General features: G+C 40.9%; 5 protein-coding genes across 9 annotated transcripts; 3 read left to right on the top strand and 2 right to left on the bottom strand.

The window, feature by feature from the left end:
* Positions 1-6,818: 6,818 nt before the first annotated feature.
* SPATA6L (spermatogenesis associated 6 like) lies at positions 6,819-55,519 on the bottom strand. 2 transcript variants are annotated; one of them, XM_057724558.1, is made up of 14 exons: positions 55,412-55,519; positions 55,184-55,228; positions 50,884-51,021; positions 47,892-47,940; positions 45,014-45,055; positions 36,631-36,755; positions 29,896-29,973; positions 25,993-26,232; positions 23,049-23,151; positions 20,308-20,342; positions 19,365-19,561; positions 13,790-13,883; positions 12,677-12,779; positions 6,819-8,625 (listed from the first exon to the last, which is right to left on the bottom strand). In XM_057724558.1, exons 2-13 carry the CDS (start codon positions 55,220-55,222, stop codon positions 12,690-12,692), a joined length of 1,230 nt encoding a protein of 409 aa, XP_057580541.1. In that variant the 5' UTR covers positions 55,223-55,228; positions 55,412-55,519; the 3' UTR covers positions 6,819-8,625; positions 12,677-12,689. The 2 variants fall into 2 exon arrangements, with proteins under 2 accessions (XP_057580541.1, XP_057580542.1); XM_057724559.1 differs by lacking the exons at positions 45,014-45,055; positions 47,892-47,940; positions 50,884-51,021; positions 55,184-55,228; positions 55,412-55,519 and adding an exon at positions 37,564-37,652.
* On the top strand, positions 51,248-54,175 carry PLPP6 (phospholipid phosphatase 6). Its single transcript, XM_057724561.1, has 2 exons — positions 51,248-52,503; positions 52,930-54,175. Exon 1 carries the CDS (start codon positions 51,354-51,356, stop codon positions 52,221-52,223), a length of 870 nt encoding a protein of 289 aa, XP_057580544.1. The 5' UTR covers positions 51,248-51,353; the 3' UTR covers positions 52,224-52,503; positions 52,930-54,175.
* Positions 55,520-64,752: 9,233 nt separating the features above from the next.
* Positions 64,753-86,714, top strand: CDC37L1 (cell division cycle 37 like 1, HSP90 cochaperone). The gene is made up of 7 exons (XM_057724015.1): positions 64,753-65,026; positions 68,749-69,030; positions 71,554-71,647; positions 78,125-78,240; positions 78,606-78,728; positions 82,038-82,202; positions 86,108-86,714. The coding sequence occupies exons 1-7, from the start codon at positions 64,895-64,897 to the stop codon at positions 86,207-86,209; spliced, it is 1,014 nt and encodes a 337-aa protein (XP_057579998.1). The 5' UTR covers positions 64,753-64,894; the 3' UTR covers positions 86,210-86,714.
* A 3,797-nt stretch (positions 86,715-90,511) lies between these two features.
* On the bottom strand, positions 90,512-115,742 carry AK3 (adenylate kinase 3). Of its 2 annotated transcripts, none has more exons than XM_057723782.1 (5): positions 115,724-115,742; positions 102,586-102,705; positions 101,497-101,669; positions 100,732-100,850; positions 90,512-92,703 (listed from the first exon to the last, which is right to left on the bottom strand). In XM_057723782.1, exons 2-5 carry the CDS (start codon positions 102,644-102,646, stop codon positions 92,583-92,585), a joined length of 474 nt encoding a protein of 157 aa, XP_057579765.1. In that variant the 5' UTR covers positions 102,647-102,705; positions 115,724-115,742; the 3' UTR covers positions 90,512-92,582. The 2 variants fall into 2 exon arrangements, with proteins under 2 accessions (XP_057579765.1, XP_057579764.1); XM_057723781.1 differs by lacking the exon at positions 115,724-115,742 and adding an exon at positions 115,150-115,487.
* A 29,470-nt stretch (positions 115,743-145,212) lies between these two features.
* Positions 145,213-240,382, top strand: RCL1 (RNA terminal phosphate cyclase like 1). Of its 3 annotated transcripts, XR_009051315.1 has the most exons (12): positions 145,213-145,531; positions 159,270-159,341; positions 161,574-161,749; positions 167,441-167,515; positions 168,422-168,546; positions 184,409-184,534; positions 188,603-188,759; positions 194,515-194,618; positions 229,836-229,912; positions 232,440-232,586; positions 238,025-238,069; positions 239,748-240,382. XR_009051315.1 is itself a non-coding variant. In XM_057721636.1 (9 exons), the coding sequence occupies exons 1-9, from the start codon at positions 145,396-145,398 to the stop codon at positions 203,745-203,747; spliced, it is 1,122 nt and encodes a 373-aa protein (XP_057577619.1). In that variant the 5' UTR covers positions 145,223-145,395; the 3' UTR covers positions 203,748-204,401. The 3 variants fall into 3 exon arrangements, 1 of the variants encoding a protein (XP_057577619.1); XR_009051314.1 differs by lacking the exon at positions 238,025-238,069; XM_057721636.1 differs by lacking the exons at positions 229,836-229,912; positions 232,440-232,586; positions 238,025-238,069; positions 239,748-240,382 and adding an exon at positions 203,597-204,401 and having other exon boundaries at positions 145,223-145,531.
* Positions 240,383-244,241: the final 3,859 nt, after the last annotated feature.

Below are 244,241 nucleotides of genomic sequence, written 5' to 3'. Positions count from 1 at the left end.
AGAGCTTAAAAAAAAAAGGACATTAGAAGTAACAGTAGAAGTAACATACACCATAATCAAGAAGAATTTATTCCTAGGATATAAGGATGGTTCAACATAGGCAATTCAATCAATGTGCTACATCATACTAACAAAATGAAGGATAAATATATGATCACTTTAATACATGTATATAAAAAGCATCTGATAAAATTCAACATCCTTTCCTGATAAAAACTCTTAATGAATTGGGATAGAAGGAATGTACTTCAACATAATAAAGGCCATATATGACAAGTCCACAGTTGATATCATACTCAACAGTGAAAAGCTGAAGGTTTTCCCTCTAAGATCAGGGACAAGACAAGGATGCCCTCTCACAACTTTATTCATCATAGTACTGGAAATCATAGAGCAATTAGGCAATAAAAAGACATAACACACATCCAGAAGAGAAGGGAAGATGTAAAATTATCTGTTTGCAGATGATATGATATTATATATAGGAAACTCTAAAGACTCCACCAAAAAAACTGTTAGAACTAATAAACTCAGTAAAGTTGCAGGATACAAAATCAATATACAAAAATTAGTTGTGTTTCTATATATTAATGGCAAGCTATTGGAAAAAGAAATTAATAAAACAATCCCATTTACAATAGTACCAAAAAGAATAAAATACTTAGGAATAAATTTAACAAGGAGGTAAAAGGCCTATATACTGAAAACTATAAAACACCGATGAAATTGAAGAAGACACAAATAAATGGAAAGATATCCCATAATTCATGAACTGGAATAATATTGTAAAATGTCATACAATCCAAAGCTATCTATAGGTTCAGTGCATTCCTCATCAAAATCCCAATGGCATTTTTCATAGAAATAGAAATAACAAGCCTAAAATTTTTATGGAACCACAGAAGACCTCCAATAGTCAAAGCAATCTTGAAAAAAAGAACAAAGCTAGAGGCATCACATGCCTGATTTCAAACTATATTACAAAGCTATAGTAATCAAAACAGTATGATATTGGCATAAAAAACACACACATAGATCAATGGAACAGAATAGGAAGCCCCAAAATAAACCCATGCATATATGTTCAAATAGTTTTCAACAAAGGAGCCAAGAATATATAATGGGGAAAGGATAGTCTCCTCGATAACTGTTGTTGGGATATACATGTGCAAAAGAATGAAACTGGACCCTTATCTTACACCATACACAAAATCAACTCAAAATGGATTAGAAACTTGAACATAATACCTGAAATTGTAAAACTCCTAGAAGAAAACATGGGAAAATCTCCTTGAAATTAATCTTTTGGATTTGACACCAAAAGCAAATGCAACAAAAGCAAAAATAAATAAGTAGGGCTACATCAAACTAAAAAGCTTCTGCACAACAAAAGAGACCATCAACAAAATGAAAGGCAACCTATGGAATGGAAGACAATATTTATAAACCATCTATCTGCAAGGGAATTCATACAACTCAATAGCAAAACAAACAAAAAAACCCCCAAATAACCCAGTTAAAAATGGTCAAAGAACCTGAACAGACATTTTTCCAAAGAAGATACCCAATTGGCCAACAGCGTCTCAGTGAAAAGGTGCTCAACATCACTAATCATCAGGGAAATGTAAACCAAAACAATGAGATACCACCTCATATCTGTTAATATCTCTAGTCTTCTATCAAAAAGACAAGAGAGGGACTTTGGTGTTGTGGTTAACAATCTACCTGCCAATGCAGGGGACACGGGTTCAAGCCCTGGTCCGGGAAGATCCCACATTCCGAGGAGCAACTAAGCCTATGCTCCACAACTACTAAGTCTGCACTCTAGAGCCCGCAAACCACAACTACTGAGCCCACGTGTTGCAACTACTGAAGGCCACGTGCCTAGAGCCCATGCACAGCAACAAGAGAAGCCACCTCAATGAGAAGCCCACACACTCCAACAAAGAGTAGCCCCGCTTACCACAACTAGAGAAAGCCCGCACATAGCAAAGATGCAACACAGCCAAAATTAAACAAATTAAATTTAAAAATAAATAAATAAAAAGACGAGATAAAAAATGCTGGCAAAGATGAGGAGAAAATGGAACCCTTGTACACTGTTGGTGGGAATGTAAACTTGTACAGAAAGTATGGAGATTCCTCAAGAAATGAAAAACTAGAACTACCATATGATCCAGAAATCCCACTCTTGGGTTTACATCTGAAGGAGCTAAATCACTATCTCAAAGAGATGTCTATACTCTCATGTTCATTGTAGCAGTCTTCACAATAGCCAAACTTCAGGTCCACATTTCCAACTTTTATTGGACATTTTTCTTTTTGCCTTTTCCAGCATTCTTTTAAACAGAACTTATCCAAAAGCAACCTTGTAAATTTCTTCTGTACTCTCTCTTTCCTAAATTAGGTACTGTGTCTTAAAAAAATCATCATTACTTCCACTGCGACCTAGGATCACAATCAACTTCTTCCCTTTTTGACCCCTAGAGGTGTGAGGTTGCAAAGCATGTCTACACAGCTTCGTTCACTTATTCTAATTCCTCTGCTTTGGTGAGAGCTTCAAGTAGGAGCCCCTGAGTGACAGTGCTGCCTCTCTGTGAAGTGGGTGGCCCAAGACTTGGCCTCTATTCAGACATGAATAACTGGATGTGGTGTATCCCTGCATTTTCTCTTTCCATTAATTCTTGAATAAAAAAACCTATATCTTGATAATCCTCTAAATTCTATTGACAACAATGAGAACTTCACAATAGGAATATGATTCAGAGGGAAAAACCAACTAAATCCAAGAGAAGTCCCCACTTGCCTCTGAGCATCTGCACCCCACCCCCCAGCAATTCTGAGTCTCCCCTATTCTGTCCCTACTGCCAAAAAGGCACCATTAAAAAAAAGATCCCTCCCCCAAAGGTTTTCCTTGGCCTCCTATTTTATTCACTTAGTCCTGGGTTCATCATGCCTCATGTTAGGAAGAATGAGAATCTACAAAATGAAGGACACCATGTCCTCAGACCTATAGATTAATTATTCTTTCAATCAGTACTTCATTCCTGATGATGAAATAGTTCTTCACTTTGCAGTTCAACCCAGGTCAGCTGACTTAACTGTTTCTTCCTTAAAGGAGCCAGACTTCCCCTCCTTCCGCACACATCATTAAAGCACCATTAAAATAAGATGCCTGGTGATTTCTCCCCATCCCCAATGTACAATGAGCCCCTTTCTTCTCTATGACCCTCCCACCCCGGCCAGGCTCTATTCCTATTTTCCAGACTTCTTCCATAGCTTTGTTATAGTTTCCCTGCCGCCAGCTTCTACCCACTCTCAAACCACCCTGAAAAAGACCATTAGATTAATGGTTTGCTTTCCCATCCTCAAACTCTAGTGGCTTCTTGTTGTCTACAGCACAAAGCCTAGAATACCAGGACTAATATTCAAGACACTTCAGAAGACATCCCTGGAGGATATGCTTGATTAGACTCTAACTTCCTTGCCTCTCCCAAACGCTTCTCCACCTGGTCTTCCTATTTCTTAATGTCAAAAATAAATTCTTGGCCCTCAGCCCCAAGACCTCATCATTTCTTACCTCATGGAACCTAGAGAAATAACAGTATCTTAGTACATAATCAGATATTGCCTTATATGAAGTTAACCAACCTGAGACTTGATTATTACATAATGAAATTGAATTCTACAAAGTCACTGTAAATCAGTGTCATTATCTCATGTTATTAAATAAGAGACAAAACTGGTGGCCATGGGCAAGATTCAGCTTCAGACCAGCTTTACGTGGCCTTAGAGCCTTTTGTTGTTTTAGATTTGAACTGGACGAATTAGAATGTTTTGTGGGAGGTGGAGCGGGTGGAGTTACACTCGCCATTTCACCCCAGGCCCCACCACTCACCATTATTTCAAACCCCAATGCATGGACAGTCACAAATCCTGCCTGGTCATGAAGATGTTGAGTTTGCAACACCTTTTGATAGCCACGTGTGAAACATCTCATCGCCCTAGTAAGTCCAGAGACTCCAAGAGGACACAGGTTGTATCTTACACTCCTTAGCGTAATTCCTCCCCTACCCCCCAGGGCACAGTACAATACTGAGCACACAGTATTACTAAATACAAACAGTGACTGCATGCAAGGCTGCAGAATCAGTTCAGTTAATTGTCAGGCCTGGGACTGCATGACTCAATGAACAAAGGATGTCATCATTCACGCTGCTGAACTCCCCCCCGCCACCGTGCAAGGACACATGAGCTCACATGATGAGGCGTTCTCACCATGAATCCAGCACTGCCAGCAATGACACCTGTTACACAGTCTTTCCTGGAAGTCATCCCACTAAAATAGGTGTGATATTTACCTCAGTTCAAGATCCCAATCTAAATAAGTGCCAATTCCTGGAGGAAACGGAACAGGGATATTTATTTTGGGGTGGGGGAAGGGCGGGTGGCTTCCTAAAAATGCTATTTACAAACATAATATTCCAGTGACAGGAAATGAGGGCAGAAAGCATCTCTTGTTGGCCTAAACAAGAAGTGGTTAACTTTGTCCCAACTTCTGTCAAGAGACCTTAGTTGCCCTGTCACTCTACTGAAGGACTCTGAATTCATTTCTTTCAAACACTTGAGTTGAATTATCCAGCATGCACCAGCCTCGGGGACAATCAGGTGACAACCAAGGGGTGACAGAAAGCAGTAGAAAGATCATGAGGTTTGGAGACAGGACAAACCAGGGTTTGGAAACTGGCTCAGACACTGAGCTTTTCTGAACCTCAGTGTCCTCAGCAAAAAAAAAAAAAAAAAAAAAAAGGCGGGGGTGGGGAATGCTTTCCTCAATAATTAAATGAGAATAATAACAGCTAACACTTACTGAGTGCTTATTTTGTGCCAGGCACTGATTTGAAGTGCTTTAAATGTGTCAGTTCATCTACTTACGATAACATTACGAAATAGATGCTACTATTGCCTCCATTTCACATGGACACTGAGGCACCAAAAAGGTTATTTGCCCAAGTCATTCAGCAAATAAATGGTAAAACCAGGATTCAAATCCAGGTGCTCTCACTCCAGGGCCCTCAATCTCAGCAACACCTACCAAGGCCCTTGGGAAGCACTTGATACAGCACCTGGCAAACTGAGACACTAAATACAGGAATAAAAGAGAGAAAGAGGCGGGCAGGAAGAAGGGAAAAAAAAACCCACTTTACTCCATTTCTCTCCTGGAATCCCAGGTCTCCCAGAGTTAGTTGGTAAGGTCTTTAAAAGTCCATATCTCTCCCAAGTCCCTTGTCCTGGCTTCCTCTGTGGAAGAACCTAGAATAAATCACATCACAGCCCCACCAGCTAAACAAGACATGCAGTGACATACCTTGGCGGGTTCAAAAGCATCTCCATCCAATCACAAACCCAAGGCCCAAGACCCATCCTGTGTGTTTCAGCTCTCTCACCTTAGAGTGAACTCTGCCTCACCAGAGGTCTCCCCTCTTTCTCTTCGTTTGAAAATCCTAACCCTGGTGTCTCGGCTGCCTAGCAGCCCCCAAATCCCTACACCATCTCTGGGCAGGCATGGTGGCCCTCGGTGCCGCCACCGTAGAGCTCCTGGAATTGAGATGAGCCTTCCACACACACAAAGCAAAGCCCGCCACACAGCATGCTGCATTCCTTCCGCCCGCGGCGTCTCGGAGCGGCGAAGCTGTGGTCCCCACGCAGAGCAAATACATGAGCTCCAGCAGGTGATTCTCACAGTGAATGATAAGGAGGGTTGATATTATACTATGGCTTACAGGAGACTTTTAAAATAAAGATAAGACAAAAGAAAGAAAAATACGTAAGTATATATTTATAAATATAAAAATACGTACTTACGGGGGTGCTGCAGGATCACTCTGAAGGTAGAGAATCCGGAGGGGGATGTTTCGGATGAGGGAGAAGCCCTGACAAGCCAGCCAGCCGTCTGCACCAGGGAAAAGTGCTTGTCCTGGGCATGACCCTGCTTTTGCCAAATTTCCTAGTTTTAAAGGTGAAACCAAGCATAGGCTCTTTCCTCTCAGGATCCAAGTAACTACTGCTGCCCCTAGGTCCCGTGTGGAGGGGCCGGGGGAGCAGACCCAAAGAGCCGGAAGGTTGCAGCTCTGGTCACTGTCAGCAAGGTTCCCAGTCCATGGGAAGAGGGGAGGGAGTTCTCTCCAAGACCTGCACGTCCCCAAGGAGTGCTGGGATGGGTCCCCCATCCGGGGAAGGACAGCAGTCCCATCAGTTGGTACTAGCAGGTTCACTGGTCACACACGGACTGGAGGGCACGTCCTTTCCTCGTGCTGCCCTCAGAGAGGTCAGAGGGCTCCTTTAATGGAACTAATTGAGAACAGCCATGACAGGCATTAATAACAGCGGCTGGACATAATCCATCAATCCTCCCCAATCATACATTTAAAACCCACCAACCTCTTTTATGCTAAACATATCATGTACACTCTCGCTTTTTAAATCTTATTTATAATTCAGGATCTATAGGCTTCAGCTAACTTTGGGTGAGTCAGGTGACCGTAGGGAAATGGCCTCACTGTATGGTGGCTTTTGCTTGGAGGGCCCAGGATCCACCGAGGAGATTTTCCCAGGAGCCTCTGTAAACCCAGACCCTGTGAAACATGCTTGTAAAATACAGTCCAGGTTTTGATCAATCTGCAACTGTGAACATCAAGAAAGGAATAATAAACTGAAGCAACACAGGTGGGAATTTTAATTACGTTTAATGACACATGTTATCAAAGGAATCCAAACCCCAATACATCACAAAACTATTCATATTATATATTCCCAAAGCAAAATCCTGCCGCAATCCTGGCCCCACTATAACACCTCAAAACTGAAATAACTCCTTGAGAAATAAAAAGATAAAAGAGGAATGACTTAAACAGTAGCGTTAGCAGATCAGAAAGCAAGCAAAAGGCAGATTGATTTGTGAAAGAAAAAAAAAAAAAGACTTTAAATAAGAATGGGCATTTAAGATCTTATCCCTAAATTGAATTAAGGAGTTATGCTCAAAGCATTAAAAAAAAAAAAAAAGAAACTGAACAATGAGTGTCACAGTGTGTATCCGAACAATCACGGCCAGGGGATACCAATTCATTAGAACTGATTTCCTTCAGCTGCTTATATCTTTCCTAAGCAGCCCTTTTCTGAGAACTGTACCATAGTCTTAATGTAATACAGTAGTTTTTATTATTGATGACTACTTAGACCTCAAAGTAAACTGACAGCTATAGTTTCAGACACACTGAGAACATGCAAAAGGGGGTAATTTAAGCATATCATCTGTTTTTCAAAGGTGGGATGCTTGTTGTGATATATACATTTATTAGGCTGAAAGTCTGAGAAGACAAATGAATTTTATTTAATTTTTGATTTTGGACTTTTTTTCTCCTTTAATTTTTAATTTCATTTGCCTAATTTACCTAATAAGCCAATCCCTGTGGTCATGATGAGAAAAAAACTTGATTCTCATTGAATCTTGTAAGAACTGAAAGAGTTTTAGGGCATGGTAGAGGAAAATGCTCAGGTTATAGCATGAAGGAAAGACAAAGGTTTCCATTTTCAGGCCCCCTCTTCTCTGTAGACCCATGGAGACAAATGTCTACTTCAATCCATCCCCATCCTCTTCTTGCTCCTCAGACTGAGTTGAGCATTTCATAAGGGCACTCTCCTACTAATTTTAAATCTGGTTTTGGCCGTCATTTCTGCCAAACTTACTGTAGTTATCTCAGAGAAATAGTTGAAGAAGGTTTTTTTCCTCACATAAATTTATTAAGAATTCCTGGGGAAAAGGAGGGATACGTGACAGAAGGAGTAGTTTAAACTACAATTGAAAGAAATTAGCCTCTTCTTACAAACGTATCACAGAAATTAAACCTTTAAAGCAAGACCTGAATTCTCCAGAAGTAATGCTCCCCTATTCCTATGTTTTCAGTGGATCTCATGCAAACCAAGCTTAACACGAAAAAGCAAACAACCACAGAAAAACAGGTTTACCAAAAATGGAAAATCGGGGCAACAGTCTTTTTCTGGAGGCTATATCAGGTTATTCCTCAAAATAACAGCTTCCTTGAGCTCATGGGAAATGTAAGAGGAAAGGGAAGGAAGAGGAAGGGACAGGAAGGAAAAGGAAGGGAAGGGAAGAGAAGGGAAGGGAAATAGAGGCACGGGAGGGGTCAGAGCACGCAGGAAAGAGGGATAAACAGGAAGGAGGGAAAGAAAAGAACTTCTCAAGAACACAGCCACCGCCAAAAATGAGGAACACCTGAAAAGCCATCTTGACATGTTCATCAGAATTTTAAGAAGTGCTTTCCAAGTGAAAAAGCACCTGCCACCCAACTATTATTATTTTCAATTTCAAACTCAAAACAAACATACAAACTGAAACACATATTTTCCAGCCTGACAAGAAAGCACGAGCCCCAAACAGCAAACACTTTAATCAACGACTCTTACCTGGGTACAAAAGACTGGGTACAGGTTTGATTTAAAGGGGGTCAGACACTGGGGATTCGATACACACAACAGAAACTGTCGTTCCGTCGGCTCGATGGGTGAGCTCTCCGCGATGCTCCTCCGGCTTTCACTCAGTCTCCCCTGTGAAACGTGAAGACACTTCATACACTACGTGTGGTACTGAGAAGAGGGCAATCAATCAGCACAACCAAAGACAAGAAAATGATTCCACTCTATCCTAATCTTGGCACGTAGCTCTCCGTGTAGGAGCCCCGTCCCCTACGCCCCCAGTGCGAAATAAGGCAATGTTAGATCAACGAGACAAACACTGGGGTGACCTTGGACAACTTACCTGGCCTCTTTGCATAACATCAGAGTATCTACCTCTCAGTGTTATTCTGAGGAGTTAGTACAGTCCTTGGCACCTAGTAAATGTGCAGAAACTGCTAGGTGTCATTGAGCCGAACTGTTAAACACGTCCTAATCAATTTTATCCCATGGAACGATGATTTCTGAGCACGGCGGCGGGGGTCAGTATAGGATTTGGGGGTATTCCGAGTCCCCCATTCTCAAGGCACTTGCAGCCTACTGCAGAGATTCTCGGTCCTAAGTATGCATTGGAATCTCCTGAAGAACCTTTATAAAAATACCAACGCCAGGCACCCCCCACAGAGACTCCAGTTAGGGTGGTCCAGAGTGGGGCCTGGGCATCGTGTGTTTCAAAGGCCCCCAGGTGATTCTAATGCTCATTGAGGCCTGCTGACCCATGTGATCTGGGAGCACGGCCACTGCCTGTGTGGTCTGTTAGACTCTGCCAGGACCAGGAGCCCCTGGGATGAAGGCAGGTGTGTCATTATCCGTTGTGTCAATCCCCACAAGCCATCAAGTGACCAATGCCTCCAACACTGGTGACCAAATCAGAGAGGGGGCGCCCACAAGATTGGAGCTTGGCATCTCTGGGCTGGTTTGCTTTTTGCTTTGGTCGTAAGGGAGGTGAAGGGAGGAAGGAAGCAAAACGGCCGCTGCCTGCCCGGCAGAGGGGTTGAGGCTGGAAGCCATAGCGCCACCACCTTTGGAGCTGGAGGCCTAATGAGCTATGACAGAATCAGAAACCGGCATTTTAACTTGCTGTTGTCCTCTTTTTTATTTTTTGATTTTTTGTCCTTTTCTTGGTTTATTTTCTTTTTGCTACTCTTCAAGTTTAGAAAAGGTTTTGTGCTACACTTCTTGTGTGTATCTAAAGATGTCTGGGCCTGGGTTCCTTGCCCTCCCTCGAGTTAGGAGCCCTATAAGGGGACCAGCTCCGGCGACAGGCCGGCCACGGTGCTGTCAGCTGGGATCACGGGAGCTGCCCACAGGGATGGGACACTCAGTGCTCCAGAGTTGGTGCCGTCTGCTCAGTCTCCCCTCCCTTCACAGAGACTTCCCTCCAGTCCTCTGCCCGCTTCTTGGAAGAGTTTACATAAGGAAACACCGACTACACAATACAAGGCTGAAGGAATGAGTCTTTAGTGAAGGCGTGTGGAGGGGCAGCAGGCAGAGGGCCTGAGGCAGCCGAGGGCCCAGCAGGTTTCACAGGGGAGGCCTTGTGAGTCCAGCCTTGAAAGTGGAATCTCTGTGAGCACATATCAGACATGGGCAATCAGCTCTTGGTAAGGACAGCGACACAGAGGCACTCATGCCTCCCAGGAGAACTAGGGATAGTGTGTGTGTGTGTGTGTGTGTGTGTGTGAGAGAGAGAGAGAGAGGGAGTTTATGGGAGTTTTTTAATGGTAAAATTCAAAAAACCTAAAATTCACCATCTTAAAGTACACAAAGGATGATCTGTTTTATGCCAAAAGTACCAAGGCCCAAACCATCCTGAGTAAGGAAAAATAGATGTATTCCTACTCCTTCAACCCATTTCTTCCACCCATTCCCTGGTCAGACAATTGGACTCATTGTTTTTGGTCCAAGCATCCCTAACCTTTTTGTGCTAAGAATCTACTTTTTCATTTCCCCCAAATCTTGAGATCACTCGGAAACCAGGAGAGGGAAAGATGACTGACAGTGAAAAAGCAGAGGTGCAGAAGGGAAGGACAAGCACTGGAGTCGTCAGCAGGAGAGTCCCTGAGGAAAGCAGGGTAGGGGACGTGGAGCGGAAACCCACTGGGTCTTCTGCTGAACGCTCCTCTCTGGTGCTGTCTCCTCAGCCCATAGGGCTGACTGTCCTGTTTTAGCTGCTTGACCTTGCTTGTTTGGATCTTCCCTGGATTCACTGAGACACTCAGCATCTTTCTTCTAAATGCCCTGTTTGCTTAAGATGAGTCAAAGTCACCTGGGTTCTTTACAACCATGAAAAGTTTCACCAACACCAGCACCCCTGCCTCACCGGGAATCCATGACCCAAACGGGGACAGGAAGAGAATGGTACGGCAGCTTGCAGAGGCCTACGAGCATATTCCAAACCACTGGCGGGGAGCTCCTGTTATGAAGGAAACTTATTTCCTAAGACAGAATATTTACTAATGTTTTCTCACCTTCTCTCTATCCCCTCACATCAAGTCTCACATATTAGCCGGTCCGGGGCTTTATGTAACTTGATGTTAGCCATGTTGAAATTCAAAGCAATCTGGCATTTGGTAGTTACATGGGCCGTGTTCCCTGAGTGGTAATTAAGTGGGCTGTGTTCCGTCCAACCACCTAATAAGTGCCTAGGTGACGATTTTGGCAACCTGAGATTAGGTGTCCCAGAAGCCATCCTTTAATCCACCCAGCAGAATGTTCTAAGGTAGAAGCCTGCAAGATGGAAAATGACTGAGCGGCCCTTCACATTTCTCTGCACTGAAGGCGGGGAGCGCTGGCCAGCCCTGGGCAAGGTGGCATGTGCCCGAAAGCATGAATGACCTTCAAACCAGCGTTTCAGGAGCCTGATGACGGTGAAAACCTAGCATGTCATCCCACACTCCTTTACTGTTTAAAAAGATTTCGTAATTGTCTCGATGTTGCTAGAATGAGGGTCTACACAATACAAGACCATAGGACCCTCTGGGGCATGTTCAAGGGCAACGTCCACCAACTCTGCTCAGGTTCCAAAGGGCTCGGCTCTGTCTTTCTCCCCAGGGTTCTCCTATCACACACTCCAGGTTTGGAGAACAATGGAATGTAATGGTTAAAAGCATAGTCACTGAAGCCAGATCACCTGGGCTCAGACTGTAGCCGGGCCATTCGCTGGCCATGTTTCCTTGAGCGAGGCACCTAACCTCTCCTTGCCTTGCTTTCCTGTCTGTGACATGGAAGTGGCAATAGGACCTACTTCATAGGGTTGCTGTGATAATTAAATATTAATTAATTCAACACAAATGAAGTATTTGGCCCAGCTCCTGGCACTCAGGAAGCACTTCACAAGGAAGAGCTATTCTTATGCTGGGCCTGGATAGGAAGGGAAAGAAGAGAAAACCTGAGATGTGACAATAGCCCACAGAATGACCGACTTCTTACCACACATCTGAATTCGAGAGTTGCCTCATCGCCTCATTCAACAGCCACTCACAAAAAATATTTACTGAGCACCAACCACAGTGGAAGGTCATCTGATGCAAGGGTGGTGACAGGCAGGCTCTTGTTCAGGTCACAGACCTGGCATGTGTGGTTGAGCTCACCTAAGATAAATGGGATCCCATTGGAATGCTGGCTATAAAATAGCGAGCAGGACGACAGAGTCCCTGACCTCGGGAAGGCGTCATTCAAGTAGAAGGGGCAGACCTTTAAGCCATCAACCCACATAAAACTGTAACAACAAATGGTGTCATACTTCATGAAAGAGAAGTGCTAAAAAGGTGGCCCTCAGGAGGGGAGGGTGCCATGGAAAGTCATGAGACCCGAAACGTAAACAGAAGTGACCCAAACAGGGTCAGGAATAAGTACTCCAGACAGAGAGCACCTGCAGAGGCCCCACAGCAGGAAAGAGCTTGTGTCTGAGGAGGTGAAAGAGGGGCCTTAGGTACGGGGGTGGGGGAAGGATACAAGAGGAGGCAAGACTGCTGCCACACTCGCACACGTGCTGTCGTCCCTACACGGTGTGAAGGAAGAAGGTGGCTCTCATCTCCTTCTCGACTCCTGTCCATCCTAATTTCTAGGTACTTTATACTGACAGCAGGAAACTGAAATTCTTTCAGCAAATCAACAAGAAGCACGTAAGCTGCTTACTTACATAGGACAGCAGCTTAAAAGTATCTCTGTTCATGCACCCGGTATTTCTTCAGAGGGTAGCTTGGTCTTTCAAGGATATTCTTTACCTCAGAGATCGAGTCTTCCTATAACAAAAACAAATCCAGCAATTGCATTACTCGTAATGTAATACAGACCAATGAAATCAGGATGTGTAGTTTTGTATTTATGAGGTCTATGAATCCCATATATGCTGTGTATGTTGCGTTCACATGTCTGTGTATGTAGATACTATGTTTTTCTCCTCCCTCCCTTTCTTTCTTTTTACATTTTAAAGGGATTCCCTTACTTCAAACAACTGGGAATTAACAAAGCAAACAAATGACTTTGCAGTGAGACAGTAAAGTAATTCACCGCCCTGGTGATTAGGGTAATCAGTTACCATTTATAAGCATGAGCCTATAAATCTAGGATGTGCCAGTATTTAAATAAGTCAAGATGACCAATTCTACTACATGGTATAGTTAAATCCAACCACGGGGACACTATCAACCTTCCATTTGAATTTTTTTGAACTGGTGACAGGTCACAGCTAATGGCAGTACATCTGCAGGAGATAAAGTACTGGGTATATCTATCTATGGATCAGAAACACTCTCCTCACCCCCATAAGATTCAAACAGTCAAAAACACCTTGTTAACTCTGAGGAAAACTTTTTTGCATGTTGTGGGCTCACGCACACAGACCACACACGTCCCTGGATTCTTCCCTGGACTGGGATTCCTGTCCAGAGCAGAAGGGAATGCGCTTCGGGCCAGTTACACCGTCGTCTCTAAGTTCTTTGATGGCACCCTGCTCCCTCTCACTGTAGGACCTTCTGCCTGATGCATGCTGTGTTCCGAAGTAGCTGCTACGCATGGCTAAGATTGAAGCTCCACCGTCTCTTCCTCAGGGAAGCCTGCCCTGACTGCCAACCAAGTCAAATACTCCCTTTCATACACTCTCAGGGTACCATGTGCCCTCCTTGGTGAGCATCACAATTTTACATTTATTTCTGTGGTTACTTGATTAATGTCTGTCTCCCCTGCTAGACTATGAGACCCAGTCCCCATATTATTTTCTCAGCAAAGATCTAATGCCATCAGAAGCCCTGACCTTGTTTAGGTGTTGCTGAGCTTGGTGGGACATGAGAAGACTGCAGACCCTTTCGTGGATCTTCTTCCACGTGGACGGGGACCCAGGGTGGAATCTGCTCAACAGAGTAAACAGGATGGAGTATTATGCAGCTGATAAAAAGGACACTTAGAGTGCATAATAAGAAGGGTTGATATTTATAGCTTAAAAGTGAGAAAAAAGCAGCAACATGCAAACTAGTGTGCCTAGCATGGCTTCAGTGCCTTTATTAAACCTACACATAGGAAAAGCATTGGGAATAAAAACCACCGAGATGTTAAAAATAGTGTGTCTGGATGTGTGATTCTTTTCTTCTTTGTACTTCACTGTGTATTTTAGATATTTCTCTAAAGAACAAATCCTTTTACATTTAAAAAATGTAATCCAAAATTTTTTAATACAAAATTTAATCCCAAATGTTTTCCACCACGAAGATTTTATTTTATATGTCATGTGCTTTAGGCCACCCAGACCCAAACTTAACCACAGATCTTAGTGTCTTTCAGTTCCTCAAACGTGCATTTTCTCCCTTCCACATGCACTTTCCGGCACTGCTCCCTCAGGGAGAAGGCTGCCACCCCCAGCTCCCATCCCCACGCGTGTCGCGTCCTACCCACCCTTCAGAGATCAGTTCAGTTACCAGTTTCTCAGGAAAGTCCTTCCTGAGCCCCTTCCTGTAGAGGAAGTTGGCTTCCCTATTTCATGCACTTGGAGTCCACTTACCCCTCATTCATAGCACTTCCCCCAGTGGACATTTTGCCGTTATTTGCTTAATGTCTGTCTCTTCCAGACTGAAACTGGGACTGACACTCTTGGGATAATAGCTCATCTCAGGGCTTTGTAGGTATGGAATACCACAGGAGGAATTTAATACATATTTCTGGAGTGATTGAATTCATCCATTCATTCATTCATTTTGGGGGAGGGGAATGAGTACCAATCCTTAAATTGAGGCAGAACTGGCAATTTGATTATGAAAAGCACAGATATTATTTTCATAAAATGCCTAAAAATGCTATCAATTTGGATAAAATTGTTCTCTTTAATTAATATACAATAAACACTAGAAATGACGGGAACATGTGAGAATCAGTCCAGTTGTTGCTATGGTCACCACACTAATGAGTCCTTGTGCAGCTGCCCCTCTGCTTGGTTTGGGGACCAGGTCCAGGCCACCCAACCTGGCTCCCTGTAACGATCATGTTCCCTCTTGTTTTTCAGGGAGACAAGACCAAGAGAATGACTGGATCTACACAAATCCATTACCAACCCAGGAAAACAATTCACAGCAAATGAAAGCACCACCTAAAGCACTGCCACCTATGTTTAAGAAAAGGCCAGGCACATCATTTCTGTGCTCCTCTAAGAATTTTTAAGAGGAAGGAAGAGCAATATTTTGAAGCTATAAATAAAACTGGCATTTACAAGCAGCCACCAGAGGGACACTGTAAATGCTTTTTCATTGATCTTGAGTAACTGGGGCCAAAACGATCCCTGCACCTGTTACCCTTATTACCATATACAATCGGCACTACATTTGGAGATCTCTGCGGATGGCGAGTCCACCGGCAAGAGCCGTGCTTGCCATGATTATGGCCTTCTCATGCAGCGGGAAGATTGAGGATGGGTGCGGAAGGGATGTGACGCTATCCAGACACTGGAGTAGGCAACGGGCTTGAGAGTGTTCCTCCCATGTTTGGGACTACCATTCCCCATGCTGCTAGTTAAAAGGGTTCTGCATTTCCTCCATTAAAACCCTGGGCTGATTCCCACTCCAAAACTTGCCTGCCAATTCATCCCTGCAAACTTGGCCCTTGCTGATTTCAGTATTAAGTCAGCAGAAACTCAAAGCCATTTCTCATGTGCTTCTGTGATCTGAGCAGAGGGAGACTAGTCCCAGTGGCTCACATGAAAATAACAGTGAGTAAGGCAGAGGCTAAGCCCTGGTAGTGAAACCATGCCCCTTATGGTTGACTACCAGAAATGCTTGAGCCTGTCTTACAGAAGATAAGGAAACAGCTTGTTAAAAACCCCTCTGCTTGCAACCTGCCTTTACTGATTAAGCTTGCTTTTGTTTTTTGGTTCTTTTTTCCCTTCTTTAATTGCATACCCTCCAAACTTCACACAGCCTAGAGTAATATACCACAAGACTCCTTAACCACTCCTACAGATGAAGCCTCTGACATTATGGGTCACTGTAGTCATGGAGGGCTTAAGTTCTTTTCCAAGAATGTGGAGTTGGATACTGTCCAGTTGGGACCTGGTTGGGACCACCGACCCTAAAACTGTGTCTGCACAGCCAACTGATGAACAATTTTTTGATATCAGAGAGCCGAAAACTCTACCCTCAGATCATGCTAAGTACCTACATTTTTGAACACGCATTCCATGAAGAAGCATGTAAGCCAGATATGCCTGGGCCAAGCATGGATTACTTCACCTTTTCTCTACCTCCAATCACCTTGCCTCATGCCTAAGACCACCCTGCTTCTTGATCCCATAAATATCTCAAGCCCCTCGCCTTCGGGGAGGCAGATCTGAGACTTGTTCTCCCATCTCCTGATTTGGCTGCCTTGTAAATAAACACATTCTCTGCACCTCAGCATCTGACTTGCTGCGCACAGGGCAAACAAACCTGGTTCGATAACAGGAACACCTTGCGTTCCAGGGGCAACCTCTGTGATCACACTGAGATCAATAGGGGATGGATTCTTCCCCAAGGATACAACAGGATATCCTTTACTCAAAACAGCTGCCTTCAAAGTATTATCTTCAGTGCCACTTCCCTGAAGGTTAAGGTGACAAACTATCCTGGTTTTCCTGGAACTAAGAGGTTTCCCACAATGCAGGACTTTCAGGGCTAAAACCAGGACAGCCTTGGGCAAACCAGGTGACCTTTGTATAGCCACGTTACGCTTTGTCACTGATCATGGCCTTATTTACAAATTCATAGTTTGATTAGTTCCAAACTTATCAGTTTAGAGTGACTCTGGACACACAGAATTCACTGACTCATCAGAGATAAGTGAGAAAAAAAACCCTGGTCTGCAGCCAGAGTCGTCATTCTACAGTCAACTGTGCCAATTCCCGTGAATGACTTGCAAAAGCTCCCCACTGCCTTCCAACTGAGCCCAAATTCCTTAATTTGGTTTCCACAGTCCCCCTCAGACCCTCAGCCTTGGCACGCACTATTTCCCCAGGCTGCTCTAACTTCTAGAAGCTGACAGCTCCCCCATACCTTGTCACCTCCCATCCCTCCCCTCCATTAACTCTCAGAATCCAATCCCCTCCCCTCCAGGCTCACATGAAAATGTTACCTCCTCCATGAAACATTCCAGAGTACCTTCTTTCTCCTTTATGCTCTGATAGCATTTGGTCAGTACTGTTCTCAAAGTTCTGCCTTGTAGAAAACTCTCTGTGTACGTTTTTTTTTTTTTTAACATCCTCTGCAAGTTCTCAGAGATGAGAAGAAACGTCTTAAATGTTAGTATTTCTATTCCAGGCCTAGCAGGTTGACTATCAATCCTGTTTTCCTTCTGAGGCACTATTTTTGCCCCTTGTGTCAGCAAGTATTTATTTATTGAATATCTACTAAGTGCCATGAATTGGTAACTGATTCTTCATGTCTTTTCTTTTTTAATTGAGGTAAAATTGGTGAGGCACTCTTTTAACCACAGAGATTCTACATTCCCCTCCACACACCCAGTGACTAATCTTAAGGATTCTGACTCAATATGAGGCAATTCTTTAGTGAGCCAGAGTTGAGAATTACTGTCCTGCTGCATAAAGATACTCATGAAAGACTGGTTGAATGAATACATAAACCATCTAACAAATGTATTTAAAAAGAAACGAGGCTTCCCTAGATCTCCTTCCTAATGCAATTAACCTCCTCCGGCTCTGTCCTTCCCCTACATTTGGATTGTACTTCTGTTAAGTGCACGTCATAATCCACCTCACATTTAGTGACATGGGGTATGCCTGCCTCCCCGTGTGGTGTGTGAGCCAATAGGAAGTAAGGACATGTCACGATCACATACACTGCACATAATAGGCTCTCAATAAATGTATGCTCAATTCAGTCCCTCAGAAAAGCTTGCCATGCTGATTATAGGGACTTTGGGTGACATATGAAAACAAGGCACATGGGCAAAATCCATGAGCTTCTTCTAGTTCTGGCAGCAAAGAAGCCCTTTGGGTTGTAAGAAGATGGATCTTGATCACTACATCCCTTTTACAGATGAGGAAACTAAGGTCTAAATGGCTGAGTACTTGTGTGAGATCACACAACACTTGGAGACAGGTGAGCACAAGAACTCAAGTCTCCTGACTACCACCAGTTGAAGGTTCCTTCCTTTCTCTGTTTAAAACAAATTCTAAGTCTTTATATCTGGGGTAACCTCCCCACCTGCTTTGTCCACCTGTTAAGCTGCAGGCTGGAAGAGAAGCCAGAAGAGAAGGGAGGCCGGGCCCAGAGAGGGGTGTAAATGTTGTGTCTCACCACCTGTCTCTGGGACCCAAGGCCAATTTTTAAAAATCTACATTGTGCTATTTTCTTCCAATATAGTAACTAATTAAGAACTTACCATTCTTTAGTAGATTTTATCAAAATATTTTATTTGGTTTCCTCAAGTCCATTTTAATATAAAGGTAGTCTATCATTTCTGAAAAAAATCTAAGACTGCATTGTTACTTTCTTATAATTCCTACTAAAATTTCAGTGCCACTTCTGTTCCGGGATATTTACTACAAGTCTCTTTGTGAGCAATTGTGTTATTTTTATATGGAGATTTCTTTCTTATTATCATCACTAACCACGCAGAGAAAAGCAGACTGGCCTATCCTTCATTCATAACAACTATCTTAAAAATATTATCTTTGGTGCTACTTCCCTGGAGTTGTGACCAACTGTCCTGGTTTGCCTGGGACCAAGAAGTTTCCCAGGATGCAGGACTGTCAGTGTTAAGATCAGGTTAAAATCTGGGGCAAACAGGATGGTTAGTCACATTAGCAGGGAGTACAGTTTGGAAAATGAAGGTTCCTGCTCTCAATCTCTAGCCTGCCCTCCAGACATATGCAATTGCGGGGTTGTGTGTGTGTGTGTGTGTGTGTGTGTGACAATAATATAAACAAGCTAACCAACCATGTCTAGAAAAAGAGAAAGAAAATACACCCACACATTAATCATGCTTGTCTTTGGGTGGCAGGACTACAGGTGATTTTTTTCACTCCTTTTCATTTTTCTCTAATTTCCTAACTGATGAAATCACAAGCCTGAGTTCTAAAATTTATGACAGATAATAATGGATAGATAAATAGTATCTATGCCAATTTATCTATCTGTCCCATTTTGAACAAACATTCTGAGATATGCTTTCCAGAGGTAAAAGTCTCAATTCTTACTTTTGGGATTATTTTTCAAGGAACAGTAATTTTTCATATCAAGGTGTCCCCAGCGGAATACTCCTAAGGATGCAAACTGCTGAAGTGACCTGACTTTACTCCTGCCAGACCACAAGGCACTCTTCTAGCAAAGAGATGGGCGCTTGCTGCTGACCTTTCTCGGAGAACGGGCTGGTCCAGGAGAGGGCTGGGAGATCTGGAGTGCTGGCAGGTGGCAAATGAAGTTTTCCGGTGGAAATCGGCATCCCCTTGGTTACTGTAACTGGGCGAGGGCTTTCTGAACTTACTTGAATCTAAAGATGCTGGTGATTCATTCCTTAAAACAATGCGTTCGTCTGGCTCTTTGATAACCTGAGTGACAATGTGCATTAAGCTTCAGTTGTAGTTTTTGCTTTTGTCTGCTTAATTTACAGTCGGGGGTGGGGTGGGACAAGGAAGAGAACTGGAGGCAAGATGACAGAATATGTGCCCCGGGGATCTCCTGCAAATAAAAGAGGGGTGGGAGTAGAGAGACTAGAGACAAAATGCTCAGGAGTCAAGGGCAAAGAAAGATAAGCAAAATTCTGTACATTTGGCATATATGAACAAGCCAAAAGAAACTCATGCTCTGAACTTTGGCTTGCAAGGATTGGGGATTATTGGGTTTGGGAAAGATATAATTTTTGAGACAAAATATTTAAGTGCTATGGCAAAGGAAAACTCCGTGTACTCCATTTTCTTTGCATATGTCTATTCTCATGTTGTAACGTAGGAGGGGGCACCTTCGCCTGCACAAACCAATCAAGCTTTAAGAACAAGTGATTTATCACCTCTAAATATAAAGGTACTTGATTAGAGAAAAAGTAATGAAAATTCCTACTGATGAAGTAGGTATTGGGCCTACATACACCCTTACTGGTGATTCCTCCTACAAATGAAAAGAGTGTATGTGAGGGGAATACACCAACTAAAGCAAAGCAACTCAAGTTAAACTACAGCAATTCCATAAGCAGCATTAGCTAGAACTATACTTTCCACCCCTCGTGGAAGAAAGGCACAAAAATTGACATTAGATGGCTGGAAATAAACCATTTTACAAACGCTACTTCTAAAATTACCTTTACGTTAGCTGCAAGGCTGTCAAGGGAAGAAGCTAGAAGAAAGAGGAACAGGTGTTTCAATGACTCATTATTACCAGTTACCCCTAGAGCTGCTGTTGCATTTATTCCACAGCAGTACAAAAATACTACACAACGAATGAATTATCAGAGAACTTAAACGCTCCCTTGTAAATTATTCCATCACTTTTAAGTCTCCCTGAAGTCACAGCAATTCTATCCATCAGTTTTTCTGCCCTCGAGGTGGACAATGAGGTTATATTAATGACAGCACGTACGGATGTAGGAAGGGTGAAACTGAGTCTAAAGTGAAGCAACAGGTTCACTAGCCCTTGGACAGCCAGGAAAACTTATATTTGCCCCTGTGCCCAGAGCCTAAAAGAAAGCCATGTGGCTCAACATAAAATTCATATTCCATGCCTCTTCTGGCATTCCCTTTATATTTGGTTTACATAAAATCCTACTTATGCAGAAACTCTTAAGTATACTTGTCCGAGGTAGACACAAAAATGAATACATAAGAGCTTGGAAAAACAGCACAGTAAAAGTGTAAACCATTATGATTACCGAAGTAATCATACTAAGTAAATAGACCTAATGCCAGAGAATGGTAGGAATTACTAGAAGTAAAGTAATAAATACACATAGACGAAACCAAGAATAAATGGGATCTTACCAGGTTGAAAAAAACGATGCTTTTGAAATGAGTATTTGCAAAACTCTGTTAAGGCCACTGTGGCTTCCCCTAGCATGACTGGGACTCAGGCAGTGACAAGGGACTGCTGATTCCCCTATGCCACTGGCAATAAAAAGGAAGATACCAAAAGAGATTTTTTTAAGCATGCTAATTGTCATACCCTCTAGGTGTGCACGTCTGTGTGTGGCCATCTTGTCCCAGAAGCTCTCTTCCACCCGACTCCCAGCTGAGCAGGGAATCGGCAACGTTAAGCCCTCTTTCAGCTACAGCCACAAACCTGCCCTGTGGTGTGGGAACCCCCCTGCCACTGACTTTTGAACACTCCCTTTCACGGGGGCTTGCCCTTGTTCCCCTGCTTCTCAAAGCGTAATGGACCAGCAGCATCCGTATCACCTGGAAGCTTGTTAGAAAAGGATTCCAGGCCCCACCCCAGCCCTACGGAATCAGCAGCTGCACTTTAACTAGATCCCCAGGTGATTCAAATGCACATTGAAGTCTGAGAAGCACTGCTTTATTCTACCTTAGGCCTGGAGGAATGAGCTGACAGGTGACCTAAGGAAAGGTCTGGCTTGGAAGCTACAGGGATTCCAAGGATCTGAGCCCAGAGGTATGAATGTCTTCTCTAAATGTAGGTACTTGGTATGTGACCTGTACACCCTCTGTAACCTCTCAGGAACCTGAGTTCTCCACCTGCCAGGATTAAGAAAAGACAAAGGCTGAGACCAATGTGATATATGAGTCCCTTGTAATTGAGCTAGCATTAAGCCCAACTGTCCTCCCCGGGAAAGGACATTTCCTATTGTTTGCTTTCATAGTGATGGGGAAGACAGTGCTGCTTTTATGGGCTTCATGGGTGATTTTCAATCCAGAGGACTTAAATGTCAGAGGTGGTGAAGCACTTTCTGCTTCAAACCCTGTCTTCTGTCCTTGGTTTGCTGCTGTAGAACAGTCACTGTGATCCAAGAACATTGGCTTGAGTTTACCACAAGAGACTGTGCAGCCCCTTAAAAGCATAAACCTTTCAGCCTAAGATAAGAAACACTGTTGTCAGGGATGGTACAGGTCCAGTCTCAACAAGAGAATGGGCCACCACCATACCTTTCTAGCCTAAGAATTTTTATTAATTCAGGGATGGTTGAAATTCACTGCCATGACCTTCAGTATTGACATGGTTCATGTATTTCAACCGTAAAGGAAAGGCCTCCAAGGGATGCCTAAGCCCAGTGACTATCAATGTGTGATCCAGGGGCCTCCCCATGGGTCCCCAAGACCTTTCAGGAGCTCTGCAAAATCAAAACTGTTCTAATAATATTAAGATGTGAGCTGTCTTTTTCACTCTCATTCTCACAACTATATCATGGAGTTTTCCAAAAGCTACTGATATGTCATGACGTCACCACTCTGATGGTTAATGAAATATGTGCTTGTGTATTCTCATATCTTACAAATTTCTCAGTTTTAATTTCTAACGCTAAATATTGATAGATATCATTCACATACACAAAAACTCTCCAGGGTCTTCAATAACACAACGCAAAAGGGTCCTGAAATCTAAACGTCTGAGATCCCCTGCCTTAACCTCACTGCTTCAGACAGAATTGGCTCTCCTCCTTGTGACGTGGAATCTTGTAACGTGTTGCATCTCCTGATCTCCACCAATCCCCTGCTGCTTCCTATCCAGAGACATGGAGAGTCTTATTTGTTAGCTATTAGTGGTGCTTTAGCAAGGAGATCCCATCAGGACAAGCTGCTCCCTGCTTTTCCAGCTCAGCCAGGGAACCACCACAAGCAGAGCACATTCAGTGGTCACAGTACTTGGAGCAGTCTCCTTCAAGAGCTAGGGGAACTCTGCAACAGACAGCTTCCCAGCTGACTCTGCTCATCGGAAACCCCTCCCGGGAAACTCCACAGCAGGAGGGCACCTGAGAATTAGGCCCTGAGTTTCCAAAGAAACGTGTGAGTCCTCAGAATGAAAGAAGACGTAGAGGTAGGATGCACTTGTCCCATGGGGAAACTGTACAGGAGTAACAAGAAACTCGAGTACCTCTTCTCAATGGAAATGGAAAGTTTGGAAAATTAGATTTCCTTCTAGACTTCTGGGAATGATGCTCTGAACTGTTCCCACCAAAGGGCTTTGCACTGTCCACCTGAAAGGAAAGGAGAGAAATGAGACTTGAACCCACTGTAGCTTGGATCACCCTCTCCTCATTACCTGTACTGCCTTTCTCCCCCTCAATCAGTCATGCAGGTGCAAAAAGAGAAAGTTGGGAACAGATTAAATCACAGTCTCCAAGAATATAAAACATTATATCCAATAGGGAAACCTGTCCCTACCAGCACTGAGGTTAGAACACGAAGAGACGGGCGAACGCTGGACACAAATCATACTCTAACCACTGGTAAGGCTCCAGCCCAGAAGAGAGCAAGTGAAGTTTATTTCACATTCTTTTAAAACAGGACAGAGTCTCATGTTCCTAAACAGTCTGAGCAGTGCTGGCCTAGGAGGGGTCCTCCCTGAAGACAAGGGATTTTCACAAGGTGACGTTTCAGCCTTCTACCTCCCCTTCCGGTCTGAGTGTCTATATCCCCCCAAAAAATAATAGTGGTGATTGTATTATTTTACTTAAGCTGACCATATTTTTCCTACATTGGACAACACGATCTGCCAACAGGTCAAAATACTTGAAATCGGGACCCTTCCAGAATATCTACGTCGTAAACTTGCTGGATTTTCTTTGTAACCTTGTTTATTTCTGGTTTTTGTTTGTTTTTCTTTTTTATTTCAAGAAGGCATGTTATATTACTCTTCATTGTACTTCAAGAAATAATTTGATTGGAATTTATAACCTTGACAACACCAGGTCCTCTACATTTGAATGCTTCTACTTAACCATCAGATATCATCAGGAAATCTGGTTAAATAAAAGATTTAATATGTATAAAGCACTTAGGAAAGAGCTTGGTACATTAATAAAGACTGTATAAGAATTTGTTAAATAAAAGTATCAAGGAAGTTTTAATTCCCTAAGGAAACTTCCAAGATTTTAAGGCTATTTAGCCCATGATGGCATTCACTATAAAGTTGTATTTTATAAAAATTTATATCAAATGAGATAAATCAGACTCAATAAATTCAATCCAACAATATTTGTATGAACCCATGTTTAAAGAGTGGTTGCTAGATTTTGCCAAACATTTTTACCCAGGTCACCATGAAGAAAACTGCTATCCTGTATTTCCTAGCCAAACAACATCTCTGTTTTACCTACAAACCAACTCTATGTCCAGTCATCTCAGAAGCACCTTGACTTTGAGATTTACCATGCTTCATTCCTTGTGTCTAATACACAAACATGGGTAACTTTAAGTCAAATTATCAACTTGACAATAATATCAATAGTTAACATTCTGGGGACTTCCCTGGTGGCGCAATAGTTAAGAATCTGCCTGCCAATGCAGGGGACACAGGTTTGATCCCTGGGCGGGGAAGATCCCACATGCCAAGGAGCAACTAAGCCCATACACCACAACTACTGAGCTTGTGCTCTATAGGGCTCACGTTGCTGAACCCATGTGCTGCAACTACTGAAGCCTGCATGCCTAGAGCCCATACTCTGCAACAAGGGAAGCCACTGCAATGAGAAGCCTACACACCACAACAAAAAGTAGCCCCCACTAGCCGCAACTAGAGAAAAGCCCGCACGCAGCAACAAAGACCCAATGCAGCCAAAAATAAAAATACATAAATAATTTTTTTAAACTAGTTAACATTCTGGAGAATAAGTCATGAATGAGAATGTGGAATGGTGTTCATGAAAAATATGAACTAATGCTGGAAGTGTTTTTAATGTAATATTAACTGTAAATATCAAGAAATGAATCTGGGGCTTCCCTTGGTGCAGTGGTTAAGAATCCACCTGCCAATACAGGGGACATGGGTTTGAGCCCTGGTCCGGGAAGATCCCACATGCCAAGGAGCAACTAAGCCCAGGCACCACAACTACCGACACTGCGCTCTACGGCCCGCGTGCCACAACTACTGAGCCTGCGTGCTGCAACTGCTGAAGCCTGCGTGTCTAGAGCCCATGCTCCGCAACAAGAGAAGCCCCGGCAATAAGAAGCCTGCGCACTGAAATGAAGAGTAGCCCTTGCTCTCCACAAATAGAGAAAGGCCAAGCGCAGCAAAGAAGACCCAACACAGCTGATAAATAAAAATAAATAAATAATAAATAAATTTTTAAAAAATTAAAAAAAAAGAATCTGTATATACAGTACAATTACAACTTTGTGGGAAAAAATAAGGCCTTATGAATACCCAAAAACAAAGGTATCAAATAAAACAATGATTTTATTATTCTGGTGAACCTATGGGTAATTTTTTTCTTGAACTTTTCTATATTTTCCTTTACGTTTAAACTTGAGACTATGAGAACAAGTGTAATTAAAATTTGCCTACTGCTTCTTGAGGGCTAAATCTAAGATACCTTTAATCAAGGGCTCTGGCTACGGCACATGACTGCGTCTTCCTGCAGACACGTTTCCTGCTCCTACAGTGTGGCCACTGAGCAACAACCTCACTAAGAAAACTCAACCAGTTTTCTTAAAACTGATGAGGCTTTGGTTTCAGATTGGTACAGAGTATATGCCAGCCTTTGATATGCATCTTCTACTGCTGTCCGTTCATTGATTCTTCTGGATAGTGGCAGGTTATCATATATGGATAACACTCTCTATTAATCATTTTCAAAAATTAAAAATAGGGATGGCAGACATTTATTGAGCAAGTCTTCTGTATAAGACATCTTTATAGGAGTTTCCTGACAATGACTCTAGGAAGTGAACATGATTTAATCATAGTTGTTCTTCAATTTGAATTTCCTCTATTTATTTACTTACCCATTTGTTTTCATGGTCCAACCTTCCTTTATTCCACCCTCACTCACACCCAGACCATTCCAGAGGACTGTGAAAAATAATTTTAGGCTCACGTGTCTTACTACAAATGGAGGTTTTCTTTCTCTGGGTATTTTGAAACTATTTCCAAGGTTCAGGTGAGCTGGCTGGTCCTGAAAGAAACGCCTGGTGAAATATGGAGAGGGCGGCCGGGACTGCGTGCCTCGGGGCAGTCTGTCGAGATTACTCTCCCTTGGCTTCATCTTTATACTACTTAAGGGGAATTTTGGTCCATTTGATGTAGATAAAGGCCTTCGTGACTTACATCTTTCTTCCTGAAACCCCAAAAAAGAAACAATATTTTTAAAGAAGAAAACTCAATCAGAATATGACTGTGTTTAATTGAACTTTAAGGTAGAAGATTGAACACCTCAGATGTATAAAACATGAACTTAAGGAAGGGCATTTTAAAATTTTTCTTCAGGTTAGCTTAGTATCGCTAGTATAATATACTTCCACTATGAGGCTGAGTCAAAAATTATCTGCACTCCGGTTATATTAAAACTTCTGTTGGCCGCACTGTCTCATCAGCGCTTTCCATTCAAGGCTACTGTCTCCCCAGTCACTGCTGTGCAGGTGTGAACATGTTACATCAGTTCATTTGTAACTGTGGTGTGAGCAAAAGTGTATGCCCCACTTGTGATTTGCATGAAAGAAGAGAAGCGTGCAGTGATTCGTTTTTTGTGGTCTGAGGGTGTACGTGGTGCCGTTAGTTATCGAAGACTTTGTGCGCAGTATGGAGAAAGTGTTTTGTCGCGAAGTGTGTATAATTAGATAGAGAAGTTCAAGGAAGGTCGCACAAGGGTTAGCTATCAAGAAGAAGCCGGACGCCTATCCACGTCCATGGTTGATGACAACATTGAGTGTTCACATGAAATGATTTTGTCGAATAGATGAGTGACAGTTTTCTGGGATTCTCAAGGGCCAGTATTGGAACATTATCAGGAAAAATGTTCAACAATCAACAGTGCTCATTACAGTGAGATGCTTATTGAAGAGGTGAAGCCTAAACTTCGGATTAAACACAGAGGACTGCTATCCAAGGGCGTTGTGATCTTGCATGACAACGCATGTCTGCAGACTTCTGCCCACACTGTCGACACACTTCGTCTTGAGGTGTTAAATCATCCTCCCTATAGTCCTGATCTTACTCCATCGGACTTTCACCTGTTTGGTCCCCTGAAAGCAGCCCTACAAGGACAAAGATTCACTTCTGATGAAGTGAAGACAGCGGTGCATTCGCAGCTCGCAGCTCAGGGAATACGAAAGCTTGTTGACAGATGGACAAAGTGTATTAAAAAACGAGATTATGTCGAAAAATGATATATTTGTCTTTTCTAAAAGTTAAGGAAAATAAATTCTACAGCCAGAGTGCAGATAACTTTTGACTCACCCTCGTACTAGCAGTGAGATTTACTTGTATTATGAGAAAGTTGGAAAGTATCAGATACCCCCCCCACCCCATCATAGACAGGTGATTGATACAGAAATATAGTGAGAGAGAGAGAAACTGGCATATACTTGGGCCCAGAAATTTCACTTCAAATAATTTATTACAAGAAAATAATTATGGTTATATGTACAGCTATAGAAATTCTTAGAACACTTCAAAAATTAGAAACCAGTTGTATTGGTGAGTAAGCACTTTGCTTTCAGCTCCAAGCCCACCTTTCTCTACTCAGCTTTATGATGCTGGACCTGGCACTCCGCAAACCCCCTTCTGCTTTCCCAGCTGTTCTGTTAGGCTCCACCACTAGAAAGCGCTAGAGGGAGACAGGAAGACTAGAGGAGGAGGAAGGAACTGGGGACTGCTAGTTTTGCATTCTATTCCTGTCAGCATCACCCCAGCAACCATTTTTCACCTTGACAGTAGCAAATGGTTCCCAGTTTATAGTTTTTTCCCACCATAATCCAGAACTAACCTCATAGCACCAGGTGGCCATGAGTCTAGCCCCACAGGATCCTTCCTCCAAGCTCCTGTGACACCAGCAATGAGCAGTGTCCCTCCTTAGAGGTCTGAGTCCCAGCTCATCAGAGTCTCCCCTCTGAATTTGTGAGGAAGCACCAAGGAGAGCAGCCCCTCCCGACAAGTCTGGGTGTCCTTTCTGTGGGGTTTCTTCCCCCACCTTCTATGTTCTTGATGACCCAACCTCTTCCCTCTGTTCCCCAAACCTAGAGGTAGAAGCCACTTCCTGCAGTTACTGTCTCCATCACTTCAGGGTTCCCCTCTTCCTTTCAATCCGCCAACCTTTATTTGCCTTTTTTTTTAACATTAAATCTTTCTGTTAAAATAACAGGTACGGGGACTTCCATGGTGGTACAGTAATTGAGAATCTGCCTGCCAATGCAGGCGACATGAGTTCAATCCCTGGTCCAGGAAGATCCCACATGCCACGGAGCAACTAAGCCCATGCACCACAACTACCGACCCTGTGCTCTAGAGCCCATGAGCCACAACTACTGAAGCCTGTGCACTCTAGGGCCCACATGCCATAACTACTGAAGCCTGTGCACCTAGAGCCCATCCTCCACAATAAGAGAAGCCACCACACTGAGGAGCCCATAGACCGCAACAAAAAGTAGCCCCCGCTCACCACAACTAGAGAAAGCCTGCGTGCAGCCATGAAGACCCAATGCAGCCAAAAACAAACAGACAAACAAATAATTTTTTTTTAATGACAGATATGGTTTGTTTTCCTGACTGGAACCTCACTGATATATCAGCTAAGTACCCAACAACAGGAAAATGAATTATCAAAACTTATGGTGCTTCTCTACAATGGCATACTATGAAGCCACAAAAAATTGCCTGGCTTAAGAATACTTAAGGACATGAGAACACGTTCATGACATTCGAAGTGAAAAAATGTTATGAAATGATATGCAGCATATAGTAAAATCCTAATCGTCTAAAATTACTAGAAGCATATGTCATGCTCATCTCTAGAAAGTAAGAATGACAGGTAATTTTTATTTTTATTTTGTCCTTTTTGCTTATCTGTATTTGCTAATTATATAAAATAAATGGGATAATTTTGTTATAAGAAAACAGTGAAAGCTATTATTTTAAAAAGTTAACACTTAAAAAAGTTAATACAGAAAGACCTATATTAGGTGATTAAAACAAGGTTAAAATGGTGGAGTGGTAGAAAAAGAATAACAACCTGAAAAATTGCTGTGCACACTTAAACAGATTGGAGAAAACAGCGGGTAAATAAACAGAGACTAAAAAGCAGCTATTGCTGTCCTGAAAATTAATCACTGGTTTTCCATTTATGAGTTATGATGCCCAGGGGATTGATGGATTTGCACAGATTAGTGGCCCGTCTCATTCGGTACCCCTCAACCCAAAGCCCACATTTGCAAGGTATTTTCTAGTACCCCAGGTGAGGTCTACAAACTATATTCATTAATTCTCTATATCATTTTAGAAAGGATTTTACATGGTTGCAAAATTATGGACAATAAGGTAAAATAAAAACAGAAAGAAGTCAGGGTGAAGGGGAAATTAGGAACAAGAGAGTAAAATGAAGGTAGTGCTCACGGATGCCCCAAGACCTGCACTGTTACCAAAGGTGCCCCCCAAATACAACCCTGAGCTTCAGCATCAGCCCAAGAAAGAAGGAAACACTACTGCTGATAAAATCAAGAGTAAAACTCATGGAACAACGACAACAAAAGCTAACGTCAAGCTTGTGACCGAAGCTTCTGGATCATTCTGTTCCACCAATTATGCCATGATGAATACATGCCAAACATACTCACTCTAATGTGACAGGCTGAACAAACAGTTTGACTATGAAAATTCAAACCTAGCAGTAAGGTTTCTGTTTGTCCAGTTGCATCTAAACTTGGTAAAGCAAGTTAAGGCTGATATTCTTTAAATTTATGGAGAAAATTCCTGACATTTCTATCACTGGATTCTTGATTATACTTACAAGAAATCTGTTTCTATGCAGAAACACACATTCTCTGATGGCTGTCCTTGTAGAAAATTCTATTTTGGGAGCAATGCCCTGAAAATAAAACAACATAAAGGAAACAAATAAAATTACTGGAAAGAGGGTCTCTGCTCCTCCCATCCTAACTTGACATCATCCAAGAACCTAAATGCTCTTTTGTGTAGTTGGCATAATCTACATATAATATCTAAAATATATACATAACAAATATATATACAATGAAATATTATTAAGCCTTTATTTTTTTGGCTGCTCTGGGTCTTCACTGCTGTGTGCAGGCTTTCTCTAGTTGTGGTGAGTGTGAGCTACACTTCGTTGCATTGTGCGGGCTTCTTATTGCAGTGGCTTCTCTTGTTGCGGACCACTGGGTCTAGGTGCATGGGCTTCAGTAGTTGTGGCGCATGGGCTTAGTTGCTCCACAGCATGTGGGATCTTCCCAGGTCAGGGATTGAACCCGTGTCTCCTGCATTGGTAGGTGGATTCTTAACCACTGCACCACCAGGGAAGTCCTACTGAGACTTTAAAAAAGAAGAAAATCCTCCCATCTGAGACAACATGGAAGAAATTATAGGATACTATACTAAGCGAAATAAGCTAGACAGACACAGAAAGGCAAATATTGCATGTCTCACTTAGATGTGGAATTTGAAATAGTCAGACTCATAGAAACAGCTAATAGAATGCTGGTTGCCAGGAGCTGGAGGATGGGGGAAATGGGGAGATGTTAGTCGAAGGATACAGCGTTTCAGTTAGGCAAGATGAACACATTCTAGAAATGGAATGTACAGCAATGTGAGGACAGGTAACAATACCATATTTTATGTTTGAAATCTTCTAAGAGGGTAGATGTTAAGTGTTTTCACCACAAAAAAAAAGATAATGACAGTTAACAATGTTAAATGATGGATATGTTAATTAACTTGATCATGGGAATTCCCTGGCAGTCCTGTGGTTAGGCTTCAGCACTGTCAGGGCCTGGGTTCAATCCCTGGTCGGGGAACTAAGATCCCACAAGCCACATGGCATGACCAAAAAAAAAAAATTGAGCTTGATTGTGGCAATTATTTCACAATGTATATGTATATCAAAAATAAAGTTGTATGCCTTAAATATATACAGGTTTTGTCAATGATACATCAACAAAGCTGAGAATAAAATAAAATATATACATAATAAGAATAGCTAAACACTTACATAATACGACATACTACGTGCCAGAGCCTGACTGAAGTGCTTTGCATATATTAACTCATCTAATCCTCACAACAACCCTGTGAGGCTGGTCCTAATAGTATCTCCACTTTGTAGCTGGGTGAGCTAAAGCACAGGGAGTTTAAGCAATTTGTCCAGCTAGTAATGGCAAAGCTGGTAACTGAACCCAGGCATTCCAACTCACGTCCACGCAATTAGCTACTCTATTTAAAACAGTGGACCACGGAACTGAATGAGATTACCTAGGGGGAGGGATGGATAGAAGTTCTCCTTCCCTACCTTACCTGCTTTGAAAACATACTTAAATCTCATACAAAATATTTATGTTCATTTCCAAACTCTTCATTTTGTTTCATTGATCAATACTTTTTTTTGTTCAGTACCATACCGTCTAAAACATTGTGATACATACATATACATATATATACACATATACATACATATATATACATATATATACATATATATACCCTATCCTACTTAATTCTCATAGTTCTACAAGGAAATTACAATTATTAACATCAATCCACTTTATAAATGATAAAACTGAGAACTGGACAAAAACTTGAAACAACACTAATGTTCTTCATAGGTGAATAAATTGTGATATATCAATGGATATATAATGGAATCTACTCAGTAATAACAAGGAACAAGTTACTCATACAAACAAATACATGAATGAATGTTAAAAACGTTGTTCCAAGTGAAAGAAGCCAGTCTCCAGTGGTTACAGACTACATAATTCCACTTATGTGACATTCTCAAGATGAAACAAAGCTATAATGATGGAGAACAGATTACTGGATTATGGGGGAGGATGTGTCTATAAAGGGATAACATGAGGGAGATCTGGGGCATGATGGAACTGTTCTGAATCCTGATTATGATGGTGGTTTCACAAATCTATACATGTGTTAAAATTCATAGAACTGTGCATCCAAAAAAAAGTCAATTTTACTGTACAGTCATTTAAAAAATACAGTTTTTTTTTCTTAAAAAAAAAAAAAACTGAGGCAGAGAGCAACATTAAGCAATTTTCCGAAGGTCACATGTCTTATAAATCTCAAAACTGGGACAGGACTTGGATCTGAATTACACTGTCTCCAACTGACCCCATCAAGTCACCTGCTGCCCCTCTGAACACAACCCTCTGCTCTCCTCTCCCCCAGACAACACCACCTGGCCAGGTATTTCTTGTCCTGATGGTGCTTTCCCTGTCTGCTTGTTGCCCATCCAAATCCTACCTGTTTCTCAAAGCCTGGCCTCACCCGCTCCCCTCCAGGCACACCCATAGTGACTTCTCCCTCTAGTCGCTAACAGCTCTTTTCACTTATATAACATACTCCAAGTACTTGCAAGAAGAATTTGCATCAGTTGAAGCCCTAGAGGGAAAGGAAACCAATGTACACTGCATGTTTATGACAGGTACCAGGTGCTGCTAGAGGCTTTCACATGTGCAATCTCATTTAATCCTCACACAGCCTATGTAGTAGACAGTTATATCCCACTTTAAATGTGAGGGAACAGGCTTGAAGAGGTTAGTCTGTCCAATGTCACACAGCTGGGGATTAGTAAAGCCAAGAGTTGAAACTCTGTTGGGCAGCAAAACCTATCCTCTTTCCATTACCTCATGCTACCTCTTAAGGGGCCTCATGGATGAATTAGCTCATTTCCTGCGCATTCATCTTGTCTACAGAACAGGTCCTCGCACACACAACATACATTCTCAGCATTTTTTTTTTTTTGGCCCCTAGAATGCACAGTACGCCCATGAGAGTGTTAGGCCTGGACTGGTGACTCAAGATTTCCAGGCTTATAAACACAAGATCCCAGTTGCTACACAGAGTAGAATAATTGGGGTGGGGGAGAGGGGGTCGGTGGCATTTCATAAAGAATGCATGATAACATGGCCAGCAATAGCCTCATCTCCGGTTATCAACACCGCCCGGGACTTCCCTGGTGGCGCAGTAGTTAAGAATTTGCCTGCCAATGCAGGGGACACGGGTTCGATCCCTGCTCTGGGAAGATCCCACATGCCACGGAGCAACTAAGCCTGGGAGCCACAACTATTGAGCCTGCGCTCTAGAGCCAGCGAGCCCCAACTATTGAGCCCACGTGGCACAGTTACGGAAGCCCACGTGCCTAGAGCCCATGCTCCGCAACAAGAGAAGCCACCGCAATGATGAGCCCACACACCGCAATGTAGAGTAGCCCCTGCTCTCCGCAACTGGAGAAAGCCTGCAACAACAAAGATCCAACGCAGCCAATAAATAAATAACCTTATTAAAAAAAAAAGACTGCCCACATGAAGAAGAGGGTGGGGGAGAGGGAGTTCTGGGGTCTGCAGCACCACTGGTGGGTATCCAAAACCTCACGGGTACGCAAAGCCCCAGGTCCCCAGTGGCCCAGTTGCCTGAGCCTGAACAAGTCATCTCAAGCCACAGACTGGTGTCGTCTTCTTAATGCCTCATGGAGAAGTAGTATTAATGCTTGAATGACAGTTTAATAAAATATAACAGCTCACATTTATTGTGCACTTAACTATACACCAAGTACTACGCTAAACACTATACATATATTACCTCATTTAGCCCTCATAATAACCCTATAAGGGAAGAACTATTACCAGTCCCATTTTACAGATGAGGAAACTAAAGTACATGGAGATTAAGTAATTTACCCAGAATTATAGTTATTGAGTGTCAAAATTGGGCTCGAACCCAGACAACCTGAGTCCACACTTAACCATGGTTTAGGTAGCTCCACTCTGTCTAGAGAAGAGGAGGAGAGTCCCCTACCAGTAAGGAATCCACAGCCTATAACACCATCTTGTTCACCTATTTGATCTCCACTCCTGGCAGTGACTTACAGACAATAAGGAGAAATGTATTTTCTTTTTCATAGAAGTACTGATTTTAGCATAACAGTTTGGAGCTGAAATTTTCAGGCTCTATCTTGTGCAGTCCCCTTAGTGATGGGATGGTCGTGAAGATGGTTAGGTCAATAAATGGATTCAACAGGATTTTTCTAAAGTCACTGCACTAATGAAAAATTGAAATTATGAACTGAAAATTAATAATTAAAAAATAATATTCTTTCTACTTAATTTACAAATTCAGTCTTTACCTAACAGAGAAAAACATATTATACTCCCCACCTCAAAATTCTTGACCTCAGCAGGAAAAGGATGCACAATAACATGGCCGGCACAGAAAAGAAAAGGCTGTTATGGTAACAAGTGAAATGAAATAAAATATAGAAGTACAAAGAAAAAGTCACATTTTATTGGAGGAAATAAATCTAATTCTTAATGAACTAAGAAGACAAAATAAATGAAGTGAACGATTTGCCTGACCTGCACATGTCATTTACTCTCATGCCCTACAACATTAATGAAAAGAAACTGGACCCTGGGCTGAAATGAACATGAGAGAATTAGCATCGTGCAGTGACTGAGTGCAAACTTCGAAGCCCGACAGGCCAGCCTGAGAATCCCTGCCCCACTGCTCACCAGTTCTGTGACTCTGAGTACCTTTCATAAATTCTCCATGCCAGCTTCCCCATGCCTAAAATGAGGAAAATAATAGTAGCCACTATGCAGGGTTAAGGAGGATTGAACAAGATAACCCATGCAAGGAACTCAGCACTTTTGAGCTCCTCTATCTTTTTACAAATTGTTTTAAATATACTTTGATTAACTTTATTGCAAGAATTCATACTTTACCTCCAATGCATGAAGATCTTTCCCTGCAGTTTTAAAGCTCTTTCCCTTATGATTACTTGCATTTATGAATAACTACAAACACAACTTCCCATAGGTTCTTCTCCCTACTTATGCCCATAAAGTTAAACAGAGATAACATTTGGGAAAATATGAGAAAGTGTGCTTCTTCTTGTCTTGATACTTAGCTGGATACCAGCCCAGTGTTTGTAGATAGAATTTACGTAATGGAAAATTTGAGCAAACTAAAGTAATATAAAGAATATCCCCCACCTAATTCTCATCCGTTTTTATCCCTTTTTGCTTCTGAAGAGCAAAATACCAATAATTCAACATAATAAAGGTGAGCATCTCACAAGTACCATGGATATAAGTGATACACAGAGAATATCTCTGAGGAAAAAAAATGATGTCAGTGATATTCACCAAAGCTTCAAAGATTATACAGGGCTTAAAGTTATGGTTATTAGGAATTCTGATTAGGAGAACTTTCAATGAATACTTGCTGTTTGAAGTATTAGAACTAGAAGTCCTATCATCATAAACATCATAGAAACAGGGCTCCTGCATGTTATGTATTCTGTATAGTACTCTCAACAAAATGGAGATGATAACACTTTACTAAATTATAATAACAGTGTAACAGTGATTCACAGGGCAGTAACAGACAAGTTGAGTATTAAATATGCTTTTTATAATTCACAAAGATGTGGCCCTTAAAACAGAGGTCAAGTAACATAAAAGTAAAGAAAATTGTCAGAGTTTCTGCAGCATTAAAAATTATTCCAGATAACATCAAAATGAATATTTTGAATTTGGGTTCAGATAATGCCCCCCCCCAAACAGTTAGATAATCAGTGAAATAACTGCTGTATCTTTTAAGATCCTTCAGTAAAATCAGTCTGTGAACCTCTGTCAGTTTCCCTTCCTTAACTGGAGACCATATAATATCTGCCTTGGCTGACTCGAGAACTGTTATGAGGATAATAAGATATCACATGAAAAAAACCAAAGTACAAAGTAAATGAGAGGTAGCATTATTACTATTACTACTCTATTTTACTCTTATTATTACTAAAACAATATCTATGATTAAATAAACTGATATTAAATCTTTCAGTTAGTCTGCATTAAGAGGAGATTGAAAAAACAGACACAGAAAACAAACTTATGGTTACCGAAGGGGAGAGGGGGTGGGGGAGGGATAAATTAGGAGCATGGGATTGGCAGATACAAACTGCTATATACAGAATAGATAAACAACAAGGTCCTACTGTACAGCACAGGGAACGATATTCAATATCCAATAATAAACCATAATGGAAAAGAATATGAAAAAGAATATATATATAATAACATACTATTATATATAATATATGCAAAACTGAATAATAATATATATTATATATATATAACTGAATCACTTTGCTGTACACCAGAAACTAACACAACATTGTAAATCAACTATACTTCAATAAAAAATTAAAAAAAAAAAAAGAGGAGGTGAAAGAAGCAACCTTTTATAGCTATGTGATCGTGTGAATATGGCAGTGACTTAGCCTGGTTAGATAAGACTCCACATCTCAGATCAATAGCGAGAATCAGTATCATTTAGTATTTTGAGTGGGGCATCTAACCAGGGCTGCTAAAGAGGACAACAGGAGCACCAACCAAGATGAAGTGGTCTGCCCACGAACAGGTCTTATCAGGAATAAAATGTTCGGGTCCCAAGAATTCCTGTCCCAACAGAAGCCCAGCTGGCACAGATCACTTACAGGAAAACCTTCAACCGTCTTCATGAGTACCTCCCTACACATCCCAGGGTGTGAAGGTGTCAGCCTGGGTTCAGGAAAGAGAAAGTCCCGTGTGTTTTCTTCATAGTAGGCCAACTTTTCCCACACTAGAAATAAAGGAGAAAAGGCATAAGTAGATTTATGTTCTGAAAATGATGTATCTACATCCCCGAGTTTAAAAAAATAAAAGCTTAGGTGATAGCAGAGACAGCACTCAGATAAAAACAGACATTTTGATCACAGCACCTGCTATTCAAGAGGCGATGACATCGACTACTCTTATTTCATGCATAATTTTTAAAAGCCTTCCCAAGTCACTGTAGGGAAAAAGATTATCTAAAGGGTTGCTCCACAAAATAGAACAAAAAGGAAAATCTGTTTCTATCCATGTATCCATTTTTACCTTCGACAAATGTTTTCTAAGGACATACCATTGGGCCAGATCCTAGGGATAAAACAGGTACAGGCAGACAATGCCCTGTTCACCCAAAGGTTACAGTGTAGACTAGGGCTCAATGTGTTCTGTGAGGCAGGAGTGTCAGTGTCCCAGTGGCCCAGAGAACAGCCAGAGCTATGGTTTTCAGCAGTACTGGTACCAAACCCAGGGATATTTTAGATATTTGTGGGGAAATTTCTCAGGCAGGAGCCAGAGTTTAGGGTATCCTGCAATGCTCAAGACACTCCTGCACTACTTTTTAATACCCTACCAGACATTCTTTCAGGCAAGAAATCTTCTTATAATTATCTGAGTCTGGAACCTAACTGTTACATATAAACACAAAGCATTTTTTGTACAACTTAGAAATACACTGAATTTTCAGGAACGCATCTTTCAAGTTTCACCTGAAGTGTTTTATAGTATCTCCAACTGCTCAGGGCAGTTACCAGTACAGGGTCCAGCCAAGACAATCTCACCTGAAAAGGGGCCATAGTATCAGCATCTTTCACAGACCCCTTGAGATATCATTCAAGACAGACATCTTAAAAGTGAATCTTGGGCTTCCTAGGTGGTTCAGTGGTTGAGAATCCACCTGCCAATGCAGAGGACACGGGTTCGATCCCTGCTCCAGGAAGATCTCGCATGCCGGAGAGCAATTAAGCCCATGCACCACAACTATTGAGCCTGTGCTTTAGAGACCCTGAGCCTCAACTATGGAGCCCATGTGCTGCAACTACTGAAGCCCACACACCTAGAGCCCGTGCTCCGCAACAAGAGAAGCCACGGCAATGAGGAGCCCGCGCACCACAACGAAGAGTAGCCCCCACTCACCACAACTAAAGAAAGCCCACGCACAGCAAAAAAGACCCAACACCAGCAATAAAATAAATAAATAAATTTATTTTTAAAAAAAGTGAATCTTGATGATGTTCAGAAAGGAGTGTAAAGTGCAGCAACCTGGACCCTGCCCCAAGCCTGTGAAACAGTGACTGGTACACAGTGAGCGCTTGATAAATGCTTCTTGCATGAATGAACATAACAATTAAAACTTACTTAAGGGCTTCCCTGGTGGTGCAGTGGTTAAGAATCTGCCTGCCAATGCAGGGCACACAGATTTGATCCCTGCTCCTGGAAGATCCCACATGCCAAGGAGCAACTAAGCCCATGTGCCACAACTACTGAGCCTGCACTCTCAAGCCTGTGAGCCACAACTATGGAGCCCACGTGCCACAACTACTGAAGCTCGTGCACCTAGAGTCTGTGCTCTGCAACAAGAGAAGCCACAGCAAAGAGAAGTCCAAGCAACACAATGAAGAGTAGCCCCTGCCTGCCGCGACTAGAGAAAGCCTGCATGCAGCAACGAAGGCCCAATGCAGCCGATAAATAAATAAATAAATAAATTTATATTAAAAAAAAAACTTACTTAAGTACTTGCTTACATTAGCCACTCAATAAACACTAGTTACCCTCTATGAGGCTCAGTTTCTACAACTGTAAAAAAAAGGGTGGGGGAGACAGACTAAATGTTCTCTAAAATCTTTGCCAATCTTACCATACATTCATTTTTCAATATTTTCATTCATACATTCAAGAAATATGCATTGAGAACCTACTATGTTCCGGGAGTCCTAGACACTGGATGTATACTATTGAACAAGATGGATCCAAGTCCTGCCCTCCAGGGACTTCCCTGGTGGTCCAGCAGTTAAGAATCCACCTTCCAATGCAGGGGACACCGGTTCGATCCCTGGTCTGGGAACTAAGAGCCCACATGCCACTGTGCAATTAAGCACGTGAGCCACAGCTACAGAGCCCTCATGCCACAACTACAGAGCCCACATGCTCTGGAGCCCTTGTGCCACAACTAGAGAGAAGCCTGCATGCCGCAATGAAAAGATCCCACATGCTGCAAAGAAGATCCCGTGTGCTACAACTAAGACCCGATACAGCCAAAAATAAAATAATTTTAAAAGTCCTGCCCTTCTGAAGCTTACAGTCTGTAAGTATTAAATAATTATGCAAATAAGCATACAATTTTACATGATGATAAAGAGATAAAGAGGAAGGCAGGTGGGAAAGTGGGTGGTATTCTAAAATCAATATTCTACTTCATTTTCCATTTCATCCAGGCCTCCTGTTTCATTAACGCTCCTTTAAAAATGCTCCCTGTGATGGGCATGATCTCCCTAGCTTTGTTGGCCGGAAATAGTCTTCCTCCTCTCAGGGCTCAAAAGTGCCACCTGAAAATGGGAAGTGAAGTAACAATTTCCTCACACAGGATTAGCAACAAAATACAACTTTTTACTGAATCCCAGAGCACAGCGGTTGAACACTCTTTCTAGGTTCAGACAAAGCTGGGTTCAAATCCTTGCTTCACCAATCACCCGCTATGTGATTTTGAGCAAATCAGGTATACTCCTTAACTTCCTTTTCCTCTTCAGGAAAATGTAAAACTCATGAGAAGACCTGCCCCTTAGGGCTCTTCTGAGGACAAATGACAAACACGTGACGTGCAGAACACAATGCCCGGCATTACCTGCCGCGATCATGACAGCTCTGTGACACCAGCCCAGCAGTGCTCCCAGCACTACTCTGGACTCCGTGAATGTCGTGGATTTTCAATCATATGCTCCTACTGGGAACAAACACCTTGTTCGATGCTCTACACAGTGGGCTTTTCCTTTTTTCCTTTCATATGTTTTTTTGCCTAGTTCTTATCACCACATCCAAAATGATAGCTACTACTTACTATTCCTATGTTTAGCAAGAATTAAGATAAAAATGAGAGGTCCAAGAATTGGAGGTGAGTTCATCCACTATCTTTGGAATCACAGGAATAAAAAGAAACTGGAAAAAAAAAAAGAGAGAGAGAGAGAGAGACTAAAATAGGGTTAGAGAAACAGAGGCTGTGAAGCTTCTCAATTCTGTCTCTCTGATTTGGTCATTTTCTAAAGATCCAAACTGCCACCCAGTGTGAAAATGTCAGCACACCAAGGGGATGTTACAGCAAGAGCCTAGGTTATAAAGAATAGATAAACACATGCACAGGCTGAGCAAGTCTCATAGGGAAAGTGAAACGTCTGAAAGAGCTGGGTGTTCTTAACAGGTTAAGGGCACACATGGGGCTATCGTCAGTGCCATCAGTGAAAACCTTCTCCCTGGAAAAGGAAACAAAGGAGCCTGCGAGAGAAATCATAATTTTAATAACAACACTGGTTCTAGAAGTACCCAACATGTATAAAGCATATCAGAACTGACAGCTTGCTTCCCGATATGGAGTCTCATCTGATTCCCTCTTTACAGAGAACTGAGGCTCTGAGAGCTGAAGACACTTGTCATGATACCACATGGCAAAGTAGGAATTCAAAACCAGATCATCGGAGGCAGGAGTTCTTTCCTTGCTGATGCCTAGGAAACATCACTACGAAGTATAAAGTCAAGCTCTGATTCAGGAAATGGGTGCCCACTAAAAGAGCATTTTACAGCTGGACTGAATCTACATGACTCATCCCAAAGTAGGAGCTTCTGTGTAAGAGGTCTGCAAAAGAAAGAACCAAGCTCACTGTCAAACAGGATTACGCTGCCCCCCTGTGTCTACTTGCTTTTTTTCATCTTTGTAAACTGAAGACCCAGAGGAGTCTTCATTGCTTCTGAGTCAAATCACGGGACCTCTTCATTCTTTAGCAGTAAAGTCGTATGCAAATCTGAGGTACTTGTATCACACACTTAATGGTCATAATATGTCTTTTCACTATGGTAAGTGTGTTTGAAAGTGCAATGAAAAAATATCAAACACAGTAATATCTATAACAAAATGAAAAGGTAACAAGCCAATGAAGAACTGGTCCCTGAGAACCTAAATGTGGCCCATGTGACCCCACAGCACAATCCACTTGAGACTTTAAGCAAATCATTTTTACTTAATTATCTAGTATTGAAAACCAGCAGATTAAGGGAGCTCATCGTCACCACCCTGTGCCTGCTGCCACTGGCACAATACCAGGAAGCGGCACAGTGTAGGGCATTTTCTAAGCACATCTTCAAGAAACATATGTTGGACAAATTAATGGATCAACCTGTAATGATCTGAAGCGGAACGAAATTAACTCTATCGAGCAATTCAAGTTTAATTCTATTAAAATTACAATCTGAAATGGAAGGATTGTGAACAAAAGGAAGATAAGTATTATAAAGCCTCCACTTTGTATTCGATTAACTTCTGAGTTATAACCTATAACCATGCACCCAGTTTCAGTATTCTCCAGTCATCACAAGTTTTGCACTATTCTTGCAACCTTCTCACAGATGGATTTCTGGTCAAGAAAAAAAACAAATGGCAGTCAAAAATATATTCAACGTTTTAAAGTTGCAGGAAATATATATTCAACCTATATATGTACTAAAGATACATATACTAAATATTAGATTTATTTAATATTTATGTACATATATGTGAGTGTGTGTTTGTGTATATATCTATACATTTTAGGATTGGTTGAACATACTAAATGCATATATTAAATGTATGTGTTAAATGCATTAGAAAAGGCATAAAAAACATACATGATAAATTGTTAGTAATTATTGTCAGAGGTTGTTGATGAATATGGCTTTTTACTATTTATTTTATATAATTTTGTTAGTTAGAAGTTTTACAGTAAGAATATTTAGGTATTAGGTAACTTTTTTAACTCATGAAAAATTAAATAAGACCAAAATGGTCCTGCTTCTATTTCATTAGCAAACTAAAATATAACTTGCCAGTTAACAGTGATATATGTTTGAACATAAAATTGGGTCAAATAAAAAACTTATGGAAGAAAACTCAATGCCCTGATTTTAGCCTGTCACTTTTAAGCTAAAAAACATTCAGTGAGAATTTCTGAAAAGCAGGTAGGAGGCATCTCTGATCCTCCCACTGTTCTGCCTACCTAAGAAAGCGCTAACATATACAAGAGTGTCCATCCCTAGATCCACCGAGAGTGGGCTTCTTGTCTGTTTTTCGGGACCTGCCTCTACCAACAAACCAAGAGGCAGAATAAAGGACTACAGACTCCTGGGTCCACTCCACTCCACTGATGCCCTTGACCTACTCCAGAACAGCCACAGTGGGCAGGGCCACAGTCCTCATAAAACCTTCCACAGCCACCTCTGCTTTAGCTGAGGCATCTGCCAGGCTCACCTTCCTTCTCCTATGCTTTCTTAAGAAAAAGAAAATTTCACACAATGAAATACCAAAATAATGCAACGAAACAGGAGAAAGACATATGTATTAAGCATAACTGACTTAAAACCTTGGTAAAAATATCAGGAATTCATACCAAAGTGCAATGTAAATAACCAGACACCACTCCACAATTAATCAAAGGACACTGACAGTCATGCTATACAGAAGGAAAGAAAGAAAACAAATTATAATATGGGAAAGTGGAAATTTTTAAGAAGTAAATTTAAAATGTTAAGGTTGTCACAAATCATGTTTAAAAAGAAGGGACTGGAAAATATGGTACAATATATTTTAAAGAAATTATTACACACTTTATAAACAAAAAATTAAAGTGCTAGCACCCAGCATTAGCTAAGATATGGGGAACAGGCACCCTATACAGTGTTGAATGCAGCAGAAACAATAGAAACTTGCTGGGGATCACTTTACTCCCAGGTTACAAGATATGGTTCAATCTAGCAATTACATTTTTTACAAATGTATCAAGAGAAAAAATAATTGTTATAAATATGTGAAAGACAAAGAAATCCTAATGTTCAACAATAACAATTTAAGGTTGATAATAAAGGGATATGGGGATATATGTATAAATACAGCTGATTCACTTTGTTGTACAGCAAAGACTGGCACAACAGTGTAAAGCAATTATATTCCAATAAAGAGCTTAAAAAAAAGGTTGATAAGAACACTATGGAAAATACACAGCTACTGAAAATGACAAATAAGTTACCTATAGGTAACAATGTAGTGAAAAAGTAAAACCCAAAACAGTATTTACATACTTTTTATAGACCTATAAAAACACGTAAGTAAATTCATAAAATTCTTTATGATATCAAAAATAATGCTTTTTAATCTATGTTTTTAAAAATTACAATATAACAGTGACATATAATTGGGGACGCTAGTAAGAGAAGAAAATGTATGTGACATTATTTACATAAAAATTCCATATCCATGTGTCCTTCTAACCACAGAGAAATATCAAGAAACACATTCACCAAAATATAAACAAAGTTTTCCTCATTATTTGGGGATGCTTTTTACAAGTAAAAACTGTGAAGCTGGGAAGGGAAAGGGCAAAATGTATGGTAGCAAAGATCAGAAGAGTGTTAGAAATCTTTCCGAGTTTTTGGTATTCTCTCTCTCTCTCTCTCTCTCTCTCTCTCTCACACACACACACACACACACACACACACACACACACACAGAGGCAGGCTCTAAAATCACCAGATAATCAACCACATTAAGAAACTCTGAGAACTGGTGTGTCACCAGGTGGCAGTTCTACTTGCTCTCACTAGCTCAGGTCTCTTGCATAACACAAAGCAAAAGCATCACAGAATGGTTTCCTCCTAAATTCCCAGAATTCCAGCACAGAGGTCACAAATTTTTTCTGCAAATGGCCAGCGAGTAAATATTTTAGGCTTTGCAAGCCATATAGTCACAACTACTCAACTCTCATTCCAGCACAAAAGCAGCCATAAACAACACTTCTATGAATGAGCATGGATAAAACCTCACAGATGATGAAATTTGAATTCATCATATAATTTTTACGTATCAGTAAATATTCTTCTTTAAAAAAATTTTTTCCAACCATTGAAAAATGTGAAAACCAAAGACAGTTTGGCAGTTCCTTAAAAAGTTAAACATGGAGTTACCATATGACCCAGCGATTCCACTCTTATGTACATACCCAAATATAAACCCAAGAGAACAGAAAACACATACTCACACAACCTGTATGTGAATTTTCACAGAAGTGTTACTCATAATATCCAAAAGGTGAGAACAACTCTAATGTCCATCAATTGATGAATGGATAAACAAAACACAGCATATTCATATAAAAGAACATTATTTAGTCATAAAAAGGAATGAAGTAGTATATGCTACAACAAGGATGAACTTTGAAAACATTTTGCTAAGTGAAAGAAGCCAGACATAAAAGGGCATGAAATGTCTGATCCCATGTACATGAAATGTCCAGAATGAGCAAATCAATGAGACAGTAAGTAGATTAGTGGTGGCCAGGGGTTAGGAGGAGGAAGGAATGAGGAGTGACTGCTAATGAATACAGGGTTTCTTAGGGGAGTAATAAAAATTCTAAAATTAGATAGGGGTGATGATTACACAATCTTGTGAACATACTAAAAACAATTGAATTGTACACTTGAAAATGGTGAATTTTATAGTATATGAAGTAAATCTCAATTCTTAAAAATGTAGAAGCCATTCTTAGTTCGCAGGCCATACAAAAGCAGACTACAGGCTGGATGTGGCCTGGGGGCTGTAGTTTGCCAACCTTGTTCTAGCATCAACAGAGAAGATGGCTTTGGGTTTCTCACACACACACACACACACACACACACACACACACACACTTAATCCACAAATTATAACACAGCCAAAAGCAAACACTTGAAAGAAGCTGAGCCAGGACTAAAAAAATTATTTGATGATTATTAGATAAAATAATGAAAAAATGGAAAATCAAAGAAACTGTTTAAGTTATGCTCACTGCTTTATCAAACCCATAAAGTTACTCTTCTGAAACTGGGCAAAATTCAACAGACTGGTTGGGGGAGAAAGCATGTGTTATATAAAGCACAACTTTTAAATGCCAGTCCCCAATCTGCCATGCCAAAATTCTTTTAGATTAAACTAATTTAGAAATTCATTTATTGGTACATTACCTGGAGCCACCAGCTGTATTAACTCAAACCTGGTTAGAAAGCCTAAAAAGGAGAAATGAGATTTAATACTTCAGAATATTGCCTGAGTTTTCATTAATTACTAAGTTTAAACCTGCCATAACACCCCATTTACATTACTACTACTACTAGTAAGTGGCATACCAACAATGACTCAGGTATTTCTAGATGCAGTAAACTGGGGGCATGGAGTGAGAGTGACTGAGTTATAAAAATAGGATTTTGTCTTCTAAAAAGTATTGACAAAATGTGATACTTGCTCTCTTGAAGATGTATTCATAAATCACCAAAATAACAATACACTTTTCATTTTAAAAATTCAAAATGCAATTGTTATATATTAACCTATAAAAGCTTATCTTGCTTAAAACAGTATATGACTATATAAATTAGACATAAAACATTATTTCATATTTCCTAAGTTCAAAATATATTTAGAAATAGTGAGCCCATATTCAATGTCTATAAGGACAAGAATAAAATTTAAATATTAAAAGTAACAAAATACAAATGGTATAACAATAAAAAATTCAGTAAAGATAATTTCCACAAAATATTAGAAGTGAAAACATTTGCATATAGACAATAATGGTAATTATAGTTAATAATACTATATTGATACTTGAAAGTTACTAAGAAAGTAGATCTTAAACATTATCACCACAAAAAAGAAATGGTAATTATGCAATGTGATAAAGGTGTAAGCTAACACTACTGTAGTAATCACTTTGCAAAATATGTGAATATCAAATCAACATGTTGTATGCCTTAAAGTTACACAATTTTCTATGCCAATTATATCTCCAAAAAAGCTGGAAAAAAATATATACAATAAAAGTAAAATTCTCCCTTTGCAGACTTATGAAAAACATAAATACATGAGGACAGAATTTTAAATGCCAAGAGACTTAAAAGCCAAGACAGCCCATAATTTTAGGTTTTCCAAACAGGAGGAACGAATATATCCTTTCCAACCATCACCCCAATGGTAATGTAAAGCACTTAATCTATCTCAGTCTCTAAATTCCTTACACTCAATTAATTCTTACCACACATCATGTCACGAATTGGAAGACTTAATATTGTTAAGATGGCAATATTCTCCAAATTGATCTATAGGTTCAATGCAATCTACCATTGCCTATCAATATCCTAGCTAGCTTCTTTGCATAAACTGACAAGCTGATCCTAAAATTCATATGGCAAACCAAGGGAACCCAAATAGCAAAAACAGGCTTGAAAAAGAACTAAGTTGGAAGACTCACACTTCCTGATTTTAAAACTTACTATAAAGCTACAATAATCAAAACAGTGTGGCACTGGCATAATGATAGATATATGAACCAATGGAATAGAATTGAGACACTCCCCCCACTCCCCCCAAAAAAACCCTCACATTTACAGTCACTTGCTTTTCAACAAGAGTGCCAAGACTATTCAATGGGGGAAAACTACTCTTAGTAACAATGGTGCTAAGACAACCAGATATCCAGATGTGAAAGAATGAAGTTGGACCCTTACCTCATGCCATTTACAACAATCAACTCAATATGTATTGCAGACCCAAATGTAAGAGCTAAAATGATAAAACTCTTAAAAGAAAACATAGGCATAAATCTTTGACTTGAATTACACAATTGTTTCTTAGTTATGACATCAAAGGCAGAAGTAACAAAAGAAAAAGATAAAATATAATTCATCAAAATTAAAAACTTTTGTGTTTCAGAGAACATCATTAGGAAAGCAAAAAGATAATCCAAAGGATGGGAGAAAGTATTTGTCAATCATACATCTGATATGAAACATATCTATAATATATAAAGAACTCACAACTCAACAATAAAAACTCAATTAAAATATAGGCAGAGGATCTGAATAGACATTTCTCCAAATAAGATATACAAATGGCCAATAAGCATATGAAAAAATGCTCAACATGTTTTAGCTATCATGGAAATGCAAACCAAACCCATGAGATACACTTCATACCCATAAGGATGGCTACCAATCAAAAGAATAAATAATAACAAGTGCTGGCCAGGATGTGGAGAAATCAAATCTCATATTGCTGCTGAAATGTTAAATTATAGAACTCCTTTGGTATAGTCTGGAAGTTCCTCAAAAGATTAAACAGAGTTACCATATGACCCAGCAATTCTACTCCTAGGCATACACCCAAGAGAAATAAAAACACGTTTACAGAAAACTTGTACACAAATATTTACAGCAGTATTATTCATCATAGCACCAAAGTGAAAACAATCCAAATGTCCATCAACTGATGAACGGATAAACAAAATGTGGTATATCCACACAACGGGACATTATTTGGACACAAAAAGAAGTGAAATACTGACATGTGCTATAGCAAGGAAGAATCCTGAAAACATCTCGCTAAGTGAAAGATGTCAGTTACAAATGACCACATATTGTATAATTCCATTTATATGAAATATCCAGCATAAGCAAATCTATAGAGGCAGAAGGATTAGTTAGTAGTTGCCTAGGGCTGGAAGGGATGAGGAAGAATGGGTATAGGATTTCTTTCTGTGGTGATGAAAACATTCTAAAATTGATTATGATGATGGTTACACAACTCTGTTAAGATACAAAAACCATTTAATTGTAATAAAATAAACAAACAATCATATCATCCAGTAAATGCCATATATATCTAGAAAAGGATTTGTAATTAAATCAATAACATGATTCAAATTTTATGTGGACTATCTTGAACATAAATGTGGGTTAAATATGGAAGTATCACAACTTAGAAAATAGTAGAATTTTATATCTGTGAATTACATATACACAACAGTCTCTCTCTCTTTTCGGGGGTGGAGAAGGAGGGAGTACCTACTTTCTAAAATGTCTGCTACAGCTCCCGGATCTATCGCATTTTCAAATACCTGCAGGAAAAAAAAATAGGGAAACTAAATCTTCAAAGTTTTATTAATACATACTTTTAGAAAATCTAGATTATATTCTTCCAAGTAATTAACACATGTCAAATCCAGCCATATAATATTTTAGGATTCAACAGGAGTATCTTTAACAGGTATGTGGTTAAAAGTTCAACAAGTGACTACAGAATAAATGAATGAGAATTAACACAACAATACCAAGTAGAAGGAAAATTTAACTTAGCTGAATCTACCACATGTTCAAAATGTCATCTACTTGACCTATCCCCACAGTTTGTTGCTAAAAGCACATCTGGCATCAACCTCAAAGAGTCTTGTTTGAGTACCTAGAGAAATATCCTGAATACAACAGATACTCATTACATGTTAACTGAATGAGTGACTTCTCTTTCCAAGCAATTGGTTGTGCTAAAAAGGAACATAAATAAAAATTCTATATATAACACAAAAGAAAAGCTAAGTACTCATAGCTAGACTCCCACAGAATCCAAAAATAATGAGAGAGAGCCTCATAAGTTTTAGATGTATCGTGAAGCACAAGAAAAACACTGTGATACCTGTCTAGCCACGGCCAAATATGTTTATTTCGTCCTTGAGATAAAAGGGCCTAGGATAGGACTGAAATAAAGGCATACCATTCCCCTCTCCCTGAACTCTAGAACCCTATAAGAAACACAAGTTTTCAGCAAAGTTTGATTTCAGGCATCAAATTTCTGATGTAAATGGTATTTAACCTTAAACATGATTAAAATCTGCTCTTGATCCAAAACCAGGTCTGCTTTAACTACAAAAGTGGAAGCTGTCCCCTGTAATCCATTTTTGTCTTACTGACTTGGATTTAACAAGCAAATGTGGGTGAGCTGGGGTTTTTTCCAAAATTATTTCAGTAATATTAGTTCATCCCTTCTCTTGATTCATGTCTAAGAATTTTCTCAAGGATGAGCATGGGGAATAAATGATCAACATGAACTGCTCAAACAAAATGGCTCATACATTCTTCACGAGTAATTTCTTGTTTATCCGAATGCTTTAGGACATTCAATTCTGAATTATACAGAAGGTCCAAGGAGGAGAAAATGTTTTCACTACTCCCTGCAAGTATCTGCAGCTAGAGAATGTAACTGGGGACAACTGACAGAAAGCTTGAATATGAACCCAAACAGCTCACACAAGAAGCCATTTTTTCAAAATTTAAGATAAAGTATTTCTTTAATTGCACTTTATAAAATGAAAAATGGTCCATGATATTTTTGACTAGTAATCTCAAATACACAGCTTTGCGACAGCAGTAGTGGCATCTAGAGTGTGACTATGAGTTTCACTCTCCTCTTCTGCTAGTCAGGGAGCTTGGAGTACATGACATCCAAGGTCATTTACCGATTGATTCACAGCTTCTACAATTTTACATCCTTGGGCTTCTTACAAAAGGTTTTTAGTCTTCTAAAGAAGCAAATTTAAAACTGATAAAATAAGGAAATTCTTGGGGACAAAAACAGACCGGATTTTCACCACTCACTTCTTAATTAACCACGACCAACATCAGAATGGTAGAAGTAGGTTCCTTTGGATTCTGACTGTATGTTCCAAGGTAATATCATTTATTCCTCTCTTATCCAACCAGTTTGGAAGACTGTATTTAAATTAATGGGCTGTGGGGACTTCCCTGGTGGTGCAGTGGTTAAGAATCCGCCTGCCAATGCAGGGGACATGGGTTCGATCCCTGCTCCAGGAAGGTCCCACATGCGGTGGAGAGACAAAGCCGGTGTGCCACAACTGTTGAGCCTGCACTCTAGAGCCCATGAGCCACAACTATTAAGCCCATGTGCTGCAACTACTGGAGCCCATGCACCTAGAGGCTGTGCACCACAAAAAGAGAAGCCACCGCAATAAGAAGCCCATGCCCTGCAACAGAGTATCCCCTGCTCGCTGCAACTAGAGAAAGCCCACGTGCAGCAACGAAGACCCAACACAGTAAATAAATAAATAAATAAATTTTAAAATAAATAAATTAATTAACGGGCTGTGATTTGTAAAAATATTATGCACAACCCTAGCCCTTTTAAAAATCAATCCTCATCTCCTCTCCTACTCTTATTTGAAACAGATAAGTCATTATGTGGGCACCACCATCCAGACCTTTAAAAGTGACAGGCCCTACCCTGAAACCTTCCCATACTCATCCCCTTCCCAAAAGAACCACCTCAGTGATACTGCTTGGGACAAAAATCATAGATTTATCAAGGTTAAAATTGATTCAATCTCTAAATTCCAAAACAAAAACTTCAAGAGATTGTCAGTGATTGGAGAGTAATGAAATTAACCTTCCATTAAATATGAAAGTGGGAAGAGGGTTGGTAATGTTTTGGCTATTTATATCATGATCACATTCACTGGAATGGAATCTAGCCTTTATCACTGCAGCTAAATAAACCAGATATGACCTAAGGAAACTCAGTAACTAAAGAGCCTTCTTGTTTTGTTACAGGATTTCAGATACAGGGTTTAAGTAATTTGGTTAGTTTGGGGTATTTTTCTGAGTCTAAAAAAGTTTGTTTCTGAGGTCTGCTAGTTAATTGATAATCTCTGTCAGAAATGTAACACAGCTGCCTCTAACACCTCCAAGAACATTCAGAAAATGCTCTCTGCTCCAGTTAGAAAATGCCATGGGAGTTCCAAAAATAGAAAACATCCACCAGGGTACTTAGCACTAGTTTGACAGAACTTGGCTCATATCTGGGATGCGAAAACAAGTCCTCCAACTATGATTCTGCACTGTCCTGAGGTGCCTTCATGTAATTAAAAAAAAAAAAGAAAAGAAAATTTACAAAATAATGTTGTAAAAGCTGTGTTCTTTAAGTGAACCACTAAATGATCTTCAGACAACAGAATTTGAATTTCTCTATTTAGCAACGAGAAAGTCAAGATCACCTTTTCAAACCTCATGCTCCGCTGAATCATAATAGGGAACACAGAGGGAAAGCAGTCTGTCTCCAGGTACTGATTCAGGAGGTAAACCCCAAGGAACACATCTTGCTTGCCAGGAAGAAAGACCCCTGGGCAAGAAATCTTAAAAACAAGGAAAAAAGCAGAGAACAGGTTTGCGTTGTTTTGTAAAGTGGGCTCTATTTTTCCCTTAACCTCCCACAGACAGTGTCAAATTCCCCCCACCACCGCAACCCTCCCCTCTGTCCCCCACGGCACCACCCTCCCCTCTCCTCTCCTCGCTCAAACTGGAAATTCCAATTTCCTCCCCCGTCTCCGCCAGGTGTCACAGTCGTCCTCTCGCCGGCGCCGGTCCCCGCCCCTCCGGGATGGCAGTGCGGAAGCGGAAGAGGCTGCAGGGCTGGGAAGCTTCTCCCTAGGCCGGCCGGGTCCTGCGGTCCGGGCCGCGCGCCGCGATGCCGAGCCCCCGGAGGAACACCGAGGGACGCCCGCTGGGCCCCTGCGCCCCGAGCAGCAGCGGCAGCCCGGCCCACGGTGGCGGCGGCAGGTTCGAGTTCCAGTCCCTGCTCAACAGCCGCGCTCCGGGCGCCGACCCCACCTGCGCCCGGCTCCGCGCGTCCGAGAGCCCCGTGCACCGCCGCGGCTCGTTCCCCGTGGCCGGGGCGGGCCCCTCGCAGGCGCTCCCGTCCCCGCTGCCCGAGGAGGACCGCATGGACCTGAACCCGTCTTTCCTGGGCATCGCCCTGCGCTCTCTGCTGGCCATCGACCTGTGGCTGTCCAAGAAGCTGGGGGTGTGCGCGGGGGAGAGCTCGTCCTGGGGCAGCGTGCGGCCCCTCATGAAATTGCTGGAGATCTCGGGACACGGCATCCCCTGGCTGCTGGGCACCCTCTACTGCCTGTCAAGGAGCGACAGCTGGGCCGGGCGAGAGGTGCTGATGAACCTGCTCTTCGCCCTGCTGCTGGACCTCCTGCTGGTGGCCCTGATCAAGGGGCTGGTCCGCAGGCGCCGCCCGGCCCACAACCAGATGGACATGTTTTTCACCCTTTCGGTGGACAAGTACTCCTTCCCCTCGGGCCATGCCACCAGGGCGGCCCTGGTGTTACGGTTCATCTTGAACCACCTGGTGCTGGCCATTCCACTGAGGGTGCTGGTGGTATTGTGGGCCTTCATCTTGGGCCTCTCCAGGGTCATGCTGGGGCGGCACAATGTCACCGACGTGGCTTTTGGCTTTTTTCTGGGCTACATGCAGTACAGCATCGTGGACTATTGCTGGCTTTCACCGCACAACGCTCCGATCCTCTTTGTACTGTGGAACCAACAATGACACCATCTCATTCATTATAGCACCAGGAGATCTGAAGGTTTCCACACGTGATGATGCTGACATAAACCAGCAGCCATCCTGCTTGCTCCTCTAAGGACATTTCAGGCTTCCTTTGGGGATTTCAGGTGTCCTACCATTTTGATGGGTTGCTAGGCTAGAGCGCAGTGCTGGCCATTACTGATCACAGCCATATTATAGAAAGCAAAAAAAAATCCTTCATTATATACCCATTCAACAACTTTTTGTATCTCCAGGACAACTGCAAAGAAACCACGTTGAGGTGATTACAATGTTGCTGCTTTTTAAAAGTTGACATCAGAAAATTCTGTGTTTTGTAGTAATCCTGTAAGTCAACATATCACTTGTAAATTGAACTTTGAAAAAAAAAGTCACCTTCATTCTGTAAATATACAGGCAGATGAACCACATACTAATCCTAGTTCTTTTCCTGAGGTAGATTTTAAGAGTCTAAGACATAAGTTTTTCTAATTTACTCTCTAAAGATCTGTTACCACAGTTGGAATGTCTTCTTAATCCTGATTTTCTTGGTAAGCGTTGTCAGTTTTGGCTCTTCCATCTTTGCAGATCAGATAGTGAGAAGAGAGATTACAGTACATATCTTTCTCTCCTTTTCCTCTACCTCCTCAAAAGATCTTTAAAAAGATACTTATTTCTCACTAGTCTAATATCATCTTTCTACATTCAGAGAACAAGCCAAGAACTTACCTGAAGAAGAAACACTTAAAGGTGAGCATATCGACAGTGCCCACAGAAAAGGAAAGATGGGACTATGGCCTCATGCTTAATTCTTTGGACAGCAAATAGCATGACATGACAGAGGACAGAAAAGCAAAGTTGCTGAGGAGGTCAGAGGAACTGAGGTCTGGGGGTAGGCTCACCACACACTTTGTCAGTGGACCAACATGGAAGGAGATTGGCCCTGCTGCCTACTGTCTCTACTGAATAAAGAATAATGCTTCTTTAATGAGGTAATAAAATGGAAAAATAACTTGATTCTTTGCAAGGGCATAAGCTTTCAAATATATACTACAAGGATGACCCTGTATATTATAGTTTTTCATATGGAGTTCCATTTCCCTGTATACAGCACACTTTAGGTAATAGTATTTAACTTGAAATTCATCAAGGGGAGCCTACTGCTCTACCAGGCACAAAGTACAACTCCTAAATTTCCATTTATATTGACCCTCACAATTAAAGCAATTTATTCATGGTGCCTCCCCATATCACAAGACCGAAGACCACCAAATGCAGGCTGGACTCTGCTCATTATTCTTTGACCAGGAAAGACAGAAGAGGGTGTGTGCTCTTCCTGAAAATATGAACCTTTAAATTACCTATGAAACTGGTGTCTTTAGATAATCTTAATAACCAATTATTTTGACATTTATAAATAGAAAGGATTATGGCATTTGATCTGTCATATACAGGCGCACATAGGAGCCTGGAGAATGGCTGTGACAGGTAGGCTCTGATTGGGTGGAAGTGTCAACTTTCTGAGTGTGAGAGCCACACTGAAAAAGGAATAGCTACTCTTCAAAATTATTTGCATTCCCACAACACCCTGAACACAGACTACCTCTTTACTTCCTGAATCAGCCAAATGGTGACACTCTAAGTGGTTTCCTTAATTGTTTAGCTTTAGAGAGATCCTTTATTTTAATTGCAGCAATATTCAGGCCAGATATTTGGAAGCAGTATTTCCTCTTGCAGAATCTACAAGTCTGAATACTGGGAAGTCAAAATTGGGCTCACCTAATTCCTGGTTATTTTTCTGGAATTCCCTACCTTGGTTGATGGGGCCTGCGTTTGTTGGCTTTTAAAGCACAGATCAATTCCCCTGAATTTTTTTGGAGCATCCTAAGTACTGCAGAGGTTAAAAAAAAAAAAAAAAAAAAAAAACTGATTCCACTGTTAATTGTACACTGAAGAATGCCTTTTAAAAGTCAAAATAAAATTAACCAGTAATATTGAATGAAGTGAGATGAAAATCTTGTTTATTTTTTGCCATGATGAGTAGGAAGACTGATTTATCATTCAGCTTCTCAAGAATTCCTTCATCTTACTGCACAATTGTTAGAGGTCACAAATGATAAAGCACAATTGATATAGTCTGGTCCTATTTGCTGTCAGCAGAATGGGTCAAATCCAGGAAATTTCCATCCTTGTTTCAGAGCTGCACGTAAGGATGAAATCACAGCATTTGTCACTTGAATGGAGGGTAAGAAGTTTTCCATGGCTGTGTTCTGTTGCTGTTGTGCTTATAATCATGGCCAGTAGAGACGCCCCTTATAGCTTTCAGGCAAAGCAGCATGACCGTCTGTCACCAGCTACAGATGGAAAGGTTGGAAAATGGAAACTGAAATAGGAATGACGGACCCCAAACAGGAACAATGGAGTCACTCTGCCACAGCACCTCACTTACGCAGGATTCAGTGGATAATTATTAAACAGATGTTGATTGGTCCCTTTTGGAATTAGCAAACCAGAGCCATCTGTAGGAGAAGTAGCTTAGAAAATATTCGATTGGTTTATAGAGGTGGCAAATTATCAGGAAGTGATGGGGCTTTTTTGAAATTAAAATCTTCCCTGGTTATTTAAATGAGGGGCTTTTTAATCTTCACAAAGCTGTATCCCGGGAAAGAAAAGAAAATCCTTCTTGGACTTAATGCAAGGTTATTTAAAAAGAACAGAAAAATTCCGGATAAAGTTAAGAAACAAGCTGGCTTGTGGGGGGGGGGGGGGCGGGGGGAGTGGTTGAGCTAAACTAAAGGTTAAGAAAATCAGAAAAGACCAATATAGACAATCTTAGGGACAGAGGTAGGCTTAATGATGTGTGTGGGGCGAGGGGGTGGTGAAAACAACCCGGGGTCATATAAGAACCCTGGGGAAAGAGTCTGATTTGGGGCAAGGAGGGAAGGTTCGTCGATCTCTCTTACCGCCCGGATCTGCAGTTCCACCACCACCTCCAAAGGCATAGTTCCCTAGGTGGGCGAAAGGACTGGAATGAAAAGATCCTTTGGCACTGAGACTTGGACCGATTTTTCTTAGTTTACCTCAATCCCTGGAGCAAATGTTCCCAGTAGTTTCCCCAGCCCCCCACCCCCTTGTACCCCCATCAGTCCCCCCACGAGCCCAGGTCCCTCCCACCGGGACGGGTCTCTTACAGCTCGAGCTGGAACACTGCTTCTAGAAGGCGGAAGCGTCGCGTTGCCATGGACACTCAAACGCGCAACCTTCCACCCTGGAATGCTTGCTGGCCACCCCCCACCCGCACCCCCGGAGCAGGAGTGTGAGCCTCCTGTGCTCTACTTGGAAGGCTTCGTCCGGACACTGGCTTCCCAGCCTGCTCGCTTGCGAGAGACAACGTCCGGGTCTATGCGGTGGTGTCCGCATCACGAGATGCTATGAGCCCTAGTTTCCTTTCCGCCAAAGGGCCCCCAATCACTGTTAAACTGTTTGCAGTGTCCATCCCAAAAGTCGAATGTAATCATAGCTCTGTTATGATTCAAGCGCTGCTCATTTTTAATAGCTATGTGACTCCCCCAAACCCTGGAAATCATGTAACAATTCCAATTAAAATAGTATGTCCCTAAAGGTACTCTCATGGTTATGAAATGTTACGTCCTCATGTTTGTTTCAGAAAACATAGCCGCTGTCAATAATAAGAAATGAAACTTGTGCTAATTAAAAATACAAGGGCAATTCCTAAAGAGGTTTTAAAGTTGGATATCCTGTTTTAGCCGCAATAGAAATATTTTTCAGTCTCTTTACTGGGGTTTAGTTAACTTAAGGCAAGCAGTGAATTACTCCCAATGGATAGTTTCTGTAGTTGCCAAAGCCAGGGTTACACTGTAAAAACCGTCAGCGGTAGCAAGCAGGGCAAGAGTTCTTTACCAGTGTAGAGGAAATTGCATTTTTTCCCATTCATTTTATTTAATAGAAAAAAATGAAGAAAGACAGGAGGGAGTGGCTGCTTCTAGCCAATCAGAAAAATCTGGGAGGGCCAATGCTGTCTCAACAAAACAAAATTTATTGGAATTAGTCACTTATTACTAATATTCTGCATTGGAGATTTATGCAGTCACAGAAATGTGAACACAGAAAGATGTCCTGGGACAAAAATTAGGTATTCATTTTAATAATTGGAGTGCCTTTCCCTGAAAGAGAAAAACTCTGTATGATGAAGGAAGATGTATTGTGTTCTTACCCAGTCCTCGATGACCCGTCTGTCTGCATACCAAGAGGTACACCAGTGGGTGCTTGGCTCCCAACAGTATCCAGAGCACTGATTTGTCAGCTCACAACAACTTTCTGGAACCCTTACTAATGCGGTTATATACAGGGACAGGACCTACCTTGACCCTCACAAGTACATCTTCACCACCAATGCTAAGACATCAAGGAGAGTGACAACCAAAACATGAATAAATAAGTGGTCAGACATAATGGAAGGGAGGAATCAGTCTTTATTGAGAACTTACAAAATGCTGGGGATGTTGCATATGCTAATTAACTTCATCCTCACAATAACTCTTTGAGGGAGATATTATCCTTATTTACAGGTGCAGAATCTGAAGCTAGACAGCCTTTTGTCCAACACCACACAGCTAAAGGGAAGGAGCCACACTTGAATCCAGATGTGCCCTACCATGTCACTGCCCTGGCAACCTAGACAACCTATTGATCCCGAGACAGTGTCCCATTCTATGCTCTTCCTAGCCTTAAATGGACTCTCCTTGCTTAACTGAACTCTCCTTGATATAATTGGAATCTCCTTGCTTGGCTTCTAGGGCACAGCCCTTTTCTGGTTTCCCTCCAATTCTCAGGCCATTCTCCCTCTGTCTCTATTCATCCTCCTCTCCCTAGCTAAGCAGTGTTTCTAGTTCTTTCTTTTCCTGGCTCTATATCCTTTACCTAGGGTGTCATCCAATGTAGGTATGGAGCAAATGTACACAGATTTACATATCCCACACAAGCTTCTCTTATGCTCTCTCAGACAAGGTAGAATCTCACTATTATATATATATATATATATATATATATATATATATATATATATATATGTATATAAATTCTTTTTTTGGCAACTGCAACAAAAGCACTTTTACATTTGCTCCTATGACTGTTAATTACTATCTGTCTCTATAAATTGTAAGCTCTTCATGGCTAAGAGTTTGTATCCTAAATACCTATCATAGTAGATGCTCAATAATTATCCTGAATAGAGATTAAATTCAGAAATGGTCAAGCCAGTCTATAGGTTTTAATGTACATGGGTAAGGGGAGATCCCACCACTATAAGACAAACTAAATATGCAAAATGAGAAAGAACCAGGCACAGCTACTTTTGCTAGTCTGCCATGGGGGTATTAAATGAGTTGATAGGAAATATTTACACTGTTAATTTCCCCCACCATGGAAACCTTACCCACTCAGCTGCCAAGGAGAGGCTGAAGTTGCTACATACACAATGCCTTTGGCCCATCTTGCAAAGATTGAGGCTGCCACCACCACCGAGGGCCAAACAAAGCCATTGGACTGTCAATACTTACAGAGACTGGCTTTATTACTTGTGTTCGTACCTGTGTAGGTAGCAGGAAACAAACCCCATTGAACAACTCCTATTCCCAGAGTGTTTCTGCAGTGCAGGCTGGTCAGCAGTGATAACAGCATTGCAGAAATGACACGTCAGTAATACATCCTGCTCACATCCTGGCCACTGCCAAGAAAATGGTACATGCCCCAGATGGGGATTTTCCAAAGAGTTAATAATAATGAGCAAAGAACAAAATATTACAGATAATGATAGCTGAGATTTTCCTTTTATCTAAAAAAATATAATTATAGGACACTAAATTGTAAACATTTCTTTTCAAAGAACGTAGGAAGGCGTCTTCACATGAGGAAAGGAAACTATAAAAAAAAAGCACTAATGGCAGGGATGTGGGAAAATACACTCATACATTGTTGGTAGGAGTGTAAATACATAAAGTGTGTTAATTTTCTATGGTTACTACAACAAATTACCAAAAACTTAATGGCTTAAAAAAAGACAATTAAAAAAATGTATAATTTTTTATTTTGTGGATCAGAAATTCAACAGGTCTTTAAAAGCAAAATGTGAGGGCTGCATTCCTTGCCTTTTCTGTTTCCTTGCTTCTCCAGCTTCTTCATTCCTTGACTCATAGGCTCCCTTCCTTCATCTTCAAAGCCAGCAACACTGAACCAAGTCCTTTTCATGCTACCATCTCTCTGGTTCCACTTTTTTTTTTTTAATTTTAATTTTGGCTGATTGGGTCTTCTCTCTAGTTGAGGCTTGTGTGCACAGCAGCTGTGGTGCGTGGACTTAGCTGCCCCATGGCATGTGGGATCTTAGTTCCCCGACCAGGGATTCAACCCGCATCCTCTGCACTGGAAGGCAGATTCTTAACCACTGGACCACCAGGGAAGTCCCTCTGGTTCCACACCTCTGTAACAACACGGGGCCCACCAGATATTCAAGGATAATTTCCCTATTTTAAGGTCAGCTGATTAGAAACCTTAATTCTATCTGCAAGTTAATATCTCTTTGCCATGGAAGGTAACATATCCCAGGTTCCAGGGATTAGGACATGGGTATCTTTGGGGGCCATTATTCTGTCTACCATATATAACTTCTCTGGAGAGCACTGTGTTAATATCTATCAAAATGTTTCATTTGACTCAGGAATTCCACTGCTAGGAATAGTTATAAATGGGTATATTTTCAAAAGTACACAAAAATATATGCTGCAACATTATTTGTAGTTTAAAAAGTACTGGAAAGTACTTAAATGTTCATTAAGTATGGTCAGATTAAATCAATTATTGTTAAGCCTGGAATAATATACAGGATGGAAAAGAATCAAGCAGAGCTGTAAGTCCCAGCAGTAAAAACTCTCTAAGATATAGAATTAAGAACAAAAAAGCATTGAACAAAAATGTGTAAACTGTGCTGCCATTTGGAAGAGACGGAGAATATGATATGTACACATAAGCTTAGAATATTCCTGAAAGGAAAAACTAGAAACTGCTAATGGTGGATGCCTCTGGAGGAAGGACTTAGAGAAGACAGAGAGAAAACTTACTTTTCATTGAATAGCCTTAGGTACTTTTCAAATATTTTTGCAATATATTTGCATTATCTAGTCTAAAAGGGAAAGAAAACAAATTAAAATAAGTAGAAAATATAAAACAACAGAAAGGATAAATCTGGGAAGATAGGAAGGACAAGGAACCGGCTTCTTCAGCATTGGGGCTCCATCGCGTATACTGCATGCTGTGAGAACATCCATGCAAGTGTGTCTGCTACTTTTGCTTCCAGTGCACGGTGTCTTACCCTGTGATCCCTGGCTGTCTCAGAGATCCTAAAGCCCCTGAAATGATAGGCAACCCTTCATGCATATGCATATGTGCATTTTTCTGGGAAGAGAGACTGTAGTTTTCATTGGAGTCTGGAAGGGGTAGAGTTAGTCAAATCAGGTTTTGGAACCACTGTCCTGCCCTCTATCCTGGCATCAGCTCTATAGCAAAAGAAGGGCCACCCACGTTATCTGACAAGGCGGCAGATAAGGAAAGAGGGGCTCTTCTCTCCATCACATTCATGCACACTTCTTAGAGCCAGTTGTCTCTCCAAGGACAGCTGGATTCAGTAAGTGAGAAAAACCTTCGAAGTCCTGTTCTAGGTCATTAGTTTACTTCTGGACTCAGACTTATTTGTTAGACCCCACAATCTTTTGTGCCAGTGAATCATTCATTAGCAAACGTGAATAACCCCAGCAAACTGAGATTCCAAAGTGAGTTGTTCATTAGGATTTGGGAGAAATGCCTGGGGGCGGGGGAACCTCAAGTACCTGAAACAATCTGGATTATTTCAGAAGTAACGCAATGACAGGTTACTGATTTTTTTTTTAAGTGCAGACCCAGCCTCAAGACTCAGGAACTAATTGTGTTTTATGTTTGGTCCTCTTCAGAGTCTTTCTCTGAAATGTTCTTTAACAGTTTAGTTTTCTTAGAGTCTGATACAGAGAGTAGAAAAGTTTACCTCTCTAACTTTTACTATAAATGTATAAAAGAGCTCAATGAACTATGTTGGGGCTTTCCTTGATTCTCATAAACTGCACAAAGATGAAGTTTATTTTTTTTTAAATCTTAAAACATTTTTTTAAATGTTAAAAGCATATCGTTTGGGGTGACTTCCTATTGTAAGGATCAGGCTGTCACCATATGAACCCACTGATAAATCTTAACATCACTAAAGGTGACATAACATGTCTTTTTCCTATGTGATTCATAGGAAGCGCCTATGAAGTACTTTTGCCAGGAAAGTTGAAGTTGAATCTAATTGAGCCACTAGAGCTGCACAGTCTAGTAAGGTAGCCACATATGGCTATTTAAATTTAAATTAACTAAAACTAAATAAAATTTAAAATTTAGTTCCTCACTCACATTAGTCACCTATAAAGTGCTCAATAGCCACAATGGCTAGTGGCTACTGAACTGGATAGTGCAAGTAGAATATTTCCGTCATCACAGAAACTTCTATTGAGCAGTGTTGCTCTAGAGCTAACTTCACTTCATGGAGGATAGAGAAACATGTTAATGACGCCACAAGACAGCAAACAGACATATCTAGAATGTGAAACAATCTATAGGACAACTAACCCAGATAGCCTGCAGCAAATCAAAGACATTAAAAAAGCAGGGAGGAGAAATGTTCTAGATTAAAAGATACACCCTGACAACTAAATGTAATATGTGGACTTTGTTGGAACTTTGACTCAGACAAACTAACTTAAATAGAATATTTAACATCTTGGGGAAATTCGATTATGGTTTGGGTATTAGATAATACCAAGCAATTAATTAATCAAAATTAATTAATTTTGATAGGCATGATAATGTTCCTGTGTTTATGGAAGCCAAATATCAACACTGTTTAGAGACGCATATTAAAGTATGTAGCAGAAATGATCTAATGTCTAAGATTTTGTTTCCAAATACTCCAGCAAATAAATAAAGAAATGGATAAAGGAAATGTAGCAAAATCTTTGTAATTGTTGATCTGGGTAATGGACATATGGAGTTTACTATAATTCTATACTTTTGTGTATTTAAAAATATTCATAATAACAATTCTTAAATCTTTAACACATACTTAAATAAGAAAAGTAATCATATCCTTAAGTAAACCTCATTCTGTCTTAAAATAGCCCATCAAGAAGATTCTTGGTGGCATCACTATGAATTCCCTTCAATAGAAGTCTTACATACATTTAAAGAGAAAATATGGTGGATCTATTCACCTCAAATTCAGATAGCATAAGAAAGTTATTGTGATGTGTAATATTTTACAAGTAATTCAAAAAAGCAGCACTGTATTAGAAGAACTATGGTCTCTGCATGAATATCCAAAACAGGAGCTGGTAATTTGAGTATTTCTTTACGCATATATACTTCTTGAGAATTTTCCTCAAGTATCAGGAATGTTTCCAGGGAAGGAATTTAATTGCAGTTGAACAGGCTTTGACAATCTTGAAGTCATTTGAGATCTGACCCACACATGAGATCTATTTCACAAACTTTATTAGAGTTCATGAGTCAAACTCATGTTACTCTTTGGCTTCTGCTTTGATTGACTGGCATTTGTAGGCTCAATACTTAATGATACCACACAAAACCTTCCATGAGGACTGCCCTTGGGCACTCTGGACAACGTACATAGTCCATATCCTTTCTATTTTAAAGTAATTTCTATTCAGGAAAGATTAATTTGCTCCTTTTGAGTTTCAGTGGCCAGTTCTATGTCTATGGGAGTAGTAGCCTAATTATGACCCAAAGCAATTTCCAAGGAAGTACATTACCCAATATAAAAAAGCAGAAAACAGTATGATTTGGTTTCAACACTTGTAAGAAGTGCCCACTGTACCTGGGCACAGAATTTAGGCCCCAAAGCCAGCCATGGCTAAGATGAGGCTACTTCTGATGTCATTATATCCACCCTTTCTTCTCCTACCAAAATATAACTCTTTCCATTCCCCTTTTACCCTCTTCTATCTGTGTGTAATCCTACACCTTCCCTTTTATCCTTGTTTCCATTCATGTGTTCCCTATCCATCAATTCAACACACATTACCGAGTACCTACTATGTGCTAGGTACCATTCTGGACAATGGAGGCCAAGAGTGAACAAGAAACAATCTATGCCCTTGTGGACCCTTACACTCTAGTGGGGTTAAGAAATAAATATGTGAATACAGATAAGACAATAACAGTATGATAAGTGCTAGGGAGGAAATTATCCAGGGGGGTGAGATAGAAAGTTACAGGTTAGAGGGAATAAGAACCTAATATAGACCCAGTGGACAGGCCAGCCTCTCTAAGGGTATGACAGTTGATCTAAGATCTAAAAAGAAAAGCAAGACTTTTAAAGAACAAAGAGAAAAGGTACCCAGGCAAAGGGAGCAACAAATGTAAAGGGCCGTGAGTCAGGAAAGAAATTGTTATGTTTGAGGAACTGAAAGAAGGCTAATGAGCATACTAAGGGAAACCGGGTAGGAGGTAGAGGAAGTTATGAAGTGACACTCAAGAGTTAGGCTGGCACTAGACAGCACGGGAACTCAAACAGTTATGGAAAACAACGTGATTGCCTCCGGAAGAGCCATAAGCTCTTCTTCCTTGCCAATGGAACCCCAGTTTTGCGTGGGTGGCAATGCATCTAGCTCCAGGGAATGAATCACAACTTATTGAAACCAGTTCTGGCCAATGAAACATAAGGGGAAGTCACTGGAAGTTTCTCAGAAATGTTTTTCAAATAATAAAAAGCCATAAGTGAATAAAGCTGTTTTTGTCTCCTCTCCCTTTGTGCTTTAGCTGCTCTCATGTTTTCTCCTATGGCTTTAACTCCTAAACTCAAAAGCTTTAGGCACAGTACTCAACTTTTATTTGTAATTAATAATTAAGGTATAACATATATTCATTGGAAAATATTGGAACAGCATAATACGAGAAAGCTAAAAGTAGAAAGTAAAGATACTCAGTGACTTCCTTTGCAGTCCAGTGGTTAAGACTTCCTGCTTCCAACGCAAGGGGTACAGGTTCAAACCTTGGTCTGGGAACTAAGATCCCACATGCTGTAAGGTGCAGCCAAAAAATTAAAAAAGAAAAAAATGAAAAAAAAAGAAAGTAAAGATGATCAGAAACTTTCCTCCCCAGCCTTACCCACCAGGATTAATCATTAATAATTCTCCAGGAATTTTCTATCACACGTACGTACACACACACACAGAATTGTTTTCACACAAACTGGATTACTGTCTCTCGATAAACACGTATAGCTACACAAATACACATCTAAGAAAGTAAGTTGCCTTTTTTTACTCACATTTTGGAGATATTTCCATATCAGTACATTTATACACACTTTCTTCTTTCTGTTTCCTGCCACCCCCCCTCCACACACAGCTGCAATAAACACCTTTGTGTATAAATCACTGGTTATTGGTGCAAAAATAACCGTCGGATAATTTCCTGGTAGTCAGATTACCAAATCAAAGCACTTAAACCTCTGATCCTGTCAAAATACTCCTCCTGAAAGGTTACAGAAATGACATTCTAACAGCATCATCTCACACCTTGTCTAAATTCGGTATCGACAAACTTCAAAAAGATTGAAAAAATGGCGTCTCGTTATTTTTATTTGGGTCTCTTACTTATGAGTAGCGCAGCAATGCCTGTTAAACGTGCGCGTTTTGAAGTCATACGCCCTGGGCTGATCCTACCTCTTCCACTTAAAATGTGTGACTTTAGGCATGCTGGGTCTATTTCTTCTTCTCAGAAAAGGGGATAATGAGAGCACAAATCTTTACGATTAAACGAGATACGTGGAAATACAAGGAAGCCCTCCCTACACATCCGCTATTAATGGTACTCTACTTTTTTTAATGCCACTCTACTTTTTTTAATGCCCTGCTCCTTCCAGTACTTTATCTTTGGCATACTCCTCCTCCCAGCCAAGTTTCGCAGATTCCTCGTTGCTTGCAACTGGAAATAACAGGGAAATTGGCTCTGTTTTTCAAAATTCTCTCCGCTTCCACACCCCCCACCCCCCACCCCACCCCTGCTTCAGAAACTGGTTTACATATCAGTATTGAGTTCAGGAATGAGTTGCAGTTTTTAAACAATACGCAGAGTGGAGGACAACACTTGGTGCGAACACCTCTCCGCCCCTAGGACCTACTGTTTACTGCGTAGGAAACTCCAGACAACAAGTATTTAATACTACATGACCCTCAGCGCCGCTGAGGGTAAATCGAGAGCGCTGCAAGCCTTCAGAAAAAGAAGTTTTAAACAAGAAACCCTTCCAGACCCACCCCTTATTCCCAGGCCCCGGGACGCACCTCCCACGGCCCCGCCTGCCAACGCGGAAGTGACGTGCCCAGTGGAGTCCTTTTCCGCCGTCCGCCGGTGGCGCGGCCGGGGCTAGCGTGGGGCGTGCGTCGGCGTCGCGGCCAGCAGAGGGATTCTGGGTAACGGCCCCAGCCGGCTGGGGCTGCTGGCTCCGCGCAGCAGGTTCCGCTCACGCCAAGTCCGTTGGAAGTAAGGGTTTGTAGGGCCGGGGGCAGCCGGACATGGAGCAGCCGTGGCCGCCGCCAGGACCTTGGAGCCTCCTTCGGGCAGAAGGTGAGGCTGAGGAGGAGAGTGACTTGGACGTGTCCCCCGGTTCTCCCCGCTGCCCGCAGCTGCCGGGGGGCGGCACCCAGGTGAGAAGGGGCCCGTGTTCTGCGCGGGGATGGGGAGGTGCCGTCACCAGGCCCCCAGAGCCCTCGGTCTCTGCGACCCTCTTCTGTGCCCTGTTCTGCGCCCCCACCTCCGCCTTCCCCCGCCCCCGGGCGTCGGGGGCCTGAAGCCATCCCATCGCTTTGTAGCATCTACTGAGGTCTTCGAAGAGGGGCTGGCCATATATTCCCAATCTCCTCCTCCACGCACGCCTTTTTCACCTTTGCTAATTCCTCACCCTTGGAAGAAGTGCCTCCCCGCCACCCCTCTTCTGATGGCACCCAGATTTGGGACAGCTCACTCTATAATATTGACCCTTTGTCCTCTTGTGCCGGCTCTCATCCGAGCACTTTACTCTGTTGAAGGCTCTAATATTTGTGCACGGTTGATGGGAACAGTGAATGGTTGTATTTCAATAAGTCACTGAGCTCCTGACATAAAGATTTCAGGTCCAATTTATTTCCCTGGCTTTTGACAAACAAATTCTATAAACCTTGCTTTTGATGCTGGCGTAAATCTCGCCCATTCGCGTGACCATTTTCCCCTTAGCTTTATGATTTTAGTTTTGCTTCACACCGTTCTTCAGTAAAAAAAAAAAACATAGGCACACGTTTGCCTTTTCCTTCAGACTTCTTCCTCAGATTCCTGCCGCTACTTGTGGTTTTCAGCCCAGCCTTTTTTTCTTCTGAAACTTATCCAAATGTGATATACTACCATTTAGGATTTTCTGGGTCCTATCTTAGGGAGTGCTTATGTACTTATATCACTTTGGCCTGGTTTTTCTCCTAACCTGAGTGTTTTCGAAGTATATTTCAGGATCACGGACTAAACACTAATATGTTCAATGAAATGGATTATAGGCATCTGCCTTCTAGGCTTCTTGCAAAATGGGGTCCCTGAAGGCTTAACTGAATTAATCCAGTTTTTCTGTAGACTCATCTTGCTAGCTGTTAATGAAAATGAGTGATTTAAATTGTTTGCCAATAAGTGTAGGGTCATCGATCCTATGCCCAACTCACAAGGTTAGTTGGCTGCACAGAGAAAAATGCTGTTTCATAACCACAGACTGTACTTCGGCCAGCCAGTCACTGGGAAAGTACAAGACATTTTTTAGGAGGACAGGATGAGAGTTGATAGGTCGGTAGTCACCCACTAATTACGGATTGCTGGTGTCATCTTTATATACAAAAGTGTTATATAAGCACATAATGAATGCGTTACAGAGAGAGAGAAAAGGAATGAATAGCAGCTGCCATTGTCAATTTTGAAGGCGAATAGAGAGGATAGAAAGGTCTCAAGAATTTCGCTGCATTGTGGTTGAATCTAAAGAGTAACCTGAGAGAAACTGAATTTTAAAAATAGCTGTATGTTAATTTATAAGTTTATTTAGCTGAAAGGAATTTTAGAAATGATTAGGCTTATCTCCTTCATTAAAAGTGGTTCCCCTGAGACCATATAGCTAGTCAGTGGCAGAATTAAAACTAAACCCCAGTACACCTAGTACAGTGTTTTTTCCCACCTACTGCACTGCCCATCCTGTGATATAATGTAAAACTTTATTTGGCTGAAACTAACTTTGAATGGTGCTAAAATTTGCAAAAAGATTTCTAATCCTAGGTTAATTCATGTGTTTATAACAAACCTACTTATTTGTCTTGCTGGCTTTAAGTTTTAGAACTTAAGTTTTTCTTTTGGACTATTTGGAAAGAATAAAATGTTTAATTCATTTTATAAACATTTTATTATCTTTATAAAAACAGCCTTGGCATAATTTTACTCAAATACAGGGAACCTAGATATCTTAATGTCATGTGTGATGTATAGTTCTGAGAGCCAATTAAATGCAGTTTTTAGCTTAGTGATCGTGTCTGGGAATTTTTTTATGTAAAGTTGCTTTAGTAGAACTTAATGCTAACAGTTCCTTTTTCCAATCTATGTTTATTAAAATATAATCTCAATACACGTTGGATAGTTTACTCAAATGTCCAAACATAGTCTGTGGAGAAGAATTTAAATATAAATCATTTTAGAATTTGGAAATAAGATTTCTGTGTTTGATTTGAGAGGTGATTTGAGATGTGGCTCCCGCATAATTTGACAACGCAAGTTATTTCCATTTGTCCTTACCTTTCTTAGTATTTCTTACAAAATAAATTTTAGAGCTTCGTTTTTCTTCTCTTCCCAGTCCCTTCTTAAGCATAGCTAGTCTGGTCTACAGTTATTCTTAATCCTATTCTAAGATAGCAAAAAATAAAAATAAATACTTTACTTGGTTGGTTAGGACCTGGGCTCCAAATCTGCTAGATGAGTAACTAAAACATCTGAATAGCAGGTGTCCACATTTGCTCCAGTAGAAATCTAAGTTTGCCTGAAGACTAGGTTAAGGAGCCTTGCATGCTACTTGCCTTAGAGTTCCTCTAAGATTTACTGAAGTCTAGCCCCTCAAGAAGCTGGTAGTTGAGTACACAAATAAGCACAATATTGTGTGAAAACACCAGTATAGAAGTATGCATAACTTGGGTGGAGAGGGACAGGGTAAGAGGGAAGGGAAGTGACGCTGGAATCTGGGATGGAGATAGGAGTTTAGGGATGTGGGGAGTTGCCACGTTGAATGGGAAGGGGTGAGGAAGGGGATGGAAAGAATAAGCAAACAAGTAGAAGAGTAACTAGAACTGAGTCTTGAGAAATAATAGGAAGTGAGATCATGAGGGACCGTGCCATGCCATGGAGTTTGCACTTTATCCCAAGATTCTAATGAGTAAAATTATCATTTTTATTTCTTGCAGAAATCACTCCAAGTCTAGTAACGCAGAGAATGGCTTGAGATGAGAAAGGCTGTATTTACATAAAGTGTGGAATTACAAGGGCTTGCATAGTGTTGCAGATAAGGGAATAGATTGAAGTAAAATTAGTCTGAATACCTAGTTTGAAATTGCTCTACATTTTGACTAAGAAATTATAAAGAATGTGCCTTTAGCTTTTGTTTTATAGAGCTGAGGAATATAAGCAATTAAACATCCATCATGGTGTTTTACATGTGGTGGTTCAATAAATGTTAGAACTAATTACTGTTGCTTCTGAGCAGAACAGTTACCAGGGTGGACCAGTGACTTTTTTTTTTTTTTAATAACTTTGCCTATTTTGATTAGAATTAAGTTAAAGGTTATCTGTCTGATATAGTCAGTTATAAATAGAAATTTACAATAAGAACTTCTCAGATTACCAAGGATTGGGATAATACAGAAAGAAAGTAGAAACCAAGAAGTGATTACTTCTAAATAAAAGGTTCTTTGCCGTGAAGAACTTGCAGAGCAAAACTCAGGGTCTGGTTTTCAGCATGCTGAGTGATAAGATGATGAACTAGATTTAAGCTTTTGTTCTCATTATTTTGTTTCAGGATTATGAAGACTATAAATCAAATGTTTGTTGAGGCCCCGCTGTATGCAGGACACTGTGCTAGTTGCCAGGCTTTTTGTTGCTGTTAGTTGTCAGGGGAGAGGCACAAATTAACAAAGAAGCTTAGAGTCTAGTTGATGAAACAAGGCCTACAATATAAAACTGTGAATTGCAAACACAGAAGGCCAGATACCTACGTACCAAAAACATTGCACAGAAATCCCTGACTAGTAGAAATTTGAACTGTGCTACATAAACATACCTGTTCTGTTACCTTCTTCATTTCTTAAAAATACTGTTTTTTATGCAGATGTATAGCCATGGAATTGAAATGGCTTGCCAAAAGCAGAAAGAGTTTGTGAAGAGCTCTGTGGCGTGCAAATGGAACCTCGCTGAAGCTCAGCAGAAACTTGGTAGCTTAGCACTGCATAACTCTGAGTCCTTGGATCAGGAACATGCCAAAGCACAAACAGCAGTATCAGAACTGAGGCAACGGGAAGAAGAATGGCGGCAGAAAGAAGAGGCTCTAGTACAAAGAGAGAGAATGTGTCTGTGGAACATGGATGCCATTAGCAAGGATGTTTTTAATAAGGTACTATCTTTTATTGGACTGTAATGAAAGAAGGAAAGACTGAAGTGTTTATACAAACCAGTTGTGTGTACCTGGTAACAAAGCAACAGAATTCTGTAAACAGTATTCAATTTTGACAGTTTAGGAGAAGTGCTTGTTACAGAAATTGTGTATCCCCAGTAGTGTCTAATGTGGGTAGTCCTTAATCCAGTTATATGGCTGCGGCGTAGCACACTAAATATAAGCATGGGTTCTGGAGTTAGACTGCCTCACAGGCTGGCTTTGTGACCTTGGGCAAGTCGCTTCTCTAAGCCTCAGTTTCTTCAAGTATAAAGAGTAGGTGTGAAGACTGAATAAGGTAATATTGTAAAAGCAGGTAACATGGGGCCTGGTGTGTGGTAAAGCTCAGATGTTATCAGTGCTTTCTGAAGTTGCTGTGCTTATCAGGTTGCCCTCAGTTTTGTAACACTAATGTATAGTTATTGGTTTTATCAAATAAAACAGTCTCTCACTGTTATTTACCAGTATGTATTTAGTTAACCTCAGATAGTAATCTGGACTAGTGTTACAGGCATTATTGCTGAAAGGAGAAGTAAAATACTTATGCCAACTTAGTAGTTTATTAAGAGTTGAACTAAACTTAACTCTCAAGCCTCAGGTATAGACTGCTCATTCTTGTCCAAGTCCGCACTCACTTTATCTTTAGTCGTCATTATGCTCTAGACACAGTGTGTAACACTACTTGTTTCTGCTCTGGCATCCACTGTCAACACTCCCCCTCCCTGCCCCCAAGCACCTTTAATTTCCTTCTGGACTAGCTCTAGTCCTGATACAGCAGTAAGTAATACACATAGGTAAATGTCCAGTACCACTGGCCCTATCAGTACTTTATTCTTTAATAGAGATAAATTATGAGTATAACATGCTTCTTGTAAAAAACAAAAACATAAGCCTGTAAAATAGAATTGAAAGGCTTCCTTCATTTCCAGTTCCCAGAGATAACCACTAACAATGAGTCATATCTTTCTAGACTTTTTCTGTGCTTATACCAATTTATATTTATATTTTTCTTTCCCCTCAAAAGAATTATTCTTTAACTGAATGATTCATTATCTCTGTATATTTTGTTCTAAGGGATGTGTCTTCTTAAGTGTTACTTTATTTCTGGTTTGCATTTATATCCCAGAACTATTTAAAATAATATTTTTATTCCAGAGGGAATGGTCAAAACAATGTTTCTTTGTTTATAAAGTTAATGTCTCTTCTGTTAACACAGTGGTCATAAAGAAAATATTTTTATTTGTCTCTGCTTTTAATTGTTTGTTTTTTTTTTTTTAAGTTAGATTCTAGCATAGCCTACATTTATACCACAAATTAATTAGGACTGTCTTTATGTTCCAGTCATTTGCTCAAAATCATACATTAATTTTTGTCTGGGAGCTTGAGACTTGAGAGGACTGGTCTAGATCTGCGCTATCCAACTTGATAGCCACTAGCCACGTGTGCTATTGAGCGCTTGAAATGTGGCTAGTCTGAATTGAGATGTGCTGTAAGTGTAAAATACATGCCAGATTCTGATGGCTTAGTACCAAAAAAAGTAAAATATTTCATTAATAATTTTTTTGTATTCCTTACATGTTGAAATGATAATATGTTGATATGTTGAGTTAAATAGATGTTATTAATTTCGTCTGTTTCTTTTTGCTTTTTAATGTGGCTGATAGGAAGCTAAATTACATTTGTGGCTTGGATTATATTTCTGTTGTACAGTGCTGGTCTAGGTGGCAGAATATATAAAGGAAAAAATGCTTTTATTTTGAAATATATAAACTTGTGTGTTTCCTGATTGGAAGCTGGCAGAGAGCTAGTTTTCAATTTTCATTTTTGGCAGTGACGATCTCAAGGTTTGAATGTGATCACATAATGTTCTGACAAACTGTTCTGCCAGTTTTTCTGGCCAGATAAAAACTTCATGTTGGTCTGTTTTATGACTTATCTACCTAAAAATAAGCACTTCCTTAATAGAAATTTGTACTTGATTTCAGAATCAAACTGTTTAGCCTCTCCTAAGAAAAGTTTACAACACAGGTCTATTTTAGGTTTATGTCTTATCAAAAATTTTGTAGTAAATATACTCTATATGCCTTGAATTTCTGAGTTTGTTTCCAGCAAGAACCCCAGAGATTAAACTAGAGTTGGAAATATTTAATGGAAATGAATAATGCAAAACATAAATTATGCATGTAAAGGATCTTTCTATACCTGCCTTTGATAGGGAAATTCAGTTTTACAGAAAGGTTAATTCATAAATTAATTGCATAATTTTCTACATATATATCACTTTAAATAAGACTAATGAAACTTCATTACAAGAAAATTTTAATTTTTAGTAGAGTTTTACAAATGAATTTAATGATATAATATCTGTTTACTGTATCACCTTTTTATAGTGTCTATAAGAAGGATTGCTAGGCATTCAGTAACTGAGAAAGAAGATCCAATTAGAATATAAAATCTGATTTTAACTTCAAATTTTTTTCTTAGAGTTTTATTAATCAAGATAAAAGAAAAGAAACAGAAGATGAAGATAAATCAAAATCATTTATGCAGAAACATGAGCAGAAAATCAGACATTTTGGTAAGTCTGCTATTTGAGTTTCCTTTTATAGTGTTCAGTATCATAAGTATATGTACAAAAAGTGGATTTATAAAATGGGGACAAAAAAGAAGTTAAGTGACAAACTCCAGTTGCATACCTATTTCTGGCACAGTTGTATAGCTCCTTTTAGCCTTTTTTTGGTCATAAAAAAATGAGTGACAGGGACTTCCCTGGTGGCACAGTGGTTAAGAATCCGCCTGCCAGTGCAGGGGACATGGGTTCAATCCCTGATCCGGGAAGATCCCACATGCCACAGAGCAACTAAGCCTGTGTGCCGCAACTACTGAAGCCCGCGCACCTAGAGCCGATGCTCTGCAACAAGAGAAGCCACCACAATGAGAAGCCTACGCACCACAACGAAGAGTAGCCCCCATTTGTCACAACTAGAGAAAGTCCATGTGCAGCAATGAAGGCCCAGTGCAGCCAATAAATAAAAAAATAATTAATTAAAAAAATAGAGTGACAGAATAAACTGAATTATGGAAAGAATCAAAATTCAGTCTATTATATAATCCTGCCCTGTAAGGCATGGACTTTACTACCTAGACCCTTTCCATTTCTGAACTAGTCTTTGCTTTTGTCTTTTTTCATCTTTGCTTCCTTGGTATCTGATTATCTTATGGTTGTAAGATTAGCATTCATTTTTTTCAGGTTTTGGATATGATGATATACAATTCATGCCAGTATTTCAACTGTTATTCAGATAAATAAGTGATAGAGTACAATTTATAATAAATTGATAGTAATAGAAATATGTATACAAAGAACTGAAAAACAGTTTTCTCCATTGGGGAAAAGCAATAGGATGGGGGTTGATTTAAGTGAAGGCTTCCCAGAGGAGATAACATCTGAGTTAGGTTATAAGGAACACATAAGAGTTTTCCATGTAGATAAGGGAGGCAAGGCAACAGCGTGTACAAAGCCAGAGTCAGGAAATAGTATGCTATGTTCTAAGAATTATAAGCATTGACAATAGTGCTGGAGTGGAAATGCTACTGGGAAGTATAATGTGTCAACTTAGAAAAACAGTTTTTATTTGGAATATGTTAATAAGCTTTTTAAATGACATTTTGAGACCTTTTTCCTATTGGTGTTTTTCTCCCAAAGTATTTAGAATTTTGTTCATCCTTATGTCAATACAATGGATACTACTTCAGATTTTTTTCCCCTTTTTTTGCAGTTTATTCATAAAATTATTTCATAAAGTTTATTCATAAATGTATTAATTTTTCTCATACTTTTTATTGTTTAAAAATGAAATAAGCTATGTATTCTGTTTAATTCAAGAATAGTGTCTGAAGTAAGCAAAGTTTATTTTTGCACATATTATCATTCCAGCATTATTTATAATAGAAAAAATGGATATACAGCAGAGCCCAAATTATAAGAATAAAAAGCAAGAATTTTGTAAGTGAACCTTAGTTCTGATAATGTGCATAGCAATTCCCACCTACAGTCATTACTTCCCAGGCCTATGTGTTCTGCTGTAGGAAAAGGAGTATTATGTACTGATTACTCTTTCAGAGCATGACTGCATCTGGTAGAATAACATTCCCTCAAGGTGCTTTCACACACATTGCATTCTGTAGGCTAGTTACTTTGGAGCCATGGGAAACCAAGTGCATATAAAATAGTTCCCTCATGTTTGCTATAAACTGAGTGCTGTGGTCAGAAGGAATTTTGTTTGGGAAAATATCACTATCTCACAAAGTGTAGTAACCCACCTGGCACTATAATTATGTGGGTTTTCGATAAACCATTTCACCATTCTATAAAACCTACTGCTTTTGGGTAGTGATGTTCATAAGACCTGTGATTTTCATGAGCCTGTTGTCTTCATTTCTTTTGCTGAAAATGGAGTTTTGGGGTCAAGAAATAATGAGGTATGGGGAATATCTCATTTAGTAAGACCACAGATGCATTACTGATAGAAGCATGGCAAGGAGGGAGGGCAATACCAGATCTCAAATGGTCTTATTCCAGTGAGGAACTACTGGTCTCTCCAAAATGAAACGGGACAGAGATTATCACCCTATTACTTGATGGTTGGTTGGTCCCTCCAGCTTGATGGTTGGCTGGGCTTTCCAATGTTGAGATTTCAGTGCTGGTTTCTGCTACTGGTAAATTAGGTATTCAGTGGCTAACCTGGAATACGCTTGATGAAGAGATTCCATGCTGTTGAATCTCTGCATAATCTCAAATCTACCACCATGACTCCTTAGTTTATAAAATATTGTACAGTCAGTCAGATGGCTAAGGAAAAGGGCTAACATGACATCAACACGTAACTAAGAAAGAGTTGTTTTGCCATTGCATGTGTGGGCTTCCATGTCTCATCCTATAATACTAACCAGAACCTTACTGTCTTCAAAGCCAACCAGACCTGATAGCCCTTCCCAGATTCACATTGTGCCTGTTTCTTAGTGGAAATACGCATTGACTTTTCACTTTGGACAAGATATCCTACTTGCTGCAGCCCATTGGATCCCCAGAAATGTTACTAAGGTAGTAGGCTCCCAAGATTTTCCTGTGTTTTTATTTCCCACTTTCTGGCATGTATGTTTGTATCTTACCAAGGCATATCAGATACCTGCTCCTTCCTGCTCACCAAGTTCCATCAGAGTGAAGTAGACCAGTTTGTAGTCATGTGGGATGATGAGATAGTCAAAGTCTCTGGGGACTAAATTATGGCACAGAGTTGATGGAGAGACCTGAGGCAAGACAGTGAAAGTTTAATATTATCCCAGCTGGGTAGAAGCAAATGTTTCTGGTGTTGTGTGCTTTTTGTAATAAAGAGGAGAAAAAGCATTTGCCAGAATAATGACATTGATATACTCCTTTGAAGTAAACACATTTGGAATAGCAGGTGTGATTAGAGCTTCTAGCTGGAGGCTTTCCAAACTTGGTTTGCATTCCAGACTCTTGGAAGACATGGGCCTAAAACATGAGAGGTTGTGAAGGGCTGCAAAGGCTTGACACCGTACTTCTTCAAACTTCCTCCTACCTTTCCCTTATGGTATTTTTTATATTGCTTATATTGCTTTTACCCTTGTAATTAGATGGAACTTGCCATCTAATGATTAATGGTACAACCATGTCATAGAATATTTTGAAGTATTGATTTTCCCCCCATATTTATGTTTACTTATTAATTTAGTGAATTCATGTTATACATATAAAATATCATTTTAGAAATAGTCTGTTTTCTTTTAAATTTCACAGAACAGTTTTGTTCAAAGTCATATGCATCTTTGACATCACCGTCTTTATGATCATCAAGGCTAATTTTTGATGATCTGACAGTTTTTCATGGCATATCATCTTTTCACTTCCAACCAAAGTTAACTGTGATTCAGCATTTTTTTGAATCTGTGTAGGATGTTGCCACTGGAGATTTTGTTGAAAGCTGTAAATATTTACGTAGATACTATGATAGAATCAGTTGTGCTGTAGGTGGATATTCAGTCTCTTCAATATAATCACATATATTGCTTTTCAAAAACACATCAGTATCCTATTTTTGAAAAACATTTAGTAAAAATACTCTGCAATGTGAAGTGAAATGAGTAGGAAATTAATATAAATGGTTTGATTCTAATTTTGTTTCTCTGAAAGTCATTTAAAAATAAACAAGAAGGAAATACATCAGAATGTTCACAGTAATTATCTCTTGTAGCATTGCAGGTGATTTTTATTTTCTGGATTTTTCAAATTCTTCACAAGGAATATACTTTATTTTTATAATCTGAAAAAGAAATATTTTTAAAGGGTTTATCCTAATAATTCAAGGATGGCTTAACATTAGAAGACTCATTAATGTGATTCACCATATTAACAGACTGCAATAGTGTAACCGCAGGACTTAGTGATAAGTTTGATGTGGGAGGAATGGAAATGCCAGAATTCTGAAATGCTTGATTGGGTGACATGGAGCTTAGGAAACAGTGTAGATGGCAGGGAGAAAAGAATGGGTTGTTTCAAATAAGATGAGTTTATGTGGAGGCATGTAGGTAGAAATAGCTGTCTGGTGGTAGGTGATTGGGAATACAGGCGATCTGGAGCTCAGGATATATAGAAAAATTGGTCATGTATCATTCATTAAGAAATTCACAACCTAGTTGGGAGGTTTTTGGTACACTGAGAAATTTAAATACTTGTATAATTTAAAGGATTGAAATCAATATCATTCTATAAGTTTAATGCAAAAAAAGGAAAAGGAAATAAATAATGACGTGTATTTGAGGACCATTTTAGGAATCAGGTGGAATATGAGAACTAACGGGTGGATTGGGATTTAGACGTTGACCAAAAATGTATGGGTGAAGATACATAATTAAAATATTTTGATTTGTCAAAGTAAAGTTTTTCAAGCATTCAGGGAAGCTGGTTGGCAAGTTTAAATGACTAGAGTATCCTTAACCAAAAGATTAGCTTAATATTTGATGAGTGAATGAATGAATGAATTGTTCATATTGTGTTAATAATACCTAACATTTATCAAGTGTTTACTCTCTGTCAGGCACTGTTTTAAGTGCTTTATATGTATTAACTCCTTTAATCCTCACAAAAATCCTGTGAGTTAGAAACTATTTTTAGCCTTGTTTTACAGATGGGGTAATGGAGGCATAGAGTTATAAAAGAACTTGCCCAAGGTGTGGTAAGGCTGATATTTGAACCTAGGTGGTCTGCTCCCAGAGTCATCATGCTAGATTGTGTTACTCTCCATTTGATTTTTAGTTTCTTTATAAACTCTGAAGTAATATTTTTACTTTCAGCTATGTTCGGTTCCACTAAGCCATTGATTCTCTTGATATATTTTGTTCATAAAATTCCACACTCTTCCCACAGAGGTCTGTATGGACTACCTGTAATGTAACTTCTCAATTTCATAATAATTTAGTATGCTTTTTTGAAATCAAGTTTTGACAATTATTTTTCAGGTAAAGAAAATCTGTGGTCATCCTCAAGTGTTAATTATGTCTCTGTTATTAAATAGATAGTTTAAAACCTTTACCGTTTAGTGACACCCTTCTTCATGGCCCCTACAAGTGTCACTAACCCTTTCATATATTATCTTTCCTGCAAAAGAGACCAAAATGGATAGGAATTTGGTGCCTGAGTTAAGTCACAATGCTGCCATGGAGAAGTAAATAGGAGAAGCAGTGATCTCTCTGAATGGTTGATAGAGTTGAAAATATTCCCTCTTCAGAAGTGTAACAAGGCTAAGGCAAAATTGCTTTATAGGATTTATTTTATGGCTTCAGGTATAAGAAATAAGGATTATGCTTTCTTTAGATCTGAAGTTATTAGATTTTTTAACTATAGTTTGAGAAGTAATTTAAAGTAACTTAATCATTCTGTTTCTCATAATTTAAAATGACCTAATCACTGTATCCAAAGTGTTGGGGAAATAACTCTATAAAGCTTGTAAAACTCTTTATGAGAAAATGCTGAAATGCTTTTTTCCAGTTTTTTAAATGAGGAAAAAATGATTTATTTTTAATTGATTTCCATGTGTTGCTGTGTATTTCTCAGTAAGACATTTGTCCTCAGTTTTGTTTTTACTTGTGTTCTGATGTGGAACTTCAGAAGTTCATTTTGTGTTTACAGGAAATATTTATTGCCAAACTATTGAGATGGCCTTATAAAATTTTCATGATGATTCAATAACTTTCTTGGTTGGATGAGTCAAAATAAAGCTCAACACTTTGCTGGTTCTATAATTACTTGGGTGGTATCAACTTTTTGACCAGATTTCCTACTAATTTGGGTAAAGATGACAGTACACCTTTAGTAGTAGTTGGATTAGTTTGTATTTTGAAGCAATATGGCACCTATTTTCAAATATGCTTAACTAATCTTAAAAAGATTTTGTTTTCTATGTATAAACAGTCATCATGACTAAATGGTTAAGATGACTAAAATGGTTAAAGTAGGTTTACTGTTATAACACTGACTGGATTGGTTTCCCATGCTGTCAGCATTTTATCATATCATCTTAGACACATTTTAATAAATTTGAGGAAATTTTAGTTTTTCTGAATCTTTTATTGTCTTTGCTCAGTAGTTTCTTGAGGTTTTGCTTTCTTTTGCATCTTTCTAGTAGAAAAATTTGTATTCTGTGAATAAATAATATTGAATCTCTTGAAATTATCTGTACTTACTTTAACCCAGAATGACTAGTCATCTCTGTTTGCCTGGGACTTTGGGCATTCCCCAGATGCAGGACTTATGGCTTTAAACCAATTACCCTACTTTAGCCTTTTGCTGTGAATTTTGAAAGCTATTTCTAATATGCTGGGTATTGCTTTATTATCCCTCTTCACTTGCTTTTTCACCATAACATATTGCTATGGTAATATGAATTCTCTTTAAAGAGAATCATTTTAAAATACCATTTCTTTGCCTACAGGAGGAAAGTATTTGGCATTCATGGTTTAATTCTTTTTTTTACAGGTATGTTAAGTCGATGGGATGATAGTCAGAGATTTTTGTCTGACCATCCATACCTTGTATGTGAAGAAACTGCTAAATATCTTATTTTATGGTGTTTTCATCTAGAAGCTGAACAGGTATCGTGTGAAACTTGAATTTCTGGGAACCTTAGTGGAATTCTTATTTACTTTTTTGTATTGTTTTTTTCTGTTAGTTTAAATGAAAGCAGGAAGGTCATTAAATGGAATTATAATTTTGTTTTGTTTTGCTTTCAGATCTACTTGAGTGTATGTTGGAATTTTTTTTAGTTATTTCAGTTAGCGTAGTGAAACTTTTTTCCAATGTGCTTTCCCTGCCTCCCTGCCCCCTCATCTCTCTTGTTCCTATATATTGATAATATAAACCTTTTTCTTTTTAACTTATTTAAAAATCATGTTTTAAAAATCCAAATAGTAATCACAATATTAAATATATTTCTTATAATTTTAATGTTTGCTTTCAGAAAGGGGCTCTAATGGAACAAATAGCACATCAAGCAGTTGTAATGCAGTTTATCATGGAAATGGCCAAAAACTGTAATGTGGATCCAAGAGGGTGTTTTCGCTTATTTTTCCAGAAAGCCAAAGTAAGTAACTGTTTGGTATTGTTAAATGGGAAGATTAGGCTTTAGCTGAGACCTTTTGTCCGTACACATCAATGGAAGTCATCCAACCAGGATACCCCAGGCTAAATTCTGTAGGTTTTATAAGGAGAAGAAAAATTATATTGCTGTTTTCATGCTTATTTAGATTTAAAGGAGCTAGAGAAGAAGCTGTACTATAGCATGTCTGTGAAATTGAGACCCATTCACATGAATATGTGTATTCAGGAAAATCAGAGGAATGGTTAAAAAAAAAACCTGTAGTACACAGAATATTATGCAGCCATCAAAATTATATTTAAGAAGAATTTTTAATCTGAGAAAATGCTTTGCTACAGTCAAAAGAAGTGATACATGTTTATATATACAGGATGATGTCAGCTATATTAAAGAAAAATAGATATGTCTAGAAACATTAACATTTCATACTCACTAAGTTTACTAATTTAAATTATCACTATAATTTAAAAGTTGTACAAGAAGTAGAGCAATAAGAATTCACATTCACTGCCTGTAGTAGTATAAATTGGTATAACCACTTTGGAAAATTTCCTTGTACAGTTGAACAGAATAAGTGCTAACAGCTAGAAATTCTCCTAGGTATATACCCTAGAGAAAAATTTCTTAACGTGGTCCAGGGACATTTGAGGGTCTTCAAGACCCTTTCCAGAGGCACTGAGTCAAAACTTTTTTCATAATACTAACATGTTATTTGCCATTTTCACTCTCATTCTCTCATGCGTGTACAGCATAGATTGATACAGAAGCAGATGTGTGAATACAGCTATCTTCTATTAAGTCAGACTTCTCACTAAATTGTTTATATAGTTTTTTTTTAAATGTTATAAATGTTAACATGCAATGAGTTTGTTATATTTCAGTTAATATTTCTTTAATTCCTCAGTTGTAATTTATAACAATTATTGATAGATATAGCCCATGTAAACAGGAGCTCTTTAGGTTCCTCAGTAATTTTCAAGAGTATGAAGGAGTCCTTAAAGGAGACCATAAAGTCTGAGAACTGCTGCCCTAGAGAAGCTCTTATATATGTGCTTCATAGAATTGTTTATAATAGCAAAAGGTCTAGAAACAACCCAAGTGTCTGTTAACAGTAGAATGAGTAAATTGTGGTATATTCATTTGATAATATACTAATCAGCATGGATAAAAAAACAAGAAAGTGAAAAAAAACAAGTCTCAGAATGATATATATATCTGGTATCATTTTTTTAAATATTTTATATTTTTTATGAAGTTTAAAAACAAGCAGAACTAAATATACGACTGAGGGATGCATAAAAAAGCAGTAAAACTGAAGAGGCAAAGGGGTGATTAAGACAAGTTACAATAATGGTAACCTCAAGGAGAGGGGTGGAATGCTCTTTGAAACTGATATCTAAGATACTAGTAATGATCTATTTCCTAATTTTTGTGGGTACATAGTGAGGGTTTTGCCCAGTAAATTGTACATATATATTTTACATGCTTTTTCCACATATGATACATTTCAGCATATACAATTAGGAGGAAATATACCAAAAGTTTAATTTTGATTATACTTGGGTGGTGGAATTGTAAATGATTTCCATTTTCTTTGTCATGAACATACTTCCTTTTATAAATAGAGAAAAACATTGTATTTGTAAATTTTTAAAAATTTTATTAGTGTGGCAGTAGTCCTACCTTCTGCTTCTACTGTTAGAATAGGAACTTTTCCCAAGGCAGTAGTTTTAATGAGTAAGTAAGCTGGTATTTTAGTATTTGTATTTGTTGGTATTTTAGGCTTCTGATGACTATTCTAAATTTTCACTTGACACATAGGCATTAAAAACAAACGAAACCATACTTTCTTTTTCATCTTACATTAATAGATATGTTTGAACTAGTATTTAACAGGATAATAGAACATAGTCACCCTGTATGTATTCTTTGAAATTTACTTTAGCAAAATAGAACTGAACAGCTCTGAAGTCTTCAGATCTTAACATTGTGTTCTTAATAATAATTTTTTTAAATTAAGGAATAACTTTCATGAGGTGCTTGCTTTGCGCCAAGTATTATTCTAGACACCTTACATAGATTAACTCATTAAATCCTCATCACATTTTATAAGCATTTTTATTTCTTTTTTACAAATGAGAAAATTAGCATAGAGAAATTGAGCAAGTAACCCATAGGTTGCTTAATAAAACAAAAGTCAATTAAGTCTCTAGATCTAAGTCCGTAGGCCTTAGGCATGCAGTAAGGTCAGCAGTTGTGTCACTTGATTCTTTTAATGGTTTGTTGCATAACCATTTCAGGATTACATTTGGATATGAAGGCTGACATTCCTGTGTGTCTACACGAGTACCATATATTGACTAAAGTGAAATGCTATAATATAAAATTAAGGGAATGATTCCTAAATCCATAAAAAGATGGAATGGCAGCACAGAACATTGTGCATTATTTGTATAGATGTTGATGCTAATAACTAATCCATAGGTTTTAATCCAGTTACACAACCTAAACTACATTAAAGAAAAAAATCACACTGCAGACGAACGGGCCCAGTGATATTCAGGAATGAGACTGACAAAATCTCTTCCACCACTTGAACTTAAAACCTTTGTTCTATTGTGTAAGGATGTCCTCTGTGTCATTTTTTAATCTGCAAAGGAAATATTTATAGTTGGAGGCTACTGCCAAAAGGATGTTTTGTATTAAGAATTTTGCTTATATGCATCATGGGAGAGAATTCCCTCCCTCAACATAACTCATCGTAGTTTTGTCTTTCCGTAATCTTGAAAAGAAGGTACTTCCTTAACTAAAACACTAAGATATTTTCATAATGAGTTGAATGTTGAGTTTAATTGGTTTTCACAGCTTTTACAAAAGGGGTTTTAGGGTCAGAGAATTACTAATAAAAGGTGATAGTGTTCCCTCATTAATTGATGGAGAATTAGAAGATTTAAAGAATATCCCTTAGCTGTTGCTTGGCAGTGGGAAGAGGAGAACGTGAGAGGTTAAATGAGGACTATTTTGGATCCTGTCAAGAATACAAAGAAATACAGAGGATGCCTATCTTCTTTCATTATATTTGTTGTATGTGTAAAGAGGAGTTGTTTGTTCAATCTTTAATATTCTATAAAACAGGTAGTTTTCAGAAATCTGACAGAGACCTTGATGGTTTAAACTATTTTAAACTATTCACCTCATCTTTACTTTTTCCACTTCAGGCCTAATATATGCATGTAAGAGTTTACCATGTGGTCTGGAAGTCTTGAAAAACCGTCTATTTTTTGTGTTTTCTAGGCAGAGGAAGAAGGTTATTTTGAAGCATTCAAAAATGAACTTGAAGCTTTCAAGTCAAGAGTAAGACTTTATTCTCAATCACCAAGCTTTCAGCCTTTGACAGTTCAGAATCATGTTCCCCATTCTGGTGTTGGATCTATAGGTTTATTAGAATCCTTACCACAGGTAAGTTGGAAAAGTAAATATTTATTTTGTAAATCTGTTAGTTCACATAATTTTTGTTCTTTTGTACTTCTCTTTCTTATACATTATAATAAGTGTGGTCCCTTTAAATATTCTTGCCTCAAAAGATAACTGAGTTTCATCTCATGCCATGTTTTGGCATTAAATCTCATTCACTCATTTCTTAGGTATTTAGAGAGACACCAAATTCCACTCCTTTAAATCTAGAAGAAATGAGGACCACCTAACCATTCTTCAGGGCAAATGTTACCTATTAACTATCTCAATCATAATCTTCTCAAGATGGCTCCTTGGAAACATCTCATTCTAAGTAGAACTATACTGTTAAGAATGTAGAGATGAATTAGCTTCAAAGCATATGTCCAAGTAGCAACCAAGGTGATCTGTTGCATGAGTTTAGTTGTATTATCTTTTTAAATGTTGGTGTTGCCTACCAGATACAACATTTTGCTACAAATTAATGTAACTTATGCTAAACTGTTCTTTCTGGTAATATTGGCCAACTGTTTGAACCTCTTGGAAATCTGCTATTAGAATAAGATAAAACCATGTTACTAGCATGAAAGAATTTATGTCAAAGAGGAGGTTGGACCACTGGTCTGCCTGATTCTACTTAGGGTTACAATTTTAAGTTATTAAAAGTTGCTGCGCATTTTGGTTCTAGTAGCATTTAAATGGAACGAGTCATCTCTTATTTTCTCATTTTCAGGTCCCAAGATTTTAAGAACAGCTTTAGCCAGTTTAACTTTTTGCCTACACAGTGAAAGGGAAGTCTCTGTCAAAAGGCAGTGTAAGGAGAGAGCCCTGTATTTATTTTTCAACTGTATTTATTTTTCAATCTCAGAGTAATAGGAATTGAGTTTTTCGGTATCTTGACCTTATGTATCTATAATTTCACTATTCTGGTTATATGTATTGTAGGCCAGAGGGACAATTTAAGGAGAGCAATTGATCATATTCAACTCAGCCAAAAATAATATTCTCAAGGATAGAAATAATCAAGGTCTGATTTTTAAATAATTAGTAATGTTACCCCTTAGTTAGACATGTAAGCGATATTCCCCCTCAGTTTGTCCTACAGATTACCTCTTAATGCTGTTTAAATAAAATTATGATTTTCTCTTCAGCTCTGTGAGAAATAACTCCCTGGGACGCAGTCTTTCCAAAGGAATTTTATGACTAAGTTACTGTCAAGTCCAACATATAAACCTGCTAAAACTTAGGTGTCACATAATGAATGCAGAGGGGAAAAGACCTTTGAAGGATATTGTTGATTCTAAACATAAGAGGGGAAAGATAAGATTTTAGCTAGATCTACAGAAGCACTGTCATCTGTTTGAGGGAAGGATAAGATGATAGATAGGATAGGATGAGAGACAACCTGAGGGACTAAGTTGTCAACTGAGAGGAGATTTGGAAGAAGAGCTTACTATAATAATAACATCCCATTTTTATTATATATCAGTTTATAGATTGCAAAAGAGTTTTACATGGTGTCTCATTTAATGTTCTCAAAAACCCTGTGACTCATTTTCATTCATTTTATGGATAAATAAACTGAAGCTCCTGGAGGTTAATTTGCCTGAGGTCAGTACAATAAGTGATGGAGCTAATATTCTAATCCTGGATTTCTGTCTTACTTCATTGCTCATTCACCTACATTATAGACTATTGTTGAATCATATACTAGAAATAGGACTCAGTTGTGTGCTCTTGGGAAGAACTGGTCTCTGGAACAAGAAATGTGTTGAGAAGGTTACAAGATTAGAATATGGGGTAATCAGTGGAATTTAAGTGTACATTCGATTAGGTATACTGATTGCTTTTTGTTTTTTTAACATCTCCATGATGATGTCTTCAGTTTTTTAAGGAGGTGAGTAGATGAATTCTAGAGAATCTTTTTAGCCAGTTCTAATACTCAAAATTCTCCATGAAAAACTGGAGCCTAGTCTTAATAGAGAGTAATTATAAGCTCTGTTCTGAAGGCCTTTGGAATTGGGCCTGGATGGTCAGAAAAGGTCTTAGCACTCTGTTTCTTTGGAGAATGGGATAATGTAACAAGATTATTAAAAAATTTTTTATAAAACTTAAGTTTGGATAACACTTTAGCTTTTAATCTTTTTTTAATTGACAACAGTCTCATGAAATAAGCCAAATACCATTATCCGTAGTTTTGAGAGAACTAAACCAAGGCCTCTTGGACAGAGATATAAGTAACAGTTACTTTAGGCTTATCCTGTATACTAGCTTTTTTTTTTTTTTTAACTCTTTATTGAAATGTAATTGCTTTACACTGTTGTACCAGTTTTTGCTATACACCAAAGTGAATCAGCTGTATTTATACATATATCCCCATATCCCCTTCCTCCCGTGACTCCCTCCCACCCTCCCCATCCCAGCCCTCTAAGTGATCACCCATCATGGAGTTCATCTCCCTGTTATGCAGCAACTTCCCACTAGCTATCTATTTTATATTTGGTAGTGTATACATGTCAATGCTACTCTCTCACTTCGTCCCAGCTTCCCCTTCACCACCCCCACCACCGGGTGTCCTCAAGTCTGTTCTCTACATATGCATCTTTGTTCTTGCCCTGTCATCAGTACCATTTTTTTAGATTCCATATATATGAGTTAGCATATGGTATTTGTTTTTCTCTTTCTGGCTTACTTTGCTCTGTATAGCAGTCTCTAGGTCCATCCACCTATACTAGCTTTTAATGTTATTAATTTTGATGAATTATTTTCTCTTTGAGGATGGCATTCTACTAAGTGGAAAAGGCAGGGTTAAAACTGAGGTCCTAGGTTATTTTAGTGTTCCAGACCTCAGTCAGTTATTTGTGCCATTTCCTTCATAAAAACCTGATTGAGAATAATCCAACTAACTTCTGGCTCACTTTTTGACTTTTACAATAAAAGAATCACAAAGTATTGTACTTTATTAAGAAGATCTTTTGAAAACCCTGACTCCGTTTGAGATGCAGAGGTTTGAGATACCTATGCCCTGTGTGGACTATTTTCCTCACTGATGTTTATTAAACAGATGAAAACAGGTGATACATAATCAAACTCTAAGTAGCTAGCAGATATTCAGAACTGAGTAGACAAAATTGAATTACTGAGGAAGAATTTCCTAAAGTCCTAGGTCTTAAGGGCTTATGTCTCTATTCATGGTGCTTTAATAATAATGGTTTTATTTTTGCATTTATTGAATAAGGTTTTTTCTGTTCCTAGTTTTAGAAATGAACAAATTGGAACATTTTTTAGTTTTTCTGTTTAAAAAAATAAAACCTAAATTAAACTCTTCTTTTGTTTTCAACTTTTTAAATGAGTCTAAGTACCTTTCAAAAGATTGATTTCTCACTGCAGTTTGTTTTAACCTTTGAGAAACCAAAACAGACTCTTAAGATAGCCATAATTTTTACTTAGTAGATTTTTTTCCTTATTCAAGTGTTTTTGTAATTTTAGTATTTACTGTTATAATTAGTAATCCTCATAATACATTGCTTAAAAGCCATGTTTATCTTTTAAATTATCAATAGCTATGTACATATAATCATATGGAAGAAATAGCCTTATATGATTACATAATTAAAATTATACAGTTTTGTTAAATGGAGGGAAAAAGGTAGTGTTTATTACATTTCTATTTTTCACATACATCATTATGTCTTTGTCACATCTCTTTGGATTAAGTGGTAATGACCTATTATTTTTTTCTTTCTTTATCTTGTTGGGTTTCAACCCAAGTCTGACTTAAAGGTCCATCTTTTTTTCCTGTTCTACTATACTGTAGAGAAATAGAGAATGTGAAACTGAATATGCAACTGCATATATTGGCATAAAACTGATTACCATCCATTCTTTCTTCTCTGTTCTTTTCTTTTCAGAATCCAGATTATCTTCAGTATTCTATCAGTACAGCTCTCTGCAGTTTAAAGTCAGTGGTACATAAAGAAGATGATGAACCCAAAATGATGGACACTGTATAATTTGGTTAAGACTGCTGAAGCCAAGTGCTATTTTGTTACAAGAAAGGAAGAACTTGGCTATTTTCTTGACACTTTTATGGGTGCTGCACTTTATTTTTGTTTGGTTTTTGATGGGAGGGAAAACAAAGAGTACTGAAACGTTTTGTAAAATTTTTTTTATGTGCTGCTAGGTTTTTTTGTTTTGTTTTTTCTCTGAAGAGAGGAGTGGTACCATATGTTGCAAGAAGTCAAACTGGACTTTTTTTGGTTTTTTTGGCTCCTAAATTTGCCTTTAATCTTATTGTTCTCAATTTTGGAATCAAAGTATGAAAATCTGCACAAATGCATTGTTTACAAGAACTGGTTGATTCTAGGAGGCATCGGCTACAGTCTTTTTATATGGATATGTACATGTCCTACTCTACAAAAATGATTAAAGATAAAAATGTACTTGTATCCTATTGCTAATTTAGCTGTCAAATCTGGTGTTTCATCATATTAAAAGCAATAAATCAGTAGTTGATAATCTACTTTACTAATAAATAAGCTGGGTGGTACAAATTAAAACAAAGTCTTTCCCCTTAAAATAATATTACATTTGTTTTTTCGGCACCATCAGTTAAATCCTTGACTATGATATCAATTTTATATAGATACTAAATTTACCCCCAAGTATTCTCAGAACTATATTCCTTATAAGTTGAATTTTACCCTGTTGACATTTTAATATTAGGGTTATATAGTGATATAAAAAGTGATAAATCTAATATAGATTTTGTTTTTAACGAGATCAACTTCAAGCTCACTCTTGATTTCTTTGTTTGACATAGACATTTGGGACCTCTCAGGGAGCAAGTCTTAAAAGAATACTAATGGCCTGTAAGAACAAATAGAAAAAATCTGATTTTTAAAATAATGGTTATTGTTTGTTTTACTCTGATGTGGCCCAAAGAATTTTTTAAAAGGCAAGAGAGCTAACTACTTACTTCTAAGAATTTGGTGATCCTTATTAGTAATGATGGCTTTTACTACATTTGTCATTCCTCTCTTTAGCTCAGTTACCATAGAATGCTTCTGAGCTTTACTACTTCCTATATAATTCACTTTAAATATGCCAGGATATTTGATGATTCATTTTATTTGGAATGAGATGACAATGTTAATTATGCTGTCCTTATTATTTGAAGATTAACCTTCTGACTTATAGGACATGAGCTTTGATTTGTGACCAATGTAGTCTTTGGCTCAGTCCCATTGAGACTAGTAGCAAACATTGAGAAGGTGACCAAATGGGATTTGGACTACATTTCTCACGTTGAGATGCCAGATATGCCAAGGGACCCACATGGTGATCAGACCTGTGATCTTGGCCTCATTTGCAGCTTGTTTTAACCTGAGGTGATAAGGCACTTAGGACCCATAGAAATGGACTGGAATTATTGAATCATACATATGTAACATCACAATCTTCCTGGTTTTCAGAATAAAGCTGTTTTTGTGCTTTTGATATAAATATTATACTCTATAATAAACTGTTTGACTAATTTATATGGTAGTATTCATCAGCCTGACTTTTTTTTTAACCAGTGACCTAGTTATAGAAGTTTTTCTCTTTTTTGTTTTTGCTGTTTGTTTCTGTTTTGGAGCAAGCTCTTGTTTCCTTCCTGTCAAATGGAGAATGAACATAGGAATAAAATCCCCAGTTTCACAGAAATGTAACTTGAACCCATTACTTTGCATTTCTCAACCTCACTTTCCCCCAGGATTTGCCTGTAAGCTCTAAAATTGTTTTGAATTTCATTTTGTCTTAAGTATTAAAAACTGAAAACTGGAGAAGAGAAATTATCAACGAACTGAGTAAACTATTCCTGAAGGATTTTTGTTTTTTGTTTTCTAAAACAGGAATTATTGAAAAACTATTTAAAATTTGGCTATGTGTATTCTTTTACTTTCAGAGGGAAGTGTTGTATGTTTTCAATGTGAAAGTGAGTGGATTTACTTTGGCAACTACTGACTGATGCCATAATTTGCACTTAAAGACTATAACTTAAAATTTAGCAGTACTTTAGTACTCAGAACAATAAATTGACATCCTTTTTATTTTTCTTTATTTTACTTTAGTACTAACTCCTGTTAGGAGAAATGTCTTCTGTTTCTTAAATAATAAGAGTAAACTAAGCAAAGGGATAATTTCTATTTCAGGTTGGACACTTTTCTCCAAACAAATTATACAAACCATGGAAAGTCCAAATGAATGAAACATCTTTGACATCAGTGTCCATCAGAGATTCTTATTTCATTTGATAAAATTAGTCTTCCAATTTGTGATTTTTTCAAAATAACTTTCCCTCTGTTCCCTGTTAACTCAGTGTTATTTTATCAGTGGTGGTGGAAATAATACTGATTTAAGATTATTCTCTAGGAGAGATACATGAGTAACATTCTCATCCAATTATATCAATTATTATGCTCTTTCAAATCTTGCCAGTAAGGTCACAATCTCCTGTAACTTCTCTCTGGGAAAACTGGGACTTCTGTCAGACTGGTATTCCTATTAACCTTTTAAAAGTGAACTAAAACAGTACCCAAAGAACATGAATATACTTTAGTAAGTAGATTCTCTTACAGGATGAAAACACTGATTGTGGGTATAGGCAAAGTGATCCTGAAGTTAATCTTGGTGTATTTTCAGGGGAAAATAAAAAGACGTCAAAGTCAGTCATGTATTTCAGTTCTTAAATTGACGTGGGTCAGAAATGTACTTGTCTCAGTTGAGGGTCAGGCTTTTCATTTCATTTCTACTATATCATATGCATTTTAAAAGTCTCCATTTCCCATCTGTAATGGACATGCATGTACTATTTCACAAGTCTTCTGAGAAGCTGACTCGTATTTATTTGCTTGCTTACTATGTAAGCTAATTGGGGGGAGGATACAAAGATGAATAAATGTTGATTATGAATTGTTCACTATCTAATAATGAAGTGGAAACCATTCTCATAAGCCTTAAAGAATTAGACGTAAAAGTTTGATCTTTTCTAAGTATGAAAATGATTTTTTAAAATTCCCACATATTTCACTTGTTTCTTTAAATAGCATGATTTGTCATGCTATTTACTCTTCAAACACTTATTTAGAGTGCTTTGGTAAAATAAGACACATCAACCAGACAGATTTACACTTCGGTGAAATCCTTCCAACATGCAATTTGATATATGTGACAATTCAGCTTTTTACTTAATGCTGTATATATGGAAAAACGTGATCATTAGTGAGCTAAATAAAAGCTAGAGCTAGATGTGGACTCTACAAAGCATGTTGGCTTTTACCGGAAGCTTTAAACACAGACTCCTCTGTGTTTAAAATTGCCAGATTCTTAACCACTGTGCCACCGAGGAAGTCCCCTAAACTATAACTTCTAAAATCAGACCTGAATTGCAAAGATAGGAAGGCTATTTCTGCAGTTTACCAGTATCTTGGAATATCTTCTTTTGTTAATGAAAAGACAACTTATAAACGTTTTAAAATACAAATTTATTGCCGTTGGTTACAATATTATAGCAATTTAATATAATCTGAGGTCTGCAATTACCATGATTTGTTGTTAACATAGGTAAGTTTTGTCACAAGCTATGAATGTCCAAAATATTTTATTTTGCTCAAATGCCATTGTAAGTAGCTGGAGGGGAAGCAGCTATGGGGTAGGATTTAGAAATCTGGACTATTTCAAATGGAATTAAGAAATAAATTTCTGGATGGTACTAACTAACTGCCAATTTGCATTTCCCACAGCACACCCTGCTTATGAAAGGTGTACCGAAATAATAGGTACTCCAGAAAATAGGGTAACGGGTTGAAGTATTATTAGCTTTTATTTATTAGTATTATAAGGCATAGTAGCTTCTGGCCATGGCATTCAGCTTCAGATATATTCTGTGGCACATAAATCATAATGATAGTTATTATATCAGAATACAAGTTCTTTTTTGTAATAGTGCAGGCAGTTCCCAAAGTAATGGATGTATGTGCAAAACTTTCGGTTGTTTTGGGAGTGGGGAGGGAATGATCACAGGAAGGTCTTAATTTTATCCCTCTTTTTGATTCCCAAATCTGAAGATGTCAAGAAGGCCAGTATGGCTACAATACTATAGCAGGAGATAAAGTGTAAAATGAAACTAGCCTATGTACATAAAACAGTACTGTTTTAAGACAATTATTATTTGGAAAGTGGACGCTAATTCAGACGCCGATGAGACAGCACAGCAGCAGAAGGGGAGGTTAGATAGAGTGGGCCCTGTGAATTACCGAAGACAAAGTAATATCCACAGTTTTCAATTTTCATTTAATTCTAATTCATTGACATTAATGTACACTTGATAATTCATAAGTAGAGCAGTTCCCAACATTTTTAGAATGCACATAACAACATTCAAATAAGGCATTAAAGGACGTTTTGTGAAGAATGAAATGTTTACCATAATCCTTTTTAAAAACTTGGTATATTTTTGAAAGATCAATATTAAATTTTTAATAATCAAAGAAAAGTAAGGTCTTTTCCCCCACAAGATACATAAGAATTACTTGCTGGCATTTGTATTTTCAGTGCCTAGAATAAAATGGGCCAAATTTTCAAAGGCAGTTAATAATAGCTTATTACAATGACTTGTTTCATTTAATCTAGCACCAAGTAAGAGAACTGAAGATATTGTCGGATTTCTCCTTCACCTCTCATTGCCCTGCTCTTCCTACCAGGCCACCATACATAAGCATGCATCCTATTGCCCCACTAAGGAATCCAATCATTTTCATTTTAAAATGACTGCTCAGATTACACTGACCAGCAGAATTCTTCTCCATTAAGGTAGGACAGCAGTGAATACTAGCAGGTGTCAATTTCTTTGATTAGGAATAAAGAACTCTTCCAAGCAAAATCAGTCAGTTTCCTGGTTTAACAGGTCATGTAAATCTTTTTAATTGCTACACCTGTTTACTAATTACGATTGTTATTTATGTCAAGGGAATTTCCCCCAGGCAAACCTGACCTATTTCCCAATGGCAAAGTGCGGTGGGTTTCCTTCCTTCCTTCCTCCCTTGCTTCCCCACCTCCCTCCCTGGCTTCCTCCCCACCTCCCTCCCTCCCTCTCTCTCCCTTTCTTCCTGTCTCTCTGTTTCTCTTTGTCTCTTTGTTTTCTCTTTAATTTGTTATTCATCAAGGCAGATCATACATTTGGATCAAAAAAAGAGAAACTGGCAAATAGATCCTAAAGCACATATTTCTTAACCTGAGTAACACCTGAAACTGCAGATTCTATTAAAAATTCAACTTTGGTGCTTTTGCAACAAGAATTTATGACGTCAATTTATAACAAATCATATCCCTTAGTACACAAGTATTTTCAAAGAAAATAAGTTGTTAAGAAAATATATTTCCTTATATGCTAATTGATACATTTTTATAGCAAACTGAAAATGTGGAGTAAACAAATGTTTAACAACAAAATATAGCATATATGGCTATTGTAAGTTTGCTACTGTAAAGTGTAAAAAAATAAACAGAAACCTCAATTAAATAGAGTCAGGAGACCACAAGAGGGAGCTCTTATGCCTTGTGAAGACAGCATAGCCCAAAAGGAAGAAAACTGGCAAGGATTCAGCCAATGAAAAGCCATGGACTCTTTGTTTACTACAGCACTCCCAACTTCCTTTCCCCTTTATAAAAGCATTCTTCTTGCCTTGCTGTGGGGAGGACTTGCACATGGCTCACCATGGTTGCAAGCCCCAAATTATCTGCTGATCTCGAATAAACCCATTTTGCTGGAGAAATATCTGGCAGTCTATTTGTTTCAGGTCAATAAAAAGCAGCAGTGAATTTGCATCCTGCAATGAATCTGTATATCCAGTAGCTTTTTTCCTGGAATTCTGTAGACATAGTGTCCCACAAAACCAGTACCACAGTGCTAGAGATCTCTTTTGGCATCAGTCTACACAAAAGCCTCTGATAAGACACTTTCCACAACTGACATGGAATTTTTTTCTTTTTTTACTTTTCCAGAAAAATAAGGAAACTTTATCAACCTCTTCTCTTCTGAACAAAACTTAGATTATTACCAATTGCTCTTTTAATTATGCTCAACAATTTTCAAAAGTTTAGACATCTCTGATGTTTTTAATTGTACATCCATAGAAGATAACTGGATAAAACACAACAAACACTTCAAAAGATCAATCTTCATATCTGACTCATTTGGCACATCTTTAATTTCCAGAATAAAATCAGCAGAAGTAAAACAACAATTTTCAAAGAATTTATACATGACAGAGTCTTAGGATAAGGAACCACTAAATGCACAGACAAAGAGCTTCTGCTCATCTTACTAGTTATATGCACTTTTCCTCATGGAGTAACTGACGTTTTCTGGTTTACCTGTGGAACTTTTGTTTGTAGGAAAGCATATACATGTGGCCAGATCTTATTGGTTTCTGTTCCAGAGAATGTTTCCAACACCCCTTTTTTCCTAAGGATGAAAAACAAACAAAAAAGACAGGTCTGACAGCATAAAAAAAGAAAATCATGGGCCAATATCACTGATGACATAGATGCAAAAATCCTCAACAAAATATTAACAAACCAAATTCAACAGCAAGGATCATACACCATGATGAAGTGGGATTTATCCCAGCAAGGATGGTTCAATACCTACAAATCAATATGATACACCACATTAACAAAATGAAGAATAAAAATCGTATGATCATCTCGATAGATACAGAATAGCTTTTGACAAAATTAAAATCCATTTATGATAAAAACTCTCAACAAAGTGGGTATAAAGGGAATATACCTCAATGTAATTAACACCATATATGACAAACCTACAGCCAATATACTCAATGGTGAAAAGCTGAAAGTATTTCCTCTAAGATCAGAAACAAGACAAGGATGCCCACTCTCATCACTTTTATTTAACATAGTATTAGTAGTCCTAGCCTCAGCAATCAAACAAGGGGGAAAAAAAGAATCCAAATTGGAACGGAAGAACTAAAACTGTCACGTTTACAGATGACATGATACTGTACATAGAAAATCTTAAAGATGCCACCAAAAAACTATTAGAACTAATAGAAGAAGTAAAGTTTCAGGATACAAAATTAATATATAGAAATTTGTTGTATTTTTATACACTAATAACAAACTACTAGAGAAGTTAAGAAAATTCCACTTACAACTGCATCAAAAACAAAAATGAAAACAAACAAAAAAACCCTAGGAATAAATCTAACCAAGAAGGTAAAAGACCTATACTTGGAAAACTGTAAGGCACTGATGAAAGAAACTGAAGAAGACACACACAAAAAAATGGAAAGATTTACCACGTTCATGGATTGGAACAATTAATATTGTTAAAATGACCATATCATGCAAGACAATCTACAGATTCAATACAATCCCTATCAAAATATCGATGGCATTCTTCAAAGCACCAGAACAAATAATTCTAAAATTTGTATGGATACACAAAAGACCCTGAATAGCCAAAACAATCTTGAGGAAGAACAGAGCTGGAGGCATCATGCTCCCTGGCTTCAGATTATACTACAAAGCTAGAGTAATCAAAACAGTATGATACTAGCACAAAACCAGGTACATAGATCAATGGAAGTGAATAAGCAGCCCAGAAATGAACCTGTACTTATATGGTCAATTAATCTATGACAAAGGAGGCAAGAATATACAGGGGGAAAAGACACCCTTTTCAATAAATGGTGCTGGAAAAAGTGGACAGCTACATGCGAAAGAATCAAACTGGATTACTTTTTCACACCATATACACAAAATCAAGAAGGCTTAAAGACTTAGGGACTGCCCTGGTGGTCCAGTGGGTAAGGCTCCATGTTCCCAATGCAGCAGGCCTGGATTCAACCCCTGGTCGGGGAACTAGATCCCACATGCATGCTGCAACAAAGAGTCTGCATGCTGCAACTAAGAAGCCCTCATGCCACAACTAAGAAGCCCATATGCTGCAACGAAGATCCCATGTGCCGCAACTAAGACTCAGTACAGCCAAGACAAATAAAAAAATATTAAAAAAAAAAGGATTAAGGATTAAAGACTTAAACGTAAGACCTGAAGCCATAAAACTCCTAGAAGAAAACATAGGCAGTATGCTCTTTGAAATCAGTTTTGGCAATATTTTTTTGGATCTGTCTCCTCAGGCAAGGGAAACAAAAGCAAAAATAAACACATGGGACTATATCAAACTAAATAGACTCTGCACAGCCCAGGAAACTATCAACAAAACAAAAAGACAGCCTACAGAATGGGAGAAGATATTTGGAAATGATATATCCGATAAGGGGTTAATATCCAAAATACACAAAGAACTCATACAACTCAACATCAAAAAAAAAAAAAAAACCTGCCTTAAAAATGGGCAGAGGACCTGAACTGACATCTTTCCAAAGAAGACAAACAGATGGCCAACAGACACACAAAAAGATGTTCACCATCACTAATCATCAGGGAGATGCATATTAAAACCAAAACCAGGTATCACCTCACACCTGTCAAATGGCTTTTATTAAAAAAAAAAAAAAAACCCCAACAAATAACAAGTGTTGGCAAAGATGTGGATAAAAGGGAACCACCATGCACTGTTGGTGGAAATGTAAACTGGTGCAGCCACTATGGAAAACAGTATGGAGGTTCCTCAAAAAAATTAAAAATAGAACTATAATATGACCCAGCAATTCTACTTCTAGGTATTTATCCAAAGAAAACAAAAATGCTAACTTGAAAAGCTATATGCACTTCCATGGGACTTCCCTGGTAGCACAGAGGTTAAGAATCCTCTTGCCAATGCAGGGGACATGGGTTCAATCCCTGGGCCGGGAAGATCCCACATGCCACGGAGCAACTAAGCCCGTATGCCACAACTACTGACCCTGTGTGCTGCAACTACTGAAGCCCACATGCCTAGAGACTGTGCTCCACAACAAAAGAAGTCACCACAATGAGAAGCCCGTGCACCACAACAAAGAGTAGCCCCTGCTTGCCGCAACTAAAGAAAACCCATGTGCACCAACAAAGACCCAACACAACCCCCCAAAAAATAAATAAATTAAAAAAAAAAAAGAAAAGCTAAAGGCACCTCCATATTCACTAAAGCATTATTTACAATACCCAAGATATGGAAACAACCTGTGTCCATCAATGATGAATGCATAAAGAAGACATAGTGTGTGTGTGTATATACATTTTATATATAAAATGGAATATTATTATAAATATTTGAATATTATTAGCATGTATATATAATGGAGTATGATAAATAATAATAATTTTATATTATATTATAATATCATTTTATTGTATTAATGTTATAATAAAATGGAATATTATTCAGCCATAAAAAGAATGAAATCTTGCCATTTGCAAAAAATAGATGCACCTACAGCATATTATGCTAAGTGAAGTCAGACAGAGAAATGTGAATATTGTATGGTTTCACTTTTATGTGGAATCTAAAAAACAAATGAACAAACAAAACAAAGAACAGACTCAGATACAGAGAACAAATTGGTGGTTGCCAGAGAGGAGGGATAGAGGAGAATAAGAAAAATAGGTGAGGGATATTAAGATGTAGAAACTTCTGGTTATAAAATAAATGTCATGGGGCTATAATGTACATCACAGGGAATACAGGCAGTGATATTGTAATAACTTTGGTGACAGTAACTAGACTTACTGTAATCATTTTATAATATAAAAATATTGAATCACTATGTTGTACACCTGAAACCTATATAATATTGTAAGTCAATTATACTTCAATTTTTAAAAAATGAAAGAAAAAACACCCACAGGACTGAGTTTTCCTAATGAGCTTTTCAAAATGATTCTTAAAAGATGATAGTGTGGATTTAAGGGTCTCAGTAAGTATAGGTCTGTGTGATCAAGAGAGGCACTTGTCTGGGTGTTGGAAAACCTAGATTTTGGTTTCAGTTGTGCCCTCTGGCTAACAGAAATGGTCACTTTTAAGATGAACCTATCATTTTTTGAGCATGTGCTAAGTGCTTTACATATAACAATTCATTTAATCCTCTTTAAAGCTCAAGTTTCCTTATTTTACTGATAAAACTATGTGTTAGGGAGGATGTAAAGTAGTAACTCAAATCACCAAAATGGTAGTAGGTTTCCAAACACAGGTCCTCCCAAACACCAGAACACCCTTGGCTTTCTCTGTCTACTTACCCCTTTGCAAGACAGCTTTCTAATACTTGATTAACCTTCCTTCTTTCACCTAGGTTTATTTTTTCTCTATGCTCTCCTTCTGCATTTTAGGGGAAAGGGGAATTTTAAAATGATTTCATTGTGTTCCCTTTTGGGTTTCTTCATTTCTCCCCAGGCAGATTTGTCTGGCTTGTTACCAGGCCAGCAGTCAGTCTATTCACTCCAGTTTCCTGGGGGTTCGATAGTGAGAAGGATCAGAACCCAGGGAGGGGTTGCTTTTCAAAACAGACAGATTCCTGCCAGAGATTCTGGCATTCCTCTTGTTCACCCTCTTCCAACTACTCATATACACACTGGCTTAAAGGCTGCACAAGAGCAAATGAAGAACTCTGGTTTATTACTTTCTAAAATCAGGATCAGTCATATCTTTGCAACCTTTTCACTAGATTTTAAGATGCTTCACTGGGAACAAAAGCATTCCTTTCTGTATGCTTCATAAGATTTGCCACAGTTAAGACTAACTTAAATAATTCCCACTGTTTTCTTGGTAAGAAACGTCTGCTAAAGCCCTCTTGCTTCTAAATTCGCAGGCATCTTGTAAAACTTTCAAGAGAACAAGCTTCTTAGCTGTTGTAAGCCTCTCGAAGAGCCACCTTAAAATCAAACCAAAGTCACAGTGGGTTAATTACTTAGGGAACAACTACAGGCACCTATTCAATCCTAAAGCTGTACTTTGGATGAACATTTGTCACCTTAATTTCTATGTAGTGAAATGGAACCAGCTTCACCTATTGGTCCTCTAAAAAGTAAAAGCATCATGTTGCTAGTAAACACAGACCTAATTACACTATCAAATGTCCCACAGCTGAGAAGAGTTTTAAAAGCAACAATACAACTGTCAGTATTTGAAAATAACAATGACGACTCTCACTAAGGCTGCTGCAAATACCAGTTTAAATTGTTGTTTAAGTCCAGTCCTAGTTCTATGTGCAGGAGCTTAGATGGAAATGCTTCAATGAATGGCAAGAGGTAGCAAAAGCCAGAAGCTGAGAAAGACTAGGGTATCTCCTAAGATAGGGACCTGGGCCATACACTTTACATCTCTACAGCCTTCCCCAAATTCCCTTCTCACATTTTACAGAACTAATCCCTATAGCCACTGTACTTCCACTGCATTCGGTTATTACCTCTCTTAATAGCCTGGCAGTGTTATCAGCTCAGCAACAATATGTTCTCCATTCTTCTGATTACTTTTGAATGAATAACAAACCCCTTTTAGGAAACAACCTTTTCACCAAACTCAGTCCGTGAGATGCAGATGGGACTGTCTCCACTTCCTAGCTTCAAGGATGGATATGATCAGAGCTAGTCAGTGCCAACTCCAGGACTTTTGCAGGCAAAGAGGCTCTCTTTTCTGCTGCGGTAGATAAACTGGTAGGAGGTGAGCAGGAATGCTGAGGGGCTCACACAGGGAAAGCTCACCTGAGATTGAAGCCAACACAGGAAAATGGAGCTGAGAGTGACCGAAGGCTGACAACACTGTTTGAACACCTGGAGCCAAACCACCTACCTTTGGACCCTTTAGTTACATGACCAATAAATTTCCCTTTTGCTTAAGCTAGGGTGAATTAGGTCCCTGATTCATATAAGCACATATCATACTGTATGATAAATACTGTCTACCCAGCACTCTGCCTCATAAAGAACGTGAGTTTCTTTGGGGCTGGCAGGGACTGGGTCTAATTATCTGTGTGGACCAAGGGCTAGCACAGTGTCAACAGAGTAAACAATAATCCTTACCACTGAGTGATTTAACAGTGCCAGGACTGTTGTAAGTTTTTACATGGATTCTCTCCCTTAATTCCCTTAACAACCCTATAAACTTTGTAACAACCCTTAACACCGCTCTGATTTTACAAATGAAGAATTCCTGGCACAGAAGTTGAAACACCTTACCCAGGGCCACATAGCTGGTAATCTGCAGAGCCAGGCCCATTATATAATCACAAATTTATAGTAACAGCTCCTGTAGAAAGTGAATCGCCAGCCCCCTTGTAATTTCACCCTCCAGAAATAACTATTAAAATATTTTGGAGACTACTGCTTCAGAATTCACTGCATAGTTACCCCATTACAACAACGATAATAATAGCTAACAATCATATAGTGCTTAATGTGTGTGAGATACAGTTCTAAGAGTTACATATATAACTCCATCTTTCAACCCTCTAGTCTCACCCCCCTTTTATAGTGGAAAATACAAGAGGTTAAACAAGAGGTTAAGGCCAAGTTAATAAACAGTGAGCTGGGATTTGAACTTGGGCACTGTGGCTCCAGAGTCTGTGCTCTAACCACAGCACTGTCCTGTCTTAATGCTGAGTCATTATTCAGTAAGTGAATGAATGAAAGAAAAGCTAATGTAATCAATCCTCTGTTAGTCACAGAAAGATCTTTTTTGACCCACCTCCTAGAGTAATGGAAATAAAAACAAAAATAAATAAGTGGGACCTAATGAAACCTCAAAGCTTTTGCACAGCAAAGGAAACTATAAACAAGACACAGACAGCACTCAGAATGGGAGAAAATATTTGCAAACAAATCAACAGACAAAGGATTACTCTCCAAAATATATAAACAGTTCATTCAGCTCAATGTCAAAAAAACAAACAATCCAATCAAAAAATGGGCAGAAAACCTAAAAAGGCATTTCTCCAAAGAAGACACACAAATGGCCAAGAGGCACATGAAAAGCTGCTCAACATCACTAATTATTAGAGAAATGCTAATCAAAACTACAATGAGATATCACCTCACACCTGTCAAAACAGGCATCATCAGAAAATTTACAAACAATAAATGCTGAGAAAAGGGAACGCTCTTGCACTGTTGGTGGGAATGTAAATTGATACAGCCACTATGGAGAGCTGTATGGAGGTTCCTTGAAAAACTAAAAATAGAATTACCATATGACCCAACAATCCCACTACTGAGCATATACCCAGAGAACACCATAATTCGAAAAGACATATGCACCCCAATGTTCATGGCAGCACTATTCACAATAGCCAGGTCATGAAAGCAACCTAAATGTCCATCAACAGATGAATGGATAAAGAAGATGTGGTACATATATACGATGGAATATTACTCAGCCATAAAAAGGAACAAAATTGGGACATTTGCAGAAACATGGATGAACCTAGAGACTGTCATACAGAGTGAAGTGAGTCAGAAAGAGAAAAACAAATATTGTGTATTAACGCATATATGCAGAATCTAGAAAAATGGTACAGATCAACCAGTTTGCAAGGCAGAAATAGAGACACAGATGTAGAGAACAAACATATGGACACCAAGTGGGGAAAGCGGAGGGGGGAGTTGGGGGTGGATGAATTGGGAGATTGAGATTGCCATATATACATTACTATTAAGAACAAAATATCAAACTGTACACTTTAAATATATGCAGTTTATTGTATGCCAATTATATCTCAATAAAAGTTCTAAAAAAGAAAAAAAAATCCTCTGTTAGGAAAGGGGAACGCTGCGTAAAGAAACGGAATTGTTTCCTAGCCTGAGTCAAATATTAATTCAGTAGAGTTCCCATATTTGTGGTGGGATATGAATTCCCTTAAGAATTAACACAACTATGTTAGAATATAAACTTTTAAAGATTGTCTGCCAAATAAATGACCTGAGGATTAGCTGCCCTTTGAGAGTCTTCTGTGCTATAGTGTGCTCTATTGTCACAGGGAGTGGGCACCACTAGGTATGCCTCTCTGGCATTCATTTCAGCCCTCCTTACACTAGACAGCAGAGTTTGGGTAAGACTGACCCACTCCCTGCTCTGGGTGTGGACCAATCAGTGTAATCTCTGCCATCCCAGTGACTGGTTCGGGAATGGGCAGTAACCTAGGCCTCAAATGGAAGGCATTCCCTGACCACAGTGGCTGTTCAAGTTGGTTCAATCTATGGCTTCTGTTCACTGGGGGAAAGGTGACCCCTCAGTCTTTCATAAAGAGGATGCTGTGGCTGTTCCTAGCAACCATCTATAACTATGCAGTAAGACTAAGGACAGAGCCAATACAAAGCTGAGAGCACAGCAAAATTTTGATCAAACCTAGGGGCAACTGAAGCCCAAACTACCTTCTGGGCTTCTCTGTTACACATGCTAATAAATTTCCTTTACTATTTAAACCAATTTGAGTTGGATCTTCTGGTACTTTGGCATTTTGGCTATAAAGCATGGATAATCAGAAAATGATTTAGTGATTCATCATACAAGAGAAGTTCTGAAAAGCGACCAACTCACCGGTAGTATTCCAGGACGGGCTCTGTCTGGGCTTCGTAAGCCTTCAGTCTCTTGACAACCGTCTCTGGTCTATCATCCTCACGCTGAATGAGAGGCTCCCCAGTCAGATCATCAATGCCCTAAATGGGAATTAGAAGATGCTGGCATCAAATACCATAGTTTTGAAGGATATTTTTATAGGTAGTTAACTGATTTTTAAAGAGACATCTATGCAAGCACCAAACACAAAAATGTGCTTTTACATAAATGGAATCAAATCCAAACCCAGGTCATTACAACACAGAGCCAAGAGACCCCAGGATCATTTCCACATTGTCAATCACCTTCTCTTTAGAGCAAAAGGTTTTCTAAGTAGCCTTTAGATAATTTTATATATTATGTTTATATTATACAGTAATATATATATTATATTATACACATGTATATGTAAAAAGATTCAGCTACAGGCTGAGAATCTCAACTGCAAGCCCTAAATAACCCAAGGTGTCATTAATCCCTACTGTCCCAATTTCTAACACACACCCTGGCACAGAGCAGGAAATCAATACATGCTTTTGAAGGAATAACAAACCCCTGTTGCTCCTGGGGACGCCTCTACTACCACGCTGACTGGACTAGACCCGTAGACTACTACACCAAGTAACCTGAGAACATGCCCTCAGGAGTTCTGATCACCCAGGGTATCCAACATCATCTGTGAGGGCAAGAGGACTGGAGACAGTTGGCTACTCAGAAGGCCAAGTCAGCTCCCCTCTAACGACTCACCATGGTTTTGGGAGGGTTGAATTCGATGTTGTAGACGCGGCCGCTGCCTGGATGAATCCAGCGAGCAGTGAGGCGTTGTTTGATGACCTCAAAGGGCACATTCAGATTAATCACTGTGTCTATCTGATAGGATCTATCCAGGGCTTCTGCCTGTGGAAGTGTCCTTGGAAAACCTTTACAAAGTAAATTTTTTAATTGAACAAAGGAAGGAAGTTAGTTAATGATGAGCAATCTGAACAAAAGCAATAACACCAGAAAGGCTGATGACAGTTGCAGAGCAACCGTGATCGTTAATTTTATGTGTCAACTTTTCCAGACCACCGGTTGCTTGGCTTTTTGGTCAAACAATATTCTGGGTGTATCTGTGAGGGTGTCTTCTGGGTTGAGATTAACACTTAAATCAGTTGACTGAGTAAAGCAGATTGTTACCCCTAATGTGGGTGGGCCTGGATAGAACAAAGGGCTGGCTCTCCCCAGAAGGTAAGGGAGAATTCCTCCTGCCTGACTGCCTTGGAGTTAGGACATTGCTTTTTCCTGTCTTTGGACTCCAACTCAAACATCAGCTCTTCCTGGGTCTCACCTGCCTTCAAATGGGAACTACACCATCATACCACCAGCTCTCTTGGGTCTCCAGCTTCCTGACTTGCTTTGAAAATCTTGAGATTTGTCTGCCTCCATAATTGCGTGAGCGAATGCCTTATAATAAACACCTCTCTCTAGAAACTAAAAATCAACCTATCCTCAAGGATCCTGCCACACCTCTGGCTGGGGACTGTTTACAGGTGATTGTAAGTTACTCTCCAGCCTTCCTTCTTCCTTTTGTGATCTTCCCTCTTCTTAAATATTCTCAAAAAAAAAGGGAAGGAACAAAAGTCATATCTGTAGGAGCTTAGAAATCAAGCAGTTCACTTCCCTCTTTGCATTTGGAAAAAGAAGCAGGCCAGAGAAGATTACTGGCCCTCAAGGCCCCAAGGTGGGCAGCACTCAGGCTCCCTGCCCACCATCACTGTCTGTAGCACATGAAATGCTCACTCTCCTGTCTGCATGCATCTTTTGGGGCAGCTGAAATATTCTCAATACTCCACTTACCATCCAGTAGCCAGCTATATTGGGTGAGATTTTTCAGCTCATGAAGAACCAACCGAGTCATGACATCATCTGGGATGAGCTTCCCTTGATCAATGAAAGTCTTGGCTAACACACCAATTTCTATAGCAGAGGAGGGAAAAAAAAGGCAAGTCAGCAAGTGGATTTACTCTACCCCATTTAGGAAACTGGTTGCCTAAAGAAGCCCCCCAGATAACACACTCATTTGAAAATGTGCACCATCAACTTTTGTGATAAAAACATAGATTACAAAATAATCTATGCCTATTTCAAAATCTCCATTATATAAAAATACATAAACATAAAAATAATGGAAAGCTAGAGACCAATATGTTAGCAGTAGTCATCTCTGTGATAGAATTATATGATTTCTTTAAACATATTTGCATTTTTCTGTATTTCTCTATATTTCATATCAGAAAAATATATACATAGTAACTGAAATTATTAAAAAAAAAAATTGAAATAGTCATTATTTTTCAGAGGCTCAGTTTAAGTGCCTGAGATCATGTTCCTGTAGAGATTTTTCTAATCCTCTAAAATAGATGCTGCTGTCACAATTCAGTTTTTGACCAGATCAGAACTGTGATCATGTTACATTTTTATTAATAAAATACCCTGATAAAAAGTGATAAACAACTTTAAAATACTCCCTACAATTACATGTCATTATTATGCAACAGTATTTTAATTTCCTCATAATGTCTTACCAAACTATATTTACACACATTTAAAATTTTTAATGCCATTGTAATAATCTGTGTACTTACAGTTTTGTGTTCTTTTTTCACTTAGCATCATTTTGTAAACACTTCTCAGTGATTTTATATAGTTATTTAGTCATTTTTGATAACTAATACTCCATCTATATCTAGGTTTGATAAAATTATACTGTATCATGGCAGTATATACTGTTGGACATTTAAATTTTTAAATTAGCCTTGATTTTTCCCTACCACTTCTGCTTTTAAAAATCTTAACACTCTTTTTCTTGGGGGGTGGGAGTGGTTCCTGAATTATTTCTGATGGATAAATTCTCAGGAGTCAGTGACTAAAGAGTCAAAGTTTATGACTGTTTTCATAATTCTTGATTTGAATTCACATGCTGACTTCAGAACAGATCCTAAACTGTCAAATTCATGAAACTTTAGATTTCTAACTAAGCACATTAACTACGTGGAAACTGACTACCATTTGACAGCTGTACTGCGTGCATTTATAAAAAGCATCTCGAAGAGGCCCTGGGTTTTGAGAGCACCCAGGACCCACTAAAATACCCTCTTGGAAAGGTCCAAATACTTAATATGCGTATGTGTATGTGCACCTCTCTGTTGTCAGGCTTTTGACCACTGCTTTGGGGGACACAGAGCTCAAACTCACCAACAGTACTGAGGAAAATCTCAAGTCTCCAAGACTGAGTCCCTAAAACTGGTATTGGTCCCTCCCTTCCCCTCTCACTCTTCAGGCCAAGCCCTCAACAATGGCAACAAATGGATTGAGATGATGGGATTAACTAATAAAGTACTTAATTTCATATTAAGTATATGAATAGCCTTAAGAAAATACGATCTGTCCTTGCCACTTCAACACTGTACCAGAGACTGTGGCCAGGGCAATTAGTCCAGAAAAAGAAATAAAAAGCATTCAGAAAGGAAGAAGTAAAACTATCTCTATTTGCAGATGACATGATCTTGTATATATAAAATCCTAAGGAATCTACTAAAAAACTATTAGAACTAATAAATGAGTTCAGCAACGTTGCAAGGTACAAGATCAGCAGTACACAAAAATGAACAATATGAAAATGAAATTAAGAAAATTCCAGGGCTTCCTAGGTGGTGCAGTGGTTGAGAATCCACCTGCCAAGGCAGGGGACACGGGTTCAATCCCTGCTCCAGGAAGATCCCACATGCCGGAGAGCAACTAAGCCCGTGCACCACAACTATTGAGCCTGCGCTTTGGAGCCCGTGAGCCACAACTATTGAGCCCATGTGCTGCAACAACTGAAGCCCACGCACCTAGAGCCTGTGCTCTGCAACAAGAGAAGCCACGGCAATGAGGAGCCCGCGCACCACAACGATGAGTAGCCCCCACTCACCGCAACTAAAAAAAAAGAAAGCCCGCGCACAGCAAAAAAGACCCAACACAGCCAATAAAATAAATAAATATATTAATTAATTAATTAATTTATAAAAAAAAGAGTAAGTTTAAGAAAATTCCATTTACAACTGTGTCAAAAAGAATAAAAAACTTAGCAGTACACTTTTTTAAAAAAGCATAAAACTGGAAATCTGAAAACTACAACATTGTTGAAAAAGATTAAAGACCTAACTAAATGGAAAGACAGCTTATATTCATGTATTAGAAAAGTTAATATTAAGATGGCAATACTCCCTGAATGATCTACAGATTCAATGCAATCCTATCAGATCCTAGCTGGTGTCTTTATAGAAACTGACCAAACGATTGTAAAATTCATATGGAAATGCCAGGTACCCAAAATAGCTGAAAACAATTTTGAAAAAGAAGAACCAAGTTGGAGGACACACACTTCAGATTTCAAAGGACCGTTGGTACTGGCATATGGATAGATATAATGTTGCTATGAATATTCACATATAAGTTTTTGTATGAACACATGGGACAGAAATGAGAGCCCAGAAATAACCCCTCACATTTACGGTCAGTTGATTTCCAACAAGGATACCAAGACAATTCCATGGGGGAAGGAACAGTCTTCTCAACACGGGGTGCTAGGGCAACCGAATATCCATATGCAAGAGCACAGGTCAGGTTAGGTGGGCCTCCACCTACCACCATGTTAAACCTCAATGTAAGAGCTAAAACCACAACACTCTTAATTAGACTGCATTAAAATTGAAAACTTTTATGCTTCAAAGAGTAGCATGACCAAAGTGAAAAGCCAATCCACAGAATGGGAGAACATCTCTGTAAATCATATATCTAATAAGGAACTTGTATCTAGACTATCTAAAGAACTCTTACAACTCAGCATTAGAAAAGACAACCTGTTTTTTTTTAATGGGCAAAGGATCTGAGTACAAAAAACCAGACATAGAGATAGGATCAAGACGGTGGAGCAGGAGGATGTGCGCCCACTCCCTCTTGCAGGAGCACCAGAGTTACAACTGACTGCTGAACAATCATCGACAGAGGGACGCTGGAACTCACCAAAAAAGACACTCCACATCCAGAGACAAAGGAGAAGCCGCAATGAGATGGTAGGAGGGGTGCAATCACGTTAAAATCAAATCCCATAAATGCTGGGTGGGTGACTCACAAACTGGAGAACAGTTATACTGCAGAAGTCCACCCACTAAAGTGAGGGTTCTGAGCCCCACGTCAGGCTTCCTAACCTGGGAGTCCAGCAACGGGAGGAGGAATCCCCAGAGAATCAGACTTTGAAAGCCAGCAGGATTTGATTGCAGGACCTCCAGAGGACTGGGGGAAACAGAGACTCCACTCTTGGAGGGCACACAAAAAAGTGTGCTCACCAGGACCCAGGGGGATGGAGCAGTGACCCCACAGGAGACTGAACCAGACCTACCTGCTGGTGTTGGAGGGTTGCCTGCAGAGGTGGGGGGCAGCTGTGGCTCACCGAGGAGAAAGGGGCACTGGCAGCAGGGCTTCTGGGAAGTGCTCATTGGTGTGAGCCCTCCCAGAGTCTGCCATTAGCCCCACCAAAGAGCCTGTAAGCTCCAGTGCTGGATAGCCTCAGGCCAAACATCAAACAAGGTGGGAACACGCCCCACCCATTGGCAGACAAGCAGATTAAAGTGTCACTGAGCTCCATCCACCAAATCGGATTAAAGTTTTACTGAGCTCCACCCACCCAGCCCTACCCACCATCAGTCCCTCCCATCAGGAAGCACGCTCGAGCCTCCTAGATAGCTTTCTCCACAAGAGGGCAGACAGCTGTATCAAGCGGTATTACCAGTATTTCGTCTTGTGGAACTGAAAACCACAGCCACAGAAAGACACAGAAAATGAAAAAGAAGAGGACTTTGTACCAGATGAAGGGACAAGATAAAACCCCAGAAAAACAATTAAATGAAGAGGAGACAGGCACTCTTATAGAAAAAGAATTCAGAATAATGATGGTGAAGATGATCCAGGACTTGGAAAAAAGACTAGATGCAAAGATTGAAAAGTTTACCAAAGACCTAGAAGAAGTAAAGAGCAAACAAACAGAGATATGCAACAAAATAACTGAAATGAACACTACACTAGAAGGAACCAACAGCAGATTAACTGAGGCAGAAGGGCGAATAAGTGACCTGGAAGACAGAATGGTGATAATCACTGACATGGAAAAGAATAAAGAAAAAAGAATGAAAAGAACTGAAGACAGCCTAAAAGACCTCTGGGACAATGTTAAATGCACCAACATGCGCATTACAGGGGTCCCAGAAGGAGAAAAGAGAGAGAAAGGACTCAAGAAAATACTGGAAGAGATTATAGTTGAAAACTTCCCTAACATGGGAAAGGAAATCACTACCCAAGTGCAGGAAGCACAGAGTCCCAGGCAGGATAAACCCAAGCAGAAACATGCCAAGACATGTAGTAGTCAAATTGACAGAAATTAAAGACAGAGAAATGTTATTAAAAGCAACAAGGGAAAAACGACAAATAACATACAAGGGAACTCCCATAAGGGTAACAGCTGATTTCTTAGCAGAAACTCTGCAAGCCAGAAGGGAGTGGCATGGTATATTTCAAGTGATGAAAGGGAAGAACCTACAACAAGAATACTCTACCCAGCAAGGATCTCATTCAGATTCGACAGAGAAATCAAAAGCTTTACAGACAAGCAACAGGTAAGAGAATTCAGCACCACCAAACCAGCCCTACAACAAATGCTAAAGGAACTTCTCTAAGCAGGAAACAGAAGAGAAGGACCTACAAAAACAAAAACAAAACAATTAAGAAAATGGTAATAGGAACATACATATCAATAATTACCTTGAATGTAAATGGACTAAATGCACCAACCGAAAGACACAGACTGGCTGAATAGATACAAAAACAAGACCCATATATATGTTGTCTACAAGAGACCCACTTCAGACCTAGGGACACATACAGAGGGAAAGTGAGGGGATGGAAAAAGATATTCCATGCAAATGAAAATCAAGAGAAAGCTGGAGTAGCAACACTCATATCAGATAAAATGGACTTTAAAATAAAAAATGTCACAAGAGACCAGAAAGGACATTACATAAAAACCAAGGGATTCATCCAAGAAGAGGAGGTAACAATTATAAATATATATGCACCCAATATAGGAGCACCTCAATACATAAGGCAAATGTTAACAACTATGAAAGAGGAAATGCAAGGCAGAAATAGAGACACAGATGTAGAGAACAAACATATGGACACCAAGTGGGTAAAGTGGGGAGAGTTGGCGGGCAATGAATTGGGAGATTGGGATATCAAAGTGTACACTAAATATATGCTGTTTATTGTCTGTGAACTGTATCTCAATAAAGGTTCTTAAAAAAAATAAAAATATAAAATAGATGCGTACAAAAAAAAAGAAAGAAAAAACGGATATACAAATGGCCAATAAGCACATGGAAAGATGCTCAACATCATTAGTCACTAGGGAAATAACAAATGGAAACCACAATGAGGTATCACTCCACACTCACCAGGATGGCTATAATCAAAAAGACATAACAACGGGACTTCCTAGGTCGCGCAGTGGTTAACAATCCGCCTGGCAGGGGACAAAGGTTTGATCCCTGCTCCAGGAAGATCCCACATGCTGCGGAGCAACTAAGCCCAAGCGCCACAGCTATTGAGCCCATGTGCCACAACTCCTGAAGGCCTCGCGCCTAGAGCCTATGCTCTGCAACAAGAGAAGCCACGGTAATGAGCAGCCAGCGCACCACAACAAAGAGTAGCCCCCGCTCACCACAACTAGACAAAGCCCGTATGTAGCAACAAAGACCCAATACAGCCAATAAATAAATAAATAAAGTTATTTTAAAAAAAGACATAACAAGTGTTGGCAAGAATGTTGAGAAATTGAAACCCTCATATATCGCTGGTAGGATTAGAAAGGGTGCAGGCAATTTGGAAAACAGTTGTGGCAGTTTTTCAAAAGTATAAACAGAGTTACCATATGGCATAGCAATTTAACTCGTAAGTATATTTTTCTAAGAAAAATAAGAACATAAGTTCACACAAAAACTTATATATGAATGTTCCTAGCAACATTATTCATAATAGCCAAAAGTGGAAATAACCCAAACGTTCATCAAAGTGACAAGTGGATCAATAAAACGTGGACTATCCATACAAAATTATATTATTTAGCCGTAAAAAGAAGTGAGGTACTAAGTATATGAACTTTGAAAACACACTAAGTGGAAAAAGTCAGATACGAAAGATCACATATTACATCATTTCATTTATATGAAATGTTCAGAGTAGGCAAATCTAGAGAGACAGAAGGAAGATCAGTGGTTGTCCAGGGCTGGGAGCATTGGGAGAAAATGGAGAGTGACTACTGATGGGAATAGGCTGTCTTTTTGGGGTGATAAAATTTTTCTGAAATTCACTGTGGTGATGGTTGCACAATGTAATAAATGTAATTTAAAAAAAAACATTGATTTATACTTGAAGAGGGTTAATTTTATGGTCTGTTAATTATATCTGAATAAAGTTTTTTTTTAAGTAAAGATGAAAAATACCTGGTAAGCAAAACAAAAGAAAAAGCCACTCATAAAATCAACACTACTCAGAGAAAATTATCATCAAAACTGATAATATAAAAACCTCCAAATATTTTGCTTTGTGAGTAGTCTCGTGCATAGTCTAATTATCTTTTTCATTCTCGCTAACAACTTTCTATATCACTAAACCACTCACACTAGTTACTAAAATCTGAAGCCTGTAACGCTTCCATTTAGAAGAAAAATAAAAATGATTCAACTCTCTATGTCAAAGTCTAGGCAGTTTGTTTACTACATTTCAAGTTTTTACTCCCTCCTAAAATTATGCAAGGACTCTTGTCCAGCACATTCTTTGGACATGTAGTAAATTTTTATTCCCTTGATTGCCTACAATTTAATGTATCTAAACAGACTCATTAAAGAACTATTTCCTTTTGATTCAAAAAATTAACAAATTTGGGAGCTTCCACACCTACGAAACACAAAAAGTTAGTTTAAAAGTAAATCATTCAAAAGAAAGTAATTTTCTATAAAGTTATTCACAAATAAAAATAGAAAAGGAAGGTTAAAGGAAAATAGAAAGGGTTAAAACCAGCTTTTGATTTTAAGGATAATAATCTGAAATTCTGAAACACAGAAACATTAATCTGAGAGATGGTGTCTGTATTATACAAAAAACCATTTTTAATTCTATATCTCCTTTTAACATCTGATCATTCTTATAACACTCCTCAAACCAATCACACCCTGCATCTGAATGAACTGGAAACAACTTATTGTTTGAGCAGCTATGAAGTACAAAAGAGGGACTGACCAACCTGTAAATACAGTTCTCTTCTACATATACCAAGAGAAAGGGCTACAGAGAATTAATCTAGTTCCTGATAAAAGTGCTTTTAGCATTGTTAAATTATAATGCACCTAAAATTTTACTTTAAAAACATGTTGAAACAAAAAATAAAACTAGGAGAACAACAGGAATAAGTCAAATGATAGCTTTACACCCAATCAAGGGCTTAAAAAAACAAAACAAAACCAACTTCTCAAATAATAAAGACTCTGAATCAACATAGTAGTTACCTTTGGGGGCAGGGGCAGGAAGGAAATGTGATGGGTGGGCACATATGGGGACCCCAAAAGTCCTGGTTTTCTGTCTGATGGTGGGTATATGGGTGTTCATTTTATTCTTCTTCTAACCATCACAGAAATGATAATATTTTCATGCATGGGATATTTCACAAGAATTACACTGAAAATCAAAACATCCCTTGATATTGGTCCTCCCTCCAGCCATCACTCAATCTGACTCCTCTTCAGTGAAGCACCTAGAAAGAATTCCCATCCCAGGTCTACATTCCTCCCCTTCCCACTGTGCTTCAGGACAGAATCTCGACTCAAGAACTGTATAAAGGCCCAAGTGGGTCTGGTGTCATCTTCTCTCTCCTCCACCTACTTCCCCACCATTTCCACCCAACCCTCAAACCACGGGCCCAGCAAGGAGTTCCACATACTCTGAGTGCTTGTAGCCTTTGCACAAGCCTCCTTCTCCTGTTGCCTGATAAGCTCTTACTCATCTTTCAAGATACATCTTAAAGGATCCTTCATGATGAGGTGTCCCTCAACCTCCAAGGCAACCAAAAGTTCCTCCTCTGGACTTCCATAATGTCACAGACTTATCCCTGTTGGAGCACTTATCACACTTCTGAAACTACCTGTTTACATGTTGGTACGGACTGCATTGTGCTCCTTAAAATCCGTATGTTGAAGCCCTAACCCCCAGTGTGGCTGTATTCAGAAACGGGGCCTTTACGGAGGTAAATAAGGTTAAATAAGGTCATAAAGGGGGACTTTAATCCAATATGATTGGTGTCCTTGCAAGGGGAGGAAGAGACATCAGGAATGTACACAACAGAGGAAAGAGCACATGAGGACCCAGTAAGAAGGTGGCCATTTGCAAGCCAGGAAGAAAGGCCACACCAGAAACCAACCCTGCTGTCGCTTTGATCTTGGACTTCTGGCCTCCAGAACTATAAGAAAATAAATTTCTACTGTTTAAGCCACCCAGTCTGTGCTATTCTGTTACGGCAGCCCGAGCAGACTAATGGCCATCGGCCTGCTCATGTTCCAACTGTGAGCACCTCCAATGAAATAAATTTGTCTCTGTATCTCTGGTACCCAGGACACACTGGGTGCTTGACAAATCCATGGATGGATGAATGAATGGACAGATGGAGGGATGAACTGCCTGGATTATCCTGGATTCTAGCCATGGAATTTTAAAAAGGCCTAACTCATTTTGTTAGAGAAAAAGAAACGAAGCAAACATCGTGGAAAGCAACATTGTTAAAGGTAGAAAACTGTACATACTGTTCACTTTCATTTGTGTAAAAAAGAAAAAAGAACAGAGAAAAGAATAGGTAAACCGTGGGTTGTATGTGCATGAAATAGCTGTGAAAGAATCTTTTCTCTAAATGTCCTTTTATATTTTTTGGAATTCAAAACCATGTAAATGGTTTTGCCTATTTTCAATAGAAATCAAAATTTTTGCCATTACAAAAATAATTTGCTCTACTGTCAATATCATTCTAATTAGGCACGTCTATGCTGCCTGGGTATACATAATAGAAGTTTTGTTAGACACACAGAAACTTGGGAGCTGACAGAGACTTTGAGGATTACCTACTGAGTTCAACTTCCCCAACTTACAGATTCAAGTTCAACTTCTTCAACTTACAAATGTGAACAAATGAGATTCAAAAGAGGTAGCCATCTAGTCCAGGATTAAGTCTTTGAGAAGCACTAAGCTGTAGTGTAGTTTCTCAAACTTTGGGCAATCACATGGCAACCTTACAATTTCTGCCATAGCTGAACTATTATTTACTACATAAATTTCTTCAGTGACTCAGCCTTTTAATTTAATAAGCTATCATGTTCATGAAATTAAAGGGTTGGTATGCTAGTTATTTTCCAAATACACTTGGAAATAAAAAATTTTTCTGAGTTTTTATTTGCATTTTTTTTTAGATAAAACTTTTTTATCTACCTAAAATTATCTCATGAACCTCAATTTTGGAAATACTGCATAATGAAGAGAGTAATTTAATTGGCGTACAAGGAGACCTGGGTGTCTACTCTTATCTCCCCGTGACTGCTTTTTATTATTGAGCAAGTTCTTAAACCTCTCCTGAACTTGCTTTCCTCATCTCTAAATGAGAGGGCTGGAGTAATGACAAAGGGCAGACTCAAGTTTTCCGACTCCACGCTTCAGTGGTGTCTATAGTTACTCCAGCTTTGCTACTGTCAACAGGTTCCCACATACTTCCAGTGTCTTTATCACATCTGCCAGGATGATTTTAAACTATAGCTATAAGATACAGCCATGGGTTATACAACATAGCATCATCATGAAATGGTGGTAGGAAAGTAAATTGGCACCATCCTTCCTTAGCATGTTTGATGGTTCTGTATTTCCAGAAATTCCACACTAGGGAATTTATTTGAAGCCATTAAGCAGAGATGCTGCCAATGTTCATGTACAAGGATAGTCTTAACAGGATTAATTATAACAAAGAATGGTTACCAATGTAAGTGTATAATAATGAAACATTCAATTAATAATTGTGCAATCTTGATGAAATTAAAAGACTGCTGAGTGATGTGTGAAGGGGTGAAAAAAAAGCTATCTGACCAATCATTTAGACTGTAACAATTTTGCCATCACATACAAATGCAACAGAGAAAAAAGAGAAAGAAAAAACAGAATACAAGAAAAAGCACCAAAGAGTTAATGAGAATTGTCTCTGGGTGGTAGAATTATGGAGGACTTTAATTTTCTTTTTTTATACTCTCAAGACCTGTTTTTCTCACTTATTATAAACATACTTTTACTCTTAGAATCAAAAAACATTAAGCAGTATTTTTTAAATAAAAGGTTACACCTCTCCTTTGGTTCTGATCCTGTTGGGAAATAGCCAATCCATTCACAAATATTTTTTGAGAATATATTCTTAGTCTTGAGATACAGAACATCTGTAATAACAATCTCATGACACCTCCCTCAACCCCACATTCTGTTTTCTTTGTTAAAGAATTGCCTGTAGAGACTCAGAAAGAGCAGGCATCTGAGGCTGGCTGCACATCTTTCCCAGTGATCCTCTCCTCCCTTCCTCTAGCCTCTCTTTTCATGTTGTAGAGTCAGGAAGAGAACAATGGGTTTCCCATGGGATGTTAAGGATAAACAAAGAGGCTTGTTGCTTAATTTTTTAAAAAAGTTTACTTAATTTGCTTTAAATTTAATTTTTTAATGTTTTGTGTTTTCACAAGTTAACATATCTTTAACTCTTCACTGAAGGTGTTCTCTAACACGCAGTTATACCTCACTGCTGAGTTATTTTTCAGAGACGTGCTTAAGGATCCTTTACTCCTTCCCACTTTGGATAACCTTACCCCAAGTAGGTGCAGTACTGGGGACTGTTTATTGTTACTTTTGTCCATATGTTGCAGCATGAACACTTAGCAAGTGGGCCAAACAGTTTAACTTTACGAAGTTTAATACTTTATGATTTTTTTAAAGATCAATGTTAGAAGAGAAAAATAAAAGTAGTAATTCACCAGATTAGGTGATAAACCAAAGACCCCCAAGAAACAAACTAAAAATAGTTTTTTCATTTTAATGTCAGCATTCTGAAACAAAAAACCCCACCTAGAAATAATCTATATAACCCATCAATAGGAGATCACTTAAATAAATCATGGCAGGTCCAGCAAATAGATACCTACACAAATGTTAAATAATGAACTGGATTTCTGTGTTTTGATGTGGAAAGATATCCCAGACATAAAGTGAAAACACACTGGTGCAGAACACATATATAGTAGGAGTACACGTCGCATAAAACAAGGGATATACATATACTCTGTAAGTGTTTATACATAAATACAGATTTCTAAAAGCAAACACATGACACTGCTCCCCTCTGAAGAAGGGGACTGAGGCAGGGAATGAGAGAGGGCTTTACTTTCAATATTATGTACTTCCATCCTGTTTCCAATCCTTTTTCATCTTGTGCAAGGAATTAGTTCTAATTTTTAAAAGGAGCTTCAAAATGACTTTGTTTTGGAAAATAAAGTAAAACCCTTTTCAGAGAAAAAAAAACTCACCTTTCTGCTGACTTTTTGAAAACAGCTTTCTTAAGATATAATTTACATAAGATAAAATCCACCCACTGTAAAGTGTACAGTTTGTTGATCAGAATTCGTGCTGAGTTATAAGAATTTATCTGGCATGAGAAACAAGTCTTTCAGATAAGTACGCACAAGAATAGTTTTCGTGTCTAGAGATCTAAGCCAATTTTGTGACAGCAACGATGATAAATAATACTCGGCCTTCAGATTACGGGGTAAAGGTCAGAACCAGAAAATTCCATAGCGTTTAACAAACAAGCAAACAAACAAAAAGTAAAAGAGAAAAGAAAGCGCTAACAGTTCTCCAAGCGCAAGGGCACGCGGAGAATAAGCACACACTGCTCGACCGACCCTTCGGAGCAGCTGCGACTGGGGCTGGACATACCTCTCAAAGCCATGTGGTTTCCTTTAATCTTTGAACTTCGAACGTGTCCTAACTTTCTAGTGCCTTCCCTGAATAACCCGCCTGAAGCTGTCCACAGAGGCCAGAAGTTTCGGGGAGCAGTCGCTCAGCAGCCCGAAGTCTCCCCACTGGGCGGCATGTGGGAGACGGTGCGCCCGCACCCCTGGACCCACTTCCCGCGCGACCCGGCCCCTCCGCCCACAAATCCCCACCCGGGCGACAGCGCACGGCCGCCCCTCCCGCCCGGGCTCCCACCTGTGCCCCGAAGCATGTTGTCTCGGAGCAGGTCCCCGCTGGAGAGGTGCTTCAGCTCGAAGTGTTTGGTGATGCGCGAGGACACGGTGCCCTTGCCGGAGCCCGGCGCCCCCATGATAGCCGCGCGCAGTAGCCGCGCAGACGCCCCCATGGCCGCCGAGAGCGGACGGCTCCGCGCCGACGGTGGGGCTTCGGCCTGGCTGCGCGCTCACCCGCTCTGCGGCTCGGGGCCGGCCGGCTGGCAGCGCTGCGAGCGAGCGAGCGGCGGCCTCAGCACCCGGGCGCTCCCGGAAGTGAGGCGACGGGCTGCCGCGCCCGCCCTGGCGACCCGGGCGCTCCCCTCCCCCGCGCCTGGCCCCGCCCCGCCCCGCCCCGCCCGCCGCGCCCCCCAGGCGCTCCCGCGATGACCTTTACGAGCGCCTCGGCAGCCCAGCACGAGCTGCGGCCCTCCGCGCTTCCTCCCTGCTCGCCCGGCGGCGCCGCCCCGCACCGCCTTTGCTTTCCTCCGCCTGTGGGGGCCCTCCTCCGTGGCCCCGGAATGCCCCCCCGCTTCCCTCAGGTCCACTCCTCGCACCTGTTAGCGACCCGCCCTGTCCTGCCCAGTCTCAGCCGGAGAGACCTCGCCCAGTTCCTTGCACACTCGGCAACTCCTGCCGCGCCCCCTCCCGACCTGCGGCCGCCGCTACGCGCCCCTAGGTTACCGGATATCCCCCCTTCTCCACAACGGCCTCTTTGCGCCTTTCACCCCTCACCCTAGGTTACCGGATATCCCCCCTTCTCCACAACGGCCTCTTTGCGCCTTTCACCCCTCACCCGCGCCTGGCCCTGTCCTGCCCAGTCCCAGCGGACTTGCTGCCCCTTCGCCACCACCCGTGCCCCTCGGCTCCCCTGGGGTCCCTCCTCTCCTCCTCTCATGCCCTCAGTTTCCCTCCGCTCCCTTCCCCTCTCCTCCTCTGCTGCTGAGCGACTCTTTCTCCTCCCTCGCTTCCTCATGCCGGTCTTTCAGGCACGTTTGTCTGGATAGAATCACAGTGGGTGGCAAAGAACCAGCAGGGCCTCCCTCCTCATTTGACAGAAGAGGAATCCCGGTTGACACTGAGTGAGGCGCTCTAAGATACAGGGCTGTTGAGGGGTGTCTCTTACTTCCCAGGACCACATTTTCTGATTCAAAACTAACTGTTGTTTTTACGCACCCGAGACTGGCTCCTCCTCAGGCTCCATTGTTTGCATTGATTCCATAAATATTTATTCAGTAAAATTCCTGCTCCTTGGAGTTGAAGGTCTAGTAGCGGAGGCAGAACATAGTAAGAAACAGATAAATGAGCAAGGTAACTTGAGATAGTACTATGAACAAAATAAAATACAGTGTGCACAGGGAAGGTGTTTTAGGTCAGGTGGTCAGTAAAGCTTTGAAGAAATGGCATTTGCTCTTACTATTGAATGGAAAGGTGGCGGGAGAGGGACAGATTCAAGGGGAAAAGGCCGTAAAATGGAATGTTTGTCATGTTCCAGGAATAGAAACGCAAGACAAAAATTTCATACCTATTTTCTCTGTAAAATGGGCATGGAACGTTGGTATGGAGTTGTTAAAATAATGTGTGTAAATTACAATGCCAGCTACAGGATAAGTGTTCAATATCACGTTAAAGTTATCCACTACAGCTATCATTTCTTTGTGGAAGGTCACTATAACTAAGACAGAGAGAAGGCGCTGTGAAAATAAATGCAGTGCTCTCCTCCTCAGAAGTTGCCAAATGAGTGGCCCCAAACTGCTTTTAATTTAAAAGATAGAAATTATTTCAGAGAGAGGTGGTAAGAGAAAGCTTGCTTCCCAGTGAATCTGAGTGGGTGAATGGATGGGGGGATTAATAGGTAGACAGTGCTGTACTCAGAAAGAAATTTAGTAGCTTGTACATATTTATTACCAAGACAGAAAGAATGAAAATAAATGAATTAAACATTCAACTCATGTAGTTAGAAAAAAGACAGCAAAATAACCCATGGAAAGCAGAGGAAGTGATTAAGTAAAGAAAAAGAACATAAATGAAAGGATCAGAAAACTTACGAAACAGAACTAATAAAAGAATGAAAAAGTGTGGACAAGTACAAGTTACGAAATGCGAGAGAACTAGGTGCATAGAGTCCTTCTAATCTCCAAAGCTGGGAACATTTGAGGGTTTAGCTGCAAAAGAGACCTGAAAGAAAATCCTGGGGATATTTGGCTTAGAAAGAAAACAGACAAAATAGCTGAGGAATCATCTTGTCACTGGGGAGGAAAAGCTGAGTTTTGTGGTCACATCCACCAGGCCCCACAAAACGCTAAGTAACTGCAGCTTTGCTAAAGGTGGTTGATTACGAATGTGAGGAATGAATAAGTAAATGCCAAACTGAGAAATCTCCTGGCAGGTGGGCTTAGCACAGTCATTTGGCCATGCACACATATTTGTATGGGCTGGTTCTTCACCCTTGAACTTGCCCCAGTGGTAAAGACACTGATCTCAAATAGTATATTAATACATCAGAGAGTGTGAGTTTGGGACTTTCCTGGTGGCACAGTGGATAAGACTCTGCTCTCCCAGTACAGAGGGGGCCTGGGTCCGATCCCTGGTCAGGGAACTAGATCCCATGTGCATGCTGCAACTGAGTTCGCATGCCACACCTAAAGAGCCTGTGATCCACAACCAAGGAGACTGCCTGCCGCAACTAAGACCTGGTGCAACCAAATAAATATTAAAAAAAAAAAAAAAAGTGTGAGTCAAAAGAGATTTAAAAAGTGTTTGTGTGTTGGGGCTTGTCCTCTAGGACTCCTGAAGAGGCCAGATCTGAAGAAGTCTAAGAAAAGACCATGTGGAGAGAGGCCCAGCTATCTGAATCGGTCCAGCCATTTCAGCTGAGCTGCCAGTTGTATTCACAGGATTGAACCCAGGGGTAGGTGGATTAGAGAGTAGAGAAAGAATTTCTCCCTGAGCTGTAGAAAAATAGAACTGCCATTACCTGAGATTGGAAAGACTGTAGGAGAAGCAGGTTTGGGGAGAATATTAGTGTTATTTTGGGTAAGTTAAGTTGGAGATGCCTTTGGGACATCCACAGGAGTTGACAACAAAGCAGTTAGATGTACAAATTTTGAGTACATAGTAGACGTCCAGGTTGGAGATATAACATTTGGGAGTTGTTAAAATATTTAAATTCAAGAGCTAGTACAAAGTCACTTAGGGAGTGAGTTTAGATGAGAGGAGAAGAGGTCTGAAATCTGAGCTCTGGGGTTCTCCAGCATTTGGGGATGAGTAGGAAGCACTGAAGAAGCCTGAGAGAAGAGGCAAGTTAATTAGGAAGAAAACAGGTGAGTGCAGTGTCTTGGAAGTCGATGGAATGTGTTTCAAGAAGGAGGGAGTGATTGAGTCAGACGCTGCTGATAGGACTGAGAACTGACTGAAATTATTTCTAATTTAAAAAAAAAAGATTATTTTTCATTTACAACATGTAGATGAAAATATCAGAGGATAGTTTTGCCCCAAATCCCATAGCTATTCAACAACTGAATTAGTAATTTCAAAAAATGCTAGGTGAGGACTTCCTAGGTGGCGCACTGGTTAAGAATCCGCCTGCCAATGCAGGGGACACAGGTTCAAGCCCCGCCCCAGGAAGATACCACATGCTGCGGAGCAACTAAGCCTGTGCGCCACAACTATTGAGCATGCCCTCTGGAGCCCGTGAGTCACAACTATTGAGCCCATGTGCTGCAACTACTGAAGCCCATGCACCTAGAGCCCGTGCTCTGCAGTAACAGAAGCCACCACAATGAAGAGTAGCCCCCACTCGCCGCAACTAGAGAAAGCCCATGTGCAGCAACAAAGAGCCAGAACTTGGTGTACCCCCCAAAAAAATAATAAATAAATAAATAAAATTTAAAAAAAACAAAGAGCCAAAACAGCCAATAAATAAATAAATAAATTTATTAAAAAAAATTGTATCCTTGTTGGGATTTTCTATAATGAATGTATATCCTGCCTCAGTTCACTTGAATAAAAATTATGTAAAAAAAATGCTAGGTGAAATATAGAAAATGCTTTCTCTGAGAGGGAATTCTGGGAGTAGGATTCATACTGTCCAGAACAAGGATGTTAGAGGAAAAAGAAAGAGAAGATCTAGACAAAAGTAGGGGAAGAGAACAGAGAGGCAGGAATTAGAAAATACAAGGCAGTACTTTTTTTAACACGGCAAAACCAACAGAAGAGGGAGCCTCAGAGCTAAGACAATTTTATTATAACATACATTCAAAAGGGTAAATAATCAAGAATATATGGGAAAGGACTTCCCTGGTGGTGCAATGGTTAAGAATCCGCCTGCCAATGTGGGGAACACGGGTTCAATCACTGCCCCAGGAAGATACCACATGCCGCAGAGCAACTAAGCCCATGTGCCACAACTATTGAGCCTGCGCTATAGAGCCCATGAGCCACAACTATTGAGCCCATGTACTGCAACTACTGAAGCCCACACGCCTAGTGCCTGTGCTCCGAAACAAGAGAGGCCACCGCAATGAGAGGCCACTGCAATGAGAATCCCGCGCACCACAATGAAGAGTAGCCCCTGCTCGCTGCAACTAGAGAAAGCCCGTGTGCAGCAACGAAGACCCAACACAGCCAATAAAATAACTAACTAAAAAAAAAAAAAAAAAAAAGAATATATGGGAAAGCCCTGAAAAAGAAGAAAATGAGGAGTCTAGCCCTACCAGTTATTAAAACATTGTGAGACCTGTATAATAAGAAGGTGGTATTGGGACATGAATACATTGATAAATAAAACAGAGTAGAAAATCCAGAAATAAAACTAACTGCACCTGGAAGCTTCATATGTGGTAAAGGTGGTATCTCAAATCATGGAGGAAAAAGACCTTCTTCATAAATAGTGTGGGAGTAAATGGATAGCCCGTGGTGAAAGATATAAGCATATCTGTTTCTCCATGCAAGGTGAATTACAGGTAGATGAAAGATTTAAAAATTTTTGAAGAAATAAAATTATATAAATATTAGTAGAAAGTATGAGTGAATTCCTGTATAATTCAGGAGTTGGGGACATTTTCCTAATTGAAAAAATCCAGAGGCAGTAAAGGAAAAGACTGAAATTTGGACTATACAAAACAACAACAGCATAGCAAAACACATCGTAAGCAAAGTAAAAAGACAAATTGCAAACTGGGAAAAATATTTCCAACTTATAGACGAAGGAGTAATGTCCAGTGGTGTGTCCTGGAGGGGAGGGTGAGAAGGAGCCCTGACTCATGGCATATGCCCATGGTGTAAATACTTCCACCATAGCAGATTTTTAAGTTGCTAAGGTGACGTCAACTGTACCCACATGACATCAGCTGGCTAACAAAATTCCTGAAAATTTAACAATCAGCACTTGTAAGCCAGCACTCACCAGCTCCAGCACACCACTATAAATATCCCTAATACGGAAAGGATTTCAAAAGATGGAGAAGAAAAAGAAAACCGCTCAGTGGAAAATATGCAAGTGTTATAAACACACAGTACATACACATACAAACACACAAAGAAATGAAAATAAAGTGCTCTATTTAACAGCCCTTGAATGAGCCTAATGAAAATACGTTCAATCATACTTATAAAGAAAATGCAAATTGAAACTATAGTGAGATACTATTTCTCAACTATCAGATTGGCAGAAATCTAAGTTTGACAACATAATGTGTTGACAAAGCAGTGAGGAAACAGGCATTCATATTTTGCTAGTGGGAGTGCAAAAATGGTACAATCCATGGAGAGAGAAATTTGGCAATACCTAGCAAAATTTCACATACATGCACTTGTCAATCTAGAAATTGCACTTCTAGGAATCTAACCTAAAGATACACTGGCAAAAATACAAAAAGATATGTACATAGGGCTGTTCAATGAACATTGTTTGTAATAGCAAAAGAGTGGAAACAATCCCAGAGTCCACCAGGATGCTCAAATAAACGAGGATCCACTCACATACTGGAATACTACACAGCTGTAAAAACAACTGAGAAATATCCCTATGGAGTGCTATGGCATGATTGCCAATGGAAAAAAGGCAAGGAAGCAAAGCTGAAGATCATATACTACCTTTTAGCCAGAGGAGGAGGGAGATATGAATATATGTTTCAGAAAAATAAAAGGATAAAATAAAAACAAAATTTAAAAAACAAAACACAAATTAAAATTTTTGTCTTCTTTAAAGAAACAGAGACTTCCCTGGTGGTCCAATGGTAAAGAATGTGCCTTCCAATGCAGGGGATATGGGTTCAATTCCTAGTCAAGGAACTAAGATCCCACATGCCACGAGGCAACTCATCCTGAGCGCCACAACTGCTGAGCTCGTGCGCCTCAACTAGAGAGCCCATGTGCCACAAACTACTGAGCCCATGCACTCTGGACCCTGTGCTCCACAACTAGAGAAGAGAAAATCCACATGAAGATCCCGTGTGCCACAGCTAAGACCAGACACAGCCAAAAATAAATGAATAAACAAATATGTATATATATTTAAAAGTAAACAAACAAAAACTTGTTACCTCTAGGGGAAGGAAGTAATGGGGCAGAAGGACAGGAATGGAGGTCAGACTTCTCTGACTGTGGTTTATACAAGTGACTTTGTTAAGTATGTAATAAGACTTAATTTTTTTTTAATGTTTCCAAAACCAAGCCTTAAAAGTCAAAGGCAAAATGAAACAAATGAGCCTGGTTGTGTAATGACCTGGTTCTGTCTATTTTTATAAATTGCTACTGCTCTTTGAATAGCTTGCAGAAATCTGAGTTGCTTCTTTTACTATTGAGGTAACACATGTTCTGAAGTTTTATCTTGGAATTTTCCATACCATCTCACATATCTCACTTTGGTGTTCCTGCCAGGTGACAAATACCATAACCTTGGCCATGGAACATACTTCCTCACTGTTTTGTCCTAGCCTGAGGCATTGCTTGTCCTTCCAGACAGAACTACTCATATCAGAGCACTGACTTCCCTCGAGAGAGGAAACACTGTGTTATTCCCCTAATAACGCCTCATCACTTCTGAAGTTGCAGTCCATCCAGGGCATTTCTGTCCCAGGTTTCAGGGGTAGGGCAATCATAAACTCGTAAGGGTAATCCCCCTCCTTGAAATTCAAGAGTTTTCTGGGTCACAGGATTTAGCTTTGCACACATCTAAATTTGACTCTCGTGAGCTGAGGGACCTTAAGCAAAATAATTAACCTCTCTTAGCTTCGGTTGCCTCATTTATGAAATGGGCAGAGGGTGATATCAATCCTATGGGGTCGTTGTGAGATTTAAATAGGACTGTGTATGTAAAATGCCAGGCATGGGCTAGGTGCTGCTTCTCTTCCCCTTGCTTTGCTTCCCTCCTGTTCTTTCCCACCTTCTTTTCATTCAGTCTTCCCTCCAAACCCTTTCTTCATTAAACAAAATGAATTAGACTAGGAAACTTTTAAGGTTCTTCTCAGACACTGAGGTCTTTAGAAATATTAATGAAGTGCAGTGCATTCAGATGGAGGCTTGGCCACTAGAATTAGAAATTCAAAGATAAATATAGTAGAAATGTGGGTGTAGAGGTCAATGGTGATTTTAAGTGAAGAGGCATTTAGAGGTTAAAAGCACAGAGGAATGGGTTTTTTGGTGGGACTACTTTAGCCTCAATAATATTATAAATAGTGCAGATTTGTACAAGGGAAGAGAGGAAGTAGGGAAATGAGGTAAGGACAGAAGGAAAGAGAAAGATTGGAAAGAAAGAAGGAAGTTAAAATTTAAAAGTCAGATAACAACAAGTGTGGGTGACAATATGGAGAAATCAGAGTTTTCATGTACTGCTGGTGGAAATGTAAAATGATTCAGTCACTTTGGAAAACAGCCTGACAATTCTCTAACAGTTAAACGCGGAGTTATCATGCAACCCAATTTCACTCCTAGGTATACACTCAAGAAAATGGAAAACATATGTCCACACAAAAACTTGTACATGAATTTCATAGCAGCATTGTTTATAACAGCCAAAAGGTGAAAACAACTCAAGTGTCCATCAATAGATGAATGGATAAATGAAATGTAATATATTCATACAATGAAACTTTGGCCATAAAAAGGAATAAAGTACTGATATATGCTATAACATGGATGAATCTTGAAAACACTATGCTCAGTGAATGAAGCCACATATTATATAATTCCATTCCTATGCTAGTCCAGAATAGGGAAATCTATGGAGACAGAAAGTAGATTAGTAGTTGTTTGGGGCTGGGGAATATGGGGAACAAGGAGGTTAAGGTGGTAATAACTAAAGGGTACAGAGTTTCTTTTTGAGGTATGAAAATGTTCTAAAATGGACTATAGTGATGGTTGCACACATTTGTGAATATATTAAAAGCCACTGAAGTGTATACTTTTGAGTAAATTGTATGATGTGTGAAATATATCTCAATAAAGCCATTTTAAAAAATCAATGTAATTCACCATATTAACAGATTAAAAAGAAAAACCATATGATTATCTCAATAGATGCAAAAAATCATTTTATAAAATTCTGAGTTTTATGGTTAAAAACTCAGAAAACTAGGAATAGATGGGAACCATCTCAATCTGATAAAGGGCATCTATAAAAAAAGTAAGCTAACATCACAGTTAATGGTGAATGTATTCTCCCAAATGTGGGGAACAAGACAAAGATATCTGCTCTCATCGTGTCTCTTTTACAGTGTTCTGGAGGGCCTAGGCAGTGCAGTAAAGCAAGGAGGATTGGAAAGGAAGAAACAAAACTGTCTGATTCACAAATGAGCATGTATATAAAAAGTCCTAAGGAATCTACAAAAAAGCTACTAGAACTAATGAGTTCTGCATTCAAAGTCAAGTACAAAGCAACATTGGTATTGCTACATACTAGAAACAGACAAATGCAAATAAAAAGGTTTTAAGATGCCACTTGTAATAACATCAAAAAATATTTGGGGGTAAATCTAACAAATTGAATACAAGAATTCAAAATTGAAAATTACTCATTTTGGAGAAAAGTTATAGAAGAGCTATATAGATGGAAAGACATGCTATATTTATGCATCAAAACACTCAGTTTGGTTACAATCTCAGTTCTCTCTCAAATCATGTATAGATACAACATAGTTTCAATAGCAATCTCAGCAGGGTTTTTTTGTTTTGTTTTGTTTTAATAAAAATTAGCAAGCTGAGGGACTTCCCTGGTGGTGCAGTGGTTAAGACTCCACACTCCCAATGCAGGGGGACTGGATTCGATCCTTCATCAGGGAACTAGATCCCACATGCATGCCACAACTAAGAGTTTGCATGCCACAGCTAAGGAGCCCTAGAGCTGCAACTAAGGAGCCCACCTGCTGCAACTAAGACCCTGAACAACCAAATAAAAATAAATAAATTGACAGATAAATAATTTTTTCAAATGACAAGCTGATTTTAAAATTTGTAGGAATAAAAGGAACCTAGATTAACCAAAACAATTTTGAGAAAGAACAAAAATGGAGAACTTTACCTGATTTCAAGACTTACTATAAGGCTACAGTATTTAAGACAGTGTGGTGTTGATGTAAAGATAGGTATATGGATCAATGGAACAGAATAGAGTCCAGAAATAGACTCATACATAGGGTCAATTCATTTTTGACAAAGGAGAAAAAGATAGTCTTTTTAATAATGTTTCTGGAATAATAGGATATCCAGGTGGAAAAACATAAACTCAGTTCTCACCTCGTGCTATCTGCCATAATTAACTCACAATGGATCACAGACCTCCATGTAAAAGTTTAAAATGGTAAAACTTCTACAAGAAACCCTGAGAGAAAATCTTTGTGACTTTTGTTTAGGCAAAGAGTTCTTAGGACACAAAAAAGCATGAGCCATAAAAGAGAAACATTATAAATTGGATGTTACAAAAATTAAAAACTTATGCTCTTTGAAAAAAATGTTTAGAGAATTTAGAGGTAAAACATACACTGGGAGAAAATCTTTGCAAAATATATATCTAATAAAAGGCTTGTATCTAGGATATATAAGGACCTCTTACAACTCAATAATAACAAAACATAAACCTGAGAACAAAATGGTCAAAAAAAGTTGAACAAATACTTCATCAAAGAAGATATCTGATTAAAAAACAGGCATATGAGAAGATGCTTAATATCGCTGGTCATCAGGAAAATGTAAAATAAAACCATATTGAGATAGCATTGTATACCACCAGAATGGCTAAAATTTTAGAAACCAGGTCACATCAAATATTGAAGAGGTTATGCAACTCTCATATATTGCTGATGTGTGAATACAAAATGGTACAACTACTCTGGAAAAGTTTGGCAGTTTCTTGTAAAGTTAAATGCACACTTACCCAGAAAAAACAAGCAATCTCTCTCCTAGGTATTTACTCAAGAGAAGTGTAAACATATTTCCAGCATTAATCTGCCTGGATTAATCATAGGCTAAGTGGCTTAAGTATTCATTTTCTTACAGCTCTGAAGGCTGAAAGTCCAAGATCAAGGTGTCATCAGGATTGGTGTCTGGTGAGAGCTTTCTTCCTGGGTTGCAGATGGCCACTTTCTCACTGCGTCCTCACATGGCCTCTTTTCTGTGTGTGCGTGCCATCATAATGGCTGTGACGTGTTGATTTTTTTTTTTTTACTTTTCTGTTTCACTTGAAAAAAATTTTAATGAGCATATATAATTCTTACCCCCAAAAATCACCTTAAAAAAATCCCATTTAATATATCACCTTTAAAAAAAAAAAAGACAGTGGATTTTCTTCAGTGTTTTTTTTTAGCTTTATTGAAGTATCATTGATAACATCACCTTTTTATTCATGTTGAATGACTCATTTTAATTCAGTTAGCATCTACTGATGTTCAAGGAGTATAGCAGTGAACACAACAAAGCCTCTATGCTCACGGAGTTCTCCTTCCAGGAAAGGAAAGAGGATAGTAATAAGTACTGTGAAAAAAATAAAGAATAATGATAATAATAAAGGAAAATTTAAATGTGCAGGCAATTTCTTTAAATATCACTATCTCTTCAGTGAACATTTGCAATATCTGCCTCATCAAATACTCTCTATGGCAGAATGAAGTGCAAAGTAGAAGAGCTGGGTCCTAGTCCTGCCTGTCACCAATTAGCTCTGTAGACTCGAGCAAGTACTTGGCCTTTCTGAGTCTCTCTCTCTCAACAGTAAAATGGACATCACGCCTGTCCCAAAGCAGCGGTGAGGCTCTTTACTTAGGCTCTTAGTGATGTAGGCACGCTTTATCATTATGTAAACCAAGGCTCTGTCTCCAAATCATCTCTCTAGGCAAAGCTTGTAATTTGAAATTGAAATTCTCTTTCTCTTTATTTCCTACCACCCCCATTTTTGGCTCGTTTTAAAGATTTCTATTAAAAGACAAACTTTTTTTAAGATAGCACATTAAGATACTATCACCTAAAATATATTTATTATAAAATAGATTACTAAAATAACTTTTTAAAAGTTAGTTTTTCAAGTTAGTCTAAGCAGCGGGACTGTGATGCCTCAGAGTGCAGTGAGATTGGGGTTTGGATATGGTGGGAAGGCCTTCAAGAACAACCTGGTTCCTGGCTTTTGGTGCTTTTAAAGAAAATCCCTAGATAGAAAGTGAGTGGAAGGACCCCCAAGACAAATGCTGCAGATCTTTGCAGTTTTGCTTTGGGCTTGTGATTCACTTGTCCAGAGAACAACATGGAATAGGCGGGTAAGCGGGTGAAGACTTTCTCCGCAAGCACTAATTGATGAGCTGAAAAGGAAAAAGTAACTGTCCTAAACATCTCACGCCTCGAATCTGTCCTAAACATCTCACAAGTTTCCTCCGGGAAAGGCCCACAGTGATGAACGGAGCCCTGCAGTGGGATAAGAAATTATCACAGGTCAGGTGGAGAATTCTAAGCTTCTCTGAAGATCCCGTGCTCAGACTGAAGCCAAATTGAGAGATGGGAGAGTGGTGCCAGGGAAACCAAGGGGAAAATTGTAAAGCAACTGACTGTGGGAATCTGAGATAGGGGAAACAAGTAATGCTTGAGGCTCTGAATCCCCACTCTGGGTGAAGGCCGCCACTCAGTCGTGTGTTGCAGTTCCTGAGATGTACAGAAGGAGGCACCATTCCCGTATTATTCTTCCTGCTCCATATGATAGGACTTATCACTTATATTTCATTTTACAGTTTTGAGAGCACTTTCTCATTTGTTCCTTACAACTAGGTGATGATTAGGGGCTGGTCCTATTATTCCCATTTTACAGATGGAAAAATGAGAGGCAGCCAGTTTAAGTGAATATTCAATGTCAGACAATTAGGAGGCAGAGCTAGTCTTTCAACTCCTGACCCAGTGCCCTTCCCACTCAGCGGTCTAGAATAAAGCAAGATTGTCAAGTACAACTGAGAAATGGACAAAGACCTAAGAGATCCTGACAAAAGCAAAAGAAGACTCACTCCAGTAGCCGTTCTACACAGTAGCTCTGGGAACAGCATTGTTCTTAGGAGAGTTGGAGGTCAAGTTGAGCTCACTCCCAGGTTTCAAACTTACAATTAAATTTAGCTTTGTTGGGTCATTCTGTGGTCAGGGTCATGAGTTGAGCTTGGTCAAGGGGAAGGAAGGGTATAAGCAGAAGTGGGTTGGGCACCTGCCAGTTTTCTGGCTCAGTGCCTCTCTTCTCAAGGACATGAAGACACCCAAAGGAACCCCTCGGTGGCTGTAACTTGGGAAGCCTCTAAAATGATTACTCTTGACAAAGACTGAGAAGGCCCCTGGTCTATTGCCTAGGCAGCCTCTGCTTGCAAGGAACCTAGTGTAGAGACACGAGTCTCCAAAACAATGTAAAAGTTTGGCCAGAGAATCTTTTCCCACATCAGTGTATTAATTCACAATTGTTACCATAATGCTCTGTAACAACAACACTCATATCTCAGTGACACACAACCAGAAACATTTATTTTCTTGCTCACAAGTCTACAGGTTGGTTTGGCCCCCTCTGGGTTGAGGCTGCTCCCTGGTTTTCATCATTCCAGGCCCAGTGGCTGAGAAGGTCATGGTTGGTGAATGGCATAAGCACGAAAGAGCAAGCCAAACCTCACGAACACATTTAAAACCTCTACCTGTGTCACAGTGTCACTAATACTGCCCTGGCCAGAGCGAGTCATGGATACCAAACAGGGGAGTGCACTCTATCCTAGTGCAAAGTCCTTTAGCAAATGACTAAAATTCTAATTAATTTAAATAATCTAAATAATAATTCTAATGTAAAATTCTAAAGCATGGAGGGAATGAAGCATTGGGAGCAATGGCCCAATGTTATCACAATTAGTAATCTGTAAATAAACATTAGGAATAATATATGAAAAATAATAAAACGGGACTTCTCTGGTGGCACAGTGGTTAAGACTCGGTGCTCCCAATGCAGGAACCCAGGTTCGATCCCTGATCAGGGAACTAGATCCCACATGTGTGCCGCAACTAAGAGTTTGAATGCCACAACTAAGGAGACCACCTGCCACAACTAAGACCCAGCACAACCAAATAAATAAATAAAGTTAATTAATTACAAAATATTTAAAAAATAAATAAGTAAATAAAACAATAGTTAACATCTACTGAGTCTTGTTGTCTTAGGCACTTTTCTTCAGTACGTTGCATGTATTAACTCATTTAATCCTCACAACAACCCTATGAGGTAGATACTAATATGATCTATATTTTACAGATGAAACAACCAAGGCATAGTGGGGTTGAGTAAATATTAAGATCACACAGTAAATGGCAGAGGAGGGCAGTGACAATTATATTAGAATGGAACACTGTCCATTTCCTCTCTCCCTTTTGTGTCTCTCCTACTCTTCCCTGCCCCTCCCCAACCCTTTCCGTCCCTTTGTGTGCCTTGTCTTGGGAAATGACATCTGGTCACCCAAATCAGAACCCTTAGTGTCATCCTTGGACCCCTCTCACTTGCTCCCTGCCCCATGTGTTAGCCATTAGGTTCTGCTGTCTGTACTGTCTTAACTTCTCCTGATCTGCTCCCTTTTCTTCATCCTCTGCCCTTGCTTTCACTCAGAGCCCTGCCACTTCTTTCCTAGAGGATGCCCTGCTTTTAGTCCTGCACCCTTAGTTTGCTGCCAGGGGGAGTTTTCTAAAATGCAGATCTGGCCAAGTCATTTTCCTGCTTAAAAGTTTCTGCATTCCCCAGAGCTTTTAGGATAAAGTTAGCCTAGTATTCCAGGCCTTTCATTTTCTGATACTGCCACACTTCAAACTAGCTTCCCGCATTACCTACAGGTCCCATGACGTTTCATGACCTCTTGCCTTTGCATATGCTGCACCCTCTGCCTGGATCCTCTGCTCCCCTTCTTTACCTCATCAGCTTCTATTTATCTGGAGTCTTACCTTTTGGGAAGCCTTCTCTAATCTATTCCCTATTTTGATTAGACATCTTTCTCTGTGTCTCCAATAGACCCTACCATAGTATGTGACGTTTACAAGGCTGTATTTCAGTATTAGATTCCACTGTCTGCTTCTCCATCATTATTTTTTCTCAAAATATAATTCGTGGACCCCCTGCTTCAGAATCACCTGGAAAGTGGTGATTTGTTGAAAATACAGGTTCCTGGGACCTATCTCAGTGCCACCACCTCAAAATCTCCGCAGGGTAGAGCCCAGGAGTGTGCATTTTAGAAGTTTCCCGAGATGATTCTGACTTGTGTCAAGATTCTGACCACACTAGACGAAACAGCGGCCATGCTTTCTTGTACTTCTAGCATCTAGCATAGTGCCTGGCACAAAGTAGGCACACAATGAATATGTTACGAATGAATGAGTGAAACGAGCAGCCCCGGCCAAGGCAACACAAACATAAAGCGAATATTCGGCTACTGAGATTCCAGTTACCAGCAGGTGGCGCTGTGTCGACATATATGCTTTTACGCGAAGTGGGGGGCGGGGAGGAGGAAGACGGGAAATTTTGTTTTACAGGAATTCAAGACTAGACTGCTGCGTAATTGCATTTATTTTTTCCTACCCAGTTTGTCTGCCGTTGTCCCACTTGCATGAATAAATTGATTTCTGAAGGCATGAAGACAGAATAAAAACAAGTGGAAAGAGGCTGGTCGCAGAAGAGAGCTGAACAGGTAATGAGAGAGAAGGGAAGGATATTCTAATTACCCCTGTTTCCATCCTCCTGATGGAAAGCTGCTCCCAGCGAGCACTAAGTGTTGTGAAATTACCCAAAGCATTCCAAAGAATAAGCCATTTCAGCGAGAGGGTGGAGCCATCCTGTAATTCTGTTAGTCATCCACGTTTCCTTTACAGACTGTCGAATGCCTATGCGACTAACCTTTTAAATCGTTTCCCTAGCAATACAAAGTCTGAAAGCCTGAGTCTTCCTCCTGGGCTGAATACTTTGTTCTCCTGAGGTGTTGGAAGTGCGCCGCACAGTCTAGAAGCCAGGGGCCCCACAGACCACTCTTCCTCCCCCTTCCAGCCTCCCCTCTCGACCCCCAGAGGCATCCATGTGCTCAGAACTGATAGGGCTGGCCTGGGGCACTGGGAAGACTATCGGGCAGGGCCAGAGCTAGAGGCTGAGCTGTTTTCCTCCCGGCACGGGGCTTTCTGCCAGCGGCCCTCAGGAGGCAAGGGGGCGGGGGAGGGGCTTCCCAGCGCCCCGCAAACGGAGGGGAGTGTAGACGCAAAGACAGACACAAAGAAGGAGAAGCAAAACCCCTGCCTCAGCACAGTCTCAATCTTATTGGGAAGGCACGATTTAAAGGCATCACACAAATTTCGACATGATGGAAAGAACTTTCCAGTGCTGAGTGACCCAGTATAAACTAGATAGAAGTGCTTAAAAGAAAGGAGAGAAGATAGTTTCCCTTTCTCTTTTTACTCCTTGAACTATCAAGTGCAAAAGTCATCAGGTGGGGGGTCAAGCAAGATGGGACTTCCTGACCGTCTCCTGGCCGTAGCAGCAGGCGAGAGCATCCTCCCAGATTCCCCACATGGGTTGGGTTGTCCTCTTGCTGAGGGGTGGGCCCACATCCACCTTTGGAGGAGGCCAGTGGCCTGGAGTTTGGAGAGCACCAAGCAGGACAGGGTCAGGTGGCACATGATCTTGTTTTTGTCCAGTGTCCCTTCCGCTAACACGGGAGGAAGGGCATGTCTGGGCCCAAGGGAGCTGTCTCCTGGAAGCAGGAGAGCCAAGTGTGCCCCAGCTGCGGGCAGCACCGATGGTCTCTGGCCAGACTGAGCACTGGGACTCAGAGAACGTGTTTTGCAGATTCTGGGCAACCTGAGTGGTAAAAGCAGCAGCACTACCAGGAATCTCTGTCTAGGAAGTCGAGGGCCTTGTCCTGGTAGTTGAGGTGAGAGCAACCAGCTGAGGGCAGGTTCCAGGGGCCACACAACACAACATGTGTTACAGCAAGGGAGGCAGGTCTGGCTCATGGTATCCAGAGAGGGCTGCCTGGAGGAGGGCAGGAGGCCAGCCAGCCAGAGGCCCTATCCCCACAGGACAGGCCCTGGCCAACAGTGATGGACTGAACAGGATGCCAGGACTCAGCCTCAGGATGGCTGCGGACCAGTGAGGGGCTGATGTTGCCTCTCTCTGCTCGTAGCGGGGAGAGCACATCCTCTAGATCAGAGAGAGGGAGATAAACTTCCTTCTGATCAACAGGGAATTGTGGAGGGCAGTGCTTCCTCCTGGAAGGGATCCTACCCTTGGAAGGATGGGAAGGAGGAGCTTCCTTTCTTCCACAGGCAGTCTAGAGAGGGTGGCCCTGCTGGATGCAGGAGTCTTTGGGAGAAATCCCCTCCCCTTAAGCCAGGGGAGAGTAAGGAGCAGGTGCTGCTAGGAAAGAGCTTTGACCAGACTCTTCCTGCGCTGAAGGCTGTAGAAGACAAACTCAGCAGGCCATCAAAGCTGCTCTGGGCTGGGTCTCCAGCTGGGATGAGGATTGGGTTCTCTCTGGGAGAGCTGGATTTAAGGGATGGGGTCACAGGAGCCTGGTCCCTGGTGGCTGTTACTATTGTGATCCCAGAGCTGATTCCTCCATCTTCTTGGATGGTTGATTAGGTGCAACATGGAACTCCTTATTTCAGTCCCCAAACCCACCCTTCTCTCATATTCCTCATCTCAGAACTGGTACCACCGTCTACCAAATTATTTAAACTGGAGAGCTAGACATGATCTTTGATCCAGCCCTTACCTTTCATATCAAATCTATTAGCAAGTCCTATCATTTCTACTTCTTAAATATATCCCTAATATGACAACTTCCCTCTCTCCACTGCCACCAGAATAATCAAACCATCATCATCTACTGCCCAGACCATGGGAGGAGCCTCTTTGTTGGTCTCTCCACTTCCTCTTTCAGCAACACCCCCCCCCCCCAATCTGCACATCACCCACCAATCAGTAGACCGCTCCCTGTAATTCTTGGTCATTTCCTCCAGAGCACTCATCACAAGTGTACATTTGTTTTGTTGTGAACTTTATTGGCTGTCTCCCCTGCTAGGCTGCAGGACCAGGGGACAGGGAATCTTGTCTGTTAAATGCATCCTTGTATCCTTTCAGCCTAGCACAATGCCTGGCACAGAGTGAATAGTTTAAAAATGCATGACATAAGGTCGAAGAGTTTAGATTTTAGTTAATAAGCAATGAGGAGCTATCACACATTTCAGAAAAAGAACTGATAAAACATAAGGGCATGTTGGGGGAATAATGGAGGCAGCTGGACGGACATTAATTTGAATCTTCCTACTAACATCTTTCCAGTTGATAAGGCCTAATGTGGTGTCGTAAAATTCAAGATAGAATTCTAGAGACAGTTTAAAGAATTCTTTTTTTTCCCTCCAGTTTTATTGAGAAATAATTGACACACATCATTGTATAAGTTTACCATGTACAGCATGATGATTTCATTTACATGTGTTGTGAAATGATAACTACAGTAGGTTTGGCTAACACCCATCTTCTCATAAAGATACAATTAAAAAAAGAAGAAAAGAAGAAAAGAAAAAATTTTCTCCTTGTGATGAGATAAAAGAAGAATTTCGATCTTTGTGAATATGCTGGGAAGAAAAGAGAGAGGCATTGATGTTGTACGTCTGGTGAGCCAGAAAAATAACATTATTTCATCTCTTAAAAAGAAAAAGAATGGCATGACTGATAAAACCTCAGATTTAAGTGGAAGATGAGTTCATTTTTAGATGTGTTGAGTTTGAAATGACCGTAAATATTTCTTAAGGGCTGTTGAAAACAGCTAAACTAGGAAACTTCTTTGACAATTCAGTCAGTCTTGAAGTAATAAATGGGTTTATTAAGTTAAGGAATTACAACAAATTCTTTAATTCTAGCAGAAAGGAGAGAGTTAAAACTTTAAGATTCTGAATCCCGTGTTTAAGGATACAAATAATTTTGTGCCATAATTTTGTTACATAAAACATGACCATTAAGAGTTATGCTGTGTCTATTGAATATGGAAAGATTTTATTCTATGAGTACCTGTCATATATGATTTAATTTCTACTTAAGTATATTTTTGTGTGTTTTCCAACATTTTTTTGATAATGTATAGTATTTTACAAATCAGGAAAAAAGTAGGAAACATTTTTTTAAAATAAAAAATAAAGACTCACAATGTCTACTTCTGAATGAATATCTTTAGGGTGAGCAGTTGCCTTTATGCACCAAACATATGTAAGCACAGAAGTTACTAAATGTTCCCAGAAATCACTGGAAATTTCCCTCCAAGAAGTACACACATGTTGATGTTTCTTGGAATTCCCTGCAGCTGGTTTCCCTTCTCTGATTTTAGACAGCCTAGGTCCCCAAAATCACTGGGCTGGAATTATACAATAAGCCCCATTGTTCCAGTACTTCTCCCTGAAGGCAAAATTCAGGGATTTGTCCTTTTTTTATTATTTTTATAGTCCCAGACCTAACTATTAGCTATTCTTGTCTATGTAGTTTTGATCTCTTAGAGGATTGTCACAGCAAAAGTGTCTTTTATGGGTTTTACTGTGGTAGGGCTTCCAATGCTGCAGCCACCAGCGTGGGAAGACAGCGCGGGGAGTGGGGAGGAGCAGGCAGGGGAAGCAAGTAGAGACTAATGCATGTCAAATTCAGGGTCCTCCTGGTTATTAGACTGAAGAATGGTCCAGAGGTGAGGGACTGGGAAAGAGAATGATCTGGAAATACTGACACTGACGAATTGTGTAGCTGAGCTGTTAATTGCTGCAGTGTTGTAATAGCAACACACTGGAGATTGTTGTGGACTGTTGAATAAAATGGGCCATCCACACAAAAGAAAATTGTAAAGAAAAATGAGAAATAACTCTGTGGACTGCTGTGCAGTGATTTACAACATATATTTGTCATTTGAAAACGGACATGAAGAAAATTCTGTGTGACACGGTACTGCTTATCTAAGAAAGCTGAAGGGAGAGAGAATAAAGTTACAAAATAAGGATAAACTAAAAACTTTTTAAAACATCAGTCTTTTATGAGGGGAGGGGTAGTCTAGAAAGGATGGATATAGTAGCCACATTTTTCTCTATATACTATGTTTTGTAAATTTTACATAATTGTGAAATGAAGTTAAAAAAATTTTTAAGTCCCTAAAAATTGGAACTAAAATGAAACAAATAAGCGTAAGTCTATATTGAGTAGATGGCATAACTACACAGAGAGGAACTATTCAAGATTTTAAGACACAGTAAATTCACTATACATCCCTCGTGGAGTATACTCTGGGGACAAAATAATATTGTAAACTCTTTTATGTAATTGTATTGTCAGTGTTAGTATTGTTGTTTGGAGAATAGTTTTGTGTTTTGTGGGATAAAGCAAAAGAGTAATTATGTTGGGGTCCTTGGGAACCAAGTTTTTTTGTGACGGGAGCAAAAAGATACAAACGTAAGAAAAATAAAGTTAAATACCTTGAGTCCTGAATTTGAATGGAAAGTACCACTATGAAGTCACAGTATATTTTATCTTAAAAAGAGAAAAAGTGTTTCTTTGCTTTATCTACTGAAAAAGCCTAGAAACAAGGACAAAGTAGCAAAGAGTGCCCAGATAATGGCCTCTAATTCCCACTAAAAGAAATCAGAGCTTCTTGGGGAAATGGCTGATTCCAGATTCCAGTTGAGGCTGGTTTCAGTTGAGGCTGGAACATCACTTCATTCAAGAAAGCAAGGACATTATCAGGGTACACTTGAATAATGCAAAAATGCTCAGCAACCAAGTTAAAAGAGTCACTTCTTGGAGAGAGGGGATAATTTGAATATTATTAAGAATATTAACTGCAATGGATTGAAACACATCAAATATGTTTAAATTAATGAGCTCATAAAGGCTCATGCACCCCCAAAACCCCAGTGGACACCTTTGCAAAACTCATTATTTTGAAAATTGGTAGATAAATGAGAAGGAACAAACACACATCTTACCTTTCCACTATGGACTGCACCTTGGGTAACCAAATAGTGGATGAGAGAAAATTTCTCTTTATGGAAATATTGGAGTTAATAAATGAAAAAATAAATAATTGAATTTGAATATTACCATCTTGCAACCCCCCTAATGAATTAATGGAAGTAGGCGGTGCTCATCAATGGCTGCCAACCTGCAAAAAGAAGAGACATCTAGACATTACATGCCTCATGATGGAAGTGCACATCCTACCTATAAAGCATGCCTCCTGCTCCCCAACCCCCCAAAATTTGAAACTGAATCTTCTGAGTCATCCAATATCAGTTACTCTCAATGTTTTGGCTCCTAGGAAACATTTGATAATATCTGGAGATTGGTTTTGGACGTCACAATAGTGGTTAGAGGTCAGGATTGCTGCTACACATTCTATACCACATAAGACAGCTACCCACAACGAAGAAATATTTGGCCTAAAATGTCAATAGTGCTGAGCCTGAGAAATCCCACTTAAGATCAAATAATCAGGGACTTCCCTGGTGGCACAGTGGTTAAGAATCCTCCTGCCAATGCAGGGGACACTATTTCTATCCCTGGTCCAGGAAGATCCCACATGCTGCAGAGCAACTAAATCCGTGAGCCACTGCTACAGAGCCTGTGTGCCATAACTACTGAGCCCGCTGCAACTACTGAAGCCCCAGTGCCTAGAGCTTGTGCTCTGCAACAAGAGAGGCCACTGCAGTGAGAAGCCCACACACCACAATGAAGAGTAGCCATCCCTCGCCACAACTAGAGAAAGCCCGCGCACAGCAACGAAGACCCAATGCAGCCAAAGGTTTTAAAAAATAATAAAAAATAAAATAAAATTAAAAGATAACACTTAAAAAAAAGATCAAATAATCAATTTATATACAATTATATATACTGTGAACAAAGGAACATGTCAAATGACATCATAGGGCTGCAATCAACAAAATCCAGTTTGTGGGAAACTCTACATACAAGACAATCAAGGTAGTTCCTTCAGCAAAGAAATTGCAAGGAAGAAGGGACAGAGAGGGGGGCGGAATGGGGAGAGGAATGAGGAGCCATTAAATTAAAAGAGACCTATGAAATAAATCAAGCAATTGACACTGATTCAAACAAACTAAACAAATTTTAAAACCTTTTAATAGTGACTGGATATTTGACAATATTAAGGAATTATCTTTTTAGGTGCTGTAAAAGTATTTGGTTATGTTTAAAAGAGGATATTTATCTTTTAGAGATATGGATCTTTTAGAAATATTTACAGGTGAAATATTTCCTTCAAAATAATTTCAGGTGGCTATGGATGAGTGGATATAGGTCTAGATGAAATAAGATTGGTTGTGAATTAGTAACTGTTGAATTAGGTAGATAAGTACATGAGGGTTCACTCTCTGGTATGTTGAAATTGTACACATTAAACTTTTTAAAGTTAAAAGATTTTAATTATGTATTTTATAAAATGATGGTAATAATAGATGGTAGGTTTTTTTTTCTTTAATGTCCTTTACTTTAAAATAAAAGGGTTGTATCCTTTTTGTCAGTGTATTAGCTATCTATTACTGCATAACAAATTATTCCAAAACTTTGCAGGTTCAAACTGTATTATCTCATATGGTTTCTGAGTGTTAGGAAGCTGAAAGCAGTGTAGCCGGGTGGTTCTGGGTCTTTATCTGTTGCATGGCAGTCATCAAGATGTTGGCTGGGGCTGCACTCACCTGAAGGCTTGACTGAGCCTGGATGCTCCTCTTTTATGATGGTTCACTCGCATGGCTGTTGACCAGTAGACTCAGTTCCTTGTCATGTGGTCTCTCTACAGTGTTGTTGGAGTGACCTAATGGCATGGCAGCTAGCTTCACTCACAGCGAGAAATCCAAGAGAAAGAACAGGCAGAAGGCTGCAGTGCCTTTTATGATCTAGTCTTAGAAGTCAGACTGTCACTTATGCCATATTTTATTCGTTAGAAGTGAGCCACTGAGCCCAACCACACTAAAAGGAAGGTTAATTAGGATCTACCTACTGAAGGGGGTATCAAAGAATTTGTGGACATTTTTAAACCACCACAATTGTTCTCCTTTTTCCCTTTAATTTTACAGGTCTATAACATCCTAAAGTGATAAAACTATAGTCTCAGAAACCTCTCCTAATATAAAAAATACTGCAGAGTTGGTTTTCAATATATTGAGGGACTGTACCTACATTTTACTCATGAGGTTAAGGTGCCTTCTTACTTATTATAGGAAGAGTCAATCTAAATGGAACCCTAGTAGTATATAGTAGTAAATTATTTTTAAATGTGAAAATGATATGTTGAAATAATTTGAAAGAAACATATAAGGATGAAAGTTTTCAGTTAAGAAAGTACGGAGGGTAAAATAAATTCTGAAGGGTGAATTTGTTTGTAATATCACTAAAAATGTTCAGCAGGATTAAAGGAGAGCAAATACACAGGATTGTTACAAGCAATGAATGAAGGCCAGCTCTTAGCTTCTCATCTCCCAAATATCCCCAGGCTCATCATAATCAGAAACATTGACAGTAGGCTGGATATAATCCTGTAGTTTCCTTTACTGAAAATCTTATCTTGTGCAAAATGTATGTTATAAGCTAAACAAGGGCACTACTTCCTCTGTCCCTCCCAGACATTCATACTGTTGTTATAGCTACTCTCAGATGCCTTGTGTCTTCCCTTTTGCATCTCTTTCTTCTCCATTATATCAGAGAATCTCAAAGAGTAGTTCCTGGACCCCCTGCAGCATGAGCACCTGGGAAGTTTTAAAGATATATTTCTAGAGCCAATCCCACACCTACCAAATCAGAAAATCTTAGATTATGGGAACTTCCCTGGTAGTCCAGTGGGTAAGACTCCACGCTCCCAATGCAGGGGGCCTGGATTCAATCCCTGGTCAGGGAACCAGATCCCTCATGCATACTGCAACTAAAGATCCCACATGCTAATGAAGACCTGGTGCAGCCTAAATAAATAAATAAATAAATAAATAAATAAATAATTTTAAAAAAGAAAGAAAAAGAAAATCTTAGACTGTGGCCCTGGAGTATGCATATTTAATAAGAGCCTCAGATGAATTTTTTGTACAATAAAGTCAAGAATCACTAGATTAGGCCGTGAATATCATAGAAGCAGGGTCTGAGTCTTTCTCATCTCTACATTCATAGTCCTTTATCCTGTATCCTTGTACACTTCTTGGCATGGCCAACCCTAGCCCTCTAGTAGGTGTTAGATAAATGTTTATGGAATTGAATTGAGTTGGGAAAATATCCACATATTGTGAAATTTGAACTCTGCAAAGTCATGAAGAGATTCTAGGTGATGAGATTCTTTGGCTTTGTGTGGGTTTGGTGAAGTTGTCATGTATCGTTTTTGCCTACCTAGCATCTGTTACCTCTTGTGATAACAGAACTTTAATTTTCCTTAGGGGAGCCACTCCTTTCTCTTGCTCCATTCTTGTAGTTTGAGAGACACTGATACTACTTTCTCTATAAAGGAGGAGAGCATGTGACTTAGATTTGGCCAATCAGAGCACCATATTCCTCCAGACAACTGTGATTGGTTCAGAAATGGGTATGTGATCCAAGCAGGACCAATGAGAACTCTACCCCACATTTGCTGATGCTGTTGGAAAAGAGGTGACTTATTCATGCTGGGTTTGCTAAACTGGTAGAATATGAGCCTGGATTTTCTAATGACTATCTTTGCCTCCATCTAATGTACTTTCTGTCTCTGTAGATTTGCCTGTTTTGGACACTGCATTTAAATGGAATTATTACAAATATAGATGTGTGTGTGTGTGTGTATGTGTGTGTGTGTGTAGCTTCTTTCACTTGGCATAATGTTTTCAAGGTTTATCCATGATGTAGCATGTATCAGTGCTTCATTCCTTTTTATGGCTGAATAATATTCCACTATGAATATACTCTATTTTGTTTATTCAGTCATCAGTTAATAGACATTTGGATACCTTTTAACTTTTTTTTTTTTTAGTTGTGAGTAACTGCTTTCTTGATACCCTTTAACTTTTAATGAATCAATAAATTCCTTTTTATGGTTAAGCATTTTTAAGACAGTGAAAGAGTTGTTATATAGATGGTTCTGAACCAAGTATAGGAACATGTGATTTGTTGAGTGATGAGTGGGATTTGATGGAGGCAGTGAATAAAATATAGGAACTCAAGACAGTCCTAGAAAATTAGGAATATATCATTTATGTTTCAATGCCACATTTGTGTATTAGGTGTCAATTCACATTTGAAGTTTCATAGATATAAATCCTAATATTTCATAATTATGATATGATGGCTTCAAGATTGGTAACTGGTGGGACTTCCCTGGCAGTCCAGTGGTTAAGACTTCATGCTTTCCCTGCAGGGGGCACTGGTTCGATCCCTGGCCGGGGCACTAAGATCCCACATGCTGCATGACACAGCCAAAAAACATAAACAAACAAAAAAAGGATTGGCAACTGGAGCCTTAAAAATTCTGCTCTGAGTGTTTATCACCTGTTGATCATCCCCTTCTCTTTCAGTTTCACAGTCAATGAAGAGAGCTGATGATTGTGAAACAAGACTGAGGTCCCCCATCCTGCTCCTCTCCCAACGGCTCTGACACAAGCACAGACATTTCTTCAAATTTTATCAGTGTTTTTACTGCTAACAATTATAGGGAAACAGAGGTTAAACATCACAATCAGGGGGTGTCCAACCATCATAAGAAATCTTTAACAGTGTTAGTTATGGTTGTCTCTAGTCAGCATCTAAATATAAATGGGACCCTGGCTGTTGTCTTGTAGCTCAGTGTCCCAGCATTCTTAGATGTTCCCTTGGGAAAGGGGCATCTGTTTGTCACAGGGGGGCTGGGCCGTATGGCTTGTCTTTCTGGAGACTCAGAAAGTCTATCATCTCCATTAACTCCTCAGTTAACACCTTTCACAAGACATATAATCAGGTGTAGGAGAGGGAGCACAGACTATGGAAGCCAGACAGACCTGGGTTTGAAAACCAGTGTAATAATTTTCCATAGCTGTGTAACAAATTACCACAAGCTTAGTGGCTTGAACACGTTCTAATTATCTCACATTTTCTGTGAGTCAGGAGTTCAGGCATGGCTTAGTTGGGTTCTGTGCTTCAGAGCCTCACAAGGTTGTCATCAAGATGTCAGCCACGACTCTTGTCTGGAGGATCCACTTCTAATAAAACTTCAACTTCTAAAGTAGTAACTTTATTTGGATGTGTAGATTTATGTATTTCATCAAATTTGGGAAACTTTTGCTCACATGCTCTTTCTGTCCCTGTCTCTCTCTCCTCTCCTTCTGGGACTCCTGTTGTATGTAGGTAAGTGTACGTCTTTGTTTGGGAGGGGGGGGCCTTGCTGCACAGCTTGCAGGATCTTAGTTCCTGACCAGGGAATCGAACCCGTGCCAGCTGCAGTGGAAGTGCGGAGTCCTAACCACTGGACTGCCAGGGGATTTCCCCCACCACCACCTTTTTAAAATAAATTTATTTATTTATTGGCTGTACTGGATCTTCACTGCTGCACACAGGCTTTCTCTAGTGGCAGTGAGCAAGGGCTACTCTTCATTCTGGTGCGCGGGCTCCTCATTGTGGTGGTCTCTTTTGTTGCTGAGCATGGGCTCCGGGCACATGGGCCTCAGTAGTTGTGGCTCATGGGCTCTAGAGCGCAGGCTCAACAGTTGTGGCTCTCGGGCCTAGCTGCTCCGCAGCATGTGGTATCCTCCTGGGGCAAGGATTGAACCCGTGTCCCCTGCATTGGCAGGTGGAGTCTTAACCACTGCACCACCTAGGAAGTCCCACCCCCCACCCCCCTTTTATAAGCTTCTCAAAGTGTGATCCTTAGGCCAGAAGCATCCACATCACGTGGGAAGTTGTTAGAGATGTAAATTCTCAGGCTCTACCCCAGATGTACTGAAGAAATGCAGGGGATGAGGCCCAGCAATATGTGTTTAACAAGCCCTCCAGGCAGTTTTGATGCATGCCAAAGTTTGAGAACCACTGTTTTAGACAGTTTGAGTTATTGATTTAGGCTAGCCATGTGTGTTTTAATTAATTAATTAATTAATTCTAGTCACACATTAAATGCCTACTAGGTGCCAAGCACTGCGCATACAATAAAATGATTTCTGCTCTAAATGATAGGACACAGTCCTCACACTCACTGGCTCACAGAGTGTTGTTAGGAAGGCTGCCACATAAACAGGTTTCAAGAGGTTAGAAGAGGATATATATGCAGAAACATACTTGTGAATAGTTATTGTGGGAGCCCAGAGGAGGAGCACTGGACATGAACATTCATCCTAAAATTGGAGCAGTGTAAGCATTAATTCCAGGCTGAAGTGAGAAAAAACCCACTGAACCATTATGATTTGAATAAAGAAGATGATAAGATAACAGAGTGGGTGGAAGTGTGGCGTTGAGTAACTTTCTCTATGGACTGGGAAGAATCTGTTTTTACTCTGGCCCCCAAATCCATTGCTGAGGCAAGTACACATTTACCATTATTAAAATGGAAGTATTTGTGGAAGTAATTACAAGGCCAGGTATATGTCATTTATCATTTAGTTTGAAAGAGGAATCTATGAGCAGATTTTTTAAATTGTAGTGGACAATTTTGAAAATAAAGGTAGAATTGTATCTCAAACCCCCATGTACTTATAACTCAACTTTTGAGGTAGTTGGTGTGAGGACCAAATGATATCATGTGTGTAAAGCCTTTAGCGTGGAGATAATCTCAGTAGGCTTTCAATAATGGCTTGTGCACCAGTCAGGATTCAATCAAAAAAGCAGAACCACTCACTAGAGGTTTATTGTAGGAATTTGACCTTATGCCATTGTGGGGGCTGGTTTCACAGTCGCTTTCAACAGTGATTCTGGTGGCTGTTGTCATTGTGCCTGGTGACGGAGCCCAAAGTCAGCAGCATAAGCTGGAACCTACATCAGTCTCTCACTGACTCCAAGCCTCTGACTTCAATGATGTGAGTGACCAGCAGAAGATGGTGTCCTTTGTCATGGAGGTAAATGCATCGCTGGCCCAGGGGTCAGAGTTGCTATGTAGGATCAGGTGGGAGTTGGAAGAGCTTAGTACATGAGCTGCAAGACAGCCTGGTACCCTGCAGTGACCTTTCAAACGTAAACAATGTGGCTGTGACTTCATTTTTGCCTTTTCAATCTCATTCAAGATGTTTCTTGTGGTTTGCTAACCCAGAATTATGCAGGGAAGGGGATTCAGGGATATGTTGTTTCAGTTATCCATTACTGTGCAACAAACTACCCCCAAACCCATAGCTTAAAATAGGAACAATCATTTAGCTCAATTTGGGCAGGCCTCAGTGAGGCCAGCTCATCTGTGCTCCATATAGTGTCAGCGAGGGTGGCTCGAAAGACTTGTCAGAGGCTGGCTGGGGACTGGGATCATCCTAAGGCTCCCTCACTCCCACGTCTGGCAGTTGAGGCTGTCAGCGGGAACAGCTGGCCCTCATTCTGTGTGGTCTCTCTGGCATGGCAGCTTCATGGGAGCCAGACTTCTTACTAGAGGTTCAGGGTTCCAAAGATATGAGATGAGAGAGACAGATAGACAGGGACAGAGAGGCAGACGAAGTTTTTATTCTGGTTCTGCCATTTATCAGCAATGTCACTCTAAACAAGTCATTTATTCTCTCTGAACCTCAGTTCTCAAATATTAAAAATCAGAACTTATATTGGAGTTGCCCAGGAGAAGACCCTGAGGCAATAATTTGAGTGAAAGTAGTTTGTTTGGGAATTAATCCCAGGAAATATCAGAAGGGAGCTGGGAAGGATACAGGGAAGGGAAGGAAGCCAGTAAGAGGTACTTAAGCACGTAACCCCTGTAGGCCACCAAAACTTAAAACCTCTGGGGAACCCTGGAGAAACACTGTAGAATCTATGTCTCAGAGCTATCTCACCCAAAGGTTAAGGGAGCTGGGATGTTTATACATTAACTCCCATTAGCCATTGGTTGAGGACTCTGGGTGGGGGCGAGACATTAAGTCCCCAGCACCTTTGCCCTGATGAGTTCCACACAGGTGGGAAAAACCCTCAGACAAAGAGGTATAGGTGCTGTTGGAGGATAATTAAGTAGGTTTGCACTGAAAATAGTAAGAGCTGAAGGGATATGAACAGGGCACCAACAGGGGTTGCTACAGAGGATATTAGTTGTTTTTTAAGTTTGTTGAGTAATTAACATGAGATGATATACAAAACATCCACTCCTGGTGTGATGGTTCCTCTCTTTGCTTTGGCATCCTCCACAGGACGATTCAAGGGAGGCCCTCAGTGGACCTGGATCTTTCAATACTGTCAGCTTCCTAAAAACAGTCTCAAGAAATGGCAGTTACCCACCTTTCTCAATGAACTTCTGGCCTGATTCTGTTAAACTCTACATACACCTCTAATAACCTGTCATTGTACAGGAGTTCAGACCTTTCAGTGGTTCCTCATAACTGAGTCTTACCCACATAAGGCTAGCCGCCTTCTTTAATCTTACTCAAGCTCTGACCCCTTCCAGATACCTCTCTTCCCCGATGTGTTCTGGGACTCATGATCTGGTGACATTGTCCAAGAATGGCTGCAAACCAGCTGTATGATGGTATTGAATGCCCAAGTTTGTAGTCATTTTTATACTTAACTGCGTTATCTTTGAAAGTTTTTGAGCAGAAGAGTGACATAACCCAATCTTTGGAAGATTTTGGTGTGCAAGATTAGAAGAGGACAGGAAAGAGGGAAAAGCTATGTGTGTATGTGTGTGTGTAAGTTACTACAACTACCCATTTTGAGGCATGCAAAATGGGAGGACCTGACTTGGCCAAAAGCACAGTGACTATAACGGAAGACACTGATGTGAAAGGGGCAAAGCTTGATGTCTCATAGGCAACGGCCTGGTGTCGGAAGACTTTGGTTCCTGTGCATGCTGTCACTGCCAGCTTTGCAATGTTCCTCGAGTCCTTCCCCAAGTGTAGGGCGGGAATGGCACTACCTCGCAGGATTACAAAGGGGCTCGAAGGGAGAGAGCCGGCTGCGCGCTCCGCACGGTGTCTGCAACAAGGTAAAGCGCGCCAATCCTGTTTTCTCTTCCATTAAGAAAAAGGCGGGGGAGACAATACCACCCAACAGAGGTTGCTGTAAGTAGTGAGGCTAAGTACTAGGCATGTAGTAGGCGCTCAACCCCAGTCGGTCGCCTCCCCTTGCCCCCACGCGGGGAAAGACCCCGCGGACACTGGCGGCGAAGGCGTGCTTCCGTGCCTCCGCTCCCAGGCCACCCCAGCTCCCACCACCGCCCCGCGCTCCTCCAGCCGAGCGCTGTTGCCGGGGCCTGGGCACCGCCCAGCTCCAGCGCAGGCCAATGGTAGCGCAGCCTGGGCACCGCCCAGCCCTAGTGCGGGCCTATAGCGGTGCGGCACGGGCACCGCCCTGATCCTGCGCCGGCCAATAGTGGCGTGGCTCGGTGCGGAGGCCGCCCCCAGGCGGGCGGGGAGGCGGGGAGGTGGTCACCGGCTCCGCCCCTCTCCCCTCTGACCCGGTGTCTCGTCTCTCTCTCTTCCTGTTCCAAACCACGTGGACGCGCCTGAGGCTGCGGGGCTGCAGGAGGGAACCTGGGCCGCCACGGCCGCTGTTGCCGCCGTCGCCAGAACCGCGACCCCCGCGCCCGTCCGAAATCGCCTCGCCCCGGCCGCCCGCGCCTTTGCGGAGGGCGTGCACATGGCGACCCAGGCGCACTCCCTCAGCTACGCGGGCTGCAACTTCTTGCGCCAGCGTCTGGTCTTGTCCACTCTGAGCGGGCGCCCCGTCAAAATCCGAAAGATTCGGGCCAGAGACGACAACCCCGGCCTCCGAGGTAACTCCGGGGCGGGCAGCGCGCTGGGTGGGCGTGGGTCCCGAGGGGAGACAGCGCTGATGCGCCGGGGGCCGGCGCGCGAGGAGCCTCCGGGTCCTGTGGGCGCGTGGCGGGGGGCTCCCTGCGCGTGGCCCCCGGACCCGAACGCTCCCGGGGCTGTGGGGGAGGCGGGGTCGCGCCCCGAGGGTTGCTCTTTCTCAGCTGCGCGCGGCGCTCGGCGTCTCCGGGGCGCTAGTAGTAAACAGTTACACGTTTTCCAGCATTATATGTTGCAACATATCCCAGGCATCGCCCCCTCGCTTGTCTCGAGTCCCTCTTGCTCTCGCTGTAAACCTCTCAATGGAGAAAAACAGGTGGTTTTGTTTTTTGTTTTTGACCGAAAATGTGGTGAATGGGCAGATGTAAAGATGGAGAGAGATTTGGAGAGAAAAGTACCACTGGTTGGTTTTGTCCCCTGTCCCAAACAGGTTTCAGAAGCAGCTGCCCCGTTGGACACCACCGGCTGTCCCTGTCAACAAGATTTCTCTCGGCTGCCCTCACACATCTCCTTGGGTGTGGATTAAAGAATTTTTTAAGATTCCGTGTTTGTTTTCAGCAGTGACTGTGATTGATTTGTGCAGGACAGGAGCTTTGAGATAAATTTTTAACAGTCATGGGCCTAATTGCCTTGACTTGAGTAAAGGATTGGTGACAAGCGCTAAACTACAGGCTTCCAAGCTGTCTTTTTGCCCTACAAAGGTGGGTAGATGAAAAATAAGGCCCCATTTAAACCCATATCAAGTTAAATTGTCTCCGAGTTTCAACTGGTTCCCTGGAATAAGACTCATATATTTAAAAGCTTTTGTCTGATTATGTCAGGTTGGGAAAATTAGTTCAAGGCCAAAAAAAAAAAAAAAAAAGGAAAAAACCTATCTGCAAATTGAAGGAGCAGAGGGTTTGTGCTTGGTCCTGGAAGCTTTCTGGGCCCTGTTGATGTGTTTAATTTTGTGATGGCTCCTGTACTAGGTGGCCAGCCCATTTCATCATCAGTCTGAATGCATTTTCTGGATGGTTGCATTTCTGCTTCTCTTGAATGGTGATTGGTTGCACAGAAGGGGAAAATGCCATGTCATTGATGGAGATAGAAGGTTAGGAAGGAAAGAATCAGAAGAACATCTGTACCATGGATAGGAACCTGGGGACAGTAAGAAACACTTGGGTTGGTACAGGATTGTTACTGCCTTCACTGTACTGCTCAAAAACACTGAAGAAGTTGAGGGACCCCTAGCATGGTTTATGCCAGGTGCTCTTCCCTTCAACATTTCTTTTCTGTTTTTTTAGTTGTGGCGCACAGGCTCAATAGTTGTGGTTGGACAGGCTCAGCTGCTCCGTGTCATGTGGGATATTCCTGGAGCAGGCATCGAACCCGTGTCCCCTGCACTGGCATGCGGATTCTTAACTACTGCACCACCTAGGAAGTAGCCCCCCCCCCCGCCAACATTTCTTGCCTTTATTTTGAGTCTGAACCTTGGGCAAAGCAATTGCTTGACTGCTCTACTCTCTGGCATTCCCAGCCAGCTCTCCCCTTCACCCCTAGAGAACTCACCACCAGCTGGATGTGGTAAGAAGACAGGCTTCTACTTCTATGAACATTGGGCATAGCTTTTTTTTTTTTTTTTTTTTTTTTTGAAATGAGAAATAGAAGTACTTTAGCCTGGAGACCTGAGATTTCTAATGGAAAAATAGTGCCCATTAGGTACAATTGAGTGATGTTTTCCTTTCTCCCCACTGAACTGTTTGTGAACACCTCTTCATTGCCACACACATGAATGGGGTTTGGCAACTTGGCATTTTCCTGAAAAGATACCTGACTCTGGTACCTGAGGACGGTAGTACTGGTTGGCACTTGTGCTGCTATTTTATGAGGAGCACTATGTATACCCTTATTTGCCTTACCTTATACTAGGAAAAAAGAGACCTCTAATTTAGACCTCCTGGGTTGGATTCAAGGCTTCAGAAACCCTGTAGACATTTGCTTAATTTCTAAAGAGGGAACTGAGATATACGTATATACATGCGTTCATAGACATATATGTGTCTGATATACACAGCTAAGTGTATATGCATGCACGCATATACATAAATACATGTAGCCCCGACACATAGTATGTGATCATAGTCAAACGAGTATGTGGTAGTTTGAATGGAGATGTAGCCAATGGACTGTCTTATCTGTCATTTTTCCCTTTCTGACTCTTCCTGACTCAGATTCTGAAAGTTGGAAAATACTCAGCATTTCCAATAAAATCTTCAGCGCAAATGCAAGAATTATATCTCCTGAAGGTGCTTGCTTAAATATCGCCTCTGGTGTGAGCTTTAGAGGGTGGGGGTGACGTCTCTGGAATAGCCATTCAGAAAAGGTTTATTGAGCCCCAGTAAGTGCAAGTCTTTGTAGAGGTGTAAACCTGAGAAGCTAGTTGCCCCACTTTCAAGGAGCTTTCTAAGGAAGAGCTGAGAGGGTAGCCTGAGTAACTTGAAGTAGCAAGTTGTAAAGGGGCTCAGTAGTGTTAAAGCAGAGGCTTCCCCTGAGGTTATGAAGGAAGGCTCTCTGGATCTTCTGATCTGAACAGATAGGATTGAGATGGTGGCTGCGGGAATCATTGTTGGTAAAAGAAACAGCTTTTAAGTCAAAAAGTTATTCATTTTCTTTATTATGTGGAGGTAAAATCTTTCATTTGTCATGGTGGTAGTAGCTTGGGGATTAAGAGCTTGGGCTCAGTTAGATCTCAATTTGAGACCTGGTTCTGCTTTTGCTATTAGCTGTTGGACCTCCTGAGCCTCAGTTTTTTCATCTGTAAAGTGGGGCTAGTACTGCCGACTTCAAAGGGTTATTGGGAAGATTAAATGAAATAGTACTTGAAAGTGCACTCAACAGTGCCTGGCGTACAGGAAGAATAAATGTTAGCTGGTTTTATTATTATGTAACCTCTGTCCATATAGTATAGTTGTGTTCTCTGGCATTTGAAATCTGTTCCTGCTTCTATATGGAAACTTTTCAAATATTTAAAGAGAATTATGCCTTCTCTGTTTCCTTTTCAGTCTAAAGGTTTCCTTTTAAGTGATGGCTTCCAAATAATTGTGTGTTATATGTATAATGTAGTGGTTCTTAACTAGGGACAGTTTTGCTCCCCAGGGGATATTTGGCACTGTTTGGAGACATTTTTGGTTGTCACAACTGGGAGGCTGCTCCTGGCACCTAGTGGGTGGAGGCCAGGGATGCTGCTAAACATTCTACAGCGCACTGGACAGCTCCCCACACAAAGAAATATTCTGTCCAAATATCAGCGCTGATGTTGGAAGACCCTGGTCTACCGGACTTAATTATTAAGTTTTTTCTTTTCTTCGTATCCCTAATGGTTGGGAATAGCAGCGTGAGGTACCAAGAAAACTGCATAAAGATTCAGAAGGGGATGAGACCCAGGTCAAACTCTGTGACTTCAGGCAGATTTGTTAATCTCTTAAATAAAACTGCCTCCTTTGAAAGAGGAATTGTCAAGAATGAGAAGAATTTGAATCCTAAAGAAAGAGGATCCCGGAATGGTTTTTATTAATTACACAGCCGCATGTGTAATTTTTACTTCACTCTTGAGGAACACGAACGAATATATTGTCTCATTAGACTCTTTCCATCAATGAGGAGGAAATAAATATTTTTTTTGTTGCTGTTTTATTGAAGGTAAAAAAGGCGAGACATAGTTAAGTAAGATAGCTGGTGAAGTTGAATATCCAGTCAGTGACAGAGCTGGAAACAGATGGCAGCAGCTCCAGCCTGGAAGGCCTGTTCTCCCATCTGACTGCTTGGTGGACTTGAGTGTTCCTCAGATTATAAAGCAGCTGTCCAAAGTGCTTCTGTTTCTGGGTTTCATGAGGGCTGTATCTTGCAGGGTTCATTTGAGTTAACATTTTCTGGGTATGGCAAGATCCATATGGAAAAAATTCCACAAGAATGATGATTTTTTTAAAGTGGAGATACAGAAATGATGGACTTGGGCAAAAGCCCTGGTTTAGCAGTTAGGATGTGGGACTGCTGCTACCCAAGTCCCTGAGTAAGTCACAAGACTAAGCCTTGCTGCGAAACTGGAGAGAGGAGTTATTTGGTCCTAGGGGAGTGCTGCACGTGGCTTAAGCAGATGAGATTCTGAAAAAGGAGGGGTAAGTGGAATTTTAATGAAAAGAATCCTTTAAAATGTGCTGAGGAAACATGCCACATAGAGGTCCTTACAGGTAAAAAACAAACTGATATATTGTTTTGGGGATAAATCTGGCTGTTCATAAATTGGATCTTCTAAAAGGAGGATTGTAAGGGGAAACTACCATATGTGTGGGTTTTTCTCTCCACACTAAGCATTTCTCCAATTCTCAGTGGACATTCCCTGGGTGTCCTACAAATTTAACATAATTCTGACACTATCTCGGTGATAGCATCAAATCCCACAGGTTAAGGGCTCACTCCCACAAGACTCCCCTCCACCCCCTCAGATGCCAATCACAAGTCCCAGTCATAAGTCCAGGCCACTCACACCTCTGACCAACTAGCTATAAATTGGGGGTTCCCAGACTCCCTCCTGGGGTCTGATAATTTGCTAAAATTATGTCTCATGCAGCTCAGGGAAACATTTACTTACATTTACCAGTTTATAATAAAGGATATTATAAAGATACAGATGAAAAGCCAGATAAAGAGGTACATAGGGCCAGGTCCAGAAGGGTCCTGAAGTAGGAGCTTCTGTTCTTGTGGAACTGGAGTTTGTTACTCTCCCAGAATGTGGATTTTTTTTTTTTTTTTTTAAACCAACCTGGAAGTTCTTTCCTCTTCAAGAGTTTTTATAGGTCTTAATTTTCAGGCACACTTCGACACCCCCCACCCCCACAGAAGTCAGTGGGTAGGACTGAAAGTTCTAAGCATCTAATCATTTGGTTTTCCTGGTGACCAGCCCCATCCTGAGGCTGTCTAGGGGCTCCACCCTAAGTCACCTCATCAGCATAAACTCAGGTGTGCCCAAAAGGGGCTCTGTATGAATAACTTTTAAAAGAGACTCCTGTAGCTCTGAAACTTCCAAGAGTTTTAGGAGCTCTGTGCCAGAAACAAAGACCAAATATATTTTTTATTATACCACAAGGATGTGCCTATACTTTATTTCAGAATGGTCTGGGACTCAAAAATTGTTGATAGATAACTGGAATTGGGGGAGGCCTGACGACTATGCTAATGGTAAGGGTAGATTTTATATTCCTAGCAGCAGTGTAGGAATGATTTCAGTTTCTCTGCATTCTTGCCAGCATTTGGTGGTGTGACTATTTTTAATTTTAGCCATTCTGATTAGTGTCTAGTGCTGTCTTGTAGTTTAATTTGCGTATTCCTGACAGCTAATGATATTGAACAACTTTTCATGTCTTTTACCATTTTCTAGTAAGATTTTTTTTTGTTTAGTTTTGAGAGTTCTTTACATATTCTAGTCCTTTGTCAAATATGTCGTTTCCTAGTATTTTATCCCGCTCTATAGCTTGTCTTTTTATTCTCTTAACATGGTCTTTTGCAGAGGGAAAGTTTTAATGAAATAGAATTTATCAAAGTTTTCTTTTATTGCTGGTACTTTTGGTGTTAAGAACTGTTTGCCTAACCCTAGATCCTAAAGATTTTTTTTTCCTAAAAGTTTTATAGTTTTACATTTTATATTTAAGTTAATTTTTGTATGAAATTTAAAACTTAGGTCCATGTTCATTTTTTTGCCTGTGGATGTCCCTCTGCTCTAGCACCATTTGTAGAAATGGCTGTCTTTCTTCCATTTAAGCACTTTTGCACCGTTGTAAAGAAACCAGTTAGGCGTATTTGTGTGGATCTCTTTCTGGGTTCTCTGTTCTCTTCCACTGATCTGCATGTCTATCTCTTTGTCAGTACTACAGTGTCTTGGTTACTATACGTAGATAATAAATTTTGAATTTGGGTAGGCTGATCCCTCCAACTTTACCCTTATTTTTCATTATTGCTTTAGCTATTCTAGTTCCTTAGCCTTTTCATATGAAGTTTAGAATAATTTTGTCTGCATCTATAAAAAAAATCTTGTTAGGAATTTGATAGGAACTGTGTTAAACCTATATGATAATTTAGGGAGAGTTATCTTTATACTGTATTGAGTCTTCCAGTTCATAAACATAGTATATCTCTCCATTTATGTAGATCTTTGTTTTCTTTCATCAGCATTGTGTAGTTTTTAGCGTATAAGTCCTGTACATATTTTGTTAATTTACACCTAAATGTCTTACTTTTTTTAGCAATTGTAAATGGTATCTTATTTTAAATTTTGGTCTCCATGTGTTCATTGGTAGTATATACAAATACAACTCATTTTTTTTGGGATATTTATCTTGTGTCCTGCAACCTTGCTAAATTTACTTACAAGTTCTAAGTGTGTGTTTTTGTTGTTGTTGTTAGATTCTTAGGGATTTTTTTTTTCCTGTTTTTATTGGGGTATAGTTGTTTTATAGTGTTGTATTAGTTTCTGCTGTACGGTGAAGTGGAGTAGAGTTTCTTTGTGATATTTTATGTAGCCAGTCATGTCATCTGCAAATAGGAACAGTTTTAGTTCTTCTTTTCTGAACTTTATCCCTTCTATTTCTCCCTTATTGCACTGGGTAGGACTTCTAGCACTATGTTAAATAATAGTAATGAGAGCAAACCTCCTTACCTTACCCCCTAACTTAGGGAGAAAGCATCCAGTGTTTTGCCACAAAGTGTGATGTTAGCTATATATTTTTTTAGATTTTTTTTTTTAAATCAAGTTGAGGAAGTTCCTTTCTATTCCTGTTTTTCTAAAGTGTGTGTGTGTGTGAATGAGTGTTGTGTTTTGTCAAATGCTTTTTCTGCACCAATTGATGTGATCATGTGATTTTTCTTCTTTAGTCTGTTAATATGGTGTACTGCATTGATTGATTTTCAAATATTGAAGCAGCCTTGTATTCCTGGAATAAACTCCACTTGTGGTCATGGTGTGTAATTCTTTTTATATATTGCTGGGTTTTATTTGCTAGCATTTTATTAAGGGTTTTGGGGTACATATTCATTAGTGATACTGATTTGTAGTTTTCTTTTTTGTACTGTCTTAGTCTGGTTTTGATATTTCAAACTAGAATAATACAAACTTGAATTGGAAACTATTTCCTTTTTGTTTTCTAGAAGAGATTGTGTAGAATTGATTTTAATTCTTTGAACATTTGGTAGAATTCTCCAATAAAACTATAAAGGCTTAGAGATTTATTTTTTGTGAGTTTTAAATTATCCATTTAAATTATCCATTTCATTTGATGAGTTGTGGTCGTTTATGTTTTTTGGAGAAGTGGTTCATTTCCTCTAAATTGTTTTATATATGGAGAGTTCATAGTACTCCCTTATGATCCTTTTGATGTCTGCAGGGTCTATGGTGATATTCCCTGTTTCCTGATAGTGATGATTTGTGATTTTTTTCAGTCTTGCTAGAGGTTTGTCATTATTATTTATCTTCTTAAAAAACCAGCTGTTTCACTGATTTTTCTCTATTTTTCTATATTGTTTCATCTGTTTCTACTATTTTTATTATTTCCTTCCCTTCCTTTGGATTTATTTTATGCTTTTTCTAAGTTGTGGTGAGATTATTGGAAACCTTTTCTCTTTTATAATGTGGGTATTTAGTGCAATAAACTTCCCTCTCAAGACTGCTTTAGCTGTGTCCCACAAATTTTAATATGTCATATTTTAATTTTCATTCAGTTCAGTGTGTTTTTTCTTGCCTTTAAGACTTCCTCTTTGATCTATGGATTATTTATAAGTGTGTTATTTAACTTCCACATGTGGGTATATTTTCCTGTTATCATTTTGGTACTGGTTTCAGTTTGATTTCATTCTGTTTGGAGAACATGCTCTGAATGATTTCAATTACTTTGAATTTGTTGCAGTTTCTTATGGCCCAAGATTTGGTCTATCTTGGTATATGTTCCATGGACTCTTGGAGAGAAAAATGTATATTTTGCTGTTGTGAGTTGGGTGTTGTGTAAATGTTGATTGGATCCTGTTGGTTGATGGCATTGTTGAGTTCATTCTGCTTTCAGTTTGAACAGTTTTAGTTTTATATATTTTGCAGCTTCGTTGTTTGGTGCATTTAGACTTTCTCTGTGTTCTTGGTGGATTGACTCTTTTATTATGTAATGTTGTGCTGCTCCATCTTTAGTAATTTCCTGAGGTGGAGGAAATAGTCTATTGCATTAGGGTTAGAGAAAGGTTACCTGCTCCCAATGTGTTTGAAGAAAAGGACTAGAACTGAAGAGGTTGGATACAAATAGGAGACTTGAAGATGGTAGAAACAGCATAAACCAGAGAAATAAGTTGCCCTTTGTTGGTTTCACTTCTTTTATAGGTTTTTATATAAGCAAAGTAAAATATCTAGGAAAATTTGAAGGTATGGGGCAAAAAAAAAATCTTCAGTGTTTATTATACATAAAGCAGCAGTAAAAAAATTTTTGTGCAGTAGTCTAGCATATTTCTATTTCTGTAGGATAGAGTTCTAGATAAGGAATTGGTGGGTCAAAAATTATGCTTTAAAAAAAAACAGAAATATGGGGTCAAATCAAAGTGTGTGAAATCCTTTTGCTTAATGGGTAAGATAGCCTTTCCCTCAATTGTTACTTCTTCCTTGTAGTGATGCTGTGTTTTCTTGAGGTGTATTTAATGACGTGTCTAGTATCATGGTAAATTTGAGAGATGATTGGGTTTCTTTGCTTTTTTCATATTTTAAAAGTTGTTATTGCTTTGAACTTGATTTTTAAAATAAACTTACCAATTATCCCACACATTAAGAAAAGTGCACAAACCATGAATGTGTAACTTGATGAATTGATGAATTATTACAAAGTGAATATACCCATGTAGGCATTACACGTGTCAAGAAATAAAACATGACCAGCAACCCACAAACCCCTCTCATGCTTGCTTCCAGTCACACCATTTCCTCCCACCCCCAGTGTAAACAGTAAATTGACTTTTTACACTGTAGATCAGTTTTCTGAAATATTAACCATGATTTATGTAGGTGGAGTCAGAGAGTATATATTTTGTGTGTGTCTGGCTTTAATTCTGTATTGTGTTTGTGAGATCCATCATTGTTGTAGCAGCAATAGTTTGTGGATTTTCATTGCTGTATCATGATACTATATTTTATTAATATGTCACAATTTATGTATTCTGTCTATGTTTAAATAACTTCATCAGTGCTCTTTTCTGTTTATTACTTGATAAGTTTTCACATTCCCTTTGTTTTGGGTTTATCTTTTTTGTGCCTTTTTTAAAATTTGTTTTATCTGTTTTGATTTGTTATCTTTTTACATAACCATCTGTTTTAGTTCCAGCTGTATCAGTAAACAAGGGAATAGTGTACCATAAAAACTCTCAATCTTTTGTATTAATTGTAATTTTTATTTTTTATCTTATTAATTCACATTTTCTTTCCTTTTACAAATGAGTGAGGCTATTGATTTATGTTTTAGTTTTTTTCAGTGAATTAGCTTGATTTTTTGCTATGTTTTCCATTTTGTTTATCTCTTCTTTTGAAATTATTTTCAATTACTTTTTGGCTTGTGATTTTGTTCCATTTCTAAAATCTCAGTTCATTGTTCTCTTGCTTTTCTTTTTCTTAATTACTAAAGTGTTTAGAATGGTAAGTTTTTCTTTGGTAGACTCCCATATATTTTGATGAAATTGATATGTCTCTTTAGTTTTTTTTCTTGACCTATTCATGATTTAGGAAAGATGTTATGTAAATATTTAAGTTAAAATATAATTTATTATCTATCACATGCATAATTACATAAAATATGTAAATATTTTGTACATACATTATTTCCAAGTGAGCAGACGTCTTTTAATTTATTCTGAGACTTGGGTTTATGTTTGTAATTTCTACCTTTTTGGATTTAATGATGAAAATAATGACCCCTAATTTTCATGTGTTAGTAGTTCGCTGTCTTATCTTTTAGTTATCTCTCTAACGAAATTGAAATCACATTGTATATATTACTTATATTTTTTTCCTTAATGTAGTGTGAACATTTCCTTATGCAATTAAGCAGTTATTTAAAAAATAGCTCATTGTATTATAAAGATCTTTCATAGACTGTTTAATAAGAGCAGTGTTTATTGGCTCCTTAAATTGTGTTACAGTACCTTTACTTGTATTTTTCAGTTTAATTTTTATGTATTTTTTAAAAACGCATATACATGGCATGAAATTCAAAGGGAACAAAATGAATGGTTTACAATGTCTGTCTCTGTTTGTCTGTCTCTTTCCCAATCTTCCTTCCCTGTGAAGCAACCACTGTTGTTGGTTTGTTGTGTTTCTTTTCAGGGCTGTTTTTTCCATAAATAAGCAATACACGCTTTTCCCTTTCTCAAACAAAGGCCACGTGCATCTTACTTTTTTCCCACTCAGTGTACTGTGGAGACTATTCATATCAATATATTAAAAAAACCTCATTAATTTTATAGCTGCAGTGTTCAGGTATGTAGATGTCGTTATTTAAGCAGACTAATATTTCTACAATTTGAGTTGAGTTATAATACTTTTAAGAGGAAACTATTTGTTGAGGTTTGCTCCTTGTTTTTATTTTTTGCTTATTTATTTTTCTGTTGGGGTGTAGCTGTTTTACAATGTTGTGTTAGTTTCTACTGTGCAGCGAAGTGGAGATCCCTATGTTATACAGCAGATTCTCATTAGTTATCTATTTTATGCTCCTTGTTTTTAAAGTGTGGATCTTTAGATTGTATTCTCTCTCTCACTCCCTTTCTTGGAGACGTAGTTTTGCGTTTCTTAGTGAGGAATGGGTCAGGCTGAAGTGACCATGAGAAATGGGTCAGGTCTAGAAGTTACCAGCCCCTTTAAGGAAATAATAAGCTCACTTCTTTGGGGGACTAGGGAAGGGAGCTCAGTAGGTGTGGGAGGTAGTATTTAAGAAATCTTGAAATTGAAGTTACTAATAGTACAAATTTGTTTAAAATGTGAAATATAATGAAAAAAATTCATAGAAGTAGTGCTTATAGGATTAGAAAATGAACATCTGTGATCCCAACCGGGTCAAGAAATAGAACATTGTGCACACCTGTGTGCCTCTTTCATTCACCACTCCCTTCCATTCCCCTAATGCTAGCCAGTCCCCTGACTATTCATGTTGATTCTCTTTATAGCTGTGTAACCTAAGTATGTACTCCTAAACCATCTAGTAAAATTGTGCTTGTGCTTATTTTGGTAAATTTCTGCTTGTACTTGCTCGCTTATTTTGGGGAGCTTTCCCCCTAATGTTGTTAGATATCTAACATTCTGTACTCTTAGGAGCAGTCTTGAAGTAGTCAAGGGGCAAGGAGTCCTACACAGAGTATCTTCATGAAGTTTGAGACTTGATCTCGCTATTATTAGGTGAACTCGAGATGTTTTTTCATACCAGGTGATGGAGCTATATCTTCACTGTTACCAAGATTCTGGATTAGCTCGGAGTTGGTTCTTTGAAGTACTGCTTCTGAAGCACCTATTTACTGTGACCATGGGTTGGTCCTGCCTGGAGGTCTCTTTAGGCATCCATGCTCTTCCTACTCATGTTCCCCTGCTGGGTGTTTTTAACTGTGTTCACGCTCAAGAGCCCCAGTGGATTGCTAAAAATGGATAGCTAAAAAAACAAAAACCAAACCAAACCAAAACAAAAAACTACTTCTAAAGTAATTTTGTTTTCTTTTCTTTCCTGATCCCTAAAGGCTATGGAGTTAATTAATCTTGGGCTTTATTCATAAATGCTTGTTCCTCTCTCCCATTTAGGCACCCTGAAAGCTTTAGCAAATCAAGAGTTTTCCCTTTTTGTGCAGAATACCTTGCATTTTCTATAAACATAAGTAGAAAGTGGCATTGTGTTATAGATCATGCCTACTTTTTAAAAACATAGAATAGTCTATATAAAAACACCATAGAAATAATTTCTAGTTCAATTTTGTCGTTGTTACTTTTGAACTTTTGTGATGTTACTTATCCTACAACCTAATACACATACAAATACATGTAAGACTGAGACTAAAAATTTCATGAACAGCACCCTTACTGTGTAACTCTGATATTGTTTATTCTGTTCTAATGTCATTAAAAATAAATGTTGACTGGGTACTTATTAAATCATCTGCAGGGTCCTTCAGTAAATCACTGCATGCAGTTGAAAGGTACCATGATTTTCTAGAGGAAGAGGTTGGCTCTGAGGGATTAAACTGAGTTAGGCAAACTTATGTTGTGGTGTGGTTGAGTATGGATTTTGGAGAAAGGCAGACTTGGGTTCACATCCTGGCTCTGCCACTTGCCAGTTGTTTAACTAGAGCAAGCTAGAGGGCATTCTTGGGCCTCAGCCTTCGGTAGAATGGGAAGCCTTTCTTGCTTAGTGATGATAAGGATTACATACGGTAAGCATTAATACACAGCTGCTGTTATTAGCCATTATGCCTTGTTTCAGGACGTAAGGGAGTTTCTCTGACTTCTAGCCCAGTGCTCTTTGTACAGATTGCAGAATCTGCTATGACAGGAGTTATGGAACAGTGTTAAGTAACAGAACAGGTGGATAGGAATTGCTTAGTTGATCTGCTAACCCTTTGGGATCAGTTTAGGTGACTGCTAAGGTCTGTGCTCGTGAACTCTGCTAATCTATTATAGGAGTAGGAACTGCCTGCAACTGTCAGGCAGTCACCATGCCTTCAGTGCGGAAGACTTGGTCTTCCTTGTCCTGTTCACGGGAGGGAGGTAGAAGCTAAAGCCCGTGCGTGTGTGTGTGTGTGTGTGTGTGTGTGTGTGTGTGTGTAAAATCACTTCATCAGGACAGAGGACATGCACTCCTGAGTCTTCACTCTGCCTCTTCCCATGTTTCACATTTAAAATCTACCCCCCCCACCTTTTAAAGGATAAACAACTTTTATATTTTAGATAACAGTTTATTCATAAAAGCAATTGAAGCAAATTTAAACATTAACATTTAAACAAGAAAACTAAATTCATATAAAATCCTATCGTGAAGAGAAACCTATTTATTAACATTTGGTGTTTTTGCTTCCAGTCTTTTTTCATACATTTAAAAAAGGTGGCAGCAATACTGTATGTTCAAGCAACTCTGTAATAAAATTAAAAGCTGAACTGGTTAGATAGCTCTAGATCAGTAAGATAGAGGAAAGGAGCTGGGACGTTTTGTTGAATGGGAGAGACGGTGACCTCTTACTGTCTCTGAGACTGAAGGGTGGCCCTCGATTTAATTTTCCCTGTCAGGTATTCTGCGGCAAGTAAGAATTTGGCTTTAAAACTCTTTCCTGCTTTTTGTTCTCTCCCTTGTTTGGCACACACTCCTGAGGGCAGAAGAAAAAAGTGGGTGTTATTCTGCTGAAATTAATGTCCTATTAGATTGCTGGAAGAGTTGCTATTTTTTGGTGGGATATGAAACCTGAGTTATTTCTAATATTCTACTAAACTACTAAACTACTATTCTACTAGTCAGTGCTCTTCAGCTGTTTCAGATTCCTTAGCCAGTGAACCACCCAAGTCCTGAGAAGAACCCAGGTATGATGCAGGAAGTAACCTACCTTGCACTGCAGTACTTGGATGGATGTGCTCTCTGGAAATGGTGACCTAACATGAAGCCAGTCTGTTTTCTTTTCTCCACACAGATTTTGAAGCCAGCTTCATAAGGCTGTTGGACAAAATAACTAATGGTTCTCGAATTGAAATAAACCAAACAGGTAAGCTCTTTTTCTTCCCATTCCTGAAAGCACCTACTTACATATTCCTCTGTTATTCACTCTTTTTGATGGTACAAATGTTGTATTTGGATGGAAAGACCCAGTTTCCTGTCTCTGATACAATTGTCTGGAGATGGTATGTGAAATCTGCCAATTTAAGGAGCATACACTTGATTTAAGTAAGTTAGAAGAGTGAAAATTTCAGATCAACAGATGAGCACTTCCTCTTTTTAAACAATAACAATATTTTATACCTAACATTTATATACCACTTTTCAACATCCATTTAACTTATAATAAAATCTTCCAACAAACTCTCTGAGGTAGTTGTATGTGCCATTTTTTTTTTGTCTTTTAAAATAAGTTTATACAAGTATATGCAAAAAATGTGAAAAATCCCTTCACCTGTTTCCTCCTCCATTCCCTCTCCCAGGGGCAGCCATGGTCTCATTGTGGGGACTGTGTCCTGGTCTCCTTTATATGCGTTTGCTTTTGTATCTCAAATCATCAACAGGGTCATGCTTTTCATATTGTTATGCAGCCACGTGTTTTCATTAGTGCAGATGTCTCAGAGAATTTTCTTGCCAGGCACATGCAGGTCCATCTCAGCATTTCAGTGGGCTTTATATTGTATTCTACTGTATGGATGCATGATAACTTATTTAACTGTTTCCAACTGATAAACATTTAGGTTGTTTCTAGCTTTTTATTTTTTTTTGTTTTGTTTTGTTTTGTTTTGCCATTAGAAACTTTTATCTACATTGTGTAGACAATTATGGCAAGCATCCTTTGACTGGCTCCATGAACTATGTGACTTTGTACATATATTCAACGAAGGAAACAACTTTTCTGTGTGTTGGCTCTCTTAAGAAAGAAGACAAGCTTGGCTTCATAAGTGGCCATGGGACTTGTTGATCTGTAGCAGGTTTCAGGTGTAAAATGTCAGATGCCCTTTGCAAGCTATGATTCTCTTAATTAGTCTTCCTTGGCTTGGCTTGTTTACTTTGAAATTGCTGGGGATTTTTTCAGCAATTTTTATTGGTGATTCAGAGGGCAGGTAATTCTGTTCTTTACTGGTCACGTCTGCAGCTTAGTTGAGAAGTAAGACATTTACATGATCTTGCTTTCTTCCACCTCATGTGTCTGTCCCCATCCCCACTCCCCCTGGTCCCCAACAAAGCCATCATTCTGATGATCTGGTCAGTTTCTCAAGTGGTTAATTTGCAGGCATAAACAGATTTGCAGAGTTTAGTGGTTAGGGAGTCTATTTTTGGGGGGTGGGGCTTGAGAGGGGTTTTTTTTGACCTAAAAGATTGTTTTGTGACTTTAGTGGTATTTAGAATAACTGATATAGAGTTTTTCCCACTTTGATCAGAATGTGATTCTGATTGTGATTATTGGGATTTTGGTTTTTAATATGGTAAAACCTATATTTATTTTATGAAACACCCAAGAGCTTCTTTTCTTTTGGTGACTGAACGTAGTTCCTCTAATGTTAAATTTCTTTATTGGTAAATTGTGCCACAAGAGATTGGCCAAAGAGTATTAGCATCAAAAATGCTGTGTTCACTTATTCATACCCCCTGAATCATCTAGAGTATTTTATTTGGTTTTTCCTCTAATATGTAAACCTAGTAAGAAACTTTTTAGTTGATATGAATATTTGAAAGAGTAAATAAAGATAACAGAGTTTCCACTAAAGCTGTTCAATAATTTTAGACATTTCCATTAGTTATTATTAAATGAAAATAGCTACTGTTAATGGAAGTAAGTGCCCTAAAGTACTTGCCTTCTCTAGGTACCTTGTTTGATGAGTGTGGTATATGGGAAATCTCATTTCCCGGGCCTAGAAAAAGCTGATTGCTGGCGTGACGATTTCAGAACATCATTTGTAAACCCCTACATCAGCACAGTCTGAGAGTCTGCTCTTGGGAGACTAGGGTGCCTGTTAGGATATCTGCTCTGTGCCCTGCCATAGCTTTGGCAGTTCAGATGGCTCAAGGAGGGGTTTGATTTATTACTGTTTATTAAATTACACTCACAGTTTATTATTGTTACAGGGGCTTGACAGTAATGAGTCAGCTTTTGGAGTGAAGTATGGAGGCTCTTAGGAATGGCATTTTGAACTCTCTTGGATGCCCTTGCCAGACTTTCCCCTTGGGACTTACTGCCTTCGTTGCCTTTGTGACACTTAGTTTTTTTTCCTGCTGACTTTCTTTCCTGCCGTGTAAGGAACGACCTTATATTATCAGCCTGGCCTCTTGTATGGTGGGTCCGTGGAACATGACTGCAACGTCCTTCGCAGCATTGGGTATTATCTGGAAAGTCTTCTCTGCCTGGCCCCATTTATGAAGCACCCGCTGAGAATAGTTCTGCGAGGAGTGACCAATGACCAGGTTGACCCTTCGGTGAGTAGTGAGTCCACACCATGATGTGATTTTTATTTGTCTCTTGTCACAACTCAACTTTTGAAAAACCAGTTCCTGATAAAGCATGGGTTTATTGTTGAGTCTGTTTTGTTATTTTCCTTGAAAATTAGAGGTTAATCACTCTAGGAGGCAGATGAGCCAAGGCTCATAATCATCAGATTCAGTGACAGTTGTTAATATTCGTCAAAGTGCCTTTCATTGTCATGTCTAAGAACCTTCAGAGCAGATGCTTGCAGTCTCATCATGGTTGACATGAAATATGGCTCTGTTGGCTGAAGTGCGTGAGAGTGGAGTTTTCCATAAGGTCATGTGATGGTTGAGGCTGGAAGGCAGCAGACCAAAATTTTAGGCAAGAATTACAGCATAATCTTGACTTACATACACTTTAGGACTTTTTTCTTCCGAGAAGAGTTTGCAGATTTAGAAAAAGGACATAAGGGCAGGGAAGGAATATATGAGCTTTGCTAGTTTGTGGGTACCAGCAAGCTTCTTATTAAGCATGTTAATTTTCCTGCAGGTGTAGGGAGGATAGCTTAATATACAGCTAGAACATTCATTGTGGCTACCACAGCTGTCTTTTTTTTTTTTTTTTAAGATTTATTTATTTATTTATTTATTTATTTATTTTTATTTATTTTTGGTTGCATTGTGTCTTTGTCGCTGCACACGGGCTTTCTCTAGTTGTGGCAGGTGGGGGCTTCTCTTCATTGTAGTGTGTGGTTTTCTCATTGCAGTGGCTTCTCTTGTTGCGGAACACGGGCTCTAGGCGTGCAGGCTTCACTAGTTGCAGCTCGTGGACTCAGTAGTTGTGGCTAGTGGGCTCTAGAGCTCGGGCTCAGTAGTTGTGGCCCATGGGCTTAGTTGCTCTGTGGCATGTGGGATCTTCCCAGACCAGGGCTCAAACCCATGTCCTCTGCATTGGCAGGTGGATTCTCAACCACTGCGCCACCAGGGAAGCCCTACAGCTGTCCTAATGCCAGTCTGGGATGGGTTTTGTTTTGTGTGTGTGTATGTGTCAGAGGGGTGGGGGAGAGGGAGATTGATTGATTAGAGCAGGCCTGCCTTAGGCCTCTTGTAGTGAGGCAAGGATCCCTACCTTTGGAAGCTCTGTTGTGTGGAGAAAGTGTCTTCAGGCTAAGAAGTCCTGACTGAGGATGCTTGTCTTTACCTCTGCAGACCTTGGACCAAGGCCACTGAAGGTGTAGCTTCTGAGGCATAAAGTGTGTGTCTTCCCTAACCAAGGAAGACCAATTAGGTGGTGCAGTTAGCCCCAAAGCGGAGCCTGCTGGCATTCACCAGGACACTGCCTAGAGTATAAACATAGTTCATATCTTCTTAGGCATTAAGAGAATTATTCCCCAGTTCTTGAGAATTCAGGTGCATAAACTTCCCAGGATCCCGAGTACAGTACAAGATCTGAAATTCTTAGCTGTATAGGAATGTTGCATGAACTGTTTAGAATTTTAAAAGAATTTCAAATGATTGCTTTTTTCCAGCATTTTGCGGAAGATTCTAGGAAGTGGGTCCTTCAGTTAAAAAGTATGAGAGGAGATCTCTACAATTTCATATTGGGAGGGGGAGGGGAAGGTGCCTTGAATATTGGGAAAAGGCCCCGAAGCAGACAGGCGACGTTGGCACTGTGTGTCCCAGTTTTGGACTCTTTCTGTAATTGCCAGTGATCTTAAAAGCTTTTATCACTGGCAGTATTAAAATTTACATATTTACATATTCGCAGTGACAAAGAATAATTGACGAATTCCCTAGAAACAGTACTTAATTTTTTTGTTTGCTTGTTTTCATATGCCGCAGGACTTTCTGCTTTTGCTAGCTGCATGACTGAAATGACCTTGGTTAGTACCTGGCTCCAGCTCAGGAAAAAATAAATACACCTAATCCTGGATAAAGAGTAACTTCTTCAGCCTGTGGCTTCTTCACTTTGAACTTTCTCTTTAACATGTGGTTTCCCCATCAGCTTATGTCCACACCTACTCTCTGCACACAAGGATGAATGTGATGAGTTCTGCCCGTAGGGACTGTGCTCTCGTGGGGTGGACAGCTGTGAACACAGCTCGGGAGGCTACAAGGCTGAATACCTCTGGGCTCTGGTAGAGGCACAAGCAGAGTGCTGAGGGCTGCAGAGGGCTTTCTAGAGGAAGGGAAGCCCCAGAGCCAGTCATGGTTTTTAGGAGGATAACTCTGGAGGCTGAAAGAAGGATGAATTGCAGAGGTGTCAACGAATTTGAACATTATGCATTTGGAAGTGTAAGGGTAGGGGCAGATATGAAGGGCAGTGTGGAGGGAGGGACTTCATAACTCAGTAACTCATCAGAGTGGCCGAGGAGGAAGGGGTTATAAATAACTCCGTGACTTCTATCCTGGTTGACTTCAAGGATAGTGATCAGAAAGAGTTTGATACAGGGAAGAGGAAAATTGTGGTGGAGTGATGGATGATATGTTTGATTTTGGTCCTGTTCCCTGAGATGTTGGTGGGATATCCATAGGGGATGTCCAGTTGAAGGTCGGAAATTATTGTCTGGAGCCTCAGCAATAGGTCATTAGGATCTTACCTACAGATATTTCACTCCCTGGGAGAATGAGATTGACTAGTGCCAGCGCTGAACTGTGGTGGCTTTTTGGCTCAGTTAATGACAGGTGTTTTTCCCTTGGCCTGCACAACATGCTGGTGGTGGTGGTGGTGTGTATAGCTGAATTGGCTGTTCATGTTTTAACTCCCAGATTTTACATTGTAGTAGGTTGGTGTGGCAGCACTGGACGGCTATTTCTCCATAACAGTCATTGGTTGGAGCTGAGTAGCACCTGCCCTCTTTGGACGAGGCATGAGATCTTCAGCTGGGCACAGGTCTTAGCTGACCTCATCATTCGTTTAACTTCCCTTTTTGCCCTCTGAGGGCAGTAGAGTTTTGGCCCTGTGGTTCCAGGGACTGAGAACAGGTGAAGAAGAGGAATGAGTGTGTAAGGTATGAGTGGGGGACGGGGAACTGGAGACAGTGACTGTGGAGGTAGAGGTATTTGGAGAAGCCAAGCAGGAGCTGAATTCTGAGAAGCCAGGGATGATCCAAAAGTCAGGTTTTGCAGGAATTGAGTTGGGATTGGGCAGGGAGACTCGGCAGTGAGAAGTTTTATTGACCTTTGAGAGGGCAGTGTCATTGGAGTGCAAGGGCAAGCACAGGTTCAGGATGAGTAGCAAATAGAACCGTAGAAGGTTAGGAGATTCTTCCAGAAGTTAGATAGGATGATTCTTTAAGAGCTGAGGTTGGGAATTTTTAAACGAGGGAAACTTGAACTTGCTTGTAGGCTGAGGCAAAGCTGTAATGAAGAAGGAAAGAATTAAAATGAGAGAGGTAGGGGGATCTAATAAGGCTGACTCCTGCAGACATCCAGCAGGGATGAGGATTGAAAGCGGCAGTGATGGGATGAGCTTATGAAGGGGTAGGGACATTTTCACTTGGAGGCAAGAAGTAGGAAATGGAGAGAAATTCTGAGAAGAGGAGTTCTGGGAGGTTTCCTTTGAATCTTGGTGATTTGATACCAAAGCCTCCAGTAGATATTTATTGATGCCACAGCTGGCCAACTGGTGAGTGAAGAGTCCATTATTTTTCAGTACTGTCCTGAAAGGGAGAAGAAACCTACTGTGTGCTGGGCGCTGTTCTAGGCGTACTTATGTCTGTATCTATGTTTATTTGATTCATGAGGTGAGGTGGGTGTTCTTATCACTGTTTCAGACAAGGGAACTGAAGAGCAGTTTTCTTCCCTTTTTCTATTTGGTGTGGATCTGATCATATTTCTACCTGCTGATTGATTGACTGAATTGTAAGGGTGATGTCTTTGCCCTGAGTTTCTCCTTGGGTCAGACTTCTGCTTTTCCTCCCTGAGCACGGAGTCACAGCTCAGTTTCCCTTAAGCAAAACCTACAGACCATCCTCACTCTGCTAGCACCAGTGTGCGGAGCTGGGGGAGGCTGTGGAACTTGTCCAGTTCAGCCCCTCTTTATACAGCAGGAAGCCAAGGCACTGGGGAGATAGCGTGCAGTTCTCAGAGCTGCTAAGAGGCAGAGTGGGGCTTCATCCCACAACTGCTTTTCCAACCGTTGTCGCACTGCACCGAGTTGCCTGCCCTCTGTGTCAGATGGAGAGTGATTTGGGAGACAGGACCACACCTGGAGTTACACTTGAGCTCCTGGCTGACCCTCAGAGTCAATTTGACCTCATCCTTTATGACTTCAGGTGTAGGTAGGATGAACCTGAAGGGATGTTCTGTTATCTTGCCTTTCTCTTCCCCAGGAGCTCTGGAGGCTGCCTAGTTCAGGAGTCATGTGTGCAGAGTACCCTGCATCCTTGCAGCACCTACCTTTTCCAGAATCTGGCTTGGCTTTCTGCCCAGCTGCCCTTAGTAACAGCCTAGAGTGAATTCTTCTTGGTTCTGGCAATTCCAAATGCATATTTTAAGTTTTCAGGTGTGTGTAGCTTTAATATTTAATTGAAATTAGCTCAACTTTAATGAATTTTCCCGTTAACTGCTTCTGCCTCACCTGATCCATGCTGAATGTGTTCCTAGGCTTCATAAGTCATTTCTACCTCTGGTTAACTTTCTGATACGAGAATATTTAGTTGGGGAGTGTTCTCTGCCGTAAAGCCTTGTTGGATATTGTTCTATTGAATCTTAGCATGTTAGAGTTGGTAGCAACTTGGAGACAGGCAGGCTGAGTTCCTTACCTTAGAGACAAGGAAATTTAGACAATTGAGATTTTCTTGTTTGAGGCCATGCAGCTACCTGGAGGCAGAGCCTGGACCAGGATCAGGGCTTTTCCCTACATCCTCTGCTTGTGCGCCTGCCCTCAGTGCCTCCTGCCGTAGGGTCCGCCCCCACAGGGCCAAGAAAAGTCTTGTTCCATTGGGAACAAGCAAGGGATTGCTTTTCTTTCCCAAGTTGCCATTGATTTGAATGTCACCTTATCCTCAATGAGGAATCCACAAATGAATAAGAAAGGACCACAGGCCTCCTGGGAGTTCTGAATGGGGCAGAGACAGATAGTTAACACTTGACACAGTCTTGCTGTGGATGTTGTCATTGCAGTTTGGGGTTTGTGTTGCTTTGTGCAGTTTGGGGCTCTCCTTCCCTGGAGGCCCCCACTGCCTTGTAGAATTACCACCTTTAAATGCCTGTGTGGTGGGTGTCAGCAAGATTCTTAGTAGGATGCTTAGGTTGAATAGTTCATTTGATTTGCTTTAGCCTGGAGTGCCGCCAGCTCTAGACATTAAACAATCGTGTTTGAAAAAGAAGGCTAAAACAGGTGATTTTCTCACATAGTGTTTATACCTGTAAGACTGAGCACAGGTCTGTGTTTTCTGTGTGAGCCCAGCAGTTTCTTGGTGCCTTTTGCATGGTGCTCCTGATGGCTCATAAGGTGGGTGTGTGACATTGTAAATGTGGAAAAGGGGCTCAAAGAAGCCAGTGGCTTATAAAATCGTCGTCTGTACTCGGGAGCAGAGCCGGCCCACACCCTCAGCTGTAAGCCAGCCTCTTTTCTCTTTACCAGCCTGCTTCATCTACTTGGAGGCTAAGCCTTCACTTGCTTTGTGGGCTGTTTCTTCTTTCCATTGCTCAAGGTTTAACTAAGCTTTTTTTTTTTCCCTTGAAATATTTCTACAGGTTGATGTTCTTAAGGCAACAGCGCTTCCTCTATTGAAACAGTTTGGGATTGATGGCGAATCATTTGAGCTAAAGGTAAGAAGGTACAAGTTGTTGGTGGTATATATCAGTGTGGAAGATTTTCTTACCCACTCATTGGAGGAGCTATATGCCTCAGTGTGTGTGTGGCACATTTGAAGTCACCATTTATAAGAAGACCCACATTGCAGACTTTGAGCTGAAAGGGACCCTTTAGTAATGACAAGAGCAGCCAACGGTTACACTGAACTTACTTCATGGTGGGCGATGTTGTAAGCATTCTACATGTATTAACTCCTTGGCTCATAACAGCTCAGCTAATGAGTAGTGGAGCCAGGATTCTGGCCACGCTGCCTCTCTCACCTAGATCATTTAATTTGTGTCCAGAGCCTCCCAACCTGAATGTCCCTGAGAATTTTCAGTAAATTACTTTCAAAACCTGGTCGAAGTAATTTAAGCATCGGTTTGTTTACTGTTTAGGGGAATTACATCAATCCAGTGTGATAACACTGGATATCTTAAGCTGTTTAGCATCTATACTTTTTAAAGTGATGTTTTTAAACAAGGAAAATGACTTCATTTTTATTTAGTAACGTAGAGTTTTAATGGATCAGTTAATTCCAGAGGAGACGAAAAGGGTTCTTGATGGTTAAAAAATGGGATAAGCTGATGAACTAGTCCAGTCCCTCATTTTAAGAAACAGGTCCTGGTGGTGAAGTGATGTGATTGGGACATGCAGGCTCTGTGTCCACTGCTCTGTCCTGCACACCATATAGTCTCCTTGCTCAGCACATGTCCTCTGAGGAGCTAACATCAGGTACTGTTTATCTTGAAGGGATTGACAAGTTGCGCTTGAAAGAGCTTTCTGCGTTCTAATGGTTTTCATTCTTGGTGTAAACCGGCCAGGTTGGGTGTCATCCACTCTGCTGAATACTCACCTCTTCTTTCTCACTGCGCATACAGATTGTGCGACGAGGAATGCCTCCTGGAGGAGGAGGTGAAGTGTTTTTCTCATGTCCTGTAAGGAAGGTCCTGAAGCCCATTCAGCTCACAGATCCAGGAAAGATCAAACGTATCAGAGGAATGGCGTATCCTTTTCATTTGCTTCAGATTTATTTTTTTCTTGCCTCACTTAGGTAAGAATGACTCATAACAATTTACTTCTTCCCAGGGTTATTTACATTTCAGACAACAATCTTGGAAAAGTCTTAACAGTGAATTTGTAATTTTTGGCTGAGATAGGATATTTTATTATCTGCTACACCATAGCTAGACTGACTGATTCATTTATTTTTTCATTTAACACTGAAGCAAACAGCCTCAGTGTATATGATATTCTTCTGAGGCTTTGATTTTGTTGCCACCAGTGCACTGCAGTCCCTCAAAAGAGGTCATTGTCTGGTGAAGGAAATGAATATACAAATACATAATTCTGCTATAATGTGTAAAGTAATATAGACGATGTGCAGTGGGTTGGAGGAGCTAAGAGTAGAGAGTAGCAAATTTGTCTGGAAGATATGGGAGGACTGAATAATAATGAATAATATCTACCATTTATTAAGTGCTTACTCTGCACTATGATCATTTATATACTTAATTTATTTTGATTTATTTTTAAAAAACCACTTTTTTAAAATAAATGTTGGCTGTGTTGGGTCTTCATGGCTGTGCGTGGGCTTTCTCCGGTTGCAGCAAGCCAGGGCTATTCTTTGTTGCAGTGCAAGGGCTTCTCAGTGCGGTGACTTCTCTTATTGTGGAGCATGGGCTCTAGGTGTGCGGCCTTCAGATGTGCAGGCTTTGGCAGTTGTGGCACGCAGGCTCAGTAGTTGTGGCTCATGGGCCCTAGAGCACAGGCTCAGCAAATTTTTAAATATATGATATAGGCGTTACGGTGTATGGTAGATCTCTAGGATTTATTTAGATTGCTCATATAATTGGGAATTTGTAGTATTTGTTCTTCTGTGTCTGGTTTATTTCATTTAGCATTGTGTCCTCCAGGTTCACTCATGTTGTCACAAATGACAGCATTTCCTTTTATAAGGCTGAATAATATTCTGTTGCATGCAGATATCACATTTTCTTTATCCATTTGTCAGTGGACATTTAGGTTGCTTTTACTGTGGCTGTTGTGAATAATGCTGAGAAGAGTATGGGAATACATACTCTTTGAGATCCTGATTTCAATTCCTTTAGATGTGTATCCAGAAGTGGAATTGCTAGATCAAATGGTAGTTCTATCTTTAACTTCTCAAGGAATCCCCATACTGTTTTCCATAGTAGCTATACCAACCTATATTCCCACTAACAATATACAGGGATTCCCATTTCTCGCCAACACTTATCTTTTTATTTTTATTTTTATACTAGCCATTCTCACAGGGTGAGGTGATATCTCAGTGCGGTTTTGATTTGTAATTCCCTGGTGATTAGTGATTGTTGAGTATCTTTCCATGTTCCTGTTGGCTATTTGTATGTCTTTTGGGGAAAAATGTCTATTCAGTTCTTTTGCCCATTTTTTTAAAAATTAGGTAATTTATTTATTTGGCTTTGTCAGGTCTTAGTTGGGGCACGTGGGATCTTTCATTGCAGCGCATGGGCTCATCGTCACAGTGCGTGGGCTTCTCTAGCTGTGGTGTGTGGGTTTCTCTCTAGTTGTTGCGTGTGGGCTCCAGAGCACGTGGGCTCAGTAGTTGCAGTGCTCAGGCTTAGTTGCCATGTGGCATGTGGGATCTTAGTTCCTTGCTGGATCAAACCCACATCCCCTGCATTGGAAGGTGGATTCTTAACAAATGGACCACCAGGGAAGTCCTGTCTTTTGCCCATTTTTAAATTGGGTTGTTTATTTTGCTACTAAGTTGTATGAGTGTTCTGTATTTGGGTATTAATCATATATGTGAACTTCAGACATTTTCTCTCATTATGTAGGTTGCTTTTTCACTTTGCTGGTTCTTTTGCCTGTTTTTGGTATTCAAGAAATCATTGCAAAAGCTAAAATTCTCCACCACTGTGTTTTCTTCTAGGAGTTTTACAGTTTCAAGTCTTACGTTTGTCTTTAATCTGTTTTGAGTTCATCTTTGTGTGTGGTGTAAGATAAGAGTCCAGTTTCATTCTTTTGCATATAGGTATCCAGTTTTCCCTACACTGTTTATTGAAGAGAATATCCTTTCCCCATTGTGTATTGTTGGCATCCCAGTGGAAGATCAGCTCACCAGATTTGTGTAGGTTTATTTCTGGGCTCTCTGGTCTGTTGGTCTATGTGTCTGTTTTTATGCCAGTGCCATGCTGTTTTGATTTTTGCAGCTTTGTAACATATTTTGAAATCAGGACCTGTGATGCCTCCAACTTTGCCTTTTTTTTTTTAATAAATTTATTTATTTATTTATTTATTTATTTAATTGGCTGTGTTGGGTCTTCATTGCAGCACACGGGTTTTCTCTAGTTGCCACGAGCGGGGGCTACTCTTCACTGCAGTGTGCAGGCTCCTCATTGAGGTGGCTTCTCTTGTTGTGGAGCACAAGCCCTAGGTGCATGGGCTCAATAGTTGTGGCTCATGGGCCCTAGAACGCACGCGCAGGCTCAGTAGTTGTGGCACACGGACTTAGTTGCTCCGCGGCATGTGGATCTTCCCAGAGCAGGGCTCGAACCCGTGTCCCCTGTATTTGCAGGCAGATTCTTAACCACTGCACCACCTAGGAAGTCCCCCAGCTTTGCCTTCCTGCTCAAAATTGATTTAGCTATTTGCAGTCATTTGTGGTTCCATATAAATTTTAGGATTGTTTTTTCTGTTTTTATTAAAAATAACATTGGAATTTTGATAGGGATTGCATTGAATCCACAGTTTGCTTTGGAAGGTATGGACATTTTCTTTGTTTTTTTGTTTTTTAAGAACTTTTATTGAAATACAGTTAACAGACAATAAATAGCATATATTTAGAGTGTACCATTTGGTATCCCAATCTCCTGATTCATCCCCCCCAACCCTCCCCGCTTTCCCCACTTGGTGTCCATGTGTTTGTTCTCTACATCTGTGTCTCTATTTCTGCCTTGCATTTCCTCTTTCATAGTTGTGAGCATTTGCCTTATGTATTGAGGTGCTCCTATATTGGGTGCATATATATTTATAATTGTTATCTCCTCTTCTTGGATGGATCCCTTGATCTTTATGTAATGTCCTTTCTTGTCTCTTGTGACATTTTTTATTTTAAAGTCTATTTTATCTGATATGAGTATTGCTACTCCAGCTTTCTTTTGATTTTCATTTGCATGGAATATCTTTTTCCATCCCCTCACTTTCCGTCTGTATGTGTCCCTAGGTCTGAAGTGGGTCTCTTGTAGACAGCATATATATGGGTCTTGTGTTTGTATCCATTCAGCCAGTCTGTGTCTTTCGGTTGGTGCTTTTAGTCCATTTACATTCAAGGTAATTGTTGATATATGTGTTCCTATTGCCATTTTCTTAATTGTTTTGTTATTGTTTCTGTAGGTCCTTTTCTTCTCTTCTGTTTCCCGCTTAGAGAAGTTCCTTTAGCATTTGTTGTAGGGCTGGTTTGGTGTGCTGAATTCTCTTACCTGTTGCTTGTCTGTAAAGCTTTTGATTTCTCTGTCGAATCTGAATGAGATCCTTGCTGGGTAGAGTATTCTTGGTTGAGGGTTCTTCCCTTTCATCACTTGAAATATATCATGCCACTCCCTTCTGGCTTGCAGAGTTTTTGCTGAGAAATCAGCTGTTACCCTTATAGGACTTCCCTTGAATGTTATTTGTTGTTTTTCCCTTGTTGCTTTTAATAACTTTTCTCTGTCTTTATTTCTGTCAGTTTGACTACTGTATGTCCTGGCATGTTTCTCCTTGGGTTTATCCTGCCTGGGACTCTCTGTGCTTCCTGCACTTGGGTAGCTATTTCCTTTCCCATGTTAGGGAAGTTTTCAACTAGAATCTCTTCCAATATTTTCTTGGGTCCTTTCTCTCTCTCTTCTCCTTCTGGGACCCCTGTAATGTGTATGTTGGTGCATTTAACATTGTCCCAGGGGTCTCTTAGGCTGTCTTCAGTTCTTTTCATTCTTTTTTCTTTATTCTTTTCCATATCAGTGATTATCACCATTCTGTCTTCCAGGTCACTTATTTGCCCTTCTGCCTCAGTTAATCTGCTGTTGGTTCCTTCTAGTGTAGTGTTCATTTCAGTTATTTTGTTGCATATCTCTGTTTGTTTGCTCTTTACTTCTTCTAGTTCTTTGGTAAACTTTTCAATCTTTGCATCTAGTCTTTTTTCCAAGTCCTGGATCATCTTCACCATCATTATTCTGAATTCTTTTTCTGGAAGGGTGCTATCTACTCTTCACTTAGTTTTTTCTCTGGGTTTTTATCCTGTCCCTTCATTTGGTACAAAGTCCTCTTTTTCATTTTCTGTGTCTTTCTGTGGCTGTGGTTTTCAGTTCCACAGGACGAAATACTGCTGATACTGCTTGATATAGCTGTCCGCCCTCTTGTAGAGGAAGCTATGTAGGAGGCTTGAGCCTGCTTCCTGATGGGAGGGACTGATGTTGGGTAGGGCTGGGTGGGCGGAGCTCAGTAAGACTTCATTGGGATTTGGTGGGCAGAGCTCAGTGACACTTTAATCTGCTTGTCTGCTAATGGGTGGGGCTGTGTTCACACCTTGTTGATTGTTTCACCTGAGGCTATCCAGCACTGGAGCTTACAGGCTCTTTGGTGGGGCTAATGGCAGACTCTGGGAGGGCTCACACCAATGAGCACTTCCCAGAAGCCCTGCTGCCAGTGCCCCTGTCTCCTCGGTGAGCCACAGCTGCCCCCCACCTCTGCAGGCAACCCTCCAACACCAGCAGGTAGGTCTGGTTCAGTCTCCTGTGGGGTCACTGCTCCATCCCCCTGGGTCCTGGTGAGCACACTTTTTTGTGTGCCCTCCAAGAGTGGAGTCTCTGTTTCCCCCAGTCCTCTGGAGGTCCTGCAATCAAATCCTGCTGGCTTTCAAAGTCTGATTCTCTGGGGATTCCTCCTCCCGTTGCTGGACTCCCAGGTTAGGAAGCCTGACGTGGGGCTCAGAACCCTCACTTTAGTGGGTGGACTTCTGCAGTATAACTGTTCTCCAGGTTGTGAGTCACCCACCCAGCATTTATGGGATTTGATTTTAACGCAATTGCACCCCTCCTACTGTCTCACTGCGGCTTCTCCTTTGTCTCTGGATGTGGAGTGTCTTTTTTGGTGAGTTCCAGTGTCTTTCTGTCGCTGATTGTTCAGCATTTAGCTGTAATTCCAGTGCTCTTGCAAGAGGGAGTGAGCGCACATCCTCCTACTCTGCCATCTTAATCCTATCTCGAGACCCCACTCTCAATGAGGGCTAGGAACATATACTTCCTAGATGCTCTGTCTGCTCGTCTTGGTATGGACATTTTTTTTTTTTTCTTTTTTTTATTTTTTATTTTTTATTTTTGGGGGGCTACACCAGGTTCAATCATCTGTTTTTATACACATATCCCCGTATTCCCTCCCTTCCTTGACTCCCCCACCCTCGAGTCCCCCCCACCCTCCCTGCCCCAGTCCTCTAAGGCATCTTCCATCCTCGAGTTGGACTCGCTTTGTTATACAACGACTTCCCACTGACTGTTTTACAGTTGGTAGTATATACATGTCTGTGCTACTCTCTCGCTTCGTCTCAGTTTCCCCTTCACCCCCCGCCCCCTCCCATTCGGAATGGACATTTTAACAATAATTTTTCCAGTCCATGAACATGGACTGTCTTTCCATTTTAAAAGTCTTTTAAAATGCCTTTTATCATTGTTTCATAGTTTTAAGTGTATGTCTTTCACTTCTTGGTGAAGTTTGTTCCTAAGTATTTAGGGGTTTTTTTTTTGCTTGTTTTTAATGCTATTGTAAATAGGATTGTTTCCTTGACTTTCTTTGCAGGTAGTTTGTTGTCAGTGTATAGAAGTGCAACTGATTTTTGTATGTTGATTTTGTATCCTTCAACTTTATTGAATTCATTTATTAGTTCTAATAGTTTTTCTTTTTCTTTCTTTTTTTTTTTTTTGATGGCATTCTTTAGGGTTTCTACATATAAGATCGTGTCATCTGCCAACAGATAATTTTACTTTTTCCTTTCCAATTTGGATGCCTTTTCTTTCTTTTTCTTGCCTAATTACTCTGGCTGGAACTTCTAGTACTATGTTGGATAGGAGTGGCAAGAGCGGGCATCCTTGCTTTGTTCTAAATCTCATAGGAAAAGCTTTCAACTTTTCACCATTAAATATGATGTTAGCTTTGGGCTTTTCATATGTCATCTTTATTGTGTGGAGGTAGGTTTCTTCCATGCTTAATTTGTTGAGAGTTTTCATCGTGAAAGAGTGTTGAATTTTGTCAGTTGCTTTTTCTGCCACTAATGAGACAATGATGTGATTCTTATCCTTCATTCTGTTAATGTGGTGTATCACATTGATTCATTTACATATGTTGAACCATTCTTGCATCCCAGGGATAAATGCCACTCTGTCATGTAGTATGATCCTTTTAATGTGCTGTTAAATTCAGTTTGCTAATATTTGTTGAGGGTTTTTTTTTTTGCATCCATGTTCATCAGGGTTATTGGCCTGTAGTTTTCTTTTCTTGTGTTGTCTTTGTCTGGCTTTGGTGATGCTGGTCCTGTAAAATGAGTTTGGAAATGTTTCCTCTTAAGGATTGGTGTTCATTCTTCTTTAAATGTTTGGGGAGAATTCACCAGTGGTTTCATCTGCTGAAGCCATCTGGTCCTAGGCTTTTCTTTGTTGAAAAGTTTTTCATTACTGATTTAGTCTCCTTACATGTAATTGGTCTGCTCAAGCTCTCTGTTCTTAATTCAGACTTGATAGGTTTTAGGTTTATTCATTTCTTTTAGGTTGTCCAGTTTGTTGGCATATAATCATTCATAATAGTCCCTTATGATCTTTTTTTGATTTCAGTGGCATCAGTTGTAATGTTTCTTTTCATTTCTGATTTTACTTATTTGAGTCTCCTCGTTTTTTAGTCTAGCTAAAGGTTTGTCAGTTTTGTTTATCTTTTCAAAAAGTCAACTGTTTGTTGATTCTTTCTGTTGTTTTTCTATTTTATTTATTTCTACTCTAATCTGCTAACTTTGAATTTGATTTCTTCTTTTTCTAGTGTAAAGTTAGGCTGTTTATTTGATATCTTGCTGTTAATGATATCTAGTTTCATTCTGTTGTGGTTGGAGAAGATACTTGCAGATGATTTCAGCCTTCTTAAATTTGACCTACCATGTGATCCTGGAGAATGTTCCATGTGCACTTAAGAAAAATGTGTGTTCTGCTGCTGGTGGCCAGATGTTGTGTATAATGTCTGTTAGTTCTGTTTGGGTGCATATATTTATAATTGTTATATCTCCTGGTTCAACTGACCCTTTTATTGTCATGTAATAACCTTTATCTTTTCTGACTTTAAAGTCTTTTTTGGCTTAAAGTGTATTTTGTTTGATATAAGTATCGTCACCCCTGCTCTCTTTTGGTTACCATTTGCATGGAATATCTTTTTCCATGCCTTCACTTTCAGCCTATTTATGTCCTTACATCTAAAATGAGTCTCTTAGGCAAAGCATACAGTCAGATCTTGTTTTATCCATTCAGCCACTCTGTGTGTTTTGATTGTGGAGTTTAATACATTTGTATTTTATATACTTTATTCTTAAGCCTCAAAGTGAGTCTGAATTCACTTACATCCTATTTTGTGGATGGGGAAGCTGATGCTTCAAAAATTTAAGGAGTTTTCTCCCATGGCCCAGGCTTTTAACCTCTGCTTTTTTCTATAGAGAGGACAGGGCATTTGGACTGAGCCTTGAAGAACAGAGGCTTGTAAAGTGGGGCAAAGAAGAAGGAGTTCTTTCAGCAGAAATGTGGGCCTGTGTGGAGAGAGCAGTGCACAGTGGCTCGGGAATGGCAGGCAACGTGGTGTGGCCTGAATGCAGGTCAGTCAAGGGTGTTTGGCAGTAGAAGATGGGACCAAAAGTCGGGGCAGGAGTGTGTGAAGATTGGAGGCTGTGCTGAGGAGTTGACCTTCATTCAGAGTTAGTCATTTTCTTTTGGAGAGAGAATTTGCACATTTTGCAGATAACTCTGGTGCTGCTGAAAGAACTTTTGGCTATTTGTGGCTCATTGTAGAAATTTTGGTAGGTACAAGTTCAAAAAAACCAACAGCAAACAAACCTCTTCACCTAATGGCAGTCACTTAGAGGCAAAGATAGCAGGGAATTATTGTGCCCTAAAGAGCTTGTGAGGGTAGTGCCTGGGGGACAGGTGAGGGCTGCTAGTTTACGGAGGTCCTAGAGGCAGGATGGACAGGACGCGGTGATCACCTGGGTCTGTACTAGAGGAATAAGGAGTCCTTGAGCATGATTTTGATGTTTCTCACTTATGCCCCTGAATAGACATATTTGTTCAGATAGAAGCTACAAATGTTTTGGGTGGGTTGTGGCTGTGTGGATGGTGGTGAAAATAAGTTTAGTTTTATTCATGTTGGGTCTGATGGTTCCAGGTAGATAAGAGGGTACGTTTAGAAAGGAATTATTAGAAATTAGGAATGTTGAACTGTAACTTAGGGGCAAGGAGAGCTAGAAATGAATGGTTTGGAGTCAGGTACCATGTTAGAAGGCAGAGAGGAGGCTGGAACTCTGTGAGATCACTAAGACTTAAAAGCAGAAGTAGAGTATGTGCTCCCAGGAAGGGAGACTAGGGAAAGTCAGATTGTTGAGAGGAAAATAAAGAAATCAATTATGTATATTTCCCTTAAAAAATAAATAAAAATTAAAAGAGAATTTTAAGAACCACACTGGCGTACCATCTGTCACTAATCAGATTGGTAAAAAACTAAAGTTTGACCTTATATTCTGTTGAAAGGCTGGTAGGAAGGTGACATAATATAACCCCTATGGTTAAGAATTGGACAGTATCTAGTAAAATTCCCAGAAATCCAGGAAGCTGTCAAAGGCTACTAGAGTCATGTCAACTGGACACAGAAGCCAACTTGAAGAGGCTCCTACTAGTAAAAGGGGGGACAGTCCAACCACCCGTGGGAACAATTACAGCCAGTTGAAACACATTAAATAAGTTTACACCACAAATTTATTATGATCCTTAAAAAAAATAAACTTTTATTGATCACCCTTGGAAATCAACTCATTCTTTTGAAAACTGGTAGTAAAAGGAAAGAGTCAAACATGTATTCTGCTTTTCCTATACAAACTGATGAAGGGAAGCTGGAGGGAAAGTCTCTTTATACCAAGGCTGTTAACTCTTTGCTTATGAATAAATTGCAAATATTTTTTTTTCTAAAAAAGAAAAAGAAAATGCAGCTTCTTGGAAGCCCGCCCTGGTCAGCACTTTAGAAGGGCTCAGAGGGGTCCGCATCGGGACGGGGGCGAGCGGAGGGACTCAGCAGGCTGCCACTGGTAGCCCGGGGAGCTCTTTCCGGAGGGCGGCGGAGGCAGAGGCCAGATAAGCCGTTCTGGGTTGCAGAGTGACGGAGGGAAATGGGGAACAGCAGAGGCCACTCTTTCAAGATCCTTGACGGGAGAGAGACTAGAAGGAGAGGTAAGGTGATAACTTGAGGAGGAGAATTGAGACGATTCCCTTCCTTTTTTTTTTTTTTAAGAACTTTTATTGAGATATAATTGACATACAATAAACTGCGTGTATTTAAAGTGTACAATTTGATTTTTTTCTTTTTTTTCTTTAAAAACTTTTATTGAGATACAGTTGACATACAATGAACTGCATATATTTAAAGTGTACAATTTGGTATATGTTTTCTTACTAGTAATGTATAGATGGCAATCCCAATCTCCCAATTCATCCCCCTCCCCACTTTCCCCACTTGGTGTCCATATGTTTGTTCTGACTCCCTTCCTTTTTAACAGAAAGGTTGGTGATGATTTGAGTAGTTTTGTAGGTTGGGCAACGTAGATTTATCTATGAGAGAGGGAGACTGATAAAGCAAGGTAATAAGGTGATTAAAGCACAGGCACTAGAGCTACACAGATGTGGATTGTAACTGGCCTTGCCACTCACTGGTGGTAGAATTTTGGCCCCAAAATTGTCAGCCTTGATTGGCACATCTATCATTGGGCTCGTTTATGACTGCCGTATGGGGCTGTAATGAAGGCTAAATGAGATAATAGATGTGCAGTACAAGAAACTGGGCTGGTATGTAAGTATTTGGTAAATTGTGGCTGCTGTTATTTTCATTATTTGAGAGGGGATGGACTGAAAATGGATGGTAAGGATGGCTCTAGATGGAGCTCTCTGACGATGACTGGAAGCCGGTGGGAGGAGTTTTCAATTTTTACTGAGTTAGGGTAGGTTCCAGGATAAGGGGGTCGGCAGGGGTATGATAAGGGAATGTGAAAGGGTGGTAAAGATGTGCTGTCACAGTGGCATAGGGGCCACCATTGGGGGCGTGGTGCCCATAGGGACATAGTAACTAAGGATAAGAAGAAGGCTGTGGGACTGCAGTAAGCGCTCAGCTGACGTGAGATGTTATCATGATGCCAGCTGCATGGCCGTGGGGCTGCGTCCAGCAGCAGCTGGCAGCCTAGAAGGAGAAATAGGGGAGACAGGAGGGCCACTTTCATCCAGGGCTGGGTGTGGATTGACAGGGTGAGTGAGTCGTGCAGAAGGATGGGTCAGAGGGCTTATTGGTGAGCGTGTCATTGGAGTGACGGCCAGGGTGCTCCTTACTGACCAGCAGGGGCTCGCCAGCCTGGAGAAAGCATGTGGTCATGGGGTTGGAAACCTCAGCAGGTTTAATGGAAGTAGATATGTGTGCTGTGTAGAAGAACAAGAAATTGTGTTTAGGGAACTGGTTTTGGGGTTTTAGATATTGAGTGGTAAAATTCCAGGTGCCAACAAGATCTGGGTGAGGGCAGTGTTAGAGGTGGGGTGGGGTGGGGGCTGGATGGGGTTGAGTGTGGCTTTCTTCGTGGGAATTTGACAGAGTGGGGTAGACCAGGATGTATGCTTCTTGAGGTGATGTGGGCTTAAAGTCAAGTTTTGTATTTCTCAGGACGTTTTAGGGGGGGTCCTACTTGGAGGAAAGAAAGTGTGGAGTGGACTAACTTTTCAGAGGCATGGAGATTGAACAGTGAGTGATGAGGGCACGGTACAGGGTGGGTGGCACAGCCACAGGACAGAGAGAGCTGTTGCTGAGATAAAAGATCAGACTTAGGGTGCTGCCTGAGGTTCTTTGTAGGGATCAAGAACAGATGATCCCTGGATTATGGTCTGTTCTTTGCACGGCCATCCACGGGCCCACCTACGGGCCAAGACTTATGTATGTGAGGAGAGAGTGGCAGGTGGAAGAGGAATGGTTCCTGTCCCGGGGAGCCCCCACGTTGATGGATACTTACATTGTGATATTCCAGGTGATATTCAACTCTCATTCTCCAGTTCTGGGGAGGTAGAAACAGGTTATAGAGAAATGGAAATGTGATGCAAGTAGGTGGTTTTGTTTTCTTTTTTTAAGCTCTTTATTGGAATGTGATTGCTTTACACTTTTGTACCCGCTTTTGAGGTACACCAGAGTGAATCAGCTGTGTTTATACATATATCCCCATATCCCCTCCCTCCCGCAACTCCTTCCCACCCTTCCTGTGCTGGCCCTCTAAGACATCACCCATCATCGAGTTGATTTCCCTTTGTTATAGGACAACTTCCCACTAGCTGTGTCTTTTACAGTTGGTAGTGTGTCTATGTCTTGTTTTGGTTTTATTTATTTATTTTTTTTAACTTTTTTTTTTTTTTCCGGCACACGGGCTTAGTTGCTCCGCGGCATGTGGGATCTTCCTGGAGCAGGGATCGAACCCATGTCCTCTGCATTGGCAGGCTGATTCTTAACCTCTGCCCCACCTAGGAAGCCCTTGTTTTGTTTTTAAACTAAGTATGCCTGTTCTGCTTGACCCACGTCAGTTACTTATATAGCTGGACCTCATTCTTGGTAACATTGCATTTCACTGTGTAAAGAATTCTAAATGAAACCCTGTTGATGGCCATTGGGGTGTCTTCTGTTTTTCGCTGTTGCCAAAAATGCTGCGGTTAATGGCCTTGTACATGGAGTCCTACACACTCTCAGGACTATTTCAGTTTGTTTTTTCTCTTTTGAGATTTGTTTCCTCAATGCTGTGTCGTGGCAGTGAACTCTGCTTGGAATCCATTCTCTCTAGTTTGGAAATGTGATTTCCAGCGCGTGCTCTGTTTGTTTACCACAGCCCTGTGGTAACAACATGGGTTTCACGGAGGAGGTTACACTGGAGTCCCAGCTGTACTCGCTGTACTGGGTGCGCAAAAGCTTTGTGAGTTTTTTTGAAGCCTTTGATGAACACGCTGGGAAACGGCTTTGAGGTTGTACAGGTTTTTACATAAAAGCTGAAAGAGCTGTGGTGCCCTGGGCGCCTGGGGTGTAACACTGTTCCTTCCCGGCTTCTCTCTGGTGCTCTCCGAGCATTCCCTGTGTAGACTCTGAGCCAGAAGGATGCTGGTGAGGATGCCCTTGCCTTGAGGCTGGGGCTAGGACACCTGAACCCTGCCCGGTACAGCCCCGACTCTAGAGCCCTCCTCTAAGCTCCCCAGGAGACTTGACACGGTGCCCTTGCCCAGATCCCTGTCCGCAAACCAAACATTCCAGATTCCAGCCACTGGCCTGCAAAGCTGCCTATTTCACAAACACCTCAAAGGAATGTGGGTTTGAATTGAGATCACCTTCTTGGCCAGCTTTGGAGCCTGGGAAAAAAGAGCTGCCTTTGGAAAAAGCTTTAGCTGGTTTTGTGGTTTGTTACTCACAAGGCTGGTTAACGGTTGGGCTGAGCTGGGAGGTAGTATTCCGCAGAGGAGGGCTGGAGCTGGGAGAAGGAGCCCCGCTCTCTTGTGTGTGTTTGTGGTTTTAACGGAGCTCCCCCCGCCCCCCACCGCGTCCCACAGAGTGCATCTCTCTGACTGACCGGCCAGGGCCTGGGAGGCAGCCCGGGCTGTTCCTGCCAGCAGCTGTGACTGGACAGTGTGGTTACCTTTTATTTACTGCCACCCACTCTCATTCTCCCCCGGCCTTAGAGGGAAAGGAACACTGTGTTTTAGTTTTGTGATGCTGTCCCAGTAGCTCATGATTGGATACATAAGAGTTAAGTGAAGAAGCTGGGGTAGTGGCAGAAGAGGGGCGTGAGGTGGAATTTGTTGGACAGTCTGATTTCCTTTCTCTAACTGTAGGGAAGGTACTTAGAGATATCAGTCTCTTTCTCTGTACACACACACACACACACACACACACACGCACTCCCCTTAACTTTCTCTGACTTGCAACACCAGAGGGGGTGAAGGGTAGGAGTTCCACACGGGCTGTAGCCATGAACTTGTCTTTCATAAATGGCCTTCAGGACGTTCACCACCCCCTGAAGTTGTATGCAAAATTGTGTGTTCACGTGTTTCTTAAGAGAGGGTTCATAGCTTTCATCAGATTCTCAGGGAGGTCTCTTACCCCTGAGAGGAAAGAACCTCTGCTTCGGGATTTGAATCTGGGACTACCAGTAGGAAAAGCAAGAGTTGAATTCACTGGGCTCCAACCACACACCAGGCACCGCTGAGCACTTTACATGCGTTATTTCATTTGAGCTTCCAGACCCTGTGAGGAGAGTATTATGATGATCCTTTTCTTACTGATGAGGAGGTAGAGGCACCAAGAATAGCACATTAGCCCCAGAATGATACAGTTTGCTGGAGCTGGGACTTAAGACAGTCTGATTCTAGAACTCTTAGCCAATCTTGGTAGGGCCTCCACGGGGAGCCAGATAGCTCCATAATGACTCTGGGATGCATCTGGCTTTAAAGTGCCTCTCCTTCTTTACTCCACTGCCTGAGTTCTGGTATACGCTTCCACTGGCCCTCATTAGCACTGTTAGACCCACCTGGTTTCCACATCCCTTTGAGAGGTGAGGGGGAGAAGGTTGTCTCTGGGAATTCGGATCTGTTTAATTTTGAATCTTAGTTCCGTGACACAGTTGTTCCTCGGGTGTGAGCCCTGGAACCAGGACTCCATGACCCTTGCCTCAGGGTTACCGTGAGCATAAAATAAAAGATGATTATATACTTGAAAGAACTTTGGAAGCCGTGAATGCTGTGGGGTTATGTGTCAGGATAGCGACATCTGTATTTTCCCACAGAGAGTGGGCAGCTTCAGGCCTCAGAAGGACAGCACCCTCCTGGTCCAAAGGGTATGAGACCTGGTACTGTTTGTCTAAGCTGCCTGTGGTCAAAAGTACGTTCTGGACAGAAGAGGTGGTGATGTAACTGGGCTCTGTGTGTGTATTGAAAAATCCCTCTTTGCTCTTTCCTCATTTCAGGTTTGTCCTTTGAGTCAAGTCAAATATTTATCGAGTATTTCTGAGTACAAAAGTAGTGTATGAGAGTCTTGTGAGGGATACAGAGGTAGAGCCCCTTTTCTTATGGAGTGTGTGGTCTCATCGAAGAGCAAGGGCAGCATGAATGTACGTGAAGGGAGACGTGGTAAGTTCAAGTGCAGACCACAGTCGGTGCTGCATGGAGGATTCCAGGAGAGGGGGGATCTCCAGGTAGGAAGAGTGAAGGCAGGCAGATCAGGCTGAAGGACTTGGGCACTTTGGTTGGTGGAGCTGGGGGTGGTGGTGTTGGGTTGGGGGTGAACACTGAAAAGACTTAGAGGGTCTGATCTGGGAGGGCCCAGAGTTACTGGGAGATTCTCCTTAGGGTGAGGAAGCTGGTGGATGTTCCAGGTGGGTCAGAAAGGGGAACTAGGTGCCAATCAAGTTCTTTGTTCAGTCTCTGAGCATTTTGTTTCTGCAGCTCAAGTGAAAATTAAATGTGTTATTGACAGTAATTTTTGAAGAGTTGGGCTGAGCTGGGCAGGCCACACACCTTGTTTTCCCTGTTGAACTTGCTGCATAGGGTTTGGATCAGAGTAGTGGGAAGATCACACGTTGTTACTTATCCGTTTCTTTAGCCCCTCGTCCCACATACGCAGCCGCCCCTTGACCGTACATTGAACATTGGAGGTGCTTAGTACACACTTTTTATTTGGTTGGTGGAATTGGGGAGAGCCAGTCTCTGTAATAGAGTCTAATTTTAGGTAATGGTTTCCGCTTCCTCAAGCACCAACCTTTTCATTTGAGTTGCTAATATCTTTCTACTTTCCTTTCTTAGGGCGCCCTGTTGTAAAAGTGCTAATTATCAGTATTTTGACCACAAAGTAGCAGTTGTGAGGAGCCTGTATCATCCATAAATAGAATTATCAACACTTAAATAATTGAAAGTAGCCTCTTAAGTTAAAAACAAAAACCTGTTTATACCTTTAGAGACAGCCCCACTGTGCTCTTTCAGTAATGTTTTTCTGCCTCCCCTGTCAGCCTACCAGGGGTTGGATTGGGTCACACAGGGGCCCAGGTCAGTCCCAGTGTGGTGTCTGTTCTGGTCTTAGGTTCCTAAGAGAAAGACGCAGTGATTACAGCAGTAGGGATGGTCAGAGAATAATTCAGAGGGAGCCTGGCTCATGCCACACAGGGGGGCAGTTGCCTTTATGTGTTCCGAAGTTGAGGTGAACCATTTCTAGGGGAGGGAGGATGGGTGGGCAGTCTAGAGCAGGATTGGCAGCTTTTATTTTATACTTTCCAAGTGTTTATATGATTTAGATGTTTTTCACCAAGGGCTTTTTATAATAGTACAAAAAAAGTGTATAATAATAAAATAATAATAGATAAAAATAAGAATGCAAAAAAATGGAGTTGTGGTACTACAAGGTTGAGTAATTAAACACAGGTGGAGAGTAGAATGGAATTAGAAGTCCTGGTTTGTTGTGACAGCTCCACAAATATTTGCTCGCTTTATGAATGGCCTTTCTCTGTTGCGGAGTCCAAGCAGAATGACACCCTTAACTCCAGGTTGCAGTTATTCGGTACGCGTATCACCTCAGATGGCAAACCGGATTGTGGATTCTGCAAGGAGCATCCTCAACAAGTTTATACCTGATATCTATATTTACACAGACCACATGAAAGGAGTCAACTCTGGGAAGTAAGTGCCTGTGCATTTTTGGAGCCTAACCTGTAGCCACCCTAGCCTTTTTGCGTACTCCTGGTCTGATTGAAGCTAAAGCTGCCAGCTCTGAGGTTGGGCAGCCCCTGAGGAGGAGTGATTCACATTTGTTTTCTTTCCAGCTGACTGCCATTGTCACCAACAGGCATCTTTTGAGCACCTATCACATGGTAAACATCACAGCGCCCAGTGCTGGGTGATGAGTGGTTGAGACACCGGCCTAGGGGAATTAAAGCCCAGCTATTAATAAACAGTGCCTCAAGCTTTAAATCCCATCCGTACTCTGTCCCCACAAAAAATTAAACTGAACAAGTCCTTCCACCCAGTTTAGGTGAAAAAATCCTTTGTTGGTCTAAGTGCCAGTTGGCTTCTCTCTCCTTCAAGGGGAACAACACCCCTAGAGCCAGAGAAAGTTGTTATTGCAGATTTGAGTTTAGTTTAGTTAGAGCCTTTGCGGAAAACCTCACTTTAGAAAATAAAAAAATTAATGATCTATGTGATGAAAATATCTGTTTTAGGCTTTGGCTGTATATTTAGAAACCAGTGAGTTAGGAAGGCAATTAAAACCTAATTTTTTATTATGAAAATATTAAGTATACAGAAGAGTTGAAAGGATGATACAGTGAACGCTTGTACAGTCCTACTACTTGTAGTTAACACTGCACGTTTTGCCAAATTTGCTTTCCTTGTGTGTAGGTTTTCTTTGTTTTTCCATAACCATTTCAGTGTGAATGACAGTATCTTTACAGTTTGAACCTGAAGTTTTCAGGTTGTGTCTTCTAAAAATATGAACATCTAGAGACTGCTATGGGTTAAGAAATTAGCTTTTTCCTAAGTTGTACCACAGCTCATCCTTTTTCATAGCTCTTCCTTCTGAGCTTTTTTTTAACTTCAGGTAAAGAAGGAAAGAGGAGGTAAAGGAGGGGTGAGTGTGTTATGAGATATCAGACCTTCATGAGTCCCAAGGAAAAGGTAAAGGTGATTTCAGAAATGCAGTGGTGCCTCAGTCCAGAGCAGCAGAGGTGGTGGTGTCAGAGGTTAGAGTTGGGAAAGGGTTTGTGTGCAGAGCTGCCCTTTCTCTGGGAGTTGGAAAGGTCATTGATGGTCCCAAACCTTTGGTGTACTGCTCAAATACCATCAGTGTTTGTTTTCCTCATGCATAACGTGGGAGTGATAACACTTGGATCTTTAGGTTACTGTAAAGATGAAGATGTCACATATGTAAGCCACTAATGCAATGTCTGGCACAGAGTAGGTGCTACAGAAATGGTAGCTGCTAATGCCATTCTTTCCTGTCTTTTCCCTTCTTGGCCACAGGTTTGGAATTATGTGTCAGCTGTTTTCTGCGGAGAGGAGACTATGAGGGATGGGGGAGGATAGGTAGCACAGCAGCTGTCTGAATGGCCTGTTCTCGATAGTGCCTTGTCATCTGGCCTCTCGCTCTGCAAAGCAGCAGAGCAGACCTGAAGGCCATGCTGCCTCCAGCTAGAGGGTGGCTTTTTATAATGCCATTGACTCGGCAGACCCTAGTGCTGGTCAAGGCCCATGCTTCCTAATAATGAGTAGGAAGCTCACATGTGGTTGGAGATGTGGGCATAACCTCATGGGTTATCAACTCCAAGCTCTACTTTAAAATTTACCTGTAAAACCAATGCATGATATTAAGTTTGTGTTTTGTTTTCTAAATCTCAAGCTACAGTTGACAAATGGTGACTTTCCTTCTCCATTATGAAATTATAAAGTTGTGAGTAGGTATTTTCCTCTTCTAATTCAGTGACGTATCCATGTAAGTTAGGCTTATTGAAGTCTAGGAGTGAGAGTTATGTGTGGCCGTGGCCTGGAAACTTGGGAGCCAGCAATTCTTGGTGGCCTGTGTGAGCTCTTTTTCCAGTGCATAGTTGTCCAGCATGGTCCCATTTTGATTCTCACAGTCATGACTTTTTGAAAAATCTAGTCCATCACTGATTAGAAAGTTTTGGAGGCTGTCATTTGCAAATGGTACTAATGCACATCTTCAGTGAGGTCACTTGGTGATCAGCCGTGTTGTCAGCATAACTTGAAATAGGCCTGATAACACCCCCCCCCAAATTGGGGGGTGGGGGGTGGGGTGGGGGAATTGGTGTAAAGTACATAGAGCTTAATGTTATGTTGTTTTCTGTAAGACAAATGCGGTATCTAATGGAACAATCTTAATTAAATATAAAATTCATTGTAATAAATACACACACCTCAGAAATATCCCATGGATGGAAAAGTTAGGAAGTTCTTAGGATATGAAGGTAAGTGGATTAGAGCAGTGATGGTGGCTTATCTCCTGGTTCTTCCTGCCTGCATTTTCTCCTCTTCATTTTGGCATGCCATTGCCTCTGCTGTTGAGCTGGCTGCCCAGTCCCTCCTCCTGGTCAAGTGATTCATAGGCAACTTGAGATTGTGCTTCAAATGTCTCATGATGCGTCTCCTTGGTTCGGTGTTAGATTGTTAAGCGTGACTCAGAGTGCCCTGGAACCTGTGTTCTCACTGTACCCTCTCCCCTTGGCAGGTGTTATTAATCCTTGGCTACATAGATGATTTTTTTTTTGAAGAAACTGAGGACTGATCAGTATAGTTCCTCCCTATTGTGAGCTCATATATAGTATGCTTGAAACATTATAAATTTTATACATAGTCTTTGTGAAACAAATATTTTGGCTGGTTTTGTGCTAGATGCATAGAAAGTGCTTCATGAATATATATGTTGAATTGTGTCAAAGGAGGCAGAGCGGTATTGTGCTTCCGTGTGGAGTGTATTGCTGGGAAATGGGTACAGTTCACCTTGAAACAATGCTAGAGTTAGGCACACTGACCTTCCCTGCAGTTGAAAACCTGCATGGAACTTACAGTTGACCCTCCATAACTTTGGTTCCTCTGTATCTGTGGTTCCTCTGCATCCTCCGATTTAACCAACTTAGGATCATGTAGTACTGCAGTACGTATTTAGTGAAAAGCCTGTGTAAGTGGACCTGCGCAGTTCAAACCCGTGTTGTTCAAGGGTCAACTGTATTTGTTTAAAAGGCACTGGGCAAAGGTGAGATGTCAAATCTGGAAATTTTGTGGAGAGATGCTTGTTTTTATTGTTTGTGGACTGATTTTGTTTTTGTGTCAAACTGGTTGCCACGAAGCCTTGTGAGAGCAGGGACTCTTGTGCGTACCACGGCACCCCAGTTCCTGGGTCTGTGGAAGCTTTCCCCCAAATGTTTGTTGGATGCACAAGTACATGAGTCACGTGTGGTCCTAGGCAGGACGGGTCTTAGGGTCTGGCTGTTAGCGGTCGAAACACACAGGAGAGAACATGGTGCTGGCTCATTGATTATATTAAGTGAATTCTGAGTTAGAGGTGTCCCATGGGGACAAAAACATAAAGGTGTGCCTTCTCTAGGCCCTTTCTCCGTGTGTGGTGTTTCTCGTCGCGGGGGAGCAGCCTGCTGCTTCTCGGGAAGGGCTGTAATCATGTGATCTCCAGGCGGCTTATGCGTCTGAGCGGGTTGTGGCTGAGGGCTGAGTGAGTGCCGTGGTGGAGAACGTCCGTGGACTTTGGAGTCTTGAAGACCTGTGTTTGAAACACATCTCAGTCTCTTTCAAGCTGTGTGGACTTGGTGCAGGTTGCTTGATTTGTCCATTTCCTCAGTTGTAAGGCGGGGATGGTAACATTTACTCTGCAGGGTGGTGTCAAGCCCCCAGCTCAGAAACTGGCAGTAGCTAGGGGCTCCGTATGTTGATTGTTACAAACTCTTGCAGCAGGATCTTTTACAGCGTAGGGAGTGGGAGAAGGTAAGGGGGATCTAGGGGGTGCTGAAAAGAAAAGCAGTGCCAATTTGCATCACCTTTGGTCCTGCCACATGTGTGCCCTCGCTGCGTCATGTATATTTCCAGTGTGACCTGGTAGGAACTCGAATAAGGCCTGATGTAACCAGACGGAATGCCATCAAAAAGATGTTTGTCTTCTCTTTTTACTGTGAACGTGAACGCCACTTCATATGCTACTCAGTGTCTGTGCCTTTGAATCACCAGGTCTCCAGGCTTCGGGCTGTCCCTGGTTGCCGAGACCACCGGCGGCACCTTCCTCAGTGCTGAACTGGCCTCCAACCCCCAGGGCCAGGGAGCAGCGGTGCTTCCCGAGGACCTCGGCAGGAACTGTGCCAAGCTGCTGCTCGAAGAAATCTATAGGGTATGTCCTCAGCTCCTGCAGGTCTGGGAGAGGAGCCATCAGGAAGCAGTTCTTGGTCTCTCAGTTTTATTCATTAGCAACTTTCTTCCTCTTTTAAGGGCTTTAATCAAGGAGTTAACCTCTTCTTACCCTTTAGGCAGTTTAGCATTAACGAGCGTAATGGATTAGCTAAACTAGTTAGTGATCAGAGATCCAGCCCCACTCGTTTGGTACACACAGCAGGTAGGTTTTAATGGTCGAGAGGGCAAGGAACTGGGATAGAGTCACACAGGAGAGAGAAAGTGAAAAATGAAGCAGGTTAGGCAGTGACTGGCCAATTGAAGAGCGCACATCACCCCCAGCAAAGCAGGTACCATCTCTCAGCCCACCACTCGTTGCCATAGGGGATGGGAGCTCATCCTTTTCAGATTTTTCAAGAGAAGCTGAAAGCCCGGAATTGTATGTGACAGTTAATTCAGACAGGAAACAGTGTCAACAGGCTTGATTTTGCAGGGTGATCAGGAGCACAGAGGAGTGTCTAGGGAAGGCAGGCCTGTGTCAGAGCACAGGAGGGGCTTGGGAAGATGGGACAAAGAAAAGGTAATATGATGCTGAAGGCAAGACCGCACTGATTGCCATTTTGCTTCTGTAGCCCTGCTGGTGGGACAGAGCGCAGACCAGCCTGACCAGGCCGGTCCCCTCAGTTGCCACAGTCCTTTCTCTGTTGATCCACATGAGCAGCGTGCACAGATGTACACACACACTTCGCTCTGTTTCCCAGCGATAGTTGAGGTGACCCAAAATAAGCAAGGAGGAAATTTGGGAGAGAAGGAAAGATGACGGCAGGAGAAATAACATAAGCTGCCTGAAAATTCATTCTTTAAGATCCCATATACTTGGTTAGAAAAGAGTCACAAATCTGGCTCCAAGATTCCTGTTAGTCTGCACCTCAGGAAGGTGAAACTTTTCCCTTGACATGCAGAATCCAGGACAGGCACCATGGGTGATCACGCCTCTGCTGGGAAAGCACACTAGGACCCGCATTCTTTTTTTTTTTTAATTGGAATATAATTGCTTTACACTCTTGTGCCAGTTTTTGAGGTACACCAAAGTGAATCAGCTGTATTTATATATATATATCCCCATATCCCTTCCCTCCTGCCACTCCCTCCCACCCTCCCTATCCTGGCCCTCTAAGGCATCACCGATCATTGAATTGATCTCCCTGTGTTATGCAGCAACTTCCTACTAGCTATCTCTTTTACATTTGGTGGTATATATATGTCAGTGCTACTCTCTCACTTAGTCCCAGCTTCCCCCTTGCCCCCTCTCAACCCCATGTCCTCAAGTCCGTTCTCTACATCTGCATCTTTATTCTTGCCCTGTCACTGGGTTCATCAGTACCATTTTTTTTTTAGATTCCATATATATGAGTTAGCATATGGTATTTGTTTTTCTCTTTCTGGCTTACTTCGCTCTGTATGACAGTCTCTAGGTCCATCCACCTCACTACAAATAACTCAATTTTTTATGGCTGAGTAATATTCCATTGTATATATGTGCCACATCTTCTTTATCCATTCATCTGCTGATGGACATTTAGGTTACTTCCATGTCCTAGGGCCCGCATTCTTGAAGTGACCACTAGCAAGAACTATACACTCATCTCTCAGTATCCACGGGGGATTGGTTCCAGGACCCTTCTCCCACCATGGACACCAAAATCTGTGGATGTGCAAGTCCTTTACATAAAATAGTATATTACAGTCTGTGTGTCATCCCTTCCCCTGGCCCCCCCTGCCACACACACACACACACACACACACACACACACACACAGGTTCTGTTTCCACTGATTCAGTCATCTGAAATTAGAAGTCAGTCTGTGGTTGATTGAACCTGTGGACACGGAGGGCTGACTATTCTCTGGGTGATTCGCTATTAGATGGTGTATAGTGTTTGTAAATTGTCTTTTTTCTGCAGCTGAGAAAAGCCTTTCATCTCTGAACTTATCTGCGTATTTATTCTCAGTTGTTAGACATCTCAGTGCTTCTTTCCTGATGTCTTCAAGGAAGTTTTACCCTGTTTAAAGTTGCAAAAATCACACGTGAGCCAGTGAAATAAAATCAGTAAGGCTGGTACAGTGGTGATTTTGTTCTTTAATGCTTCCTTTTGCCACTGTAATTTATTCATCCGTGTGGCAAGGTGATGCCTGGGTCATGGGTATTGATCCCTGCACAGGCCTCACTAAGGAAAACAGCTCTGATCCAAGTCCGCATTCTTGAAAATATCTTATCGGTCACAAGGTGGAACCAGTAGAAATGAACTGTTTCAAAGTTCATTAAAATTTCCAGCTTATTTAGTATCTGATGGAAGACAAAGAACCTATAATTGTGTTCTCAGGAGGGGCCTCCATTCCCTCTCCTCACCATTCAGCTAGGAAATAGTGGAGGAAGGAAATATTCCATCACAAGAAATCCCTCTGAGTGAGGAAGTACCTTCTCATAATTATTGTCCAGTCAAGATCTGGCCATCAGCTTTTGATGCTAAATTGAGTGATTTGTTTTCTTTTTTTTGAAAGATGGGTAGTGACTGAAATTTGGGAGTAAATGACCAAGAGGTTGCCCTGCCAGTTACTTAGTTCAGGAAGTGTGTCATGTAGATATTTGTGAGGAAAGACTGCGGAAGACACGTGGGTCCCTCAGCCTGTTGACGGGCGCAGGTTTCCCTGCCTTGGTCCTGAGGTGGCTGGCAGGCCCTTTTGCTGACTGTGGGGACACATCCCTCTCTCTCCAGTGGACCTGGGGGAATTGGCTATATCCCCTTACAGAATAGCCCAGTGGGAGCCCACAGGCACAGCTGGAATGTGGGCTTTATATCCCCGTAAATGGCAGATCATAAGCCTCAGGGTGAAAGCACAGTCTGCCAGTCCCTAAGAGAACACATGCAATCTGAATTAGGTTATTTTATTTTATTTTTTCTTTACTCTAGTTAAGTTCTACTTTAAACCATTTAATTGTGGCTGGACTGAGTTTTTTAAGTCATTAAAAAAACCTTCTTTTGTGTGTGTCTGTGATCTTTAATTGCTAAAGGATGAAAATGTATCGTGTTTTTATAATAATTCTTTATGTCTGTGATGAGACATGGTTTAAATAAGTAATAAAAATCCATCCCCTTTGCTACCGTTTATTTTTCCCAAAGTTTTAATCCTCTGATCTAATTCCTCTTGTTCCATTTATGTCTCATCAGTTACCAAGCCCTCTTGATTCTGTTCCAGACTGCCCTTTCCTATCCTTCTTTCTGCCTCCATCTCCTACCCTCCTCCCACCTCCACCTCCCCCTCCCCTGATTATAGGTACTGGCTCTCCCTGCTTGCAGAGGGGAAATCCTTTCCACATCCTCTCCAACATCCTCTTCAGTTTAAATCTCTCCCTAAAACAGGGATCTGATCTTGTTACTCCTGTGCTTGGAGACCTTCACCAGCTTCTCACTTTCCCAGGATAAAGTCAAAACCCGTGACCCAGTTAGAAAAGCCCTACCTCTGTCCACCTACTCTGCCTTGTCCCTGCAGTTCCTCATACTTCTCTGCAGAGAGCATGCAGCCTCTTTCAGGCTGGCCTCCTGGCTCTTTCTCGCTGGCCCTGGGTTGATTTTCCCTATTCTGCTGCCCTTCCTCCCTCTCTCTCCAAACCCTGCTCATTGCTCCAAGGCCAGCTTAAGTCCCTGCCTCCCCAAGCCTCCCTCTGGTGCCAGGGGAATGCCAGCCTCTCCCTCACCACCTTGGCAGTCCTGGTGCCCACAGCCCCCAGCTGCTGCATAGCTTCGTCTTCACCTTGAGTCATTACTGGTTCCTGCTCATATCTCTGTAGTGAGATTGAAGCTACTTTGCACAAGGATTGTATCCTCTGCTGCCAGGGTAGCCCTACCACTCCCACTGTGGCATCATGTACACAGATCCTAAGATATTTATCGCAGTAAAATATTGGTCCAGTACATAATACAAATCAATTGAGAATGTCAGAATAGCAACCTGTTGATAGGAAGCTGAGACTGAAGAGAACAGTTTGATTTTGGGTAGTCTTATGAAAAGGAGCAAGTTCTGTAAAACAGAAATAATTTTATTGGTCCTTATGTTCTCCATGGGTCAGGTTTTTCTTTTGATGGGAATATATTTACTGTAACTCTTCGTGTCCTTAAATTTGCTAAATGAGATAAATATTGTCCTTTATTAACTCAGGTAGGTTAGGAAGAGCAATAGATTTTTATAAAGGCTGGCAGTAGGATCCAACTCCTGATTTTCCTACTCCATTGTCTTAAATGAAGTCTAACCGCACAGAGTGTGTGCCTGCATCTGAGAATTGATTTATTCCCTACCCTACATGCATTAAAAAAGGAGAGAGGAGACTTCCCTGGTGGCACAGTGGTTAAGAATCCGCCTGCCAATGCAGGGAACATGGGTTCCAGCCCTGGTCCGGGAATATCCCACATGACGCAGAGTAACTAAGCCTATGTGCCACAAGTACTGAGCCCACTTGCTGCAGCTACTGAAGCCCGCGAGCCTAGCCCATGCTCCACAACGAGAAGCCAACACACTGAGAAGCCCATGCAGCACAACAAAGAGTATCTCCTGCTCACCACAACTAGAGAAAGCCCTCACACAGCAACAAAGATCCAACACAGCCATAAATAAATAAATAAATAAATAAATAAATAAATAAATAAATAAATAAATAAATAAATAAATAAAACATTAAAAAAAAGAGAGGTGTATCCACATCAGCAGCAGTGGGCGACCACCTATCCTGTTCAAAGTCTGGGAGAGTCTACCTTGAACAGTGAGGTGCCGTGGTTAGAGACTGGATTTCTTAATGGTGACGTGCAAAATATATAACCTTCAGGATCTTCCTGCTTTCACTGTATGATGTGAGTTTAAATTGTTTTAAATAAAGTTACTCCGGAGAGAATGATCTGAAATAAAGACTTTCTTTAAGGCACACATGGAAGCAGCAGTGATGCATGCGTCAGGTATAAGCAAAATGGCTGAAGTGGCTGAGAAATTCAAGAATGAAAGAAGAAAGGCAACCAGAGCAGGTGTACTTCAGGAGGAAGTTTTTGAAAAGAATTCAGTTCTGCTTATTGATTTGGAAGAACAGGGAAAATAATGCATAATAAGAAGAATGGAGGGATCTGATCTGAACAGTTCTCCAGTTCTAAGGCACACAGGAAGAGCAAAAGAGAGGAATCTAATGTGAGATGGCAGGCAGTTTCCAAATGTAATTGAATAAGTGTTGTAGGTAAGACCCTTGAAAGGGAAAGGTCATCTCGTGTCAGATTAGCTATGGGTGTTCTGTGACAAATAAGTAGAAACGTCATTCACTTGACCCTTGGTAGTTAACAGTGCCTTGCCTATAAATGATTATGCTTTTTTGCTTGTGCATGTCCTGCTGTGGCTTTGATTACCAAGGGAAAGTTTCATTTTTCACTAGATATACCTCAGTAAGCTTAAATGTCTATTCATTCTGATAGTCTCAGCTCTTACAATTGTTTTGATTAACTGTTAGTTTAACCCCCTACAGTTAGTTGATATGAGGATAACTCTTTAAGAGACACTTACTCTGATTTATTATTGCTTGAACTTTGCAGTCTGCTCTTCTGTGGTTCTGATACTCTGGGCATTTGTGATTGTTTTTTTTTGTTTCTCTCTTTTTTTTTCTCTTTTGGTTTTCCATTATCTTGTTGGTACAATGATTAACCTTTAAAGTGTTTGTGTTTACAGGGTGGATGTGTGGACTCGACCAACCAAAGCCTGGCTCTATTACTCATGACCCTTGGACAGCAGGACGTTTCCAAAGTCCTGCTCGGACCGCTCTCTCCCTACACGTGAGTTGTTTTCTTTCAACCTCCTGTGCTGTCCAGTGTAATCCTCCAGTCACACAAAATGGCGAAAGTGTTGTACTGAGCCCTAACCTGTGAATACCTGGTTGTACGGATCATTAAATGAGCTGGAGGTTGTCGCTTTCGTGTGGTGTTTAACAGGGATTTTGCCTTCCTTTCTTTCCTGCAGTTTCTTCCTTCCCATCTGTCATTCCCATGTCATTAAAACTATGTGGTATATATTGGACAATTCTGTCTGTGCTTTAGATCTTGTTTCCATTTTGGAGGTAAACTCTGGCTTCTAGTATAGCTTAGGTTTTATTGTTAGTTTTTAAAAACCAGCCTTTTCCCTAGCAGTAGCAAAAAGGACTGCCTTTTTGTCCAAGAGGCGAAGTTCATAGTAACACCACTGGACTAGGAGGGAAATGCAGAGGTGAGTTTGAGGCTGTGGGATGTTATCAGAAGTTGACTGCTGGGATATTAAAGCAGGCATTTTCCAAAAAGAGCAGATCCTCAGAAAGAAGCATTCCTGTTTTTAGTAAATGAGATTGCTGTGAACAGCCTTTTGAGCACTGACATTAGTGTACATGTGTCTGTGTGCTTGAAGATCATTCTGTGGCCACCTGTGGGTGGGAAGCTGGCGGGGTGGGCCTTGGGTGCAAGGAAGTATTCAGGTAGATATGAGACTGAACTGTCCTTTTTCGGTTATCATGGTACCGATGCTGTATATCTGAAAGGTACAGTACTGTGATAACTGAAGAATGGTGGTGCCATCACATTGAGAAAGGGGGGGGCACTGCAGAGGGGGCAGTGCCCCATTGGACCATGGTGTTGGGGGCATAGGGACCAGGTGATTCTTTTGGAGGCTTTTTTTTTTTTTTTTTTCCCCTGTACGTTGGTGGTGGAAGGCATTTTGGTACAAGGAAATGGAAGAGAATACACTCTGTTAACGGCATGGGAAGACTGATAAGCAGGAAACTGGTGAAGACCACATTATCTCCCGACAGCTTGTATAAAGTATTTCACAGGAAAGGGAAACCTGAAGTTGAGTCATCCTAAAAGGCATGCCGACATCAGGAATCCACATTGCCGAGAGAGGCTTCGTAGTAGAGGTGGTGAAGGCTGGGAGCACAGCACCCTAAGCGCAGAGATTGGCTTCCCAGTGAGAGTTTGCTGGAAGTGGCTGACAGCTGTGTGACCACCGCAGCCCCCTTCAGCCTCTCAGCTGGTCTCATTGCTGCTGCCTTCCCAGCCTCGGCTTCAGGGCAGCAGAAGGCCTGGCCGCTCACACAGCGTGAGGCGGTGTCTAGAAACGTGTGTGGTCTTGGGGCATGGGGTTTGGCAGAATGTTAAGTGAAAAATGGAATGTATATTTTTATTTTTCCTTGACACTTTTTTTTTTTGCTTTTGCTTTTAGAGATTTTTTTTTTTTTCAGTTTGGCTACAGGGCCTTGTATAATCTTTTTAAGTCAGCAAACTCTGTGGAGGTGGTCAAGATGTGGACTGGACATTTTTAAAAGTTCCTGTGTCCTTGACACACCCCCTCACCAAACATTAATTGCAGTGTCTTGTCTTCTAGAAGCCTTGCCTAAAATTACACATCTCCTGGGAAAACAAAGTGCTCTGCTCTGAGTGGAGCTTTACAGGAGTGGGACAAATTGCAAAATTTTGTGTTTTGAGTCCTGGGGCTGAGGCTTGCAGGACAGTCTTCCTCTGGGTTACCTGCCCCCCAGGGCTTCCTGCAAGAGGGGCAGCCAGGGGCTTTGAAAGGGTGGTCTCCCTTCTTTCGGTAAGCTGGCATAAGGAGGGGGAGGGAGTCCAGTCTCTTTTTGAAAGCTGTATCTGTTTGGGATCCTTCTTGCCCTTAATGATTGTGGAAAGCTCCAGAAGCCCAAAGTGATGGAGGGCAAAGGTGGGAAGAAATATGCTTCAGGACAGGCAAAGTTATCATCGTGTGCTTGCGTACAGTTAGGGTGAAAAGGACAGAATCCACAGTCAGGGTGAGCGTGGTAAGGCAACAGCTTATCCTGCTTGGATTCAAGAGCTTTGGAGACCACAATATCACACTTACTTTTATGTGCAGTTCAAATTATAAAAATCTGGTTTCTGTAACCTCAGGTTTCTAAAGAAAACCAGAAGCAAGACCTTCCTTGGTTTAAAGAAATGTATTTTTTCTGGCAGTTTGCACGTTTTGATTTGTATAAATAGCTTTTAAAATGTCTATTTACAGAGCGCTGGGCTTAAGCAGGATAGTTTTTTCTAGCAGTGTTGCTTTCAAACCCTTTCTGGAAAATAAGGGTCTTTCTATTTTTCCCCTTTCCTCTTCTCTCTGTCTTACTGCAGGATGTGGCTGGTAATGGTGTTCTGTGTTGCTTGACAAAGTAAGTCTATATGTGTGAAATTCTTTGGGAAGGCTAGAGAGATTTTTTTTTCAGTAGAATAAAATAGTATTAGATAATATGCTGGTATGTGGAGAATCTGTTTCTTTTCAATTTGCTGAGTTTTAGGTGGTTTACAGTGAGTGATAGTGGTTCTACTTTCCCCTCAAAGAGCTTAATTTTACAGTTTGGCGATGATTTATAGTTTGAAAGTAGGATTATATATTCAATGAGTGTCTTAATTAACCCTTTCAGAAATTGTTTATGAAATGATTAAAATGGCAAGTGTTATATTCTATCATACCACAATAAAAAGATTCAAATACATCTCCAAAAAAAAAAAAAGAGAGAAATTGTTTATGATCGGAGACTGCAGTGACCAGAGCTTTCTAGCTTTCTATGTTCTGCCAGTGCACAGGTATTGGAGTCCAGCTTAACTGGATTCCAGTTCTGGCTCTACATTGTAGTATTGGCAGACCATGGACAAGGTCCTGGGCATCTCTGAGCGTCCGTCTCGTCCATAGAGAAGGTGAGTGGTCCTGACGTCATGGGCTTGTGGAGGTGAAGCGAGGCTTAAACAAGGTTGAGTACTTAGTGCTCCCAGCAGTGGGGTGTGCCTGGTGGAGCTCTTGGATGCACAGGGAAGTCCAGCCTCCTCTTAAGGTCACTTTGAACACCAGGAGACCTGGTAAACTTGCTTTGGGTGATCTCAGGCCTAAAGTCAGCTGTAAATTGTCTGCTCAGCTATCTCTAAATCTGTATCCACTAATTTTTAAATTTATAACTAGCTTCCTGCAGTCACATTACTAAACAAACTACACACATCTTATTTACTGTTTCCAAGAATTCTCTAAGTGGATGTTTATTTAACAACAATTAACAGAGTTCACTGTTGGCCAGATGTTGTTTTAAGCACTTTACAAATACGAACTAATTCAAGTTTCATGATAACCCCACAAGGGTGATAAAGTGATAAAGGCAGGTACTATTATACACTCCATTTTACTGGTGAGGGAATTGAGACACGGAGAGGTCGAGTCACGTGCCGAGGGTCACACAGTCAGCGACTGGGGTTCGGACTCTGATGTCTTGTCCAGAGTCCATGCTTCCCTGATCCACTGTGCTCTTTAGTAAGAGCTGGGGTTTCATACTTGTTATTGGACTGCAGGCACCTTCCTGCCTGAGCCCAGGGTGCCGTTGCTGTATCTTCTCAGAGTCCTCCTTTCAAATTGTCGTAAAATGATCTGCCTTTCACTGGAAGTCTCAAATAAACCATGTCACTTTGTCTTATTCTGGTTTTAATAAATGACTGCTTTGCACTCTTTGTGAAGTGCTGGGGAGCAAGAGCCCAGTGTCCTTGTCAAACACTGACCCGTCGGGGTTGTTGGCTCCCCCATTGTGTAGCACAGCGATGTGAAGATCAATGAGATGATGCACAGGAAATCTGGGACCTGCTGGCCGAGCCTGCTGCTCTTTGGGTTGAGTTGCCTCCCTCCTCTCTGGGAGCCAGCACAGCACACGCTACCTTACATCTGGGAAGTGGTTTTACATGCTGCAGAGCCCTGTCACCTTTATTATGCTCTTTGGGCTGCAGAACATATTTGGCATATGGTAAAACAAGTGATGCCCTTACTTTTCAGGTGAAAAAGAGGTCAGTCACCTGCTCATAGTGAGGTCTTGGCTGAACTTGGCCTGGGACCCATGTCTCCTGAGAGTGCAGCCAGCCTGGCTCTCTGTTTCCTGCTGCCTTTATAATGGCATTTAATAACTTTATTCCTGGAGCAGAGGTCAGCTGGTCTTTGGGAAAACAGCTCTTTGGCAGAAAAAATACCACCAATATATGTGAAAGATGCCGTGTAGTGACTGCAGGGGCCCCCTGAAGCAGATTCTCTTCCCAGCCCCAGATCTTCCATCCCCTCAACTTGCAGGGCAACTCTGAGAGGTAGGTGACCCCAGTGTCCAAGTGGCTTGGTGGAGCAGGGGGCGGGACCCTCGATCATGGTTTGTGTTGTGGAGCCGCCAAAGAGAGCCCACCCGTGATCCCTCTCACCACCACACTCCAGCGGGCTTCAGAGGGGGACTTGGTTTGAGGGGCTGTACTTGAAGGGGCAGGGCTGGGCACCCTGGCAAGTTCCAGGCAGTTGGGATCCAGCGGGCCGATGACCAGTGGCCTTCACCTGTTGACCAGCAGTGGTCGTGGGAACAACCCGCTCTTGGAAAATACACAGGAAAAATTACCTCTGTGCTCCAGGATTCTCTGAAATATGCCTGTCAGGTGGACTGGAAGCGTTCATGAAAAGTAGGGTGGTGGTGGTTTTTTGTGTTTTCTTTTCTTTTTTTAAGATAAATCACTTTGTTCTGGAGGGGAAGCTCTCTGCAGATACTTCTGTAAGTCAGGCGTTAAATCCTTCGCACAGGGGTTGCATCGTCCCAGCTGCCTAAAATGGTTCGTGTGGAAAGCTGCCAGTCACACTGTGCGGGGGTTATCTGTAGAGGAGCAGAGCTGCCCTCTATCTCCCGGGGGTGCCTCTTTGGGACCTGGCTCTGCGGCTGGGGGATTGTGTCCGGAAAGTATGGGTCTACTGTATGGTGTTTGGAAGAGAAAGAAAGAGGGGCAGTGCCGCGCGGGGCCAGCATGTGACTGGCCGTGCAGAGCTGTGGGGCTGTGGAGAAGGAGGTGAACCGGCCCCGAATGTGACTTTGTTCTGCTGCATATAGATATGGGCATGTTTATTCTGTGTGGTTTTCATTTTCTTAAGGAGATGGTTAGGATTTCACATCGTCTGAGGTTATTTCTCGGCTCCTGAGCAGGGTTGCTTTTCGCTGCCCCAGCCACAGGAGACTTGGGGAGCGTGGGGCCGGAGGTGGACAGGCACCATGAAATGTGCCTTCATCCAGTCCTGACCCAGTCTCCCTCAGGCGGGCCAAAGGGTTGTCAGAACATGACGTAAAAAGTGGAACTGACGTTGCTTTTTCTAACGATTCCAAAGGCTACAAATACCTCAGAGCTGCCGCTCCACAGGCCTGCACCCTCACGCCTGTGTTTCTCCCTTCTTTCTTCACGAGATCAGAAGCAGGCTGCGGCCTCTTAGGAATTCTGCCAGCCGGGGAGGGTGTCTGGTTTTTCTAGCACAGTTGAACGATTCAGGGTGAAGTATGAAGGAGGCTGGGGAGGCTCTGGGAGCAGAGCGTGCCTCGGGCCTGTACGAGCACCGAGGCAGCAGGGAGAGCAGGCTGTTTCCTCCTTCGAATGCAGACGAGGGGGTGAGATGTTGCTGGAAGCTGGAAGCTTTGCCCACGGATGTGAGACTGTCTATCTGTGGGTTTGATGTGTTTGTTTTCTTACTTTCCTAGGGCAGGGTTGGGGAGATGGTGAGGCTGGGACAGAGAGCAAAAACCTGAAATTTTCAATTGGTTAGTAAAATGGGAAAGCCAGCAGGGGAAGAAGTGACTTCCCTTCATTGCTAAGAATGTTGAAGTCATTTCTCCAGAGTATCCCTAAACCCTAACTCCCAAGTTGTTTTGGGTGCCCCATGCCTGAGTGCCTTGTATATAGTGCCTAGCAGGTATGTTGTGTTAAGGTCATTGTCCTGGAGGTGCTTACGTAATGTATCAAGACGGGGGAGGGGCAGTTGTGAGGCAGCTGTACGTGAGCATTTCGTTCGATTCCATAAGCAGAGCCAGGAATCCTATGGAAACCCAGAGGGGTAATGGCTAGAGAAGGCTTCATAGAATAAGTGGCAAACGGGACATTATTTTAAAGATGGAGATGAAGTGGCACGATCCAAGGTGGAAGAGAGAGCAAAGAGGTGAGGAATTTTTCTGTGAACATGCAGCCATCACCAGGACCTCTACACTCCAGGCTAGTTACTGTTCCATCTCTGCCCGTCTCAGGCAGACAGGATGTGGAATTGTTCAGGCTTGCTTTTCCCCTTTTTGCCTTTTTCCTCCTTTGACTAGATTACCTAGGACAAAGAGACAAGAGAAGGTGGAAGGTGTGCTGCAGTAGGCTTTCTATCAATACTTAGTTTGATAGATACTGTGAGAATGTATCCCTATTTAAGGTATGCAGTTCAGTGGGTTTTTAGTGTATTCACAAAGTCGTATAAATGTAACCACAGTCTAATTTCAGAATATTTCCAGCACCCTGGAAAGAAACCCTCTTTCCCCTTCACAGTTGTTCCTGATTCCTCTCACTGCCCCCAGCCCTAGGTGACCCCTAGTCTGCTTTCTGTCACTGTAATAGATTTGCCTGTTCTGTCCGATTCATATAGACTCAAACACATATGTGGTTCTTGGTGAGTGGCTTGTTTCATTAAGCAAAATGTTTTCAGACTTCATCCGTATTGTAGCATGTATTAGTACTTCGTTCCTTTTTATGGCTGAATAATATTCCATTGTACAGGTATACCGTCTTTGTTTATCCAGTCATCAGTTGATGGCCATTTGAGTTGTTTGTACTTTTTGACTGTTATGAATAATGCTGTCGTGAACATGTGTGTACACGTTTTGTGTGGATGTATGTTTTCATTTTTCTTATGTATATACCTTAGGGTGGAATTGCTGCATCATATGGTAGCTAACTCCTTGTTTAACATTTTGAGGAACTGCCAGACTTTTCCACAGTGGTGGTAGCATTTTACATTTCTACCAGCAGTGTTTGAGGGTTCCAGTTTCTCCACATCCTCACCCACACTTTTGTTATTGTCTTTTTTTTTTTTTGATGGTAGCCTTTCTGTTGGTTTTGATTTGCGTTTCCCTAGTAACTAATGATGTTGAGTATCTTTTCACGTGGTTATTGCTATATGCATATCTCCTTTAGAGAGATGTCTGTTCAGATCCTTTGATCATTTTAAAATTAGGTTATTATTATTGAGTTGTATGAGTTCTTTATATGTTCTAGATACCAGACCCTTATCAGATAAATGATTTGTAGATATTTTCTCCCATTCTGGGGGATGTCTTTCCACTTTCTTGATAGTGTCCAGAAAAGATTTTAATTTTGATGAAGTTCAATTTATCTGTTTTTTCTTTTATTACTTTGCTTTTGATGCTGTATCTAAGAAATCTTACTTAACCCAGGACCATGAAGATTTACTCCTATGTTTTCTTCTGTGAGTTTCATAGCTTTCACTCTTAAATGCAGGTCTTTGATCCATTTTGGGTTAATTTTTGTGTGATGTGAGGAAAGGGTCCAGCTTCACTCTTTTGTGTGTGACGTTGTTACAACACCATTTGTTGAGATTATTCTTTCCTCATTGATTATCTTGACACCGTTTTGGAAATCAGTTGACCGTACATGTGTGGGCTCATTTCTTGACTCTCAGTTCTGTTCTATTGACCTGCATGTCAGAATCAGTATTTTGAAAGCTCCTTGGGTGATTCCATGTCCATTCTTGGTGGAGAACTGTTTGGGTGTTTGACTGGGAGGCAGCACAACAAGGTTGCTAAACTACTTCATTAAAGATGTGCAGATCATCTGTTCTTAACTAAACCAGTGTTTCCCAGACTGGGCTGGTAAGAATCACCAGGGATGGTTCTGGTCCCTGTGCACTGGGGAGACAGGGCCTGGTAAGGGGTGAGGAGGGGACGTGTGGCCTGCGATTCTGGGCTCTTCCACATGGACACTTCCTCTCCACCAGTTGCCAGTTGATTGAAATCTTCAGGAATCTGCTTGTTTAATGAACTCTCCAGGTGAGTCCTATGGTCCAGCTAGGGTGATGCTGAATCTGCTAGCTCAGGCCAGTAGAAGCCTACATACCCGTACCATGGTCCTTGCGTGGAATTGCTGTTCCCAGGGTACTGTTGGGGTGAAGCCATTGCTCTGTCTTAAGGGAGATGACAAGAGAGAGCCCCTTGAAACTTCTCTCCACGTTTCCTGTGCGCGCTTCCCTGGCCACACTTGCCTTCCTTATTTAGTATTGCCTTCTGCCGTATACACACAGATATTTTATACGTACATCTCCTTTTCATCTACCTTGTTTATTTAAATTTCTGACTATGGAGGAAGTATACATATGTATTTTTCAAGAATGTTTAACTTGTCTGCTCCACTAGATTGAAAGCTTCATGAGAGACGGGATTTTTGGTTGACTGCAGTATCTCCAGCACCAAGAACAGAGCCTGGCACCTAGTTAGGCACTCAGTAGATATTTGTTGAGTGAATGAAAGGGCTGTCGAGATTGAACAATGGAGAGAGACTTCTCTCTTTTAGCATCAGCAGCAGTCACTGCTTGTTTTAACCTCATGATACTGACTCATTAAAGCTCCTGTCTCTTTCTCTCTGCATGAGCCTCTTAAAGATTAATGCCGTATTCATGTCCACTCTAATGCGCGTGTAGGACTGACCTCTAACCTTTTTCTTTCTTTCTTTCTTTAATTTGTCTTGTGTGCATCTCTGCAAGCTGTCTAAAATCATCTTTGAAATCTGGCAGGCTGTAAATAAATGCTGTTTAATCAGCTTTGATGAGAAGTTCTTAATTTCAATCATTGCTCCTGATCTGGGAAATTAAAAGCTTCTGTTCTAGGTCGGAGAAGAATTTTTAAAAAACCAAATTCCTCTTTCATTTCTCCCTCCCTTTTTTAATTTTAATTTTTATTTTTTAGGATAGAATTTTTGCGGCATTTGAAGAGCTTTTTCCAGATTATGTTTAAAATTGAAACCAAGCCATGTGGTGAAGAACTGAAGGGAGGGGATAAAGTGCTGATGACGTGTGTTGGTGTTGGCTTCTCCAACCTCAGCAAGACTCTCAAGTGACCAAGGTGAAAGGCCCCGTGGCCTCTAGACAAAGCAGAAGCTGCCAACGAAACAAAGGGACCAAATTCATCCAGGACAGGACGGCCTCTTATATTAAGGACTTTTAAAATTTTCCATTTAAAAACAATCAGGATATCCGAATAAAAGACGTCTCTCTATCTTGTGGTTTCCAGCCATTTCTCCAGGGCAGACACTTCCTCAGGAGGCCCAGTCACGATGGGCGCTCCCTTGGCTTACCTGGATGAAGAGTGTGCCTTCAGGACACAGTCATGCTGTTAGAACAACATCACAGCTGCGTTTCAGCGGTGTTTCCTCAGCCCACATCCCCGGGCTTCTGCCATATGGCTATCTTCCAGACCTGTGGCGTTTGTTACTGCTTGTTCTGCAAGGACCAACCTCTCTGAACCTTGATTTTTGTGTAGGGATTAAGCGATACAGTATGGGAGTGGGGGGAGCCCTTTATGAGCAGTGCAGTGTTATGCAAACGTTGGAAATTGGTGCGTTAGACTATTTTATCCCTTGTCTTCTGAATGGACTGCTGTCTTGGAGACATACTGCTCCCCATCTTATTCATTGTATGTAGATTTTAGGGGGATGAGTGACTAGGGAGAGCAGGGATCTAACTAAAGTTATTGGATGTTTCTGTATCTCAGGTGTGCTGTGCGTTTTCTCATTTTATTCCCACAATAGCCCAGTGATGTAGATTTTATTATCTCCACCAGAAAAATTCAAAAAGGGAATGTTGTTCCTTTGAAATTGATAACGTAAAGATAGTAGATCTCCTGATTTAAAAGATCTAAGTGTCATCGTGTCAGAGTCTGGAATTTTATCCTACTTGCAAGCTAATCAGTTAGATTGTTACTGTTTCATGGATGCTCGCAGGAGACATGAAAATCTCAGGTCAGAGACAAAGAACTTTATTACTCAGAGCACAGCAAGCAGTGTGAGCTTCATGTTTGTATTGGCGTCTTTTCCCCCCAGGTCCCACAGGGGCGATGTGGAGGGGCTGCAGGAACCCCTCCACAGTGCCACGTACGCCAGGGGTTTGCATCACAGCCAAGAAACATGCACACGTGGGGACTCCTCCTCTTACAGCAGGCCTGCTCTTTGTACCAGACGGGGACATCACTTCACGCCTCAAGACTGCGTGCTATGAACACGTGATGAGAAAGGGCCGGGGTAAAGGGCTGCCCAGCGAGAATGTGCAGGAACACTCAGAGCCTGTGGCAGTTGTGCCTGCAGCTAACAGAAGCTACATGTGGTGTGTGTGGGGGTCAGAGTTGGTGAAAGGGGAAATATCTGGTTCTTTCTGTTAGGATTCCAAGTGGGATTTTCCACCTAGGGTGAGCTTTTGAAGGAAGGAAAGGTGTGTACCTCCCCAGGTCTCTTGGTACCCTTTTCTTTTGCAGTAAAAGGAGTCCAGAGGGAGTCTGTGCTCTTCTGTCTGGGAGCGTGGGAAGATGCAGAGGTGGAGGGCTAACACTGAAGAAGGTCGGGCCATTTTGAACCATGGCTCTCTTCTTACTGAGAGCTCTACATACTGTATTACATTTCTGTTGCTGCGTAACACATTACCATAAATTTATCAGGTGAAAACCATACCATTTATCATCTCACAGTTCTGTAGGTCAGAGGTCTTGGTAGGCTTGCTTGGGCTCTCTGGTTAGGGCTTCACAAGGCTAATGTCAAGGTGTCAGCCAAGCTAGGCTCTGGGCAAGAATATGCTTCTAATCGTATTCAAGTTGATGGCAGAATTCAGGTTGTAGGACTGGAGTCCCTGTTTCTGGCTGGCTGTTAGCTCAGGACAGCTCTCAGCTTGCAGAGGCTGCCTGCATTCTTTGTAACTTGGTTCCCTCCATCTTCAAGCCAGCAACAGTGCGTTGAATCCTTCTCGTGCTTTGAATCTGACTTCTTGTGATACCAGGGTAATCTCCGTATCTTAAGGTCATCTGATCACAGCAGTACCCAGGTTAGTGTTTGAATAGCCAGGGACCAGGACTCTTGGGCATCTGAAAATTCTGCCTACCACACATACTGCAGTTTTATTTACTGCTACTAATGTTTGAACCTAGATCTGCCTATGCTCAGTTATAGAACTAGGGACCCCTGGGACTAGCTCTGGAAATGGTACTGTTGGTCAGTTTAGGATGGCATATAGACTCCACGCAGGTCACTGCAAGCAGTAGAAGGGATGTGTGCCCCTATCTGCTGTAAACACGAAAGTGTCTGGTGGTTTCCAGCCCTCATCTGGCATAGCTGCTTCTGGAGTGGTAGTGGTGATGCTATTGTCAGTAGGAAGACAGATTTAGTATTTATGTAAACATCCTGCTGCCAGCTGCTTTTCAGGTGCCCAAGGGAAGCAACAGCACTCCTTGGGCAGAATTTGCTGGTGCGTCTTAGTGACATTCCGCTCCTGCATTCTCTGCCTTGTACTTAGCTTATCTCCTGGTTGGTTTAGCTGCCCCCGGTGTTGTTTGATGTGAGATTCCAGTATTTTGGGCTTGGCCTTCTCTCTTGACCTGTCTGCTCCTCTCTGCTAACAGAGGCAGACACTCTGAGTTCAGTGAGGCTGTGATTTTTTTTTTTTAAAGGCAGATACATACATCTGTGACTTTTTGGGGTTCATGGCAGAATCATGACCTTTGCCTTCCTGCCATGTACCAGGCCCTGCTTCTGTCTTTCACGATCCTTCTGTGTGAACACCAGCCAGCCTCCCTCCATCATGATCATTTACCATATTCATCAAGACAGTTGATAAGGGTCAGAGGAAGCTAGGGTATTGCAACATGACGTGCTTCATGGGGAAAGAGCAGTAGGAGGCGCTGCTGAAATCCACATCGCCCTCAGAGGGTAGCTGAACCTCCTGGTTGGTTTGTTTGTTTTAACCTTTTCTGATAGAAAGTGTTGAAGGACATCACTTGATTGCAGACCCAACCAAAAAACCCCAAAACATAGGTTGCATCATAGTGCCTGTCCTCTCACTGTCACTCTACAGCGAAAGTGAAGTGGCCATTCCACTAGGTCTTCTGTGTTGGGAGGCTCCTAGGTAAGGCCAGTGCTGGCAGTTAGTTTCATGGTGACCCAATGGAAGAGTTGACGGTGTTAAAAGGCAGGGAGGAAGTAGCAGACTGGAATAGAGGAGGCCTGTGGAAGTGGACACAGTTGAAGGTAGATGGAGAAAAGGGAACACCAGGGAACGAAGGGATGACATCAATTTTGGCCGTGTCCAAGGTAGGGGTGGGATTCACCTGGGTGAGCTGATGAAACAAAGGCAGGCTGCAGAAGTGGATTTTTCCAGGCTATTTATTGGTCATGGTGGGAGGATGAGAAGGTGGGGTTCCATTGACTTTGCCTGTTGGTTTTTGTTGGAGATGTGTGGATGTGCCAGTGGGCAACTGTAGCCTGTCTGTGTGGGCTGGGAAAGTAGTACCACAGGCCGTGTGCCCAGCCTGGACCTCCATTGTTCCTCACCTGACTCCAGAGTGGAGGAGAAGTAACTTGCACTGAGTCAGACTTGCCACATTTAGACTGACCTGGCCTGTTCTTTAGAAGTGACTAATAGTGAATGGGAATGTCATCAGGCAAGCTGGGCCTTTCTATACGCTCGTTGGCTAGGTCTAAGAAGCCATTTTAGGGACTTCCCTGGTGGTCCAGTGGCTAAGACTCTGCGCTCCCAATGCAGGGTTTGATCCCTGGTCGGGGAACTAGACCCCACACGTTGCAACTAAGAGTTCACATGCCGCAACTAAAGATCCTGTGTGCTGTAACTGAGGATCCTGTATTCTGCAACTAAGACCTGGTGCAGCCAAATAAATATTTTTTTAAAAAAGAGAAGAAGAAGAAGAAGCCATTTGAGTGGGACAGTTTATTGGTGTTTGGCGTCTTTCAGAGGCCAAGCCACATCACTCTTTTATTCAAGCAAATAAAAGCTGTCATTTTGTCGGGGGCTGCCTGGGTCTGGGGCTCCTCTAATTCCGTGTCTCATTTGGCCCTTAACGGTCAGATAGCCTGACCCCATGCCCGAGGCACAGGCCTTGGGTCAGCACCTGTGGATGGACCAGGGCAGAGTTTTTTGACACATGGGCCACTTCCTCTCATCCTGGTTCTTATGATACTGGTGGTTCTGGATGTGGGTCCTGCTCTACTGACACCCTTCTGTTGAGTTGCAGGGGAGGTGATGGTGATCTCGGGAGGTGAATGGCCCAGCTTGCTTCCTGGCCCAGTTCAGCTACTAACCCGCTGTGATGGGATAAATAATTCACCTCCCCAACATGTGAGTTTCCTCTGGGAAATCAGGGTGGCTGTGTGAGATGTGCCCAAAACCCAGAAAGATGCCCACCATTGCCTCCTCCACTCCTCCCCCATCATCATACGTGTTTACTTGGGGTGGCAGGTAGGTTAGTTGGCATGAGTATTTTTATTTTAAACATAGAGATGTTTGTGAGGTCTCAGGACACTCTGTGTGTTTCTTCCCCATTCGCATCCCTCTTAAAGAGCTTTATTTCTAAAAATTTCAGATTAATTTGTTAATAATTTCTGCTGTGATTTGGGCAATTGTATGTTCAAACTAATGAAGGTAGGTGAAGTTATAGAAATCAGAGACTAAAATGAACCAGACCTGCAGTGACACACGTGGCGAGTTCACTTGTCTACTCTGTGAATACCTTGTTACTGCGGCCATGAGGGTTGGGCCTGCTGCTGGGCTTATCAGTGGCCATTTGGGTAACTGGTCTCGTCTTGGGCATAGATGCTGCCCTAAAGGAGGGGGAATGTTAGAGGCAGTTGCCTGTTCCTGCTATATCTGTGGATGCTAGGACATTGCTGAAGACATCTCTTTATAGTCTTCAAGGGAAGATATTGGTGGGGACTGCATATTTCAAAATGGTGCCTGGCTTGCTGCTTGGAGGGATCCAATTTCAGGTCATGACAGTTGACCTCAGGCTGTTTCAAATGCTGAGTGTACTTGCCTCGCATTCTTCCTGCATTCTCCTCTCCCTCCACGCTCTTTCCACCTCTCTGCTGTTACCTGTTAGGCAATTAAAGGCATTGTGCCTAAGATCTGTAAGCTTTGAAGAAGCAATGGAAAGGCTTGCAAAAAAAATAATAATAATATGGCTCCAAATTATGAGAAAAAAAAAAGAGAGAGCAAAAATAATTAAATATCCACAAAATGAAACATTTCCAAACTTAAACTGTTGAGAACGATAGAGGTGAGAGTTTCTTTCTTCATAGGTATTACCGAGCACATGCAGTGATTGCAAGGAATCATTGCTCATCCTATATTAAATGGGTTGCTGGTCAGCTAAGCAATTTAAAAGGCAAAGTTATAAAGAGCCTTTCAGAAATGTGGCGTGTGGCTACATTTTAATATGTGTGGTTTGGTGACGCTGTCATAAGAGGCCTAGGAAGTAAAACCTTGTAAGCCCTCCCCTGTCCCTGAGCCACCTCTGCAATCTCAGCGCCTCAGCAGTTCCTGAGGGACCCGCCCCAACAGGGTACCGCACACTGTACGTTCTCATACACCCCTGGGTGCCTCCCCTTTCTTCACACGTCACACACTCCGTTGTTGCTTAATTCTCCTCCAAGTTAACCTATCATGGAGTGGAGCGGGTTGATCTTTTAAAGTTTAGTGTGGCTATGATTTTAAAGTTGTTTTTGAAAGCCTTTATTTTAAAAAAAGATCAGTTCAGTCATTTGTGAGGAAAGCTTTTGGTTTCTTGAGTTTCACTAGAGCCTGTGGAAGTGACACAGGCTTAGGAATGAGACCTGTGTTTGCATCTTAGCTGAGTTGGTGGACACGTGGCATCAGGCACATCCTCCACCTCATCCGTAAAGTGGGAGATAGCTGCCATCCACCCTGCTGTTGACAGGATTTATTAAATGTGATGGTTATGTATTAAATGCTTAGGATTCCTTTTGGCTGTTAAACTCCTGATGAGGATTCAAAGCAGTCTTTTCCTAACAGGTTAATGTCTCCATGAGTCATAGGGTTTATCTTTACATCTGGTACTTGCATGGACTCAGCCAGAAGACCAGAGGCAAGATATGGCACCTGTTCACAGGTTGGGGTCAAACTGCCCCATGACAGATGGGCCTGCAGGCATCTCTGTGAAGTTTGCCGTGTTCCACGTTCCAGCAGGACTCACAGGGTGAAGTGAGCAGGCAGGCTGCCTCAGGGCTGTCAGAGCCCAGAGCTACTGTGTCCACCAAACCAAACTGAGGCGCTCCGCTGTCCTCAGGCCACAGTGTAGCCTACGACTACCGTGTAAGCAACTGCATGTCATCACCATTCAGCTGTCTCCCATCTCCCAGTTCTGTTTCAGTGTCTCTCTCTTCTCCAGCAGGCATTCTCTTTAATATTCAATTCTCTCGGCAACCCTCATGGACAGAGAGATTCTCTCTACCCAGTATTTAAAAAAAAATCCGCCAGAGCTGCATCTCCCTCTGTTGACTCCAGAATGCTTTGATTGACCAGGTCTGGGTCCTGTTCCCATCCCTGGAGTGGTAGGAATGTCAGCCTCACCCAAATTGTGTGGACTGAGAGGAACAGGAAAAGTGATTCCCAAAGGAGAATGTGAATGCTTTTACAAGGAAGAGAATGGACGCGGGCAAGGCAGAAACGAACTTGTCCACTGTAGACTGCATTACCTAATTCCCTGAATATTCTTGAAAGGGTTTCCTACAATACTGGCTGCCCGCCACCATCTTTCACCATCCAAATTCTTGTAGGATTGTGGAATAGAACTGGGTGGACAGGGATGAATTCAGTTCAACACATGTTGCCTGACAAAGGCAAGATTGTTATATCCAGAAGGCTAAAGTTAATATGGACACGGGGCAAAAGTTTATCATTTTGGCCAGGGGTGTTCTTGGGCTAGAATGGGGAGCATACCCAGGATGATAACGGGGAGGAGAAGTGGCAGTGACCAGCTGGGTGTGGGAGCACCATGTGGGTTGTGGACTGGGAGGAAGGGTAGGGGGTCGGCCTAAAGAAAAGAAGGGGTCCCCGGGCAGTGTCCATTGATGCTTTCCATCATGGTTCTGTCTTTCACAACCCCTGGAAAGACAGATTCAGGAGGGGGGAGGAAGATCAGGATTTTTTTTTCCATTGCCAAGAGTACAAGAATTAAAATGATGGCAGTGACAACCACGTAAAAGCTACTCCTGGAAGAGCGTTGAAGACATATATAAGTGATGACAGGCATTAGGATGGGAGCACGATAGGTATTTCTCTTATATCCATATAATTTGCACCATTTTGTTTTTATAGTTATATACTTGTTTCTGTGTGTATATGTTTACTTATATTAAGACTCTCAGGTACAACTCTTGTGATTTTCCGTCAACTCCAAGGCAGATAAAGATCACGTATTCCCGTGGTCCCACGCCTCTGCACCTTTCCTTAAAGAAACACACACACACACACGTGCACACACACACACACGTAACTTACTTGTGATGTGGCTGGGGGCTGTGGAAGGAAGTGTCATGGATGGAGAGGAATCTCAAGTCCAAGGCCTGCATATGATGCCACCTAAGTGGCTTACCTGTACCTTACCTCCCTTCAGGATTCTGGGTCAGAGCACCATGCTTCACCCCCAAATTAGACCACGGTTGGTCTGCTGCAGTGCTTCCCAGCGCATGTTCTGTGGCACACCATCACCATGGGGTGCTTTCCCTGAAAAGCACCTCATAGAGGTGTGGACTGCTGCAGTCTCTAGCCCAGGTGTGGCGGTCCCAACGTGCGCTGACAGCAGGAGCTCCGAGCAGTCCTGCAGCTGAAATCCTTTGGTTCATCTACTGCTTTTCAAACGGACGTGAGCATAGGACTTTCCATAACCTACTCCCACCCCCGCAAGTATTACATGTAGTGCTCTTATGCTGCAGATCATACTTTGGGGGTACTTGGTCTAGTAGGGTTTTTTAGGAAAAAACAAACTCTTCCGTTTGTGATTGGAGTATTTATAAGAAGCCGAGCAGTTGTAGGGAAACCGGTGGCTAACCCTTGCCCTCACCTTATAACACATACCCACACACAAGCTTCGAATCACGGGCCCCACCCAGTCCCATACCATCTTCCCGTCTTGTCTGGGCTTCTGGGAATTACAGGGGTCAGTATGTGGCTAGGTTGGGATTTTTTTGTGCGTCATGTGATAAATCACAATGTCCCCGGTTTCCTGAGAGTCACACGGATTGTTCTTTCCTTCTTGGCTCAGAGCCTTAACATGGCAATAGAACCCACTTGAGCTCTCAGCAAGAAGGGGTCAGAAGATGTGTGTAGAAGTTCTGGGGGTCCAGGGAGAGGACCAGAGCCTTGTGGAGGCTTAACCCACGTCTTGGTAATAGGTCAGGGAGAAACCTTGGGGAGGAAGCACCGTGGAGAAATGGTTGGCCATAATGTTAGGCCAAGCCTGAATCCCCAAACACCTGGATTTTCAGAACTCTGACCTGGGCACCACTTGCCAGCAGCTGTCACCAAGAGGTGAAGACAGGGTCCTCAAGGCAGTGGACCTGGGAATGGGGAGAGGGATTGGGCTTTTTTTTTTTTTTAATTTATTTTTTTGGCACACGGGCTTAGTTGCTCCGCGGCATGTGGGATCTTCCTGGAGCTGGGATCAAACCCGTGACCTCTGCATTGGCAGGCGGATTCTTAACCACTGCGCCACCTAGGAAGCCTGGATTGGGCTTTTTAAATGGGCATTTTGAAAGATACATTGCATTTAAAAAAAGCCCATACCGGCCCTGCTCCTCTGCTGATGGGCTCTCCAGAAAACAGCTTGCCTGGATACTCTCTGAGTGTCTTCTTTAAAATGTAGAACTTAAGTGGGTGTTTTTTAAAGCTGTTGATGCTGTATGTCAAGGAAAAGCTTTTGCAGCTCTTGACAACCTGAGAGGATACTCTTTGCATTTCTGAGTTTTGTCTTTTGGGAGTTCAGAAGCGGACATAGCAGCAAAGGTTCAGTCAGAGCCCAGGTTAGGAAACAACAAAGGAAACTTGAACTCCTGTCCACCCACCTGAGGACGAAGAGTGCAAAAGGGAGTGGAAAACCACCAAACCTCTGATGGAGGGAGTAAGTGGTGAGTGCCTTATATAATGATGGCAAGAAAACAGCCTTGGCACAGCAAGGAGGGGCTTCCGGGAGAACTGCAGCAGGTCAGCCCCTCAGGGGCTGTCCTGCTTGTGTCATCTGTTTGCCCCTGAACTGAGGGTACCGAGCACCAAACGCCTAATACCACTTTCCAAACGTTAAAAACGACCGCTGTTATGAATAATATACAAATTCATTTTAAAGCAGCACTGAATTCATACTTACTCCATGAAGTACTTTCTCAATCGACAAATTCTATCATGTAGAAACAGGTGTGTCTGTGAAGATTTTAGATATTTAAAAGAGGTCCTCACGCTTTCTTAAAAAGGTTGAAATGACTGTATAGTGTATGTAATTATTTTCTCCCCCGTAGTAATCTCCTGTTGGTTACCTATCTTGGTCATGTGATTATTCTGGAATGTCCTGGAATGTTTGAATGTCTTGGCACAAACCTTGGCTGTCTGCTTGTGTCTGGGGGAGGGGGAGGTTAGGAGAGAGGAGCAGAGGGAAGACTGGAGGTCAGTTCAGTTATTAAGCTATTCCCAATCATCATTCAAAGAGGTGAAGTTCCACTTGGCATCACGATCTTCTGATACGAAAATGTTTCCAAGCTCAGCCTCCTTGCAATGAGATAAGGAAAGTGCTGCTTTCTTCCCTAAGGATGTTGTCTTCCACAAAGTAGCAGCCTTCCAAGGTGGCAAGTGTTCAGATTTCCTTGACTCACAATGGTCACTCCTTTATGGATTTCAAAACCCTTCCACGAACGTTATCTCATTTCTTCCTCACAGGCACATATGTTTCAGTTTAAAGAAGCTGTGAGACAAGTTCACACAGTTAGTGGGGAAACTGGAACATGAACACGAATCTTTTGGTTCCCTTAGCTCTGAACCATGGCATGCATGTGTCTCTAGCAGGTCATACCTCTGTGCCTTTTCAAATGGGTATTCTTAAATATTTGTCCAGTATTTAGAGTTGAAGAAATAACAGAAATAATTCCTGTGAGAAAAGGGTAGAAAAGGAGAATGCTAGAGGTAGCATCCCAGCTTTATACATCTCGGCAAATCGTCTTTGCTGCCCAGGCATACCCCTTGGAAGTTATGTTAGTCAGGATATTTATTTATTTGTTTATTTTGTTTTTATTTTTATTTTTAATGTAAGGGACTGAAAACAAATAGATTTAAGCAAAAAACGGGAATGTATTAATCATTGAAAGATAAAGTCCAGGGAAGTATCTCACTTTGGGTTTAGCTGGATCCATGGTCTTGAATGACGTCACCAAAACCCAGTACTTTCGCTCCATGACTCTGTTCTTTCTCCTGTTTCATTCTCCAGTAGGGTCTTCTCACTGATGGTGGCAAGAGGCTGTCAGTTCTTGGCTTATATCGTATCCTTTCAGCAGCCCCAACAGAAAGAGTCTCCCTGACAACTCCCAACAATGTCCCCAAAGAGTTGAGCACCATGAAATTGATTTGGGTCCTTTGCCCAACCAGAAATCACTTCCTATAGCCAGAGGGGTTGGCTGCTCTTATTGGCCACGCCTGGGTGACACGCCAGTTCCTACAGCCAGGTGGTGTCAAGCCATGTGGGAGTCACACTCCCAAACCGTGTGCACTGAGAGTGGGGGAGGTGGTTCCCCAAAGAAAGTATTGCTTCTGGCGCCAAAAGACAAGAAGATGGATACTGGGCAGGCCAAGGCAACAAATACATACTGTAGAAATGGTTCCTCTGTCCCCCTTAACTCTCAGCAGCTTATCAGTATGTTCCTTTCAACAATATTCAGGATGTTCCCTGAACAGAGGGCTGACCAATACAATTTCCTCTATCCATTACATTATAGATTAGTTCCCTGGGCATCTTACCAACTGGCTCCCTCTTATTCCACCTCTGTCTTTACCAGGTGAGGACGTTGGAGAGCAGAGGGACTCGGCTAGGACAGGGCAGAGTTCAGATCAGATCCTGGGCCTAGCCCGTTGGCTACCGGAACTAGCAAGCTCCACTGAAGCCCAGTGGAACAGCCTCCTTTGTCCCACGGCCCACCTGGGTTCTGCTAGGACCTGAGGTTGGTGTGGGTTGTAGCTGTACGAAGAGACCTGCAGACTTAGAAATTAAGCCATCCTGGCCTGAGGTAATCACAGCCTACTTAAGGCTCTGCGGTGGGTGGGTCAGTGTTCTCACTGCAGTGGACTCTTTCTATCATTCAAAATATGTGCATTGATTTAGTTAAAAGAGCATGTTTAAGAGTCCCCCAAAAGAAACCATGTGGGAGGAAACATACTGGGTGTTACTAGGAGTAGCCTAGGCTTGTGAGATTGGGGAGGGGACTTTCACTTTTTGCTTTATCTGTTCTCTATTGTTGGAGTGATTTAGGAGGAGGCACCAAGCCACAGGAGGGTATCTGGGGGAGTCACTTTTGACCCTGAACACAAGGTTTGAAGAAAACTGGCGAAATACTGCTGATGGGGAACTGGGGGTTGGAGAGAAGACTTGGGACCCAAACATGAGTCTGCCACAGACCCAGAAAAGTGAAGGTCTTCCAAAGATAAGGACTTTTTCTTTCAGTGGCACTGACCCTGCTAGGCAATATACTTGGTCCACTGGACCTAACACTGTCCAGACCCTACTGGCTGGTGGGCGTGATGATCATTGCCCCAGCAGCCTGGCCTCCTCCCTTCTGGGCAATGGACAAGATATAAGAGAGAAATAATTGCTAAACCAACCACACCTAGATTCTGACCTGAAGGAAATTGCCCAGCTTCTTGGTAAGGCTTTATTCCAAATGACTTTAGACTTCTTCCTGTCATCAAATGTGTCCTGAAATGATAAAGATTTGCCATTGCTGAGGACATTGGACATCTGGCATAATAAAGGATAAATCCTATAGGCAACAGAGCGTTTCTTAAATATGTATAACAGAAGGCTTCTCCGTTGAAATAAGGATCTCACCTTCACAGATGATTACTTTGGGAAGATCCTGTTTATTTACATAAGCAGGAGCACCCTTCACACCATTGCCTGAGAATGTCTGGTGGCCCCAGCCATATCTGGGACTTTCCTCCTTGCTCTTTTCTCCCTCTGCTGATTATTTCTCATAAAGGGCCTGGGTCTATCCCCACCTTCACCTGGTACCAAGTGAAACCTGCAGAAGCCAGACTGGCAGTGGCCATGGATGTATCCTTTTGAATCACTGGTACATCAAAGGATGCTGGTAGTTCTGGACCACAGAGGTTTTTCTTATGGGGTCTACAAGAAAGAAAGAGATGGCAAAGGGGGATAAAATTGAGTTATTGTTTTCTTTCCTGTTTCGTCTTATCAACTATAAGCAAACCCTTTAGAAAACTGCAAAAGAGATGTACCTGGAGTAACATGAAACTCTAAACTTTCATGGGGTGGGCACTAGGAGATGCCCAGATTGGTGGGGGCAGGGCACTGGAGTTTGAAAGCAAGCTGGGGACAGAGCAGCTGGTCAGAACCTCTACTGTGCTCCCTGGGGTCTTTTGATTAAATTTTCACTGGGCCTACACTGGTGCATGGCATGGTGTGGGAGTGGCTTGTCTTTAAGGATAACTCCACCTTCAAGATTTGATACCTTTCAAGTAATATATCTAAAACTGAAAGCAATGCAAAAAAAAAAAAAAATCTCTGACCCAGGATTTTATTTCTCCTCCCCAAGACAATCTCCATTGAAGAACCATCTTTGGTGGCCTTGGAGATACCAACCTTTCTCAAGCTGGTGAAGAACTTGGTGAGGTGTGATCCTCTCCCATAGCGCCGTCATCCCTATACCCAGATACCCAGAGATTTCTAAAAGCTGAGGGCTCAGGTTGGGCTCCCAGTTGAGTAAAGAGAAGAGTGGTGGCTGGACAGGGAGGGCCGTGAGGCATGGGCGGGTTTGGGGTGGAGTGAGGGAAGGAGAGAAGAGCGCCTGGGAGAGACTCGCATCGTGCCGAGAAGCCTGACCTGGATTCCCTTACCACATATGGGATCTCAGTCACCAAAACCTATCTGGACTAAAGGACAAGAACAACTTGATCTACTCATTAGAGCTGACCTCACTGGAACACGAAATCAATACATGACAATTTAATGGAGCTGTTGCTGGGAATCAAGTATCTGACATCTCCTAGAAGGAGGTAAGTATCTGACATCTCCCAGGAGGAGAATTTTTTTTTTCTAAAGCCACAACTTACTCCTTGTTGCTCTTCAGGTTATTCTCTTTCAGTGGGAAGGTGGCTCCCCGTCTTCTCCCCTCCATGCTCCCACCCTTTGATGAGGCTTGAAAATGCACTCAACAGCTGCTCCCACTGTTTGCTGGGAGGGGCCACAGTGTCCAGGTCAGGAGGTCCTCCCAACATGTAGAGCGAGGAGTTAGCAAATAAGGGAGGAGATTATGGTCTTTCCAGAAGAAAACCTCCAGAGGAGAAATATTTGAGTAACAAATACCAGTTCATCTTCTGGATCTCTCCCTAGCTCTCTGAGACTCCACTTCCAGTGGAGCCATGTGGCTCTCAGCATGGTGCCTTTCATCCAGTACTGGTAATGTGTCACTCATCTCCATCTTCTGTTAGTTTGCTGTGGAGAACAGGCAGTCAAGCTGGGCCTTCTCTTTGTGCGTCTCTCCTAGCGACAGAGATGCCAGGTTTTGTATTTGCTTCACTTTTTGTCTAGCCCTCCTCTCTTCTCCCTTTCTTATGCCCTGGGAGGTAGGGTTGGAGTGTGGGGCTGGCTGTTGGGAGTAGAGAAGGACAAGCCCCATGTTCTCCAGGATGGTTACCAGACACACTGTTTGGACAAAGGCTGGGAATGGGGCCTTGGGTACCAGCTGTCGGGTGCCTGGCTTGCTGCTGGCTCTGCCAATGCATGCGGTTCTCATTGTGTCTGTTTTCCCACCTTGCAGCCAGTCGATGAATGCCCTCTTCCTCAGGTGCTTGAGTCCCTTGGAATCTGAACCCAATTCCACTGGAGCTGAGTCTAGGCCACCCTATCAGAATTTCCACCTAGGCCTCCAGTTTCCCTAGAGCAAAAGGAAGCTGAGAGGGGAGTAGTGGAACAGGAAGGTGGTCTAAGGACAGTTGTTCTGACCTAAATAAAATTACAACCTTGATGGGAGGCAGCGAGTGCAACACCTTCTGTACCTGCGACCATCATCCAGTGCGTCATGGTTTGGGGACTGTATTAGTTTCCTAGGGCTGCAACAAAGTACCACAAATTAGGTGGCTTAAAACAACAGAAACTTATTGCCAACGAAATTGGCAGATTTGGTTCCTTCTGAGGGCTCTGAGGGGAGAATCTGTTCCGTGCCTCTCTCCTAGCTCCGGTGGCCCTAGGCATTCCTCAGCTTATAGATGCATCACTCCAATCTTCCATCTTCACATAGTGTTCTCTCTGGGTTTCTGTCTTCACATGGCCATCTTGGTATAAGAAAATGGATTCAGTGCCCACCTTACTGTAGTTTGACCACAGTCTTAGCTAATTACATCTTCAGTGACCATAATTCCAAATAAGGTCACATTCTGAGGTACTGGAGAAGGACTTCAACATATCTTTTGTGGGGGGAAGGGGGTGTGGTTGGGGAGAACACAGTTCAACCCATAACAGAAACCAAAGACTGATGGATCTGCAGCAAGTGGACTGGAAGGAGTTATGGGGTTGGGAGCCCCTGCTAAACGAGTGGTCTTTTTAATTCTAAAGAGACAGTTGTCTGAACTCAAAAGACTTCATAAAATCTTGTATTTGCTTATATTGCTCCTTTAGTTAGGATTTTGGAGGCAAGTTAATAGAAATGAACTTATATGAGTCAGAGCTGTTTGGATTGCAAGTGATGGAAACCCAATTCCAGTTGGCTTAAACAAAGAAATTTATTGACTTACATAACTGGAAAATCTAGCAATGGGTCTGGCTTTAGGCAGGATAGAATCGAAGGTTCAGTGTTTCTGAGGTTTCTCTCTCTCTCTCTCTCCATCTCTTGGGTTTGGCTTGTCTCTGCTGGGTGTCATCCTGCAGACAGGGCCTCTCCACAAAGAAAGTAAAATGGTGGCTGAGTCCCAAGTGCACATCATCTCAGTTTAGCCACCTACAGCTGAAAGAATTTCTCTTTCCAGCTCCCTGTATCATTCCTAGGGAAGACATTGATTGGCCTTGCTTGGGTCATGTGCCCATACACCAACCAATCATTGTGGCCAGGCAGATAGGGAGCCCTGATTGGCCACCCTAGATCATGTGCTCACCCTTAAGGGGAGTATCCATGATGCTTACCCTACTGGAACCTCCTAAAAATTGGGGGAGGAAATCCCCAGGGAAAGCCAAAGAGGGGGGTGGGGAAACACATGGTTAGACACACATAAAACCTGCTAGGATCCACTATACAATTCAAGCTAGCTTCAAGGAAAAAGAGAATTTATTAAAAGGATATAGAGGTTTTCTGTGGAATGTAAGGGCGAGCACAGAGCTGGCTTTAGGGCCAGGGCCCAGGCGGCTTCTTTCTGCCAATATATTTTATTCTTCTGTCTCTGAAGTCCTCCTTTTTTTGCTGAGTCTACCCAGTGGGAAGAAAGTGGTTTCCCTACAACCTCCCAGTTTTTTTCTCCTTCATTCCAGGAGCTAGCCTAGTTTAAAAGTCCCAAGGAATAAAATCTGATTGGCCCAGCTTGAGTCAGTTCCCACCCTCAAACCAATCAATTATGCTTGGGAGGGCTGGGGAGGCATACCCTAGAAAGGTGGTATACACAGAGGAGAGAGGTCCAGTAAATACCCCACGTATGTCCTAAGAGTATATGAGGTCCCTAGAATCATCCTAACGATCATTTATTCCGAGACCCTCATTTTGCAGATGAAGAAATGGAAGCCCCAAATGGTTAAAGACTCAAGTTGTCATATATACACACAGAAGCCAGATAATGACTTGGCTAGATAATGGCTAGTGCCCAGGTCCCAGGACTTCCATTCCAATTTCTTCTACAACATCATGTTTAGGGTTAATGAGTCCCATGAGTCTAGTCCATAGAGAAAAGTAAAAACAAATAAAAGCAAAGACACACACAAAACACTGGCAAACAGGAAACTTGCCTTCTTCTTCAGAGTCCTTGTTCCTCCTCTTCCCTCCGCCTGCAGTGGTGCCTCCACCTCTCACATCCAAGCCTTGGCTTAGTTGATTCCTTCCCGTCTTTCAAAACTCTGCTCAAGGATATTCCCTTGACCTCTCAAACCTGGTCAATTCCTACCCTGTTTTGTGTTTTCGTAGTACTTTTGTTCAGCCCTTCTTTTGTCACTGAATTATTTGTTAGGAAAGTTTGTGTAATTTGTTCAGTGGGTGCCTGCCCTCTAGTTACAGGTGCTATAGGAACCAAGACTGTGTAATGTCCTGTGTTCACCACAATGCCTCAGTGGCAGATGTGTGATGAATGTTTCTCAGGAAAACCCTAAAGAATGATGAAGAATGAGAAGAGAAAAACAAGAAAAGGGGATCTGCTACCTCCACCTTTTCTCTAGGAGGAAAGTTTGCTTCTGAGGAGCTTCAGAAGGGCTAAGGGAGTTTTCTGGGACCCTCTAAGCTGTGATAAGAGCTGACTTTGCTTTGGGTGGGAACCGTGGGTGCTTCTATTTCCTTGTAAATGAAATCCTTTAAAAGGTACAACACACAAAGAGTATAATTTATTTGATTTTTCTGATTCTGTTCTTGATAAATGGGTACTTGTGGCAATAAAGTGTGCCACCAGAAATTGGTTATTTTTTTCCAAACCCTTTGGTGCCTAATGTCTCACACAGTCCTCTTAGCAGCAGCCTGCTGAGGTGTGGGTGACAAGTACCAGACAGGGTACCTGCAAGGGTGGACGAGGAAGCTGAGACCCAATAGGACTAGTTTCTGGTCTTACTCTGAGGCTAAGTCAAAAGCTGCACCTGAATCTAATCTCTCTCAGCCCAGTGGCCCGAGGACCCCTGAACTCTGCCCATCACAGCTGCCAGGATCTTATTTATTTTTTACCTTGAGCATTGTCAACCTGCAGATTAAATAGGCAAATTGGTTCTGAGTTGAATGCACCACCACGAAGACCTAAGGTTGCCTCGGCTGATGCTTTTCTTTTCTTTTTTTTTTTTTCTTTTTTTTTTGGGGGGGTACACCAGGTTCAATCATCTGTTTTTATACACATATCCCCGTATTCCCTCCCTTCCTTGACTCCCCCCCCTCGAGTCCCCCCCACCCTCCCCGCCCCAGTCCTCTAAGGCATCTTCCATCCTCGAGTTGGACTCCCTTTGTTATACAACTTCCCACTGACTATTTTACAGTTGGTAGTATATATATGTCTGTGCTACTCTCTCGCTTCTAATGAGGGTATGAGCATGTATTAGTTCATTTATAAAAGTTCACTGAGCACCTGCTGTGTGCCAGGCACTGAGCTAGGTACCAGAGATACAATACTGAATAAGATACACAAGTGTTGCTCTCATTGAGCTTACATCTAGTGTGGGAGAGAAGTATTAAGTAATTACAAATTATTCAATTACAGTTGTGAAAATGGTTCACAATTTCCTTCTGAAAGGAAAAAGTACAAGGGGAAATGTAGCAGGGAACCCACCTTAATCTGAGGCATGGGTGTGAGGGAAAGAGTAACATGAGATTTGGCCAGAAAACCAGGTGCAGACTAGATCACAGGGGCCTTGTTGGCTAAGGTTTTCAAGGGCCTACAATTTAATCCCAAATACAAGGAGAAGCCATTGAAGGGAAGTGATATGATGTGATTTGCAAATTTAAAAGATTTCCAAGTCCCCATGGAGGAGGGACGGTAGCAGGCTAAGAGCTGATGTGAGAGACCACATGGGAAGGCTATTGGGCAGAGCTGGCTGAGATGCAACCAAACTGCTTTAGAGTAATTGGCCTCCCTTCTGCCCAGCCCAGGTCTGGTGCCCCCTTGGCTCCTTCACCCATCTCTGGTGCAAAGAGCTGTGGCTAAGGCAGCATATTTGGCTTCACCTGATGGCAACAGCACAAGCCATGGCAATTTAGGCAGGAAAGAATGAGTTTGGTTGACATTTTTTAAAAGGAGTGTGTGTTTGCACCACACACCTAGGCTTTTGTGAATTCTTATATCTTGCAGTAATAATCTTATAATTTAACCCAATAGTCGCAATAATTTAGTCGATGCTTAATTTGCTGAGCATCTACTCTATGTCAGGTGCCTTCTCTTAAAGTGTAAGATCTCATGTGAGCCTCAGAATCACTCCTTGTGATAGAACCGCTGGATTCCATCATTACTCCATTAGGTCTGGGTGGGAGGTGTTGGGGCTCTGAATTAGGGTTCAGGGCAGGAAACAGACACCACTCAAGATATATCCAGCAGAAGGAGACTGAGAGTAAGGAATGAGGTACTTACAAAATCATTGAAAGGGCTGGAGGAGAGGAAGCCACTTGGCTTTTGGTCTCAAGGTTATTCCACTGCAGCTGAGATCCAGAGGTCTGCTGACCTGGCAGTCTGCCCCTGTTGTCTGTAAGGCTGTCATTGCTGTCACTGTCACCCACCCACCCACAGTGGAGTGTGGAGTCTGGCCCCGGCCAGCACTCCCACTTGTCAGAGCCCACTTATTGGCCTGAAGCTCCATGGAAAGATGGCCAAGTGGAATTACCTTCTTTCCATTTTCCAGATCTCTCATGAATACACACCTAAGTGGCAGAACCAATTCACACCCAGAAGCCTAGCTTTGAGGATACCAGGGAAATATGTTCTCAGCTTTCAAACTTTTCCATATAGGAGATGAACTAGAGTTTAAGAAAGCCAATTTAAGTATCCGACCCATGAGGCAGGCCCAAATCTGCATGATTTCTGCAATCTCTTTTTTAAAGTGGCATATGATTTTTGTATAAAAATGCACAGGTTTTAGGTGTAGAGTTTGATGTTTTGACAGATGTATCCCTTCAGGTAACCTACACCCAAATCAAGATATGGAACATTTCCATCGCGCCAGCCTGTTCCCTTTGCCTCTTTTCAGTCAGTCCTTCCCACCTCCCACTCAGAGGTGGTCACTACTCTAATTTCATCAATTTGTTTTGTCTGATAATCATAAATCAATATTGCCTATCCCAAGACTTAAAATAGATAGAACCATACAATATGTATTCTTCTGTGTCTGGCTTTTGCTCAAAATAATATCTGAGAGATTCAACCATGTTAATATAACAGTAGTTCTGTCCTTTTCAGTGCTGAGAAGTATTCCATTCTATGAATGTATCATAGGCTTTCACCAGTCCATGTATATTGACATTGTTTCCAGTTTGGGGCTATTATAAAAATAGCTGCTTAAGACTATTTTTAAAAAAAATAAAAGCACCTGGTATTTCTGATGCAAGTAGACCACATTTTGAGAAACACTGCTCTAATGCAGAAAACTGATGCTTAGAAAGTTTAAGTAGATTGTCCAAAGCCCCATAGCCAAGAAGCCCTTGATGCCAGAGTCCAGGCTCTTCATTTTTGCAGAATAGACCTTAGCATAGCAGCTTGAAGAGTTGCCTAGAGAACTTCAGGACTGAAATGGAATTCTTCCATTACAGAGTCAGAGAAAGGCCTTGAAAGTAAGGCATGTGTTTCAGTTACCAATTGCTGTATAACAAAACAGCCAAAACTTTGGCTTAAACAATTATTTTTTATGATTCTGTGGCAAGGCTGGGAGGTTCTTCTGCTGGTCTTGAATGGGCTGTCCTGTGGCTGCATTCTGCTGGGAGGACCACTAAATGCTGGGCTCAGCTGGGCTTCTCTCTCTAGGAGCTTTCATCCTCAAGGAATCTGGAACAGGCTTCCCCACATGGGAGTGTGCCGGGATCAACTCGGCGACTCGAGGTGAGTGACGGGTGCCGCAAGCTTGAAGAAGACACAGACACAGACTGAAGAGAAAGATGGGACCGGGGGCCTCAAGACCTCCAGGATCAAGAGCCTTGCTGATTGATCCCACGTTGCTTTTATTGAGTTCTCGGCATAGCCTAAGGGTCTAACACTCCCAGGTTAATCCCATAAACAATCAAAGGCCTCACATGACTGGGGGCAATGATCTTTGTTTGCCTCCTGGGTCCTGATTTGAGCTGGGCGTGGAGAGCAAAGCAGCCCTGGGGGCAGGAGACCTCTCTCAAAAGGATTGAGGGTCTGTGCCCCACCCGTGTTGGCCCCTCTGCGACTGTGCCTGTCTTAGGTTGTTCCTCCCTTGAGGAATCTTACCCGTCTTTGGCTAACCAGCCATCCCTCAGGACCAAACAGGGTGATATTAGTCTCCACGCCCCGCACCCTCAGCTCCTCCACTGCTCAAGCAGGACATTCTGAATCCCATCACTCGGCCCACATACTTCAACATTTTCAATGTTTCAAAAAGGTTCCAGAATGTCTTCCCACAGGAGTGGCAGTATTCCAAGAGATAAAGCTGCAGTGCACAAGCACTTATCAAGCCTGTGTTTGCATCACGTTTGATGATGTCTGCATCACGTTTGATGATGTCTGCTGGCCAAAACCAAGTCTCATGGCCAAGTTCAGATGCAGTGTGGGAGGGAGCTACCCTATGGAATGGTGTGATTCTTCAGGTACCATTAATGTAACAGTCTATCATAGCCTGGAAGTTTATGTTTCAGAGGCAGTGGGAAACTAGAGAGGGTAGAACTAGGGAGATAATAATAGAGGATTAAAGAAAATTTCAATGGAGTCAGAAAAGGTCAAAAGAAATACTCTATGAAGGAAGGGACAGCATTCTTCCTAGTCATCTTTGTGGCCCCCACAGCACTCAAGTTAGAGTTTTACACATGGTGCTCAGGAATATTTTCTAAATTGAATCAAAGTATCTTTGATACACTGGGGTGTTAGAACCTAGAGGAAGGATGGCTAAATGATGATGCACTAAAAGAAGCCAGACTACTTTTTTTAATTGAAGTGTAGTTGCGATATTATGTAAGTTACAGGTGTACAATATAGTGATTCACAATTTTAAAGGTTATACTCCATTTATAGTTATTGTAAAATATTTGTTATATTCCCCATGTTGTACTATATATCCTTGTAGCTTATTTTATACCTAATAGTTTTGTACCTCTTATTCCCCTCTCCCTATATTGCCCCTCCCCCCTTTCCTCTCCCCATTGGTGACCACTAATTTGTTTACTTTATCTGTGAGTCTGAGAAGCCAGACTTCTTAAGCACAGAAGGACAAGTACGAACAGGAGAAAAAATTAAAACTGTGAAATGAAGACTGACATGATAGAGAACGTGAACACAAAGTTGTCATATAAACAAACCGTATGTCCACCGTTGCAGCCAATGTTTATTATTGCTAGATGCTATGCAAAGGACTGGAGCTGTGTTTCTCAAAATATGGGTCACCAGAGCATGTGGTATACACCCAGGTAGTTGGCTAGAAATGGCTGAGAGAGGTGTCTAAGTGGATGGGGCTAAGACAATGTCCTTGGTTCCGTGATCTTGCCAGGAGTTGTAGGGGGATCTGGAAGTCACTGCCCGCCCCAACAGGGGACAGCAGATATTTGTGCCCTAACCATACCATCTAACTCTTATCACTTCAGTGCAGGACAGCACTTTCAACTGCCAAAACATGAATGTTCTGTCTGAGGGCTCTCTGTGGCCATTCCTTAGCCAAAGACTAGCAGATGTTGGTGTAGAATATTAAAACAAAACCAATTATTAATTATAAATCCACAAAGAGACAAAGAGTGCCCATTATTCCACTAATCAAAATACAAATTCTGCTGAAAATACAAAAGACTACAGTCTTGCTAATGCCTTTCCACTCAGAAATGTTCAATGAAGATTAAAGACCACCTCCTTCCTTGCATTTCTGAAACTGCCTCCAAGGTGGTCTTCTGGCTCCAATCTTGTTTCCTTCCAACCCACTTTCTGCACATGAGTGACCTTTGAAATATAAACATGATCATTAAGCTTTATGAGAACAGAGATGACGTCTCTCATTGTCTACTGTAACTTCAGTATCTAGCAATGCCTGCCCATAGTAGGTGCCCAGTAAATATTTATTGACTAGATATTATTGGAAACTTCCAGCTCACAAACAGATTATATCCCAAACAATTTCTCTTGTAAGGAGGTCCTTTGGAATTTGGAACACATTTGGCATCACAAAGGTAGGTGGTTTTTAGCTTGTCAGACTAGCATATAAAAACCAAGTTCACCTATGATGTAACTTAACCCTAGTCCCAGCTTTCCTAGTTCCTTTGAGCAGAAGAGCATACAATGAAGGAGGGAAGAAGAAATGAAAGAACGATAGACCTTAGGAGTCATTTGGCATTGGACAGGTTTTCATGAACATCTTCCTTTGTCACATTTCCACTTTTGCACTTCTCTGTCACTGTATGAATGCCTTCTCTGCATCTGTTCCCCGCCAGGCCCTCCCGCAACTACAGCAGCCCCTCCCCACCCAGGGTCCTCTTACTGCTCACACTGCCAATCACAGTCCTATTCCCTGAATGCCAGTCATTTCAGGTATTAAGAAGAAAGTGGCCTGACTGAGCAAATGCACACTCCAGGTGAATGTTTAATTGTTCTTTAACCCTCCTAGAAATATTTCCAATTTTCTAAAATCAGCTTACATTAAATCAATCTCTATTTAGTGGACTTCACTGTAACAAGATAAAATGAGAAAAAAAAAGTATGAAAGATATTTTGGGGCATGTATTCTCAGCAACTCTTCGGCCTATCTTCAGATTCTACCCCTAGGGTTAATTATCTGGACTATTCTGGATTTTTATAACTTTGTGACCCCTCCCTGCCTCTTACCCCCCACAACTGTTTCCCGTAGTCCTGGTTGGGGAGGGGACAGTTGAGTGAATGCAGCCATAAGTGGGAAGGTCTATAAAGTGGACTCTTCTTCATTGGAACCCCTGAACACTTTGCCCAGCAATGCGCACCTTTGACATCACTCTTCCTGACGGGACACTAGAACCAAGCCCAACATCAAACTGTGGTCAGTACTCCAAGAGCAAGAACAGGGACAACTGGAGGGAATTTCTAACTGGACACTCTGGGGTTTTCCATCCTAACATTTGTATCCTCTTTAATTCTGCTATTCAAAGACATTTATATTTGGCCACCACAAAGAACTCTGTGACCAGGGGATTTCTGCTTTTACAGCTATAGGAAAGAAATTGGATTAGAAAGGATTAAAGTGATAATTGCCCAAGACCATGCAGCTATTTAGAAGAGTGCTGTTTCTACCTCCTAATCCTATGTTCTTTTGTTCAAAAGTAGATGCTTCATATCATTCAAAATATAAGGGTTCACTTAATAAGCTTGAAGTTTAGTCACTCTTGAGTCAGAGAAAAATAATAAATTTATATTTGTAGCTTTTTCCCATTGGCCTGAGATAGCATTTCTCAAAGTATGTTGTTCCACTGAACACTAGTTAATTTTTTTGACTTTTTTTAAAAAATATTTATTTATTTATTTATGTTGCACTGGGTCTTGGTTGCGGCTTGCCCACTTAGTTGTGGCACACAGGCTCCTTAGTTGTGGCATGTGAACTCTTAGTTGTGGCATGTGAACTCTTGGTTGTGGCATGCATATGGGATCTAGTTCCCTGACCAGGGGTTGACCCCAGGCCCCCTGCATTGGGAGTGTGGAGTCTTAACCACTGTGCCACCAAGGATGTCCCAACACTAATTAGTTTTAAAAAGGGTTTCAAACACAAGATTCTACTGTCTGCCATCTTACAGACTTATTATACACATTAGCATATTGAAGGTTCTGGGAAGTCCTGCGATAAATAAAATCAAAGTTTACTGAAATCAGCAATCCCCAAATTTATTTGGTTAAGAATTACCTTCCATCCTCCCTCCCTCCCTCCCTTCCTCTCTCCCTCCCCCCCTTCCTTCCTTCCTTCCTTCCTTCCCATAAAACACAATTATCAGGTAATATACTTTGGGAAATGTTGGATTGAGGTAAACAGAATAAAAAAAATCCATCTATGGTAGGTCAATAATTTTCTTCTGAGGTCAAGAACTTTCTTATTGCTTTGGCTGTAACTGCACGACCAAATGATAACACTAAGGTGTATAGTCAGTTGGTACCTTTGGGAAGCCTTTGACTTAACTTAGGATATCTATATGCTGTCCTTTCACTGCATAAAAGACTCCTTGGTGTGCGGTGAACAGGTGTATGTAAGGGAGATCAGCAGGTGAATGTGTTTCTGTGCTTTATGGTAAGTTTTGAAATTCAGTAGTTGAAGTCCTCCAACTTTGTTTTGCTTTTTTTTTCTTCAAGATTATCTGGGCTGTTTTAGAATTTTTCATTTGCATATACATTTTGAAATTAGATTGTCAATTTCTACAAAAATAATAAGCCTGGTAGGATTTTGATTGTGATTACATTGAATCTGTTGACCAATCTGGGGAGGGGTGATGCCTTGATGATACTGTGTTTTCCAGTCCATAAACATGGTTGTCATATTGTGGTATAATAAATATTTATTTGGTTTTTGTTCTGGTTCCTGGCACAAGAATTTCTACAGAGGCATGAGTGTCTTTTTTGCATGCTAATGTGATGACTGGCGGCTGGGGGTCCCTAGATGGCTTCAGAATGGGGGTTTGTTGTCAGAAAGACCAAGGCAGTAGAGGGTTGGAACTTTCAGCCTCCCCCCACCTCTGTCTGACCTCCTAGGAGGGGAGAGGAACTGGAGATGGAGTTAATCACCAATGGCCAGTGGTTTAATCAATTATGTCTATTTAATGAAACCTCCCTAAAATCCCCTCAGCTAAGGGGTTTGAAGAACTTCCAGGCTTGTAAACACATCCATGTGCTAAAGGGGTGGCACACCCTACCTTCCTGGGGACGGAAACTCCTGTACTAGGGGCGTTTCTGGACCTTGACCTATGTACCTCTTCATCTGGCTGTCCATTTGTATCCTTTATGATATTATTTACAATAAACTGGTATTAGTAAAGTGCTTCCCTGAGTTCTGTGAGCCATTGTTGTAAATTATCAAACCTAAGGAGGAGTTCAAGGGGAACCACCAATTTATAGCAGGTTGGTCAGAAGTAGAGGAGCCCTTGGACTCTGATTGGTGTCTGAAGTGGGGGCAGACAGCCATGAGCTGTGGGGTCTGATGCTAACTCTGGTTATTTAGTGTCAGAATTGAATTAAATCATTGGATACCGAGTTGGTATCTGAAGAGCTGGAGAATTGGTGTGGAAACGAACCAATATACCCTCCTTTTTTCTCACTTTGTGCTTGAGTGATTTCATCTACTCCAGTGGCTTCATCTATCATCTATATGCTTATCCTATCAACCTTCATCTTTAGTCCAAATCTCACTCCTGAGCTCTAAATATATGTATCCAACTAACCACCTACTTGACATCTTCACTTGAGATAGATTCCAAACAGATGAGCTGAAGCTAGAAGAGAAATTTTAGGCTATGGTTCACTGAGAGACGGGCAGATTTGACATGGAGTTCAACTAAGTTAATTGATAAAATAAACAAATCAACACAATTTGGGGGAATATAGCAGAATCAAGAGTCTCTACAATGTTCACAGTGTTCACATAAAATTCAAAATTTTTAGACACATAGGAAAATATTATTCCATACTCAAGAAACAAAGAGAATTAATGGAGACTAACTGTAAAATGACTCAGATGTTGGATTTGGAAAATAAATGTCTAAAAGCAGCTATTATAACTATTATAACAACACATAGAGATGATGAAAATATGCTCATTACAGAAGAACAGATAGAAAGTCTCAGTAGAAAAATAGAAATTATAAAATAAAACAAAATGGAACTTCTAGAACTAAAAAATGCAATAAACAAAAATTTACTGGAAATATTAATAGCAGACTAGAGATGGCAGAAGTCAGTTAACTTGAAGATACAGCGAATATCAGACACCAGGACGAAACTGGTAACCAGTGAGGCTCATCTGGGTGGATGTTCAGTAGTATAGGCTTCAGGTGCAGTGTGGTCAGGGCTTTCACTCATTTCTCTTCAACTGTCTTGGCTCTTTCTTCTCATAGGAAACCTCAGGCTGGTTTCCCTCATGGTTACAAGGTGGATGCCAAGAGCAACTACAGCTTCTTTTCATATTCAGCAGGTAAGTGACACTGCCTTCTTCATTGGTCTCTCTTAAGCCGAGAAAGAATTTTCCCAGAAGTTCTTCAGCAACCATCGACTTGTGTCTTATTGGCTGAAAGTCAATTATATATTCATTCTGGAACCAATCACTGGTTGGCTTATACTAATAATTAGTTCTTCTCTGGGGTCACAAGTTATGCATGAGGAAGGAGTAGATACCTGAAGAAAACTGAGGTTCAGTTAGAAATGATGAAGGGGAGGATGATGGATTCTGGCAAGACAGCTGACAATATCCACTTCCCTGTACCTTATTTTTCTTATTCATGAAAGAGTGATAACAATCATAGTTGCTTCAGAGGATTGGTGAGAGGATTAAATGAGATAATGCAAGTCCTCAGTACATGACCTAGCATATAGTAAGACCTTAATAGATGCGAGCCGTTCTTTGTAATCAGTGTGTGTTTGTATAGTTTCTGTGTTTGGTATCATCCCTCCCTAGGATGATGTATTCGCTCATATTTCCTTTGATGGTCTTATGTTTTACATTTAAATCTTTTTCAAATTTTATTTTATTGTGGTAAGAACATTTAACATGAGATCCACCCTCTTAAATTTTTAATTTTATGATACAGTATTGTTAACTTAGCTATGATGTTGTACAGCACATCTCTAGGACTTATTCATCTAGTTTAACTGAAACTTTATACCCACTGATCAGCATCTCCCCATTTCCTCCTCCCCTTAGCCCCTGGCAACCACCATTCCACTCTATGAGTCTATGAATTCTACTATGTTCGATACCTCATACAAGTGGAATCATGCAGTATTTGTCCTTCTGTGGCTGGCATATTTCACTTACCATAACTTAGTTAAAGTCACACAGCCAGAAAGTGACTGAGTTAATATTTGAATCCCAGTAGTCTGACTCCAAAGCCTGAAAACCTAATGGAATATGATACAAAATAGAATTTAGTGTGTATACTGGTCATTTCTTTTTTTTTTTTTAAAGATTTATTTTATTATTTATTTATTTATTTTAGCTGCGTTGGGTCTTCGTTGCTGCACACAGGCTTTCTCTAGTTGTAGTGAGCTGGGGCTACTCTTCGTTGTGGTGCGTGGGCTTCTCATTGTGGTGGCTTCTCTTGTTGCGAGGCACAGGCTCTAGGTGCATGGGCTTCAGTAGTTGTGGCATGTGGGCTCAGTAGTTGTGGCTCATGGGCTCTAGAGTCCAGGCTCAGTAGTTGTGGCGCACGGGTTTAGTTGCTCCACGGCATGTGGGATCTTCCCGGACCAGGGCTCAAACGTGTGTCCCCTGCATTGGCAGGAGGATTCTTAACTACTGCACCACCAAGGAAGCCCAACTGGTCATTTCTTGAACATAGGGGTGTTGAGAAAACCAGACGAGTTATTGTATGTACAAGCGCTTTATAAACTGTAAAGGACTGTGTAGTGTCGGTGAGCAGGGATTCACCTCACTGCTTGCCAGAGTATAGCAAGAAAGAGCAGCCAACATTCAGCCCATGACTGCCCAGCAGCCTCCTCTCACTTTTCTTCCTCTGACTTCTTTCAGTCCCTGTCGTTTAAAGTGTGAGAAAAAATGTAGTGAGAACACTTAATAAATACATAAATAATAAAGTGTGCTGCTCAGTTTCCCACATGGAATCCCCTCAGCTCGTCCAGCAGTACAAGGTGCCTCCCTAGTCCTGCCAGAGAACTCAGCAAAAAGCCTGCTTCCTATGCTCTGGGGATGGAATGGCATAGATTTCACGCCTGAAAGATGAAAGAGAATTGAATCCAAACACGAACAGTAGCTCTCCGGTCACTTGGTAACTAACTGGCCATTTCTTCTTTCTCTCCCACTCTTTTTCCAGCAGGTAGACAAACATGGTTAACCTTTACAGCTTGAATAAAGTTGGATGTAGAGACAGATGTTTAGATAATTGCTAATGTAAGGCAACTTTTAGTTTAAAATTTTATGGGAAGGAAGTATTTGTAAATACAATATTGCTATTGCCAAAGAGTTCAGAACATCACATTGGGTAATACTGGAAGCCGTCCACCCCTTCATCATCTTCTGTCCATAGTCATTCTCCAGAGTATTTGTTTTGACTTATTCTAAAGTGTGAAAGAACTAGAAAACTTGCCTACTTCTAAATGCAAGCCTCTGTGGTTGACAGGACTTGGCATGGTAAAGAAATGGATCCCTGACGAGATTGGTGGCTGGGAATTTCCAAATCTGCTACATTCCAGTGGATGAACGAATAGTCAGGAATTCTGAGTGCCTCCCCAATGGGAAGAAAACTGTTGGGATTATTGACCACAAAAAAGAAAATTTCAAAATTTCCAGTTACTTGTCACTTTAGATTGCTTTCTTTCTTTTGGAAATCCACTCTTAACAGCACTAAAGGCAATTTCCAAGGAAAAAAGGAGGGGCCGCTTTGGAAGATATCATTGCTTCATTCTTCACATAGCCACATGGGGGAATGTGCAGCAGTTTCCTTGTTAGGAAATTCTCTTTGAAGCATCCTGTGCTTCTCTACGTGCAGACTGGAACTCTCCTGAGAGCTAGACGGACCAACCCATCACCTGATGGAAGTTCGCTCACATGGACTCCAAGGGAAAGTTGCCTGACTCAGAAGTCAGCAAATCTCATAGGCGTTTCTAACTGAGCTCCAAACCCTGAGGCAGAGCAGGTACGTGTTGGAGTCACAAGCTCTTTATTTTCTTATTCTTAACACATTTCTCCACAGGTGATTTCATAATATAATGGGGTTATCTAATTAATAACTGTGATGTACATCTCTTGGAAAAAATAGTCTATTCATATAGGACATTATTATTGGTGTTGGGATTAAGACTCGTTACTTAATAAATATTAGTAAATTAAGAAAAAGTGTGCATTTCATACCATAGGCATAATGTAATACTCATTTGAAAAATCTTTAATTTGAATAATTGCTTGAAAAGGCTACTAATTTGAGATTAGATTCACTTTACTATTGTAACCTAGAAAACTGAGAAAAGTTATGCCAGTTTTCATAACCTAAGAATCACATGCCATCTCTGAATGATCACATATTTTAAGTAGCTTATTATAAGTGGTGTCGTAAATTATTAAGGATTGCTAGCCAGTTCCAAAGGTAGATGCTTTCCCAGAGTGTGTCTAATTTCCAGGCCGTTGAAGGGGAAGATGTTGGGTTTATTCATTTCACTAAAAAAATAATATTTATTCTGTTTTCTAATTCAAAAGCAATACATGTTCATTGAGGAGCACAAGAGAAACATTAAAAAACATGGAAGAAGTAAAATAAGGATCACCTATAATCCTTAGCGGTAACGCCTGTTCATATTTTGTTGTTAACATTTGTCTTCCAGTCATTCTTTCCCTATTGTTCTCATTGTTTTTTAGATTTACAAAAGAAATATGTGCTTGTCATAAAACTTTGAGACAATATAAAATGTGGACGTCACCTTATTACAGGCTGAATTGTGTCCCCCCAAATTCATATGTTGAGGTCCTAACCCTCAGTACCCCAGAATATGACTATTTGGAGAGAGGGCCTTTAAACTGTGATTAACTTTAATGAGGCTGTTAGGGTGGCCCTAATCCAGTCAGGCTGGTATTCTGTCTGAAAAAGCCACGTGAGGACACAGCAGGAAGGTGGCTGTATGCAAGCCAAGGAGAGAGGTCTCAGAAGAAACCTGTGAGCACCTTGATCTTAGACTTCTAGGCTCCAAAACTGTGAGAAAATAAGTTTCTGTTGGTTAAGCCACCCGGGCTGTGGTATTTTGTTATGGCAGCCCTAGTAAATGAATACACACCCTTTACCCTCTATGCCACTGTTCTCCCCAGGGGTAACCATGATCCACACTGTTCTTCCAGACCTGTTTTCTATGCTTTTGCACACACAGAGTCATATATAGGAAGTTTCTTTGTTGGGTTCATACTTTAAATATTGCTCTGTTGACTTGCTTTTTTCATTTAACAGTACATCATAGACAGCTTTCCACATCAGTACATGTAGAGAACTACCTACCATATTCTTACTGAAGACTGCATAGTTTTCCAGTGTATGGGTGTGTCATGATTTATTTTCACCATTCCATTATAGATCAGCAAAGCTGCAATAAACATCTTTGTACATTTGTGGTTGGGTTCACACGTTACTACATCCTTGGATTAGAGTTACTGTGTCAAAGAGCACATGCATTTAAAATTTGAGAGCTGTTTGTCGAATTGCCTTCTATGAAGGCCTAATCAACTTCCAGTCCTATTAACATATATAAGACTCTGTTTCCCCATTTAGGCTTTTTTTTTTTTTCTTTTCCTTTTTATAGGTATAAGGGTATGGATATAGATAGATAGATAGATAGATAGATAGATAGATAGATAGATAGATAGATAGACAGACTTAAAAAAATTGTGCTATCAATAGTTTGGAAATCTCTCTTTAGAACTCGTATTTGAGTCATAAGCATGTTTAGACCTCATTTTCAGTTTTATGTATGGAATAATTTTGGAGGAGGAACTCTTGTCTACATCAACGACCATTATTGCCAAAGCTGGGTATTGGAACTGTGGATTTGAACCAATCTAAACAGACCTCTGAAAGGTTTGTCTCTGGCATGAAGGCAGAAATGAGAATGCTTTTTCCCTGGAAATAAGTGAACAAATGCTTTGAAATAGTTGGCTAAGTTAATCCTCTGAAAGTTAACTTCCAGTTTTCTTTTGGAACCTAGTTAAATTATTAAAATGGCATTCAAACCCTATAGGCTCAGGCTGCCATAACAAAATGCCACAAAATGGGTGGCTTAAACACCAGGAATTTCTTTCCTCACAGTTCTGGAAGCTGGAAGTCCGAGGTCAGGGTGCCAGCACGGTCAATGTCTTGTGAGAGCTCTCCCCTCTGACCCAACAATTTCATTCCTATATATTTATCCAATAAAAATGCATATACATGTGCACCAAAAGACATATATAAGAATTGATTGTTGCACTATTTGTACCAACCCTTAATTGGAAAGAATGAACAAACCACAAATATAGTGACAGCCTAAATTTTACAAACATGATGTTGAGCAAAGAAAGCCAGACACAGGAAGGTATATATTGTATAGTTTCATTTATATAAAGTTCAAAAAAAAAAAAAAAAGAAAGAAAAACCAGTGTATACTATTCAAAGTCAAGATATTGGCTCACCTTGTTGGGAAGAGGTAAAGTCTGGGAAAAGAACATGAGAGGAATTCTGGTATGCGAGTATGTTCTATTTTTGATATGATTAGTTACCTACTTATCATACGTTCACTGTGTGAAAACTCTTCAAGCCATACACTTATGATTTTTACATTTTTTGTATGTATGCTATCCATCATTAATAATATATACATTTCTAAGCCCTATCGGAGCAAACAAGAGAAATATAGCTTTGAAGCAAATGGGATCAGAGGAATATACTCAGTATCTCATGAGGATTTTGCCTAAATATTGACAAATTATGACATGCAGAGATGATATCATATTAGCTGTGTTACCTTGGTTTCTTATCATTCATGGAGTCATGTTGAACAAAGAAGGGAACAGATGTCACTTTTGTAAATATGTTAAAAGAGAAAATATAATAGTCATGAATCAAGGAGGAAAAACATTATTTGACAGTCAGAGTATGTTTAGCTTCTTAGTTATCAGGGAAAGAACCCCTGGGTTCAAAGAGACACGGAACATTATGAGGTTTTATTTGAGTCTCTCCCTCTTTTTTTTTTTTTCTGCTGAAGTTTGCCAATGAGATGGTCACTAACAAACTATAGAGACTTACAGTCTGCAAATTTGAGTGTGACTAAAGTATAACTCTTGGATGGAATCTTCTAATTTGAGGTAGGGAAAATCATAGTCAACTGTTATTCAAACTTTCTTTAGTATGATCCTCCATAAGAAATATATTCTACATTGTGATCTAATACCCCCACACACACTTGAGAACAAAAAGGTTGATCAAAAATACTTACTACATGTGAGTGACTATTTTTTATTTTCTACTATTCTAATACTATAAATAATATAGCACTAATACTATGAATATATTTATGCTCTACTCTTCTATCTTGTTTAATTTCTTAAAATATTATGGTTGTGGTTCACTAAATTGATTTCATAACCCACTAATGGCTTGTGAGATGCAGTTTGAAAAACACTGCCTTAAACTGTATCCAGTCCAACTCTAGGAATTGAAGCACAGAGAAGCTAAGTGATTTACCCAATGGCACACAGAAAAGAATAAAAAAGGAGAGACCCATGCTTCCTCACACCATCTGCTTTCCCTTACAAAGCAGCTCATTTTTTTCTGAAACTGATTAATTTAGACAATCACTTAGACTCACCACATTTAGGTAGCTGTCATTCACTTTAGACTAAATTCACGTTCTTATAATTTGGTAAACAGCCTGTAACCTGCTCCCAGAGAGAGCCATTTGTTGGGCCACTGTTTTAGTGAGACTGGTAGAAATGAAGGTTTTTTCCAGGTCCTAGTCAGGGAGGAGTGTAAATGGTCGAGTCACACAGACATGGGTATAAACTCCAGCTCCAACCCTCTCTGGTCTTGTGATCTGTGGGCAAGAAGCTTCTCTATGACTCAACTCAACCTCCTCAACTATAAAATGCAGGTAATAATAATGATGATGATTATCTTATAGAACTGAGTGAGGTCGTTCATGTGAAGTGTACGTGTATTAGTTACACAGCGTCTCAAGCATGGTAAGCGCTCAGTGTATGTTGACATGATGATGAGGATGGCCATCAGGGAAGTCTAGTCTAAGGGAAAATGAGGCAGTCCTGTGAACAGAACCCTGAAAATCCAGGAGACATCAGTGGGAAGGACCTACAATTAAATCTGAAAAGAGGGGACTCTGCTTGGTTTCCATTGATTACCAGGTCCAAGGGCAATGAGTAAGATACTAACAAACCCATACGTGGAAATTATTTACATTGATTTACAATAGAAATGATAATGGAAATCAATTACCAAATGATGGACTTAAATATGAACTGGCATATGGGGACTCAGTGATAAATATTCAGTATCAGGGCTCAACCCAGAATGGACTGGATGTGGAGAGAGACTGGGCTTTCTCAAACAGGCAGACTGTAGCAGATGGCTCTCTCCTGTTGCAGTCACCTTTCAGGGCAAATGATACCAGACCATCAGCTGGCTGGAAGGCTCAGTCCTTTGACTAAGGGCTCAACCCAGTCCCCTCGTCCTCTTACCTTATTACACTTCATCATAAGCACAGAGGTCCACAGGTGTCTTCCTGCAGTGTCTGTGTCCAGCTGCCTGTATAGATGGGAAACCTAATAACAAACCTTCTTGAACTGCAAGAATTTCAAACTGAAGACAGAATAGGTACTTCAGAGATTAGCTAGATCTTTATCATTTAAAGGAGAATCCAAGCCTCAGAGAAGAGATGCCCAAATAGGCAAGGGCCTCTGAGATTTTGTGTCTCACACACTGTGATAAGCATGAGAGCGTCTGTAGAAAATAATCAGCTTTGGTAATTGAGACAACTTTCACGACAATGAAAGAAGCAGATAATCTTAGTGTTCCCACCTTGACCTGCTTTGGACAAAGGCAAAAATAATCTGGGTTGCAATTAAAGTAAGTCCAGTGTGTCTGAACCTCCTTGTCAGAAGTCGGTGGTGTTCTGGGGTTAGCAATGTGACTCGAATGCCCACATTCTTTTCAGGCCTCAAATCACATTTTCACTGCATCTGGTTATGTGCCTGGGCCTGGCTGATGGTGCCTTAGAGCTGGATTCTGCAACCGGAGGGTCTTCTGATCCCCTCATCCTTCTCATGAGGGATGAACTCTGCCCTCTCATGTAATGATCATCTTGCATTGGGGCTTTGCAAATGTTAGCTCAGAGAACCCTCATTCTTCCATTTTACAGACAAGGTAGTGGGATTAAGTGACCCTATAGGAGCAGAAATGGGGTTGGAAGTCAAATATAGCAGCTAAACCCATGATGAAGGCTCGGGGGGAGGCAGTGAGCACAGGTGTCAGAATCAGATGCCCAGTGTTCATACGTCTTACTAGCTCAGAATGTGGGAACATTTTCTTAACCTTGGTTTTCCTGTTTGTAGGGTGAAGGTCATAGTAGTAGCTACCTCAAAGCATTGTTTGATCAGGTGAGACAATACATATAAATTACTTAGCACAATGTATGACATAGAAACTGTGCAATAAACATTATCTATCATCTTCTCTATCTTTCTGGGCTTTGGAAACTAAAATATGTCCACATTGCTACATTCAATCTCTAAAATCCCTGAAACAGATTATTTCACTTATATTGCTGCTTTCTTTCTGGTTCTGAGCACATAATATTCAGAAATAAAATATTTTTTGAGAAAAGAAAAGCTTTATGCAAAACATTAATTCTTGTAGACTTATTATGAATTTCTCTTGTGCTGCTTACTTTAAATAGCTATCTAATCACAAGCAACTACCTCTGGCCTCCTTGAACTGGATAACTGATAGGTAAAAATATCATTTTGTACCAGGAAGGCTTTTTACATTTTCAGTGTGCTTATACCATTACGTTGGTCCATCATTTATGATCACTCACCCGGTGGTGATATTCCCAGTGTTGGTGTAAGAGAGCTTTGGCTGGGCCAGAGGTGTGGCTCAGGTGATTCTGATAAGAAAGCCAGGCGCTGACTTGCAAAGGGGCCAAGGAGCGTCCTGGAACACAAGACTTGATCCTGACACCACTGGCTTCAGAGAGCATGCCTGATGGGGTGGAATAGCTCCCACAGAGGCCAGATAACAGGGAGAAATGACTGGGGCACTTGAGAGCTGAGTCACCATAAGGGAAGAAGGAAGCTGTCATAGCAAAGCCAAAGCCAGCAGCAAGGCCACAGTGTTTTATGGAGTCATTGCTCCTGGTGCACTGTAGGGATTGCCACCAAAATCCGTCCTGACGTCACAAGCCTGGTGGGTAAGCGCCCCAAGCAAAATGTCTGTTTCTATCTTGTGAGTGAGCTTTCCAGAGCAATATGGGGACCGAACAGCTTTACTGTGGAACATCCCAAACTCCCTCTCATTTTTCAAGGTCAGTTTTAGGTGACTAGATGTCCAGCATTGGCAGGATGGTGTGACCCCCTGGGTGAATTGTCAGTGCCGAAACTGTTAATAAGGTGACAAATGAAAGACTTTGCTGGACTAACCACTTAACACTTTGAGGCTCAAACAACTTTGCTGTGGTGTCTTTCCCTTCTGAGTTCCCCAGCTCAGTGTTTGTGGATATTTGTATATGTTTGTAGGTACCTTTGCAGGCTCTAGCAAATGACTTTAAAGGGGAGAGTCTAAGAAATTGAACCTCCCATGGTCAAGCCAATGGGAAGCTTGGAGTTGGTGAAATTTGGAAATTAATGTTATTATTATCCTTGTTCTAATGCTAAATGAAGGCTGAGCTCTTTGGGTTGTTTTTTTTAAGTCTCAACATCAGAGGATTCAAAAACAGTGCTGAGTTTTTTTTTTTTTTTTTTTTTGAGTGCTGATTTACTATAAAGAAAATTTCAGGTTAAGCATTCCTTAAGGTCAGACACTATATCCTGTATTTTTTAAAAACGGTATTCACAAATCCTAGAAGAGTGCTACTACACAGTAGGCGCTCAAAACAAAAACTGAAGGTTTGTTGCTGATTCCATTCTCCTGTGGCCTAAAGGCTTGGAGTGCTTATTGTGGACTGTGGTTTCTTCTTGCAAGTCATCAAATTCTTCTCTGATATGACTCATACTAACAGGAAGACTGATGAAATTTCTTTTCAGCAGTAACCAGTGTTCTTTTCTTTATTACTTAAAGGTGCAGTAGATTCACCAACACTGAAGTCAGTCATGGCCAAGGCTGAATTGTTGACGGAGAGAAGTGGAAACATTTTCTTAGGCGGCAGTAGAGAAACTTGCTCCCCCCCCCCCCCTTTTTTCATCAGAGGAGGGATTGTAAGTGTAGCAGGAATTACACAGCGAACTGGTATTTTGAAAAATGTGTCTGCCTGCTTTGAAGATGCTTTCCAAATGAATTGCAATTACTTACCACCAGGAATAAATGATCTACAACAGGCATTCATATTTTTTATGCAGAACAAATATTAAATATCTGAAAAATTCACTCATTAGATAAAATCTCCTCCTCCCCCTCAACCATAGTACCCCCATGAGTTTTGGGGAATTTGCTTTGTTAGTTATTGTGTGAAAGGCAAGAACTTGTATTACCCTCTGAGAATTTGAAACTGTATTGATATTGGAGTGGGCAAGGGCAGGAATGACATCCCCAGATTTCTTTTTCTCTTGAGAAGCCAGTGAGTAATTGGGGTGTGTCAGTTTCACTGTAATTTTTGTCTAAGAGCATTTTCCTCTCTGAGATTTGTATTCCAAATACAATGTTGTTGCTTAGATAATTTCTCTGGAATAGCTATAATCCAGTATATGAGATAAAAACGGTCATCTCAATGTCTTTGATTTTGATTCAGCCGCTAAATTATGGATTGAGATTTAAGATTCAGTATTGCTTTGCCTGCACTCTCGCCTCCCAGCCTTCTTTCCTCTCTCCACTCCTGTGATTTTAGGCTAGAGGGGGGGAAAGTGGGAGAAAAAACTGGAGTGTGACCTTTCTATTCCCTTCCTTGGTTTTCAACCATAGTTCCCTAATGGGTGTTATTTGCTGAGTGTCTACTTCAAACTAGGCATTGTACAAACAATATCTTATGTAATCCATACTATTCTCCCCTTATTTACTCCACTCTGACCACACTGCTCTCACCCCTTCCTTCCTCAGGGCCTTTGCATGCATGGCTGCGCTTTGGACCAGTCTTCCCCAGATGCCCTCATTGTTCCTGCCCTTCATTCTGGGCTCTGTTCACATGTCATCTGCACTAAGAGTCCTTCCCTGACCCCCTACCCAAACTCACAAGTGCTCTGTTTCCTCCTACCCTGTTGTCAGGTTGAATTCTCCAAGAGGAAGCAGACACAGACATGGAGTTTGGGATGCAAGATGTTTAAGAGGGGTAAACACCAGTGCAGAGGAGAGGGTGGGAGCAGGACTGGGCAAAGGGAGAAATGGAACTGTGATCTGGGGAGCTTGGGAACAAGTGTTGCCCATCTGAGATGGCCTAGGGGCCAAAATGTCTGGGCTTTTATAGCTTATCTTGCTTAGTTCCAAGTGGTGGCTGCCCGGGGCACAATGGGGTGCCTGGGAGGCATCTCTCTGCAGCTGAGGCAAGTCATGAAGGGGCTCACAGCTGGAGGCCATCAGCTGACTGACCACACCCCTTCAGTTGGGCAGCAAGCCCTTCCCTCCTGAAGGTGGATCTCACCTCCACAACAGCTGACTTGGTTTTCTTCATTGTATTTAGTACTACTGGAGATAATATTGGGTATTCACTTGTGTATGTTATTACTGTCTTTCTCCAGAAGGGCAGGGCCTTGTTCATCTTGCTGTGTTTCTTGAGGCTGGAAAGTTGTTCAGTAAATAACTGTGAAATAAGAGACTGCTTACTAAATATCTTCATATATAGCACCTCATATTATCCTCCCAAGAATCCTTAAAGATCAGTATTATTATTTACATTTTACACATGAGGAAATGGAGGTTTAGAGAGACAATCAGACCTCAGATCTAGGGGCTGGACAGCATCTGATTCAAGATTTCTTTTTTCCTTCTTGTGGTGAGAACTTTTAAGATTTACTTTCTTAGCAACTTTCAAATTTGCAATAAATATTATTGACTGTGTTGTTGAAGCAATGCTTAGTAAAGCCAACCTACTGACACTGGATTGTGGTGAAGGGAAGTATAGTGTTTATTGCAAAGCCAAGCAAGGAGAATGGGCTGCCATGCTTAAAAGACTCCTTGATGGCTTTCAGGGAAGGTCTTTTAAAGGCAAGGTGAGGGAGAGGATCACAGGATGTGTGAACAGCTCAGGTGCATCCTTCTGATTTGTTAGTGGTGAGTTAACAGGGTGGTGTTTCAGGAATCTCAATTATCAGTTTTCTGGCTCCAACTACTCTGGGGTCTATGTAGTAGTGACCAGCAGTTAACTCCTTTCACTTGGTGGGGATTTTAGTATCTGCAAAACAACTCAGGAATATGGCTAAGGATATTACCTATAGCCCTTGGGGAGGAACTAAAGGTCTGTGACTTTGTTTTATGGCTAAACTATTATGATTTTGTCTTGCTTGACTATTTTGCTTTGTTTCTGCGTTTTCTCACTTCTCTGGTCAAATTTGCTCTTTGGAACTTGGGGAAGGCTTAGGAGGCTAAAGCTTTTCTACATTCAAGAGGCAGATGGACACAGGGTATCTGTCCCTGGGAAGGCCCTGCAGTGTTCTGCTCAGTTTCAACTCTAGTCCCCATGCTGTATATTACATCCCCATGACTTATTTATTTTATGACTGGAAGTTTGTACCTCCTGATCCCCTTTACCCATTTCAGCCATTTCCCACCCAGTTCCTCTCTGGCAACCCCCAGTCTTTTCTCTGGATCTATGGGTTTTATTTTGTTTTGTTTGTTCATTTGTTTTGTTTTTTAGATTCCACATATAAATGAAATCATATAGTATTTGTCTTTCTCTAGTAAGTATTGATGTCAGTTCATGTCAGTCTTCTGGCTTTGTTCTTTTCCTTCAATGTTGTTTGGCTACTCTGGATCTTTTGTCTTTGCATATAAACTTTAGAATCAGTTTGTCAACATCTACAAGATAACTTGCAGGGATTTTGATTGGAATTGCTTTGAATCTGTAGATGGAGTTGGGAAGAACTAATATCTTGACGGTAACTCTCCATGAACATGGAATATCTCTCCATTTATTTAGTTCGTCCTTGATTTCATTTATCAGAGTTTTATGGACTTCCATATATAGATCTTGTACTTATTTTGTTTGATTTATATTTAAGCATTCCATTTTGTGAGTTGCTACTGTAAATAGTATTGTGTTTTTAATTTCAAATTTACTTTTCACCACTGAATATAGAAATCAATTGAATTTTGTATGTTACCTTTGTATCCTGCAAAATTGATTATAGCAATATAATAATGATAAGTTCCAGGAGTTTTGTTGTTGTTGATTCTTTCTGATTTTGTACACAATTATGTCTTCTGCCAATGAAGACAATTTTTTTTCCTTCCTTGCCAATGTGTATACTTTTTATCTCCTTTTCTTGTCTTATTCCAATAGCTAAGACTTCCAGAACTACCTTGAATAGGATTGGTTGTAGAGGACATCCTTGCCTTGTTCCTAATCTTTGGGGAAAAGCATCTAGTCTCTCACCGTTAAGTAAGATGTTATAGATTTTTTAAAGGTGTTGTTTATCATGTTGAGGAAGTTTCCTTAGTTCTACATTGTTGAGAGGTTTTTGTTTTGTTGTTGCTGTTTTAATTGCAAATGAGTGCTGGATTTCAGGAAATGTTTTTTTCTGCATCAATTGATATGATCATGTGCTTTTTTTTCTTTAGCTTGGTGTAGCAGATTACATTAATTGAATTTTGTGAATTTTTAAAAATATTTTTTCACTCAGGTATAATTTATAAACAGTGTAACACACAGGTGTTAAGTTTTCAATTAGATGAGTTTTATAATTAGATACAGTTATGTAACTAGCACTCTAATCGAGATATAAAACAGTTCTTTCATCCCAGAATCATTCCCTTGTGTTCCACTTAATCTTCATCCCTCATAGGCAACCTCTGTTCTGATTTCTATCACTTGAACTTTATAGGGATAATACAGTGTTTGATGTCCAGCTTTTATTGTTCCAACGTAATGTTTTTTGGATTCAATCATGTTGTATGTATCAGTAGTTTTTTTTTTTTTATTACTAAGTAGTATCCCATTGAATAGATATACTATAATTGTTGATGGTGATTTTGATTATTCCTAGTCCTCAGTTATTTTCATTAAAGCTGCTATTAACATTTTCTGCAAGTCTTTTGGTAGACATGTTTTCATTCCTCTTGAGTATATAGCTAGGGGTGGAACTGGATAGATATATACTTAGTTTTAAAAGAAATTCTTTCATTTTTCCATTTTAATTCGAGTATTGGCTTTATAGCTGTATCTCTTTCTTTAAATGTTTGCTCTAGTCATTAAAATATGTATTCTCAATTTATCACAGTCTACTTAAAAATAATATGGTGCCACTTCACATAAAAAGTAAGAATCTTACAACAGTAATTTTTCCATCCTTTGACCTGTTGTTGTCATTCATTTTACATCTACTTATGTAATAATTTCCACAATAATATCGTTTTCCCTTTAAACTGTCAGTTTTCTTTCACAGAAGTTAAAAGGAGGGAAAAAACACC

The sequence above is a fragment of the Hippopotamus amphibius genome, chromosome 2, assembly GCF_030028045.1.
Source record: "Hippopotamus amphibius kiboko isolate mHipAmp2 chromosome 2, mHipAmp2.hap2, whole genome shotgun sequence".
Classification (NCBI taxonomy): Eukaryota; Metazoa; Chordata; class Mammalia; order Artiodactyla; family Hippopotamidae; genus Hippopotamus; species Hippopotamus amphibius.
This window is presented reverse-complemented; position numbering and strand designations above follow the sequence as displayed.

Bases quoted from the DNA above. Each gene is read 5' to 3' on its own strand.
- PLPP6 (XM_057724561.1), top strand. From the start codon at position 51,354: ATGCCGAGCCCCCGGAGGAACACCGAGGGACGCCCGCTGGGCCCCTGC.
- AK3 (XM_057723781.1), bottom strand. From the start codon at position 115,300: ATGGGGGCGTCTGCGCGGCTACTGCGCGCGGCTATCATGGGGGCGCCG. The intron at 102,706-115,149 runs GTGGGAGCCCGG...CCTCTGCTATAG, and splicing joins CAACATGCTTCGGGGCACAG to AAATTGGTGTGTTAGCCAAG. The intron at 101,670-102,585 runs GTAAGTGGAGTA...TACTTTGTAAAG, and splicing joins ATATAGCTGGCTACTGGATG to GTTTTCCAAGGACACTTCCA.
- RCL1 (XM_057721636.1), top strand. From the start codon at position 145,396: ATGGCGACCCAGGCGCACTCCCTCAGCTACGCGGGCTGCAACTTCTTG. The intron at 161,750-167,440 runs GTGAGTAGTGAG...ATATTTCTACAG, and splicing joins ATGACCAGGTTGACCCTTCG to GTTGATGTTCTTAAGGCAAC. The intron at 194,619-203,596 runs GTGAGTTGTTTT...TTTATTTTTTAG, and splicing joins GGACCGCTCTCTCCCTACAC to GATAGAATTTTTGCGGCATT.
- CDC37L1 (XM_057724015.1), top strand. From the start codon at position 64,895: ATGGAGCAGCCGTGGCCGCCGCCAGGACCTTGGAGCCTCCTTCGGGCA. The intron at 78,729-82,037 runs GTAAGTAACTGT...TGTGTTTTCTAG, and splicing joins TATTTTTCCAGAAAGCCAAA to GCAGAGGAAGAAGGTTATTT. The intron at 82,203-86,107 runs GTAAGTTGGAAA...TTTTCTTTTCAG, and splicing joins TATTAGAATCCTTACCACAG to AATCCAGATTATCTTCAGTA.
- SPATA6L (XM_057724558.1), bottom strand. From the start codon at position 55,222: ATGCCTTTGGAGGTGGTGGTGGAACTGCAGATCCGGGCG. The intron at 45,056-47,891 runs GTAGGTACTCCC...TCTCCTTTTTAG, and splicing joins TGTAGCAGACATTTTAGAAA to GCTTTCTAACCAGGTTTGAG. The intron at 23,152-25,992 runs GTGAGCCTAAAA...CTTTCCTTTCAG, and splicing joins CTCCATTTGTAGTAAGACAC to GTGGACAGTGCAAAGCCCTT.